Source organism: Pongo pygmaeus, chromosome 1 (genome assembly GCF_028885625.2).
Source record: "Pongo pygmaeus isolate AG05252 chromosome 1, NHGRI_mPonPyg2-v2.0_pri, whole genome shotgun sequence".
Classification (NCBI taxonomy): Eukaryota; Metazoa; Chordata; class Mammalia; order Primates; family Hominidae; genus Pongo; species Pongo pygmaeus.
Genome location: NC_072373.2, coordinates 151,557,158 through 151,845,515, shown reverse-complemented (window position 1 = coordinate 151,845,515; position 288,358 = coordinate 151,557,158). Strand labels below are relative to the sequence as shown.

Here is a 288,358-nt window from a genome sequence, read left to right as displayed (position 1 = left end):
TCACCTTCTGCCATGATTGTAAGTTTCCTGAGGCCTCCCTAGCCAGCAAAACTGTGACTCAATTAAGCATCCTTTCTTTATAAATTACCCAGTCTCAGGTAGCATATTTATAGCAGTGAAAGAATGGACTAATACACAGTCCTCCCAGGTTTCCAAGTGTTCTGGGCAGCCACTGTTTTCTCACAAGCTTCCAACCAGCTGGCACTTATGCTCATCCTGCCTGCTGCCAGAGCCTTGGTGTTCATTTTCCCTATTAAGGATATGCTTATGCTTGTCCCATAAAAGGAGAGACATGGGTGGGGTCCCATAGCATAAGCATAGCTCTAGGGTACATCTAGTTCTGTGCCAGTCCACGAGTGTCACAGGAAGCTGCAAGAAAGGAGAACTTGAGACTCCACTGACCCTGAGGCCTATGCCTTCCAACCTGCTCCAACATGATATTTGCTGGTATTTTCCTGAGATGATTGCCTGACATCTGTCTCAATTAAAAAGGTAATCCTAACAACAGATCCGTGAGGGAGATATTGCCCTCTCTCTTCCAGGAAAGGGGGCTCAGAGTACTTTGCTGACTTGTTCCAGTTTGTAACTGGCAGGCCAGAAATCAAATGCTAGCTATCCAACTCAAGCCTGGAATTCTCTGCCCCAAAGCCTGGCTCCTTCCCTCATTTAATAGTTTTGAGCCTTTTTTCCTCATGTGTAAGACATATGTGAAATAATCAGAGGACCACAAAAAAAGGGATATGAGAAGTGTTGCTGTGCATTATGTATCAGATTCTTTTAATGTCCTTCAGGAGATGTAAGTAAATAATGGAATTTCTTTAAACTATTTTCTAAGCTCTTGGGCATATGCTATTTGAATACAACTTTGCTCAGGCACTGATCTGTAGGTTCTGGGCCCAATAGGGTTGCAGATGGCTATCATTTGTCAGAATTCTAACCAGAGCCTTGAAGTTAATGCTACCATGCCATCATTCTCCTCTTGTGCCAAGACCCTCAATTCAAGCCAATACAGTTGTCTCTGAAGTGCTAATGTTCATCAGAATACCACTATGTGCTTTCTGCTCCCGATGCATATTTATTTGCTTCCATCTCTGGCAACTTTTTCCATTGTGTCTTTTAGAAATACCTTTTCTTTCATAAAATCTCGGCTCTGTCTTGAACATCTTTACAGTATCCTATCTCTATTTCTTGTTTTAACAGAAACCTACTTTTCTCACAGGAACACTGCCTCTCATTTAGGGTCTCCCAGGCTGAGTATAATAATGCTCTCACTCTGCAGGAAACACAAGAGGTGATTATGACTTGCTAAAAGCTCAGGTGGTCACTAGCATTTTTTAGTAATGAAGTATTTTAAAATTAAGATATACATTCTTAGACATTAATTTAATGCTATTACACAATGAAGAGACCACAGTATGGTATAAACATAATTTTTATATGCACTGGGAAACTAAAAATTCCTTGTGATTTGCTTTATTGTGATAGTAGTTTTATTAGGGTGGTCTGGAACCAAACGTGAAATATCTTTGAGGAATGCCTGTATCCCTTTAAACCTCCCCTACATGTATCCCTCAACTCAATGTTCCCTTACCTGTATTTCAAAGTTCAGGGAACATATATTACTTTTATAAATTCTTACAAATTTTATAAAAATGTCTGATTCTGGAACAGATTGATAGAAGCTCTGAAAATTAAATGTTCTTAGCTTTAATAATCTTCTTGAGCATCAGCAAAGACGACGGAGAGGGAGGGGTTAGGAAAGGAGGAAACAGAAAGAGAAATGGTGGTGAAAAGCTGAGGATGGAGAGAGTTTTAAGAAGGAAGTAGCCATCATTGGCATATTCCACAGAGAACCTAAGCAGGATAAGGACTGCAAAACATCTTGGTAGATACAAGGCCATGGCTGACTTCACTGTACATGGGGAAATATTTGATTAGTTTGTGTCTCCTCTACCAGTCCTTCTAGAATAGCTCCTGAAACCTACAGGAATAGAGAAGATCATGCTTTTTGATGGCAAATATGATTAGCTGTCTTAAGATGAAAGAAGCTTCATCTGGCTTCTTGCTCTTGAAAATGTGCCATAAGACGCGGTGGCTCAAGCCTGTAATCCCAGCACTTTGGGAGGCCAAGGCGGGCAGATCACGAGGTCAGAAGATCGAGACCATCCTGGCTAACACGGTGAAACCCCATCTCTACTAAAAAAATACAAAAAATTAGCCGGGTGTGGTGGCGGGCGCCTGTAGTCCCAGCTACTCAGGGGGAGGCTGAGGCAGGAGAATGGCGTGAACCTGGGAGGCGGAACTTGCAGTGAGCCAAGGTCGCGCCACTGCACTCCAGCCTGGGGCACAGAGCGAGACTCCGTTTAAAAAAAAAAAAAAAGAAGAAAGAAGAGAATGTGCCCTAAGAAAGTTTGGGAAACAATTCTACTACAATGAAGACCATTGTCTCATTTAATAGAGAGTCCTGAGAGCTGCTACCTGTATAAATGACCCCACTGGTTAATGTGTGACACCAGGTTTTTGTGGATTTTGCCCCACAACAATTTTACTTGAAACATGTTGACTCCCTCCCCCACATATTGTGTTTTTCATCTCTAGAAGTCTCATTTGGATCTTTAAAAAATGCTCTCATTTTTATCTACCTCATGTTCACGTTTTCCTCTCCCTCTTGAATATATGAATCATAGCTTTAATAGCTAGTAGTTTAATAGTTATTTTTATGTTTTTTTCTTCTAATTTCATCATTTTATAATTTCTAAATTAGTTTCTATTGTTTGATTCTTCTCTTGGTTGCTGGTCATACATTACTGGGAGTTTTTGATTGGGTGCCAGACTTTTATTTTATGTTGTTGCATGCTAGATTTTTGTCATATTCCTTTAAATGTTTTTGGGCTTTGCTCTAGTGTGCAGTTAAGTTACATGAAATCAGTTTGATCCTTCTGAGGCTTGCTTTTAAGTTTTATTGGGAAAATTGAGTGCAATATTTAGTCTAGGGCTAACTTGGCGATACCCTTCTGAGGACTCTACACAAAGCCCTGGGTATTGGGACATCTTTCCATTCTGACTGGTGGGAAAACAAAATATTCCTAGCCTTGTGTGAGGTCAGGAAATTGTTTGGTCTACTGATTTTTTGCTTGGCCTAGGGCATTTTTCTCTTAGCCGTGACAAGATAGTCATAGTGCAATGGTCAAGATTGGAGGGGACCCCTCTATGTGCTCTTCGTGCAGCTCCCTCCTCTTTAGTATTCTTTCCCACACATTCTAGCTTCCTTGGCTTCCCTATACTCCTAACTCTGTCTCTTCAACCCAGCAATACCGTCAGTCTCTGTTAGGGTCACACCATCTCTGCTGAAGCATGGGAATTCATCTAGGCAGTAAGTAGAATTCACCCCATTTGTTTCCATTTTTGCAGGGGTAAAGTCTCATGCTGTCTGTTGTTCAATGTCTGAAAACCACTTTTTTTTTCATATGTTTTGTTTGGTCTTCTAGTTGTTTAAGGTGGGGCTGTAAACCAGTCTTTCTTAATCCATTTTGGCTGGAAGTGAAGGTTCCCCACATGTTGATTTTTGATTGAGGGCTAAAAGTAATATGTTTCTCCACAAGTATTAGAATTGTTTCTTAAACATATAAATTCTATGCCATGAAAATAACTTGTTTTCTGCCTCTTTCCAGATCTAAACCTCCCACAGTGGAATATTTTGCTCTTTATTATAAGTGATTTTTTTTAATGAGGTAGTTTTCAGGAAGATGTGCAGGAAAGTAGATTAAAAGAGTAAGAATTCAGTTATGATAACCCTTGGCTTCTTGAAAGAAATATCTCTAACTAGTTTTCACTGCAGAGTAGTTTTTTCCTGCAAGATCTACATTGGTCATAAAATGAGTTGATGAACAAATGCAGGCCTTTCATATGTCGCTTAGTTTATCCTGATATTGCCCTCCCATGTTATTGTAATCTATTAAACACAGACAACTCATCCAGCCAAATGTGGAATCATTTTCATTTTATGTGTTCACTGACTATAAAAGTACTGAAACGCACTGTATATTACAAACCAGCAGCTTCCTAATCACCATTGTACCACTGTCACTGTTATTTGTACAAGTGATTCTGCTTCTGGTTAACTTTAGGATAAGAAGCAACAGAATGAGAGATTTTAAAGCAGTAATCTCTGTCCAGCTGCAAACACTGCAGATGTGTGTTTTGAAACTGGAATAAAACATCTCTAAAGGTTGAAATCTAAAGAATTATCCATGTAAAACTTAAAAAATTGCACCATTTTAGAAACATATTTAATGGAATTCAAACCTTCTGCTCTGGCTATTTTTATACAGAAATTTCAGAGTAAAGAATTTACTAATAATATAGTTTTGAAGAAATCTAAGGCAAGAGAGATTGGAATTTCACTGAGGAATCATGACAAAGAAATCTTATATTGTCCAGACACAAAACCATCCTTCATTTATTTGTCAAATGCGTATTGAGGGTCCACTATGTATGAGGCACAGTGGTAAGACTAGGAAACGAAAACCAACCAACCAACCAACCAACCAACCAACCAACCAACCAACTTTACTTTCTCAAAGAGAAGTGAGTGTTTTTAATTTTATTGTATTTTGAGGTATTTATTTAATGCTAAACAGTATACCTTATTTTTTCCTTGATTTATAGAACTATGTGGGTGCTACAGTTTGAATGTCACCTCCAAAAATCATGCTGAAATTTAGTTGGCAATGTAATAGTATTGAGAGGTGGAGTCTTTCAGAGGTGATGAGATTATGAGGATTCTGCTCTCATGAATGGTTTAATGCCATTGTTGGGGGAATGGGTTATTTATTTTGGGAGTGGTCTTGATAAAAGGCTGAAGTTTGGCCCCATTTCTTTCTCTCTGTCTCCTGTGTTCTCTTGCCATGAGATGACTTCCTTCATGAGATCATGCAGCATAAGGCCTTTGCCAGGTGGCCTTGCTATTGGCACCATGGTTTTGCACTTCCCAGCCTCTAGAACCATGAGCCAAATAAACTTCTATTCTTTATAAATTACCCAGTCTATTGTATTCTGTTATAGAAAAAGAAAATGGACTAAGACTGGGACAGAGGGTAATTTATCATATGATAAATATTGATCTTCAAGGTTCTGTTTTCATCTACCACTACCATACTAAACTAGACTCTTTTTTGACTCCCTAAAAAGACACATTTTTTTTTCCATTAGCCATGCTTGTTAAAAATTTAGGGCTACTTTTAGGGTTCAAATAAAAGATGGATTATATAACAACTTTTTTTTTTTAAGATACTAGGTTTCCTTGCCTATTGTTTGGCATGGTTCTGCTGGGAAATACAGTTTCTCTACTGGCCTTAGCTTTCTTGTATCCTGATATCATCTCTGATCACCCAGTTTTGACCTACAATCCATTTTTCCAACTTTTTGTCTGCTTTTCCAGTTTGAGCCCTAGCTCAGTTAAATTCTTTTGGCTCTTGGATCTCCTGCATCACTTCCCAGTCAATGATTTCCTCACTCCTGGCACAGAATTTTCCTTGGATGACTGTTCTGTTAGTGTGAATCATTCCCCCACCCCAGCCACCACCAGTCTTTGGCACAACCATGAGGAAATGTAGCTGTATGCCTGGAGGGATCTACAGCCAGACCAGGTAAATGCTTATAGCGTCTTTCTTCCAAAAGGAGTTTGGTACTTACTTTTGTATTGTTCATGCTCTTATTTTGCAATACTACTTATAAAAAGCTTTGGGTTATGTGTCTATTAGATTTATCCAAGGCCTCACAACTAGGCTCTGAAGAGTGCAGAATGGAATGTCAACTCATTATCCACAATATCGTAGTTTATTTTGGTCAGTTTAGCTCTACCACTTTCAAGCCATCAGATGCCATTCAAAAGTCAATCTTACTTTGAATTCATTCTTTTAACATTACATCTGTTTAAGTATTTGATTAGTTAGAACAGTGAAAATATTCACCAGTGTAGATATCTTACTCATTTTTTAAGACCTCCTAACTTATAAAATCAATCTGGAGAATTAAATCATCAAGGGCCTCATAAGGATAAATTTGCAATGACTAGTGATTGTTAACACTAGACACCTGGGACTGGTGCTTGAATTTCGTTTTCTAAGTAAAGAATGTGGGACAGAGAATTACAGACATAGGCACATATCACTCGCCATGAATAACAAAGATTTGATCCCTGACCTTCTAGAGTGAAATGACCCTGTTGTAATCATAGGTTTTATCTTAAAAATGTATTTGAGCCTTATGTAACACTCTGAAATATATACATGTTAGTGTCAAATATGTCTTAAATTATTTATAATTTAGTACAATTATCACTCCAGGAAAATGCTGCACATTTATCCTTTGATTTTTTTTTTTTTTTTTGTAGCCCTGGCACATCATCAAGTGTCCCCATGAAAATTAGAATCCCAGTTTAAGAAGCTTTGGCAAGCACTTGAGAACACTGATTATGAAATTAGCCTGACCTAAAAGGGCATTCTACATAATCTCTTTACATTTTACTTTCTTTTTGTATAAAATGGAGATTCTGGTGAATGGAAATGAGATCATATATATCAAGCACATTAAGAACCTGTTACAATATACCACTCAATTCGTGAATGGAGATTATATGAACTTCTTGAAGTTAGGAAACACGTTTAGCTTCTTCCTCCTTGTGTTTTTGGCACAATGCCCAGTACCCAGGGGATACACAATAGTTATTAAATAAATAAAGCAAGAACTCATGATTTAGTTATGCCTGGAATACACTAGTTCTTCATAGATGTTTCCTAGTTGCCTGATTGGATGAAAAACTTCACTTGGTGCTCATCCTCAGAAAGTGAGCACTGAACAGAATGTGAACTGTTTAAATCCAAGATTAATTGTACATCAACCTGGTGGTACTTGTACTCTGCTGTCTACTGTGAGAAATGCCTAAGTAGGTAATGCAGAAAATCACATAAAACATGTACAGGTGAGTGAATGAAGACTCTTATAACCACCACTCAGGTCAAGAAATAGAACTTTGACAGCACCTCAGAAGTCCCTCTGTGTGTCACATCACAATCACAGCTTCCTTTCCTCTCCCAAAGTAACCACTGACTTTTATAGTAGTCATTTCATTATGTTTCTTTATGGTTCTTTCTTCTAAGGTGCATTGCTATATAAAATAGTTTAGTCTTGCCAAATAAAAAAAATTGATGTGTTTTTTAGTCCCTGTCATTCCTATCTTTCCCTCACAAATGATTTTTTGAAGAACTGGAGCTGTTTTGTTTGACCTCTACAGTTGCCCACCATCTGGAATTTACTGACTGCACACTAATGGTACAGTTCAGCTTGTTCCTTTTTTCCCTATATTTCCTGCAAATTGGCAGCTGGATACAGAGAAATGATCAAACTGAGATCCTAATACTCTGGCAAGACTACAGGTGGTCCTGGTTTATTTTTATTTTTATCAGGAGCTGCATCATGTCTACTTTTGATTTTATTTGATGTTAGCAGCTGTTGATACCTTAATTTATGAATTCAGATGGAGATATTCTATCATTTCATTTTCATCTCATAACTGGAATAATTTTATAAATAAATCCTTCCCCTCCTCAACCATTTGGTTGCTCAGTATTTCAATTTATATAAGAAAGGCTCTCTTATCAAGGCTTCCTCCCTCTTCCCCCCTTTAGTCGTTATCCAAGAAAATAAACTGGTTCACTATCATCTTATATTTAAAAAATACTATTATGGACTTATGGATTTAGACATAGTTTATAAGTTTGAATCCACTGCAATTCCTTTTTTTGTTGAACCTCAAACTATGCCATCTTTGACCAGTAGTATCCTCTTCAAGTTGGCCCTTGATTCATGTTGATAGCTAACTGTCTGATATGTCAAGATAGTCCACGTGCTTCTTGCACATTTCTTGCCCCAGACTTGAAATGAGCAATTTCTTCAAGAAACTCTGGCTTATTTTAATGGGAACTAATTGCACTAATGGAGATTTTGCTACTGTGTTGATCATTTTCTAGGATTCTTCAGTGTACATTTAGGACATACATATACAAGGGGTGTGTGTGCTTGTGTGTGCATTTTTGTTTATATATATACAGATATATATTTTTAATAGAAATAAAATTCCTCATAGGGATGTTTCAAGTTTAGTGCTTGTTTTCTGTACACAAGCATTTTGCATATGGCAGAGTAGAGAAGCTGGTTAATAATACGCTAGCTGACTCTGGAAGCACTTGATTAAATAATGAATCCCCAGGCTTTCAAATGCTTGATATAACAATGTACAATTACCTCTAATATGTGCATAATTCTATTAACAGGTATCATTTCTACACATTTGAAACTTCCAAATGTTTAAGTAGAAAATGTAGAAAGGGTACAAAGATATTTATAGTAGGCTATGCTTCAGTTTTGCAATTCAAATGAACGTATCTTCTTATAATAGTATTATATATGATACAGCACTCAATAAGTAGTAATTATATAATCTCTCTGGGTGCTTGTTCATCATTTTATCCCCAGCGCCCAGTATAGTGGGCTTAGCAGACACATAGTAGGTGCCAAACTAACATTTGTGAGATGAATAAGTATTAATGCTGTAATATACCAATGAATGAATTGGTTGAATTATTGTACTTCCTTGGCCCCATCTTTAAAACATAATTTGCATGCACTACCACTAATTTTACACACTTTGTTGAGTCTGTCTGACCCATAATAGCAAGTCAATTAAGAGCTTTAAAAACTTATGGAGGGCCTTAGCCTAAAAAACAATGTTAAGAGGTTTTTAATATTTTCATCAGTGTCTGTAAATTTCTCAAATGCAGTCCATCTGTGACTTGTACCTTGTATTTTTTCATTGAATCATAAAGGTTAATTTGGTAAAAGAGGTGATATAAATGTGTTATAAGACTAAAAATAATTAAAAACTAAAAAACAACATTGATGAATAAAATTTGTTAGTCATTATGAAGTTAGAACTGAAATTGCTAACATAAAATTTTCATTAAATAACTGTTAATTAACTCCTGAAAGGGTAGTTATTCTGCAAAATCATGTAAAAGTAGATGATTAGTCACCAGGAAGTTTTTCAGAAATTATTTTATTCTGCTGCTTTCTCAGATAGGATAGAATTTGTTTTTAGCTTTGTGACTAAATTATTAATTTTTTTTTTTTTGAAGCAGAGTCACTCTGTTGCCCAGGCTGGAGTGCAGTAGCGTAATCTCAGCTCACTGCAACCTCCACCTCCAGGGTTCAAGTGGTTTTCCTGCCTCAGCCTCCCGAGCAGCTGGGATTACAGATGCCTGCTACCACGCCCAGATAATTTTTGTATTTTTAGTAGAGACGGGGTTTCACCATGCTGGCCAGGCTGGTCTCGAGCTCCTGACCTCAAGTGATCTGCCCTCTTGGCCTCCTGAAGTTGGGGGATTACAGGCGTAAGCCAGCATGCCTGGCCCTAAATTATTAAATTTTAATGTGAGTTAATCATCTTCTTTATCTCCTTTGGGTAGGAGGATATTTCTTTGTTTTTACCTGAAATTGCAGATATTCTAGTACCTTTATATTGGGAAGCCACAAAATGGCACAAAATGACACACTTTCAGATTTTATAAAACAGAAAAAGATTAATAAAAGGGTAAAAATGGTAGACTTTACTGTGTGTAATGATTGAAGGGAGAAAGGTAACAACTTTTTTTATTTATCTTTCCATTCGCCATGCATAAAGATTGAAGGGAAAATGGTAACAGCTTTTTCCTTTATCTTTCCATTTAAATACTGTCCAGAATGAGCTTGCATGACAATGGGCTGGATGTCTGTTGTTTTGCCATTTAATCAGCAGTACATGTACTTTTCTGCAGAGCTTAGGAACCCAAAATTTAATTACCTCCCACTGGAGTCCTATGTTTTCTTGGGAATTGCTTACGTTTATGTATCTCAAATTACCTTTGCATTTGGTAAGGTCATGTCAACAACTGAAATACCAAAGTGTTTTCTGGAGTCTCAGGTAAATCCACTGTAGACTACACCTGGCCAGCAATGCGTTTTATCTGAGCTGTACAGTGTTGGGAAAAATTGAATTATTTGCCGATGTTAAAAATTATGTGTGTGTTTTTTAACCTCAAGTGTGTATTTCTGCATCTCTTAAAATAGCAGGCTATTTGACAGTAATGGACCCACATTTTTGGGTCACAATTATTGACAGGAGGTGAATCCTGGAATTACTCCAGACTCTGCCTCTTCATGTGATCTTCACACTGAGACTGAGCATGGGTCACCATTTACTAAGACAGAAGTGAAACATTTCTTGTATCCTGGTCTATAGCAACAGTCACACAATAAAAGATAAACCAAGAAGGCTACATGGGCAAGAAAAATGGGAGAGAGCAAGATGGAATATTTTGTATGTGTGCATGTAAGAGAAAAATATTCCATGCCTTTAATATTGAAAGCACATCTGTTTTGAAAGACTACAACTCAAGAAAGTCATTAGGAAGCAAACCATCCTAGGACTATGACTGATATGAGATAATTGATAAAAAAGAAAAACCTGATGCTCGGATAAAGAAACTAAAATTTCAGTAGGGCTTGCTTTGGAATGTAGGTGCAGATGCTGTGAAATGTAATTATGGGTTAACTGAAAAAATTGACCAAGCATCAAAATATTTGCAGATGGTGAATTTATAAGATTAACTACTGAGTGCAGCAGAAACGGTCTTAACAGAGGTAATCACTTGCAGAGAGAAGCCTCTTTAGGAATACCGTTTCTTGGTATGTTGAAGGTATGCATAGGAGCATTTATGGATTCCTTTTTAATTGTAGCTGAAGAGAACACAGATATAAATAATACCACACAATATTCTATATTATCTTGGTATTGAGAAAAATTTAGATGTGACTGAAGAACTTTCGGACATAGTGCCCAGGACAAGTATATCATCAAAAAATGATGTATTTTTATATGTTGAGAATACTCTTCCAAAGTTTAATATAGAATGATCAAAATTTGTTAAGTGATGGGACTCCTCTAATGGATGACATTAGTTTATATTTATTTCAGTATTATAACATTTAAATTAAGGTGGCAACATTTTGCAAGAATGTGAGACTTAAGCACACTCATTTTATAGCATTCATTGGGAATTGCTTTGCTTTGAAAGTTCAATATGGCATATGCCATGGAATCAATGTACTTTTAAGGCATGTACCATGGTTAGTTCAGTCACAGTGACTTGGGTGACTATGGGTGGTCTGCTGGAAGTTAGATGCTTTAGTTGTGAAATGGCACTGAAAATATTTGTTTTGTATTTTTGAAAGAAATTACTGTTCATGTTATCTGATGAAAAATCCTATTATGGCTTACAAACAGAGAGTAGATTAAAGACTTGACATTTTTGGTTGTCATTATAACTTTTAATAGCCTATATGTTATAATGAATTTGACTAAAATTATCTTAGACTTTTGTTATCCCAGGCTTTAGAGCTCATTGACACTTGTTTCATTTCAACATGGTAATTGAACAAGAAGCTGTTTGGAATTGGCAGAAGTCAGATGAATGACCAATCTTACATGCCCATTCTTCCTCTCTTGAGCTGTTATTTATATTCAAATTCAATACACATTGTTTCTCTCTGTAGATACCTATGTACTTACTAGATTCTAGTTAGTAAACTGCACATGCTCAATAACTTTGAGGACATTTAGTGAAAATGAAGGAAAAGATAACAAGGTTCCAAGATGGCCAAATAGGAAGAGCTCCAGTCTGCAGCTCCCAGCATGAGCAACGCAGAAGATGGGTGATTTCTGCACTTCCAGCTGAGGTACCGGGTTCATCTCACTGGGACTTGTCAGACAGTGGGTGCAACCCACGGAGCAGGGTGGGGCATTGCCTCACCCGGGAAGCCCAAGGGGTCAGGGAATTCCTTTCCCTAGCAAAGGTAAGCCGTGACAGACAGTACCTGAAAAATCTGGACACTCTCACCCTAATACTGCACTTTAAAAATGGCCTAAGCAAACGGCACACCAGGAGATTATATCCCATGCCTGGCTGGGAGGGTCCCATGCCCACGGAGCCTCACTCACTGCTAGCACAGCAGTCTGAGATCAAACTGCAAGGTGGCAGCGAGGCGGGGGGAGTGGCGTCCGCCATTTCTGAGGCTTGAGTAGGTAAACAAAGCGGCTTGGAAGCTCTAACTTGGTGGAGCCCACCACAGCTAAAGGAAGCCTGCCTGCTCCTGTAGACTCCACCTCTGGGAGCAGGGCATAGCTGAACAAAAGGCAGCAGAAAGTTCTGCAGACTTAAATGTCCCTGTCTGACAGCTTTGAAGAGAGTAGTGGTTCTCCCAGCATGGAGTTTGAGATCTGAGAATGGACAGACTGCCTTCTCAAGTGGGTCCCTGACCCCCGAGTAGCCTAACTGGGAGACACCTCCCAGTAGGGGCTGACTGATACCTTATACAGCCGGGTGCCCCTCTGAGATGAAGCTTCCAGAGGAAGGATCAGGCAGCAAAATTTGCCATTCTGCAATATTTGCTGTTCTGCAGCCTCCGCCGGTGATACCCAGGCAAACAGGGTCTGGAGTGGACCTCCAGCAAACTCCAACAGACCTGCAGCTGAGGGTCCTGACTGTTAGAAGGAAAACTAACAAACAGAAAGGACATCCACACCAAAACCCCATCTGTACGTCACCATCATCAAAGACCAAAGGTAAATAAAACCACAAAGATGGGGAGAAACCAGAGCAGAAAAGCTGAAAATTCTAAGAATCAGAGCACCTCTTCTTCTCCAAAGGAACGCAGCTCCTTGCCAGCAACAGCACAAAGCTGGACGGAGAATGACTTTGATGAGTTGAGAGAAGAAGGCTTCAGACGATCAGTAATAACAAACTTCTCCAAGCTAAAGGAGGATGTTCGAACCCATTGCAAAGAAGCTAAAAACCTTGAAAAAAGATTAGATGAATGGCTAACTAGAATAAACAGTGTAGAGAAGTCCTTAAATGACCTGATGGAGCTGAAAACCATGGCACGAGAACTACGTGACACATGCACAAGCTTCAGTAGATGATTTGATCAAGTGGAAGAAAGGGTATCAATGATTGAAGATCAAATGAATGAAATGAAGTGAGAAGAGAAGTTTAGAGAAAAAAGAGTAAACAGAAATGAACAAAGCCTCCAAGAAACATCGGACTATGTGAAAAGACCAAATCTACATCTGATTGGTGTATCTGAAAGTGATGAGGAGAATGGAACCAAGTTGGAAAACACTCTTCAGGATATTATCCAGGAGAACTTCCCCAACCTAGCGAGGCAGGCCAACATTCAAATTCAGGAAATACAGAGAACATCACAAAGGTACTCCTTGAGAAGAGCAACACCAAGGCACATAATTGTCAGATTCACCAAAGTTGAAATGAAGGAAAAAATGTTAAGGGCAGCCAGAGAGAAAGGTCGGGTTACCCACAAAGGGAAGCCCATCAGACTAACAGCGGATCTCTCGGCAGAAAGTCTATAAGCTAGAAGAGAGTGGGGGCCAATATTCAACATTCTTAAAGAAAGAATTTCCAACCCAGAATTTCATATCCAGCCAAACTAAGCTTCATAAGTGAAGGAGAAATCATATCCTTTACAGACAAACAAATGCTGAGAGATTTTGTTACCACCAGCCCTGCCTTCCAAGAGCTCCTGAAGGAAGCACTAAACATGGAAAGGAACAACTTGTACCAGCCACTGCAAAAACATGCCAAATTGTAATGACCATCAATGCTAGGAAGAAACTGCATCAACTAACGAGCAAAATAACCAGCTAACATCATAATGACAGGATCAAATTCACACATAACAATATTAGCCTTAAATGTAAATGGGCTAAATGCTCCAATTAAAAGACACAGACTGGCAAGTTGGATAAAGAGTTCAAGACCCATCAGTGTGCTGTATTCAGGTGACCCATCTCATGTGCAGAAACACACATAGGCTCAAAATAAAGGGATAGAGGAAGATCTACCAAGCAAATGGAAAGCAGAAAAAAGCAGGGGTTGCAATCCTAGTCTCTGATAAAAACAGACTTTAAACCAACAAAGATCAAAAGAGACAAAGAAGGCCATTACATAATGGTAAAGGGATCAATTCAACAAGAAGAGCTAACTATCCTAAATATATATGCACCCAATACAGGAGCACCCAGATTCATAAAGCAAGTCCTTAGAGACCTACAAAGAGACTCAGACTCCCACACAATAATAAGGGGAGACTTTAACACCCCACTGTCAACATTAGAGAGATCAACGAGACAGAAAGTTTGTTAACAAGGATATCCAGGACTTGAACTCAGCTCTGCACCAAGTGGACCTAATAGACGTCTACAGAACTCTCCACCCCAAATCAACAGAATATACATTCTTCTCAGCACCACACTTATTCCAAAATTGACCACATAGTTGGAAGCAAAACACTCCTCAGCAAATGTAAAAGAACAGAAATTATAACAAACTGTCCCTCAGACCGCAGTGCAATCAAACTAGAACTCAGGATTAAGAAACTCACTCAAAACCACTCAACTACATGGAAACTGAACAACCTGCTCCTGAATGACTACTGGGTACATAACGAAATGAAGGCAGAAATAAAGATGTTCTTTGAAACAAATGAGAACAAAGACACATACCAGAATCTTTGGGACACACAGCAGTGTGTAGAGGGAAATTTATAGCATTAAATGCCCACAAGAGAAAGCAGGAAAGATCTGAAATTGACACCCTAACATCACAATTAAAAGAATTAGAGAAGCAAGAGCAAGCACATTCAAAAGCTAGCAGAAGGCAAGAAATAACTAAGATCAGAGCAGAACTGAAGGAAATACAGACACAAAAAACCCTTCGAAAAATCAGTGAATCCAGGAGCTGGTTTTTTGAAAAGATTAACAAAATTGATAGACTGCTAGCAAGACTAATAAAGAAGAAAAGAGAGAAGAATCAAATAGATGCAATAAAAAATGATAAAGGGGATAATCACCACCAATCCCACAGAAATACAAACTACCATCAGAGAATACTATAAACACCTCTATGCAAATAAACTAGAAAATCTATAAGAAATGGATAAATTCCTGGACAAATACACCCTCCCAAGACTAAACCAGGAAGATGTTGAATCCCTGAATAGACCAATAACAGGTTCTGAAATTGAGGCAATAATTAATAGCCTACCAACCAAAAAAAAGTCCAGGACTAGGCGGATTCACAGCCGAATTCTACCAGAGGTACAAAGAGGAGCTGGTACCATTCCTTCTGAAACTATTCCAAACAATAGAAAAAGAGAGAATCCTCCTAACTCATTTGATGAGGCCAACGTCATCCTGATACCAAAGCCTAGCAGAGACATAACAAGAAAAGAGAATCTTAGACCAATATCCCTGATGAACATTGATGCAAAAATCCTCAGTAAAATACTGGCAAGCCAAATCCAGCAGCACATCAAAAAGTTTATCCACCATGATCAAGTGGGCTTCATCCCTGGGATGCAAGGCTGGTTCAATATATGCAAATCAATAAACGTAATCCATCATATAAACTGAACCAAAGACAAAAACCACATGATTATCTCAATAGACACAGAAAAGGCCTTTGACAAAATTCAACATCCCTTCATGCTAAAAACTCTCAATAAACTAGGTATTGATGGGACGTATCTCAAAATAATAAGAGCTATTTATGACAAACCCACAGCCAGTATCATACTGAATGGGCAAAAACTGGAAGCATTCCCTTTGAAAACTGGCACAAGACAGGGATGCCCTCTCTCCCCACTCCTATTCAACATAGTGTTGGAAGTTCTGGCCAGGACAATCAGGCAAGAGAAAGAAATAAAGGGTATTCAATTAGGAAAAGAGGAAGTCATATTGTCTCTGTTTACAGATGACATGATTGATTATTTAGAAACCCCATCGTCTCGGCCCAAAATCTCCTTAAGCTGATAAGCAACTTCAGCAAAGTCTCACGATACAAAATCAATGTGCAAAGATCACAAGTATTCTTATACACCAATAAGAGACAGACAGAGAGCCAAATCATGAGTGAACTCCCATTCACTATTGCTACAAAGAGAACAAAATACCTAGGAATCCAACTTACAAGGGAAGTGAAGGACCTCTTCAAGGAGAACTACAAACCACTGCTCAATGAAATAAAAGAGGACACAAACAAATGGAAGAACATTCCATGCTCATGAATAGGAAGAATCAATATTGTGAAAATGGCCACACTGCCCAAGGTAATTTATAGATTTAATGCCATCCCCATCAAGCTACCAATGACTTTCTTCACAGAATTGGAAAAAACTACTTTAAAGTTCATATGGAACTAAAAAAGAGCCCACATTGCCAAGACAATCCTAATCCAAAAGAACAAAGCTGGAGGCACCATGCTACCTGACTTCAAACTCTACTACAAGGCTACAGTAACCAAAACAGCATAGTACTGGTACCAAAACAGAGATATAGACCAATGGAACAGAATACAGCCCTTAGAAATAATACCACGCATCTACAACCATCTGATCTTTGACAAACCTGACAAAAACAAGAAATGGGGAAAGGATTCCCTATTTAATAAATGGTGCTGGGAAAACTGGCTAGCCATATGTAGAAAGCTGAAACTGGATCCCTTCCTTACACCTTATACAAAAATTAATTCAAGATGGATTAAAGACTTAAATGTTAGACCTAAAACCATAAAAACCCTAGAAGAAAACCTAGGCAATTCCATTCAGGACATACGCGTGGGCAAGCACTTCATAACTAAAACACCAAAAGCAATGGCAACAAATGGGATCTAATTAAACTAAAGAACTTGTGCACAGCGAAAGAAACTACCATCAGAGTGAACAGGCATCCTACAGAATGGGAGAAAGTTTTTACAATCTATCCATCTGACAAAGGGCTAATATCTAGAATCTACAAAGAACTTAAACAAATTTACAAGAAAAAATCAAACAACCCCATCAAAAAGTAGACAAAGGATATGAACAGACACTTCTCAAAAGAAGACATTTATGCAGCCAACAGACACATGAAAAAATGCTCATCATCATTGGCCATCAGAGAAATGCAAATCAAAACCACAATGAGATACCATCTCACACCAGTTAGAATGGCAATCATTAAAAATTCAGGAAACAACAGATGCTGGAGAGGATGTGGAGAAATAGGAACGCTTTTACACTGTTGGTGGGAGTGTAAATTAGCTCAACCATTGTGGAAGACAGTGTGGCGATTCCTCAAGGATCTAGAACTAGAATTACCATTTGACCCAGCCATCTCATTACTGGGTATATACCCAAAGGATTATAAATCATGCTGCTATAAAGACACATGCACACGTATGTTTATTGCAGCGCTATTCACAACACCAAAGACTTGGAACCAACCTAAATGTCCATCAATAATAGACTGGATTAAGAAAATGTGGCACATACACACCGTGGAATACTATGCAGCCATAAAAAAGGATGAGTTCATGTCCTTTGCAGGGACATGGATGAAGCTGGAAACCATCATTCCCAGCAAGCTATCACAAGGACAGAAAACCAAACACCGTATGTTCTCACTCATAGGTGGGAACTGAACAATGAGATCACTTGGACACGGAGGGGGGGAACATCACACACCGGAGCCTGTCAGTGGGTGGGGGGTTGGCAGAGGGATAGCTTTAGGAGAAATACCTAATGTAAATGATGAGTTGATGGGTGCAGCAAACCCACATGGCACATGTGTACATATGTAACAAACCTGCACGTTGTGCGCATGTACCCTAGAACTTAAAATATAATTAAAAAAAAGGAAAATATAAAATATTTCTCTTTAGACCTGAGGTTATTTTTAGGCTGGCCCATAGAAACAGGTCCAGATAAATTGTCTAAAAAAGCAAAGTAGGTACTTATGAATAGTATTCAATGCCTAGGATTAACATCTAAAAAGATTCAGTAGTACTGCTAACCAGCCAATAAAATACAAACTCCATTTGTCTTAGTTATGTAGAACTGTGTTTCCAGCTTAGAAAAAGTCAAACCAATGACTTTTATAACAATCTATCCTCATTTTTTATTCAGCTTCTAGAACATGGAAGCTTTAAAAGTGAATTGGCTAAATAGGCAAGAACTTCTGAAAGTTAATGTGTTAATGATTAAAAACAGTAAGTACAGGTTAGTAATTACCTGGGTAATTAATTGAAGCCTTATTCTATTTTCACAAGACTTACTTGCTTAATTCAAGCAAAACAAATTTTGGTCTAAATTACCTAGATAATTATGACATCTTTTTACTTGAGAAGTGTAGAACTTGCCTCAGGCTACAAAACTAACTATATTATTACTAAACTGATAACCAGGTAGGATTCTGACATTATTGTATGCTTAAGAGTGATTTAACAATAGCTATTCCCAGTAGGGAAATTTTAAAAATCAGATCCAGTTACATGTATTATGATTTTTCTACCTTATGGACTATTTTGGAGGGGTAAGCTATTAAGACTAAGACTATGAATGAGAGTTGGGGAGAGAGCAGGAAGGGAGGAACATGCACACCACATTAACACAGAGGCAATCTTCTGCCTCGGACTGTTCTTTACTACGGTTCTTAAAGAAAATATACATTCTGCTGCAGCTAACTAGCCTCCGTCTTCTACACCAAATAATATTCCATGCCATGGAAGTGCTATATAATAACTCTCCCAGGTGACACCTTATACCGTTTAAAAGCCTTTAAAATCTCTAATCCGAAGGTGTCACAGTAAAGAAATGTAAACACTTAGGAAAACAAAAATGTGATTACCTGAGGAAGTCATCTATGTCCATGGAATGGGCCCGTTTGTCACTAAAACCTGTGCTAGTTAGGATTTGCTGTATTTTATCTGCTATACTGAAATCTTCTGGCAATATCTATCAATATAAGATTCAGAATAAATGAACGACATATTATTTAAAAACCCTGTGAATACTTCTCTGTAAACATTTATATGTAGTCACAATGGTGGGATTTGATCTGCTTATTCTTTGTGAAATTGTGTCTTTGAGAACTGATTTGATAAGGTTGACTATAAAAGCATCACTTCATTACCCACAAAGATAGGGCTTTCCATGGACTGTGTTGGAAAACAAGCCTTAGGTCCCACGCTGAACTGAGGCTTGCTGCTTTCTGCCCCCAAATTTATCCCTAGGGCCTGCTTGCTTGATGGCTCTGCAGTGGGCTCTTGCCCACTCTGCAGCATGTTATTTCATCTCAGGGGCTTGAGAATCAGGGAAAGCCATTGGGAGACAAGAGCCAAACCTATATTGCTCTTTAAAATCAATTGGTTTTAATACAGATTTAATATATAGAAATAATAATATACAAAGAATAATGGTAAAACAAACATCCATGTACTTACCACCCAGCTTAAGAAATATATATGATGTATGATGCATGTATTAGTCAGAGTTTTCCATAACAGAATAGGAGATTTTAGATATACGTATATATATATATATATAAAATATACATGTATTTTTTACTATATATATACATATACATAAAATATATACTATAAAATCATACTAATGATTTCCTTGTTCTATTTCTTCGTATCTCTGGGTATAAATATTATGTAGACATGGTCATTAAGTAATGCTTGACAACTAATAAAAGATCAAATTCATAGAATAATATTAGACATCATTATTTTTGATAAAGATAAGAGTAAGAGTAAGGTATTTTAGATTCCTCTCATGAATCAGGATTTGCAAGATATTTATTTTCTTTTTCAGCATATTAGTTAAGTTGTTTTTAACTCTCTTGGGACCAATTTCGCTCAACTTTCATAAATATTCTGATAATAATTGTGTCAGCACCAGGAATGTCTACCAAAATATCTTTCTTTTCTAACAAAGATTAAAACAGATTGATTTGTTTTTCATAATTTTTTAAAATGATTCACTTCTCTTGCCAACTTAACTTATGCAGCTGCTTTTGATACGGAAGATTCTGTTATTGGTGCATCGATTCTTGACTGTTTTCTTTAGTGCCATAGAGAGGAGAGAAGAGTGTAGATAATATAAAAACTTCATATATTTTTGACTTTGAAATTTTTAAGTGTTCTTTCTTCCCCTCCTGATTGAATCTTCCAGAATCTTGGCTCTTTTAATTGTGAACTGTGTGACTAATCTTGGACAAGTTACCTAAACTCTCAAAACTTCAGTTTTCTCATTTGGAAAATGAATATAATCAACAATAGTACCTAATTCATAGTAAAATAATGCTGTCAGAGTTATATGTGGCAGTCACACAAAATACTAAGTGTATTTCCAGGCAAATAGTAAGCACTTAATGAATGAACATGATTTTTGTTGCTGTTTAAACTGAAATAATAGCTGAGATGGCATGGAGTTGAAGGCATCGGAATTGAGGAGAGGAAGGTATTTAAAGGACAGTGTAATAAATGGGCTGTCCACACAATGCTGAAGTCACAGAGGATGATAGCATTAGGTGGGTGGAAAGACTGTGTTGTTTGCCAAAGTCTTTGAATAATCAGAGAGGTGGCTGGAGGCTGGTCAGGAAGAGTGATGAGGAATAAGAGATGCGTGATCTAAGCCCGATATATATGGGAGAATGGGCATCAGCCCCTGAGTGGGCTGTGGTGGAGGCTGTGTACTTGGGGTGCACCCAGGAGTCAGTTAAGGGAAGGAGTTGGGAGAGATGGAGGATGTAATAGAGATATTTTTACGTGGAGAGGAGGTTCTCTAAGACACAGTAAATAGGCTTTAGAGGGAAGGGAGCAGTATAATTGGTTTAGGGGAAAGAAGCCCAAAACAAAATGGGAATGAGACTGTGGGAGGAGAGCTGACAAGAGGGAATTAAATATTGGATGATGGTAAAGAATAATATCGATATAAACCACAGGGCTTCCAGAAAGAATTAAAAATGTTTTTGGTTCCGGTCAAGATGGAGAAATCAACCTGAATAGACTGTGAAGTAAGGGGGGAGGCGAAGGCTATCTTGAACTGCAGTCTGAGGTGGCAAGCTGCAAGAAGAGGCAGTGAGAGGAGGGAGGGAAGTTTTGAAGCTCTGCTCTTGCCTCTTCCACATTTCCTTGGACAATCAGTACCCACTTCTTCATCAGAGAGAGATTGTTGGCAGCAGCTTACCGGTAATAACGGAATAGCACAAAAGCTCTGCTGGGGTGAGATAGCTGAAAGTGGCTGGAGTGAAGCCAAGATGTTGTTGGATGTTCACACTTCCATTTCTTCCCCTTCCAATGGCCCAATGATGATGGAGTTGCAGTGTGGGAAGGCTGCCTTCTGCCAGTGGTGCTTCTTCCTAAGTACTTAAGGGTGAAACTACTCAGAAATCTGCCTGGTTGAATGGCAGCAAAGGAGAGTATCAGTAGTGGTTTTGTGTGCCTAGGGCTCTCCACTCTCCTTGCTTTTCTCTCTCCTCCTTTAACTCACTAGGACTGACTGACTAGAGCCTGGCCTTCAAGCCATTCTCATTACACAATTCTGGACAGAATAATAGTTAATACCCTCTTGTTCACAAGCCCAGAAAACCAAACCAAACAAAACAAAACATCGACAGACACGAGACCCCCAAGGAAAAATAGTGCTATATGCCATTAAACTTTTTGGCATAAAGTTGCTTATAATATTCTCCCATTATTGTTTTAATGTATGTAAGATTTGCTGTGATAAGCACTCGTTCATTCCCAATGGTGGCAGAATGTATTCGCCTCTTTTTCTATTTCTTTTTCTCTCAGTATCTCCTACTTCTAAATTAGAATAACTCGGACTTTATCAATTCTGTTAATCATTTCAAAGACCCAACATATGACTTTGTTAATTTTTTCCTCTTATGTCTTCTATTTTGTTCACTTCTACCCTTATCTTTATTATTTTCATACTTTGCCATATTCTGGGTTTACTTTACTCTTATTACCCTATCTTCTTTCTATAGAATCTTAAGTCATTGATGTTAGACTTTTTCTTCTTTTTTAAGATAGCTCTTCTGCCCTGAAAAACCTTAGCTGGTCACCACCTCACAATCAGTGAAAGTTCAAACTTCATCATAGTTAAAATCTCAGGCTTCCTGCCCTGCTGTTGCTCTTCAGCTGGGAAACAAGTACTTCAGAGAGAACTCTTTTAGCTCTTCTATCCTGCCTCTAGCCACCAGCATGTCACTTCTATGCACTTGGTGAATGTCCTTGGAATAAAATGTGTGGCTGGATTCAGACTTGTTCTGTAGCTAGCCTTCTTGTGATTCTAATTTATCATGCATGCTGTATGTGCAATTAAGTTTGTTAAAAGTTCAGCTGGTCTATCAGTTATCTACTGCTGTGTAACAAACTCTCCCCAAACAGTGGCTTAACATACATATTTGTCATGCTTCTGGTAGGTGAGGCAGTTCTGCTCCATATTATATTGATTGAGATCACTTATGTGGCTTAATTCACCTGGTAGGTGGGCTGGGCTGGAAATTCCCAAATAGCCTGTCCCTCTCCTATTTCTGGGGCCTTCATATTTCTCTCTCTATGGCCTTTATATTCACATGATGTTTCACCTTCCAGGTCTCCTCAATATGGCCTCTGGATCTTATTTAACAGTAGCTGGGCTTCAATACAGAAGGTTTTAAAAAGATAAGCCCCATTGTGCAAGCACTCTTCAAGATTCTGCTGGCATAACACTTCTAACTTGGCCTTGACCAAAGCAAGTCACATTCTAGCCTAGGAGGGTTGGTTCACTGTGAACCAGCATTGTGATTTTTTCCTTATTTCTTGAGGTCTATGGCATATTCCTCCTTTTCCTGCCTCTCGGCAAGGGATGAAACAACTTTAGGTATTTTTTCTCCTAGAGAGGGATATTTATTTTCTTATTTAGTCATTTTAAGTTTCTTTGTATCTTCAGCCGTGGGATGAGGTTAAAAAGCCAGAAAGGAAAGCTATGATTTTATAGATTATTTTTTGTTCTTATGGTTAGGGTAAGATCAAACATATTTAGCAACTTTCTGCATCCAAACCCTAAAGTGGAACAAATGCCCACTACTTATATCTCATACTTTCTCACCTGTACTTAATACTTCATGCCCTCATAACTTTCCCCCTTCAGGTCAGTAGATAATCTCATCTACTGATGGCACAGAGGAAACAGAAGCCAATAGGATGTGCTGATTTGTTTCAGTACAGAAATAATATCTGGAATAGTAGTTGGATTTGGAGCCCTACCTTTTTAAGTTTATGAAAATCCATTGTCATCTTCCAAGACACATCTGTCTTCTGTACAGGTTGAATGGGGATGTGATAGAAATGACTAAATTGCTACCTGTGCATCATTCAAGTCCCTTGTGATGTAATTAATCTCTGCAATCCCTCCAGAAATGTAATACTAAAAATTTATATAGAAGTTGCTAGTTTTATTTATTTTTATTAAAAAATATATTTTTTGAGACTGGTTTTTGCTATGTTGCCCAGGTTGGACTTGAACTCCTGGGCTCAAGAGATCCTTCCATCTCAGACTCCTGAGTAACTGGGGCTATAGGCACACACCACTGTGCCTGGCTATAAGTTGCTAGTGTTTATGTACTGGAGTAACCTACGTCATTTTGATGGGCAGTGCTTTTGAGGCTGAATCTCAATTTTTTTGTGGTCATTCTCTGATCATTCACCACTTGTGTGTTGAATGTTTTCTGTGTGAACAGTGTAACAACTTCTGCTTTGAACTGAAACCGAGATAGAAGAGAAAGCCCTGAGCAGATTCTTCCTACATTCTTGACGGTGGTGACCTAACAACACTTACTTACACTTACTTCACATTGATCCTGACGACTGCAGGGAACCCAAGAAATTTCTGCTAACCAGATCCTTAACCATCTAATGAAATTTAATCAGAGTTATGGCAAATGGTAAACAAATGCACACGAAATGAAATGCACTAAAATTCCAGGCTAGAACTGTTTGTGAGCCAAGATGGATCTGTGGTGTAGCTTAGAACCAGAAAAACCTCCTCAAATTTGAATATCAGCACAGGCAAAAATAATGAACAACCAGGTTGAAGAATTTCTTTCCCTTCTGACCAATCCGGGCCATTTCAGAATGGCTTCCTGAAATATCCATACTTGCCTCTTTCTTCTCCACTCTTCAGATGAGAAGGACAAAATCTTTGTTCGAAGATAAAATCCTAAATCACTTTAATCTATCATACTTTTCACTTTATCATGTTTTACTTTTGACCTTCAAGACTACAACCTCTTTTCTTGTCTCTATTTTGAGTTAGTCTACAATGCGATCTAGGAAATTATCTTGTATCCTGGAAATACATCCTCATATTTCAAATGATGCCCACTGAACTCAGCTTCTCCATGACCCTCTTCTCCACATTTCCCTCTGACTTTTTCCCCTTTTTAGGGGAAATTTGACAATTTTACCCTAGTCACACTGAAGTTGTGCCTGGGTCTGCTTTTAATGGAAAAGTATTGTCTCTTCAGTCAATCCAACTTGTCTGTAGCTGAGCAGATGGCACCTTCTATCCACTCATACCTTTTAGCTGCATTGTTTCTCAATTTCTTGAATGCCAAAAGGATAAAAACTAAATCAATTTTTTCCTTACCTTAACTTCCTTAAAGTCACATGGTTGCTACAAGTCTCAAGAAGAGAAAGAAACTTCTAGCATACTGAGTTGTGGGGACACAAAAACTTCTATTACTCATGTAAGAGCTACTTGTTTTAAACATAAATTTTGTGTCAGCGGTTTCAGCTATTAATATTTATGGTTTCAGGTTCATGACATTATTTTTAAATAAATGAGACAAAACCAGATAAGCACTCTAACAACTAATGAGTATTTATTCCAAGTCGTAAAGCCTGTTACCGACTTGATATAAGATAATTTAGAGACCTTCAAAAATGAGCTTGGATTTTAGTGCTTGAAAATGTCAAGTACAAGACTAATAAATTTATTACAGTTATCTCATTCTTCAGGTGATAGTGGCTTTGGTACTTATAATATGGCTCATACAATTTATCCCTGTCTTAAGGTTAATTGACTTCTAAACTTTTAAGAGGGGCACCTTCAGAGAAGCACCTAACTGGAGTTGATAAATGTAGATTTAAACCAAGTGAATCAACCTAATCCCCCGAATACAGAATTTTAATGACAGGTCAATCAAACGGCACATCCATACTTACCTCATAAGACATTCTAGACATGAATCATTCAGTGGCATGTGGTAATGGGCAAAAAAACATTCTCTGATAAAGAGATTGTGAATTGAGGAGATGTTTTCTTATAGGAGTGGTGGTAAATGTGATAACTTATAAACATGAGTCTTAAAATGTTTTAAAATGTGCTATGGAGCACAAAGCTGAAATAATTAGTTTACAGCGACACAAAGACATGTCCCTTTGCCACCCAATATAAATACGTATAGTTAAAAACAGAATCAGTTAGGGCGTAGTCAGAATTCATCAGGGAAGCCAAACCACTATGAATATTATGGGAATAAGAAAGTTATTTTATGAATTAGAACTTACACACATTTAGTCCTTCTGAAACATTGGAGTGGGTAGAGAAGTCAGAGCCTGAAGGAGAATCTGAAAGATCTCATATATCCACCTGTCAAAGTGGGATCTCAAAGTGGGAGCTTGTGGAGAGGCCCATTGTTTGTCCCTGTAGATCTACAGCCAAGACTGTGGTGTTAGGCTTGGGACTGCTATTGGGGCCAATAGTTTGGAGGACAAACTGGATGAGGAGCAGATAAGGGTGAATTATAAGCTGGGCACCTCTGCATCCGTCCCTCACTGTGTTGAGAATAATGAACTTCTAGAAGTAATGGTTCCTACTTCATTTCTACCTTGCAATTCTTACACAAGTTCCCTTTGCCATACCATACTGGAAGATAAATCTGGGAAATGAAATTCGCAGTTTAACCAAATTGATAAGAGCACAATCCAGTTTAGTCCACCTCTTATTAAATTTCTATTTCTACAAACCCCTTTTCATCATGGTTAACATTCAAACAAATTCAATAGCAAAATCATTCTTCCAGTTAACATAATGCAGTCATTCCTCATACAACTAAATGCATGCTAACCTTTTCCCTAGCAGAGTGTATACAATGTCCAACTTTATCCATCTTTGGATGATGTTCACTCCTCTTATATCTGAGTCATACTTCTACCTTGATATCCTCTGTATTCAATACTAAAATTAATCTCTGTTAACACGTCTTATGTTCAGTATTAGGGAAGTAAAAAAGGGGAAAAGTAGAAAGAAAAATAGTTGATAAACTTTAGTTCATCTTAGTTCTTTATTTGTTGAAGTGACTCAAATCTTTATAATGGAAAGGTCTGGGTATTAGTAGCCCTGCCTGCATTGAGTTATAGTTTTCTACTGACTTTAATCATAGGATGTGGAACTACTAAGATGTACCCCAAAGGAATTTCTCCATTTTACTCCTTCCTGCTCCCATTGTGCAGTAGCAAACCCAGGATAAGTCACTCCAACTATCTCCATTCTGTCTGTTTACTGGCATGAGGAACCCAGAGTTGTCAGGTGGCAGTTTCAGCTCCCACATTAATGGTATCATTGATGTGTCACTTGGTAGAAGTGCTTCTCTTTTGGGAACTCAGATCTCTAAACCAGCAAAGATGCAGAAATGGAAAACATTTTTGCAAGTGGATCATAGAGATAATTGTGAGAAAAGTTATTTCCATTTCTATCCCTTGATTTTTGGATTTGTGAACCATGGCTATAGGAGAAACAGAACCATACAGTGGTTACTGATTCAGAGAAAATACTGCATCCTGAATGATGTCATTCTAGAGACACGAAGTGCTGTCATCTAGCTTCCACAATAACTAAGTCTTCAATAGACCATCCCACAGCTCTATCAGGCTAGCAGCTTCAGAAAGGGTAGGAATGTTGAATTCTATGAGCATGAGCCTAAATAGGCATACTTCATTTACTGTGAAATGAGTTCCCTGATCAGAAACAATGCAGTGTGGAATATGATGATGTTAAATAAGGTATTCTGTAAGTCCATGGATTGGCAAAATCATTGAGGGCTGGAAAGGCAAATTCATATTCAGAGAAACTATTGCAGTGAGAACAAAGTTCTGACCTTTCCTTGGTAGAATTGGTCCAAAGGTAATCAACCTGCCACCAGGTGGCTGGCTGGTTCCCCTGAGGAGTGGTAATGTACTGGGAACTCAGTGCTTGTCTCTGCTATTGGCAAGTTTGGCATTTTCTGCAGTTGTTATAGCTAAATAGGCTTTGGTGAGTTCAAGTCCATATTGTTGAGCTCATGTGAAATCTTCATTCATTTGTTCATATGCCGATCGGGGAAAGAAATTGCCTGAGACCACATAATGGGTCATCCCGCTCATCTAAATACTAAGATTCTCCTCTGCTGAGGCTGCTCTTTGGTGAACATTCACAGGGTACACAAATATTTGCACATTCTGTGCCTGTTTGGAGACATCTTTTTTTCAAACCCTCCGTATCTCCCATTAACCAGTTTTCCAACTGTGTTTCTTCTAAGGTAGGGTGTAAAAGTGTATTGATAGCCCTGCCAACTGAAAGAAAACTTCTAATGGTCTTCACTAACAAGTATAGGGATAAAAATATTTCTCGATCAGTAGCTGAATACAAGAGAATATGCTGATTTTCTTCAGTAACGACACACTATCTGGAACAGCAGTTGGGTTTGGAATCACTGCTAACTTAATTTTGTGAAAATCCACTGCCATTTTCCCAGATCCATATCTCTTCTGTACAGGCAAAATTAGGTGAGCTGAATAGGGAGGTAATGGTAATCACCACCTGTGCATCCTTCAGATCCTTTATGATGTAATTAATCTTTGCAGTTTCTCCAGTAATACAGTATTCTCTTTCAAGCTTTCTTAGTTTTTTTTTTAACTTAATTGTCGATTATATAGCACTGCACTCAACAACTGAAGATCCATATTCTTTTCAAGTACTCATAAAATGTATATAAAGATAGACCATATGATGGAACATAAATAAATCATAAAAATATTTGAAAAGATTGAATTTTACACAATTTGTTCCCTGATCAAAATGGAATTAAATTACAAATTATCAAAATATTACATCTAGAAAAGCCCCAGATATCAAAAAGTTAAACAACTTACATTTAAACAACTCATGGGTCAAAGAAGAAATCACACAGAAAATTATAAAATATTTTATATCAATGATAATAAAATCACAACCAATGAACATTTTTGGGTTTCAGCTAAAGTAGTACTTAGGAGATTTTAGTCATTAAGTTCCTGTGTAAAAAAAGAAGTTCTTCCTTCATGATACTGATTCTATTTCCATTGAATATATACCCAGAATTGGGATTGCTGGATCATAGGGGGTTCTATTTTTAATTTTTTGAGGAAATTCTATACTATTTTCAGTAATGGTTGTACCAATTTACATTGCCACAAAACAGTGTACTGGGGGTTCCCCTTTTCTCTACACTCTAAGCAACACTTGTTAGCGATTATATTTTTGATTATAGCCCTCCCAGCAGGCATGAGGTAATATCTAATTGTGGTTTTAATTTGCATTTCCCTGATGATCAGTGATGTTCAGCACCTTTTCATATATAATACCTGTTGGCCATTTGCATTTTTTCTTTGGAAAAATGTCTATTCAGGTCCTTTCCCCATTTGTAAAATCAGGCTATTTGTTTTTGCTGAGTTGTGTATGTTTCTTATATATTTTGGATAACAACACTTTATTAGATATATAGTTTGTAAATGTGTTCTCCCATTCTGTAGGCTGCCTTTTCATTCTGTTGTTTCTTTTGCTGAGCAGAAGCTTTTTAGTTTGATGTAGTCTTGCTTGTTTGCTTTTGCTTTTGTTTCCTGTGTTTTTGGTGTCATAGCCAAAAGAGTTATGCCAAGATTGATGAATGGATAAAGAAAATGTGATATATATATAATGTTTATATATATTTATATATACATTATCTATATTACATTATAAATGTGATATATGTGGTATATATAATTATATATAATGTAATAATATTTATAAATATTTATAATGTGATATATATAATGTAACATATAATATATAAATATATAATGTATATAAAAAGTAATATTTATATATTTATAATTTAATATATAGTATATAATGTAATATGTATTAAATATATAATATATAATGTAATATAATGTTACATTATATATCACATATATTATGTGATATATAATTATAAATGTGATATATATACACATATTTATATAACATAATATTATTCAGCTCTAAAAAATAAGGAAATCTTGCCATTTGTGAGAACATGGAAACCTGGATAAACCTGGAGGACATTATGTTAAGTGAAATAAGCCAGACACAGAAAAACAAATGCTATATGATTTCACTCATATGTGGAATCTGAAAAAGTCAAACTCATAGAAGCAGAGAGTAGAATAGTGATTGCCAGGGTCTGAGGGGTCTGGGGAAATGAGGAGATGTTGGTCATGGAGTACAAACTTTCAGTTATAAGATGAATAAGTTTCGGGGATCTAATGTACAGCATGGTGAATATAGTTAATAATCTGTATTATTTACTTAAATTTGATGAGAAAGCAGATTTTAAGTCCTCTTCACCACTATGCGTGGTGATGGATGTGTTAATTTGACTGTGGTAATCCTTACATGATGTATATGTATATCAAATAATCATGGTGTACATTCTTGAATAAATACAATTTTCATTTGTCAATTACATATTTTAACATAAATAAAAGACACTTATGAGAAAAGGTCTTAAATCGATCTAATTTTCTCCACTGGAAACTAGAAGAATAGCCAATTACACTCAAAGCAAGTAGAAAGAAGGAAATAATAAATATAAAGGCAGAAATCAGTAAAATTGATAACAAATAACCGATAAAGAAAGTCAATAAAGCCAAAGTTTTTTCTTTGAAAAGATTATTAAAATTGAAAACTTATAGTAAGGCTAGTCAGGAAAACCCACCACAAATGATCAGTACTGTAAATCAAAAATAAAATTCTAAGCCCCCAGCTGACTGATGGACCTCCGTCTGGGCAAAGGGTATTCCAAAGTAAACCTGAAAATCTAGTTTAGGCCATGATGGGAAACAGGGTTGGTGGGGGCAGGGGTTGAGGGTGCTGGTCAGACATACCCTCCTCCCCTTGGCACAACTGACCAGCATTAATATTAAAACAGAGACCTTACAACTGACAAAGCAGACTCTTTGTATCAATAAGATACCAAAATGACAGCAGGCTCTGAAAGCAGTTCAAGTATTTTACCACCAAATATATTTCTTTGACACATTTTGAAATGGCCTGCAAAACTGTCTCTTGTGGGGAAAATCTATATCCTGTAGAGAATCCCTTTCCCTTTCCAGTTCTTTTTCCTGATACAGGAAAGAATTAACTGAGAGTCTGGTATCTTTTTACATCGGATAAGAAACATTTACAATCTATTCTCTCTGAAGCCTGCTACCCGGAAGCTTCATGTACATGATAAGAATCTTGTTCTCTACAACCCGGTATCTTAACCTAGACACTCCCTTCTATTGATTCTAGGTCTTTAGGTGGTGACTTAATTCTTTCAACCTACTGCCAATCAGAAAATCTTTGACTCCGCATATGACCTGAAATTCCTCCCGACACTACACACTTAGTTTTCTTGCCTTTCCAGACTGAACCAATGTAACGTTTACATGTATTGATTGAAGTCATATGTCTCCCCAAAATGTATAAAACCATGCTATAGCCCGACCACCTTGGGCACATGTTCTCAGGACACCCTGGGGCTGTGTCATGGGTTATTGGTCCTCATATTGTTACCAGCAGCGAATCCATAGAGGTCTGCAGCATCATCAAATCTTGCCTCCTCAGGAGAAAGAATTCTACCGAGGGGCATAAGACAGAAGGAGAGACCGAGGCTAGTTTTAGAACAGGAGTGAAAGTTTATTAAAAAGCTTTAGAGCAGGAACCTAACAGCGGATCTCTCGGCAGAAACTCTACAAGCCAGAAGAGAGTGGGGGCCAATATTCAACATTCTTAAAGAAAAGAATTTTCAACCCAGAATTTCATATCCAGCCAAACTGAGCTTCATAAGTGAAGGAGAAATAAAATACTTTACAGACAAGCAAATGCTGAGAGATTTTGTCACCATCAGGCCTGACCTAAAAGAGCTCCTGAAGGAAGCACTAAACATGGAAAGGAACAACCGATACCAGCCACTGCAAAATCATGCCAAATTGTAAAGACCATCGAGGCTAGGAAGAAACTGCATCAACTAATGAGCAAAATAATCTGCTAACATCATAATGACAGGATCAAATTCACACATAACAATATTAACTTTAAATGTAAATGGACTAAATGCTCCAATTAAAAGACACAGACTGGCAAATTGGATAAAGAGTTCAAGACCCATCAGTGTGCTGTATTCAGGAAACCCATCTCACGTGCAGGGACACACATAGGCTCAAAATAAAAGGATGGAGGAAGATCTACCAAGCAAATGGAAAACAAAAAAAGGCAGGGGTTGCAATCCTAGTCTCTGATAAAACAGACTTTAAACCAACAAAGATCAAAAGAGACAAAGAAGGCCATTACATAATGGTAAAGGGATCAATTCAACAAGAAGAGCTAACTATCCTAAATATATATGCACCCAATACAGGAGCACCCAGATTCATAAAGCAAGTCCTGAGTGGCCTACAAAGAGACTTAGACTCCCACACAATAATAATGGGAGACTTTAACACCCCACTGTCAACATTAGACAGATCAACAAGACAGAAAATTAACAAGGATACCCAGGAATTGAACTCAGCTCTGCACCAAGCGGACCTAATAGACATCTACAGAACTCTCCACCCCAAATCAACAGAATATACGTTTTTTTTCAGCACCACACCACACCTACTCCAAAATTGACCACATACTTGGAAGTAAAGCTCTCCTCAACAAATGTAAAAGATCAGACATTATAACAAACTGTCTCTCAGACCGCAGTGCAATCAAACTAGAACTCAGGATTAAGAAACTCACTCAAAACTGCTCAACTACATGGAAACTGAAAAACCTGCTTCTGAATGACTACTGGGTACATAACGAAATGAAGGCAGAAATAAAGATGTTCTTTGAAACCAACGAGAACAAAGACACAACATACCAGAATCTCTGGGACACATTCAGAGCAGTGTGTAGAGGGAAATTTATAGCACTAAATGACCACAAGAGAAAGCAGGAAAGATCCAAAATTGACACCCTAACATCACAATTAAAAGAACTAGAAAAGCAAGAGCAAACACATTCAAAAGCTAGCAGAAGGCAAGAAATAACTAAAATCAGAGCAGAACTGAAGGAAATAGAGACACAAAAAACCCTTCAAAAAATTAATGAATCCAGGAGCTGGTTATTTGAAAGGATCAACAAAATTGGTAGACCATTAGCAAGACTAATAAAGAAAAAAAGAGGGAAGAATCAAGTAGACGCAATAAAAGATGATAAAGGGGATATCACCACCGATCCCACAGAGCAGGAACCAAAAGAAGGAAAGTACACTTGGAAGAGGGCTGAGTGGGTAACTTGAAAGACAAGTGTGCAGTTTGACCTTTGGACTTGGGGTTTTATATGTTGGCATACTTCAGGGGTCTTGCATTCCTTCTCCCCTAATTCTTCCCTTGGGGTGGGCTGTCTGCATGCACAGTGGCTTGCTAGTGCTTGGGAGATGAGCATGCGCAGTATGTTTCCTGGAATTGTATGCGTGCTCATGTGAGGCGTTCTTCCCTTATCAGCCAAATGTTCTAGGAGGTCACATACCAATTAAACTCAGCCATTTTGCCTCTTAACGCACATGCTTGAGTCTACATGCCCAACTCCTGAGATCTTACAGGGAAGCTGCTGATGATCAGTTTCAGGTTTTTCCTATCTATTGGGAGACTGCCTTTCCCTCCTGTGGGCTGTGACTAATTATTACTTTAGAGAGACAGTTAAGAACCACTTGACCATCACCTGATGGCCACCCAACACTCCTGGTGTGTATGTGTGTGTGGGACCCCTCTCCTTCCCTGCTCATGCCTGCGTAGCTAACTACTGTAACAATATTTGGCTCAGAATGAGTCTCTTCAAATATTTTATAGAATTTGCCTGTTTTCATTGACAGTACCAGGCATGAAAGAAATGAAATCACTACAGAGTTCACAGAAATTGTGAACAACTTTATATCAATAAATTAGAAACTTAGATTAAATGAACAATTCTCTTGAAGGTAAAAAAATAACAGAAAGTCAAAAAAAAAAAAAAACCTGACAGATTTGAAGAAAATACCTGTAAATCATATATCTGATAAGGTACTTGTGTACAGAATATAAAAACAACTCTTACACTTTAATAACAAAAAGAAAAATAACTCAAAAAATGGACAAAGGATTAGAATAGATATTTCTTTAGAGATGATATATGTGAATGGCTAATAAGCACATAAAAAGATACTCTACATCATTAGTCATTAGGGAAATGCAAATTTAAACTACAATGAGGTGCCACTTCACACTCACATTAGAGGCTATAATAAAAAAGAGAAAATAACAAGTGTTGGCAAGAATATGAAGAAACTAGAACCCCGATACATTGCTGGTGGGAGTGTTCTCTACTAACTTTAACTTAGGCATACTTGTAACATTGCTAGGACTCTATTGCACAAAGTCCAGTCACCTTAAAAAACAATTTGGCTTCGCCTCTAAATATTAAACTTAGAGTTACTATCTAATCCACAAATTTTAGTCCTAGGTATATTAGTATTGAATCATGCTGACAATAGCTCTTTGAGGCACCTATTGAAAGGGTTTGTTGAAAGCCTCTCTGGAATCACCTGAGTTCAATGAGAACTGGTTTCAGTCCAGGAGTCTCATCGTAAGTTTTGATTATATAAAGACTGAAGCATTTGGAAATTTGTAAAGTATGGCAAAATATTAATCAAAAAGATGAAGACATCTTTGGAAAAATACTTGTTTTTTTTTTTTTGTGTGTACTCCAAAGAGAAATAGGATAATGTAATCTAGATATTCACTGGCACCAGATTCTAATATAGAAGTCAAAATTATGCAACAGCCAGCTGGCTAAATGATGTTGATATGAGTATTATGGAAACCAGTCAGTGTCCTTTGGGGGGAAAAAAACTCTTTGAAAAGAGAAGTGAATTTCAAGATTTCTTTGTGAGATTGCCAGTGTTGTCTTTGACATTGCTGATGTCTGGTTGTCATAATTTTCTCCATTGTTTGAGATAGAATTTCATAACACCAATAAATATTTTTCATGTTAAAAAATAAAAAATTAAAAATTAAAGTCCGTTATAATTATTTTGTTTTTTTGAAGAAAATACTAATTTGATGCAAAATAATCAGACTTAGAGTGATATATGTATGTGTGTGTATATATATATAATTCTTTCAACCAATTGACAACCAATCTTATTTATATATGTTATTCTTATATATATATTTAACCAGAGTTCCACTTTAAACCCTAAATTCTTTTGAAATAGAGTAGAAAGGCAAATTGCTTTGAATTAATACAAATAATTTTTAATAATAAATTAGTAAAATTTATTATAAATTATAAAATCTTACAAATTGTAAAAATTAATAATTTTTTGGGGGCAATCCTTTTTTATTGATGATTATTTGGTAATAGGACTGAACATTTGAGTTTTTTTTACTAAATTGGATGGAGTTACTGTGAATTAAGAATCTTTTTAATAGCTTATAATGTTTAACAAATTCTCTAGTTTTAGTTTATAGATGCTTACGAGTGAAGTGCTTTACCTTTGAGGTAGATTTTAAGTGAAATGCTGCAGAATGTCCTAGATTTTACATTAATTGTCTTTGGAGGATGTTCCTATTTATTAGTTTAATAAATCTATATGTTTTACAATAAGATGCTACTTCACTATTATTTCTTTAAATTGTTGACTGATAGAAATTAGTTAATAATGAATACCACACATACAAAAAAAGGCCAGCCATGTCAGCATGTAGACCATCTTGATAGAGTTGTTAAAACAAGATACAAGAAGAAAAAGCCTATGCCAAAATTAATAGCAGACAAAAATCTTTTCTGTGAAATTCTTTCAAATAAAAATCTAGGAGTAGTTCTCTTAAAAAAGAGCATAAATAGAAAATATAAGGCAGGGAAAGGTTAACATGCATTACCAAAAGTGAAATATGTTAGAATTAAGAATGTGATTTTAGATTTAAAGTTTACTAAAATATAACGAACAAAATGAGTATATAATATTAGATAGGCATTTAATTTTCTTAGCAAATGAATCCCAAAGTCATTTAAATTGTATTAAACTAAACTTGCTCACACAAATCTTATATAAAGAAACTTATGTATTTATTCCAAAGGTGGATAGACTAGTCCTCATCAGGCCAACTCTACTCTCCTTTCTCTTTTTTCACTTATCCTCTCTCCTTCTCTTTCTTCTTTTCCTCCTTTCTCTTCCCCATATCTCTCTTTTCCTGCCTCTCTTTCTTCTGTCTTCTTATCTTTTCTTCCTCTATTTCTCTCTTGTTTTATCCCTCTCTCCCTTTTTTTCACCTTTCTGTGTCTCTCTGTTTCACTTGTTATCTCTTCCTCTATCTCTTCCAGTGTCCTTTCTTCCTCCTTTTTTTCCCTTTACTCTTCCTTTCATTCTCCTTTTGACATTTTCTTTTTTAATCTTTCTCTCATCATCTTCCCGTGTCTCTCTCCCCCACTCTCTCTTCCTCCCTATCTTTCTCTTCTTTTTCCTCCAATTCTCTTTGGTCTTTAAGTTAGGGTGCTTGACAACATTACTAGGACCCGACTATATGAGGAAACAGGTGACTCTGATCTACCCATTTGTAGAGGTTTACCTGGAAAACCTGCAAAGTGGGCTCAGCAAGGATTTACTTTCCTGAGGGATAAAGATGCATTCTTGGAAAAAACCTTTTCCAAAGAAAAGAGAATTGAGGCACTGATTCAGTTCATTGTACATAACTCATATTTACAGAGGGCTGTGTGGTTCTTAGTAAGCTTAGAACATGAAAATTCAGAATAGATAGTAATGGAGGGACATGAACTATGTCAGAACAGTGGGAGAAAACATCAAAAAGTGAGTTTTCATTTCCACTGTTTTTCCTGTTTTTTTTTTTCACCAATAAAGAAGGAAGCCTCAATCCTCAGCATCCATTGTGAGGTGTTATGGCTCCTAATTCATCAAAATTTTCAAGACTTTTGCTTATGTTCTTCCCTTACCTGGCAGCCCCCTCTGCCCATCTGATCTTCTCACCTTTCGTTGATCAGCTATAAATTCGTCTCTTGATGTCACAGTAACCTCACCAGATAAACACATTTCTTTTGGCTTTGTGATTCTAGAATGATTGGCATATACTTTTTTTTTTCTTTTTGCAGTGCTAGTTGTAATTAGTCCCACAAAGATGTGTCTTATTTATTTTTTCTAGAGTTGATAACACATAAAGAAAAGAACTCAATATTTATACATTCACATGTATTTATGGAGCACTTACTGTGTGGTAAAAGCTGAACTAGGTGCTGAATCTTCATTTATATGAGGAATTAAAGAGACTTTTTTTTCCCTCAAAACTGTTGACTTCAATGGTGCCAACTTTCCCTCAAAATATCCCAATGAAAGCTCAGTGAAATAGCCTATCTACTTACTAATTGCTCTTTTCTTATAGCCTCCTTTTTAGTTTGTATGCTTTGGGGACAGAGGATAAACTCAACTATACATTCATAATCACACCTCCCCCAGCTCTGAATCAGTGTCCCTGGATCCAATTTGGTCCAAACGCAGGATGAGATTTTTTTCCCTCCAGAAGGCACCTTGATTTCCTAATATAAATAGACTTCTGCTGGGACCACTTAATCTTCCCAAACAACTGAATTCTAAATACATCTGAATCCTAAAGACAATATAACTTGAGTTCTTAAGTTGAGACTCTGGAAACACACCTCCATAAATGAGAATGCTAAAACAATTTTCTTGAGATCTCTTTGAGAATAGAACTATGTCTTATATCCTAAATGCTAAGTGCAGTTTCTGGTACTCCGTAAACACTTGTTGATTAAATAAATCAATTTAGGATCCTTTCTTCATAGAGATGCTTCTTTTCTCATTATAAAATCTATTTTGCTTCAAACTTTTTAAACCGTTGCGTAGTTGTGAAGTACATCCATAGACAGTCCACTAGGGGAGCAGCACTGTGTATGTTGAAGCTTTGCGTGTTTGTGTTCCTGGCACATGCTTTAAGACATCTGTCAGCCCCTTGTGTGTAAATCTTCATGCTTATAGAGATAACATTCTACTGTCTCTTTTATGAAGGATTGGGGAGGGAACAAATATTTATTTTTTGGTATTTAGTAGACGTTATGTATTTTAGTCCTTATGACAACACTGTAAGGAGGCAAACTCCTCTTAGCTTAAATGGATAAGAAAACTGAAGCTCTGCCATTTAGGAAAAGTTGTCTCAGGTCTCACCAAAGCTCATGAGCAACTAAACTAAGATTTGGAGTCAGATCTTCCTCAATCCAGAGCACATGCTCCATCAATAACACCAGGCACCATCCACATAGCCATGAGGGATGGTGAAGGGCCCTTAAATGTACTTCCAGGAATGTATTTCTCCTTCTTGGAGTCCAGCACAGACCAGGAAGCTCTGGACTCAAGGAGCATTCGCTTCAAGGAATCAATTAATTCCAAGCTTAAAATAATTCTGAATTCAGAAAATATTTGGTAAATATTGATTAGTAAATGTCTACAGTTCTAGATGATAAAAAATATATGACATAAAGGAGTGAAGAGGATGTTAAAAGAAAGAAAAATAATTGAAATCAAATCATTGAAAAATGACTCATTTGGCATGGTGCCAACATAATTCCTAACTTAGTCTACTTTGAGACAGCATTGTCTTAAAAGTTATTATGTTACTATGTGGATCATCATCCTATTTTAAGATTTATTGAGACCCTGAAGATGGAGGTGTTGAGTAGCTAATGGCTGTGTTGTATTTTGTACATTATTTTGCTGTCTGGCTATTGAAACTATGAAGTTGATATTGAAGGATGTGCAGCTTTTTAGTTTAAAAACATTATATTTAACACATATTCAGGAAAGAAAGTTTCAGTTATGTTAAAGTTAGGTAACTAGCTTGGAGATTTCAGCAATTTATTTTTGTCATGGAATGAAAGGAAGAAATGAAGCATAGAATATTAGATTATTAAATCAAATTTTCCTTTTCCTTTTTCTTTCTTCATTTCTTTTTTTTTTTTTTAACAGAGGTACAAACTGAGGCACAAAGTGGCTGAGTGACTTAGTTGGTTACATAGTTCACTAGTACAGATCTGGGACTAGTTCTAACTCTCTTGACTCTTGATTCAGTGTACTTAGTAATTAGTAGATATATGTAGATTTCAATTAAAGAATAAAATGTAAGGTAGATTGTTCTTGCTTCATATAATTAAATATTTAAAATAAACTTGTTACAATTAATTTCAAAAGTTTTTATACACTGAAAAGGAAGTATCTTTCATTCTTATTATTTGACTCCACAGATATTCACTAGCTTTGCTTCCTTTCCAATTTGGCCTGGACCCAATGATCAATTACTTCAACTATTCTCAACCAACATCCTCAATTCCCTTAAGACACTCACTGTCCATATCACCTTGTTTCCAGGCCCCCAGCTGTAGATCAACGATCTGTTTTCTTGATTTCTGCTTCTGGGTTTCTGAGAAGTGCTCAAGAAAGTTGCATAACCATGCTGATGGTGTCATTACTAGTGCAAATGTTCCAAACTCACTCAGGCCACCGATGATGCTTAGCAATTCTTTTATTCATCCGTAGCAGGGTCCCTTTTCCAGTCTTAAAAGGCTTTTGTAAGCCACTCTTTTTTTCTTAATCCCTAGCCTCATCCTTGACCTTTAGCTGAGCAGATGGTGTTTCCTTCTTGACCCAGAACATCAAGGCCATCAGAAGAGCATTTCTTCAGTATTATCCTTGTTCATTTCTGAAATTAAATATACTTTCCTCATCTTTCTTTCCTTTCTTAGAGGAAGGAGAGTGGTCAAGAGCAGGGGCTCTGTAGTCAGACTGAGCATCTCAACTCTTCAACCTGTTAGTGTGTGACTTCAGGCAGGTTATTTACTTGTTCTGTGCCTAAGTTTTTTTCTCTGTGAGATGGGGGCAATAACAGTATCTGCCACCCAGGCTTGAGATGAGGAGTAATGAGGTAATGTTCCTAAGAGCATAAGAAATTGCTCTGCTCTTCCCATAGTAAACCCTATTGCTTCCCTCATTGGTTTTGAGCAACAATTATTTCCTATCCTTCTTTAATGCCATCTTCCCTTCAGTTTGAGAGCACTTCTAAGTGTCCCATATCCTAAAATGGTCAGTGCGTGCACTCTACCTATCTCTTTAGTTTTTATCTAACTCTAACTCTTATTGTGAACTTAATCTTGTCTCACCCTTGTTCTTCCAATTATTACATAAATCCACTGACTCCAAGATGCTATGACTCTATGAGTAAAGATGTAAGGAAGAATTGATTCCTCCTCATAACTAAAAAGAGTTTGTGTGACAACTATTTCTGTGAATCCTTGTGGGGCAAATTAGAAATGAAGTCATAGCAAACCTGACAAAAACAAGCAATGGGGAAAGGATTTCCTATTTAATAAATGGTGTTGGAAAAACTGGCTAGCCATATGCAGAAAACTGAAACTGGATCCCTTCCTTACACCTTACACAAAAGTGAACTCAAGGTGGATTAAAGACTTAAATGTAAAACCGAAAACCATAAAAACCCTAGAAGAAAACCTAGGCAATACCATTCAGGACACAGACATGGGCAAAGACTTCATGACTAAAATCCTGAAAGCAGTGGCAACAAAAACCAAAATAGACAAGTGGGATATAATTAAACTAAAGAGCTTCTGGACAGCAAAAGAAACTATCATCAGAGTGAACAGGCAACCTACAGAATGGGAGAAAATTTTTGCAATCTATCCATCTGACAAAGGGCTAATATCCAGAATCTACAAGGAACTTAAACAACTTTATAAGAAAAAACAAACAACCCCATCAAAAAGTGGGCGAAGCATATGAACAGACACTTCTCAAAAGAAGACATTTATGCAGCCTATGAACATGAAAAGAAGCACATCATCACTGGTTAATAGAGAAATACAAATCAAAACCACAGTGAGATACCATCTCATGCCAGTTAGAATGGCAATCATTAAAAAGTCAGGAAACAACAGGTGCTAGAGAGGATGTGGAGAAGTATGGATGCTTTTACACTGTTGGTAGGAGTGTAAATTAGTTCAACCATTGGAGAAGGCAGTGTGGCGATTCCTCAAAGATCTAGAACCAGAAATACCATTTGACCCAGCAATCCCATTACTGGGTATATACCCAAAGGATTATAAATCATTCAACTTTAATAAAGACACATGCACACGCATGTTTATTGCAGCACTATTCTCAATAGCAAAGACTTGGAACCAACTCAAATGTCCATCAATGATAGACTAGATAAAGAAAATGTGGCACATATACACCATGGAATGCTATGCAGCCATAAAAAGGATGAGTTCATGTCCTTTGCAGGGAAATGGATGAAGCTGGAAACCATCATTCTCAGCAAGCTAACACAGGAAGAGAAAACCAAACACTGCATGTTCTCACTCATAAGTGGGAGTTGAACAATGAGAACACATGGACACAGGGAGGGGAACATCACACACTGGGGCCTGTCAGGGGGTGAGGGGCTGGGAGAGGGATCGCATTAGGAGAAATTCCTAATGTAGATGATGGGTTGATGGGTGCAACTAACCACCATGGCACGTGTATACCTATGTAACAAACCTGCACGTTCTGCACATGTATCCCAGAACTTAAAGTGTATATATGTGTATACTTTATATATATACACATTTCTATATATACACTTTATATATACATTTTTTTCTCTCTCTCTCTCTATATATATGAAGTCATAGAAGTTCCTCTGTTCCTCTGTAGACAAGCTGAAAATTTCTGTACAGACCTTCCAGTACAAGCTATTCATAATATACTTGAAGAAATGGAGTCCTGGAAACGTTAAATGACTTGGTAATTAAAAATAGAGTCAGGCTTAGAACCCAGGACTTGAATTCAAAGGATGGAAGGTAGTGTAGTGAAGGTTGATCACTGAGTTTATCAAGTTGACTGACAATGAAAATACACAAATATACTTCTGTGAGAGCTTAGGCATAAGGATCATTTTCAGGAAATTTTATAGCTTTTGCTTATACGTCATTCTATTTGTTTGTGATGTAGTTGTATCCCCTGAGCCCACATAGAAACTGAACTGTGCTTTTCAGATTATCCAAAGTGATGGAGCCTTGCTGTAATTTCCTGGTAGAGTCCAGGCTGCATCAAATTGCCCAGTAGGTTGATATGTCTTGAAGGATTTTGGTAACCAAGGTCTCTAGGATTGGACCGAAGACCAATCTACCTTTGTTACCAGAGGCTGGGGGTGAAGTGGGGTGGAGAGATTGGAGAGATGTTGGTCAAAGGACACAAGGTTTCAGTTGGACAAGAGGAATAAGTTCAGGAGATTTATTATACATCATGGTGACTGTACTCAATAACAATGCATCGTATACTTGAAAATGGCTATGAGTAGATTTTAAGTGTTCTTGTCTCAAAAATAATAAGTATATGAGGTAATGCATATGTTAAATCGCTTGATTTAGGCATTCCACAATGTATGCATATATCAGAACATCATGTTGTACATGATAAATATACATAACTTTTACTTGTCATCTGAAAAATAAAGACTAATTGCAGAAGTAATGCTGTGTTCTTCTCACTGCATTCTACCACTTGGCATATCGTGGCCATTTGTCCTATAACTAATCATTTTGATTACTCAATTTAAGTGGTGTCTGTCAATCTTCTTTACTGTAAACTTACTCTTTTTCTCTTTGCAGTTAATAAGTTTTCCGTGGGAAGGTATTTTGAAACTATGTAAATATCCCTTTTCTAATCCATCGTTTAATTGTTTGTTTATATCACTATGGCTTAATGGTTTTCAATTTTTATTTAATGGATTATAATAATCTATTACTATTATTATTTATGTTGATGCTCAAATTGTCACCTATTTGGTCAGTCTTTCTTTAAATTGTTTTTTGTATTTTCAGACCTGTCCCTATCATTCTTCGATTACTTTCTTGCTTATTTTGCTTATAATATTCCTGCCCAATCCTATAATCAGCCATTTCTTATTTGAGCCTTTATCCCTTTTAGTGGAGGACAGTATCCAGAAGCCAAGATCTGGTTACTAGGAGTACTCACTGCTATTGGGGTATTGCTGCTCCCAGTCCTTTGGGGTGGACAGAGGTAGGTGATGTACACACATACTTATATCCACATGTTCACATTTACACATGCATATACACATTTATATTCATTTTTGATATATATCTAGATAATGAAAATTATGAGTTTACACAGATATTTCTGTGTACACTTACTTATTTGATCAGTTTTCTTGAATATCATTAATCTCCCATCTCAACCATTACTCCTTCCCTTGCATGGATGTTTTCCTAGCTCACTCGGGCTCCAACACCGCGTGTTAGGCACTTTCTCTCTGTGGAAGTCCTGCTTTATCTTTCCATGGGCCCCAGTAACCGATGTAATGCTATGCGTCCAATCTCCCCATGGATGCCCTCTCCACCCTGCTCAAGCTCTGACTTCCCACACTGGGACACCCTGCATAGACACCCTCCTTATCCTCCTTGGCCCCAACATCTATGCCAGTCTGCCTTTTTTTATTGATGCCCTGCTTGCCTTGCTTGAGCTTTGAAATCTCATTCTAGGTCTCCCTCCAGTCTAGATGCCTTCCTCATCCCATCTCCCCATCACGTGGTCTTCCTCCCTACCCTACTCCGGTTCTGATACTCACAGCAACCTCCTCCTCTAGGTGGATCCCCTCCTCACCCTGGGTGAACTCTGATAGTCTGCTCAAGGTCACCATGGCTGCCTCCTACTTTCAGCAAATACTGTATGCCTATGCTCCCACAAATGGCTTTAGAACTGAATTGTTTGGGAAGGGAAAGAAACTGAAAGGGAAGTTGACAATTGGAATTTGTCACTGGAATTCATCCCTAATTCCAGTTTTTTCCTCCAGTTCTGACCATTCCTAGCCCATCTTGCCAGCTCATTGAGTCATTTGTCTTGCCGGGTCATCTTGGTTTCTTACTAACTCTTGTTTGCAGTTTGCTTGACCTTGATGTGTGTCCATTAAGACATGCAAAGGCTTAGCCTCCTAGGGCTGCGTCACCACCTCAGCTCCAGGCTGCTAGATGACAGTTCAGGTTCAGGCTGACTCAAGCTGCTTCTGCAGCAACCACAACCATTCTCAGGAGAAAGAGCTAGAGCAAGTGATACCAAAGAAAGGGTCATCTCTGAGGGGTGGTTGTTGAAACTATAGGTGTGGTAGAAGTTGTCCAAGAGAAAAGTGAAGAAAAGGAAGAGGAAATTAAAGAGTATCTTGTGAGGAATGTTTATGTGTTTATATTTAAGATAAATAAGGAGAAAAGGAAAAAAGGAGTTAGAACAGAGATATTATGGACTAACCTACAACCTGGAAAAATTGAAGTAGTTGATGTAGGTGACTAAGTTCTTTTTGAGGAGAATTTGACTCAATGCTGTGTCCTCAAACAATTAAAATGGGAAAAATAGCATTATTATTATAAAGCCTGAGTAAACTAAGAAATATGACATTATAGAATGCCTTATTACAGTAAAAATGACTCAGTAGGCTGAGTCAAAGTAAGTGATTCATCTATGCAGCCTGTCAGATCATCTGACAATTATTTTGCCTGACTTTGGAGTTCAGGGTCAGTTAAAAGAGGCTTGCCTCTTCTGTTTTAGTCAACTTTTGGGATGGATAGTTTGTTCAGATAATAGCACCCATGAACTTATTATAAAAAACCTTGTAGGAGAAACCCTTCAAAAAGCATAGAGCTGTTACTTGGATAGCTTGGGTGAAGTTACTTACCTAGGTGATCTTGTTCAGATGGGCAGATTCTCTGGAAATATAAGTAGTATGTATGTCTGTCTTATTCACCGCTATATCCTCAGCACCTAATACAGTTCCTGGCACATTGTACATGCTCAGTCAGTAGCTGTAAAGTGAATGAATAAAGTAGGATTTGTCTATACTTTTTTGAGAAGTCATAATCTGATGGTGGAGAGGACTCGCCTCAGAAATTTTTTTTGGATAACAGTGGGAAGATGGTCATGCCCTAAAAATTTTTCAAGATAGTCATCAAGGGCCAGGCACAGTGACTCACGCCTGTAATCCCAGGACTTGGGAGGCTGAGACAAGCAGATAGCGAGGTCAGGAGTTTGAGACCAGTCTGGCCAACATGGTGAAACCCAGTCTCTACTGAAGATACAAAAAATTAGCCAGGCTTGGTGGCGGGCACCTGTAATCCCAGCTACTTGGGAGGCTGAGGCAGGAGAATCACTTGAATCTGGGAGGCAGATGTTGTAGTGAGCTGAGATTGCACCACTGCACTCCAGCCTGGGCAACAGGGCGAGACTTTGTCAAAAAACAAAACAAAACAAAAACCAAACCAAAACAAAAAAACAACAAAAAACAATGGTCATCAAGGAACATCATTATTTGGTATATTAAAGTTGTTCTCTGCAACAAGGCTTTATTTACTGTGAATTTCCTTCATAGAAATTGATGCTATTCTTTGGTGCTAATAATGTAAAACTTTCCCAGAAGGTCAAACACTAAATCACCTAAGAAATGAGTGTCTAGATTGTAGATGACAATGTAACATTTGGAGGTTTTTTAGATGCAAGTAGCTATCTGGGTTGAAATAACTGAGGAATAATGTGTAATAAGCTTATTGGGCCTGAAACACCCAGAAACGCAGTTGTGCTAATTGGGTCTTTTCCTCATATAGCAAAATTTCCTGTAATTGTGACAAAACCATGACCATTTATGAGAAAGTTATTGCAGTGATTAAGTAATATGTTTTTGAGATGGCTTAATAAAAATTATTATAAAGTGGTCTCCTCCATCACAATTATTTTCCATTTTTATGTTTACCAGACCACTGCAATTTATTTATGTATTTATTTTTTAAGAGATGGAATCTTACTATTATGCCCAGACTGGACTTGAACTCCTGGCCTCAAGTGATCCTCCTGCCTCAACTTCTCAAGTAGCTGGAACTACAGGCATGTGCCACCGTGTCTGGTAAAAGATAGTAAAATTTAATTAGCATATACTCTGTGCCTAGCATATTTAATTTTTAAAGATTTATTTAGCTGTTGAGTAAAACATAGATAATGATTGATAGCATATGCTTCACTTAGAGAAATCAGGTATGAAAACACCCTAATGGTTAAGAGCTGTGACTCAAGAGTAGACAGATATGAGTTTAAATTTTGGCTTCTTTTTTTTTTTTTTCTAGCTGGGGTTTTGGGTGAGTTATCAAATGTTTCTTTGCCTAAATTTACCCAGCAATAAATGGGATTTACTAATATTATTTACCTCATGCAGATGTTTGGAGCATTCAATGAGATAATGTATTTAAAGCATTTAGCTTAATATCTGGCAAATACTAAGCATTAAATCAATACTAATATTCTTTGTTATGGAAGGATTTGCCACAGATTTCCTTCAAATGCTCTGCTCCACTTAAATGTATCAATTCACGTGGAACTTCCTAGGAGCTCAGATATTAGCTAAGATAAACAACATATATGAAAGGTTAGTATTTTTCATTAAATTTAACCCAGGGACATGTGGTTCTCAATGGGAGTAGGATGGGGAAGAGGGCACTGCTTCCCAGTGTGATGGATTTTGGAAACATATGAGCTGTCTTTGGTCCACATTTACTAGTTAAAGATCTCTGGGTGAGTGACATTTACCTTTTATAATATAAAGAACATTGCTAGTTAGTATTATCTGTATATAAAATGTATAGAATATTAACTGATTTCAAAAATGGCAGCAATGCTCATTTTCACATAAGCATTTAGAATGAAACATTGATGAGATTTGTGATATATGTTCTTATGCAGTTACTATTTTTATTCATCATAATGATTTGGAATGATGCCTAATAAAATAAATGGATGACCAGAAGATTAATAATGTGTTGGTTTCTCAAGAAGAGGAGGAAAACATGTTTTTAAGATTCTTACCAATAAGGTAAAGTATTCCTTCAGGTTGTTCATTCATTCATTCTATTTATTTATTCAGCAAACATTTAATGAATGTCTGTTATGTCCATTCTGCTTTATTTATTTATTCATTTTGTGTTTGTTTTAATTTTATTCCTCTTTATTTTTGATTTTTCCTGTTACCTCTTCAAGGGAGAACATTCTGCTTTATCTAATCTGCGTCTAATACAATGATTGATAGATTGTTAAGCACAATAATAGGTGCTTAGCAAAAGAACATTCAATCATGGACTGATGAATGAGTGGTAGTTGAATAATAAATACATGATCCCTGCTGTGTAGAAATTTATACCCCCGTGGGTTAGAGAGATGGTTTGGGGGACAGAAAAAAACTGTCTTTTTTTATTATTATATTTTAAGTTCTAGGGTACATGTGCACAATGTGCAGGTTTGTTACATATGTATACATGTGCTATGTTGGTGTGCTGCACCCAGTAACTCGACATTTACATTAGGTATATTTCCTAATGCTATCCCATCCCCCTTCCCCAACTCCATGACAGGCCCTGGTGTGTGATGTTCCCCTTCCTGTGTCTATGTGTTCTCATTGTTCAACTCCCACCTATGAGTGAGAACATGTGGTGTCTGGTTTTTTGTCCCTGCGATGGTTTGCTGAGAATGATGGTTTCCAGCTTCATCCATGTCCCTACAAAGGACATGAACTCATCCTTTTTTATGGCTGCATAGTATTCCATGGTGTATATGTGCCATATTTTCCTAATCCAGTCTATCATTGATGGACATTTGGGTTGGTTCCAAGTCTTTGCTATTGTGAATAGTGCCACAATAAACACACGTGTGCATGTGTCTTTATAGTAGCATGATTTATAATCCTTTGGGTATATACCCAGTAATGGGATTGCTGGGTCAAATGGTATTTCTAGTTCTAGATCTTTGGGGAATCACCACACTGTCTTCCACAATGGGTGATCTAGTTTACAGTCCCACCAACAGTGTAAAAGTGTTCCTATTTCTCCACATCCTCTCCAAGACCTGTTGTTTCCTGATTTTTTAATGATTGCCATTCTAACTGGTATGAGATGGTATCTCACTGTGGTTTTGAATTGCATTTCTCTGATGGCCAGTGATGATAGCATTTTTTTCATGTGTCTGTTGGCTACATAAATGTCTTCTTTTGAGAAGTGTCTGTTCATATACTTTGCCCACTTTTTGATGGGGTTGTTTTTTTCTTGTAAATGTGTTTGGGTTCTTTGTAGATTCTGTATATTAGCCCTTTGTCAGATGAGTAGATTGCAAACATTTTCCCCCATTCTGTAGGTTGCCTGTTCACTCTGATGGTAGTTTCTTTTGCTGTGCAGAAGCTCTTTGGCTTAATTAGATCCCATTTGTCAATTTTGGCTTTTGTTGCCATTGCTTTCAGCATTTTAGACATGAAGTCATTGCCCATGCATATGTCCTGAATGGTATTGCCTAGGTGTTCTTCTAGGATTTTTATGGCTTTAGGTCTAACATTTAAGTCTTTAATCCATCTTAAATTAATTTTTAATGAATCCAGGAGCTGGTTTTTTGAAAAGATCAACAAAATTGATAGACCGCTAGCAAGACTAATAAAGAAGAAAAGAGAGAAGAATCAAATAGATGCAATAAAAAATGATAAAGGGGCTATCACCACTAATCCCACAGAAATACAAACTACCATCAGAGAATACTATAAACACCTCTATGCAAATAAACTAGAAAATCTAGAAGAGATGGATAAATTCCTGGACACATACACCCTCCCAAGACTAAACCAGGAAGAAATTGAATCCCTGAACAGACCAATAACAGGTTCTGAAATTGAGGCAATAATTAATAGCCTACCAACCAAAAAAAGCCCAGGACCAGGCAGATTCACAGCCGAATTCTACCAGAGGTACAAAGAGGAGCTGGTGCCATTCCTTCTGAAACTATTCCAAACAATAGAAAAAGAGGGAATCCTCCCTAACTCATTCTATGAGGCCAGCATCATCCTGATACCAAAGCCTGGCAGAGACACAACAAAAAAAGAGAGATTTAGACCATTGTCCCTGAGGAACATCGATGCAAAAATCCTCAATAAAATACTGGCAAACCGAATCCAGCAGCACATCAAAAAGCTTATCCACCATGATCAAGTGGGCTTCATCCCTGGGATGCAAGGCTGGTTCAACATATGTAAATCAATAAACGTAATCCAGCATATAAACAGAGCCAAAGACAAAAACCACATGATTATCTCAATAGATGCAGAAAAGACCTTAGACAAAATTCAACAGCACTTCATGCCAAAAACTCTCTATAAATTAGGTATTGATGGGATGTTTCTCAAAATAATAAGAGCTATTTGTGACAAACCCACAGCCAATATCATACTGAATGGGCAAAAACTGGAAGCATTCCCTTTGAAAACTGGCACAAGACAGGGATGCCCTCTCTCACCACTCCTATTCAACATAGTGTTGGAAGTTCTGGCCAGGGCAATCAGGCAAGAGAAAGAAATAAAGGGTATTCAATTAGGAAAAGAGGAAGTCAAATTGTCCCTGTTTGCAGATGACATGATTGTATATTTAGAAAACCCCATCGTCTCAGCCCAAAATCTCCTTAAGTTGATAAGCAAAGTCTCAGGATACAAAAACTGTCTTTGAGAATGTATTTTATGCTTTCTGCCTTAGCTTCAAATTTTAGTATGTAATATATGAAGTAGCAAATGTGCTGATTCGAGTCTGATATACAGAGATCTGTCTAATAGGGATGGGAGAGGGCCCTGGAGTCCAGCAAGAATTCCAGGTAATTCTTATGTATGTGCTCCATGTTCTGATCTTTGAGAAATAATGATTTAGTCCTCTTATTAGATCCAGAGAAAAGGGTCAAAATTATTGTCAAATTACCTTTACACTTACTTTTTATTGCTGATACCACCACCACCAAGAACAACATAGCAAAGCAAAGAAAAACAAAATGAAACAAAACACACTTAGATTGCTCCAGGGAAGGGAAGCACTAGGAGAAGCAATTTGAGTAGCTGTGTGGGCATCTTTCTGAGTTCAGGAGAGTATGGCTTCTAATCTTCTCAGCTGGATTTCCCTGGTGGATGAGTGTGGGCAAGCAGCATTCTGAGCCATTTCTTTATCCTTTGCTGCAGTATTTTCTATATCTTTTGTGGGGAGAAGTTACTGCTTATACTAATTTTTACAGAACTGATGACTGTTTGGAAAGGGCACTGAAGGCTGGCTTATCTTACCCACTCCTGAGTTTCTGTTAACTATAGCTGCGGCTAACATTAGGGCTATTTGACCTTGGTGACTGTAAATGTCATAAAGCTATTCATACAAGATGTGATATTCTCATAAACAGCTTCTGCAAAAAGAAAAATACATACTTACACAAAGCAGCAGGCTCAGCCAGTTGGAGAACTGATAGCAGAAAAAGACTGACTACTTTCCTGTCACTTGGTGTCACTATACAGTCTAAGCATAACAATGTCTTTCAATTTCCAAAGTGTGAAAATTTGACTACCTCACACATTGGAAAGAAGATGCAACGAAAAAATTCAAGAAGCACTTGTCTTTTTGAGTATATTGAAGGAGAAACTGAGTCTTGCTCTTTTAAATTTTAATGTGTAGCTTTAGGCAGAGGGATTGGTAGTAGCTGAGCAGAAACCGGTCTTGGGGAATCCTGGCCTACTGTGGAGTCAGCCACAAGTGTTAGAACATTCATCCAGCCGTAGCTGATTGTTTGGAGGATGGGTTTCCCACATCCCCAGTGTTATGGGGACAAAAACAAGAGGGCTTTAAAGGTTAGGGTGGGCCACTGGGCACCACTTTTTGGCCAGCTCAGAAACAGGGCAGTGGATAACTCTCTCCCATGGAAGATGCAAAGCTACTCAGGATGGTGGTGGCAGTTGAATCTTTCCACCAGCACTGAGCCAAGGAAGACTGCTTCTAAAGTTTGTTATAATGTCTGGGCCAGAGGCACATGGCTAAGACGATTAGATCCTTCACTTCAGTTGCTTCCATAAATGTTGGATGGAGGCTAGTGAGAAAAGATACTCCCTTAGTATTAATACTATATTTCATTGTGGAACCTTCATGCTCTGTCAGGCATCTGCCCAGGGCCCTGCCTGTTAGTTTTTCAGTTCAAATTCAGTCATATCCTAGGGGGCAAGCCAGTCCTGGAGTGCTGGGCTAGGACTGATTTTAAAAACTAGCACTTTATGGATCCAAAACCATTGGCCTCCCTGTCTCTTTCAGCATCAGGTTCCTAAGGGATGAGGCAAATTTTCTATTTTAAAAAAATTGTCTACTTTTATTCTTATGAAAGTAACATTCACATAACATGCATTAGTTACCATTTAACCATTTTAAAGGGTTCAATTCAGTGGCATTTAGTACATTCACAATGTTTACAACAGTTATCACTATCTAGTTCCAGAATATTTTCCTCACCCTCAAAAGAGACCCCATACCCAATAAGCAGTCACTCCATTTCCCGCCTTCCTACCCTTTCTGGATAGCAGTAAGCTGATTCCTCTGTCTATGAATTTCTCTATTCTGGATATTTCATATAAGTGGAATGATACAATATATGTTCTTTTGCATCTGGCTTCTTTTACTTAGTATAGAGTTTTCAAGATTCATTCATGTTATAGCATGTATCAATACATCAACAGTTGATGGACATTTGGGTTAGTCACATCTTTTGGTCACTGTGAATAGTGCTGCTGTGAACATTTGGGTGCAAGTTTTGTCTGAATACCTGTTTTCAGTTCTTTTGGGTATATACCTAGAAGTGGAATGGTTGGCTTATATAGTAACTTTATGTTTAATTTTTTTGAGGAACCACAAACTATTTTCCACAGTGGTTGCACCATTTTACATTCCCAGCAGCAATATAAGGGTTCCAATTTTTCCGCATCTTTGTCAAAACTTGTCATTTTCCATTTTTAAAAAATGATAGTATCATCCTAGTGGGTCTAAAGTGGCATTTCATGGAAATTTTGTTTTGCATTTGCTTAGTAACTAATGGTGTTGAGCACCTTAAATGTACTTTTTGGCTATTAATGTCTTTTTTTGAGAAATATCTATTCAAGTCCTTAGCCCAATTTTTAATTGGATTTTTAAAACTTTTTGTCATTGAGTTCTTTATATATTCTAGATATTAGACCTTTATTAGCTATATAATTTTGAATATTTTCTCTCATTCTGTGATGAAAAAAGTTTCACATTTTGACAAAGTCTAATTTATTTTTTTCTTTTGTTGTGCATGCTTTTAGTGCTATATCTAAGAAACCATTACGAAATTCAAGGTACTAAAGATTTACTCCTAAGTTTTCTTTTAAGAGCTTTATCATTTTTGTAAGTTTCTTACGGCTGTATTCTTTTTTTTGTGTGGCCATTGAAATCTGTTCTGTCAGCTAGTGATTTGAGACATTTCCTTAAACACTGAAATGTAGCAGCTTCATTCTTCATTAAGCATTTCACCGGATGTTGTGCATTGTTTATTAGATTCTAGAGTTCCAAAGTGATTCCAAAAATGACATTCTTTGCTTTTGTGGAGGAATGGAATATTGGAGTTCCTTCTCTGCCACTTTTGGTGATGACACCCATTCCTACTTTTCTTTGTTAAACAGGAATTTTTTTTAAAACATCCTATATTATGCTGAATAGTGACATTCAAAGATATAAGATTCTAATCCCTGGACCCTGTAAATTTTGCCATGTAAGGAAAAAGGGTCTTTCTAGATGTGATTAATGATCTTGACAAGAAAACAATATCCTGAATTGTCCAGAAGGACTTTAAATGCCATCACATGCATCCATGTAAGAGGACAACAAAGGAAGATTTAAAAGACACACAGAGGAGAAGGCGATGTATCCACAGAGAAGGATATTGAAGTGATGTGGCCACACTCAAGGAATGCCAGAGCCACCAGAAGCTGGAGGAGGCAAAATCCAAATTCTTTCTCAGAGATTCCTGAGGCAGTGCTGCTCAGCCATAACCTTGATTTTGGCTCAGTAAAGCTGATTTCACACTTCTGGCCTCTAGAATTTTGACAGAATACATTTCTGTTGTTTTTAAGATACCAAGTTTGTGGTAAGTTGTTATAGCAGTCCTTGGAAACTAATACTCCTTCCACCATATTACTGGGCTATTTTATTTCATCTATGGCTGCCTGTCAAAGGAAGCTACCTTCAGTGATTTCAAGGTGACTTTTTGACCTATATGTAATTTACTTCACACACACACACACACACACACACACACACACAGTATCAATGTATATATACATATATATATAGTTGTAACTGGTATGTCCCTTGTAAAATAAGAGAAAAGGAAACAAGAAAACCCCAGGAATTTAATCTTTGGCTTGGCATGTGTTCACGAGGGCATTCCATTACATACCCTATTTATTTTCCACAAACTAGAAGGAAGATGTAAAATATTTATTTGGCATTCAGCATCAGTGAAAAGGAGCCCAGCACAAATATGAAAACCTCTGTATTTCATAAAGGCAATATATAGAAGAATAATTATAATTCAATGTGATATTATAATATTATATTAGCAAAAACTCATGGAATCTCAGAGAAGGGAGTTGATTATTAGGGATACTAGACATTACTTCTCGACGCTGTCCCATTAGGTCAAGTCTAAAAGGATGACAGGATTTGCTAGGCAGGGAATGCATAAATATGAAATGTCATGTGCAGGGACACTGAAGTGTGAAATGGTGTGATTTATCTGAGAGATATAAGGGGAAGTTTCATTTGTCTAGAAGTTAGGAGGTAAAGAAAAATGGGTGAAAATGCTGGAAAAGTAGGTGGGCCCCAAACTGTAAAGGGTCTTGAATACTCTGATAAAGAATAGAAAGAGAGCCCTCATCAGCAACTGAACAGGGCCAGACCCTGGTATTGGTGGGCCTTACAGCTTTCAGGGCTGTAAGAAAATAAATTTCTATGTTCAAGTCACCCAGTTTATGGTATTTTCTTATAACAGCCTGAGCTGACCAATACAATGCTATTGGCTGGTATGTAATACTTAAATATGAAATATTAGTGGCTTTTGACATATTTAGAAGATGAGGGTTGAGTATGAATTTTCTGTTTTTTGATGAACATAACTGGATGTTGGGATCCAATTCCTGGAAATCAAAGTAATTACCATTATTGACTCATTTAGTTCCAGAGAGTGATGGATGAACATTTGCCATCAGGACTCAATTATTCTTATTATTCACAATCACACATAATTTTGTACTTGGGTTGGGGACCCAAGGCCAAAAATTTCTCCTTGAAGGTCAACAAGTCATGTGTGCATTTGTAAATTAAAAAAACAACCACCTGCCATTTTAACAGGATGATTATATACTCTCGAAAAGTTTTGGAGATCATTTCTACAACAGTGGCCAGAAAAGCAGAAATATATTCAGTAACTTCACAGTTACTGAAGTTTGGGTTTTCTCTATTATACTTATATATAAATGATTGTGGGAAATACCTATGAAAATTATATCAGAATAATTCTCATGGGAGCATAGTTTCTTAATGGAATAAAATATGTATCATTAATAATAAAGTGATTTTGTATGTTGCTCCTTTTACTACCCAATCTTTAGACCAATTTTATTCCTAAAATTTTTTCCCTTTGATATGTCTGCAAAAATTTAGCAGTGGAGTGCCTGGTCATTGCTTAGTTACATCTGAAATCATTGACAACATATTATTTTTTATAAACTAACCTTCATTATGGAAATTAGAAACATTTCCATAAGTAAAACTGGATTGAACTTAATGAATTTATGTGTCAAAAATAAAAGACTGAAAATATCTTAGTGACTTGTGAAATGTGGTCATTCAAAAAGTGCCGGCTGCCTTTATTCAGTTTTGGAAGTACCTATACACATGATTATATTCACATGCCTAGATTCTCACTATAATTTTCTAGTACTATTGTAACAAATTACTACAAACTTAGAGGCTTAAACAATACAAATTTGTTATCTTATAGTTCTGGAGGTCCAAAATCTGAAATGGTCTTACAGAGCTAAAATCAAGGTGTGAGCAGAGTTGTGATCCTCCTGAAGACACTAGGGGAGAATCCATTTTATTGCAATTCCAGCTTCTAGAGGCCATCACATTCCTTGGGTCATGGCTTCATTCCTCCATCTTCAAAGACAGCTGGTGGAGTCTTTCTTCTGACGCGTTTCTCTTGTTCTGGCTCTTCTGCTTTGTTCTTCTCAATTTGAGGGCCTTTGTGATCACATTGGGCCCACCCAGATAGCCCAGGATAGTCTTCCCATCTCAAGGTTCTTAGCAACAATTCCAGACTTCAGGGAGTTCATAATCTAGTGGGAGACATCAATGCATAAAGATGTTTGCCACCATGCATGAGGACTGCTAAGAGGGGCTGTGCAGAACATAAAGAGAGGGCAGAAGGAGTACAATTGACTGACTCTTCCTGGAACTACCCAAGGAAGGCTTTACAGAAGGGCTAAGTGACCTGGGTCTTTGTGAGGAAGGCAAAGACCCAGGTCATGCAAAGCATTGGGTCAATGACATTTCAGGCAGATGAAAAATCATAGTCAAGGGCAGGCAAGTTTGGAAGAGCATGTTGCATGTATTATTTGAATAGGAGCAAAACAATGTCCCAGGAATGAAAATAGCATTTATTATTTATTCAAAGTCAACAAATTAAGAAAGAAGTCATATTTGCACTATCAGTTTCATGTAAATTAATAAATAGAAAACATCCAAATAGTACAAATATATCAAATAGATACAATAGAACCACGGTGGTGTAGAATGATCACTTTATTCTGCCAGTAACTGGCTATGCAAACTTGGGAACATTAATGTCTTAATAAAATAAAAGAGCTAGAATAGATACACTTTAAAGTTCTTTTTAGCCTAACATTCTATGAAGCAAAACAAACAAGCAAGTGATTCCACAGTTTCTCTTTTTGACTGAGAAATCTGTGAAAGTTAATCAAATCATTTAGACTGGCTCATGTGTGTGGAAGCAAACAGGTACTCTGTTCATCATTTCCATATGGTCTATTGGTAGCCATCCTGAGGCATTTTGCCTGGAAACTTCCCCTTGAATTATTGCAGACAGTGGAGAATTGAGACAGTGTGTTTCAATGAAACATTTGTTAGAGTGGTTTTCACGTGTGTGAAAAATCCGATTTTTTCACGTTCTCCATCATCTGCTCTACTTTCATCTGCCTTAAATATCAGTATGCTCTCTCATGGATAAAGGCTCTGTCAAGTATACTTTATCCCACTTGTATTTGCTTTCTGAGTTTTCTTCCCAGGAGTGTGTGAGATTGGTAGAACAAGTGGTTCTTTGAAATTTGGCAGAACTTCACATGTGCCACATTTTCTGAAATCTTAGCTCTTAGCTGCTCCCCTTCCCTTACCACCTGTGGGCTTGTTGACATTTTTTTTTTTTTTTGCTTTTTGAGTATCATACTTTAAATTGAACAATAATTTTTCACTGAGATTATTGGACAAAGGCTGATGGTCTCACCACTGCCTATAATAGAAGATTATATCCCAAACAGTCATAATGATAGCTTGGGGGACACTTTTAGAGGAGTTTGGTCTATGAAGAGGATCTGTTTCATTTTTCTTTCACTAAAACACCTCATGTATAAATTAGTGAAAGAAAATCGAGAAATTTATTCGGTGTTAATAAACAATAGACTTCAACGGTTACCATCGCAGATCTCATTAGTAATAGAACACGTCTTTATTTCTGCAAATGAAGAGGAAGGCTCATTTTTACATTTTCCAAAGTTATGTGGCTCCTATAAATTGACTACTGTTGCAAACTGAGGTAGGCTAATTTAATTACACTTTTTTTCTTGAATAATTCATAATAGCTGCTGAAAATTTTCAGGTGGGTAAGAGTTAACTATTTCCCTAGAGCCTTACTATCATGTCGTAATGAAACATGTCTTAGACCAAACTGGACCACTCAAATAGGTATTTGTGCTAGCGGGCACAAAATACTTCATAGATACTGTACTGATGAAATTCAGGTTTCTGATATTTTTGGTGCTCTGACAATGCAAGAATGGTTCTCTGAAGGAAGGCCTAATGACATTTTCTAGGCAAGACTGTTCTCTCACAGTTGATATCAGGCAACCAGAGATCCTTCAACAACTGGAGCCAGGACCATTTACAGGTCAAGCCACTAACCCTATCTTGAAGGATTGGGGCTAAAAGTCTCACTAGATCCTTGCACTTTGCTCATGCAAGAGTAGTAATGCCTCCCAAATACCTTAGCTAATCCACGTGTCTTGAATACTTTAAATTCATCACATGGGAATGCATTTCTATTATAACATTCATGTTGCTAACGAGGCATTGATTTCACCAATAAAACCCCATTTTTTGATAAGACTTATGCTAATTAATGAAGTATCTACTGATGATCAGTGATACTGGTAACAGAAGCACTTGCAATAGCGACCTCTGGAGTGTAACCTTAACGGCATGTAACTAGCTGACTTCTTCTGGAACACAAATTCCTGATTGTACCTGGCTTGCAACTCAACCTAATAAATGTGACACCACACTGTCTATGCTGAAGTCCTTTAAAGAAAATTACAGACAACTACTCAACATTACCTTGTGTATTAGTTTCCCATTGCCATTGTAACACATTAGTCCAAACTTAGTGTCTTATTCCATTTATGTTGCTATAAAGGAATACCTGAGATTGAGAAATTCATAAAGAAAAGAGCTTTATTTGGCATATAGTTTTGCCGGCTGTATAAGAAGTATGGCACCAGCATGTGGTGGGGGCCTTAGGAAGCTCCCACTCATGGTGGAAGGGGAAGGAGGACAGGCATCACATGGTGAGAGAAGAAGCAAGAGAGGGGAAGGAGGTGCCAGGCTCTTTTCAACAATCAGCTCTCGTGAAAAACAGACTCACTTTTGCATTAATCTATTCACGAAAGATCTGTCTCCATGACCCAAACACCTCCTACTAGTTTCCACCTTCAAGATTGGGGATCACATTTCAACATGAGATTTGGAGGGGACAAATACCCAAACTATATCACTTACTGTGTTGAACAATACAAATTTATTATCTTACAGTTTTGGATGTCAGAAGTCCAAACTGGTCTTACCACTAAAAATCAAGGTATTGGCAGAGTTGCATTCTTTCTGGAAGCTGTAGGGGAGATTCTGTTTCCTTGCCCTTTCCAGCTTCTAGAGGCTGCCCTCATTCCTTGGCCCATGGTCTTATTCTTCCACCTTCAAGCAGCAATGGCAGGTGGAGTATTTCTCATGCTGCATCACTCTGGTTTCGTGCTTTCATCATTACATCCCCTTCTTTGACTCTCTGCGCCCCCTCTTTCCTCACAAGGACACTGTGTTTTAAGGTTACACAACTTAAGCCTCCTTTTACAGGTTCCAGGGATTAGAATATGGACATCCTTAGGGGACATTATTCTGCCTATCCCACCCTGTTAACACTCTAAGTAATTTTCTTAAAGATAATTTTGGCTGGGTGCGGTAGCTGATCCCTGTAATCCCAGCATTTTGGGAGGCCAAGGCGGGTAGATAGCCTGAGGTCAGGAGTTTGAGACCAGCCTGGCCAACACGGTGAAACCCCATCTCTATCAAAAACACAAAAATTAGCCGGGTGTGGTGGTGAGTGTCTGCAATCCCAGCTACTTGGGAGGCTGAGGCAGGAGAATAGCTTGAACCTGGGAGGCAGACACTGCAGTGAGCTGAGATTGCAGGGCCACTGCACTCCAACCTGGGTGACAGAACCAAACTCCACCTCAAAAAAAAAAAAGATAATTTTAATTTCACTTAATGGAATTCTATAGTAAGAAGAAAAAAAAAATGGGCTTTCGATCTTACAGATCATGGTGTCAACTCTGGCTCCTTATGAGCTGCAGGCCATGGGAAAGACAAATAAAGTAATAAATATATACCTTGCAGAGTTGCCATAAGGATTAGGTTAAATAATGGATAAAAAGGACTTAGTCTAGTATCCAGCACATAGGAGATACTAAGTAAAAGGTAACTAAAGTTAGCTGTCATGATGATTCATTGAAGTTTGAAGCTATACAGATCTTCAGAAATCATTGTGTGTAGCAATTTTCTACCTTTCAGCAGCAGAACTACCTTCTTATAGTCCCAAATAAAATCTTATTTAGAACTTTATGAAGAACCTCAATTTATAAGAAAAATAACAGCAATAGATAGGTCCCTTTGGTGGCATAAGTTTTTCCTGCTCCTCCTCCTCCTTCTTCCTTGCCTTTCTCTTCCTTTTTTCTTCTTCCTCCTTTCCTCCTCCTTCTCCTCCTCCTCCTCCTCCTTTTTCTTCCTCTTTCTTGCCCTCCTTTTCCTCTCCTCTTCCTCCTCCTCCCTTCCTGCTTTTTCTTTGTTCTTGCCCTCTTCCTCCCCTTCTTTCTCCTTTCCCTCTTCCTCTTCCTCTCCCTCCCCTCCCCTTTCTCCTCTTCCTTCTTTTTTTGTCTCCTTCTTCTCTACCTCCTCTCCCTTTCTTGCCCTTCTCCTCTTTCTTTTCTCTCATCCTCCTCCTTTTCCTTTTTTCTTACTGTTTTCCTTCTCCCTGTCTTCTTCTTTTCCTCCTTCCCCTTCCCTTTTTCTTCTTCTTGTTCTTGTTTATCCTCTAATTCTTATTTTTGCAGACAATATTTTTGCTGTTTCCACAGCTAATGATCTCTATAGTTTAAAGACAACCACTTGAAAGCCATGGGTCTAGTGTGACCTCTTAGTTTACATTGGAAGAAAAAGAGGTACAGAGAAGTTAGTGACTTCCAAGGTCACACAGCTACTCAATGGAAGAACAGGTACCTGAATTCAGCACTCCTGATTTCCAGTCCAACTCTTTTCCCTATATTACATTGGAGGTGGGGTAGAGCAGAGTGACCAGAAAGCTGCTAGAGGAATGAGGAATTTTAGAAGATTTAGATAAGGCAAATATCCTTAATGATAGCTAAAGTAAACGGAGTCTCCCCTCCATAAACTCTGGTCTTGTACATCACAAAAACAGTACTCTGAAGTACAGAATTTGGCACTTCATCAGCACCACATAAAAGGAATGTTGTTTGTGAAATATACTAGATTAGAAACAGCTTCTCTTCAGCTCAACAGTATTAGAAATTTTGTCTGAAGCCTGGACTTCTCCACAAAGATTTAGGGTTTTGAATATAGGTTCCAGAGAGCTGTGCTCTGCTGAAAATCTCAGAACACATTGATAGGAAAAGGCAAGTGCTTGCAAAGCAGGGCATGGCTGTCTTCTGCTGCCCCAGCAGGCTCAGTGGGACCAGAAATCTTCATTTTCAACTTCCCATTCAACACTGGAGTCAGAGTTCTTTCTCTACAAGGTGCTCTGAGGTATTACAGCGTATGTTACAGCATAAACTGCTTGCTGAGTTATTGTATAAAAACAATTTTAGTTTAGCACAGCCCTGAAACACAATACTTTTTCCCTTTCAGACTTAAAAAAATATCAACAGTCCAAAGAAACAGTCTGGCCCTTGTCTGAAATTAGTGAAGAATACGGTACTAGCTTTAAAACCAATGTCACTTATTCTAGGATAAACTATACTTTATTTAATTATTTAATTATTTCTTGAATGAGCTTAAAAGTAAACTCTGAATTGTATGTTTTTCATGGTCCTACTCATGTGATATCTTGGGATGGTACTCTAAGTATACAAGTACAAGTGTGTCTATTATCTAGACAATAGATTTAGTCCACAGTAAAGACTCACAGTAAAACTGCTTAGCTCAGGTTATCCAAAGGCTCCAATATTTAGTATGAATGTTGAAAACGTCAGCCAAAAACTTCGGCAAGAAAACAAGTGAGGGGTTAATTATCTTGTCAAAAGAACTGATTTGTTTAGTAAAAAATGAAGTTACAAAATGTCGTGTATACAAAACCTACCCCCTTTATTGAGTCAGCTTTTTATTCTGACTGTATTGCTTGTACACATACAACTGATGAATTATGTGGCAGAGGTGCTTGGTGAGAAATTTGAGACTAGATTAAAAAAATTACTTATTGGGCCGGGCATGGTAGCTCATGCCTATAATCCCAGCACTATGAGAGGCTGAGGCAGGTGGATGACCTGAGGTCAGGAGTTCAAAACCAGCTTGACCAACATGGTGAAACCCCATTTCTACTAAAAATACAAAATTAGCCAGGTGTGATGGTGCATGCCTGTAATCCCAGCTACTTGGAAGGCTGAGGCAGGAGAATGGTTTGAACCTGGGAGGCGGAGGTTGCAGTGAGGCGAGATCGTGTCATTGCACTCCAGCCTGGACAACAAGAGCAAAACTCTGTCTTAAAAAAAATTATCTATTTATCAATATTGATTTTTCTTAAAGGGCAGTTTGGTATAGTAATACAATAGCATAAACATGGGATTTAGTTTAGCTAGACTTGACTTAGAGTTCTAGCTTTAGCACTTAGCCTTAGGAACCTAACAACTTCAGGAGAGTTTTCTTATCTACATGATAATACAACATGCCTTGCCTAGTTTTTGAGAGATTAAGTAATATACTGATGTAAAAGTATTTGGTAAAATATTATAGAAAGTTAGTATTATTTCTCTGATATTTTTCAGATAGATACTTGTTCTGATAAGACAATATACTCCTTTGTTAACCGTATTATCTACTTCCAGCGGCTTCTGGCTTCCGTATTTTTTGGTAGAAAATTACTGGCTACTATGACCTGTTACTTCCATCTTAGAATGTTGAAGGAATGTTTCTCCTATGCCTTATTTGTGAGGTCTGCTTCATGTTTCATGTAGAACCTAGTTCCTGCTTCTTGTTTGGAAGGTCTTGATTAATATTCCATGGGAAACATTTTACTCATTTAATTATTCTAATACTACAGAGTTTCTTTACTTCTTTTAACTTGGCACAAAAATTTTCACTCACCTGCACCTTGGTTTTGACTTTTGAATCTTATCTGTCTCCTCGAACTTACTCTCTTTTGGCTTTTTTTTTCCTGATTGATTTCCTTCATTCTAAGGACAATTCAAGAGGGTATGGAACAGGAGAGAGAAATCATCCAAGTAGAGCTATGAAACACTTTATTATAGAAATAAAAACATCAGTGGGGGTTGTTTATAGTAATTCATCTAAGAAAATAATTGGTAAGAAGGTATTCATAAAATAGTCAGCTACATAAGTATGTTGACATTATACTGCATAGTAATAAAAAGGAGAAAATGGTACCCAGTGGGTTAGAACCTAAAATTAAGAATCTATGTTAGAAAAGACACAGATTTGCTAAAGATGAAAGATGAGTTATCCTATATCTAAAGTACCTATGTGAAAATCTTCTGTAAGGTTGACGCTGTTGAAAATTATAATTCAGATAAAAATGAGAGAACCTTAGAACTACCATTTTGAGATCATATTAAGAGGCTATGTGAACAGACAGAAAAAAAGTGATTAACGTGCTAATTCAAAATATAAGATTGACATGAGGTTGGATTTTAACAGTCATGAGTACTTCAACTGTCAAGACATATGCTGCAAGTCTTCTTAGGCTAAATCAAGAGCCTCTACCAAAGAGTGTTTAACTTGTGTTGCTGACGGGTTTCATTTCCCAGTAGGTATTAGAATTGACCTGGTTAATGAAATGGCAATAATAAGAAATGCATGACAAAGTGAGTGTGTCATCTTAGCAGATCTTGGTGAACCAGAATTCTTGGCTCAGAATATAAATTTTAGCCATAGAAGAAGTGAATGTTTGAAGACACATTAAATAAGATAATGCACATAAAACACTTAGTATAAGGTTTTATTTCTTAGAGCTCAATTTATAGCAGTGTATAGGAGAATGTCAGTTTTCCTTGGTCTTGGACTTTTAACAAAGTATTGGGCATTTAACAAAATAAGACACTTTCCTAATTTGTTAAATATAGAATATTTTTATTAAATTTAAATTTCTTTTATAGTTAATAAAGATAGACTTTTTTATGGGTTTATTTGTTTCTTCTTTCTTTACTTCAATTACCTTGAACTTTACTCCTCTTTCTAATGTCATGTCTATATTTTCTAACTGCTTTTTCAAGGACTGTTTATAAATAAGGCTCTAAAATATGTATAAATGTATTTACAAATATTTTTCAAAGATTTCCATTTACTTGAAAATTTTGTTTATGTGATATTTTCTGACGTATAGAAGTTTTGATTTTTTAAGTATGCAGTTTTTTTCTTTATGATTTCTGCCTTTGGTGCCATGCTTAGAAAGGCTTGCCTCCCTCTCTTTTTTTGATGAATATTTTTCTATAGAAGTGTAATGTTTCTGGGTAGTAGAGAAGGCAGATTATATGGTTTGGCTGTGTCCTCACCCAAATTCTATCTTGAATTTTAGCTCCCATAATCCCCACATGTCATGGGAGGGACCCAGTGGGAGGTAATTGAATTATGTGGCGGGTCTTTCTTGTGCTGTTCTCCTGATAGTGAATAAGTCTCACAAGATCAGATAGTTTTAGGAAGGGGAGTTCCTCTACATAAGCTCTCTTGCCTACTGACATGTAAGGTGTGAATTTGCTCCTCATTTACCTTCTGCCATCATTGTGAGGCCTCCCCAGCCATGTGGAACTGTGAGTCAATCAAGCCTCTTTCCTTTATAAATTACCCAGTCTTGGGTATGTCTTCATTAGCAGTGTGAAAACCGACTGATACAGCAGAGTTTCTCAACTGTCTTTGTTTTTTGATATTTTTGTCAAGGCAAGTGCACTTTGGACTAGAAATATAAAGTATACAGAGAAGATCAAATTTCAAGAAGCATGAAGAAACTGGTTAAGTGACTTCTAGTTGTTTTGCCTTGTTGTATTAAGTCCTAGAATTCTAAGGCAACCAGCAAAGGAAATAGAAAAATAAAACCTTGATTTTAGTTTTCTTTTAACAGTCATGAAAGAACTACGGCATGAAGAATGGGAATGAACAAACGTGGTTTTGATTTTCAAAAGGGGTCACAGGAGATTTTGCAGGTGATAGACCAATAAGCCAACCAAATTTGAGCTTGGTTTCAATCTCAGGACAATTTCTGAACGTATTATTTAAAGGACAGTTGGTGTAATCTCTAGGAAACACTGTGTATTCACTGAAAACAGCTCACATTAGGCTTTTCTTAATGTTGTCTTTCATTGAACTCTAGAATAGAGAAATGCTGCATATGATGTGTTTCTCACTACATCCTTACAGAAATGCTGGAGAGATGTGAGCTGGATCTTTGTAATTAGAAGAATGTGTAACTATTTGACAGAGTATACAAAAAGTATCTATAAATGGATTATTTTGAGCCTTATGAGAAATAGTGGAAAATTCTTCCACTAGTTTTAAGCTCTTCAAATTTATCAATGACCTCTGAATAGATGTTTGATACTTATTGAATTTGTATTAGGTAAGTAGTAGGAATATAACTGTGAAACAATATAAAACTATAGGCAAGATCTACTACTAAAGATGAAGTTTGTTGCAAATAAGTATGTTTTATTTTTCTCCAAATAAATCACGCAACTAATAAATTGAAAAAATATGACTTAGAAGTTCATCTAAAAGTTATTTAGAAAATGTCAGTAACTTTAATGTGAATCAACATATGGTCACCATGAAAACTAGCTCTGCTGGTTGTTGCAATAGTAAGATTATCATGTCCAGAATTAGGGAAATAGTAGTCATTCTTTACTTAATTTCAGTTAAATTGCCCATGAAACATTGTGGTGCCAAGTATTAACACTCGAAAAGATAAATTGGTGCACAAGAAGAGAGAAATGACCAGAATGGGGGAGCCACGCCATAAGATGATGGCTGAAGACACATGAAAAGAGAAGATTTAGAGGACATGTGAGAGTTGTTTTCAAACATTTGAAGAGCTATTTTATGGTGAATGTAAAATTAGGTCCAAAAGAATGATGTTATAATATAAGAGGTTTCAGCTCAACATGATACAGGATTTTACAGAGCTCCTCAAAACTGGAGAAGCAAGTATTTAAGAATAGGGCAATTACTCAGCTGCGAATGCTACTGACAGATGAATAGTGTGCCTAGCTTACCTTTTCAAAGCTGAGATTGCAACTTAATAAACTTTACAGTTTTGCCACTACACAAGTGCATTGAAAAGCATTCCTTAAGCCTGCTGCCTTCATCTAATAAAAACGCAAGCTGCATGTATAGCAAATGTGACTGGTCACATTGGGTAGGAAACTCTTAGTAAACTATTCAAAACCTGTCCTTGGAACCAGCCCAGTCTGCCCAGGTGTCTGGGTGACAAGATAAACTTTAGCATTTTGTTGCTGATTCTGTAAACACAGTCATTTGAAAAGATGACCAGTAGAAGCCAAGCCTTGCAAATATGGTAAGTATAACAAGTATGACAAGTTTGGAAAAATAACTCAATGTAATAAATTTTTATTCTGAAATACTTGGATTAACTGCAGCCTGAAACAATCTTAGTTTCTGTTTGTAAATTTTGTTACCACGGCTTTAGCATTTAATCTGTTTAATCCTTTCATTAAACTTAGTTTTTGAACCAAAAAACCACTGGCTTTGGTGCCCTCCGTTTTAAAAACTGCATCCATAATGACTGAGGAAGGTCATGGCTTCTTCATATTGGCCTCCTAAGAGCACTCAATGAAGAAGGCTGGATGGAACATGGCACATCTCTCTTGGTTATTCGCCATATGCAGGTAGCATTGTGTGTGTGGGGGAAGTGGGGACAGAAGATGACAATATCACTGTGTATGGGAAGGAAAAACAAGAGCAAACTGGACATTTTCTTCTGTTTTTGTGCTGGATGGAATGCATAGGAGTCATTACAAGTCGAGGGCTAAGGATAACTTGTGATTATTGAATGAAATAATGTCGATAATATAAAATGTAATTGCTTGGCACACAGTAAACATTCAGAAAATAATGATTATAATTGGAATTATGATTGTCACTATCTATTCTGGTGGTATGGGATCACAGCCCCGTCGGATGACTTAGGTGCTTGGGGGAAAAAATCTGTATTCAGATAAGACAAAATGGCTAGACTAGAGCTCCAGCTTGACTAATTTTCTAAAAAGTTGGGGGCAGTTGTCCTGTTGGGATTCATTAATTCCCATTAGTCCTCCACCCTATTTCTTACAGTCTCTACCCTTTAGCAGCTCATGGTCTAGGGGAGTAGACAGGCTAACTGTATACACTTATGATATATGGGTGACCCCCCTAAGCTCAATTACTTAACAACCCTTTCTCTGCTATTTGCATTTTTCATGCTGTGACATTCACCTTGACAATGTAAATAGAGAAAGAGGTGTTAGGGGTTAGTTATGTTTCACTAAAAGATATATTGAAGTCTTAACCCCTGGTAGCTGTGAATGTGACCTTATTTGGAAATAGGGTCTTCACAGATATAATCAGGTGAAGATGAGGTCATACTGGATTAGGGCGGGTCCTAATCCAATCTTATTGGTATCCTTATAGGAAGAAAAAAATTTGGACACAGATAGTCACAGAAATGACATGTGTGTGCCTTTTTAGTGTAAAGACTCATGTCTTCCTTCAAATCTCAAAAGTGTTAAAACAAGGTTTTTCTAATTAATGCCTTTCTGCCATTCACCATATTGTCCTCTGAAACTTCCATTGGATGTATGTTGAAGCCACTCAATCTAAGTTTCATCTATCTTAAATGGATCTTTTATATTCTTAAACTTATTTTTTCTTTTTATAAATGATAAATTTCAAAGTAGGCAGATATGCAGACTTTTCTTAATGATAAAAACAAAGAAATATAATAAAATTTACTGTGGACTTGTTATGAGTTTGGCACCATACAAATGCTTCATTTAACCATGGAATCTGATGGGTAGATAATGTACAAACTGTGTTTTAAAAATAATGGCACTGAGGATTTAAGAGGTTAAATAATTTGTCCAGCATCTTAGGGACCATAAATGGTGAAACCAGAATTTGAGCCGAGGCCAGACTCCACAGTTCTTGATGGCACCCACTCGGCTGTATTGCCTCTTTGTGGATCACAAAGATTATGTGAGTTGTGCACTAAAAGTTTTTCTTTTTTTAAAGTTAGCGTTACAAAAGCTTTTAAATTAAATTAAATAATTCACCCTTGAGAAGTTTTCCTTAGGAATAAGTCGTGGTTCTCAAGTCATTTTAATTCTCTATTAACTTTCTAATAAAGTTATATTCAAAGATTCTTCTCCTAAGTACACACATGCACACCCATGTGCATGCAAACACCCATACAGTTGTCCCTCAGTATCTGTCAGGGATTGGTTCCAGGACATCCTGTGGATATAAAAATCCAAGATTGCTCAAGTTCCTGATATAAAATGGTATAGTATTTGCGTATAACCTACACATATCCTCTTGTATACTTTAAATCATCTCTAGATTACTTATAATACCTAACACAATGTAAATGCTATGTAAATAGTCATTATACTTTATTGTTTAGAGAATAATTACAGGAAAAAATCTGTATATGTTCAATGCAGACACAACATTCTCTTTTTTTGGGTATTTTAAATTCACCATTGGTTGAATCTGCAGATGTGGAATCCGCTGATATGGAGGGCTGACCCGATATCCAAAACGAATTTTAAAACATTTTTACGGCCTCATTATCTTTCTCAAATATATAGTCACCCATTGTAAAAAAAAAAAGCCAGTTACATTAAAAAGTGCTTTTATGTGAAAATACATAATCAAAAAATATTGCTGTGCCTTTCCATTGTCTTAATGATTGCTGTTGTCAGCATAATCTAATGATTAGAAACTGGTCTTTATGAAAGTCAGGAGAAACATTTTATTTGAAAAATAGTTGTTTTTCTATGTGCAAATAGATATGGTCTTCATGTGTGTGTTTGTTAAAATTTAAGAAGGGTTAGGAAAATTTTTTTGGAGTGTCCCTTTGGAGAGTGAAGACCTGCCCATCTCACTTTATGGTTTTCAACTGAAATCTAACTGCAAGTAAAACCACTTTATTTCTCGCATTTTTAGTTTCTGGTTTTCTATAGTGAACATCTCTGTGGTTGTTTTTTTAATCAGAAACTTGCCTAATTTATCAGGGATATCTATTATCTATTTTTTTATGTGACTTCCCTTGCACACTTTTTTTTTTTTTTTTTTTTTAGACAAAGTCTCACTCCATCTCCAGGCTGAAGTGCAGTGGTGCGATCTTGGCTCACTGCAACCTCCGCCTCCTGGGTTCAAGGGATTCTCCTGCCTCAGCCTCCTGAGTAGCTATGCCTACAGGTGCGTGCCACCACGCCCAGCTAATTTTTTTTTTTGTATTTTTAGTATAGATGGGGTTTCACCATGTTGGCCAGGATGGTCTCAATCTCCTGATCTCGTGATCAGCCCACCTTGGCCTGCCAAAGTGCTGGATTACAGGCATAAGCCACCACGCCTGGCCTGCACACTGCTTTTGATAGTATATTTTATCCATTTTTTTCCTTTAATCTATACTTTCATCTTAGATCCCATCTAAGGAATAGTAGTTTTGGCCATTTTCAGGTAAGGGAAAAATCTAAACTTTTTACGTAAACTTATTTTGTAGTCTCATAGTTCTACAGCTTTATGGCCAATTCATAGAGTAGTATGTTTGAAAGGCACAACAGCTGACTATTCACTCTATCCTTCTGAGCAGTGATTCCCAAGTGTGGAAAAATAATATCAAATTCTGTGGTGAGATACATGTATAGGTGGAAAAAATATATTCAGTATTATCAAATAAGTTTGTAACTGAAAATGAAAAGGAAACCTGTTATTTTAATAACACAAATAACAAAGAAGTAAAATTCAGCAGCATCTTGGTTGGTATGGATACAGAGAAGCTACAGTCATTCTCCACTGGGATACTCTTTCCCAAGAGGGACAATGTCACAACCTCTGGAGATGGGGGCAAAAATGGTTAGTCAGCTCTGCTCTAGGGGAAGTTCAAGGTATTCCTTCTCTGCCTTCACTTCAAAGCCACCCCAACCCCTCAAGAAGGAGAAGCTCTGGCCTAATCAAGGAGAAAATGCAGTCGTCAGGGTCGCAAAATGGATTTTTATTTATTTATTTATTATTATTATACTTTAGGTTTTATGGTACATGTGCGCAATGTGCAGGTTAGTTACATATGTATACATGTGCCATGCTGGTGCGCAGCACCCACCAACTCTTCATCTAGCATTATACAAGGAAGTACAATACAGTGGAGCAAACATTCTTTCTTTTTCATGATTTACTCTGTTGCCCTTCTTCTTTTCCATATTCCTGGTGCTTAGGGAGCCTGCATATTCCTCCTGCTTGGGATGATCAGAGTGAAGCCTTAGGAAAAAGAATATTCTCTCTTTTTCATTCCTTTGCTGACATCAGAATAGAAAGATCCTGACACTCAAGAACCATCAGTAGATGGCTAAAGGTACAGGGTTTGTGGATAAGGCTGCTAAAGGCCTGTGTTTAGTCTAGACTTTATTATGCTAAATGCAGAGAGGTCCTTGAAGCTTACAAAACACAGCTTAGCTCACTAGAGAAAAGGAGCTGATAGAAATTTGGAGTTGAAACCTTAGCTAAAATAGACATACATTTACCTAGAATATACTTGAGCAGTTTGTAAAGTAGAAGAAATGCAAGATTTATTCAGTCCTGAAGTTGAGTTACAATTCAGCCAGAGTACAATTGGGACATTAAACAATTACCTAAACTCTCTGAGCCTTAGTTTCTTCATTTACACAATGAACATAAAAATGAACATCTTCAGGATTGTTGACAGAATTCAATGAGAAAATGAGTGTGATAGCTCTTAGCACATGTGCTCCATAATGGGTACCCAACAAATTGTTGCATTATTACTATATTTCATGTTAGCTCCTAGTGAAGTTCTCTCTTGGAGTCAAGAGAAAATGGGACTTTCAGACAATAAATGGAATAAAAGATTTTATAAATCAGTATAGAGGTAATATATAGTGAATACCTACATAGAAACAAATAAATAGGAGACTTCAATTCAAAAGGTGTACCTTAGGGAACATTTCTTTTAGAGTAACTCTTCTGGGTCACATTCCATGGTTGATGGAGGAAATATTAGGAAAACAACATTAGAGTAAAATTAGGAAATTTTGCTAACATGTCTGGTTTGATATAAATCATCTCATGATCTTAGGAATAAGCATAAAATGACATCAAGGGACATTTCTGTTACTCTCAAAGAAGTAGAGAAGCTGTATATATAAATATGATAATATAAATAGACACTATAAACAAAAAGATGTTTGGTAATGCTGCTATATTAAGGTCCTGAAGAATGTTAGAAGACATCATTGTAATAGTTGGCACACTTTTCAATGGAGTGGCTCTTTAGATGTTGTAGGAGAAATTACTAGATGCCTACCAAAAGCTGTTCCACCTCTAGTAGCAAGACATAGAATTGCACAGCTACCTTGTGTTTTCCAGCCTCCTTTCCAGTCTGTGGTTGGGTATGGTCCTATGACCATGTGGTCTCCAATGGGATATGAGAAGAGGTAAGGTGTGATACTTCCAGACTTGGCCTGTAAAACCTTTCATGTGGCTCCTCTGTGGGCTTTTTCCATGGGATTCCATGGGATGGTGACATCCAGAATGACTATGAAAGATTTATGTTGAAAATGCCAGTGCATCTGGCAGCCTAGGTCCCAGATTAACTGGGTGGAGAGGACTTATCACCCTGATCCCTGCCAACCTGCCCATTCTGGATTTGAATGAGAAAACAAACAAGAAGCAAAAACAAACTCCCATTGTGTTTGAATCATTATTCAAATGGATTTATTTGAATCCAATCATTCTGGATTTATTTGTTTGTACTTTGCACTTTGACCTACTTTAGACTTTTGGTCAAGATGGTGTTTTAAGTTCATTCTTTGAAGTTTGACATTTGCTTCAAATATATAACAAAGATAGAGGAAATACGGTTAATGTGTTAAAAGACACCTTGAAACAAAACAGGCAGTAATAAGAAGGAAGGATATATAAATATGAAAAGGAAACAATTAGAAATCTTGAAAATAAAACATGTAATTATTGAATTAAAGACTCAATAGAAAGGATAATGTCTACATTGGCTTAGTTAATAAACAAATGGATTGGGATACAAAAGTAAGGAATTCAACTAGAATGATGAATTGAAGAGAAACAATGAGTTAAAAAATATAAAACAGTTTAAGATAAATGAAAGTTAGATTGAGTGGCTTCAGCATGCACCCAATGGGAGTTTCAGAAGATAATAGAGTGAATTCTGGAAAAGCATTAATTAGAAAAACAATGAATAAGAATTTTTGAGATTTGAAGAAAGATACTAATCTTTACACTGAAATGGCACTCTGAGTACCAAACTGGATAATAGGAACAAATTCACACTTGGAGACATTATGATGAAACTGCAGAACATCAAGTACACAGAGAAAACTGTCAGAACTATCAAAGAGAAAGGACACTTAGAAAAGAGCAACAAGTAAATCACTGGAAGATTTCTCCTCAGGAACAATAGATTTCTAGATGACAATAGAGTAATTGCTCTAAAGAACTGAGAAAAAATAACCACCAACCTGGATTTTTGTACTGACTTAGCTATCCTTGAGGATGAAGGCAATATAGGAATGTGTATTACCCACACACAGTCATGAAAAAAACCATTTACACCTTAACAAGTAGAAAAGTGAACCCAGAGAAAGAATATAGGATACCAGAATCAATAGTGATAACAAAATTTTCTTAAAAATAGAGAATAAATGCAATTAATTAATGACTGTGAAAATAATTTTATCTGTTAAAAGCAATGTGAAAAAAGCTCTATAAAACAATTATATGATGAGAGAGGGATATAATGGGTAGTCATATCATGTAAAGTTCTTGTTTAAATGACAAACAGATACCTAACTGGTCTAATTTTTCAAAGAAAATTTATAATGAAGTATTAATAACTTAGCTGCTGAAACTCAGTAGTTCAGTACATATTTCTTTCCCTCTTTTCCCTTCCCTTCCCTTCCCTCTTTCCTTCCTTCCTTCTCCCCTCCCCTCCCCTCCCCTCCTCTCCTTTCCTCTCCTTTATTTCCCCACATCCACTGGCTAAAATAACAGTGTTCAATGTGGCAAGGAGTACTCTTAAAAGCATCTTTTATACATGTATTTTTAAGCATTTCATTACATGCAATACAGTGGCAACTAAGTTTATTTCCTGATGATGAACCTGCCTTTGCAAAATTATGACAGTAGAAGAAATCTGCCATAGTTGACTCCATCTTGCTTCTAACCTCCAAGCTGCCTTTGGTCATTCCTGGGCATAGGCCAAGCTTACTTTGGGAGAAATTTAGTTTATAGTTTAACCTTAAAACAAGGATGATAATAGCCCTGTCCAAAACTAAACTACCTTTGTAAAACTAATGAAAGTTCACAAAGTTAGGATTATGAGAGGGGCCTGAATTATGCTAAGATGTAGGTGTAGTTTCTATAATTACTTACTACTTAGGAGTTACGTGGCCAGAGGTCACAAGATTTGTGACTTTTCCAATTGCTCCTATAGATAACATCACTATTGCAGAACCAAAGATTGGTCTTTTGAAATGTTTTTCAGGCTCACTCCACCCAGTCTTGTGACTCATGACTCAACTGGTCCTGTGGACCCTCAATCAAGAGATGGACTCAGCTCATGAGGACCATTTTCCATATCCCTATGACTGCATCCACAACCAACCAGCAACACCCATCATCTAGTCACCTGCCCACCATACTATTCTTGAAAATCTCTAATCTTCAAGCCTTCAGGGAGACTGATTTGAGTAATAACTCTACCTTCTGCGTGTCTGGCCTCGTGTTAATTAAACTCTTTCTTTACTGCAATGCCATGGTCTCAGTGAACTGGCTTTGTCTGTGCAGCCACCAGAAATAACCCACTGGGCAATTACAATAACCTATATTTCAACTGGTGGGTGAGCTAGGTAGTGGTGGTGGTGTCTCTGTTACATGCTATTATTCAGTCACCCAGGCTGATAAATGCTTTATCCTCAGCATAGGGCTTCCATTGTCCCTTAGGACATTGACATACAGCTGGCTAGGGGTGGAAGTAGAGGGAATGGAGGTTTTAATGGGCCAGGCTTGGGAGTGGCATTCCTCACTTCTGCACATATTCCATTGGCTTGACTATAGCTCAGTCATGCAGCCATATCTATCCAACTTCAGGGGAGGCTGGGGAGTAAAGTTCAGCTTTGTTCCCAGGAGAGAAGGAGAATGGGTTTTATGAGCAGTTAGCCAGTCTCTGTCACAAGTACGTATTTTCATAATTAAAAGTAACACCCAAAGAGTAAAGTTGCTATCTATAATTTCCAAATTTGCAGAAGAACAAAAGGGACCATAGAAATCTTCAGCCATCCAAAAGAAGGCAAAAAAAGCATATCAAGGAAAGAGGATGGCAAACAGAAAATGTAAAAGAAGATGGTAGAAATCACTTCAAGTTGGTAACCACAATATATGTAAATATATTAAACACATCCATTAAAAGGCTATGTGATTGGATTAAAACAATGTAGTTCTATGTGATGCTTATGAGACACACGTATAAAGCAAACTCAGACATAAAGATGGAAAATTAGAGGCATAGAAAATGATATATTGGTCCAACATTAACAAAAAGAAAGCTTGGGTAGCAAGTATTGGTATTATATAAAAAAAGAAGCAATTATTTATAAGAATAAAGAAGAATCTGTTAAATTTACTTTTACTGTCCTATTGAAAGAATCATAATACTCTAAAACTACAGCCATGCATTGTGTAATGATGAGGTTACTTCCTGAGAAATGTAACGTTAGGCAATTTTGTCATCGTGTGAACATCATAGAATGTACTTATGCAAATTCAGATGGTATATATAGCCTACTACACATGTAGGCTATGTGGTATAGCCTATTTCTCCTAGGCTACAAACCTGCATAGCATGCAACTGTACTGAATACTGTAGAAAACTGTATGTAACAGTGATATTTGTGCATCTAAACATAGAAAAGGTACAGTAAAAATACAGTACAAAAAAATAAAAACTAGTATACTTGTAGAGAGCAGTTACCATAAATGAAGCTTGCAGGGCCAGCAGTGGTCTGGGTAAGTCAGTGAGTGAGTGGTGATTGAATGTGAAGGCCTAGGACATATTCCCATACTTTGGTCAATAAACATTATTACCTATAAAAGGTATAATCTAAACAGAAGCCAAGAACACATTAAATGCAGATCCCTTGTCTAAACTTCTTCTCACATGTCTAATTTATTCTCTGACTTTGGTTAGAATAAAGTGACCCCAATTTAAAAAAATTTAAATATCACCCAGAATAAATATTTGCTTTGGTCATAATCACAAACTTAATTGATATAATTCATGTTTGTGTTTAGAAAAAGCCAATGGAAAAGTTTTGGAAAAAAAGCCACTTTCCTAGTTCTCCTCCAGGGGTCTGTTGCTCATCTGGGGGCAACATAAAACTATGTTTAAATATGCATATCATTGATTTTACTAAGTAGTTCACTTACAAGCTCTGATTGAGCACTTATGATATGCCAAGCACTGTTAAGAACTGGGCTACAAAGACTATGAGGCCTGACTCATTCGTTTCAGGCACGAGCATACCAATACAGGAAACAGAAAAGTTCAAGTTGCAGTAGGTGTATGTAGGAAATGCCATGAGAAGAAGCCTGTGGTACTATGTGACTGGGTACAGAGAGGCAAGTGTTTCTACAGGCAGAAGCCAAACCAGCTGCTGAGTAAATTTACCAGATTTGCTTGATTCTTGTCATTAATTTTCAAATGAATAACTAATAAAGGAAGCTAAGTGGTCCATGCACAAATGTCTAGGGAGTTGTTCATACAAATTTCTTTGATTAGCTGGATTAAATCAGGTCAGTTTAAACATCCTCTGAAGAAACACCTCTGCTGGTAAGGCTTTTCAGAAGGCTTTGGCTACAAATGGTAAACAGGCATCCTGGGAATAAACTGACTAGTACATGTGAGCATCTCTTCAGTTACTTAGCTTAGTCATTGTTTCTAATGTTTTGTGGTCTCAAAGAACCACGTGAATCAACAAACCGCATATAACCAAGAACAGAAGGTTCTGGCTGAAGGATATATATATATTTTTTCTTTCACAATATTAAAACAAAAGATTGAAGGACAGAACCTTAAAGATCAGAGATAGATAGATAGTTAGATAGAACTTCTAGAGGCTAAAAGTTCCTTCCTCCTTCAACATTTACCTACTTTCAGAAGTGCTTTCCTAACATGAAATGTGCTCATTTTGCTAGAGGGCTGTTCTGGTTATTTATCACTATGTAATAAACCACACCAAAACTTAGTGGCTTAAAATAACATTGTTCATTCTGCCTACAAATCTTCAATTTGAACAAGGCTTGGTGTAGGATGACTGCTGTCTTTTTTCACATGATTTCAGCTGGGGCACTTTGACTGTGGCTGGTGGATCCACTTCTGAGATGGCTTGTTCAATGGCTAACAAGTTGGTGCTGATGGCTGGCTGGTAGCTGAGCTGGAAAACAAGGCTGGAGGCCTTGAGCTTCTCCATCAGAGTGCTTGGACCTCTCCACTACAATGCTTGGGTTTTCTTAAAACATGGTAGCTGGGTTCCAAGAGCAAGTATTCCAAGATCCAGAAAAAGAAACCATGCCAGTCTATTAAGGCCTAGGCTTAGAAACTGTCACAGCATTACTTCCATAATCTATCAGCCAAAGCAGACACAGAGCCCACCTGCATTCAAAGCCGACACAGAGCCCACCTGCATTCAACAGACCTCACCTCTACGGGAGGAATATGAAAGACTTTGTGGACATTTTTAATCTGCCACAAAGGCCAAAGCTCAAGCCTATTTCTGTCATTAGTAAGCACAATGAGAGTATTGGGGCCAAATATAGAGGAAGGGGAGTATCACTATTTCTTATTATTCATAAGAAATAGAGGAGCTAGACAGATAAATCCAGAGACAGTAGCCTACAGCTTCCATAAATGCTTTTGCTGCAGTTTGATTAGTTCTACCCTCCCCAAAGAGTGCTAATGCTTTCGTAGTTGTAGGGTATATTAGTCTGTTTTCACACTACTAAAAAGAACTACCTGGCCAGGCTCAGTGGCTCACACCTGTAATCCCAGCACTTTGGGAGGCCGAGGCAGGCAGATTACCTGAGGTCAGGAGTTTGAAACCAGCCTGGCCAACATAGTGAAACCTCGTCTCTACTAAAAATACAAAAATTAGCTGGGCATGGTTGTGTTTGCCTATAATCCCAGCTACTTGGGAGGCTGAGGGAGGAGAATCGCTTGGACCAGGGAGGCAGAGGTTGCAGTGAGCTGAGATCCCGCCACTGCACTTCAGCCTGGGCAACAGAGCGAGACTCCATCTCAAAAAATAACAAAAACAAAAAACAAACAATCAAAAAACAACAACAAAGAAACCCTACCTGAGCCTGGGTAGTTTAGGAAGAAAAGAGGTTTAATTGACTCACAGTTCCACAGGCTGTACAGGAAGCATGGCTGGGGAGGCCTCAGGAAATTTACTATCATGGTGGAAAGTGAAGAAGCAAGCACATCTTACCATGGCAGAAAAGGAGAGAGAGAGAAAGCGAAGAGGGAAGTGCCACACACGTTTAAACCATCAAATCTCATAAGAACTCACTCACTATTATGAGACCAGCCAGGGGGAAATCCTCCTCCACAATCCAATCACCTCCCACCAGGTCACTCCCCTAACCCTGGGAATTACAATTTGACAATTTGACATGAGATTTGGGTGGGGACACAGCCAAACCATATCACAAGGATATAGAGTCAGATGTAAAGGATGGTAAATTTTCCTGTCAGGCCAATTTTAGCGGACTCATTATTCTAGAAGTTGTCTCCTTTTTTTTTTTTTTCTTTCTGTGCTTTTTTTCTTGGGATAACTCTAGAACCCAATTTTGTTTCCTCCAATTGGCTACTCTAATTTTGTCCCCTTAGATTTATTGCTGTGTGCCCATTTCTTAAACTGACTATTGTATTTTCTAAATTCATTTAGTCCAAATAATGAACTGTATCCTTTCTCCCTTTCTTTTATCTTATCTCCTCATACCCACTTCTCTGTAATTTAAATAGATTACAGATGTGATAAAAATTTTTGGCTACCTAATTTGATTCTCAGAGAACATATTGAGAAAACACATGGTTGATTTCAAATGCTTTATTATAGGGCAAAACCAAATGGAAATACCTTATCACCTTGAGTCCAAAGCAGTTCTTGTTAAAATCATTTATTTTATCAGGCAATGTGATACTACTGTGATAATTAGATACATTAAACATAATTTTAGCTGTTTATTTGTATCTTAGAATATTTTGTCAGTTTTAAATTTATGAAGATGTTAAGGAGCATCAAAGTTAATTGATGGTTAATTGCATGTGGATAGAGGCCTTAAATTAGTCTTAACATAAAATCAGACTAATTGATCATCAATTATTCTAGATATTAAGAAAACCTTTAAAACACTGAATAATTATCTTGAGGTTTTTCATTGAGAACGTGTACATTTTCTTGAGGTTTTTCATTGAGAACGTGTACATTTTTGGATACTTATTTTGGTCTTAATTTACCAAAAAGATTTTATGATTCATTTCCAAAGAAGAAAAAATAATTTTCCTTCTGTCTCTATTTTCCTCATTTTTCCCCTTAAATAACAAGTTACACAAAAGAAAAAAGATAACAAGATAACAAGGTTGTTTCACATCATTATTTGCTGAAGACCAGGTCTGAGAAGTACATGTTCCTATCTTCTTGTTACTTATGTACAAGATGAAAATCCTTAGATTAGAATCTCCTAATAGATTTAAGATCCCTATTAGTGAAAAACACACATTATTTTTCTCTGGATAGCTTATACGCTGGCAGCACATGCAGATACAGTTGACTGGCTGAACAGGAGAACAACATTCTGTGGCTAAATCTATTCCACACACCAAAAATTGGATCTGGGCCTGAATGCTAATTAGGGATTTAGCACTGAGCACTTGTTGTACAGGAACTTACTGTGATAGGCAAAGTTCACCATTCTCTCTAGCTAAATAAACCTATGTTAGAATATAGAAAAAATGTATTTCTTAAACCATATATCTTTCCAAATATCATGAATGGAATAAGAATTTAAAAAAAAATCTAGAAGTTGTGACTTGAGTGAGAGGATCATTCATTTATTCACCCACTTTGCAAACTTACATATCTATTTGAGTTAGTTTTGGGGTCTCTGATGGAGACCAATAAATAGTACCTTCTTTCTTGACCAGGTTCTGCACAAATATGTTCAACAAATCAACAAATATTTATTAACTGCCTATTATACGGCAGGCACTATTTTAGAAGCTGGGATATAATCATTGAGCAAAACTGACATAAATTCCTGGTTATGTGGTATTTAAATTCTGTTAAGAATAGGTATAATACAAAGAATGACCTTTATCAATAACAAAGGTTAGTTGGAAGAAGTAGGTCAGTGTGAGATTCAGATTGTCTTTAAATTAAATCTCCAGATTTGTCACACTTTCCCATCTATTTCCCAGTAATACTGGGCTAAGACAGGCCTCCTCATGTTGGGGCAGATCTGTGCCAACAACTAGCTCCTGAGAGGAAGAAAATGGAGAGAATGCCCAATTATTACCAAATCCATCAGTTGGATAAGCTCTTCCATATCCCCTGGGGAGAAGTGAGTAAAGGGGAGAAAAGTAGAAAAAGTTTCATGGAGTGTTAGAGGTATAGGGTAACCATATTCCCTTCTACATAGACTTGTTGGGGATTTTGTCCTTCATTGCTCTCGATGGACCATGGGAACTCCAAGGCCAGGTAAAAAGCAAGGGTCAGCAAGCTTCCACTCTGTGGAATCACAGATAATAGCAACATTCAACACAACATACCTTGTTTCAGGTGAGATCAAATCTACAGTGTTTGCTAAGAGGCTATGACGGGTATCATGATAAGGTATTATGCTGGGCATCAAAGGGGAACACAAACATCACAAAGACACACTGTAGCCCTTTAGGAGCTTTTATCTAATAGGGAACACAGACAGATGTTTACCAATGACAAAGTTATATAGAGTGTGGAAAAAGTGTCTCTGGGAAGTATTTCGGCAATAGGAATTGTGAGAGTTTTCTATAAGAATGTATTCGACCTAGGCCTTGAAATTCCAGATCAAATGCTCCCTTTCCCATAGAGCCTTCTTTTATACCCACAGCAGGAATCAATCTCCTCTTCTTCACAATTCCCATGGCAATTTAACTATCATTTCTTCCACCCAAGTACTAACCAGGCCCTACCCTGCTTAGCTTCCAAGATCAGGCACATTCAGGGTGGTATGGCCATAGAACTTAACTAACATTTCTTATTGTGTTTATGATTCTTACACCTTATCTACTAGGTCATTGTAATGAATCTGTTATTTCTCTTTTATGCCACAAGCCATTAAAGACAGGAAACATGTCTCACCTGCAGTAGGTATTTGAGAAATGTTTCTCTAGTTAATAAGCAGTAAACCTATAGTGGAGAAAATTTGTTGAGGTGGCTACTAATATTTCGCTTCCATACGTTTTTTTCCCTTACAAAAATTGAAGTGGTGGCATCTCCATGCCTCACCCTGTGTATGATTACAACCACATAAGGAGAGGTGGCCCCGACCACTTAACTGCTTTGTCCATGCATTCAATCATCCCTTTAAGTACCCTAGTTGCTTACTTTCTGAGTATTTGCCATTTGTGGCTTTTCTCATAGAACAGAAATTTCTGCCAGAATAATTATATAGACCTTGATCCAGAGGGCAACAAATAAGAGCCGTATGTTTTTGCAATTGCCTTCTATGAACAATTTGGGAGTATGGAGCTCCATTATGTTTTTTCTATTCTTTTTAATTTATTGTAGCTCTTTCTGAGATTTTATGGGCTATGCATGGTTTGAATAGCACACATATAATGAGAAACAGATTATAATAGTGCAACTAAATTTTTTAGAGAAAAATTGTCTGTGGCTGTTCTTTCCAAGTTTTAAAGTCTACCACCATTAAGACAACTATGAAAGATTTGCTGAGATATTTACTTAGTGGCCTGAAATAACAGATGAGCAATGTGTGAATGGCACTTTAGAATCCTAAAGGATTCTATTTTCAAGAACTTAAGTTGGCAAGACTAATTACCAGTGCCAGCAAATGCAGAGTGCTGAAAACATCATTTCCACACTACCTTTCGGATTTGTAAGTGTGGCTCTGGTCTGAGCTGGCAAGGCTTCTCTGAGTTTCACTTTACATGAAGTTGAATGTTTCAGTTGTGTGGTTTAGCTCCTGCTGAACTGCATTTAAAGCAATGGATGAAACTCCTTAGGTCTGAGGCTATGTGAACCAAATCTGATGAAACGGCATATTGATGGGATTTCACTTATTTCTTCTCAAGTTCCCCAGCCCTGTGGTATCTTTAATTCCTGCTTGCTAGGTGTAGTCTTCTATTCTTGTTTTTGCTAAACACTCTAGAATTCTTGTTAAAGAGATTTGAAATTTATTATATATGCACGGCCTCTTAAAAAGATGTAACTAACCTGCACATTGTGCACATGTACCCTAAAACTTAAAGTATAATAATAATAATAATAAAAGAATAAACAGACAAAACTTAAAAGAACAAAAAAAAATGCCTTAGTAAGGTACTTTAAGTCCTGATGGCATGGAACTTAAATACCATTTTCCAAAGCAAAGTGAACATTTTCTGAGATAACTTAGAAACCTGGATAATTCTGTGGGACATTTAGGAAAAGTCATGAGAGTGGATATTATCAATTAGATAGTAAAATTTAGTAGGTCTGTGGTTTGGCTGTGTGAAACTGCTCCAAATAATAAACACAAAGAAAGGCACTTCAGGATTCTCAGAGTTCTAAGTGATCCCCTCTTGCATTCATATTACTTAATGGGAATCATGTGCTTGCAATTTGGTGTGCTCGAGAGCAGTGCTTCTCCGTCAGGGGTGATATTGTTCTCCCTACCCCCATCCCTGGAGACCTTTGCAATGTCCAGGGACAGCGTTAGTTGCCACAACTGGTGGGGTAAGGGGTGGGGAAGGTGACTGGCTGCAAGTGGCATCTACTGGGTAGAGGCCTAGGATGCTGCTAAACATCCTACAGGGCACAGAGCAGTACCCTTCACAAACAAGAGTTACCTGGCCCAAAATGTCAATCCTGCCCTGTTTAGAAACCCTGGTCTAGAGGTAACTAAGAGGTAATTCTGATAGTTGTTCTTTATGAGTTTTTACATTTATAGGAGGAAGGGAGAGAGGGAGGGAGAGAGAGAGAGAGAGAGAAATTTTGCTATAGCAGTCATTTGAATGGGATTTACATTTATAGTTACAATTTTCAATCTAAATATACATTCGTGGGTTTTATTTTTGCCTTAAATGCCACTGTGATTAAAGAAATCTGTGAAAGGTGAGAATTCTCCCAAAGATGACAATTACCAAGTTGAGAATTGATTTTTCAGGTCTTGGCTCTTGGGCTACATATGACTTGTTGCTTAGAGAGATGCTCTTCTGGCAATATTCAGGAATATTCAATACAAAACTTGGGGCACTCACAGTGGGTCGGACACTGCAGGGGCTCTGCTGGGTTTTAAATACTTGTGTTTTAATGATACTTGTGTTTTAATGATAGAGGTACTGTACATCTCCACCTATATATGGCACTGTGGCCTGAATAAGCAGGTGCTAAAGGAGATGAGTCATCTGTAGAGCTCCATCCTGTAAAGCTATATTAGCTTAAAGGTTACAACATCATGTCTTTGAAATTTTCCCTTTCCTCTTTATTCCCACTGCTGCCCCAAGTCTTGTCTCTTATTAACTTTTGTCCACCACTAGAGTTCTACATCATTTCTTTTTTGGTCCTCCACTTCTATTTTTGCAACCCAACAGCAATTAGCATTTTTGAAGGTTAATGATTAATTTTGAACCCATCTGTCCTCTGCTCAAAATCTTTCAATTTTCACTGCCTACCCAATAAAGCCTGAATTTTTTATCATTTTATAATCTCTCTATGCTGTCCCTAATTTTTCTTTCAAACATGTATTTTTATTGTTCTTCACACCTCCTATTCCCCAGCCAGACAGAACCACCTGCCATTCTCTTACAGGTCCTGCACTCTCCTGCCTTAGATGTTTTCACTTACTGGGTTCCCTTTGCAAGAAACAGCTCCACACTTCCCATTACTGCTTGTGTATATCTTACTCCTTTCTTCAAAGATCAGGACAAATGCACTGAGTTCAAATCTCTTCAGCTGGAAGTTCTCTGCCTTCTCTGAACTCTCCCTGCTTTGAACTTCTCTTCTTCTCTTAAGATACCAAGTATTTTTGTTCTTTATTTATAAACCCTGTGTTATTCCTTCAGGGGAAAAAAAGAAACCTGTGTGAAAAGGAGAATGGCAGTGTGATGTAGAGCAGTGATTCTCAAACTTTCTTATGTGTGCAAATCACATGGAATCTTATTAAAACCAGGTTCTGAACATGGACGCAAGGAGGGGAACATTACACAGTAGGGCCTATCGGGGGTTTAGGGGGAAGAGGAGGGATAGCATTAGGACAAATACCTAATGCACGAGGGGCTTAAAACTTAGATGACAGGTTTATAGGTGCAGCAAACCACCATGGCACATGTATACCTATGTAACAAACCTTCATGTTCTGCACATGTATCCCAGAACTTAAAGTCAAATAAAATAAACAAACAAACAAACAAAAAACAAAACCCCAGGTTCTGATTTAGTAAGTCTGGGCTGGGACTGAGAGTCTGCATTTCTAACAAATTTCTAGGTTGCTGCTGCTGTTGTTGCTCCATGGACCACACTATGAGTAGCAACGGTGTATAGGATTTGGAATACAACTCCACTTGTAAATTGCTATCCTGCTAGCTCCTAAAGCCACTATCCTGTTATCCTGAAGCCACTAGCCAGTTAGGAGAAGAAATTCTAGATCTTGTTTTCAAACTCCCCCTCAGTTATTACGAATGGCTTGATAATGACGCCCTGTGACTAGTGTCTGGGTTGGGGGAATCGTGGTACAAGCGGCACTTAAGTGAGTGTCAGACTTCAGCCTTCTTACCTAACCTTTATCTTGGGTGTTCAAGTTTCCCAGGATCTTCTGCACTGGTACCTGATTTTCCCTTAGTCACCTGCTAGAACTAAGGCCCAACTTCTAATTTCTGTTGGCTAGTGTGGCCAATCCCATGCCTCCAGGACTAGCTCTTTTCCTGCTCTTCTTTGCATCACCTGAAATATATTTCCTGGCTTGGATGATGAGGCCTTAGTTGCCTGCCCCTATTTCTCTGCCCTTCCTCAGGTAGACTTCTGTATTGTTAGGTCCCAGTAGGATTGAGAGTATTGATTCATTATTTTGATGTGTGTTTGAGGGTTTACTATAAGCCAGCACTACACTGTCTTCAGCCCCAACTAGTTTAATACATTTCCTTGTCCAAATCCCTATTTCCTGCCGAGAACTTCCTGACCTGGTTCATACTGCTTACAGCATTATTTACATTACGAACTTTTAATGATTGTGAGGTTTAAAAGGATTAATGATTGTGAAAGCCCCCTTTTAAGCTAAATGCTAAAATGATGTGATTATTTTGTATTATAATGTATATGAGTATACACAAAAATGTATATTAAATAAGTAATATATTTCTTGATTTCATGTAAGCCTAAAAGGATATTTCTTGTATGCAATAAAGACTCATAGGAGGAAAATATTCAGTAATAAATCTCTGATCTAGGAGTATCAATACAACTAAGTTTGGCTTCATGCACAGGTGACTTGATGGACATCTACATGTATTTTCACCCAAGCATATCTTCCTAGATAAGTTGTTACAGTACCTGAAATAGTCACCATTAGGGATTCTCTTGGAGAAAATAGCTGTGCTAGTTTCTACCTAAAAAGAAATGTTCTTACAAACAGGTAGTTTTTATGAGTTGTTAATTCCTTTGAGGGGATCTGATTATCAGATTAGTAGCTATCAATTTTGGTAAAAGAAAGCAGGACCCAAAAGGGAAGAAAGACTAAAAAGCAAGGAGATCTTGAGGCAAGAAAGAGAGGAAAATCTTAGAGAATAGGCCTCAGCATTCTAGTTGGCAGGGCAGGACAGATCACCTTTGAAGGTGTGCCTGGCACAATAGGTGTAGCAAGCCTGTGCTTGTAGAGGGAGGAACCAAAAATTGGAACATCCTTTGGAAGTGTTGTCTGAGTCAGCTCGGGGTGCCATAACAAAATACCATAAACTGGGCTTAAATAACAGAAATTAGTTTTCTCACAGTTCTGGAGGGTGGATGTCCAAGACCAGGATCCCAGCAAGTTTGGATTCGAGTGAGGGCTCTCTTCTTGACTTGTAGACAGCTGTCTGAAAGACACTATCTTCCTCATTCGCTTCACATATTTGTGTTTCCTGTGTTGAGAAGGAGCTGTGACTTAACTGAGCATAATTAAAAACTTATTTTACAGCAGATGGTTTTATCAATGCAACACATAACTACATCACTTTTTTTTTTTGCATTCTTCTTTGGCTTGCTCTTGCTGGTATTCCCTATTCTATGGGCATCTAAATAACTTGCTATGTGGTCTTATAATGTTATATGCACACAAAAAGAACTGACCCCTCAGTCTTTCAGCTTAAGATGCACACTCTCCCACTAAATAAGTTTTCATTTAATAAATTGTTTATTTCTTCTTTGTGATCTGCAATAAATTGATGACAATATTTTTAGCTTCATTTTTGATTGTGGTAAAATACACAAAAAATTTTACCATTTTAACCAATTGAAGTGTACAATTCAGTGACAGTATATTCACAATATTGTGCGCCAATCATCACTATGTAGTTCCATAACATTCTAATCACCCCAAAAGGAAATCCTGTACCCACTAAGCAGTCACTCCCCATTCCCCACTCCTCCCAGTTCCTGGAAACCACTAATTTATCATCTTTATGTATTTGCCTCTTCTGGATATTTCATATAAATGAATCATACGGTATGTGGCCTTTTGTGTCTGATTTCACTTAGCTTTCACTTAGTGTAATGTTTTCGAGGGTCATCCACGTTGTAGCATATATCAGTACTTTATTCCATTTTATGACTGAATAATAATAGTCTATTATATGGATATACCATATTTTGTTTATCCGTTTATCAGTTAATAGGCATTTGGGTTGTTTTAGTTTTCTGGCCACTGTAAATTGTGCTGCTATGAACATTCATGTACACATTTTTTGTTTGGACATGTGGTTTCAATTTTTTTGAGTATATACCCAGGATTGCATTTGTTGACTCATATAGTAATTCCATGTTTAACTTATTGGGGAATCACCAAATTGTTTTCCATAGCAGCTGCCCCTTTTACGTTCTCACCAGCAACATATGAGGGCTCCAGTTTTTCTCCTCTTCCCAGCATTCATTATTTTCCATTTATTTGAATATAGCCACCCTAGTGGGTATGAAATAGTATCTTGTGTGGTTTTAATTTGCATTTCCCCAATGTCTAATGGCATTTAGCATCTTTTCATGTGCTTGTTGGCTATTTTTTATATTTTTGGAGAACTGTCTATCCAAGTACTTTACCAATTTTAAAAACTGGGTCGTGTCTATTTTTTGTTGATTTGTAAGAGTTCTTTATATATTCTGGATACCAAACTCTCATTACACATATAATGTGCACATATTTTTTCCATTCTGTGATTGTATTTTCACTCTCTTGATAATGTTATTTAATGAACAAAAGTTTTAAATTTTGACGAAATCCAATTTACCTATTTTTCTTTCCTTGCTTGTGCTTTTGATGTCACAGCTGAGAAACCATTTGTCAAATCCAAGGTAATTAAGATTTATTCCTATGTTTTCTTTTAAGATATTTATGTTTAAATAAAGTTTTAGTGCTTAAATTGAGGTCTTTAATCAGTTTGGGGTTAATTTTTGTGTATGGGGTCCAACTTCATTCTTTTGCATCTAGTTGTCCCAGCACTAGTTTTTGAAGATTATTCTCTTCTCATTAGATGATCTTGACAACCATGTCAACTATAAATTGACATAAATGTGAGGGTTTATTTTTGAATTCTCAATTATACTTCATGGATCTATATGTCTATTCTTAGGCCAGCATGCTAGCTGTTTGACTACTGTAGCTTTGTAGCAAGTTTTGAAATCAGGAGATGATACTGTCCTTTGTTTTTTACTTTCTTTCATTGAGTAAATTAGTCTTGGTTCAGGTGCTACTTTCCTTTCTTTCTTATATTGTATGTGGTGGGACCACAAAATTGCCAATAGCTGTGGAGAAGGGTCTTTGGGTGCATACATGAAAAGGAAGGAGAGCATTTGTGATATTGCTTGCAGTTCCCTATGCTTCAAATCTTTAAGTGAAAGCCAAATGCAATGGGAATTTTATAGTTCTACATAGGCATTACACTACATGTTTTTGCTCCTGTGTATTTATGCAACCATGCTGCTATTTCTGTAAGATAGATTCCTTGAAATGTAATGGCTATGTATCCTTAAAAATGTGGTAGGACTTGCAATATACTATTATCAGTTCTTATTTGGGCTTAGGAAATATGAAAGACTAACAGCAATGCCAGCAATGATGTTGTAAAGGATTTTATAAAGAGAACACTAAGTCACAGAGTGATAGAATGAACATCACCATCAGCAATCATTTCCATGTGGTGTTATTTTACACACAAATGAGAATTGAAGCCATGCCTTTGCTCATGTTGTTTCCTCTCTTCCTGTATAGTCTCCTGGTAAATAATGATTTACAGGAAGCAAGCCTTGTTTTTCAGGTAAGTCTTCTCACGGTCTCTAGACTACCTTCTCTAATTCCTTTTCCCCCCCCTAGCCTCACTCTAGAATAAAAGATTCTCACTTTGGTGATGCTTTCTTCCTTTGCCCTATCGTTTTCAGAGATGTCTATCATAACACCTGCTTCTTTTATTTGTTCCAGTTGTTTGCTTGCTTGTTGTTAAGTAAGAACATATTTCTTACTCATCTTTATGTCCCCAGTTGTTGAATGACAGAACAAGTGAAGGAAATAGGACTGCATCAGATTGTCCAGTGAGAGAATGGAGATTGAATGAAATGGGAATGAAAATTTAAATAAGATTACTATAATTAGTGGTAATTAACAAGATTACTATAAATTATAGTATCTCTAATTTCTAGAATTAGCATTCAAATAGTATATTATTCAAATGCATCTGTAAAGAAAGGAAGGCTTGGCTCTTTCAGAGATGAATATGGTTTAGAAATTTTGTTGTTTTCACAGAATGGAAGGGTTACTGAAGGAAATAGCAGAAGCATTAGTGGAGAGATAAGATAAAATATCATTTCTTAAGCTAAAACTTAAGGAATACTCTAAGGTTCAAGTTCAAAAACCATCAAGGTTTCTGGGAATTCACTAGTGGAGTGACAGGAGTGAGACAAATGTAATTTTGAAGTAAACGTCAGTAAAAATAAAATAAGAGAAAATAGTTTAAAATACACTTCTATTATATTTCTATTTATACAAAAGTCTTCTTTATTACTTTATTATATATACTTACAACTATGCAAAATAGGCTCTACAAATATATCTTCCTACTTTCTCTTTTATCAATTCACATACTTAAATGTGGCATAAATTAGATGACATATTTTTACTAGTAAACTGATAATATATTATTATTGAGTTATATTTTTTAAGAATTTTTTTTTATTCAAGCCACCTATTCCCTGGTTGCCTTGTCATAGCTGCTAACATTCCTGATGCTATATGTTAATATCTGGTTGAAAATTATCACAGAACTTCCTTGAACTTCGATGTGAAAGTCACAATTGGTGTAAGTGAGTGCTGAGGTGGTCCAATGAGTTTCTCATCAAATTGACCACATCCATGGATGGGAAGAGGTACAGGCTGGGGAGACAAACAAAATTATTGATCACTTGCCATCATGAGTCTTACTGTAACACAGGGAAATTATAAAAAGTCAATAGAGGAGAAAAAAACTTTAACACTAAATCTCAACCCTAATGTAGAAAATAATTATATTGGGCGTATACAAGGTTAAGTGTTCTTTAAATAAAGGAAGTTGAAGACAGTTACACTTATATTTGCCAACTTCCTTTAGGGCCACTATTGCATTAATTTCATTTGCTGAGGATGGTAGTATTAAGACTAATAGATAACAAGTCCTCTGACTTGCTGAACCAGCTCATGGCTCTAGATCTGCTATTGTGTGAATTTATGATGCAATCTTGTTAGTTTGGTCATATCCCTGAGACCAAAATGACCCTTCTGCTCTGTCTTGTGTAACTGTCTGAAGTGCTAGATGTTTGTGTAAACATATCAAATGGTGATGGCTGAGCCAATTTAACATGCTGTTTGCTCCCTCAAGCATTGGAGAAGTTTGGCTCAACATTTCAAACTGATTTCCCTGAAGTATTTTGTATCCCTTGACAATGATGCAGTTTAGTGTTTTCATTAAATAGAAATTTATCTTGACAGGTGGATACAATTTTATTCCCATTGACCTATTTATAATCTTTTGAGTGTCTTAAAAGTGCTTCTTTCAGAAATTTGGAATTTACTGCAAAGTTAAAGAGCTCCTAGCCTCCCAAATTACTTAAGACTGTTCAAAGTACTCAAGACACTGCAAACTCATGGAGGAAGGCTTGGATCTGGGGGTGCATTTAGGGGTGATGTTACTTCTATTGCAAGCATGGATTGAGCAGGATTTCCAGGGGATGAGTAGGAGTGGTTGCCTAAAGGAATACATGTGAAACATATATCCATTTTAGTGTTCAATAAATACTGTTGGTTGAATGAATTATGTTTTTGTATTCTTCTTAATGAGATTCTACATATAACTTTTTATCAATTTAGAGGGATGGCATAGGGAAAGACAAGACATGTTACTGCAATAACAAAAAGGCTTATTGTTTTGCATTTGAGTAACAATATTGAACCATCCACAATGACATTTTTCACTCTACTTAATATTTACATTATTACCTAGTATGTGTAGATATGTTTGGGACCAAGATTATTCTATCTATACATAATTTTTGAATCATATTGTAATCTTACTGATTTATAGTTAATATTGGATGAATAAATGATAGATTATCTGAATTGTCAAGAGGTAGGTACTAGCGATGTAACATGAGAGAGTTTATGTTGCTTTTTAATTTGTACTGTGAGGAAGTTAGCAGTTAATATGTGAACATGATCTACTGTTAGGTTGAACATCTCTGGTTACATTGGATGCGTCAACGGGGCACCAAACACACGGCAGGTGGTTTACTGGATGACTAGCATAGGATAACTTATTAATATTAGTATATTAAAGTCCACATTACTGACAACTGAAAGTGATTTGGAGAAGATGATAGTTTTTACCACATGTGCTTTCCAAAATATGCTTGGGACATCCTTTCATTTTAGCAGAAATTCTAGGATCTCGATTGAACGTAGTGGAAGATTTTGAAGTAAGTAAGCTAAAGATCAACTATGAAATGAAGACAAAGTCATGGTAGAGATGTCTTAGAAGCTATACTTTTCACTTTTTATTTTTTAGGAAAATAAAAATTTATTTCATTTAGGAAAGATTTCCTACCAGGAGAATAAAATATCAAATATCATTTCTTCTTAGATGACGAAAATGTTCTAGAATTAAATAGTTTTGAAGGTTGCAAAACTTTGTGACTATACTAAAAACCATGGAATAGTACACTTGAAAGTGGTGCATTTTATGGTATATGAAGTATTGCTCAATAAAAAAGAATTAACAAATATGTGAGAATAGTGTTATATATTGCATTATTAAGGGTTAAAGTAATGCATTAGCCCTATAAGATTCAAATTTCATGCTATTTCTAAGTGCTTGAGAATGAAATCCAGGGAACATTGGCTTCTTATTAGAGGTGTCTTAGCAATCTTAAGGAAGGAAGAGCATGCAAAGATTAAAGTCATGTGACAGTCATTGTACTATGAATGTAGGTATTTTGTTTATGGTATTTTAAAACTAACATTCAAACTGAACAATTGCCTTTAAGCAATACAGTCCAATAGTTGAGGTACCAGTAGTTGAGAGACCACAAACCTCTAGAAACTAGAAATAGTAATATTTTGATTACAAAGTTTCCATCTACTAACCACAGTGGCAACATTCTTTGTAAAAAGCTGTGATAATCAGAGTTAAAGGTATCTTTGATGACATTAGTTAAGCAGAATTACTCAAGAAGAAAGGGAAAAGACTCTTATAATTCATAAGAATAATTAAATGTTTAAGAAAACAATGAGAAATGACGATTACTTGAAAAAAATTTTAGTGAGAGAATAAAAAATCATTGTGTACACTTCAGAATGCCAATGGCATACTTTGCAAGAGTGCTGTTTGGGGTGGAAATGTAGAGGTCTGGTCTAGGAGTCTAGTCGTGGCAACACATCTAAGTGTTGGTATGCTTTTGGGAAATTAATTTGAATTCCCTGAGTTTGCTTATCTTTACTTGGATACTTACTTGGATAGCCTTACTTGGTTACAGGACAGAGAGACCAGATGATCATTACAATTTCCTTCCTGTTCTAAAATCCTATTCTTTTAATTAATCGAGACAATGATTGATAGATGTATAAATTTAAAGTTGCCTCTAGATTACTTAGCTAGAAAAATAAACCTGGAAGTTGAATTAGATTTAAACAGCGATAAGCACTTTTTAGAAACAATAAGCCAATTTAATAATTGAGATTTTTTTATAAATCAAAATTGGAATTAAAAATATGTACTTTAATGCCCTACATTTTAACTCTCCAGGTAACATTATAAGCAATTCAATAGAGTCAACTAAAAAATAGTGTATCTGTGAATGCTTAATGTTAAAAGAGGCTATCCCCTTTATCATTTAGCAAATACTTGTTGAGCACCTGTGAAACCAGGCACAATTCCAGGCCCGTCCTTGCCCTTATGGCGCTTACATTCTTGTGGTGAGAACAGACCATAAATGACAAACATAATAAATACATAAATTATGTTATATGTTAGAAGGTGATAATTATGGAAAAATAGTTAAAAGGGTATTTTTATTTCTGGGGGTAAAGTGCAATCTTAAATAGGTGGTTAGGTGCAGATAATATTTACTTATAGCCTCAGAATATAGGTTTAATATACTCATTTATTCAGTAATTTAACAAATGTTCATTAAGCACTTACTATATTGTAGTGTTTGTGTCAGGAGCTAGGAGAGAGGGAGTATGGTGCATGATTGCATGGAGCTTCTATTTTAATAAGGGAGACAGATATTAAATAAATCCACAATACATGTGCAAGGACACATTGTTTTAAGTGTAATGAAAGGAAAGAGCTGGAGGGAGCCTATTTTATGTGAAGGATTAGAGAGAGCCAGTCTCTCTGGGACAGGAACCTTGAGTGAAGATATATATTTGTGAAGAGTATTAAGGAGAGTAGTAGGTTTTACATTTTATTTCCAAATTCAGCAAGCTCTGTGCCTTCCTTTCTCAAAAAGCAGTCATGCTGAGAAACAGACGGCTTGTCTATTGGCAGCCTGCTTTTGTTTTGGCCTACAATGAGGTTTCTTTAAAAAAGAAAAAAAAAAAAAACTTAAAAAAATCCTTCTTTCCACTGTTGTCCATTAGAAGAATTTGAAAAATCCAAGTTTTTGCTCTCTTAGGATTTTATAAAGAATCTACATGCTGAGCAGATGTGGAAAGTTCTGGAACATTTAAAATCCTTTGGCTTAATGGTGTATTGTGACTTTTTTTCTGCACACCTTTCTCAGGTAGTAGCTGCATTATCTACCATGGAGTACTCACCTTTCTGGCCAGTAAAATTCAGGCCTCAAATATCCTTCTCATCTCATCTTTTGTAGAATTTGTTTGTTCATTGAGAACAAAGGAGACTTATTTAAAGCCTCATAGGAGGGTGTTCTAACATTCTCTTTAAAATGTCTAACAGTCCTTGTCAGTATACTTGAAGTTTGTGATAGATACGGAAAAGTGTGGCTGACTGTGCTTGATCCTGTTTTTGCTGCTTATATAATTCATAAGGGCCATTTTATTGCAGTTTGGCATGGTTTGGTATTATTATCAGTCAGTACTTATGTAATACTTTATAATGGAAAAGTGCTTTCTGGCCATTTATTACAGAAGCCTCTGTTATCAGTGACAAATAGTTCTAGGAGGCTGTTCATCACATGGCTTTGTCTGCTTTATAGTTTCAGCTAAAACACTAGAGAGTGTGCCAACACTAAGAGGAGGATTCAGTACAATAACTTTTCCAGTACAATAATTCTTTCTTTGGATATGAGGTCATGGGATTTTCAAAACTCTTGGTAAAAAAATTTGGCTCTTTTGGATGCATTTTTGTACTGACAGAGAAATGATGTGGAGATAATACTAGAGGATTTGTTCAAGTCTAGAAAAGAAAAATAATAAAATGCTTTTAAAAGTCAAGCATCTAGTTAAAACATGGATGATTCTAGAATTATTTAGGGATTGTTTCCCAAGGTGGTCCTCTATGACTCATCACAATAGCATAATATTTAAGTTTTGGAGCAGACAAGGCTGGGTTCAGATTCTTATTTCCACCACTTACCAGATGACTAAGTGAGGGAGAAACCATCAAAAACATTACTGACATTGAATTTCTCACTTTGACCTTGGGCAATCAAACCACTTTAAATCCCTGAGCCTGAATTTTCTCAATTGTCAAAGAAGGGTGTCGTTATCTTTCTTGAAGATTAATCCTTGTGAGAATTCAATCAGATAAAGCCTAGAACAGAACAGTCCACATTTGTTCAATGATTCCTCTTTTTAATTCTCCTGTTTCTGTTCTTTTACTATCTGCCTCATAAAGAAATAGCAATAACAATGAGGTTAAATGGGAGATGATCTGAAAATAATTTCCATACTGGCTAAATATGGTGGTGCACTTATATTTCCTTCATTTAAATGTTGCTAAGAAGAAAATTTTATTGGAGACCAGTACATAAAACAACATATAATTAAATGAAAATAACATTATCTCTTAGGAAACCGTTTGGAAAACTTGGATTAAAAAAAATTCAAAGTGGCATGGCAAGGTCTGTCAGTAATTAATTGAATTTAAGCAAAAGGTTTACCATAATCAATAGCTGGTTGATAGGCAATTACATGAAAAGTAATTGTGTCTGATTTGAGTGGCATTGCCTGTGATGTGAATTTTGATAACGCATGGCCCATTGGATTATTTAATTATCAAAACTTCTGGGGGAACTATGAAGGCAAATTTCTCTTTCTTCAAATTGCTGTGGAATTTCGGGGGACTCCAAACTGCTTAATAGAATTCTAATGCATGTAAATATATTGCTTTAGGTTTGTAATAGAATTTAAGGTTTGTTTGGTTGCAGTATTTGTCACTCCATTGTGTCATGGATTTGTCTGATCCGCCTAGCTGGGTTTGTATCTTCTTTCTCTATCTTTTTGTAAGCATCCTTTCAAAGTTTGTGTTTAACCAAAGGGAATGAACCTCCATATAAGAAAAAGACCCTTTTTTGGTATTGTATTTGAAAAGCTGTACTCTCTTGCTAGAATTAGTGAATAACTCATTACAAAAATAAATATACCAACAAAGGGACATTATACCAGGGCAGGATAAAAAGACCGAATAAGGGTTTCAAATTTATTAATAGGACGGCCAGAAATGAATCCTGGGGCCGGGCGCGGTGGCTCACGCCTGTAATCCCAGCACTTTGGGAGGCCGAGGCGGGCGGATCACGAAGTCAGGAGATTGAGACCATCCTGGCTAACACGGTGAAACCTCATCTCTACTAAAAATACAAAAAATTAGGGCGTGGCGGCGGTCGCCTGTAGTCCCAGCTACTCGGGAGGCTGAGGCAGGAGAATGGCGTCAACCCGGGAGGCGGAGCTTGCAGTGAGCCGAGATCCCGCCACTGCATTCCAGCCTGGGTGACAGAGCGAGACTCCGTCTCAAAAAAAAAAAAAAAAAAAAAGAAATGAATTCTGGGCAGCTATATGGACTAATGAGACTGGGTCTAGGTAAAGTTGTCAAGAAACAGAATTTAGAAGTGGAAAGACATACTTAGAGAGATTCTGAGATAGGCTACTGAGGATTTAGACTTAGTTCACCTCTCACAATTTACCATAATCACTTGTGTAATAAATGGTTGCAAATTGTTTGTGACACATAGGGTGTAAGTAATATCATATTTCTCTCTGTTAAAGTCTGGCTTCCAGTCCCTGTTCCATGGTTGGCAAGAGGAACAATTTCAGATATTTTTTGAGATTCCTTCCTTCTCCTTTGGGTTGAGCCAAGGCCCTGCGGCTTATGCAATATAGAATGGATAAAGGAGAGGTCAGGAGTTTGTTATGGTCACTACTGCAGGCTTGTGTCCAGCCTCTACCTGGTCCTTTCAAAGGCAGAGACTTGGCTGGGTTATCCAATCCAATCCATTCATTCCAAGCTCAGTCTTTGGAGCTAAGGTGCTCCGTGCTTAGCTCTTAGGCATTCTTGTACCCATCTCCATCTAAGTGTCCTGTCACATCCAGGTGTTGGGTATGGACTGACTCTAAGCATCTCTCTTTTTTCCTTCCTTATTCCTTCTGTCCTCACTACTTCCCCCAACACACACACACACACACACACACACACACACACACACACACTCTCACACTTTGGGTTTGGACTATTGCCCTTCTCTGGGAAGCATCAGCTCTTATCACCCTCTGGAACACAGAGATCTTTCCTATAAAAGAAAGATCAACATTAGTTTTACCAGCAAATCCAAAAGAAGAAATATAAATATATGTAAAATCTATATCAATTAATTTCTCATTAACTTATCTTGTTAGGCTTGTTTAATCATATATCCTTCCTGTTACTATTAAGTTTTCTGAGACAGGAATTATATCTTCATACACACAATTGTTTCTCTAATACTGAGCCCATAGTAGATACTCAAAAAATATTTGCTTAAAAAAGAATAAATAATCAGATAAGTTGAGTGGGGTCATAAAGTCATAAAACAAAAAAATCTTTTCAGGAAGGTGTTGGGAGAATTAAAGTTTTACTGACTTCAAGAAGTATGAAACCTAAAATAATGAAGAAGGATCTAGAGACCTAGGCAGAGTCAGAAAAGAATTCTGCTCCTTGAAGGATCCAGGAAGCTGAAATCAAATGTGACTTAGGTACAGGACAGAAGAGTGACTTACTAAGGAAGACAATGACCTCAAATTCTGAGGTTTAAGGAGGGTCTGTTATTCAGCAGGATAGAAGAGTGGGGAAAGGTTGAAAGACACGAATTTTCATTTCAAACACTTGACAAGCTAAGTGAGTCATTTTTCACTTCTGTCTGTTAGTTAGCTTATCTCTATAAAAGTTTTGCCTTCTGTAATCATTCACTGTAGTAAAATGGAGTACACTTCTATAGCAGATATAGGACTAGGGTAGAAATCAATTACCGAATCCTTTTATGGTTAATGATGACTGAACAGTGACTATGGTTGCAGAAAACTACCCAGAGAACTTCTATTTGTTCTAAAGGAACATCTTTTGTCATTTGCTAAATTTTCATTTTCTATTTGAGATTCTTGAAGAACTAGCAAAAGAGTATGGATTAAAAATCTCACTTATTCACATATTCGGAAAATATTTTGTGATATTATATTCAAGGCAGCAAAAGAGTTTAAGATGTCATTGCTGTAATCTATAGGTTGTGCTGGTGGTGATGGTGTGTGTCATAACAAGGAGCTAATCCAAGTGTAGGAAAAAACAATAAAATAATGTTTTATGATAAAGGCCATATTGTGGGATATACAATAAAGCTTTCAGAAGAGAGATTATATCTAATAGAATGATCACGAAAAACTTCTCAAAAGAGAAGATGATGATTTGTATCTTGAATGATTTTAACAGGGGAGAAGGCAGAAAGATATTTCAGGTAGAAAGTATGAAATAGCCTTGTCTCTAGGTAACAGCTTTGTCTTCTTCCTGGTAATCAGTTGAGTAAGCATATTGATGGTAGTGTGTGGTTGCCCTGCTGTGATTATTATCTTGTATTTATATACTGTGAATCTCAAAGCTTGATTGGCATAAGTTCCCTGCTATTACGATGTCTTAGAAGTGATTTGTGGTCTTTTGGAAGGGCAAGATTTCCCAAAAAAGTAGTGGTGAGATTCTTAGATTTGGAAAGTACTGGGTGTACATTATTTTTCTCTGGTTCCAGGTGATTCCTTTTAGTTAACTGAATGATCTGGGAAGATGTCTGTCATTCTATCCCATACCTTAGACTCTACTATTTGAACCTCATCTGGCAGAAGGTCATGTTTTAGGTTTAATTACCCTGTGTAAGACAGAGAAAATAAGATCTCACATTACATATGTCTATTTTTTTCCCCAAATGAGCTGAGGGGGCAGGTTAAAGTTGCTTTTTAAAAATACATTCTGCTAGGAAGTAGGAAGTTGTACTGATTTGAATTACATAAATATTTAAAACAACCTTATGTACTCCAAAAATAAAAATAAAAATATAATTACAAATGGGGAAATATTTATAACAAATATGGTAAGGTAGTATTATTAATTATATATATATAGTATATTTAGAAATCGATGATAGAATGTCCAAGATTGTGAATGTTTAAAGGGCATAAACAGAAAAAAGCTTCTCAAGAGAAGAAATGCAAACAAACATGTTTCAATAAACATATGAAATCATCTTTGGTAAAGCTGATGATCAAATGAAAATGAAAATCAAGACAAGAATAATGTTTCACTTTCATCTATTAATTTAATAAAATTTAAAAAGGTAATATTTTGATATCAACGGGAGATAGAGTAAAAGAACTTGCCTACACTTTTAAAGGACAAATTGATAACATATGTGATGTTTCTTGATCAATTTCTAATTTATGGTCCATCCCTGGCTTCATATTTTCCTATTCCTAGAAATGTGTTTTAAGGAAATTATATTTAAAAAATAAAAAATAAAAATAAAAGTCTTATGCATGTCCAGTGTTGTGATGTCATTTGGCATTGGATTCAGAAAAGTCTGTAGTATAGTTTAAAGCTGGATAATGTGATGCCTCCAGTTTTGTTCTTTTTGCTTAGGATTGCCTTGGCTATTTGGGCTGTTCTTTTGGTTCTATGTGAATTTTAAAATAGTTTTTTCTAGTTCTGTGAAGAATGTCATTGTTAGTTTGGTAGAAATAGCATTGAATCTGTAAAGTGCTTTGGGCAGTATGGCCATTGTAATGATATTGATTCTTCCTATCCATGAGCATGAAATATTTATCCATGTGTTTGTGTCATCTCTGATTTCTTTGTACAGTGTTTTGTAATTCTCAAAAGGTCTTTCACCTCCCTGGTTAGGTGTATTCCTAGGTATTTTATTGTTTTGTGGCAATTGTGAATGGGATTGTGTTCCTGATTTAACTCCCTGCTTTGTTGGTGGTGGTGCATAGGAACGCTAGAGTTTTTTTTTTTTTTTTGAGACATAGTATCTCTCTGTCACCCAGATGGGAGTGCAGTGGTGCGATGTTGGCTCATTGCAGCCTCCACCTCCTAGGTTCAATGGATTCTCCTGCCTCAGCCTCCCGAGTAGCTGGGACTACAGGTGTGCACCACCATGCCCAGCTAATTTTTGCATTTTAGTAGAGATAGGGTTTCACCATGTTGACCAGGCTGGTCTTGAACTCCTGACCTCAGGTGATCCACCCTCCTTGGCCTCCCAAACTGCTGGGATTACAGGCATGAGCCACCATGCTCAGCTGAGATTTTTATATGTTGATTTTGTACTCTGAAACTTTTCTGAAGTTGTTTATCAGCTGAAGGAGATTTTGGGCTGAGGCTATGGGGTTTTCCAGATACAGAATTATGTTGTCTGCAAACAGGGATAGTTTGACTTCCTCTCTTCCTATTTGGATGCCCTTTATTTCTTTCTCTTGCATGATTGCTCCAGCCAGGAGTTCCACTATGTTTAATAGGAGTGGTGAAAGAGGGTATCCTTGTCTTGTGCTGGTTTTCAAAGGGAATGCTTCCAACTTTGGCACAGTCAGTATGATGTTGGCTCTGGGTTTTAATAGCTGGCTCTTATTTTTTTGAGGTGTGTTCCTTCAATACCTAGTTTATTGAGCCTTTTTAACATGAAGGATGTTGAATTGTATTGAAAGACTTCTCTGTGTCTATTGAGATAATCATGCATTTTTTGTCTTTCTTTCTGTTTGTGTGTTGAACCAAACTTGCATCCCAGAGATAAAGCCTACTTGATTGTGGTGGATTCGCTTTTTGATGTGCTGCTGGATTCATTTTGCAAGTATTTTGTTGAAATTCTTTGCATCAATGTTCATCAAAAATATTGGCCTGAAGTTTTCCTTTTTTGTTAAGTCTCTCCCAGGTTTTGGTATAAGGATGATGTCTCAAAGAATGAGTTGAGATGTCTCTCCCCCTCGATTTTTTGGAATAGTTTAAGTAGGAATTATACCATCCCTTTTTTGTACATCTGGTAGAATTCAGATGTGAATCTGTCTGGTCCTGGGCTTTTTTTTTGGTTGGCAGGGGATTTATTACTCATTTAGTTTCAGAGCTTGTTATTGGTCTGTTCAGGATTCAATTCGGGAGTAAAATGGTAACATCTACTTCATCATTTCTGAGTTTTTTGGATCTTCTCTATTTTCTTCTTTATTAATGTAGCTTGCAGCCTATCTTATTAATTTTTTCAAAAAAACAACTTCTATATTTATTGATCTTTTGAATGGTTTTTCATGTCTCAGTCTCCTTCAGTTTAGCTCTGATTTTTGTTATTTCTTTCTTGTCTTCTGCTAGCTTTGGGGTTGGTTTCTCTTGCTACTGCAATTCTTTTAGTTGTGATTTGAGATCTTTCTAACTTTTTGATGTGGACATTTAGTGCTATAAATTTCCCTCTTAACACTACCTTAGCTGTATCCCAGAGATTCTGGTATGTTATATCTTTGATCTCAGTTTCAAAGAGTTTCTTGATTTCTGCCTTAATGTCATTATTTGCCCAAACATAATTTAGGAGCAGGTTGTTTAATTTCTGTGTAATTGAATGGTTTTGAGTTCTACTATTATCATCTGGGAATACAAGATTCTTTGTAGGTCTCTAAGAACTTGCTTTATGAATCTGGGTGCTCCTGTGTTGGGTGGATATATATTTAGGATAGTTAGGTCTTCTGGTTGAATTGAACTCTTTACCATTATGTAATGCCCTTCTTTGTCATTTTTGATCTTTGTTGGTTTAAAATCTGTTTTTTCCTGAAATTAGGAATACAACCCTTGATTTTTTTCTAATTTCCATTTGCTTGGTAGATTTTCCTCCATCCCTTTATTTTGAGCCTATGGGTGTCTTTGTGTGTGAGATGGGTCTCTTGAACACAACAAACCATTGAATCTTTCTTTTTATCTAGCTTGCCACTCTGTGCCTTTTAAATGGGGGCATCTAGCACATTTACATTCAAGGTTAGTATTAATATGTGTGTATTTGATCCTTTCATTGTGGTGTTAGCTTGTTATTAGCTTGTTTGTGTGGTTGCTTTATAGTGTCATTGGTCTGTGTATTTAAGTGTGTTTTTGTAGTGGCTGGTAACAGTCTTTCCCTTTGATATTTAGTGCTCCTTTCAAGATCTCTTGCAAGATGGATATGGTGGTAAAAAACTCCCTCAGCATTTGCTTATCTCAAAAGGAATTTATTTCTTCTTTGCTGAGGCAGCTTACTTTGGCTGGATATGAAATTCTTGGTTGAAGATACTTTTCCTTAAAAATGTTGAATTTAGACCCCCAATCTCTTCTGGCTTGTCGGGTTTCTACTGAGAGATCCACAGAAACCATTTGAAGATGATCTGCTCTTTCTCTCTAGCTGCCTTTAATATTCTTTCTTTCATTTTGACCCTGGAAAATCTGATAATTATGTGTCTTGGGGATGATCTTCTTGTGTAGAATCTTGCAGGGGCTCTCTGTATTTCCTGAATTTGACTGTTGGCTTCTCTAGTAAAATTGGGCAAGTTTTCACAGATGATATCCTGAAATATGTTTTCCAAGTTGTTTGCTTTCTCCCTGTCTTTTTGAGGAATGCCAATGAATCATAGGTCTTGCCTCCTTACATACTCCCATATTTCTTAGAGGTTTTGCTCATTTCTTTTCATTCTTTTTTCTTTAATTTTGCCTGTTTTATTATTATTTTTTAAAATTGTACTTTAAGTTCTGGGATACATGTGCAGAACGTGCAGGTTTGTTACATAGGTATACGCGTGCCATGTGGTTTGCTGCATCCATCAACTTGTCATCTACGTTAGGTATTTCTCCTAATGCTATCCCTCCCTTAGCCCCCCAGCCCCCAACAGACCCCAGTGTGTGATGTTCTCCTCCCTATGTCCACGTGTTCTCATTGTTCATCTCCCATGTAGGAGTGAGAACATGCCATGTTTGGTTTTCTGCTCTTTTGTTAGTTTGTTGAGAATGATGGTTTCCAGCTTCACCCATGTCCCTGCAAAGGTCATGAACTCATCCTTTTTTATGGCTGAATAGTATTCCATGGTGTATATGTACCACATTTTCTCTATCCAGTTTATGATTGATGGGCATTTGGGTTGGTTCTAAGTCTTTGCTACTGTGAACAGTGTTGCAATAAACATACATATGGATGTGTCTCTATAGCAGAATGATTTATAATCCTTTGGGTATGCTGCACATTGATTTCATATTCTGAGACTTTGCTGAAGTTGCTTATCAACTTAAGGAGATTTTGGGCTGAGATGATGGGGTTTTCTAAATAATCAATCATGTCATCTGCAAACAGAGACAATTTGACTTCCTCTCTTCCTATTTGAATACCCTTTATTTCTTTCTTTTGCCTGGTTGCCCTGGCCAGAACTTCCAATACTATGTTGAATAGGAATGGTGAGAGAGGGCGTCCTTGTCTTGTGCCAGTTTTCAAAGGAAATGTTTCCAGCTTTTGCCCATTCAGTATGATATTGGCTGTGGGTCTGTCATAAATAGCTCTTATTATTTTGAGATATGTTCCATCAATAACTAGTTTATTGAGGGTTTTTAGCATGAAGGGGTGTTGAATTTTATCAAAGGTCTTTTCTGCGTCTATTGAGATAATCATGTGGTTTTTGTCATTGGTTCTGTTTATGTGATGAATTACATTTATTGATTTGCATATGTTAAACCAGCCTTGGATCCCAGGAATGAAGCTGACTTGATCATGTTGGATAAGCTTTTTGATGTGCTGCTGGATTTGGTTTGCCAGTATTTTTTTGAGGATTTTTCATCAATATTCATCAGGGATATTGGCCTGAAATTTTCTTTTTCTGTTGTGTTTCTGCCAGGTTTTGGTATCAGGATGATGTTGGCCTCATAAAATGAGTTAGGGAAGAGTTCCTCTTTTTCTATTGTTTGGAATAGTTTCAGAAGGAATGGTACCAGCTCCTCTTTGTACCTCTGGTAGAATTTGGCTGTGAATCCATCTGGTCCTGGGATTTTTTTGTTGTAGGCTATTAATTACTGTCTCAATTTCAGAACTTGGTTTTGGTCTTTTCAGGGATCTGACTTCTTCCTGGTTTAGTCTTGGGAGGGTTTATGTGTCCAGGAATTTATCCATTTTTTCTAGATTTTCTAGTTTATTTGCATAGAGGTGTTTATAGTATTCTCTGATGGTAGTTTGTATTTCTGTGAGATCAGTGATGATCTCCCCTTTATCATTTTTTATTGCGTCTATTTGATTTTTCTCTTTTCTTCTTTATTATTCTGGCTATCAGTCTATCTATCTTTTTAATCTTTTCAAAAAACCAGCTCCTGGATTTATTGATTTTTTTTGAAGGCTTTTTCATATCTCTATCTCCTTCAGTTCTGCTCTGATCTTAGTTATTTCTTGTCTTCTGCTAGCTTTTGAATTTGTTTGCTTTTTCTTCTCTAGTTCTTTTAATTGTGATGTTAGGGTGTCAATTTTAGATCTTTCCCACTTTCTCCTGTGGGCATTTAGTGCCATAAATTTCCCTCTAAACACTGCTTTAAATGTGTCCCAGAGATTCTGGTATGTTGTGTCTTTGTTCTCATTGATTTCAAAGAACTTACTTATTTCTGCTTTCATTTTGTTATTTACCCAGGAGTCATTCAGGAGCAGATTGTTCATTTTCCATGTAGTTGTGCAGTTCTGAGTGAGTTTCTTCATCCTGAGTTCTAATTTGATTGCACTGTGGTCTGAGAGACTGTTTGTTATGATTTCTGTTCTTTTGCATTTGCTGAGGAGTGTTTTACTTCCAATGATGTGATCAATTTTACGATAAGTGCGATGTGGTTCTGAGACGAATGTATATTTTGTTGATTTGGGGTGGAGAGTTCTGTAGATGTCTATTAGGTCCACTTGGTCTGGAGCAGAGTTCAAGTCCTGAATATCCTTGTTAATTTTCTGTCTCATTGATCTGTCTAATATTGACAATGGGCTGTTAAAGTCTCCCACTATTATTGTGTGGGAGTGTAAGTCTCTTTATAGGTCTCTAAGGCCTTGCTTTATGAATCTGGGTGCTCCTGTATTGGGTGCATATATATTTAGGATAGTTAGATCATCTTGTTGTGTTGATCCCTTTACCATTATGTCATGCCCTTCTTTGTCTTTTTTGATCTTTGTTGGTTTAAAGTCTGTTTTGTCAGAGACTAGGATTGCAACCCCTGCTTTTTTTTACTTTCCATTTGCTTGGTAAATCTTCCTCCACCCCTTTATTTTGAGCCTATGTGTGTCTTTGCACATGAGATGGGTCTCTTGAATACAGCACACTGATGGGTGTTGACTGTTTATGCAATTTGCCAGTCTGTGTCTTTTAACTGGGGCATTTAGCCCATTTACTTTTAAGGTTAATATTGTTATGTGTGAATTTGATCCTGTCATTATGATGCTAGTTGGTTATTTTGGCCATTAGTTGATGCAGTTTCTTCATAGTATCGATGGTCTTTACAATTTGATATGTTTTTGCAGTGGCTGGTACCTGCTTTCCCTTTCCATATTTAGTGCTTCCTTCAGGAGCTCTTGTAAGGCAGGCCTGGAGGTGACAAAATCTCTCAGCATTTGCTTGTCTGTAAAGGATTTTATTTCTCTTTCACTTTTGAAGCTTAGTTTGGCTGGATACGAAATTGTGGGTTGAAAATTCTTTTCTTTAAGAATGTTAAATATTGACCCCCACTCTTGTCTGACTTGGAGGGTTTCTGCAGAGAAATATGCTGTTAGTCTGATGGGGTTCCCTGTGTGGGTAACCTGATCTTTCTCTCTGGCTGCACTTAACATTTTTTCCTTCATTTCAACCTTGGTGAATCTGACGATTATGTGTCTTGGGGTTGATCTTCTCAAGGAGTGTCTTTGTGGTGTTCTCTGTATTTCCTGAATTTGAATGTTGGCCTGTCTTGCTAGGTTGCAGAAGTTCTCCTGGATAATATTCAGAAGAGTGTTTTCCAACTTGGTTCCATTCTCATCAAATGTAGGTTTGGTCTTTTCATATAGTCTCATAGTTCTTGGAGGCTTTGCTCATTTCTTTTCATTCTTTTTTCTCTAATCTTTTCTTCATGCTTTATTTCATTAAGTTGATCTTCAATCCCTGATAGGCTTTATTCCACTTGATGGATTTGACTATTGACACTTGTGTATGCTTTATGAAGTTCTTGTGCTGTGTTTTTCAGCTCCATCAGGTCATTTATGTTCTTCTCTAAACTGGTTACTCTTGTTAGCAATTCCTCTAACTTTTTTTCAAGGTTGTTAGCTTCCTTGTATTGGGTTAGAACATGCTCCTTTAGCTTGGAGGAGTTTGTATTACCCACCTTCTGAAGCCTACTTCTGTTAATTCATCAAACTCATTCTCCATCCAGTTTTGTTACCTTGCTAGTGAGGAGTTGTGATCCTTTGGAGGGGCAGAGGCATTCTGGTTTTTGAAATGTTCAGCCTTTTTGCGCTGGTTTTTCCTCATGTTTGTGGATTTATCTACCTTTGGTATTTGATGCTGGTGACCTTCTGATGGGGTTTTTGTGTGGACATCCTTTTTGTTGATGTTGATGCTATAGTTTTCCTTCTAACAGTCAGGCCCCTCTGCTGCAGGTCTGCTGGAGTTTGCTGGAGGTCCACCCTAGACCCTGTTTGCCTGGGTATCACCAGTGGAGGCTGTGGAGCAGCAAAGATTGCTGCCTTTTCCTTCCTCTGGAAACTTCGTCTCAGAGGGGTGTCTGCCAGATGCCAGCCAGAGCTCTCCTATATGTGGTGTCTGTTGACCACTGCTGAGTGGTGTCTCCCAGTCAGGAAGCGTGGGGGTCAGGGACCCATGTGTGGAGGCAGTCTGTCTACCTTAGCAGAGCTCAAGGGCTGTGCTGGGAGATCCCCTTCTCTCTTCAGAGCCAGCAGGCAGGAACGTTTAAGTCTGCTGAAGCTGCGCCCACAGCAGCCCCTTCTTTCACATGCTCTGTCCCATGGAGACTGGGGCTGCTGCCTTTCTTTCAGAGATGCCCTGCCCAGAGAGGAGGAATCTAGAAAGGCAGTCTGGCTATAGTGGCTTTGCTGAGCTGTGGTGGTCTCCGCCCAGTTCAGACTTCCGGGCAGCTTTGTTCACATTGTGAGAGGAAAACCGCCTACTCAAGCCTCGGTAATGGAGGACCCCCCTCCCCCCACCAAGCTTGAGCATCCCAGGTAGACTTCAGACTGCTGTGCTGGCAGTGAGAATTTCAAGCCAGTGGATCTTAGCTTGCTGGGCTCCATGGGAGTGGGATCTGCTGAGCTAGACTACTTGGCTCCCTGGCTTCAGCCCGCTTTCCAGGGGAGTGAACGGTTCTGTCTTGCTGGCATTCCAGGCACCACTGGGGTATGAAAAAAAAAACTCTTGCAGCTAGCTCAGTGTCTGCCCAAACTTCCGTCCAGTTTTGTGCTTGAAACCCAGGGCCCTGGTGGTGTAGGCATCCGAGGGAATCTTCTGCGGGTTACGAAACATCTGTGGGTTACAAAGACTGTGGGAAAAGCATAGTATCTTGGCTTGAATGCACTGCTCCTCACTGTACAGTCCCTTATGGCTTCCCTTGGCTAGTGGAAGGACTTCCCTTACCCCTTGCACTTCCCGGGCAAGGTGGTGCCCTGCGCTGCTTCAGCTCACCCTCTGTGGGCTGCACCCACTGTCTAACAAGTCCCAATGAGATGAGCTGGGTACCCCAGTTGGAAATGCAGAAATCACTCACCTTCTGTGTTGATCTCGCTGAGAGCTGCAGACCAGAGCTGTTCCTTTTCAGCCATCTTTGCCTGTCTTATTTAAAGAGCTACTCTTCAAGTTCCAAGATTCTTTCCTCAGCTTGTTTTCTTACTGCTGTTAATCCTTGCAATGGATTGCATTGTGAAATTCTTCTTGTGTGTTTTTCATCTCTGTCAGATTATACTGGCTATTTTGTCTGTTAGCTCCTGTATCATTTTCTTACGATTCTTAGTTTGCAGATTGAGTTTTGGACTTCTCCTGAATATCAGTGATTTTTGTTCCTATTCATATTCTAATTTCTGTTTCTGTCATTTCAGCCAACTCAGCCTGGTTAAGAACACCTGTTGGAGAACTAGTGCAGGTGTTTGGAGGACATAGGACACTCTGGCCATGTGAGTTATCAGAACTCTTGCATTGATTTTTTCTCAGCTCTGCATGTGTGTGTCCCTTTAACTGATGGGCTGCCTCTAATTGAAGTGGTCAGGCAGGTGCTGGGTCAATGTACTTGAGTCCCAGCTCAGGTGATCCTGTCTAGTGAGAAGTGAGGACTGGGACCTATGTGGAGAACAGTCCGGCCACTTTTCCATGAGGTAGTTGGTCTGTCCTGGGAGTATGGACCAGTCCCTGGTCCCTTGGATTCTCCAGACCCTTGAAACATCTAGGATGAGAGCTACAAGATGGCAATTATGGCAACCTGCCCCTCCTACTGGGAGTTTTGTTGCAGAGCTGCTACTGGCTCGATATTCCCAGTGTGGGGTGATTGTAGACCCTGGCTGGGAGGACCTGCCCACTGAAGAGATACAGGACTGGGGACCCATGTAGCAAATAGTCTGGGCACTTTTCCATAGGGCTGCTCCAGTATGCTGGAGGTTCGTTCGAGTCCCTAGTCACCTTGGATATTTAGTACCTGAAGGTATCAGTGAAGGCTGCAAAATGTCTCTTGCTTTTTTAAACTACACTTATTCACGTGACTTCATCTGCCTATCGAAAATCATATTATTACCACAAGACTATTGGGAAAATCAGAGGCACCTGATGGGTGTTCAATATGGTAATTATTATTGTGTTGATACTCACAAATTTGAATATCACCTAGCCATTAATTGTAATATTTAAGAAGAGGCCAGGCACAGTGGCTTGCACCTGTAAGCCTAGCACTTTGGGAGGCTGAGGCAGGTGGATTGCTTGAGCTCATGAATTCAAGCCCAGCCTGGGCAACATGGTGAAGCCCTGTCTCTACAAAAAATACAAAAATTAGCTGGGCATGGTGGTGTATGCCTGTCGTCTTAGCTACTTGGGAGGCTGAAGCGGGAGGATGGCTTGAGCCCAGGAGTTGGGGGTTGCTGTGAGCCGAGATTGCACCACTGCACTCCAGTCTGGGCGATAGAGCCAGACCTTGTTTCAAAAAGAAAAAAAAAAAAAAAAGAAGTGCACCTTGTCTTATAGATATATAAATAGACTTGTGATATTACATTCACTAAATAAAACAGCATAATAAAAGTGTGTAAACTAGATGTCCTTAACTATTTAAAATATATGAAGGGAAAAAACTGAAAGGAAATATGTCAAAATGTTAATTCTACTTATTTTTGATAGGGTACTATGGATGAATGCTCTTTCTGATTTTAAAATTTTATATTTAAAAATCTTTTGTTTAATTATAAAAGGAAAAATACATTATGTCATATAACCATAAAAACTTGAAAGTGATTTGTAATGAAAACTAATTTAGATTTAGATTTTTTTATGGTAAAATGTTGATTTCATTAAGAATATTTCATTGCTGCAAAAAAATGAGATTGTTATAGAAGAATAACATTTCTAGATTGCCCCTCTTTGAATTGAGGAAAACATGCCCTTTTATAGTATTTTATTATCAAATATACTTTGATTTGTAAATGCAATATATGTTATATAAACAAAAATTAAGATATACTGGCCTTTTGTGGAAGTGCTCTGTTCTCTGTAGAAGCATATGTTCTTGTGAATAAAATTTGCCTTTTCTACTCCTGCATGACCATTCACATCTATGTCTAGTGTATAACTGCTTTGTTTTCTTTTTATCTTTTGTTTTTGAAAGTGTATTTATATTCTTTTAAAATTTGCAATATTATACAATCATTGTAGAAAGTTTGAAAATTATTAGAAAATATAAAAATATGTGAAAGAAAATAATTATTAGTGATTCTAATGTCTGTACATAAGAGCTGGTAACACTATAAAACATTTTTTTCTACATTTTTTTCAACAAAGTTGAGTAAACTGCAAATGATCTAGTACATTTGGTGAGAATTTTATATCATTAAGTTTTGTTTCAAAGTGTGACTTTTTGTTTAATGATTTGAATATTCCATGATTTGTTTAAATTTGTGTTTTTTAAATTAGTAGTTTGAACACTCTGTTGGTCAATTGAATTTTTCTATAAATTATTGTTCCCTAACTTTTCTCATTTTTTTATGGAATGTTAATGCTTATTGATTTGCTGAACTCAGTACATTAAATATGTTTCTGTAAATTTTAAAACAAATTGTTACTTATATTTTGTCTATTAAAACATTTTAAGAACTGTGCATTTTAATATACATAAAAAGCATTAAAAATCTAAACATCTAAACACTGAATATGTTGCAGTCTCTTTTACTTTCAGGAAATAATGAGTCAGAGAAGCACTAAGACAAATACTGGTCACTTTCACATACATTCTGTCGAACAGCTCTATGGAGAGACAGCTGTAATCTAAGGATTTAAGAGTGTGCCTTCTGGTGTATGACTATTTGAGTTTGTACCCAGATCTTTCAATTACTAGCTGCATGTTCTCAGGCAACTTTCTTAATCTTCATGTCTAGACTTCATTATTTTTTTAAGACTTTAATTTTTTTAGAGCAGTTTTAGGTTCACAGCAAAATTAAAATGTCTTTCATTTTTGTTTCTATATTTGAAGTACTGGATTTTAGTATTTTTAGGTCATCAAATCTCTTGATATTTTACTTTTGATTTTCTCCATTGCCTTTATTACTAGAGCACCTTTTCCTAACTTGATTTCAGTTAAATTTCTTTAATACTCATGTCTTCACTGTTTCTACATACTTTGACAATACATCTAGAATTTATTTTAACATACAATATGAAAGTTAGACATAATTCTCTTTCTCAATATTTAATACATTGCCCAGGGCTTTGTTATAAACAAATAATTCATTCCTTCCACATTTGTTGTAACACTTGTTTTGTCATATACTGTATATGAATATCAAGAATTTGACACTAATCATTTTTCATTATTATTACATTTACTTGAGCTTATTTTTCTGGAGTACACAATTCTAGCCAGTTGATTCACAGTACAATTGTCCCTTGATATCTACAGGGTATTGGTTTAAGGACATCTTCTAGATATATACCCATTTTACAGATGGTAAATGTATATACCATGTATAAATGTATGGTATACATTTATACAGTGTGTATATATATGTATATACACACATATTTATATACACACATATATACACATTTTTATATAGTATATACACACACACACACACATATACATGCATACTTAAGAAGATTTAATAACTCAGAATGCATAGTGTGTGACATGCCTGACAGATGGCTCAGTACCAGTAAATTTTCAAAGTTGTAGAAACTGGTATTATTAAACCAATTTTTCCCAAACTAGCTTGAAATCAAAAGAAAAGATTCTTGATTCCTGGTGTGGAAGGGAGTGGAGCCACGTTGCTGGCTATCTGCTGGATCTGAGGTTAAATCCTTTATCAATATTGGAATCTGGTGATATTGGATATTTAAACTTGAAGCAGTTGTGACCTCTAATTTCTGAACTATTTCGGTGATACTTAGTGAGAAGCTGAACCATATTGCAGATTCCTAAAATGATTGTTACTTAATTACATAATGCATGTTTTAAATAATTGATTAGAATTTTTTTGTTGTATGCTGTCTTTGTGATTTATCCAGTGTAAATGATGGGAAGTCAGTTTGTTATCTTCAGTGCTCTTACATTCCTTTTCTGTGCCTGTTAACTTTTCATTCCTGTGCCTCTAACACAGACACTGTGTGTTCTCAAATATAGCCCCAGCCTCTGCCATGTAGGGCATTATCCTTTCCAGAAATTAATTATATTTCTTAAAGCACCGCTAGACTGAAGGCATGAGAACTTAACATGACAAAGAATTGCTAATGATGAAATTTAAGATTTGTGGGGAAGATAACTAGTGGGTCCTTTTTGCCTTCCTTTTGTTCCATGGGAGTTGGATGCTGTTTGCTCTTATTTTCTCTTATTTAACATGTGCCTGCCTGAATGTTGGAAACACTTTCTGTAACCAACCAAAGTCCCCTATCCCGGGCACTGTGTTTTATATTTTTTTCTGCGGATGGGTTGTTCTATGTTTCAGCAGCAATTCCTGGACTGCTAAGCTCAATTTTTTTATAAAGTATCTTGTTTACCAAGTCAGTTGCCTTCTGGGGCAAGCCATTTTAGGACATAATAACTCTTAATACCTTTTGCACATTTGTCCCATAATATGGTTGTATCCACACATACAAATACATTTGACTGAATTCAGCAAAACCAGTTAGGTTTTGTTATTATACATAACGAATAACTGGTTTCACGGCATTTTCAAATTTTTGGCTGTTGGATTTAGTCTCATCCAGATGTGACCTATAAGAATTATTAGCTTATATAAAAATTTTAAGGAAGGAATAAAAAGTTTTAAAAATCTTTACCACAGAATACATGAAATTTGCCTTGGCACCTGTATTAGGGTTCCCTAGAGGGACAGAACTAATAGGAGATATCTATCTGCTTATCTATCTATCTATCTATGGAGTTTATTAAGTATTAACTTATTTATATAACTCCATATATATGGAGTTTATTAAGTATTAACTTATATATATAAAACTCCATATATATATATATGTGTGGACTTTATTAAGTATTAACTTACATGATCACAAGTTCTCCCAGTAGGTTGTCTGCAAGCTTGAGGAGCAAGGAGACCAGTCTGAGTCTCAAAACTAAAGAACTTGGAGTCCGATATTTGAAAGCAGGAAACATCCAGCACGGGAGAAAGTTGCAGTTTGGGGGGCTAAGCCAGTCTTGCTTTTTCGCGTTTTTCTGCCTGCTTTATATTCACTGGCAGCTGATTAGGTTGTGCCCACCAGATTAAGGGGGGGTCTGCCTTCCTTCTTCAGCCCACTGACTCAAAAGTTAATCTCCTTTGGCAACATCTTCACAGACACCCAAGATCAATACTTTGCATCCTTCAATCCAATCAAGTTGATGCTTGGTATTAACCATCACAGCACTTTAATCTACCTAACATAGCTAATACATTTTAGAATTTAATTTTTAATTCAGTTTCTAATATAATCAGTTGTGTTACACATTTATAGCAGGAAAGATCAGTAGACGTTGGTCTTTTTTTCCTGTCTTTGAACTCATTTGGATACACTGTCATGAGGAGTTATTAAAGAAAAATAATAATTCTGCACTGAGCAAACATTAACTTGAGCTATGTGAAATGACTTATATTAGGCCATTTTAAAACTAAAACAATGGGAGTTAATATTACTAATAATTATTATCATAAACTTATTGATTTTCCCCCAAATTCAATGTTTTCATCACAATTTGAACATTAAAGCTCTGTACTCATTAACTCCTGGAAGTTCATGTGGTCAATATGGGCTTTTCTTGTCGTCTAGTTGGATGATGTCACATTTTTGGACTTCATTGTCTTAGTCTGTTGTTGCTGTAACAGAATACCCGAGATTGGGTAGTTTATGAAGAAAATAAGTTTATTTATCTTGTGGTTCTGCAGGTGGGGAGTTCGAGGGGCATGGTGCTGACATCTGCTCGGCTTCTGGTGGGGGCTTTTTGCTGTGTCAAAATATGGCAGAAGGTCAAAGGGGAAGGGGCATGTGCAAAAATGGACCAAACACAAAAAGAAACTCCCTTTATAACAAACCACTCTCACGGGAACTAATCCATTCCTGTGATAACTAATCCAGTCTCATGAGAGCCAGAATTCACTACCTCGAGAAGACATTAATCTATTAATGAGGGTTGCAACCCCTGGATCTAAATGCCTTCCACTAGGCTCCACCTCCCAACACTGCACATTGAATAGCAAGCCTCAATATGAGTTTTGGTGGGAAAAAATCACACCCAAATCATAGCACTCATAGTGAACTTATCAGTAAAAACATATTTGTGTCTTCTTTTTAGGATGACTATTTTACTTTTCAGGAGTGTATTGACCTGTTTTACAAATTCAAGTCAAAATAAAATGCATCAGTAGTAATTTTGTCTCCTTTATTTTGCTAAAGACCAACAGAACTCACATTCCCTGTGTCCACTGGGACAGGTCTTGAGAATGCCTTTGTGCTCCGTCCAGTTCACAAGGATTTATTGAACTCCTATTATGTGCCAGAGAGTGAGCCAAGTCTTGGGAATACAAAGATGACTATGTGAGAATAGGTGAGTAGGTGAGAATAGGGCCACATGTTGCAGCATTAAAGGTTAAAGAAGTTTTAAGTAATTCTGTGGAACTCTCCACAACTAATAACACATTCTAACGATAATTAATTCAACAAATATTTACAAAGCCCTGCCACATGCCAGGCACTGTGTTAGGCACTGTGTATCCAACAAGACGTAACAGTGAATAAAACATGTGCTTTTCCTGGCCATCTGAAACACAGCACTTTCATGACACATATTGGCATCAAAAAATGAATCATTTGTAATTGTCTTCACTTTGTTTTTTCGTTAGTACATAATAATTGTATATATGGGGTACGTGTGATATTTTGATAAATGTATACAATGTGTAATGATCTAATCAGGATAATTGGGATACTCATCATGTCAAACATTTATCATTCTTTGTGTTAGGAGCATTCCATTCCAAATCTTCTTTTCCAGCTATTTTGAAATACATAGCAAATTATTGTTAACCATAGTCACCTTACTGCGCTATTGACCACTGGAACTTGTTCTTTCTATATAACTGTATTTTTGTACTTGTTAGCTAAGCTGTCTCCATCCTCCACTTCCCCTGTATCTTTCCCAGCCTCTGGTAACCATCAATCAACCTCTCCCTTATGAGAGCCACTATTTTAGCTCCCACATATGAGTAAGAGCATACAATATTTACCTTTCTGTGCCTGTGTTATTTCATTTCACATAATATCTTCCAGTTCCACCTACATTGCTGCAAATTACAGGATTTTATTCTTTTTTTATAGATAAATAATATTCCAATGTGTATATATACACACCATATTTTCTTTATCCATTCATCCATTGATGGACATTTAGGCCAGTTTCATATGTTGGCTATTGTGAATAGTGCTGCAATAAACATGGGAATGCAGATACCTCTTTTCGACATACTGATTTCCTTTCTTTTAGAGATATTCCCAGAAGTGGGATTGCTGGGTTATATAGTATTTCTATTTTGAGTTTTTTGAGGACTCTTTATACTGTTTTCCATAATGGCTATATTAATTTTCATTCCCACCAACAGTATATGAGAGTTCCATTTTCTCTACATTTTTAAAAAACAGAATCTGTTATATTTTTTGTCTTTTTGATAATAGCCATTTTAACTGGGGTGAGATGACATCTCATTGTGGTTTTGATTGCATTTCCCTGATGTTAACATTTTTCATATATGTGTAGGCCATTTGTATGTCTTATTTTGAGGAACATTTATTTAGATCACTTGCTCATTTAAAAACTGGATTATTATTATTTTTACTGTTGTATTGCTTGAGTTCCTTATATATTCTGATTATTAATCCCTTGTCAGATTAATAGTTTGAAAATATTTTCTCCCATTCTGTAGGTTGTTTTTTCACTCTATTGATTGTTTCCTTTGCTGTGCAGAAGCTTTTTGGTTTTATATAATCCCATTTGTCTATTTTTGCCTTTTGAGATCTTACAATAATTTTTTTGTTGCCCAGACCGTTGTCTTGAAGTGTTTCCCCAATGTTTTCTTCCACCTGTTTTGTAGTTGCAGTTCTAATATTTAAGTCTTTAATCCACTTGAAATTAAGTCTTGTATATAATGAGAAGTAGGGGTCTAGTTTCATTCATCTGCATATGGATATCCAGTTTTCCCAGCCCCATTTATTGAAGAGACTGTCTTTTTCCCAACGTATGCCCTTGGCACCTTCATTTAAAATGAGTTGGCTATTACTGTGTGGATGTATTTCTGGATTCTTTATTCTGTTCCATTGGTCTGTATGTCTGTTTTTATGCCAGAACCATGCTGTTTTGGTTACTATAGCTTTATAGTATATTTAGAAGTAGTGTAATGCCTCTGGCTTTGTTCACAAAGATTGGTAGAATTTCTATATGCCAACAGTGAACATGCTGAAAGAAAAATTAAAAAAGCAATCTCATTTACAGTAGCTACATAAATACATAGAAATATATTTAACCAAGGAGGTGAAAGATCTCTACAATACAAACTATACAGCCAGGTGCGGTGGCTCATGCCTGTAATCCCAGCACTTTGGGAGGCTGAAGCGGGTGGATCACGAGGTCAGGAGATCGAGACCATCCTGGCCAACATGGTGAAACCCAATCTTTACTAAAAATACAAAAATTAGTCAGGTGTGGTAGTGTGTGCCTGTAGCTCCAGCTACTCAAGAGGCTGAGGCAGGAGAATTGCTTGAACCCAGGAGGCAGAGGTTGCAGTGAGCCAAGATTGAGCCACTGCACTCCAGCCTGGTGACAGAGTGAGACTCCATCTCAAAAAACAAACAAACACACACACAAACAAAAAAAAATATAAAATGCTAATGTAAAAAATTGAAGAGGACACCAAAAAAAAGAGAAGATACCCCTTGTTCATGGATTGGAAGAATTAATATTGTTAAACTATCCATACTACTCAAAGTGATTTACAGATTCAGTGCAATTCCTATTAAAATACCAATGACATTCACAGAAATAAAAAAAAATAGTTCTAAAATGTGTATAGAACCACAAAATAGCTCAAATAGTGAAAGCAATCATGAGCAAAAAGAACAAAGTCTTCACTTTGTTTTGCTCACTGCTGCTGGGGTGAGCTCTGTGAAACAGGAATCTGATTATGTCAATTTCTTTGCTTAAAAACTTTGAGTGGTATTCTCATTGCCTGATAAGAAAAAGCCAAATTCCTTGGTATGGATTTGCACTCTGACCTCAGATTAATTTTCCAGTTTCTATTCCTTCTCATAAGTCCTTGGCTGTCCACATTTGTCCTTTTGTCAAACTTCTACTCACTCATATGTAACCTCTTCAATGACCTCCCGAGCATAGTTCACTATGTGTAACGCTGTAATCTGCTTATATACGATATCACTTTACTACAGTTATTTTTGTGTCAGTATACTGGGCTAAATGACAAAGTCATTGAAAGGTTCTAAATTGGAAGTAGCTTTTGTTTAAATTATCTCCAACACTGAAACTCCATCTTTCTTCCTAGAGGGTTGTTTTTGTTTACTGTTGCACCTTCCCAAGGACTTCTATGTTCAAGATCTTCTCACGAACTTAGAATTACCTTGTGGAGCATTCAGGGCCAGCAGAATTGTGTCCAGTTCACAGTCAAAGAGTCTGAAGCACAGATGCATGAAGTGCTTGTTTCAAAATAATTAAAGTACTGGGATTATGAAAATTCTCACTGTTGCCTATTTGTATCCATTCTACTACTTGTCCACATGAAAGATTACATATAATTACTTTCCCATCTATAAAATTCTAGCCATATAAGAAGTTGAACCCAAGTCATGGCCTGTGTGCTAGACTGACTATCTATAAACTCAATAAAATAGAATTTCTTTATATAGTCCTTTCTAAGTTAACAAGAAGATGGGTAGTTGTGATGATGGCTTGTTCTCTGGGCCCCACCATGTAGTATTACTGAGTTTCTTTGGCTCTAGTCTGTTGATTCTGAGGGCTCTTGGATATGGGTGGTGGTTTCTACCATTGCTGCTGCCTTACTTTTCTTCTCTTGACCACAGGGCTGCTGTCTGTCAGTGTCTTCACTTCTCCTACTGCTCTGGTAGCAGGGTCAGTGGTCCAGTTCTCAAACTGACAAATACTCTTCCCCAGGGTATAAGACTTTGGGCCTATAAAATGTAACCTGAGGACATGATGGACCTCACCCCTGTGGAACCCAAAGTTATCACCCTTTAACAGTGATCAATTTAGGATGACTTCCTCCTACTTTAGGGTAAGTTCCCTATATTTTATTGGGAACTTCTTATACTGGGGCTATTGTTTGCTTTTTTCAGTGCATTAATCTTGAACATTATACCCACATCCCTGTTCATTATTTTTCCAAGATTCTTTAAGGGTCTGATACGTGTAGAATTTTTATTTGATTTTGTTTAAACCAACACTTATTGAACACCTATTATACCTCAGGCGCTATGCTAGACTATATATAGAATGTTCCATTTAATAGTCTCAAAACACAGGGATATTCCCATTAGCCCCCTGCTACAGATGAGAAAACCTAGCATCTGAGAGTTAAATAACTTGCCCAAGGTATCAAAGCCACTAAGTGGCAGATCTGGGACTGAAACTCAGGTCTGTCTGATCCCAGAGCCTAAGTTCTTTCTCATGCTTCATGCTACATCCCAGTATGTGTGCCACCACGCTCTATAAGGCTTCAGAGGATTCAGCAAATGTTACCCTGAAGTTAGCATTTAGGAGTTTACTGGGAGACTATTCCTGCTACTACCACAAGTGCCAGTAAATCTATAAGATTTGTAAGAAATTGTGAATGTCAATAAAAGGTAGCCTTCTGTACATATTTAATTTTTGCTCTCCTTCTTAACTACAAACATAGGGGAAAGAAAGACTACTTTTTACAACTTAACTTTCTAAGTGACTTAGACATTTTTGAGGGCTTCTTATTTTCTCTACTTTCATGAGACCTCTAAGGGCTATCATGCTAAAAATGATGATTATTCTTTCCAGATGTTGGCGTTTTGATTGCAAGGAGAATAGGAGCCGTTAAGTGGTGGTGGTGGAGCTGGCATTGCTTAGTGGAAAATACTCAGACACCACCACTAAAACCTGCCAAGTCTCTTGCAATATTTTATTTGTATTGATACATGTTTGGCTCAATCAACTCTGCCTGAGGTTGTGGGAATGATTAGAATGACCAAGCAAAAAAACTCTGGGGATATTTCCCCCTTCTTACTATGATTCCTGAGTATCAAGCAGACTAATGATAGGACCAATTCTGCATTTAGGTAAGAGAGTGAACAAATATATACCCTCAGTGGCTATGTTAAGTATTTTAAGAAATTGTATAACTCAGAAAGTAAATGAGAAATAAGATTAGAAGAAAATTCAGAATATTTAAATGAATAGTTGCCTATAAAACTACCATTTTGTGATTTAAGAAAATCAATGATTCACCATTAAATCATATTAATTTTTAGAATTTTGTCTTTTGCTTTAACTAACAGCAGCTAGTGTGCACTGCTCTCATGGAGAGAAGTAGAGGGGGTGAGTAAATACAGCACTTTCAACTGAAACATCCAGCTACACGTATTGGGATTCATCAAGAAAACAGCTTGACCCATGGAGAATAGAGAAAAGCAAGGCAGGATGACTGCCCATTTGGGAGTGACTCAGAGCCCGGGGAGCCTCCTCTGCCTAGGGAAGCAGTGAGTGAGTGTGCGACTCTGGGGACTCACACTTCTCCCATGTATCTTTGAAAACCTTAGGTTAGGAGATCTCCTCGTGAACCCACCCCACCAGGGCCTGTGGTCTGACACACAGAGCTATGTGGTGTCTTGGCAGAGCAGCTGCTTTGGCACACGCAGAGCCCCAGGAGTTTTGGAAACTCAGGCTTCCCAGCAAAAGTAGTTGCAACTCTAGCAAAGAGGGAGGTTAGAGCCCCATATATACCCCTAGGAAGAGGGCTGAATCCAGGAGGCTGAGCAGTGACGGTCTGCAGGTCCCACTTCCATGATACCTCATAGGATAAGACCCCCTGGCTTGGGAATCCAGCCATCCATAGGTAGCAGTGTTACATCTCCCTGACATGAAGCTCCCAGAGGGAGGGGTAGGCTGCCATCTTTGTTGTTTCATAGCCTTAGCTATTTTTGCCTTCAGTGCAGCTGCCCTACAAAAATGCAGCCAGACTCTTTTTGTATGGGGGTTCCTGGGCCTGCTTCTCCTCATTAGGTGGGACCTCCTGACCAGGGTCACCAGCCATCCTTGCCAGTGTTTTCCAGCTGGCAGCGGTTCTAAGCCTCCTTGGGATGGAGATCCTGGGGGAGTGGTGGGCTACCATCTTTGCTGTTTTATAGACTTAGCTGTTGTCTTTGGGCCCTAGGGAGTCTGAGGTGACTAGGGACTGGAGTGGTACCCCAGCACAGTGCAGCAGCTCTATAGAGAAGTAGCCAGACTACTTTTTCAAGCAGGTCCCAGATCCCATTTCTCTTCACTGGTGCAACCTTCTGATCAAGGTCAACAACCACCCCTGCTGGTGTTTTCCAGCCAGCAGCAGTTTCAAACCTGTCTTGGATGGAGCTTCCAGAGGGAAGGCTGTGCTGCAATCTTTGCTGTTCAGCAGCCTTAGCCATTGTTGCTTTCAGGCTTTATAGATTCTGAGGCAAACAGTGACTTGAGCAAACCCTCCAGCAAAGCCAGCTGCCGTACAAAAAAGTGGCCAGACTGCTCTTTATGCAGGTCCCCAATCCCATTTCTTCTCACTGGTTGGGATCTCCAGACTGGGGTCTCCAGCCACTTCCTATTGGTGAGTTTGGGTTGTCAACAGGTCTGTACCTCCTGGGATGGAGCTCCCAGAAGAAGAAGAAGGCTGCCAGGTTTGCTGTTTCACAGCCTTCACTGTTGATACCATCAGGTGCTGAAAAATCTGAGGTGTCTAGGGACTGGAGCAGATCCACAGCATACTGCAGCAGCAGTGGAAAAGTGGCTAGACTATTTTTTACATTTATGGGGTCCCTGATCCCACATCTCCTCACTGGGTGGCTCCTCCCAGCCTGGGCCTTCAGCCACCCCACACCAGGGCTATCAAGCCAGTATAAGCTCTGCAACTCCCAGGGACAAACCTCCAAGTAGGAGGGGTGGGTTGTCATCTTTGCTGTCTTTCAGCCCTTACCCTTGCTGTCTCCAGGCTATGGAGAATCCACGGGGACCAGGGGCTTGTCCAGATCTGCAGCATGGAGAACAACCTCATGGAAAAGTGGCAAGACTAGTCTCTACACAGTTCCCAGTCTTCACATGTCCTCACTGGACAGGGACAGGGTGGCCTGAACTGGGACTCCAGAACAACTACCCTGCCCTCGCCTGACCATTTCAATTAGAGGCAGCCCAGACGTTAAAAGAACATCCACATGCAGTGATAAGAAAGAACCAATGCAAGGACTCTGGTAACCCAAATGCCCAGAATGTCTTATGTCCTCCAAATGACTGCACCAGTTCTCTTACAAGGGTTCTTAACCAGGCTGAGTTGGCTAAAATGACAGAAATAAAAATCACAATACGGATAGGAATGAATATCATTGAGATTCAGGAGAATGGCAAAACTCAATCCAAGGAAACTAAGAATCACAATAAAATGTTACAGGAGTTGACAGACAAAATAGCCAGTATAAAAAATAATCTAACTGATCTGATAGAGCTGAACAACACACTACAAGATTTTCACAATGCAATTGTCAGTATTAATAACAGAATAGAACAAGCTGAGGAAAGATTCTTGAAACTTGAAGAATGGCTCTCTAAAAGAAGGCAGACAAAAAAAAAAAAAAGAATGAAAAGGAACAAAAAAACCTCTGAGAATATAGGATTATGTAAAGAGGCCAAATCTATAAATCACTGGCATCCCTGAAAGGGATTGGGAGAAAGCAAACAGCTTCAAAAACAAATTTCAGGATTTCATCCATGAAAACTTCCCCAACCTCGCTAGAGAGGTCAACAGACAAATTTAGGAAGTAAAGAGCACCCCTGCAAGATTCTACACAAGAAGATCATCCCCAAGACACATAATCATCAGGTTTTCCAAGGTCAAAATAAAAGAAAGAATGTTATAGGCAGCCAGAGAGAAAGGGCAGGTCACGACTGAAGGGTTTCTGTGGAACTCTCAGAAGAAACCCTGCAAGCCAGAAGAAATTTGGGGCCTGTATTCAACATTCTTAAAAAGTATATATATCTTCAATCAAGAATTTCATATCCAGCCAAACTAAGCTTCCTCAGTGAAGGAGAAATAAAATCCTTTTAGCATCAGCAAATGCTGAGGCAGTGACCAACCTTACAAGTGATCTTGAAAGGAGCACTAAACATGAAAAGGAAAGTGACTGTTACCAGCCACTACAAAAACACACTTAAGTACATGGACCAGTGACACTGTAAAGCAATCACACAAACAAGCTGGCTGGCATAATACCCAGCTAATAGCATAATGACAGGATCAAATCCATACATATAAATACTAACCTTGAATGTAAACAGGCAAAATGCCCCATTTAAAAGGCACAGAATGGCAAGCTGGATAAAAATTCAAGACCCAATGGTATGCTGTCTTCAAGAGACTCACCTCACAAGCAATGCCAGCCATAGGCACAAAATAAAAGGATGGAGGAAAATCTACCAAGCAAATGGATATCAGAAAAAAACAAAGGTTACAATCCTGATTTCAGACAAAGCAGATTTTAAATAAAAAACATCAAAAAGGACAAAGAAGGGAAATTACATGATGGTAAAAGATTCAGTTCGATAAGAATACCTAACTATTCTAAATATATATGCTTCCAACACAGGAGCACCCAGATTTATAAAGAAAGTTCTTAGAGACCTGTGAAGAGACTTAGATTCCCATATGATCATAGTGGAAGGCTTCAATACTCCATTGACGATATTAGATCACTGAGGCAGAAAATTAAGAAAGATATTCAGGATCTGAACTCAACGTTGGATCAAATGGATCTAATCGACCTCTACAGAACTCTCCACCACAAAACAAAAGCATACTCATTCTTCTCATTGCCACAGGGTACATACACACATTAAAATTGACCACACAACTGAACATTAAACAATCCTCAGCAAATACAAAATAACTGAAATATACCAAACACACTCTCAGACCACAGCACCATAAAAATAGAAATCAGACTTTAAAAAATGGCCCCAAACCATTCAATTACATGGAAATTAAACAGTCTGCTCCTTAATGACTTTTGGGAAAATAATGGAATTAAGGCAGAAATCAAGAAGATCTTTGAAACTAATGAGAACAAAGAAACAACATACCAGAATCTGTGGGGCACAGCTAAGGCAATGTTAAGAGGGAAGTTTATAGCACTAAATGCCCACACCAAAAAGTTAAAAACATCTCAAATTAACAATGCAACATCAGAACTAAAAGAACTAGAGAAACAAGAGGAAATCTACCCCAAAGCTAGCAAAAGACAAGAAAACCAAAATCAGAGCTGAACTGAAGGAGATCAAGACATAAGAAAACATTAAAAGACCAATATACTCAGGAGTTGTTTTTCTGAAAAAAGTGATAGGATAGGTTGCTAGCTGGACTAATAAAGAAGAAAAGAGAGGAGATACAAATAAGCACAATTAGAAACTACAAAGGGGATGTTACCACTTATCCCACAGAAATACAAATAAACCACCAGAAAATACTATGAACACCTCTATGCACACAAACTAGAAAACCTAGAAGAGATGAATAAATTCCTGGACATGCACATCCTCCCAAGACTGAACTGGGAAGAAATTGGTTCCCTGAACAGACCAATAATGAGCTCTGAAATTAAATCAGTAATAAATCACCCACCAACTAAAAAAGCACAGGACCAAATGAATTCACAGCCAAATTCTACCAGATGTACAAAGAAGAGCTGGTAGCATCCTTACTGAAACTATTCCAAAAAACTGAGGAGGAGGGACTCCTCCCCAACTCATTCTATGAGGCAAGCAACATATTGATACCAAAACCTGGCAGAGCTCACAAAAAAAGAAAACATCAGACTAATATTCTTCATGAACATTGATGCCAAATTTCTAAACTAAATAGTGAGAAACCGAATTCAGCAGCACATAAAAAAGCTAATCCACCGTGATCAAATAGGCTTTCTCCCTGGGATACAAGTTTGGTTCTACATATGCAAATCAATAAATGTGATTCATCATACAAACAGAAATAAAGATAAAAATCACCTGATTATCTCAATAGATGCAGAAAAGTCTTTTGATAAAACTCAACATTGCTTCATGTTAAAAATGCTCAATAAACTAAGTATTGAAGGAACGTATCTCAAAATAATAAGAGCCATCTGTGAAAAATCCAGAACCAATATCATACTGAATGCGCAAAAGTTGGAAGCTTATCCCTTGAAAACCAGCAGATGGCAAGGATGCCCTCTCTCAACACTCTTATTCAGCATAGTAGTGGAAGTCCTGGCCAGAGCAATCAGGCAAGAGAAAGAAATAAAGGGCATCCAAATAGGAAGAGAGGGAGTCAAACTATCCCTGTTTGCAGATAGCATGATTCTATATCTAGAAAACCCCCATAGCACGTCCCAAAAGCTCCTTTTGCTGATAAAAAAAAACTTCAGCAAAGTTTCAGAGTACAAAATCAACATACGAAAATCTCTAGCATTCTTATGTACCAACAACAGTCAAGCTGAGAGTCAAACCAGGAACACAATCCCATTCACAATTGCCACAAAAGAATAAAATACCTAGCAATACAGCTAACCAGGGAGGTGAAAGATCTTTACAGTGAGAATTTCAAAACACTGTTCAAAGAAATCAGAGGTGACACAAGCAAATGGAAAACTATTCCATGCTCCTGGATAGGAAGAATCAATATCATTACAATGGGCATACTGCCAAAGCAATTTACAGATTCAATGTTATTCCTACCAAACTACCAACGACATTCTTCACAAAACTAGAAATCAGGATCCTAGAAACTAGGATCAGAACAAATAACTATTGGGTACCAGGCTTAGTACCTGGGTAAAAAAATGTCTGTATAACAAACCTCTGTGACACAAATTTACATATATAACAAACTTGCAATTGCACCCTTTGACCTAAAATTAAAGTTTAAAAAAATTAAAAAAGCACTTCGGGTCCTGTTAATTTCTGTACAAACCAGAGATACCTTCCCTGTCCTAATAATAGGCTTCTTTTTATTTCGGCAGTAACTACACAGCTTGCTTCTCCATCTTTCCTGGAGTTTCTAGTGGGAACCAACTTTTAAATCATCAATGTTTTTCCTGCTGAATTTCTTCGCCAGTCTAGAAGCTGACATGTATCAGTGCAATTTTAACTGTTACTATATGCTTAGTTTTAAGTGAAAGACATTTTGTTTTCTCCATTTTCTGCAGGGACACATTTGTTACCCAACTGTGGTCTGATTTCTAAAGTTGCCTTAGTCTTTTTATCCATGATAGAAGAAGGCAAGTATCACATTGTGGTATGTGTGTGTTCAGCTGATGCCCAGACAGGAAACTTCTACTGAGATTCCTATATGTTGTCCCTTGGTTTCTGTTACATAGAAGACAAAATGGGAGAGAGAAAGGAGCTATATATTATCAGCCTAAACGTTAAGCTGTCAAGGTGATGCTTTTTTCACTCAAATCAACTTCAGTTTTTCTACTATTGGGAAATAAGTTTGGGTAACAAGATACAAACTGAAAAAATTTTTCTTTGTGTATAGTTTTGTCAGAATAGTTGTTAGCAAATCCCAGACATCCTTTTGGAGTCTCTAGGGATTCTGGATTCAAGAAGAAAGAACGGTTTGAAAAACAATCTTATAAATTCAATTTTATTAGTAAAAGTCTTCCAGAAGAGGCAGCACAACAAATGTGAAGACTATGTAGTCAGAGAAGTTCTGCCATTTACAAACTGTGTCAGTGTGGCCAGGTGATTTCACTCCAGGAGCCTCAGTTTTCTCATTTGTAAAATGACGAAACAAATACATACCTTTCAGAATTGTTAGGAGAAATCAATGTCTGCAGATTTAGGCAAGAGAAGGCCTCTCAAAAATAGAAAAATATTTAACACATTTAAATATTATTTATTTAATAATATTTAATATAAATAATATTTAATATTAAATAATATTATTTAATAATATTAATATTAATATCTAATATTAATATCTAAACATTAAATATTATTTAGATGATAATTAAATATTATTTAGATTATATTTAATATTAAATATGTTTAGATAATATTTAATATTAAATATTATTTAGATAATAATATATTTATTAAATATATTATTTATTATTTATATTTATAATAAATAAATATATTTATTATTAAATAATAATATTTAATATTAAATTTTTTAGATAATAATATTTAATATTAAATATTTTTAGATAGTAATATTTAATATTAAATATTATTTAGATAATATAAAAGTTGTTATTACATAGGTTGAATTTGCATTGTGAAGTATATTATAGTAGGCAAAAGATGAATGCTGGCTGGGCATGGTGGCTCATGCCTGTAATCCCAGAATTTAGGGAGGCTGAGGTGGGAAGATTGCTTGAACCCAGGAATTCAAGATCAGCCAGGGCAACATAGCAAGACCCCCTCTCTACAAAAAAATAAAAAAATTAGCTGGGCATGGTGGCTCATGCTTGTACTCCCAGCTACTCAGAAGACTGTGGTGGGAGGATTGCTTGAGCCTGGAAGATTGAGGCTGCAGTGAGCTATTACCACACCACTGAGTTTAAGCCTGGGTGACAGAGAAGACCCTGTCTCAAAATAAAATAAAGTAAAATAATAAAAAGATTGATGCTATGCAGTCTAAAATGTGGACATAAATCTTCTTCCCTATGGTCATGGTTGTGAATAATAATACTAATAATACTAATAGCTGTCATTTATTGTGTTAGTCTGTACTCGGTATTGTACAAACACTATGTCATTTCAAAACTATCCTAAGAGGTAGCTTATGTGATTCCAAACAATGAGCTTATATAAAATTAAAATTAAAAAATTGATTTTGCTATTGTATAGTCACAGCTAGTGGATTTTTATAAAAATACGTTAGACTAATTCAATACTCTTCAGAAGTTTTATATAAATGGTTCTAATCAAGTGGAAAAAGTTCCAGAAAAAATAAAATTGTACCACTGCACTCCAGCTTGGGTGATAAAATAAAATAAAATACTCATGGATCTTGTTCAAAATGCAGATTCCTCAGATTCAACAATGAGAGCTCAGACTGGGAACAGGGCCCAGGAATCTGTGTGGTACAAACCTGTATGATGTTTATGCACACAAAGATTTGAGAACCCTTGTTCTGAATGCTGCTTCCATTTGACAAAGTGCTGTGATAATTTTTGAAAACAGAAGCAAACAATGGTGTCTCTTTTATATTCAGCTTATAATGAAATCTGTTTGTTGACTTCTTAGGACTTTGAATTATTTCTTTATTAACACTTTGAGTTTTTGTATGTATTATCATTCAAGAAAAATACAATCAGGATTTTAAACGTGTAAATACAAATTTTGTATAACTATTTATGACATCAGTGAAATTTTCAGGTAGTCTGAGTAATAGATTGTTTTGCCACTTAGAATAGCATTTACCACTTAGTATTTTAAAAAATTATTGTTGGCGTATTTATTGTCAGTTTTGTTCACTTGTTATCTAATACAAAATTATAAAGCCTTCAGAGAGTTTGGACCACATCTCTTTGGAAAATAGTTTGCAACATATTTAATAGATACTTGATGCCAAACTGACTTTATACGACGATTGTATTTGTGACTTTTAAAAATATTTTATTGTGTAATTGATTTATAAATAACAATTTTTTGTTACAACCTAAAAAAATACAATTGTAAATAGAATCTCAATGTTTTGTTTATTCAGTTTTTAAACAGGTGTACGTTTGAGAGGGTAAATCCTAGGACTTACCTATCAAGTTTCCTAGGATTGTGAACAATGTGAGCTGAATGATGTTAGCAACGCCAAGCTCTGTGAGGAAGCCAGAAGTAGTTTTCATCTGCTCATTACCAGGCAGTTTCTTGAAATAGGTAGATAATACCTACTTAGTAGGTACTTATTATAGCAGGCAGCTAATAATACCTGTTGAATGAAATTTCTTGAATAAATTAATTAGGTTTTAACATGGAAAAATACCCCTGTGAATTGCTTTAAAATAATTTTACCATTGATAATTTTAAAGTTTCAAAAACTTTTTAAGTACTTGAAGCTTAAAATAGCTTTTGAGGCTATTCTGAATCTTGCCAAATAATACTTGATTTTGTCATTGTTTTAATGTAAAAAAAATTTTAAAAGTGAGAAAATGCACTCCTAAGAAAACTGCATTTTTGAATCTTATGTGTAAGTGTATGAAATACTGTATTTATAAAGCTAGCTACATCATGAGCAGCCAAAAAAAAAAAAAAAAAAAAAAAAGAGAAGTAGTAAAATAAGCGACATTCTAGTAAGTTTAAGTATTGGATATAATCCAGTTTTTATGTTTTCTAGGCTATACACAGAGTAAAACAAAAAGGATAATGAAAAATAGGTTATATATTACAGTGCTGATAAAGTTCTAAATCCTGCAAAGTGCTTCGTATACATTATATTTCTTGTTCTTCACAATAACTCTGTGAGGTAAGCATTGCTATCTTTCCCATTTTACAATTGGGAAAACTGAGACATGCAGGTCAAAAGAGTTGCCCAAGGTCACATTGCCAGCAAGTGGCAGAATTGAGATTAGAGAACGGGTGTCTCTGGCTCCACATCCTCCAATCCTATTTACCTGTTTTACTGAGAGTTCAGCCTGAGCTTGGTGGGCAGAGCACCTGCAGGACTTGATTTCTACAGTATGCAGAGATGGGTCATTGATCGGTATATTGAACCCAACTAGCAAAATATCTTGTTCACTCTAAAGTATCCAACATTTTTTGGCAGAAGGAATATCTACATACCTTCTCAAGAGAATCAAATACAAGAACCTCTAGGTTTTAAAAAAATGGATGTCTGCAAAAAACAAAACTCCATTTGATACTAAATTCTTTTTAAAAATGAGCTATTGCAGGAGTCAAGCTGAATACTGAGGAGTCTCATAAACTATTTAATATGAAGTTTGGTTTCAATTTAATGTTGTTGCTCAGTCTAGGAGTTTTCAAAAATTACAACCGTTTGGTTATTGTCCTCTTGTGTGACTAGACCAAAATATGGAGCAGACAATAGTTTGGAATCTGTACTAGCACCTGAAAAACATTCACACAGCATTTTTCTCCTATGTCCATTAATGCAAAATTCCAGTTTCATTTTCTTCATTTTAAATGGATCTCTGTGTAAAAGCAGGGAAATTTAAATGCAAAAATAATTTGTATGCAACAACATTAGGTTGAAATTTTCATTATATGAAAGCAAATATTAAAATCAAAAGGACTCTACAATAATAGTTCTACAGTGATTTTTCCTCCCTCACTGCATTTTTAATGTTCTTTTCATATTACATTACTCTCTGTACTATAACATATATCAAATTAAAAAAACACATCAATAATGGGATAGTGAGAGAAATAAATTTTGCTTGTTGGCAATGTGAGAAAGATTCATTTGGTTTTGAAAAACCCAAGCAAATAATTTTATTGTCTGCTCATTTATATTTCAAGAACTATTTTCTCTAAACATACTCAACTAGCTAAACCCATTGTCTTGTGTTTCTGCATCTTTGTTTTAAAAATAATGTGAATGGATCGAATAATCTTATATTTCCTGTAGTAGTACTAAAGAAAGTCAAAATCAAGTAGAATAATCAAAAGAATGCACAGTATTCTAATAACTAGGCCGTGAAAAACAGCACCTATATTTATTCGGCAATCTTATTCTCAGACAGAACTAAATGGATTTACAAATTTTCCAAAATAAGCACAAACCGAAAGAGAAAAATCGTCCTCAGGCTTAGCAAGAGCATGAGACTTCAAGCTTAACAGGTAATTGTTTTGGAAATTTATGTTTCTAAAAGTGGGGGGAGCAAAATGCAAGCATCATCTCAACCATAGCTAATTTAAAACAGTTGGTGAATGAGCTGATTTTGGAAAAAGAAATGATTTGCAACACTTGAGATGACCGGTGCAGAACTCAGAAAGAAGTCCAAGGAAGTAAATATTTCTTTGCCTTGTGGGCAATTTATTTTAGCCAGACAACTGCATGAAGGATGGTAGTATCCAGGTTACTCTCTTTGAGACAAGTAGATAACTACTCTTTTAAGGCAATAGTGTTTTCTGAAAAGCAAAACAAAACAAAACAAAAAAAATGAAAAACAAACAAAAAAACCTGTTTCTCAAATATGTTGTCTCTCTAAGCACTAAATTTTTTTGCCTCCAAGGAAGGGCCTACAGAATTAGGTATGATTACTTTAAAAATTAATTTAACATATTTCACTGAAATGTGGTAATACTGCTGGCAAGAAGAAGAGGAAGGAAAAGGCTGATGGGAGAACTAAGTGTTAAAACTTTTCTGGAAGTCAATTTGTTAACACTACCAAAATCCTTAATGTATGTACAGATTTTGTCTCAGTGATTTCACTTTTAGGGAATTAACAAAAGGAATAATCAGAGATGCAGACCAAAAATGCCAACTAATAAGACAATAGTTTTTTAAAAAGATAAATTTATACAGGAGAATACTTTGGAGCCAGATTCTGAAAAACATTTCTTGACATAAAAAATAATTGCAATATTTTACTATGCTGCTGTGGGGAAAAAGAGCAGACCAAAAATAGTGTATAGAATGGATATCATTTAAATAAAAACAAAATAAATATATCCCCTGTTTTTTTCTCTTTTTGCAATGTGGTGAGGGTGGTGATTGATGGTCTGCCAACCACAATAGGGAAAAAATAATAAACATTGCAAATGACTGAGATTGCCTTTAACTGTGATGTGTGATAAACCCTCTGCTAGAGTTGGGAGCCAGAGCTGGAACAGCAGAATTTTCTGAGTTGACTGGGACATTGATTCATATTTGGAGTGGTCCAAACCTTGATAATGTTTGTGAAGTACGTTTTGTATTTGACTATGGATTAGATTTATTTAGAATACTTTTACATATAAAAATGCTCAAGTGATTAATCACCATTTTATTTTATTTCATTTTATTTTTTATATTGTCAGATTTTGCACTCTATAAATGTCATCAATAAACCACCTTAGGTTGTATTTAAGCCTGTCAAGTTGTCGGCCACTTTGGCATGGCTGGCCTGCCTGCCTTCCTTCCTTCCCTCCCTCCTTCCTCCCCTCCTCCCTTCCTTCCCTCCTTCCTTCCTTCCTTTCCTCCCTCCCTCCCTCCTTCCTTCCTTCCTTTCTCCCCTCCTCCCTTCCTTCCCTCCTTCCTTCCTTTCCTCCCTCCCTCCTTCCTTCCTTCTTTCCTTCCCTCCTTCCTCCCATCCTTCCTTCTTTCTTTCCCTCCTTCCTCCCTTCCTTCCTTCCTCCCTTCCTTCCTTCCCTCCTTCTTTCCTTCCCTCCTTCTTTCCTCCCCTCCTTCCTTCCTTCTCTCCTTCCTTCCTTCCCTCCTTCCTTCTTTCCTTCCTTCCTACCTTCCTTTCCTGCTTCCCTCCTTCCTTCCCTCCTTCCCTCCCTCCCCCTCTGCCTCCCTTCCCTCCCTCCCTCTCCCTCCTCCCTCCCCCTCCCCCTCCCTCCCTCCCTCCCTCCCTGCCTTCCTTCCTTCCTTCCTTCTTTCCTTCCTCCCTTCCTTCCTTCTTTCCTTCCTTTCCTCTGTCACCCAGGCTGGAGTGCACTGGCATTATCTCTGCTCACTGCAACCTCCATCTCCTGGGCTCAAACGATTCTCTTGCCTCAGCCTTCTGAGTAGCTGAGATTTGAGGCACACACTACCATGCCTGGCTAACTGTGTGTGTGTGTGTGTTTAGTAGAGACAGGGTTTTGTTGTGTTGGCCAGGCTGGTCTCGAACTCCTGACATCAGGTGATCTGCCTGCCTTAGCCTCTCAAAGTGCTGGGATTACAGGCGTGAGCCACCACACCCAGCCCCTGCTGCTTTTTTAATGGCACATTTTAAAAACTACGCATACCATAAGCTGTCTGGTACCGAAATAGACCTGTGGGATGCCAATTTTGGTTTCAAAATTAGCTCGTATGTGGAATCATGGTGGCATATAGGGTTTCCCATGCCAAAAGATAAACAAAGACGTAAGCTCCCCTGATGAATTTTGGCATTCAACACTGTAGTGGGAACTTGTAGACATAGATAGAATCACTTTTCTGTTCCAGTGCCTACTCTGGGTGCTCCACTTGAAAAGCAGTGGCAGGATCAGCAGTGGCGGCTGCCAAACATGAAATGGCCATGGAATGAACAATAAAGCATATTTTGTTTTACAAACCTTCACATAGAACTTGTTAGGTAGCTTGTAGCAATCACTGAATTGCTTTGAGATCTTTGCTTCTATCTTTTCATGATGTATTGAAAGTTCTTGTACTTCAGCGCATTGATATTAACGTGGTTGTTTACAAAAAAGTATTTTACTTTAAAGCAGTCTCAAATTTATGAAGAAATTGCAAGAAGAATACAAGTAACTTTTTTTCTGAATTATTTGAGAGCAGATAGCCTTCATGATGCCCCATCATTCCTGGACACTTTAGTGTGTATTTTTAACTAATGGGGACTATATCATAATGAACCACAATAAAATAATAAAATTCTTAAATTAACATAGACACATTACTACCATCTAATCCTCAAACATGATTCAAGTTTCATGAATTATCCAGAAAACGCCCTTTGTAGCCAAAAAGGTCCACATCAAAACCACACATTACCATTCAGTCGTCCTGTGTGACTTTTCAATCTCCTTCAACCTTTCCTTACTCTTTCCTTGACTTTCATGACTATGATGATTATAGGGCAGTTATTTTGCGGAATGTCCTCACTGCATGTTTTTCTTATGTATTCTGTTGATTAGATTCTGTTTGTGTGTCTTTGGCAGGACTACCACAGAAGTGGTGCTGGGTTCTTCTCACGGGAAGATTTCTATTTGTCCCATTACTGCTGAGGATCACTTTGATTATTTGATTGGGGAGGTGTCTGCCCCCTTCTCTTTGTAATCAATTGCTCTTTATAGTTAATAAATGTTTTATGCAGAAGTACTTGAGGTGAGCTAGATATCTCTTTCTTTATCAAACTTCTTATTTAATTTATTTATAAGAGTGTAAACTCATGAGTTTCTATTTTATTCAAAGGATTGGGATCAAAATCTATAATTATTTATTTTGAAGCTCAAATTGTCCCTTCCATTTGATGGAAGAAATCTCCTTCAAGCTGGCTTCTGTGTCCTTTGAGATATTATTTGAGCACTTCCTTATTTTCTGGCACAACAAGAAGTTCCAGGCTCATCTTGTCCTTTCCTTCCTTAGCTCTGGAATCACCCATTTCTGCAAGGATTCCTGAGTCTTTTTATTAGAGAATAGTATTTAGAAACCTAAATCTTGGTGCTAGGTAACTTCATTGTCACTGTAATGTTGCTGCTCCAAGGCCCTTTGCGTTAACAGAGCTGGAGAATATATAGATACATATTAGTATATTTGTATTTTTTTCTATGTCTGTTTATATGTTGAAACTATGAGTTCACAGAGATATCTCCAATTCCAATCCACAGGAATAATTTTAGCTCTTTCTCTTTCCATATTTGTGATTTCCCTTTGTGTATCTCCACATTTTCATTCCTCGACAACTGAGAAATTAGTTCCCAGCAGCCTCAATATATTTACTTATTGCTCAACTCCCCAGAGTATAACAGATTTCCTGCTGCCAACACCCTTTCCATCGAGGGTGGTCTACGCACCTTGCTTACCCTTTGGCATATGGACATCCTCCTCACCCTGCTTTGGATTTGACATCCCATTCTTGATTGCACCCATATATGGAGACTGTCCTCATTCCATCACCTCTGAAACCCCTTGCCTGGGCATCCTTCTTCAGGGATACCTTCCTCACTTTGCTCAAGCTTTGGCAACACACCTTGGGCTGTCTCCCAGCAGGGACATTCTCTTCAACTATCTTGACCTCTCATTGGGCTGCCATGCTCAATCCTTATTCTACTTGTGCTCCAACATTTCCTCCAGGATTCCCCTTCCTCTACAGCCCCTATGCTAATGCTTACCTTGCTCAACCCCACCTAAAAGCTTTTGGGTTAGAAAGGAGAGACAAAGGAAGAAAAGAAGTAGAAGAAAAAAAAAGGTTTATTTTTAAAATTCAGGTCTAACAAATGGCCAGCAAGCATTCTGTCTCTGGACTACTCTGCCTTTCTTATTAGATGAGGGGGAAATTATTAGAACTCTTATTAGAGTGTGGGTAGTTTGACTGAACAAGCTGTTAGAATAATGGCCAAGGAGCAAGGGTTCAGTGGGCAATTTCATAGCATGTTAAGAAGAATAATAGCCAGTACTTATTGGGTACTCGTTTGCCAGGCACTTGTTACAATATTTAGCAATTATCTTGATAGGTGGGCATTATTCTGACCATTTTATAAAACAGGAAACAGGTTTGTAGAGATTCACCCACTTGCTAATGATCAATAGGAAATGTCTAAGCCAGGGCTCCGATCCAAGTCTGACTGACTTTTATAATTGTTGTTTCTTTTACCGCACATGATTATTAATGGTAATTTGGGAAATAGAAGTGATATAAATAATTCAAAAATTACACTTTAATATGGATTTGTGTACAGGTGTTTCTGAAGTTCTTAATTATTTCAACAATTCCTGGAACAAAGTTGTTCCAGGAAAAGCAGATTCAGGAGTTGCTGGCCAACTTCCTAGTTCTTACCTTAGCTCTCTGTTATGAAAAAAAAAAAAGATTCTGAGAAGGAGCATTCAGACAGTTATATGTCAACTGCAAGGAAAGAATGATCCATAAAGACAACAGGCAGAAATGGGGCCAAGGAAATGAAGCTTATTTACACTGGTCCTTTAGAGCAATCTCTCTGTATGTGGATGATATTAATCCCTAACCTGGAAGTGGTAGAAAGAGCAGGCTAATACACATTTGTATCATTACCTCATTTTGATTCCAAGGGCCTCCTTTTTAACTTCTGTTGAGCAGGTGACAAGTGAGATAATGACAATTTTAACCAATGTGTATATCTGCAGTTAAGTGATGGCTCCAGGGGCACTGAGAGCCTGCCATTTTGTCAGTGTTCCCTCTACATCTGCATGGAAGTGGAGTGTAAAATTATTCTGGTGACCTGTATATCACATAATATTGCAGACCACCTGCCAGTTGTCTCACCATAAGCATCACAACGGAGACAGCATCCTTCTGTTTCCAGGATCTTGCCCTAGTCTGGCGTTGGCACCTGTTGTTTATTTAGATCATTCAAATTGTGTGATTTAACCTTCTATAACAAATGGAATATAGCTTGGCTTTATGGTTTCCCTCATATAAACAATGGTAAACAAACCCATGATTTATTCAAAAAGAATTTATGGTTTGTCTTTCTCTCAATTGTAAAGAACGAAGCATTTGTAAATGAAAACATGATCCTCACCCAGACTTATAAAATGAATTCTACCAGACAGCCTAGACGACAAATTTATGACACTTTGTGGGGTCTTACAGAATGTTTGAAACTGAGTGGCCTGGGAGAGGAGGACAGAATGGATTCAGCTGTAGGAGGAGGGAATAAAATCTAGAGGTATGTTCTCAAGGTCCCTTTCGATTTGTGTGGTTCACTTAAATTGTCTTCTTTATTTCTGATAATGTAATGTCACTTGGCATTTATGTTAACTTTTTATGAGGTACTCATTGCTTTTCAACTCCAACTTGTACGTTTTCACTCTATGCTTGTGTTGGTGAGCAATAAATAGCACTGCGTATATGCAGATGGTGGTATTGGGCCTTTCTATATGAAGTGATGTGGAGAATTGAACAATTGATTGGTTTTATTAAGTTAGAGAGAGGATGTTAAAGTAATCATCTAGTAAAACAATCTAGGGCTATTTTGGAGAACTATTTTTAGTTTTCTATAAATTGTAACAATATAATATAGTTATTGCTTTTGTCAGAGAGCTGGACTCTGCTATTAAGATGATTTAAATTTTATGCCTGAACTTCATATTGGTAATAAATTGTTGGACCTTTTAGTGTTAAATGTAAAAAGGCAAGTTACTCAGCTGCTTGAAGAAAATAGTATGACTGCATGTTGAAAACAGGTACTAACTAAAGGAATTCTAATATATTCCAGAGAAAGGGGGCTACACCACCCCTTATTTTTTTAAAAAAAGAAGATTGTGGTCACATTTTTGCTATGTAGTCTAGCAAATTAATTTGTATTCTAAACAATGGGAGAGAATGTTGAAGAGTTAAATTAAAACAATGAAGGAGTAGAATTTTAGAATATTATAGGAATAATGACAATACAGGAAAGAAATAATTATTACATTATATGCAATTATATCCTTAAATGAATTATAGAGTTTCTATTATTATTGATATTAATAATACATTGGTTTAAATCTAAAACATATTACCATATTGTACTACCTACTATAGTGCTGGGCACAAACGGAAGTTTAACGTTTCCTGAGTTTTGATACATGTATTAGTCATTCAGTAACTCGTTAGACAGCCTAATGAGGGCTGAAACTTGAGAATATGTGCTAGAAGCTTGTTCACTGTCAATAAGAATTCACTTTTAAATGTTATGAGCATGTTTGCAATCTCAAAGTATTTTTAAGCATAAAGATAGAGGACCTACATTACAAGCATGAATTAAAAGTTAATATGGGTCTGAAGAAACAAAAATATTTTATAAACATTAAGACAATTCTTTACAGAAAAGGCAAGTCTTCTAAGTACACAAACAGGTTGCCAAACAGAAGTTTAAACTTCAAATACAAATATGATAGTATAACCAGAGAAACCATCTAACCTAATGTATGGGTATTATAATTTTAGGAAGAAAAGACTGCAGAAAAGGGAAAAATGTTAGTTACTGGGCCAGGGAGCTCAGTACCCAGGACTTGAACTTCAGAGCCACCAGCAAGACACGAGTTGTTGCCTGGCTGTTTGTCCTAGCATCTAATTCTTCAGGGTTCTCCAGTGGACAGACAGATTTGCTTATGTTGTGAGTTAATGACTAAGAATTCATGTTGTCTGGAAAGGAAAACAATAGGAACAATGACAATTAAATAACACCAGGCATTTCATCAGTGTTCCACCAGCTCCTTGCAGGAACGCTCCAGTCTGTTGGCCAGGGGAAGATTTTATTGTCTCCTCTGTGTATTTTTCTTCGGTTCCTAACCAACCAAACCGCTGTGTGTGTTTTGCCTTTGCATAAAAAACAGAGAATGCAGGATAGCCTTCTATCCTAAGTGTTTTAAATAAAATGGGCAATAAAATAATTATTGAAACGGGTAGAAGAAAAGAAGGATTTAGGGGAAAAGAAGCCCACCTACTTTGCTTTTTGAGATGTGGAAACTTTTAGAACTGCCTCTGCTTTGCCTCTGAAGAGAAACTAAAGAAAGAAAGGAATCTTTTGGAACGCGAGATAACTAAATTAATTTGTTATGGTCTTTACAATAAGCTTTGCTGGTTTTGACCTGTGAGAGGACAGAAAACAGAAATTCTAAGCAGTAGAGGGTTGGGGACACTTTATAATCATTTCTTAGTGATACAAGAGCTAATTGTAAAGAGGATGAACAGAGCTTATTAAGGCCGAAATAAGTATTTAGTAACTAAACAGCGACATGAACATTTTACTCTCTTTATGCAACAAGGGACTATATGTACTCCCACAAGATAAGGGAAGATAACTCACTTGTGTTTATTATGTGCCATCTACTATGGTGGGCATTTAACTTAAAATATTTATTTAATTCTAAAATACCCATTAAATTATCACAGAGTGTTACTTATTGAATATTACAAGGTTGATTTGAGAATTAAATGAGATAAAATAGAAAGTATCTGGAACACTAAATTTTCACAGTGACCCTGCAAGTCTCAACAAAGGTAAAGTGACCCAGCCAATGTCACACAGCTGGGAAGTAGCAGAGATTGTGTTCTAATCCAGAAGTGACTGCACAGCTCTCACTTCTGTCGCCACAGTGCATGACTATAAAACAGGATATGTTATAGATAATTGTCTGCTACACATGTGATAGGAGAGATCTTGGGCCAGAAATGCCAGGCAAAAGCGTATTATTCTTAAACAAAATCTATTTCAACAATAATTTATAGTTACTGGGAAGAGTATTTTTATGCCTCTTCTACTCTTAAAGCACAATGTTTTGCAATTTCCTCTTTGCAAGCTCTGTGCTGCTGGCAAGCTGTTTTCCCACTGACAAGGTATTTCTAAATCCATCTATAGATATTAAGTTTGAAGAAATTTGATATCCCAAACTTTGTGTAGAGAAATGAATGTAAAACTTATTTGGGAATTTTATGATCTGGTGATGATAATTTAGTTTCTCTAAGGCTTCGCATGCAGAATCCTTTAAATCATCTCTTGATCTGATAGAATGGTATACTACACAGACAGAAATGTGAGTGGAATTTAATATTTATAGAGATGTCAGGGCTGTGGTTTTTAGTCTTAATATTTATTCATTATACATTTTGATGCAAACATTAGGGTAGGTGCACAAATATCAGTTGAAATTGTAAACAGCTTAAGAATGAAAATACTTAGGCAAAGGGATAGAAGGTTAAGAAGTTGAATCCTAACAATGTTGGAATAGAAAGAATTTTTTATCAGAGGAGCAGAATATTACAGGGATGAACTATTAGTGTAGAAATAATTATAATGAATTAAATCTTCAAATTAAATGTAAATATTTTATTTTTGGCATTTATATTGCTATTACAAAGAGGTACAGCCTCTTCAAATTATCAAAGATAGTCTGCACAATTCTCCCAGTTATTCAGAAGAAAAGATGAAAAGGATCGCACTATGATATCAAATGTTAAATTTTAAGGACTAATTTTAAAAATGTGTGTGTGTGTGTCTATGTGTGTCTGTGTGTGTGACAGGGGCAGGTGAAGGAATGAAGTAGAAAGAAAGAATGCACAAAAATTCAAATGAACTCCCTTGATTACATCTTGTTTTAGAGAACTAACCACCAAACAATTGCTTTTGTCAAAAGCAATTGACAAGTGTCCGACTAGTGTCTTTTTGGTTTTAACATTGTCAGTAATAATATAATGCTGCATAGTTAGTTTTTTATTTAATTCTTATTTACCTTTGCCTATGCTAAACAGAGTTTGCCAAAGTTACCACATATTGTAGGGTCTTAAATGCTTTGCATTACATTCTTCCATTAAATATACATTTTTTCCGCTAATAACATGTAAAAGGATCTGCAAGAAAATCTCCCTAGTTTTCTATCTTTATGTTATTAGGGCAAACATGGAACTTCCTTATATTTGTAACTGGAAACAAAACAAAAAAACTCCCTTTTATATTTTAATTACTTTGAGGGTATAAGAGTGGGGAATAAGAGGAAGCTTTAAGTGAATTCAAGGGAAAAACAAGAAATTGCCTATTTCTAGGAAAAAAGACTTTAAAAGATTATTGAAATAATTCAGAAAGTTTTTGAAATGCTTCTGTGGACACCAATAGTTCTTACAAAACAAAATTTTGGTTATTTGTATATATCTAAATCAGAAAGATGTGAATTAAATTTCACTTAAAATACACATGATTTAAAAAAATTAAATGTAAAAAGTGGTTGGCAAAACTTATTTGGTGTTTGGTAAAACACAAAATGTGTTTTGGGTTTGGTGGAGCCACAGATATTTGAAAAATATCTTGGAATGATCATCAAGCCCAAAGTGTTCCTAAGCTAGCCCATCCTCTAGACACTTTTATTATGATGATGTCTGATGATTGATCTTTTTTTTTTTTTTAACTAAAGAAAAATATCCACTTAGGGGAAATTCAAGGAAGATCAAATTTTCTTTTTCCAGTGATTTGTTAGAATTTGAAAAGCCAATAATTTAACAGGCATGTTGTTTGCTTGTTTTTAACAATCTGCAGAAGCACTATTATTATAATTGCTATAATATTCAAAAATTGGCCTCTACTTTCACAGCTCATGTTTCCCTTTAAAGTCTGAAGAAAGCCGAAGAGTTCATCTCATCTATCTCTTGAACTTTCTCCTTCTCTCCTTTCGCCTTTTTGCTTTGCTTCTTTTGTATTTCATTGTTTTTCTTGAGTCTATCTCAATGATAGTTTCTTTGTTTGCATGGTTGGAATTGCAATGTGGGCAAATGTCAACCCTAGTCCTCTTTCATTCTGGCAAACATGTTCCTTCTCTCATAATTCTTAGCTTCTCTACAGGTGTCCAGTGCTCTATGGCTGCCCCTACTCTTTGCAGTCTCAGCCACACAGACCTATGAAAAGCTGCTATTCTGGAGTCCCCAGACCATCCTCTTTTCAAAGTTTACATTGTGGATAGCCATGACCACGTTGTGGAGATGGGTGTTGAAAATGTCTTGTATCATTTAATTATAGTTGCTTACATGACTTTGTTGAAGAGTAAAACTGACATTAGACTGTAGTTGGAGAGTTTCTAGTAAATTTTTCTTATGGCAACAGGATTTCATTCAAGCTTATTAAAACAGAAAGATGTAGGGATAGATCATGGTACCCAAGGATCAGGTAGTAAGATCTAGAACTAGGTGCTACAATACTAACAGGCTCTTTCTGTGTCTCTCATCATCTACTCTGGTTGAGTCTGTATAATTTTTTTTTTTTTTTTTTTTTTAGACAGAGTCTTGCTCTGTCGCCAAGGCAGGAGTGCAGTGGCATGATCTCAGCTCACTGCAACCTCCCCACCTCTCAGGTTCAAGCGATTCTTCTACTTCAGCCTCCTGAGTAGCTGGGACTATAGGCATATACCACCGCACCTGGCTAATTTTTGTATTTTTAGTAGAGACAGGGTTTCACCATTTTGGCCAGGCTGGTCTCAAACTTCTGACCTGAGGTGATCCATCTGTCTTGGGCTCCCAAGGTGCTGGGAGCCACTGCACCCCACCAAGTCTGTATAATTTTTCCTTTTGCAAGTTTCTTCTTGCAAAAAATGGCTTCTTCCACTTTTTTGGTCTACATAGAAGAAAATGGCTGCATATAGTTTCTGACTTTACTTGTAACAAGTCCAGCCACCAGAAGACAGACTCAATTTTTCTTTTGTTTCAAATTCTAAATTTTAGAGTCAGAATTCTTACTGGCCCAGCTTGGTTAAAGTACTCACTTTCAGACCAGTCAACTGTGGCCAGGGAATGTGGCCAGTTACACTCTAGAATCATGACTGCTACTGGCAGCCATTCTTTTAACCACTTGAAGGGGGTTGGTGTGTGGATGGTGCTCAGATAAAGAGGGGCTGGAGGGATAACCCAATAGATGCACACTATGAAAGTTGCTCACGTTTGTCTTAAATTTCTTGTTGAAAAAAATAAAGCTATTCTTTATTTATATTTTATTTACTTGAAATTTCAGAATAGATTTCTAATGTAGATTTTCATTAGGCATTGCAACAGAATGGTAAGAGATGTATAAAGAGGTAGGACATATTCACCACAGCTTTTCATATTATACTTGTAGACAATTACATAGTCTACTAAAAATTATTTGTTAAAATTTCATGCTGGTTTTAATTTTCCTTGTTGGAAAAAAGTTTCAGGAATATTCCAATACTCTCATTAAAGGTAGGGCATTTATTATTAATTCAGTTCCTTGAATAAAAAGTTATTGAATACCTAGACAGTGTATTAGATAAAGAAACAGAGATACTGAAGATAGTCTTTCCCTGAAGGACCCCATAGTTAATTTTGGAATACTAATGATAAAAATATTATCCTACATAGTGTTAAGTGCAATAATAGAAGGAATTACTAGGAACAATGGTGGCACAAAAGTTGGAAAAATGAAATTGTTTTCTGCAGGTCAGGGAAATCACAGAGAATGAAAAACACTTTTGCCAGGAAAATAGAGAAAAAAAAGAGTACTCTAGGCAAGAGAAATTTGATCATAGGCATGGATTTATGAGACAACGAAGTCTGTGAAGAGGCCTCAGACAAGAGCCTGAGTCTAAGAAGGTAGAAGTATTTCAATAACTGTTCTCTCTCTCTCGCATGTTAACTTAGCTCAATTAATATTACTGCCTCTATATCCTTGCAGGCTGATTTTATTTGGAACCTTCAATGCTGCTCAGCAATCGCACCCTATTTTTCTTTTACTTTACTTTTTTTTTTTTTTTTAGATGGAGTCTCGCTGTGTCTCCCAGGCTGGAGTGCAGTGGTGCAATCTCAGTTCAATGCAGCCTCTGCCTCCCAGTTTCAAGCATTTCTCCTACCTCAGTCTCCTGAGTAGCTGGGACTACAGGCGCCAGCACCAACGCACCTGGCTAATTTTTGTACTTTTAATAGACATGGGGTTTCGCCATGTTGGCCAGGCTGGTCTCGAACTCCTGATCTCAGGTGACCCGCCCACCTCGGCCTCCCAAAGTGCTGGGATTACAGGTGTGAGCTACTGTGCCCGGCTGATTTTTCTAGTCTACTCTCTTTGCCATTTTCCTAGATGGTTTCATTTCTTTTCTCAATTCGAACTTTCAGTATTTCTTCTTCCATCTTGATCCTCAGCTAATGACCTTGTTTTCTACCTTACTAAGAAAAAAACAGATGCATTCTACAGAAACTTCCTCAAGCTCCCATGTGTTCAACTGTACACAGAACTGTGTTGCCTATGTTACTATTGAGAATTGTTCATTCTCCTATCTAAGGTTGATTCCTCCTCTTGTACATGAGTTTGCATCTTTTTCCACCTAATCAAAACCTCATGCAGGCAATTTCCTCTACTCTCTTTACTGGATCATTCTGACTAGCACAGAGATGGGCTGCTTTTTCCCTTCTGCTTAAACAAATCCAAACAAAACAAACAAACAAAAATGCTTTTCCCTTGATCTCACTTCTTTGATTCTCGACTCATGTCCCCATTCTCCTCTGGAGTAAGACTAATTGAAATAGTTGCTTATACTTTTGGTTTTTGATGCCTGTTGTCCTTTGGTTTTTGAACCCTCTCCAACCATGCTTTTTCTCCTATCAGTCCACTCAGATTGCTCTTGCCAAGCTTACCAGTGACCACTGTGTTGCTAAATCCAATAGTCGTTTCTTAGTCCTCACTTTGTTTTTGACTTATTAGTACAATTTGATATGGTTGATTACTCTCTCATTCTTGAAACATTTATATGATTTGGCTTTCTAGCCCATCATACTCACCAGGTTTTCCATTTCCCTGGTCACTTTTAGACTATTTTGGCTAGTTCCTTCTCATCCTCTCAATATCATAACCTTGCATTTCAGTCCTTAGAACCCCTTTCTAACTAGATTTACTACCATGGTGATCTCATCTGGATGTTATGGATTTAAACATCAGGTATATACCTTTACTTAAGGTGTGTCTTCTGTAGCAGCATATAGTCTTATTTTTCTAAAGCCTGGTTTTATAATCTTTTATTTAAAATATTTGGTACATTTGCTACAAATATTGATATATACGAGTTAAATATATTAATGTTTAATTTGTTTAGTATTAATTCTCCTTGTCTTATGTTCCTTTTTCCTCTCTCTTTTGATCTCTTTATGATTAAGTAAGCGTTAAAAATTATTTTATTATTTTCCTAATTACCTTGTTAGTTATCTACTATTTTACTATGGTGTTAGTGGGTACTCTACATCATGCATCCTTGATTTAAAGTCTAATATTATTCCTTATATTATTTTCTTGGTGTTAGAATACTTTAATTCCATTTACTTACCTCCTTCATTTTGTGTTAATATTGTCATGCATTTTAATTCAATGTTTTTTTAATACCCATAAGAAATTATTATTGGAGTAAATATGTGGGTAAATAATATGTCCAATAGTTGTTTAGATTTACACACATAATTACCCTTTCCATTGCTCTAAATTTCTTAAGAAATTAGAGGGCTTCCAGCTAGGATAATTTTCCTTCTGCTCAAAGAATTTTCTTTCAGTTTTTTTTTAGCTTGGGTAATACATTCTTTAGTGTACTGGTAATGAATTTCTTTAGTATGCTTATAATGAATTCTCTTAGTTTTTGCTTTTCTGAAAAATATCTTTATTTTACATTTATTTTCAAGGAATATTTTTGATGAATATAGAATTCTAGTTTGGCAGTTATTTTCTATTTACACTTTGTATATATGATACCATTGTTTGTTGAGAAGTCAGCGATAATCTCTGGAAGCTTTTACGATGTTCTCTTTGTCTTTGATTTCCAGAAATTGTATGGGGCCTAAGTGGCTTTTCATCATCTTATCTTGCTTATGGTTTGTACAGGTCTGAATTCTATGGTCTGATCTTTTTCATCAGTTTTGGAAAAAATTATCAGCCATTGTTTCTCAATTACTACTTCTTACCAATTTTTTCTCCCTTTTCTCCTTCTGCAGCTCATTACATGTATGTTAGATTTTTGCACTATGATCTTTGCATCAGTATGGATATTTTTTTTCTAATTAATCTTCCAGCCCACAAATTCTCTCTGCAGCTGTATCTCATGTTCTATTAAAGTCACCTTAATTTTACTTATTGTATTTAAAAATTTCTAGAGTGTCTATTCTTTTTCTTACTCTTTTCACTTCTCTTATGAGATTTTTAATTTTTTTCATTTAATTTCTGGCATATTAATGACAATTAATTCAAGATATATTTTCTAACTTCAACATTTGGATCTCCCATAGGTCTGTTCTGTGTTGGTTTTTATCCTTTAGTTTGTGGTCAGTTTCTTTCTTTTCTCCCTTAGTAGACATTAATTTCAGGACACGTATGGTAACTTTCTAGGTTTTATATAACAAAATACCACAGTCTTGGTGGCTTAAACAACAGAAATTTGTTTTCTCACAGTTCTGGAAGCTAGACATTCAAGATCAAGTAGGTTTGATTTCTCCTGAGGCCTCTCTCCTTGCCTGGCAGATGGCTGCCTTCTTACTGTGTCCTTCCATGGCGTTTCCTCTGTGTGTGCATCCCTGATGTTTCTCTGTGTGTCTTAATCTCCTTTTCTTATAAGGACACCAGTCATATTGGATTAGAGTCCACCCTAATGGCCTTGTTTTAACCTAATTACCATTTTAAAGGTCTTGTCTTCAAATACAGTCACATTCTGAGGTACTGGGAGCCAGGGCTTCAACATATAATTATGTGGGAACACAGTCATAACATCATTGTATATGAAGAATTACGGGAATAATTTGAAGCTCTGGATAATGTTGTCTGTCTTCAGAGAGAATTTACTTTCATGTCTGGAAAGCAGTTAGATTAGGGACTATCTATTTAATTCAGTCAAGGATTTAGATGATTAGCAGCTGGTCTTCAGTTTTGGTAAGGACTGATCAGTTCCACTTTACCTTTATTTCTAAGGTATATGCTTTCATAGACCCACCCGAAAGCTTTAACTGCTTTCCAGGATCCTTCCCTTTAGGAGTCCCTGAATTCCAATTTTTGTCCATTCAGACTCTCAACTACAGATTATAAATCAGCAAATGCCTCAGGAGGAGCAGTATCAAATGTCATGCTAACCTTTCTGTGTTTCCCTTCTTTTGAGCTTCCATTACTGGTGCTCTTTGATACCTTCAAGTAGATTTTAAAAACACAAAATGGCCACATTTTCTATTTGTTCTCAGCAGGAGAATTAGTCTGAAACAAGCAAGCCCACCAATGTCATAAGGAGAAATCCCAGTTCAAGTCCCTAAAGTCAGTTCTTAGAATACCCATCACCAAAGGATCAATCAAATGACCAAGTTTCTAATTTATATTTTGCAAAGTCCTGCCTTTCTTTTAAGTATTTGTACAATTTATAATAATTTATGTTGGATAGGATGATTTTAATAATTTTAATAATTTGGGGAGTTTTTGACAATTCATGTAAGGTTTTGATGAGTCTTTTTATAATGGTATTTAAAGGAATATTGAGTTTGCCTCAACTCCATGCTACTGTAGCTAAAATGCTAAAATGAGTCAGGACAGACACAGAGGACCCTCTACTTGAAGAAAGATGGAGAAAAGAGACAGTCATAGCATGACCTCAGCTGAGTTCTTGAGAGTGGGAAACTAAGGAGAAAGGAGGGAATAGAAGCAGGGGAGTTCTAAAGGTCTAAGGAACTTGGAGTCCTAGTTTCTCATCCTTTATTGGAGGACTTTAAATTGTTGACAATTTTATAAAAATGTGAAGGAAAATGGTTTGGGTTAATAGATAAATTTGGTAAATTTTACACACTGGCATTTAGCAAATTGATCCTTAGGCAAAGTAGGTTTTTGCGATTTTTGATATTTATTAGGTTACAGAATGCTGTAATAGAGATTCCAAGATATCAGGGCTTAAACACGATGAATATTGATATCTCTTTCACTTAATACTCTGAGCCTAATGTTGGTATAGCAGCTCCTTTGTATTGAGGACCCAGAGCCTACAACCTTTAAGTGTTGGCTTTGTCAAAATGGCCAAAGAAGGTCAAACTGTAATCATTGCTTCCACATCACAGTGAGTAGGAAGAACAAAACAGGGGTGAAGGAGGGCACACAACTATTATAAATGCATGAGTCAAAATTTGCACGTACTCTTACTTATATGCTCCTGGACAAGACTTAGTCTCATGGACACAGCTAGATTTAAGAGAAGCTGAGACATTTAGTTTCCATGCTGGGTGGCCGTAAGCCCAACTAAACTGTACACATTTTATAAGTTTAAAGGATTGGGAGATTGATATGGGAGAAGACATGGAGTCTCTGCCACTCCTGACCGAGAGCAAACTTAATACAACTTGATTTATATTATTGTTTATTCATTATTTTGGCAAGTTTTTACCGGCAACCTGCACTGAGGGATACATTCATGTAGTCAATGTGTGAAGATGAGCTGTAAAAAAAATAAATGTGTAAAACAGAGTGTCTATGTTAGAGTTCCTGGGAAATACACTCCATGATGGAGCTGAACCTGTAGGCAGTTTGCTGGGGAGTGCACCCTGGTCAGCCCCGGTGGGGAAGTGAAGGGAAGAGTGCAGGGCAGTGAAAGCAGTTTAACTGTTACCACAAAGTCCTCATGGGAGCTCTGGGTCTGGGATAGGAAAGTTGTTGTTGTCTCACTTTGGAGCAAGGGGTCTTTTGTACCCTATCCTCTTCACTGACTAATTAGGGAATTTGAGCTGCCCTGGGGAAAAGAGGTTCTTTCTGGATGAGGGCAGTTTCCCTGAGGGATTTGGCTGAGACTTGGTGCCTCAGTCCTGAAACAAGAAGCAGGAAAACATACACCTCAGAGTGGTGCACAGTATTAAGGCCCAATGGTGGAAACGTGTTGGGATACTGTGAGGAATGAGAAGACAATTCTTATATGAGTGTGTGTCTCTGTCAGAAAAAGGTTTCATAGGAGAGGTGATATTTGAACTACCTTGCAAGATGGCAGTATATTCATCAGGTAGAATAGAGGAATAGTATTCCACCCAGACGGAGATTCACAAGCAAACCCTGGCACTTTCAAAAAAAAAAACGTATGTCATTCAGAGTGACTAGGAGTGTAGAGTCCAAGATGAGGGGAAGGAGAACAGGATAGTGAGGTGATAATAAGGAATGAAGCTGAAAAAGCAGCAGGGTCTAGATTATGGAGGGCCAAATAGGCCCAGCAGTTTGCATTTTATTCTAATAGCAAGGCAAGCCTTCAAATAAAGGAGGGTCTGGATTATATCTGGCTTTTACAAAGATCACTCAGGCTCCTGGATGGATTGGAAGGCAGGAAGGATAAATGAAAATAGCTCAGTTAGGAGACAATTGCAGTACCCTCTGTTCTTTCCTTCTTCAGATTTTGAGCATCTTAAAAGCAGATACTGTGATTTTATCTACATAGATACAGATCTCTTTCCTGATGCCTGTGAAATAGCTTCATTATTTTATATTCTGAAAGGTAGTAAAACTGCATTTAAAATTTTTGTAATGCAGATGTTTTGCCTATTTGGACTGATTCTCCTATACACCACAGTTTATATTTTTAATTTGCAAATTTCTACTGAGGATGAGGTCAGAGAAGAAAGCATAAAGAAGAAATCTCACTTTTGCTATTTTATTTTACAGGAAGGATGGGGCCTGCTCTTTGCAGACTCTTTTCAACATTCCATTCCTGCTGCATGACATTCTTTGCTTTCCTTCCACTGCCTCCCCCTTGAGTCCAACCAGCTCCTCATTGCTATAAATTCACTTCTGAACGTCCCTTGAGTACTTATTTTTTCCTCTAGTATGAAGATCAGGACAATGAGAGAATCCAAGTGACTAAAATCTACAGGGAAGCAAGACAAAGCTTTGGAGAAAGGACTATAGCATAGAAAACTGGCATGCTTTGTTATGATGCTAAGACAGTTGATCAATTCAATTTGCCTACTTAGTCATTGCATTAGTAAATAGAGGTAGTCCATCCAGCAGTTGACCAAAAATTTCTAGTTTGTATTTTTAATAGAAATTATATATAACTCTACACATATATTCGTGTGTGTGTGTATGTGTATATATATGTGTGTGTGTGTGTGTGTGTGTGTGTGTGTATATGTAGACAGTTCCTGCATCCCCTTTTCTATGTTCACATTACATTGATTGTCTATTATTTCTGTCTGTTTCCTGCCAATACTAAGCCCTTTGTGGACGGGGTTCTTGTCAATTTTGTTCTCCCAATATTTCCTCAGTGACAGCTCGGGTTGAGTATAATCTATTCAGTGCACTTAGTAAATATGTGCATAATAGAAATATGAATTCTCCAGGAAGTTAGTGATAACAGGAAATACTTGCTTGTTTGAATGCTGCCTATCCACAGGGTGCTAAGTGCTTTAGGTAGATTATTTAATTTAAGCTTCACAATAAATCTATGGCAAAGAGCTCCTTACTTGCCTTGCTTTAATTTATAACCAAGGAAAATAAGGCACTGAGAGATTTAATAACTTGCTTAAAGTCGCACTGTATAATAAATAGGAGAATCAGAATTCAAACCTAGAGATTGTCTCTCAGGAGCCCTTTCTCTGAGCTCCCACGCTATTTAACCCTATTTCATGAGCTATAGTTCTTTGTATTTCTGGTGTTTAGAAACTGTTCAGCCTATTCTTCCAGGTTGTTGAACTTGCTTATACAAAGGGAGAATACCTTCCTATGTACTTTGCATTGTTTTGTTAAGGATAAACTGAAGAATACCTTCTTGTGTACTTTGCATTGTTTTGTTAAGGATAAACTAATTTTTCTCAACTTTACATGGCTGAGCTTTCTTTACACTCAACTCTTTCTTTCTATGCTACCTGTATTAGTCTGTTCTCACACTGCTATAAAGACATACTTGAGACTGGGTAATTTATAAATAAAAAAGGTTTAATTGGCTCATGGTTCTGCAGGCTATACAGGCTTCTGCTTCTGTGGAGGCTCAGGAAACTTACAATCATGGTGGAAGGCAAAGGGGAAGCAGGCACATCTTCACATGGCCAGCAGGAGAGGTGGGGTGCTACACACTTTTAAACAAGCAGATCTCAGGAGAAATTTATTACAAGACAGCACTAGCAGAATGGTGGTAAAGCATTAGAAACCACCCCCTTGATCCAGTCACCTCCCACTAGGCCTCTCCTCCAACACTGGAGATCACAATTCCATATGAGATTTGAGCAGGGACACAAATTGAAACCATATCGCTATCCGTTTTTGAGATGAACTTAAAATTAATTTTTTTCTTTGTTTCAATGATTTGTACTGGTCTTTTCTTCACCATCATCAATTTACTATTGTTCTAAAGTTTCATTCTTTAGTTTTTTGTAAACTCTTCTCTAATCAGTTGAAGGTAAAAGAAAACCACAAATTCCCATACTAAATACACAACCCAGTAATGTACATGCAATAGTCCGTGTTTATAAGCGTGTTCCCTCTAGGCTATGATGCCTTGAGGCAATGATTGTGTCATGCAGCACTGTTTCTCCAGTGCAAGTGTCTAGTACATAGTAGGTGTGAATCACTATGTGGTAACTGAACAAAGGAATGAGTGTTGCTTTCGGAGGTGTAATTTCTTTGGGTCAATACCGAGATCTTAGATTTTTCACTCAGGAACTTACTTGATATCTTATATGATAATGAATTGTAAGGAACTGCTAAGATAGAATATGAATGTTTTTATTATGTGAGTACTCATATATTGATCTCCTCACATAGAACCTAACATCATTCAAAACAATTGTTCATTCACCTGGTGCTTAGAATAGATGACATTAAACACTTGTTTGGACATGTTATTGGGTCATATATTATATTGGTTCAGCTTCATGATAAATTAGTTAATTGAGTTGTTTTGTAACTGATAGAGACACAGACCCTAAACCACATGTGTCACCACATTATCTTCTTCAAAAGGCTTGTCACTATTATAAACAATCTTTTTTTTAAGACTGAGGAGTTAATTTTATCTGACAGAAGTTCATGGTTATTTTATTGGTTTTATTTAACTATTGATCAGCCCACATGTTCTATAGGTCAGTAATTTTATTGCACTAGTTAATCTGCCTTAGTTGGTTCCTATAGCTCGAGCGAGGGTTTGACTTTGAGATAAGAATCCTGGAGCAGCTTATTTTTGTATTTCGCAAAACAACATATAACTCAAGGCATGAGTTTCTTTTTAATGCAGAGACGATGGCCGGATAGTTACTCTGGCTTTTGTTTTGTTTTGTTTTTGTGTTTGTTTTGGAGACAGGGTCTTTCTCTGTTGCTCAGGCTAGGGTGCAGTGGCGTGATCATTGCTCACTGCAGCCTTGAACTTTTGGCCTCAAGCAATGCTCCTGCCTTGGCTGCCAAGTAGCTGGGACTACAGGTGCATGCCACTGTTCCCAGCTAATTTTCTTATTTTTTTTTATAGAGATGGGGTCTTGCAGTGTTGCTCAGGCTGGACTCTGGCATTTGACAAAATATTACAGCTGTGTGTAGGGGTTGATCAGAAAAAAGAAGCTCTTGGCATTGCACATGTTGCTCTGGCTGGAAATAGCTAGGCTCAGTTTGGGTCCTATAGACCTCTACAACCCCTGATTGTATTGTCTTTCTCTCTGAGCTATTTAAATAGCTACAAGATAAGCTTCTTTTTCATTAGGGTTAGAAGGTTGACAGTCATGACATAATCCATTGCTTTCCTCACACTGCATTTTCCTTTAAAAAAACAGTATAAATTTAAATTAATAAAATACACCTTGTTTTGATTTACTCGAAAGGCTTGTGGAAATCTCTGACCATAATCTCTATTTAAGTGATCTCATTCATGCTCATGGATTTAAGTATCATCTATTACTGATGATGCATATACTTAACTCTCCATTTAGAACTTTTCCCTGTTCTTCAAGGCCATATATCCAACTACCTACTTGATGGTACACCTGAATGTTTGCTGGAGTGAATGGGTAATTGGGGTGAAGATCTGTTTAATTTTGAATATGGGAGATTTGAGATTTCTATTTAATATCAAGTTGGATTGTAGAGGTAGAAAAGTAAAAAGAATCTTGGATGGAGCCCCAAAATTTTGGGAGTCAGTGGAGAAGTGAACAAAGATTGTAGATACATCCAGGCAGACAAAGAAAATCAGGAATTGAGATGTCATTAAGCCAAGTGAAGATTGTGCTTTAAGAAGTTAGAGATAGTCACCTATCATACTACTAGGCACTAGAGTAATCATTTGATTACTTTGATGGCATGAAACTAGCTGGTAACATGGAGATATATATGTGTGTGTGTGTGTGTGTGTATATGCTGTTGACAAATGTCTTTATTGGCATGATAGGATAGAAACCAGATTGGAGTATTTATTTATTTATTTATTTATTTATTTATTTATGTATGTATGTATGTATGTATGTATGTATTGAGATGGAGTCTTGCCCTGTCACCCAGGCTGGACTGCAGTGGCATGATCTTGGCTCACTGCAACCTCCGCTACCCAGACTCAAGCGATTCTCCAGCCTTAGCCTCCCAAGTAGCTGGGATTACAGGCATGCACTACCAACTCCTGGCTAGCTCTTGAGCTTTTTTGTCAAGACAGGGTTTTGCCACGTTGCCCCGAGCTCAAAACGATGCACCTGTCTTGGCTTCCCGAAGTGCTGGGATTACAGGTGTGAGCCACCATGCCTGGACTGGAGTGGATTATATAATGGATTGTCAAATCAATAAAGAAAGTAGCAAATAATTTATACCATACAACTTCACTTTGTTAGGACAAGCAACAACAAAATCCCCATATATGTGCATATATATCTCCATGTACATGGAAGAGGATGTAGATGAATACAAACTGTTATTAACACTGGTTTCCTTACACAAAACACCTTTACACTATTTTCACTTCTCATTGGTACATTGAATAAATATTATTAATGTCACTAGAAATTAATGAAAATGTTTAAAAAAGGGAATGGAAGGCGTAGAGATGGAGGCAGAGTATTGAGGGCTATTTTGCTAAGCTTTGTTTTGAAGTGGAATAGGAAAATGAGACAATAGCTAGAGGGGGACTTGGGGTCCAGGAAGGAAGATCTGAGGGTATTTCTCAATGTGCCAGGATGATTGCATAGAGGAGGAGAGACTGATGATGCAGAACATGGGGAATAACTGCAGAAATGAAACTTCCCAGTTGAAAAGTTATCACAGGGAACTAAGGACAATTCAGGACATTACATTGTGGAATCATCTTCTCTATGACTCAGTGTCTCAGTAATTGAGAGTCAAGGGTGTCAGCATGAAAGGGGGCTGCTATGCATGTGTCCTCCATTGGGCTCTTACTCAACACTTTGTCTAGAGATGTGACTGTGGTTGTGTCTTTTAGTCTTCATCATATTTGAATGCTACCGTGGTTTTCTCAATCCTGTATTTCAATTTCATACTTTTGTTTTCTTTTATCTACTTATTTTTATATGGTAGATCTATTTGTATGGCTAAATAGTTTTACAAGCCTGCATGGAAGATTTATATTCTTTTGTTTGCTTTTATTGGAATTTTTTTGTTAAGATACCCTGTTACTAGAAATATTTATAAATCTTTGAGGCCGAGATATTTCTTACTAACAATGGGCCTCTTTCTTTCTCTCTCTCCCCTCCCCATACACAGAAGGGTAGAACAGTTCTTTTTCTGACTCCTTACTCTGGATGGAATCACTAAGAGATTTCTTGAGCAACAGAACAAAATGGAGATGACATTTTGCTACTTGAACAACTTTCAGGTTATGACTTACCCTGACCCCAGTTTACACAATCGACAGGCAGGCTTTGGCTCTTCCAAAAATAGATTAATAATTTGACCATTTTATTGAAAACCATTGCTATTTTAAATTGGTAAAATCAGTGTCTTTCAGAAACTCATTCTTTAAAGTCTGAGCAAGTCACATACTACATCACAAAGTGATAGATCAGCTACTGTTTTTATCATGCCTATTCTAGTTTAGGAACTAGTCAGTGGCCAGAACTGTATCCACCTCTTTCTTATCCTGAAGGTGATAAGATCTTTATACATGCTCAGGGAAATACAAATGTATGCCACAAAATGGAATAATGTAAAGAACTGGGGGATAGTTAATCTGGAGAAAAGAAGATCCAGAGGAATATGCTTACTATCATAAAACCTTTTGAAGAGCTATTATTTATAACAGGAATGAACTTATCATTCGTGAGCATTTAATGGAGGTTGTAGTGAAAATCAGATTATAGCAAAGTGTAAAGACATATTTTCTGACATTTGGGAGCTCTTTCTAGGGATTTCTAGACCACTTCATAGGAAGCTTTTACGAATGGAATGGAAAAACAGGCTAGGATGAGTATCATTCAAGAGGACTAAAAAATAGACTTTGCAGTTGAAATAGGTACGTTAAACACCATTTATTGAATTTTTGTTTTCCAATTACAGAGAATTTTGAAAATTTTGCAAACATGGAAATCTTGAAGGAAATACAAATCACCAAAAATCTTACTCAGAAGAGATAAGCACTGGTAATATTTTAATATACAGGGTACTCACATATGGTTGTTCAAGCTGTTGCTTGCTCAAAGGTAACCAGCTGTGGGAGTAAGTAGAGACCTGAGTGTGTGTGTATTTGTAAACCTGAGGTCGCACTATACATGCTGTTTTGTAATCTTCTTTTCTCTGTTATCATATTATGAACACTTTCTCATGTGGTCACATAATTTTTAAGATTAGCTTAGTATACCTTAAGATAGATGTACCACAATTTCTTTGAATAGGCTTTTGTGTACACCTACAATGTTAATTTCACTCTAAAATGTGGCATGAACACCATTGTGCATATTTTGATCTCTTATGATAAAATCTCTGATGTGGACATAAGTGTTCATATTCGTAAGGCTTTGTGGTCTATATTAGGTGACCCCAATTTTTTAAAAAATCCTGAGATTCTATAACATTTTTGACCCAGGAGAGCTACCTTGTCAAAAGTCACATGGCTAACTATGGGCAGAGTTATGTCTAATTGTATTATTGAGTAGCATATGGATTAATACAATTCTCCATGATAATACAAAATTCAGAAGCAAAGGAAATGTATTTTTTCTCCAATCATTATTACTACCTTTGAGATAAGACTAGTGGAATTATTAAATAATTTATGCATTTTCAATGAGTTTTCCCCTCTTATTCTTATTTACTTCACTCACTACACATAAGTCTTTCTGGACAAATTGTAGGCTCATTGAGGATAGAAATCAATTTATATACATACTTATTTTTTATCTAATGCTCTAAGTTATTATCTTTTTTAGTTTTTAATTGATTTTCTTGATCTTGACGTAGACAATTAAATCATTTACAAACAGTTTTTTCTTTCCAATATTTATATTTTATTTTTTTCTCTTTTATTGCACTGACAAGTAATCTAGATTAGTGCTAAATCATAGCGGTCATAGTGAGAATCTTTATTTTGTTAGTAATTTTAGTCCAGATGTCTTTAGTGCAGTCTTTGCAAAATTGTAGCTGTGGACACTAGTTTCCAGAGCTGAGAACAAAGGGCTTAGTAATCAAAGAAGCTTGGGAAATAGCACCTTATATTCCCTTTCAAGAGAGTCACAGAACAAACATAGTAGCATGTTAAAGCCTCTGAGAAAATCGCCAGTGATAAATAAATCTGTTTAATTTGTTTTGCTATTAAACGTATTTACTCTGGGGAAGACTTATTTTTTTCTAAACATACCTGTGGCCATCTCCTCCCTTAATACCTGCTTGAGAAACTCTGCTCTCTTATTTCACCCCTGAGTATGGCATTTGCTGTTGGCTTCTGAGAAATATTTATTTTTTTGATCATGTAAGGAAAGTTGACTATTTTTTTAACTCAGGAATTGATATTGCATTTTATCAAGTATCTTTTCCACTTTTATTGAAATAATCACATATTTTTTCTTCTTTAATTCTTAAAAACAATGTCTTGTCAAAAGTAAATCATTCCTGCACATAATAGAGAGGTTAAGAAGATAAGCTTTGTGGTCTCTTTACAGTCAGTCTTCCAATACTAGGCCTATCACTTATCATGTGAAAGTTGGCAAGTTAACTTTGCCTGTCTCTGTCTCCTTGTTTAGAAAATGAAGTGAGGGAGTAGTCACCTAACAAAGTGCTATGTACAGTGCTTGGCAAATAGCAGGCAACTAGTAAATGCTGACTTGTTTATTGCTGAGTATTAATAATGATAGCTGTTAAAAGCATGGTAACTTTTAGGATTGTACAAATTTGACAACTTTTTAATGCTTTTATTTTTTAGAATTAGTCTTCTAAGGTTATCCCTGCCTCTTCTTGTGGCACTTTTGATAATTATTGTTTCTCTAGACTACCATTATTTTATCTAGATTTTCAATTTCACCTGTATCTATAATATTTACCTTCTAATTTTGCATATCATGTTTTCTTTCTATATTTTGTTATTAATTAGGGTTGCTAGATATTTGTCTATTTCATTGGGCACTACAAAAGATTTCAATATCATTTTGCAATTTCTAGGTATGTTACATTTTTAGTTTATTAACTTCTGCTTCTATCTCTATAAATTCCTTCTTTTGACTCCTTTTTGGCTTATTTAATTGTTCATTTATAAGCTCCTTTAGAAGAATAAGTTAACTTGGGTTTGATATTTCTTATTTTTTTGATAAATACAGTTGAGCTTATATTATTTTTATTGTATACCCTTTGGCTGAATCTTAAAGTTTGAGTTGTATAGCAATATAATTGTCCTTCACTTAAAAATTCAGTAATTTCAGAATAGATTTCCATATAACCTTACTTAACTAGAGGAGGGTTTTTAAAGTTGCAAGTGGGTAGATGGATAGTGGGAGTGTGGAGGGTGCTTGTTAATGATATCTGGTTTTATCTGGTTTTATTGTAGTGGTCAGTGAACATTGCCTGTATTATTTCTAGTTTTTGGAATTTATGATGATTCCTTTTGGTTTACTATGTCATCAAATTTTAAGACAATTCCATGATGTTTGAAAAGAACAGATATTTGTTAGGTACAAAATTCTGCATAGTAATAAATCAAGCTGATACAGTTATTTGAATCTGCTGTTTCCTTATTTAGGTTTTCTCTACTCGATCTGACAAATATTCCTGGAGTCATGGTTATTTTTCTCAAAACTCTACTATTTTCTGGTAGCTGAGACATGGTCTACTCGTTTTATTCTCATTTTTAATATTATGGTATATTCAAGGCCTAGGTCATGCAGAAGTTAGGAGATCACGGAAAGATGTTGAATTTCATTTGAAGAACATTGGGTGGTCAATGACACATATTAAGCAAGTGAGCGAAATTAATAAGACATATTTTAAAAAATTGTTCTAGATGTGGTGTGGAACATTGGATGTGGACAAAAGTGGATGCAGAGAGACTAGTAAGGAGGCTATTGTAGTACTCCAGGTGAGAATTATGGTGCAACTTGGGCTATGTTTTGGGACAAAGAAGAGGAGAAGAATGGATTGTTCATGATTCAGATTGGAAGTAGGACCAACTACATTTACAAATGGCTTAGATAAAGGGGATTTGGGAGTGAGAAGAATTAAGGAAACTGAAAAATTTTCAAATTCTTACATCCATGAAAAAGAGGTAAGAATTATAATGGCATATTAAAGACAGTGTTAACACTGTCTTCTTTATTATCTTCATCCATTCCACAAACATTTGTGTGACTGGATGTGTGCCAGGAACTGAGGATGTAAAGATGACTGAGATCCTTGTCAACTCTCAATAGAGTCCCAGGATTATCCTTTACTTAGTGAGTATAAATTCATGGGCATAGTCTTCATTAGGAGGTGTGGTTATGGTCCCTTACCAGCAAAGAGTTTGCATGACAGTGGAACCATGTTAGATATCTTTGGTGCGGGTGAATTGTTCAGCAACAGCAGAAACTCAGCTGCTGCTCAACTGATTGTTGAAGTTTGACAGCATACCCCAGTCAAGGTTGATGCTAAGGTCTGACTGCTTGCTCAAAGAACATTCTGCTTATGTAGAGACACCAGGTTCTCTTGACACCTATTTGTAAATAATAAATGTTAGAAAATAACTCAAAATATTGAATCGATAAAAATAAAAATTCTAAATTGAGGTAGAACAGCACAACTGTTAGTGAAATTATATATATATTGTTAATACATTTAATATGTTACCATATATTGAAATATATGTTTCTAATTGTCAGTCAAGTTGAATATACATACACACACATATGCACAGACATATACACATTGTATATATTATATAAAATACTTATAGGTATATATACATTCCTAGATGATTTTCTAGTTTTTTAGCCTAGTAGTAAATCATTCATGGAGGTTTTGGGAAGCAGTACAATATAAATTCCAAGCATGAATCTTAGGAATTTGGCTAAAGCTGACTCATGGAAAAATTCTGTGATGAAATTAAAAGGTTTGGAAAAACATTAGAGCAATGCAAGTAAGAGTACACAAATTAACAGATTTATTTAATAAAGAAATTTTACGATGTTGATTGATGTAGAAGAAAGGACATATTATACTGTAAAATCATTGGAACAGCCTAATGCTTAAGGAAGTTTTTCTGAAGAACACAGGAATGGAGATAAATCACTCAATTGTACACCTCTTGAAGTCCAAATTGAAATATTAAGACATAAGAATCATTGCATTTTGAACAATGTATTAGTACAGAATATTCTATAACAACATGCTCTGTAAGGTTTATGTATATAACCTGATAAATATAGGATTTTGAAGTAATCAGATGAACAAAGAGAAAAATGCATAAGCAAGTGTTGTAATACTAACATTTCACTGCTTTAAAATGCCTGGAAAATTAAGCAGATATGAATATTTAAAATGATTTTTAATAGCTTTCAAATATCTTTTCCCACTGTCCCACATAGAAATAGTAGCAATTACTATTTATATTGTGTTAAGCATTAATGGTTTGGTTTATCATTTGATCAATATAGTAGACAAATGGGCTTAGTTCATTGAGGATAAAGACAAGTCTTATCCTGCGTTTAGTGTTACCTTATCACTGGGTTCAGTGAATAGGAAATGATGAGTGCATTTTTGATGGATTAATAAACATTTCAGTCTCCAATTGTAAGTACCTGCTTTTGAACACCAAATCAGCGTTTTGAAGCAACATGAATTATCTCTGTTGTAGATGAACATGTTTTTATGTATTAGTCCATTTTGTGTTGATATAAAGGAATACTGGAGGCTAGGTAATTTATGAAGGGAAAAAGATTTATTTGGATCATGATTCTGATGACTGGAAAGCTCAAAATTGTGTTCATGCATCTGGTGAGGATCTCAGGCTGCTTCCACTCACGGCAGAAGGTGAAGGGGAGCTGGGATGTGCAGAGATCACTTGGTGAGAAAGGAACCAAGATAGAGAGGGCGAGGTACCAGGCTCTTTTTAACAACTAGTTGGGGCTGGGTGTGCTGGCTCATGCCTGTAATCCCAGCACTTTGGGAGGCCCAGGTGAGTGGATCACTTGAGGTCAGGAGTTCAAGACCAGCTTGGCCAACATGGTGAAACCCCATCTCTAAAAAATAACAAAACAAAACAAGCAAACAAACAAAAAAGCAACTAGTTGTTTCAGGAACTAATAAAGAATTCACTCACCCTCAAGGGAGGGCATTAATAGATTCATGAGGAATCTGCCTCCATGACCCAAACATCTCCCACTAGAGTCTATCTCTGACATTGAGGATCAAATTTCAACATGAAGTTTGGAGGGTACAAACATCCAAACCATAGCAAACACCAAATCCAATTTTAGGTATTTAAAATTGCTTCTGTTTTATATAAACACCTCTGAATTTGTTGTCTGAGTTAACTCTTGTACATTGAACAAGTGAGTCAGTGAGTTTCAAGATCTGTACTTGTGCTATATAGTCTGCCATATCCAACAGTAACAGCAGTTAAGAGCATGGACTTAAGAGTTAGAGTAATGTTAGTTTAAATCCCAACTCTGGCACTTAATAGCTGCAAGATCTTTGGAAGGTTACTTGTCTCTAGGCCTGAGTTTCTTTATTTGTAAAATGGGGATAATAAGAGTATCTATTTAATAAGGTTGGTGAGAAAATAAAATGGGTTAATGCATGTGAAACAACACTTCTTGAAAGACATTTTTACACTGTCATTTCCCCTTCTTAACCTTCATTCATTCTTTTTTTTTAAAAAATTATGATTAACACAATAATTTCATTTACTCTTAAACCAGTTCTAATCTGGCTTCTATCCCCATTGAAGCTACTCTTGTTAATTTCACTAATAACCTTCATATTGTATTTATGTAGATTTCTCTTTGTTTCTATTGTGCTAAATGTCTTAATGGCCTTCCTCTCTTATCGTCACCTCTCCCAGGGTTATCTCACTTTTTCCTATGTCTTTGATTACTGTCTGCATGTCAGTAATCTTGAAGTGTATGTCTCCATATCAAGTCTCTCACTTGACTTTCAGATTCAAATATCTAGCTGCTTACCTGGTATTTCCATTTGAGTGTCTCCTCATAGGCTTCTCGAATTTATAAATTCCAAAACAGAACCCTTGATATACTTGTACCCAGGTCTGGCCGTATCTTCCCTATCCTAATAAATGGTATCACTTCCTTCCCAGTTATGAAATCTACAAATGTGGGAATTACACTTCTTTTTCCTTTTTCTTTACCTCTCATACAGTTCTGTCATTAGTACCTCCAAAACTCCTTTGATATCTAGCCATTCTTCATTATTGACATGGCTGTCACTTTAGACTATTATCTCTCCTGTGATTTCTATAGTCTCCAACATCAGTAGATATATTCTGAGGCCTGCATCTCATCCAAATGCTGGATTTTAATGACACTTTCCCCTTCTTATTACTTACATTAAATGAAACCTATAGACCTTAGAATGAAAACTAATAATGTAACCTACATTCCTTTAATTTAGGTGCAAATGTTATGCTTACAATCTAAATATGTTATTGGAATGTAATAACATATTTTTAAAGAATTTGTGGATTAGTTGTACTTATGCAGGCCAGACACCAAATGCCTGGCTTCTCTCCATAGGAAAAAGCATGACACCCAGTTAGGCCCATAAAACAAGGTTTCTTTGGCAGTGTCTCCAGGGCAGTTAGAGCCAACAAGACATTCATTTTGACCATGCTGCTTCTGTTGCACCTGCAAAGACTCTGGAGCAGTTGTTATTCCTCCCCTGACCACATGACCAGACTATTTGGAAAACGCTAGGCTCACAGAATGGTGGCCATCTTCCTTCTTTGTCAAATATATGGGCTATCCCAGGCCCTGCTCCCGCCTCTCTCCTTTCCTTCTCACTAGTTCTAGGGAGAAGTGAGGAAGAACTAAGGCTGGCTCTTTGTTGACCCCTCTCTTGGGAGTCTGCACTATCTGTGTAAAGTCTCCTATAACTACAGAAATAAATTTTCTCTTTTTCCATCTTTAGAATTAGAAAATGATCTATAATCAAGTGAACATATCTTCTAATTAGTCTCTCTGATTTCGATTTTGCTCCTGCCAATCCAGTTTTTCACACAGCAGCCAGAAAATTGAGTTTTAATAAACTTTAAAATTTGAAATATGCATAGTGAAGAACACACAAATCCTAACTTGATAAGTTATCACAAAGTAATCACTATTCAATTCAAGAAATAGAGTATAACTATTAGAGAGATGTTATGATGAAAACTACCTCCAGCTTGGGAGAAAGCTAAATTTCAGAAGGTGCATAGTATAATGGAAAGAAAATAAAAAACTAGGGTGTGAACCTAGACTTGAGACCCAATTCTATGACTTGCTTTCCAACCTTTCTCATAATACAGCACAAGCAAAAAATTGTAGTGTTCAGACTGGGGTAAACGGACCAGCTTGCTTGAGGCCAGAAGCAACTAGCCCACTATTCTGGCTGCTGTAGACCTCTTCCAGCTGAAGAATAGGGATGGATTTTGCCACAATATTTTGCCACAGCTTCATGGCATGCCAGCATGCCATGGCACAGCATTCGGGAAGCTCTGACATAACCTATGGTTTTGTGTTAATGCACACATTTCTTAACTGAAGTTATCTTTAAGTTCCTTCTCTGTAAAATAACAAAACACACTTCACTGGTAGTTGTGAAATTCATAGATGATTCTTTTTTAAAAAATGTCAGAGTATATGTAATATTAATTATTTTAATAATTTGTCATGGAAGATAATTTGACATTGACAACTCACATGTGATGTTAAGGAATTGCTTAAGAAGCTAGATAGATGTGTTTGGGGTGGTAATCTGCAAATACCATTACCTTATTATATTTTTATTTGGCTTATACCTTGGTATCTTTCTATGTCAGTTGTGCTAGCATGAGACTTCCTATAAGGTCCTTGTTTGAACTTCACAGTTCAAACTATGCTATGGTCTTAATATATGTACCCTAAAATTCATATGCTGACACTTAATCATCGATATGATGATAGAAAGAAGTGGGGCTTTTATGATGTGATTAAGTTATAAGAACTGAGCCCTCATGAATAGGATTAATGATTTTATAAAAGACATGTGACGGAGTTGCCTTTTTTCTCCTTTGTTCCTTCCACCATATGAGGGCACAGTGTTTGTTTCTCCATGGAGAATGTAACAACAAAGGGCCATCTTGGAAGCAGAAAGACTGGATCCTCACCAGACACTGAACCTGCCAGTGCCTTGATCTTGGATTTTGCAGCCTCCAGAGCTGTGAGAAATAACCATAAGAAAGTTACTGAGCCTCAGTTTCTTTTGTGAAATGGGGAAAATGATAGTACCTCTTTTATAAGATTATTGTGAGGCTTAGATGAGTTATTGCATGCAGCAAACATTGTGTCTTGCACATTTGGGCACAAGATGGTAGCAATAATCATTACTCATCATAGCACTCTTCCTGTCAGTCCTTAAAGTTCATGCTGGCTTTTTTGTATTTTTCATTTTAAAATTTTGTAAATTTCATTTTAAAATTGATTGTTTCCTACACAGTGTGCAGTGTACAATTAAGGGAGCAGAATTTACTGACAGTATTCTGCTCTGATTTCATTGAAAATCTATAGCTCTTGGTATAGATTTTCCCAAATCTATCCCAAATAGATCTGGTATCCAAAATGCTGACTGGTAGACAATCTCACTCTGATTCAGAGGTTTTAACAACATCTTTAGTGGATTACATACTTCCTGTACAATACTTTTTGTCAGTAATTTAAAAAAATTAGACTGAGAGAGTTATGTTCAGATATCCTTGGGTCTTTTATGATTCTTTTGAGTTACCTGATGGCAGAAAAGTTCTAAGCACTATCTCACTATTAGTTTGGAATTATACTGGTTACTGATGATCACATCTTAATGGGTGGAATATATGGGCATGATTCTGTACAAGAGCTTCTGGGGACCCATTTCAGGTGTAGAAAGTTGAGTTAATATACTTCATTTCATATCTTATCTTTGTAATAGGTCAAAGTCCATATTTTTATTTTATTTCATTTTATACTTTTAATTTCTTCCAATCATCCGGATTACTTTTCTCATTTTTCTCCTTACCGCATTATAGGAATCATGTAATGCATTTGCTAATTGTCCTTAAATACAGATAAGTTTGTATAAAATATACTTCTGTGTTTTTAACTTATGTAATGATAGTGGGCTATAAATCTTGTTCTATATCTTACTTTTTTAAAACTCAACTACGCTGTTAAGATTTATCCACATTTGTCTACATACATCTATTACTCTATCTATATGATATAACCACTGCCACATCATATTATCAAATCTCCTAATGATGGGCAGCAAAGTTGCCATCAGTTCCCTATAACACAAACAGCTTCATAGTTTATATTCTCATACATGTTCCTATATAGGCCAGTTTAAGTATTTTTCTGGCAAATATACTGGGAATAATATTGTTGCATCAAAGGGAAAATCATATACATACTTAATTTCCTGGTAAATAAAGCATGCTTTCCAGAATGGCTGCACATTTTTACATAGCCACCAATAGCATTCAATCTACCTCATATTTAAATGCTACTTAGGGTTCTTTTTCTATAATTTGCCTAGCATATTCTTTGCCTATTTTTTCTTTTGATTTTTTTTCTGTTTACTTTTGTTGATTAGCAGGTATTCTTTAAATATATTTTAAATATTAGTCCCTTATTAATTTTAGACATTGCAAACATCGTCTCTTAGTCTTTCCATTATCTATTAAATTTGATATTCTTTGTTGAGAGAACTTTGTGTATGCTCCTTTGTTGAACCGAAACCCTTAATTTGGATGCCATCAAAACTATTTTTAACATATGTCTTGGGTTTTGTTGGTTTCCTAAGAAGACCATTTCTAGTACACAAGGTTATTTTCCTACATTTAAAAAATTTAACTTTGGACATTACAAGGACAAAATTATTAGTTGTAAAGAACTGAATCTATATTATAGAATGAATTATGCATTAGTTCTGTATCAGTTTGCTGAAGTTGCCATAACAAAATACCACAGACTGGTGGCAGGACCAGGCTGCTTTTTCTTCATTCCCCACCTTTCCTCTGTAGGTTAGCTCATCTAGTTCCATATAGCCCAAACGTTAACGATTTCTAAATTTATGTCTCTCGTCCCTGTTTCCTTTAAACTCTAAAGACATGTGCCCATTTGTGTCTCCCTACCTTTTAACAATTTAAACCATTTTTTGAGGTACTTTCTATTATCTATCTATCATCTATCTATCTATCTATCTATCTATCTATCTATCTGTCTGTCTGTCTGTCTGTCTATCTATCTATCTATCTATCTATCTACCCATCCATCCGATATGGTTTGCCTGTGTCCTCACCCAAATCTCATATTGCATTGTAGTTCCCATAATTCCCACTTGTTGTGGGAGGGACCTGGTGGGAGACAATTGAATCATGGGGGCGGTTTCCCCTGTACTGTTCTCATGGTAGTGAATAAGTCTCACGAGATCCGATGGTTTTATAAGGGGAAACCCCTTTAGCTTGATTTTCATTATCTCTTGTCTGCCGGCATGTAAGATGTGCCTTTCACCTTCCACCATGATTGTGAGGCCTCCCCAGCCACGTGGAACTGTGAGTCTATTAAACTTCTCTTTTAAAATAAATTACCCAGTCTTGGGTACTTGGGTATGTCTTTATCAGCGTGTGAAAATGGACTAATTATCTATCTATCTATCTATCTATCTATCTATCTATCTATCTATCTATCTATCTACTGGTTAATTTTATGTATCAACTTGAGTGGGCCATGGCGTATCTAGATTAAACATTGTTTCTGAGTGTGTCTGTGAAGTTGTTTCTGGGTGAGATTAGCATTTGAATTTGATGCAATAAAGTGATTGCCCTCCCCAGTGTGATCAGTGTTATTCAATCCATTGAGGGCCTGAATACAACAAAAGGTAGAAGAAGGAGGAATTGGCCCCCATTTTCCCTGCCTCACTGTTCGAGCTAGGACATCTCTTCTTGTCTTCTCTTGCCCTTATATTTGGATTTATATCATTGGCTGTCCTGGTTTTCATGCCTATGGACTAGCATTAAATTAACACCACCACCAGCAGCAGTGGTTCTTCTGTGCAGCCTGTCACCACTGGAACGTTCCTGTGTATAAGCTCCCCCCAATAAACCCTATGTCTTGTTCACTGTCCCCAGGTCTTTTCTTCAGCCTCTCAGACATGGTGCCATCCCTGTTGGAGTCAATAGGGGTCCAGCACACATTTCTCTACTCTTTTGATGACTTTTTCATATGATCTAGGAAATAGAATAAATTAGAAGAAAATTTCACAAACTCCCACCACCACATCTTCCTACTAACTGCATCTGTTCTTTTTGCTCCTTTTACCAGAGATGAACTGTCCATCCTCCTGTCAAAGGTGAATCTACCTTCCTTGCATTAGGTATCCCTCCCATCTGCCTACTCAAGGAATTGCACCAGTGATTTGCTACTGTTCTACTCTACTGTCATTTTTCCCAGCCTTTGTGGCATTATCTTGACATAAGAACATGCTGCTGTTTTTTCCACTAAAAATAAGAAGAAAAGTGTCACTTCTATTGAGGACTCATTCCTCTTCTGCTGCTGTACCTTATTTTAATTGCATCAATGAGGGGCACTGAGGTGACCCTGGGGGAGGGGCCTGGGTGGAGGTTGTGTGTGTATGGGAACTGGGGAGCTTGAGTAGGCAGCTATAATATTTATCTGCTGGCATGAAAGTATTTCCATATTTTAAGAACTAGAGCTCTGGTGCTGGTGCATGCCAGGAAATATCAGTGCTAGAGGTAGTACTTTATTATCCCCCAATTTGTAGTCAAGGAAATCAAGGCACAGAGAGATTAAGAAATTTGCTTAAAGTCACAATGAATTTGTGGCACATCTGGAGTTAAACTGGGAATGTTGGTGCCAGGGCCTGTGCTCTTACCTAGTGTGTAATACAACTTCATAAACAGGTACTTTGCTTATTGGCCCCAGTGGGCAGTATAGGGATTTGAGTGGAAGGGAGATCAATGGATTGTTTCTGCCTGTTTGTTTTTTCCATCCCAGGTGACATTATAAGTAACTAAGTTGTTCAGGTGACTTCCATAAACCAGGAAGAAGAGAATTGCAATAGGAGCTATCTTGGTATATATATTTTTTAGTTTGTAAAATTATGAAATGTTATTTCTGTATTATGTATTTTTTATGGAAACAGGGTGACTTAGAAATGAGACAAAGTTATAAAAGTGTTTAATGAAATTGTGATGTAAGAAATGTCATGAATATATAAAACATATAAAAATATAATAGGCATATTATAAAATAACTTATGTATAAAATATGCAAAATTATAAAGTGAGAAAATGTTATGAGTACGTAAGTGACACATCATAAAATGTGTAACAGTAAGCAATAATTGTACTCTAAATTTTGCTAGATTATTTAATTACTTTAACTTTGATACCACACTGGTTTTATGAGGTATGAGAGTTTGGCTACTGTGTGTGAGGTCAAGATCCAGGTGAGGGTCATTAATGTCCCAACTCATGGATTCCTATTATGAGAGAACAAGAATTCAGTCTGTGTCTAGCACAACGTCTATGGGTGTTCTATAAATATTTGGTCTAAGTACAAAGGATTGAAGATTTGGGATGAGCACAGAGAAAGATGAGTTAACATTTCTGGAGATAAAAAATGCACAAATTCTTCACTGAGGTAACTTCTGTACTTATATAAGTATTTTCTTATCTGATCACTACAGTTTTGTTAGAGCGAAATGGCAGTAATAATACATCCCAGTTTCCTCTGATATCTTTGCTGTGAAGTCAGCCAGCAGAATTTGATTAAGAATGTGGGCTCCAGATCATTACTGCTTGAATTTTCTCTCAACCTACCACTTACTAACTTTGAGAACTTGGACAATTTACTTCTTCGCAATTCAGTTTCCTCATCTGCAATATTGGGGTAATAGTATCTGCCTCATAGTTCTGTCATGAGGATAAAATGTGTTTGTGAGTTAATGTGTGTGAAGTACTTAACAGTGTGTGGGCCTTTAGTAGTAAGTGCTAAAAAATGTTGATTACTTCTGAAAGTCCAAGCATGCTGATGACAAAGTAAAGTTTACTTTACTGATGAAAACAGGGAATCTTAAGAGTTGTCAAAGTATACAATATTCCTTGAGAACCATTATTAAATATCTAATGAATGATTAGGAGAAATAAAGACTTTGCTTTCATTTAGTGGGATCTAGTCATTGTCATTTTGTTTATTACAAGGCATGAGATCAAGACAGAGTGTAAAGCAGAGGTGGCTTGCTGTTCTGATGATCAAGGCTGTGCTTCACGACCAAGTTAGTGTGGAGAATAAGACAATGTCTCTGCCTAATGAGGCAGTTCAAATGAGCTACTTCAACAGAATCATCATATTTAATTAATTTTAGTTTATTTTAATTCATTAAGTGTAATGAATTCTTTTCACTATTGCTTGAGAGAGAACGACGTAAAACAATTGTTTTGAATGTCAAGTGTATGTTGCAGCAGAGCAGTATTGGAACTCTTCTCACCATAAATTCAAATGCACCCATCAGCCACAGCTCTCTCAGCCACAGACAGTTATTGGCTATCTCTCAATCCCCTACTTGTCCCCTCCAATGATGCATTTATTAATTTGCACCACTTGCATCACTTGCCCTGTACAGCAATCATTTGAGGTAGGTATTGCTTCCCATGTTCAATTGCTTAGAATGCATCAAATAATTTATTCTCTATAATAATACTAAGTAGGTATTTTTAAAATCCTTGTTAACATGAGAAATTTGAGGCTTACAGAAGTTAAATAGTGGGATTAGTTATCGGATCCAGATCTTTTATGACTCCAGCATTCTTAATCACCATTATATATTACATGTTATATCATGCTATACATATTAACATTATGGTATGTCTCCCCGTATCCTAGGAATGGTTTTTCCATTCAAATAACTTACATTACCACTCCTTCGTTTGCCTATAACAACAATATGACAATTTTTCCCTTTTTTACAATGTCTACTAAGAAGCTTAGATCCAAATATGAGGCTTAATTGTAGTAATGTTGATGAATTGCATGTTTAATCTTTCTTAGTCTTGGTATCTTACTCTCTTATTTGTATTTTGCCCAGGCTTGATTTTTAATTCTATCCTTGAATTTTCATTTTATCATTTGTTTTAATGTCTCCTTCAAGTCACACAGTCAGATCCTTTGTGGAAGATGATGAATGGGTGAATAAGCATTTAAAGCACATGTTCACAGCTTCATCAATTGTACAACAGGGTGGATTAAACATATGATAATTATTAATTATAAGTGACCTATGCTTCTAGTTGTTTCCACAAGTCGTTGAGTCCCCAAAAATCAAGTGATAAAATATATATTTTTTCAGAGTCAATATTGTGAATTATTATCTGGAATAAACATCTTTAAGAGTGTGCTAAGTCTAACATGTCATTCAATAACTGTTTGCTGGCTAGTTAAACATTCTGAATTAAGAACTATAAATTCAGGCATATCTCATTTTATTGTGTTTTATGTTACTGCACTTTGCCAATATCACATATTTAAAAAATTGAATGTCTGTGACAACCCTGTGTCAAAAAAGCCTATTGCCATCATTTTTGTCAATAGCACTGCTCAATTCATGACTCTGTATCACATTTTGGTAATTCTCACAATATTTCAAACTTTCTCATTATTATCATATCTTATGCTGATCTCTGATCAATGATCTTTGATGTTATTATTGTAAATGTTCTGTGGCACCACAAACAGTGCCCTAAAATTAGTTGTGTCTAATTTTAGACCACTAAAATTAGACCAATTAATAACCCTATGATGGCTTCTAACTGTTTAGGTGAAGAGTTATTAGTCTCTCACTTTAAATCAAAAGCTAGAGCTGATTAAGTTTGGTGAAGAAGATATGTTGAAAGCTGAGCTAGTCTAGAAGTTAGGCCTCTTGTGCCAAACTGTTAGCCAACTTGTAAATGCAAAGGAAAAGTTTTTGAAGAAAATAAAAGTGCTACTTCAGTGAACACACAAATGATAAGAAAGCAAAAGAGCCTTATTGCTGACATGGAGAAAGTTTTAGTGGTCTGGATAGATCAAACCAGCCACAACATTCCCATAAGCCACAGCTTAACCCAGAGCAAGGCCCTAACTCTCCTCAATTCTATGAAGGTTGAGAGAGGTGAGGAAGCTGCAGAAGAAAAGTTGGAAGTTAGCAGAGGTTGGTTCATGAGGTTTATGGAAAGAAGCTGTCTCCATAACACAGAAGTGCAAGGTGAATCAGTAAGTGCTGATGGAGAAGCTGCAGCAAGTTACCCAGAAGATCTAGCTAAGATCATTGATAGAAGTGGCTACACTAAACAATAGATTTTCAATGTAGACAAACAGCCTTCTATTGGAAGAAGATGCCATCTGGGACTTTCATAGCTGGACAGGAGAAGTCAATGCCTGGTTTCAAAGCTTCAAAATACAGGTTGACTATATTGTTAGGGGCTAGTGCAGCTGGTGACTTTAAGTTGAAGCCCAGTGCTGATTTACCATTCTGAAAATCCTAGGTCCCTTAAGAATTATGCAAAATCTACTTTTTCTGTGCTCTGTAAACAACAAAGCCTGGATGACAGCATATTTGTTTACAGTGTGGTGTACTGAGTATTTTAAGTCCATGGTTGAGATCTACTGCCAAGAAAAAAAGATTCCTTTCAGAATATTGCTGCCCATTGACAATGCACCCAGTAAGTCAAGAGCTCCAATGGAGATATATACAAGGAGATGAATACTGTTTTCATGCTTGCTATCACAACATACATTCTGCAGCCAATGGATCAAGAGACAATTTCTACTTTTAAGTCTTATTATTTAAAAAATACATTTTGTAAGGCTATAGCAGACATCAACAGTGATTCCTCTGATGTATTTGGGCAAAGCCAAATGAAATCCTTTTGGAAAAGATTCACCATTCTTTGTATTTTATTTATTCATTTTTCTTTCCAACTTTCATTTTATATGGGGTAAGTATGCAGGTTTGTTGCATGTGCAAATTGTGTGTTGTGGAGGTTTGTTGTACAGATAATTTTGTTACCCAGATAATCAGCATAATACCTAATACTCGATAGGTAGTTTTTCAATCCTCACCCTCCCCCCACCTTTCACCCTCAAGTAGGCCCTGGTGTCTATTGTTCCCTTCTTTGTTTTCATGTGTACTCAATGTTTAGTTTCTACTTATAAGTTTGAACATGTGGTATTGGTTTTCTGTCCCTGCATTAATTCACTTACAATAATAGCCTCCAGATCCATCCATGTTGCTGCAAAGGACATGATCTTATTATTCTTTTATGTCTGTATAATATTCCATGGTGTACATGCACCACATTTTCTTTATCCAATCCATTGTTCATGGGCACCTAGATTGATTCCAAGCCTTTGCTATTGTGATAACGCTGCTATGAACATACACATCTGTGTCTTTATGGTAGAATGATTTATATTCCTTTGACATACACCCAGTAACAGGATTGCTGGGTCGAATGGTAGTTCTGTTTTATTTTCTTTGAGAATCTCCAGACTGCTTTCCACACTGGCTGAACTTATTTATATTCCAACCAGCAGTGTATAATCATTCCCTTTTCTCTGCAACCTTATCAACCTCTGTTATTTTTGACTTTTTAGTAGTAGCCATTCTGAGTGGTGTGAGATGGTATCTTATTGTGGTTTTGATTTACATTTCTCTTAATGATAAATGATATTGAGCATTTTTTCATATGCTTGTTGGCTATGTGTATGTTTTCTTTTGAGAACTATCTGTTCATGTCCTTTACCAATTTTTAAATGGGGTTGTTTTATGCTTGTTGATTTGCTTAAGTTCCTTATAGATTCTGGATATTAGACCTTTGTCAGATGCATAGTTTTCAAACATTTTCTCCCATTCTGTAGGTTGTCTGTTTATTCTGCTGATAGTTTCTTTCAGTATGCAAAAGTTGTTTGTTTAATTGGGTCCCACACTTCAATTTTTGTTTTTGTGGCAATTGCTTTTGGAGTCTTTGTCGTAAAGTCTTTGCTAGGACCAATATCCAGAATGGTATTTCTTAGTTTTCTTCTAGGGTTTTTATAGTTTTATGTTTACATTTAAATATTTAATAGATGTTGAGTTGATTTTTTTGTATATGGTGAAATGAACAGGTCCAGCGTCAATCTTCTGCATATGGCTGGCTAGTTATTGCAGCATGGTTTATTGAATAGAGGGTCCTTTCCCCATTGCTTGTTATTACCAGCTTTGTCAAAGATCAGATGATTGTAGGTGTATGGCTTTATTTCTGGGTTCTCTAACCTGTTCCATTAGTCTATGTGTCTGTTTTTGTACCAGTACCATACTGTAGCTTTGTGGTATAATTTGAAGTTGTGTAATGTGATGTCTCCAGCTTTGTTCTTTTTGGTTAGGATTGATTGGCTATTCAGGCACTTTTTTGGCTCCATAGGAGTTTTAGAATAATTTTTTCCTAATTCTGTGAAGAATGTCATTGGTAGTTTGATAGAAATAGCATTGAATCTGTAAATTGCTTTGGGTAGTATGGCTATTGTAACAATATTGATTCTCCCTGTCTATTAACATAGAATGTTTTTCCATTTGTTTATGTCATCTCTGATTTCTTTGAGCAGTGTTTTGTAATTCTCATTGTAGACATCTTTCACCTCCTTGGTTGTATTTTTAGGTATTTTGTTCTTTTTATAGCTATTGTGAATAAGCTTGTGCTCTTGATTTGGCTCTCAACTTGGATGTTTTTGGTGTAAAGAAATACTACTTGTTTTTGTACATTAATTTTGTATCCTGAACCTTGCTGTAGTTGTTTATCAGGCCTAGGAGCCTTTGGGTAGAGACTACGGGGATTTTTAGGTATAGAATCATATTGCCTGCAAAGAGAGATATTTCAGCTTACTCTCTTGCTTTTTGGATGATGCCTTTTATTTCTTTCTCTTGCCTGATTGCTCTGGCTAGGACTTCCAGTACTAGGTTAAATAGGAGTGGTAAGAGTGGGCATCCTTATCTTGCTCCAGTTCTCAAGCAGAATGCTTCAAGCTTTTCCCCATTCAGTATGATGTTGACTGCGGATTTGTCATAGATGGCTTTTATTATTTTAAGGTATGTTCCTTTGATGCCAGTTTATAGAGGGGTTGTAACATGATGGGATGTTGAATTTTATCAAAAACCTTTTCTGCATCTATTGAGACGATTGTGTGGTTTTTGTCTTTAGTTCTGTCTATATGCTGAATCATGTTTATTGATTTGCATGTGTTGAACCAGACTTGCATTCCAGGGGTAAAGCCTGCCTGATTGTGCTGGATTGGCTTTTGGATGTGCTGCTGGATTTGGTTGGTCATTATTTTGTTGAGGATTTTTGCATCTATGTTCATCAAGGATACTGGCCTGAAGCTTTCTTTTTTGATTGTGTCTCTCCCAGGTTTTGGTATTAAGATGATGTTGGCCTCATAGAATGAATTAGGGAGCAGTCCCTTCTCCTTGATTTTCAGAATAGTTTCAGTAGGAGTGATACCAGCTCTTCTTTATATGTGTGGTAGAATTTGGTTGTAAATCCATCTGGTCTAGGGCTTTTACTGGTTGGTAGATTTGTTATTACTGATACAATTTCAGAGCTTATTATTGGTCTGTTGAGGATTTCAATTCTTTTTTTTTTTTTTTTTTTGTGGATAGAGGTCTTCATAACAGTCTTTAAATGTTTTTTTTCCCCCCATTTCTGTGGGGTCAGTGGTAATGTATCTATTGCCATTTCTGATTGTGTTTATTTGGATTGTCTCTCTTTTTTCTTTATTAATTTAGCTAGTGGCCTATTAATCTTATTTATTCTTCCAAAAAAACTCTTATTTGTTGACATTTTGTATGTTTTTACTTATCTCCATTTCATTCAGTTCAGCTCTCATTTTGTTTTTTTCTTTTCTTCTGGGAGCTTTGGGGTGGATTTGTTCTTGTTTTTCTTGTTCCTCTAGGTATGATGTTAGGTTGTTAATTTGAGATCTTTTTAACTTTTTGATATGGGCAGTTAGTGCTATTAACTTCCCTCTTAGCACTGCTTTAGCTATGTCCCAGAGATTCTGGTATGTTTTATTTTTGTGTTTGTTAGAATTTATTTATGGATTTCTGCCTTAATTTCATTGTTTATCCAAAAGTCATTCAGATAAGATTGTTTAATTTTCATTTAATTGTATGGTTTTGAGAGATCTTCTTGGCATTGATTTCTATTTTTATTGCACTGTGGTCTGAGTGTGGTCTGGCTGGTATATATATTTTTAATTTGTTAAGAATTGCTTTATTGCTGATTTTTTGGTCAATTTTAGAATATGTGCCATGTGCAGATAAGAATAATGTATATTCTGTTTTTGTCAGGTGAACTAGTCTATAGATGTCTGTTAGGGTCATTTGGTCAAGTGTTGAGTTTAGGTCCCAAAATTATTTGTTGGTGTTCTGCCTTGATGATCTGTCCAATACATCAATGGGGTGTTGAAGTCTCCTGCTATTATTGTGTGGTTATCTGAGTTTCTCCATAAATCTCTAAGAATGTGTTTGATGAACCTGGGTGCTCCAGTGTTGGATGCATATATATTTAGGATAGTTACATCTTCTTGTTGAATTAAACTCTTTATCATTATATAATGCTCTTCTTTTTTTTTTTCTGATAGTTGTTGGTTTAAAGTCTGTTTTGTCTAAAATAAGAATAGCAACCCTTGCTTTTTCTTGTTTTCCATTTGATTGATACATCTTTCTCCATCCCTTTACTTTGATCTTATGGTTGTTCTTGCATGTGAGATTGGTCTTTCAAAGACAGCATACTGTTGGGTTTTGTTTCTTTATTCAACTTGCCACTCTGTGCCTTTTAAGTGGGGGTGTTTAGCCCATTTATATTCAAGGTTAATGTTGATATTTGTTGATTTGATCCTGTCATCATGTTGTTGGTTGTTATGTAGACTTGATTGTGTAGTTACTTTATAGCATCAGTGGTTTATGTACTGAAATGTTTCATGGTGGCTAGCAATGGTCTTTTGTTTCCATAGTTAACACTCTCTTAAGGAACTCCTGAAAGTCAGGTCTGGTAATAATGAATCCCCTTAGCATTTGCTTATCTGAAAAGGATTTCATCTCTTCTTTGCTTGTGAATCTTATGGAGTTAGCTGGATATGAAATTCTTGGTTGGAATATCTTTTCTTTAAGAGTGCTAAATATAGGCCCCCAATCTCTTCTGGCTTGTAGGGTTTCTATTGAAAGGTCTGCTGTTAACCTGATGTGGTTCCCTTTGTAGTGACCTGCCCTTTTTCTCTAGCTGCCTTAAATAAATTTTTCTTTCTCTTTGGTCTTGGAGAATCTGATTACTGTGTGTATTGGGGATAGTCATCTTGAGTAGTATCTCACAGGGCTTCTCTGAGTTTCCTTAATTTGAATGTCAACCTGTCTAGCAAGGTTGGGGAAATTTTCATGGACAGTATCCTCAAATGTATTTTCCAAGTTGCTTGCTCTCTCTCCCTCTCTTTCAGGGATGCCATGAGTCTTAGGTTTGGTCTCATTACACAATCCCATATTTTCCAGGAGGTTTTGTTCATTTTCTTAAATTTTCTTTATTTCTGTCTGACTGAGTTAATTTGAAGAAGTGGTCTTTGAGTTTTGAGTTTCTTTCCTCAGCTTGGGTCTATTCTGCTGTTAATACTTCCAATTGTGTTATGAAATTCTTGTAGTAAGCTTTTAACCTCTATCACCTCAGTTTGATTCTTTTTTCAAATGGCTATGTCATCTTTATGTCTTGAGTCATTTTACTGAATTCCTTGGAATGGGTTTCAACTTTCTCCTGAATCTCAATGATCTTTGTTGCCATCCAGATTCTGAATTCTATGCCTTTGATTTCAGTCATTTCATTCTGGTTAAGAATCATTGCTGGGCAGCTAGTGTAGTCATTTGGAGATAAGGGGACATTCTGGCTTTTAGTGTTGTCAGAGTTCTTGCATTGGTTATTTCTGAGCTGTATGGGCTGATATTCCTTTAAGTGTGCTGTAATTTTAATATAGTCAGTTGGCTTTGTTTCTGTATATTTTCAGAGGACCGAGGTTTTGTGTGGGGTCTTTATTTATAGCTGAATTCTTGTCTCTGGTTTCACAAGGGGGCATATTTGCTAAGTATTTTTGGGGTCGAAGTTGGGCTTAAGAAGAGGAGCCACATGGTTGAGTAAGAGCTTAATCAAGCCATTAGCATTAAATTAAAGCCATTAGCATTGGCTTTAAACACAATGGCCAGTAGATAAGCTATTACTCAGCCATGTGGCTCCTCTGTATTTCCTCGTGTTTGCTGTCATGCTTCCTCTCAGTGCTCTGAGAGTGTGGGCTTCTCTCTCATTTGAGTATTGGTCACAGATCTCATCTTGTCACTCTTGGGCTGTGCACCACCACCCTGGGCTGAGCTCAGGCTTTTGTTCCCTCACCATCTTTGAGGCAACAGGGAAGGGACCTTGGCAGTGGCAATGACAAGGGGCCTTTCACTCGTCTTTTGTGGCTCTACACCAAAGAAACACAGAACCACTGCCAATTGGAATGATCTGCTGGGGGTGGGGTGGCTGTGTTGCTGGCCCAAACTGAGGGGCCCTGCCTGATGAAGAGCAGGGGACACAGGGGAGCTCACAGGGAAGACAGCCTGGCCTCTTCTTTGCAGACAGTTTCAGCATGCTGGAGGTTCGAGTAAAGCACTCAGGCTCTTTGTTTCTTCCACAGCCTGGTGGTGGCAAAGACTGGGACTGCTGCAGTGGCAATGGCTGAGGGGCTGTCAGTTGCCTCTGGGAACCACACTCCAGAAAAACACAGAGCTGCTGCCAATGGGAATGGGGGTTTAGCTGGGGATGGAGTGGCTGTGCTGCAGGCTGAGCTGGGGGCCCTGCCTGGTGAAGAGCAGTGGGTGAGAGCTCACAAGGAAGACAGAATGGGCTCCTCTCCATATGTGGCATGCCAGAATGTCAAAAAAACGATCAGGATCTTCATTCCTTCTCTAGCTTGAAGGCACCAAAAGGGTATTGATGTGGCAATGGCAGATAGCTGGTGGGTTGTCTTTGGGATTTCCTCCCCAGAGAAATGCAGAGCTGCCACTGACAAAAGTGATCAGGAGGGACAAGGCGGCTGTCCTGCGGGCCCAGATTGAGAGGTCCTGCCCAATGAAGAGTAGCAGGGACAGGGACCCACATGGAAAAGTCTGGCCATTTTTCTGTAAGGCAGCTGGGGTGTGCTGGAAGCCCACAATAGTTCTTGGGCTCTTTGCTCCCTCCTCAGCTTGAAGGCAGAAGGTGTGGGGGGCCACAGCAGTGGCAAAAGCTGCAGGCCTGCCAATTACCTCTGGGAGCTCCATTCCAGAGAAATGAAGAACTGAGACTGGCCAGAGTCCTCAGGCAAGACTCAGGTGGCTATTCTGGGGTCCCAGGCCAGTGGACTTTGCCTGATGAGGTGTAGGAGAGGTGAAGCCTGCAGTCCATCTGTCCCTTGATGCCATGGATGGGGTCTCTATTCTGGGGGCATGTGAGGGATCCTGACCTCCTTTGTTGATAGAGTTACGCCAGCTGATGCCGGGATGTTTAGGAGTCTAAAGCCCTTGGATTTGTGTGTGGATCTGAGCAGTAGCTCTGCCCGGACTCCATACAGCTCTCCAGGTCCGTCTGGAGGTCCCTAGGGCAGGGAGTCAAGGAGGATCTCCTGTGCCTGGGATTGCAAGGGTCCTTGGCAGAAGTTTGGGTCCCTGGAGACTCTTGCTCACTCATCACTTCCCTGCGGTGGAGAGTTTCCCTTGGCTCCACACCAATCCTGGGTGGGTAGCTGTTCTGTCTCACTCCTCTCTGCTCTCTGTGGGTCATATTGCTTCCTTGATGAATCCCAATGTGCCCTTCTAGATGATCCATTTGAAGAGCTAGTATTTACTTGCCACTCTATCTCCACTCTGTGAGAGCAGTGCACACTAGCTGTTTCTAGTCAGCCCTCTTGGCACCTCCCATAATCCAGAATTCACCATCCTTGATCCATTAAGGAGATTTGTAATTCACAGAAGGAGGTCAAAATACTAACATTAAGAAGAATTTGGAAGAGGTTGATTCCAACCCTCATGGATGACTTGGAGGGGTTCAAAACTTTGGTGAAGGAACGAACTGCTAATGTGGTGAAAATAGCAAGAGAACTAGAAATAGAAGTAGAGCCTGAAGATGTGACCAAATTGCTGCAGTCTCATGATAGAACCTGAAGAAATGAGGAGTTGCTGCTTATGGAAGAACAAAGAAAGAGGTTTCTTGAAATGAAATCTACTCCTGGTGAAGATGCTGTGAGCATTCTTGAAATGACAACAAAGAATTTAGAAGATGCCGTAAACTTAGTTGATAAAGCAGTAGCAAGGTTTGAGAGGACTGGTTCTAATTTTGAAGCTTCTACTCTGGGTAAAATGCTATCAAATGGCATTCCATGCAATAGAGAAATCTTTTGTGAAGAGTCAGTTCACGTGGAAAACTTCATTGTTGTCCTATTTCAAGAACTTGACATATGTACTCCTACCTTCAGCAACCACCACCCTGATGAGTTGGCAGCCATCAACATCAAGGCAAGACTCTCTACCAGCAAAAAGATTATAAGACACTGAAGGCCTGGTGGTGCAGTCATAGGTCACTGTAGCCTGGAACTCTTGGGCTCAAGTGTTCCTTCTGCCTAAGCCTCCCAAGTAGCTGGGACTGCAGACATATACTACCACACCTGGATAGTTTGTTTGTTTGTTTCCTTTAGAGATGGGGTCTTGCTATGTTACTCAGGCTGGTCTTGAACTCCTGGCTTCAGTCTCTCAAGTAGCTGGGATTACAAATGGGAGCCACCACACCCAGTTTAAACATTACCTTTATATGCATTGGGAAACCAAAAAATGTGTGTCTTCCTTTATTGGGATATTCACTTTATTGCTGTGGTCTGGAGCCGAACCCACTATATCCCTGAGTTATGCCTTATATATATATATAACATGTGAAGAAGTCCTTCTCAGATATTACAGCATATATACAAAACATAAAGCTGGGTTTAAAAAATGGAAATAGAAAGGGTCATATGTCAGTCTAGTCATTCAGAAGAGATTCAATTGAAAAAATAATTAATTTGTTATATAAGCCATGACACACTAATACATTCACGGAGATTTCATTCTAGAGGAGACAGAGAGTAAATAATAATTACAATCAATCAATCACATAGTATGTTAGAAGGTAATAAGTACTATGGAAAAAGAGGAAAGGGAGTACAGGCAAGGGTGAGTGAAGGTCCCTCATCTGTGCAAAGGTGCTGGAGAAGAATGTGGGGGACACTTTACATTGTAACTACAATGGTGAGAGTAGACCTCATTGAGAAGGTGAGACTAGAGCAAAGACATGAAGTTGGTAGAGGAGTTAGCTAAGTAGATACCTGTGGGAAAACTTTCCAGGCTCAGAGAACCACAGTACAAATGCACTAAAGCAGGAGTCGGCCTGGTGTGTTTAAGGAAAAAATAACAGATGACTAGAGTGAGAGGAAGACAAGAAGGAAAATTACATAAGTGACTGCAGGCTGATTATGTAGGCCATTGTAAAGTCTGGAAGTGGAAGTCATCTTACAGATTTACTAGAAGTTATTTCCCAGATGATAATGAACATCTGGTCAATTCAATTCAATTAACTTTCAACTGAAGAAAATTATTAGCAGGGCAAACTAGAGGATAATTGTAGACATAGAGACTTCTCCTATATTAGTTTCAGAACACTAAATGGTTTGGAAGAACGAAATCAACCAATAGATTGATTATATGTGTGAGACAAAAACTTCTGAGTATAAATACTTAAAGAATCCATTTAAAGCTAACTAAAATTCATCTGATATCACCTTCAGCTATTTTATAAATTTTTGATTATTTTAAAGTCAAACTTTCATAATTTTGTTGAAATAGTTTCTTCTTAAATTTCTTTATTCTTTTAGCATATAGCTTTGAATCACAGAACCCATGCTTGGTACTGTCTTTATCTGGATTTAATGTCATATGAAACTGGCAGATTCTGCATGTGAGTCAGGGGTATCATAAAGGAATGACCAAATTTCAGTTGAATGGATCAGCTACAGGCCTGCATGGCAGAATAGCCTGGAATGACTGCTTTGAGCAGATGTCCTGGCAAGTTGTAGGCACAGCAACACAATGACTGCCAGCATAGTCCTGGCTCAGCAGTTCATTTTATATCCAAGCACCTTCAGCCTTTCAGCAGCAGCAAGGTTTACCCATATGTTTTCCATTCCACACCCTAGATGTGGTTAAATTCTAAAATCACCTGCAGATGTGGTGATTCTGAGCTCAACTTCTCTTTCTTCTCCCCATGTTATATTTGGATTATGTTTACCATGCCAATTCTATCATAAGTTTCTTGCCCACTTAAATTTTGGCCATATAACATGATGGAAAACTCACTCTAGAAACAGTCTAGAATCATTGCATTCAGAACTTTGTTCAAGCTGAACAAATAAATATTTGTCAAATAAATGACAAAGCTAATGTTATGGGAGTGTCCATAGCACTGGGAGTGTCTGCCCTTGCCTTCCCCAGCTACTCTTCATTTTAAGTTTTTGTAGATTCCTGAGTCTGTTCTGATATTACATGGCAGTACATCAGCATTCTAGACCATGAGCCAAAGGGAAGTGGAGCAGGCTTGGTTTATAGGGTACCTGGAATGAGTCCTAGACACCTGCATGTTTGGTGAGGTGAATCTTCTACTAATCCCACTACATCCATCCACTCTGTACAAATGGGCTTCTCTCTTGGTTTCTTACTCTCTGCTCCAGTTCCTTGTGTGACTGAAATGCTATTTCATTTAGCTGGTGCCCTGATGACTTGAACGGTGTATGGGAGGGCCAATTTCACTTAGCAGCCCAAGGGATAGGATTAAGCTACTGTATAAGTCAGGGGTTTCCAGAGAAACATAACCAATAGGACACACACACACACATACACACACACACACACACACACACACACAATATCTATATTGGCAGGGGAGGGGAGAGATATATTTATTTGAAGGAATTGGCTTATGCTATTGTGGGGCTGGAAATTCCAAAATTTGCGGTGCAAGCTGGGAGGCTGGGGTCCCAGGGAAAAACTGATGTTGCAGTTCAAGTTCAAAGGCCATCTACTGGCACAATTTCCTCTTCCTAGGGAGAGGTCAGTTTTCTGTTCTTTTCAGGCCTTCAACTACTTGGATGAGGGCCACCCACATTGTTGAGGGCAATCTGCTTACTCAAAGTCTGCTGATTTAAGCATAAGTCTCATCCAAAATATCCTTCACAGAAACATTCAGAATAATGTTTGAGCAACTATCTGGGCACTGTGGCAAATCATGTTGACATATAAAATTAACTATCACAGTGGTAGAGTCAGAGAGGACCTATGCATTCTGGGCCTGAGTTAGCCAATGGATCAGTAATTGGTAAACAGGAATATATGTATATATATGCCATAATTATTTTCTTCTTGTTACTCTAAAAGCTTTGTGTAGTTTTTCCCAGTTCAGCTGTGCATAGGGCATTCTGTCTGTCTGGTAATTAAAGCATTCAGATGAAATGCTACATATCTCAGGGACAGTGACTAATAACAATGATTTAAGTTACAGGATCTCAAGCAAAGGCTGAAAGTCAGGATATAAAGTCAGAGATGTTTTATTACTACCAACCATTCTCTCCCACCTTCTCTTATGGGATTCTCAATCCAGAACAAAAATGGTTAGGCTAAGTCCAGGCTCCTTATAATTTTATGTATACAACCATCCCACTGCTGTTTTGTATTGCTTAGAATTCATCAATGCACTAAAAATGGTTGGGCAAAGCATTCTATCAGATTTGCCTGGTTGTTCAAAATGTCTACTGCATATCCACTAAAACAGATGCATGCATTCATGAAAAACATTTAATTGATGTCCCTGTCATTAAGTAATTGATAGCAGAAAGAGTGAGATTAGAACAAATATCCATGATGCAACATAAAGAGGGATAACTTAAAAAATAGAAAATTATTTCTTTAGTAGTTGAGAGAAATAGACAGCATTCCAGCTTGGAACAAAATAGGAAGAGGGACATTTGGGGAAGGTTGATAGAGGAGACGGTGGTTGAATGGGCTTTAAAATAGGGGCAGGATTTGGATAAAGAGAGTGGAGGGAAGGGCATTTAGGAAAGGGGAAATAATGGGAGTACAGGTACTGAGGTAAAAAATGAAGCATGGAGTGTATTTGGAAGAGACTGGGTCAAAGTGTAGGTCAAGTGGGGAAAAAGTAGAAAACAGCACTAGACTGGGGAGGTCTTGCTAATTTGACTACAGAGACTGGATTTTTACTTGATGATTACTTGGAAGCTACTGAAAGATTTTAAGCTTAGATTTATATTTTGGGAAGACTAATCCTACAATAGTGTGTAGTATTCTTTAAAGTTGGAAGAAAGAGAAGTAAAGCCTTGTCTTAAGATTCTTTCCAGTGGAACTGAAAAGAAGTAAATAGATGCAAGAAATTCTGTAGAGCTAGAATCAACTGGACTTGGGAACAAAGGATGAAATAATTTATATGGTAGAAAGAATATACAATGCTTAATTTTATGTGTCAACTTCAGCAATATTTTTGGATGAGATTAACATTTAAATTGGTGAACTTGGCCAGGTGTGGTGGCTCATGCCTATAATCCCAGCACTTTGGGAGGCCAAAGTGGGAGGATTACCTGAGGTCAGGAGTTTGAGACCAGTGTGGCCAATATGGTGAAACCCCGTCTCCACAGAAAAATACAAAAATTAGCTGGGCATGGTGGTGCACACCTGTAGGCCCAGCTACTTGGGAGGCTGAGACGGAAGGATTGCTTGAAACCAGGCGACAGAAGCTGCAGTTAGCTGAGATGGCGCCACTGTACTTCGGCCTGGGCAACAGAGTGATACCCTGTCTCAATAAATAAATAAATAAATAAATAAATAAATAAATAAATAAGTGAACTTTGGGTAAAGCAGGTTGCCCTCCATCATGTGGGTGGGCGTTATCCAATCAGCTGGGGGCCTGAATGGAACAAAAGGGCCAGCATCCCACAGCAAGGGGAATTCTCCAGAAGACTGACTTTCCATTGGAACTGGAACACAACCTGGATGTCTATCTGCTGGCCATTGGACCGGAATTGCACCATTGGCTCTTCTTCAGCCTGCTGGGTCACACTTGCAGATTTTGGACTTGCTACATTCCAAAACTGCAGGAGCCAATTACTTATAACAAACTCCTCTCTCTCTCTCTCTATGTGTGTGTGTGTGTGTGTGTGTGTGTGTGTGTGTATATAAAATATAAGTATCTATCTCTCTATATATGTATAGATATATGTATATGTATATGTATATATCTATACATATATAAATAGATCTGTATAGTGGTATATGTACTCTATCTATCTATCTATCTATCTATCTATCATCTATCTATCTATCTATCATGTATCTACCTATCTAGAGAGGGAGGGAGGGAGAGAATCTGTGTGTGTGTGTGTATGTGTGTGTGTGTATGTATGTATACCACTCACACACATCCTATTGGTTCTATTTCTCTGGAGAACCCTAACAGACAATCTTGAAGATCATTTTAAGGCCTATGTATGTCTTCTCTTTTTCTTTCCTCTCTTTGCTGCTCTCCAGTGTGTGGATGACATCTGAAACCCAGGGGAAGGGGGGCCAAGTGACTTGTCTAATTTAATCAGCTAATTGATGACTGAGTTGCTATGTTGAGATATTGATGGGGTGGGGAAAAATGGAGGCGTCAGTGATGACTAATGCATCGATCTGCTCGATGCCTGGGAATTGCTGATGGAAATGTCAGGAGAATTAACCTATTTTGAGGCAAAGTTTTACCCCTGTCAATTGCATTTTAACCATCAACTGTGGCAGAGATATGCAGAAGGTATTAGATATACAAGTGAGGTGTTCTGAAAAGGGAGACATTTCTGTCTGATGCTTATCCTGTTGAGAATAAAAATTTGTTTATATGAAAGATCAAACTTCCACATGTGTTTTAAAGACACAATGTTCTGACAACACTTTTGTTCCCCCTGGTTAGTGATAATTGGCTCTGACTGGCATTTTCAGAAGATGAGATCCTTCTACTGTCAGAGAAGTGACTCAGAGAGCTAATATTTTTTTTTGAACATTTAAAACATTTGTGACAATACAGTGCTTTTAATTTTTAATTTAATATTTTTAAAAATTCTATAATAGAAGAAAAAATATCATTCATGTTAGAGTTAGTTATCAATGGCTTTTAGAAAATAAGATTTGATGCTTCAGCTATGTCTAGACATGAAATATGTGGAGAATGACACAATTCGGGCTGAAAATGACTTTTTTTTCTGTCCCACTGGATAATTTGAGAGTATGTTTCTGTTTTAATTTATTCAGTCTATACTTTTTATTTTCCATTTCATATTATCTAGAGAGATACAGTTTCTGAGACAAGGGAAAGCAGAAACACATATAGTTATTCAACATATATCAACACCAACAAAATAATTTTGCTAAGTTTTATGGAAGATGCAAATATAAAAAGGACACAGCCTCTTTGTCAATTTGGCAGGCAGGACACTGTTAGTGCCATAAGGGAAGGAAAAATGCCACGGGAGCTTATTCATTCACTAACCAAATATTTATTGATTGTATGTTGCACTGCAAGCACTATGATAGGAGAGATGTGATGTCTAAGACCCAGTCACTGCTGTGAAAGATGAGAGAAATGCAAAAAGCAGAAAAAAAGTGCTGTTAAAGTATGAAAATACACAGCTGTTTATTTTGTGGTCTCTCTCTTGACTAGTCATGATGATTTTTATTTGCTATTAACTTATTAAATAAAGTTAAAATGTTAAATTGTTAGCATGAATTTTATTGTTTATCTTTATATTGTGCAATGCCAATTTAAATGCAAACATCAGGACATTTCACTTGTGTGCAGAATCTCCAAAATTACACAATTTGTATTTCATTGCTTGTCCTGGGAGGGTGCCTCTAGCTGGTTGGAAGAGACAAACTCAAGCAAGATCAGGAAGATTGGAAGGAAGACAAGAGGATCTCCAAGATATCTGTTGGCTGAGGGGGCACTTGGGTTATAGGAATACTTGTGGGGCTAGTACAGACTCTTATAGGCACCCAAGGGCCCTGCTTTGTGATTTGGGGTACATTTGTGCTTGCTTGGGCCCAATGGCTACTGAGTTCCTCCTCCCACCAGCCAAGGAATCTTTGTGTTGCCCGCTCCCAGACAGAGAGCTTGGGTGGAAATTGAGTCAGGTGCCTTCCATTTTCTTGGGCCACCACCACACTGTAGATGGGTGCCCTCTAAATATCTTTAAACCTCTGTGCCAGGATGTGCTTAGTGCCTGGATGAGGGTGAGTGAGAAGGTTGTCCCTCCCTCCCTAGACACTTCTCACTTGGAGTGAGAATGACAGCCACCAGGTCCCATCCTGAGCTGCCACAAGGTGTCTGTGCTGGATCACAAGCATATCCAAATTTGAGACCAGGCCCCTTCCCTGGTGACGGGTGGCAGCAATCACTGGGCAGGACATGTGAAAGAGGATGGGGGAAGACACAGGGGTTGGGACATGGGTAAGGGTGCTGAGAACCCATTACACAGAGGCCCCTCCCAGAGACAGGTCTATGCTTGGGCAGGTAGTTCCAAGACCCTGGCACATGCTCCATTGTTCTACTGGATTTCATTTACAAAACACAAATTCAAAGACACAATAATTAAGAATTCCAAACCCCTGCACTTTGGGATCCTGAGGCAGGTGGATTACTTGAGCCCAGGAGTTAGAGAGCAGCATAGGCAACAGGATAAAACCCAATCTCTCCAAAAAAAAAAAAAAAAAAAAATTTGCTGGGCACCTGCCTGTAGTCCCAGCTACAAGAGGGGCTGAGGTCAGAGGATCACTTGAGCAAGAGAGTTCAAAGCTGCAGTGAGCCATGTTTACACCTCTGCACTCTGGCCTGAGTGATAGATTGAGATCCTATGTCAAATAAAATAAAATGAGATAAGATAAAATAAAATAAATTTAAAAATTTCAGGATGGCAGCTGCAGAGCATTGACCCTAGGTGTGAAGTCTAAGTTCCATGCCTTGTGGGATTGCACTGGTTACAAGCCCAAGGGGTCAGCTCTACTCTCAAGATCAGCTTTTTTGATGTTATTGTTTCCATTGTTTCCACAGCTGTGATGGCTGCATCTCTCAAAGAAAACTGTTTTCTCTTTGTGCTAAGTTAGAAGTACAGCTAGCCTATCAATATTTTCCCCTTCAGGCTCTCTTTACTTGAATTACAGTTCAAGAGCCTAATTTTTAATGGTTTTTAAAGAGGTAATTTTCTTTACTTTTCTAAGGAAGATCTCATCATCTTTTACAGTGGTCCCAGATTTGCTTTGGATGTAGATGATGGTATTTTGAGACCTCACTAAAATGAAATTCATGTGAAAATTGCAGGCAAGTATTGATTGCATGCAGTCAAAGACTCAAGATGACTCTCGATAATCAGCCACAAAAGAAGATGCCATGATAGTTGCAGATATACAGACAACCCTCTGTTTCCAGATACAGTGTGCAGGGGAGTTTTGGCTGCTTATCATTTTCAGTGAGGCAATGTGGGCCAGAGGTTAAGGTCATGGGGCTTGGGAACTCAGCAGGTCTAGGACTGAATTCCTCCTCTACTGTTATATGATTTAACTCCTTAATCTTTCTGTGCCTCATTTGCTTCATGTGCAAAATGGGGATTATGGTTTTGCCTTTTCTCACGGAGTTTTTATGAGAGTTAAGTACACGTGACATAGTATTCAATAGACATAAACTTTATGCCTTTTAATATGCAAGCATGAACAAAAAAGTGAAGGAGGGAAAGTCTGCTTCCACAGTACTGTCTCATTTTTAGCACCCTGCCCTAGGGGTCCCAGTGCCCTCAGGCATTTCTGTGATGCTGCAGCTGATTTATTCCCTTCCTTGCAACAAACTTTAGCTTGTTACTTTCACCCTTGCTGAATACTATTTGTATTATGTCCCACTTGCTCAGGACCATTAAGAAAAGTTAGCTGAGTAGATTAAACTTGTTTCTTAGTTGGCTGGACCATGATTTCTATTTCAAACATTGAAGTGAGATAAGTCAGAAGATTAAGTTCTAAAAGAGCAAACATGGACACAGGCAGGGCAACATCACACATTGGGGCCTGTCAGGGGCTGGGGGCCTAGGGGAGGGATAGCATTAGGAGAAATACCTAATGTAGGTAACAGGTTGATGGGTGAAGCAAACCACTATGGTATGTGTATACCTATGTAACAAAATTGTACCTTCTGCACATGTACCCCAGAACTTAAAGTATAATAATAATAAAAAAAAAAGAGCAAATGGTTGTCTGGAAAATGATGAAGATAAAATAAAAGTAAAGTAAAAAGCAGGAAATGTTATCAAGAACTATCAGGTCACTCCAGATTTTAAGTTTCTTTGAGGACACAAACTGGGGCTACAATATTTCCGTATCATCAATTAGCACAATGTCTCACTCACTTTAAGAGCCCAGCAAATTTGCAGAATTTACAGTGAACAGTGCTCGGCATCCAGGATTCTGGAGGGAGTGGTCAGGAACAGGGTCCAGGCTGAATGAGAGATGTGGAAATAGGAAGTTTAAGAGGGTCTGTACTGTCTGCTGATTCCATGAATGAAGCAGAAAGAGCTGAGCACTTCATGGTTTGGGCTGTATCTCACTTTCACCATAGCTGTGTAATCTTGGGCAAATAAGTTACACTCTCTTAGCTGCAGTTTCCTCATCTCTCTTCTGTATAATGAGAATATAACCACCTGATGGCATTAATGTGTGCATTACAAGAGCCTCTCACAGTGCCAGGAACAGGGTGAGAAGCCAATAATTATGATCTTTCCAGTCAGCTTCCTCCTAACCTTTCCTTTCTTTCTACCTCCTAAAATTTCTATTTTGTCCTTGTCATGAAGAGTTAACCAAAAAGTGCCACTGTTGGTCAGGGATATTGTGAAAGAATGTGCTATTGCAAAACCTTCTGCACTGAATGAAAAACAATAGAATCATCTGTCCTTCTGGCGGTGGAGTGAGCAGCAACAACCTTGTGCATAAAGGACAACACTTTATTATATTTTGTTAAACCCAGAGGCAGTATGAAGACCCAGTAAGAGTATGGGTTTTGTGGTCAGATGGATGCAGTTTTATCATATGTGCTAGCCATTCCAACCAGCTAAGTTACTTCTTTGTACTAGGATTTCCAAATCTGTGATATACCTGCTTCATTGTTCACTTATTCATTCATGCATTCTTTCCTGAGCACCTACCATAGTATGTGAAGGTGCTGGAAACAGTGACGATTACAGGCTTGCAGTTAGTGTGGGGTACAGAAAGCACACAAACTTGTGGGGTGCTGAAGGCTGAGGAAGAGTCAGGCAGTGTGTGATTGTTAAAGACAGGAGACTGAGTGCATGAAGGCCGAGAGGTGAGATTCAGGAGCAGAGAATGTCAGTGTTGCTGAGGCATTTACCTCTGAGAGTTCTAGGAGTGATAAAAGAGAGTTAAGTGCTGAGGATGAAGCAGCTGGATAGATTAGGAAGGGCCCCGAATGCCACTTTAAAGAATTCAGTTTATTCTAACCATGACAATAGAGCTTCCTGAATAGTACTTTCTGATGAGACCAGACTCCACTGGGACCCACTGAACATTCTCTTCCTTCCAGAAGATTCACAGTCACATTAGTATCTATTAATTTTCTATAATATTCTATTTAAGGTTTGTTTAAAAGCTTCCCTAAACCTAATTAATATTTAAAATATGTATTACCCTCTTATGAACTGAGGCACCAAAGAACTTACTTGGGGTGAAATGATGAGTAATGGGAAGACATTTCAGGTTGTAAGTTGGGAACCAACATAATAATGCTTGCATTTTATAAAGATATAATAGCATCTACCTCTGTGGAGCTCCAAGTACTCTTCAGAGTACTTAGCTAATTTAATTCTCATAACAAGTCTATGAGGTAGGAAGTATTATTTTTACATTATGAAAATGAGCAAACCAATGCATGTAGAACTTAATTTCCTAAGGTTACAGAACTGGATATAAGTGGAAGGGCTTAAATATGAGTGAGCTTGGTCAGCCTGCTTTAGAGACTCTACTCAACAGAGGATTGCATGAGAACAATGGATTGGAGTCAAATAAGATGGGAGACAACTAGGAGAAGATTGTTCTATTTCAGGTGAGAGATGATGTCCACTTGGGCTTCATACATTTGTTTAGAGAATTAAATACTATAACATGCTTAAGGCACCTATTTTAGTTTCTACTATATGGTGGGCAGTCAAAAATGATAGTTTTCCTATGCATATAGGGAAAATTGATATATGAAAGATGCATATTCCCGATTAGTGGAGAAGGCAGGGTGTATAAGGCTGCCATAACAAAGTACCAAAAATTGGGTGGATTAAACAACAGGAATTCATTGTCTCACAGTCTGGAGGCTGGAAGTGTGAAATTAAGGTGGTATAAGTTTGATTCTTTCTGAGGGCCATGAGGGAAGGATCTGTTACTCCTTACTTTGACTTGTAGGTGGCTACCTTCAGGTTTGCACTGTGTTCTCCTGTATGGGTATCTGTCTGTAAATTTCCTTTTCTTAGAAAGACATTAGTCCTATTATTTTAGAGCCCACTGTAGAGACCTCATTTTAACTTGATTATCTCTTTAAATACCGCATGTCCAAATAAAGTTATATTCTGAGATACTGAGCATTAGCACTTCAACATATAAATTTTTGGGGATAAAAATCAATTCATAATAGAAAAATTCTTTAATAATGGGACCACAAAAATTGGTTATCATATGGAGAAAAAAATCTAGATTCTTACTTCACATGATATTAAAAATCATTATCTTAAGGACTCAAGATTTAAACGTGAATGACAGAAATAGTAAGATATTTAGAAAATATATACTAGAATATACTTATAATCTAGTATCTGGAGGGACTTTTAAAATGCAACACAAAAATGCTGAAATGTAACATGAAAGATGGGGTTTAAAATATTTAAATGTGATTACTTTAAAATTGAGGACTGTAAAAAAAGAGAGCATTAAGAAAATGAAAAAGCAAGCTGTAATTTGGATAAATATGTTTGAAATACATAATTTATAATGGATTAGTATCCAGAACATGTAAGGAATCAATAAGAAGACAATCCAATAAAAATTGGACAAAAGAAAACAGACATTTCATAGAAGAAGAAACAGGAATGGACAGAGAAATGTAATTTATGCCTACTGTGTGATATTTTATAATCATCTGGTTGGTAAAAATTAAAAAGCTAGACAATTTCAAGCATTGTCATGAATGTGAATGAAGGGGAGCTTATATACACAGCTTGAGGGAATGTGAACCATACAACAGCTTAACATTATCTTGTAAAGTTGAACTCTGTGACTCACTAATTTCACTCCAAGTATATATGCTAAAGAAACTCTTCCTTGTAGTACAGTTTGAAGTCAGGTAGTGTGATGCCTCCAGCTTTGTTCTTTTGGCTTAGGATTGACTTGGCAATGCGGGCTGTTTTTTGGTTCTATGTGAACTTTAAAGTAGTTTTTTCCAATTCTGTGAAGAAAGTCATTGGTAGCTTCATGGGGATGGCATTGAATCTATAAATTACCTTGGGCAGTATGGCTATTTTCATGATATTGACTCTTCCTACCCATGAGCATGTATGTTCTTCCATTTGTTTGTATCCTCTTTTATTTCATTGAGCAGTGGTTCATAGTTCTCCTTGAAGAGGTCCTTCACATCCCTTGTAAGTTGGATTCCTAGGTATTTTATTCTCTTTGAAGCAATTGTGAATGGGAGTTCACTCATGATTTGCCTCTCTGTTTGTCTGTTATTGGTATATAAGAATGCTTGTGATTGTTGCACATTGATTTTGTATCCTGAGACTTTTGCTGAAGTTGCTTATCAGCTTAAGGAGATTTTGGGCTGAGACGATGGGGTTTTCTAGACATACAATCATGTCATCTGCAAACAGAGACAATTTGACTTCCTCTTTTCCTAATTGAATACCCTTTATTTCCTTCTCCTGCCTGATTGCCCTGTCCAGAACTTCCAACACTATGTTGAATAGGAGTGGTGAGAGAGGGCATCCCTGTCTTGTGCCAGTTTTCAAAGGGAATGCTTCCAGTTTTTGTCCATTCAGTATGATATTGGCTGTGGGTTTGTCATAGATAGGAAGTCTACAGTAACCAAAACAGCATGGTACTGGTACCAAAACAGAGATATAGACCAATGGGACAGAACAGAGCCCTCAGAAATAATGCCACATATTTACAACTATCTGATCTTTGACAAACCTGACAAAAACAAGCAATGGGGAAAGGATTCCCTATTTAATAAATGGTGCTGGGAAAACTGGCTAGCCATATGTAGAAAGCTGAAACTGGATCCCTTCCTTACACCTTATACAAAAATTAACTCAAGATGGATTAAAGACTTAAATGTTAGACCTAAAACCATAAAAACCCTGGAAGAAAACCTAGGCAATAGCATTCAGGACATAAGCATGGGCAAAGACTTCATGTCTAAAACACCAAAAGCAATGGCAACAAAAGCCAAAATTGACAGATGGGATCTAATTAAACTAAAGAGCTTCTGCACAGCAAAAGAAACTACCATCAGAGTGAACAGGCAACCTACAGAATGGGAGAACATTTTTGCTATCTACTTATCTGACAAAGGGCTAATATCCAGAATCTACAATGAACTCAAACAAATTTACAAGAAAAAAACAAACAACTCCATCAAAAAGTGGGCGAAGGGTATGAACAGACACTTCTCAAAAGAAGACATTTATGCAGCCAAAAAACACATGAAAAAATGCTCACCATCACTGGCCATCAGAGAAATGCAAATCAAAACCACAATGAGATACCATCTCACACCAGTTAGAATGGCAATCATTAAAAAGTCAGGAAACAACAGGTGCTGGAGAGGATGTGGAGAAATAGGAACACTTTTACACTGTTGGTGGGACTGTAAACTAGTTCAACCATTGTGGAAGTCAGTGTGGTGATTCCTCAGTGATCTAGAACTAGAAATACCATTTGACCCAGCCATCCCATTATTGGGTATATACCCAAAAGATTATAAATCATGCTGCTATAAAGACACATGCACACGTATGTTTATTGCGGCATTATTCACAATAGCAAAGACTTGGAACCAACCCAAATGTCTAACAATGATAGACTGGATTAAGAATATGTGGCACATATACACCATGGAATACTATGCAGCCATAAAAAAGGATGAGTTCATGTCCTTTGTAGGGACATGGATGAAGCTGGAAACCATCATTCTCAGCAAGCTATTGCAAGGAGAAAAAACCAAACACCGCATGTTCTCACTCATAGGTGGGAATTGAACAATGAGAACACATGGACACAGGAAGGGGAACATCACACACCGGGGACGGTTGTGGGGTGGGGGGAGGGGGGAGGGATAGCATTAGGAGATATACCTAATGCTAAATGATGAGGTAATGGGTGCAGCACACCAACATGGCACGTGTATGCATATGTAACAAACTTGCACGTTGTGCACATGTACCCTAAAACTTAAAGTATAATAATAATAAAATTAAAAAAAAAAAGGAACTCTTCCACAAGGTGATGAGTGCAAGACCATTCATAGTATAATATTTCATAAGAACAAAACCTGGGAAAATAACTTCATAGCTATTAACAGAATACTATCTTAAAATTTGAATGTCCTAACATTGGGATATTATAGAACTTTGTAAATGAGTAAGCCACTGCTGCATATATCAATATACATGCATTAAAAATTCTTGCATAAAAAAGCAAGTTGCAGAAAATTTACAAACCAAAATCATTAATATATTGGCTCATCTGCATATTTATATAACAAAACAATATAAAAATGCAAGAGAACTACGACACAATTCAGGATAGTGGTTATCTGGGGGAAAGACATAGAGAAATGAAATGGAGGGAGAGGCATATAAGCAGATGTAATGCTGGTAATGTTCTAATATAGTCCTTGCTATGGATTGAATTGCGTCCATTCCAAAAAAGATTTGTTGAACTCCTAACACCTTGAATCCCAGAATGTGACCTTATTTGGAAATACGGTAGCTCCAATAAAATTACTTAAGATCAGGTCATATTGGAGTAGGGTAGACCCCTAATCTAACACGACTAAGGTTTTTATAAGAAGACAGCTACATGAAGACAAAAACACAGGGAGAAGGGTATGTGAAAATAAAGGCAGAAATTACAGTCATATTCCTCTGCAAGCCTAAGAATGTAAAAGATCGCCAGAAAATCATCAGAAGCTAGGGAAAGGCATGGAATAGATTTTCTCTCACAGTTCTCAGAAGGAGCCAATCCTGTCAACACCTTGATTTTGGACTTCTAGCCTCCAGACTCTAAAACAATACATTTTTGTTGTTAAGCTACCTAGTTTATAGTACCTTGTTACAGCAGTCTTAGAAAAATGAATACAGTTCTTAAATAAAGTGGCAGGTTCATAATGTTTATTTTATAATTTATAACTAATAAATGTGTACATATATTACTTTTTATATTTCAAGTAGTTACATAATAAAAAAGAAAAGACAAAGTTATTATTTTTATCACTGTGAAACAGTGGCATGCATTCACGATTAATCTTGTTTTTTTTTTTTTTTTCCAGACAAGGTCTCACTATGTTGCCCAGGGTGGAGTGCAGTGACACAATCACAGCTCACTGCAGCCTTGGCCTTCCAGGCTCAAGTAATCCTCCCATCTCAGCCTCCCAAGTAGCTGGGACTATAAGAATACACCTCTAAACCTGGATAATTTTTGTATATTTTTTTTGTAGAGATGAGGTTTCACCATGTTGCCCAGGCTGGTCTGTAACTCCTACGCTGAAGCCATATGCCTACCTTGGCCTCCCAAAATACTGAGATTATAGGCATCAGCCACTGTGCCCAGCCTCCACTATTAATCTTGATGGCAAATTCCAATAAAGCTTTTCTAGGCAATTTTATTAAAACTATGAAATCAACTTCCAGAACTCCTCTTGATTTTTATGGAACTTTTATCTCAACCTCAGTCACATGGAGTCCCTGTTTCTCTGATTGTAATTATAGTGTGCCCATCTTCTGAGAGAAGTGTCTTGCCTGTAATCCTGAATGAAGGTGATTGGCAAGCACACACCTGTCATGGCATGTTATCTTCTTGTAGACAGGCTGACATCAGCTCTGCCTCTATTTAACACAAAAAGGACATCTAAAATCACATCAAGATTTCCAGCATGCATGCTACAAAAGTAAGTGCTTTCTCCTAGCCTAGATGCCACACCAGAGCAGAGGCTAAGATGCCTTATTCATACAGCTGTGTTTCTGCCTCCTAGAAACGGAGTGTGGTGCAAAGTAGATGCTCAATGAATTTGCTGAAGAATGTATGAATGAGTGGTTCTATTAGTGTACACTTCTTTGAAACAATACAAGCTGCACTACTTTTCAGAAGGGTTTATCAGGCATCTCCCACTCTCCACAACATTTTGGTCTGTTAGTTCCTTTCATCTGTGGATTCCCCAGGTTTTCTTTTTTATATAAGCACTCAAGGGTTGTCTTTGGGTACTTTGAATAGGGATCAGATTTGGGGCCCATAAGACCAGACACACGTTTGTCTGTGTATGTGAGTTTTTTTTTTCTTTTGAAGGTAGTTAGTTATTCTTCTTTTAGACTAGTAACATGCAGAGAAGAGATGGAGGTTCTGTAGACTCTTTTATTAATGCTCAGGTGAAATGTGTCTTGATTAAGGAATGGCTTCTAAAAAAGGAACACCAAGAATACATACAAAGTAGATATTGTTTTGAAATCGGATTTATCTAGTACTTTGAAAAAGACATTAATATTGTTTTGAATATATTACATAATGAATGTTATAATTTGACATTGTATTTATGTGAATTTTTTTCTTTTTTTAAATACCCAGTAGCTAGAACAGCTGATGTTAGTGAGATGCTCCAGTGAGAGCCTGAAAGTTTTCAAAATCCTGAACTCTAATACTGGAAATACTGACTATAGCATTTATTAATTTAAGCAACATTTGATGAGTGGCCAGGCATTGTCCTAGGTGAGAATGAAGAGATGAACAAAACTTCTGCAGTAATTCATTTCAGTGGGAGACATAAGTAAACCAACAATTGCAATGTCATGTCATTAAGTGCTATTAATCATTGAAGGAAAGAACAGGAGGTGGGGCCAAGATGGCCCACTAGAAACAGTGGCGATTGGAGGCTTCCATTGAAAAGAACCATAATAAGCATGTGAATCTTTCACCAGCAACCAAGGTATCCAGGTTCTCTCATCAGAACTGACTAGGTGGCTGGCATGATCCATGGAGAGTGAGGTGTGGTGCAGCAGCCCACCTGAGAGCCACATGGGGCAGGGGAGATCACACTCCCCAGCCAAGGGAGGTGGTTAGTGAGTGTGCTACCCAGCTGGGGAAACTGCTTTTTCCATGGAACTGTGCAACCCATGGACTGGAAGATCCCACTTGCGAGCCAATGCCACCAGGGTCTAGGGCCCCAATCCTGGAGCCATGCAGATTCTCAGCAGCCTCTCAGCTGGAATCTGCTTAGGCCTGCCAAGCTCCTGGGGGAAGGCGCAACCAGCACCAGAGCTGCAGCTGCCTGCTGTTTAAGCCATTTGAGCTCCTTGGGAGAGGGGCAGCAGCCAGCACTGGGACTCACAACTGCCTAACATGCTAAGCTTCCTGGGTGGGGGAAGGGCAGCATCCATCTCTATAGCTCCAGACCACACTTTTCCCCAGCTGGAGACAGTGAGGCTGGATGGCTTGGTCCCAAAAAGTGTCTCCACAGCCTTACACACCAGCTGTGACAGACTGTAGCCAGAGCATCTCTTCAGGGCTGACCCTGACTCATCCTTCCTTAGTGGGTGGGGCTTCCTGCAGGAACTCCAAAAATTCCAACCAGAGGCTCAGGGATAGAACCCCAATCTCCCTTGGCCTGAGCCCCTAGGGGAAGGGGTGGCTGCAGTCTGTGGACCAGCAGAATTATCCTTTCCTCCTGGTACTTCTGAGGAATCCAGGCAGCCCAGATGAGTGGGTTTCCCCCTAGTTAAGTACACCCCCTCTACCAAGGGACAGTCAAAATGCTTTGTTAAATGGGTCCTGTTCCCTGTGTCACCCAACAAGGTGAGACCCTCCAACAGGGGTTGTCAGACACCCTATACAGGAGCAATCCTGCTGGCATCAGGTTGGTGCCTCTCGAGGTCAGAGATCCCAGAGGAAGGAGCAGGCACCCATCTTTGCTGTTCTCCAGCCTCCTTGAGTGACATCTCCAAGCACAGGAGTGAACCAGATGAATAGGGCTTGAAGTGAACCCCCAGCAAACCACAGCAGCCCTATAGAAGAGGGACCTGACAATTGAAAGAAAAACAGACAAACAGAAAGCAACAACAGCATCAACAAAAACAAAAAGTCTTCACAAAAACCCCATCCCAGGGTCAGCAGCCTCAAAGATTGAAACTAGACAAACTCATGAAGATGAGAAAAAATCAATGAAAAAATGCTGAAAACCCAAAAGTCCAGAGTGCCTCTTCTCCAAATGTTCACAGTGTCTCTCCAGCAAGGGCACAAAACTGGACAGAGGATGAGATGGACGAATTGACAGAAGTAGGCTTCAGAAGATGGGTAATAAAAAAAAAAAACTATGCTGAGCTAATGGAGCTTGCTCTAACCCAATGCAAAGAAGCTAAGAACCTTGATAAAAGGTTAGAGGAACTGCTGACTAGAATAACCAGTTTAGAGCGGAACATAAATAACCTGATGGAGCTGAAAAACACAGCACAAGAACTTTGTGAAGCATACACAAGTATCAATAGCCAAATCGAACAAGCGGAAGAAAGGATACCAAAGTCTGAAGACCACCTTGCTGAAATAAGGCATCCAGACAATATTAGAGAAAAAAGAATGAAAAGGAAAGAACAAATCCTCTAAAAAATATGGGACATTGTATAAAGACCGAACCTACGATTGACTGGCATACCTGAAGGAGATGGGAAGAATGGAAACAAGCTGGAAAACACATCAGGATATTATCCAGGAGAACTCCCCCAACCTAGCAAGACAGGCCAACGTGCAAATTCAGGAGATACAGGGAAAATCACTAAGATACTCCATGAGCACATCAATCCCAAGACACATAATCATCAGATTCTCCAACATTGAAATGAAGGAAAAAATGGAAAGGGCAACTGGAGAGAAAGGCCAGGTCACTTACAAAGGGAAGCCCATCAGACTAACAGCAGACCTCTCAGCAGAAACTCTACAAGCCAGAAGAGATTGGGGGCCAATATTCAACATTCTTAAAGAAAAGAATTTTCAACCCAGAATTTCACATTCAGCCATACTAAGCTTCGTAAGTGAAGGAGAAATAAAATCTTTTTCTGAAAAGCAAATGCTGATGGATTTCGTTACTGCCAGGCCTGCATTGCAAGAGCTCCTGAAGGAAGCATTAAATGTGGAAAGGAAAATCAGGTATCAGCCACTGCAAAACACACCAAAATATAAAGCCTAATGGCACTATGAAGAAACTGCATCACCTAGTGTGGAAAATAACCAGCTAGCATCATGACGACAGGGTCAAATTCACAATAATAATACTAACCTTAAATGCAAATGGGCTAAATGCCCCAATTAGAAGACACAGACTGGCAAATTGGATAAAGAGTCAAGACCCATTGGTGTGCTGTATTCAGGAGACACATCTCATGTGAAAAAGCACACTCATGTGCAAAGACACACACAAAATGAAGGGATGGAGGAAAATTTGTCAAGCAAATGGAAAGCCAAAAAAAGCAGAGGTTGCAATTCTAGTCTCTGTCAAAACAGACTTTAAGCCAACAAAGATCAAAAAAGAAAGAAGGGCATTATATAAAAGTAAAGGGAACAATGCAACAAGAAGAGCTAACTATTCTAAATACATATGCACTCAATACAAGAACACCCAGATTCACAAAACAAGTTCTTAGAGACCTACAAAGACATACATAGACTCTGATGTAATAATAGTGGGAGACTTTAACATCCCACGTTGAACTCAGCTCTGAACCAAGTGGACCTAATAGACATCTACAGAACTCTCCACCCCAAATCCACAGAATATACATTCTTCTCAGTGCCATATGGCACTTATTCTAAATTCAACCACAAAATTGATAGTAAAACACTCCTCAGCAAATGCAAAAGAACTGAAATAATAACAGTCTCTCAGAATATAGTGCAATCAAATTAGAACTCAGGATTAAGAAACTCGCTCAAAACCACACAATTACATGGAAATGGAACAACCTGCTCCTGAATAACTCCTGGGTAAATAATGAAATTAAGGCAGAAATCAAGTTCTTTGAAACTAATTAAAATAAAGAGAAAACCTACCAGAATTTCTGGGACACAGCTAAAGCAGTGTTAAGAGGGAAATTTATAGCACTAAATGCCCACATCAGAAAGCTAGAAAGATCTCAAATCAATACCCTAACATCACAATTTAAAAAAGCTAGAGAGGCAAGAGCAAACTAATTCAAAAGCTAGCAGAAGACAAGAAACAACTAAGATCAGAGCAGAATTGAAGGAGATAGAGATAAAAAAGCTCCAAAAAATCAATGAATCCTGGAGCTGTTTTTTTCTTTTTGAAAAAATTAACAAAATACATAGACCATTAGCTAGACTAATAAAGAAGAAAAAAGAGAATAATCAAATAGACACTATAAAAATGATAAAGGGAATATCACCACTGACCCCACAGAAATACAAACTACTGTCAGAGAATACTATAAATACCTCTATGCAAATAAAATAGAAAATCTAGAAGAAATGGATAAGTTCCTGGATACATACACCCTCCCAAGACTAAACCATGAAGAAGTTAAATCCCTCAATAGACCAATAATGAGTTCTGAAATTGAGCCTATATAATAAATAAAATAAAGGGTATTGAAATAGGAAGAGAGCCCACCAAGCAAAAAAAGCCCATGACCAGATGGATTCATAGGTGAGTTCTACCAGAGGTAGAAAGAAGAGCTGGTACCATTCCTTTTGAAACTATTTCAAATAATTGAAAAGGAGAGGCTCCTCCCTAACTCATTTTATGAAGCCAGCATCATCTTGATACCAAAACTGGGCAGAAATGCAACAAAAAAAGAAAACTTCAGGCCAATATCCCTGATAAACATCAATACAAAAATCCCCAATGAAATACTGGCAAACTGAATCCAGCCGCACATCAAAAAACTAATCCACCATGTTCAAGTTGGCCTCATCCCTGGGATGCAATAAATGTAATCCATCAATAAACGTAATCCATCACATAAACAGAACCAAAGACAAAAACCACATGATTATCCCAATAGATGCAAAAAAGGCCTTTGATAAAATTCAACATCCCTTGATGTTAAAAACTCTCAATTAATTAGGTATTGATGGAACATATCTCCAAATAATAAGAGCCATTTATGGCAAACCCACAGCCAATATCATATTGAACAGGTAAAAGCTAGAAGCATTCCCTTTGAAAACCAGCACAAGACAAGGATGCCCTCTCTCATCACTCCTATTCCACATAGTATTGGAAGTTCTTGCCAGAGCAATTTGGCAAGAGAAAGAAATAAAGGGTATTCATATAGGAAGAGGGAAGTCACATTGTCCCTGTTTGCTGAAGACATGATTTTATATTTAGAAAATGCCATTGTCTTAGCCCAAAAGCTTCTTAAGCAGACAAGAAACTTCAGTAAGGTCTTAGGATACAAAATCAATATGCAAAATCACAAGCATTTTTTTTACACCAACAATAGCAAAGCTGAGAGCCAAATCATGAATGAACTCCCATTCATGATTACTACAAAAAGAATAAAATACCTACGAATAGAGCTAACAAGGGATGTGAAGGACCTCTTCAAGGAGAACTACAAACCACTGCTCAAAGAAATAAGAGAGGGCACAAACAAATGGAAAAACATTCCATGCTCCTGGACAGGAAGAATCAATATCATGAAAATGGTCATACTGCCCAAAATAATTTATAGATTCAGTACTATTCCCATCAAACTACCATTGACATTCTTCACAGAATTAGAAAAAACTACTTCAAATTTCATATGAAATCAAAGAAGATCCCATATAGCCAAGACAATCCTAAGCAAAAAGAACAAAGCTGGAGGCATCATGCTACCTGACTTCAAACTATGCTACAAGCCTACAGTAACCAAAACAGCATGGTATTGGTATCAAAACAGACATATAGATCACTGGCACAGAACAGAGGCCTCAGAAATAACACCACACATCTACAACCATCTGATCTTCAACAAACCTGACAAAAACAAGCAATGAGGAAAGGATGTCCTATTTAATAAATGGTGTTGGGAAAACTGGCTAGCCATATGCAAAAAACTGAAACTGGACCCCATTCCTTATACCTTATACAAAAATTAACTCAAGATGGATTGAAGACTTAAATGTAAAACCTAAAATAATAAAAACTCTAGAAAAAAATGTAGGCAATACCATTCAGGACATAGGCATGGGCATAGACCTTATGACAAAAACACAAAAAGCAATGACAACAAAAGCCAAAATTGACAAATGGGATCTAATTAAACTAAAGAGCTTCTGTACAGCAAAAGAAACTATTATCGGAGTGAACAGGCAACCTAGAGAATGGGAGAAAATTTTTGCAACCTACCTATCTGACAAAGGTCTAATATTCAGAATTTACAAGGAACTTAACACATTTACGAGAAAAAAACAAACATCCCCATCAAAAAGTGGGCAAAGGATATGAACAGATGCTTCTAAAAAGAAGACATTTACACAGTCAACAAACATATGAAAAAAGCTCAATATCACTGATCATTAGAGAAATGCAAATAAAAACCACAATGAGATACCATCTCATGTCAGTTAGAATGGTGATTATTAAAATGTCAAGAAACAAGGTGGATGGCAAGACGGTTGAATAGGAACAGCTGTGATCTTCAGCTCCCAGTGAGATCAATGCAGAAGGGTGATTTCTGCATTTCCAACTGAGGTATCCGGCTCTTCTCATTGGGACTAGTTAGACAGTGGGTGCAGCCCATGGAGGGTGAGCAAAAGCAGGGTGGGGTGTTGCCTTACTGGAGAAGCACAAGGGGTCGGGGAACTCCCTCCCCTAGCCAAGGGAAGCTGTGAGGGACTGTGCCATGAGGAACAGTGCACTCCAGCCCAGATACTATGCTTTTCACATGATCTTTGCAACCCGCAGACCAGGAGATTCCCTCTGGTGCCTACGTCACCAGGGCCCTGGATTTCAAGCACAAAACTGAGCAGCTATTTGGGTAGACATCTAGCTAGCTGCAGGAGTTTCTTTTCATACCTCTGTGGCACCTGGAAAGCCAGGGAGACAGAACTGTTTACTCCCCCGGAAAGGGGGCTGAAGACAGGAAGCCAAGTGGTCTAGCTCAGCGGATCCCACCCCCATGGAGCTCAGCAAGCTGAGATCCACTGGCTTGAATTTCTTGCTGCCAGCACAGCAGTCTGAAGTCTACCTGGGAGACTTGAGCTTGGTTGGGGGAGGGGTGTCCACGGTTTTCCCCTCACAGTGTGAACAAAGCCGCCAGGAAGTTTGAACTGGGTGCGGAACCCACCGCAGCTCAGCAAAGCCACTGTAGCCAGACTGCCTCTCTAGATTCCACCTCTCTGGGCAGGGCATCTCTGAAAGAAAGGCAGCAGCCCCAGTCAGGGGCTTATATAGATCAAACTCCCATCTCCCTGGGACAGAGCACCTGGGGGAAGGGGTATCTGTGGGGCTGCTTCAGCAGACTTAAATGTTCCTGCCTGCTGGCTCTGAAGGGAGAAGTGGATCTCCCAGCACAGCGCTTGAGCTCTGCTAAGGAACAGACTGCATCCTCAAGTGGGTCCCTGACTCCCGTGCCTCCTGACTGGGAGGCAGCTCCCAGCAGGGGTTGACAGACACCTCGTACAGGAGAGTTCCGGCTGGCATCTGGCAGGTGCCCCTCTGGGATGAAGCTTCCAGAGGAAGGAACAGACAGCAATCTTTGCTGTTCTGCAGACTCTGCTGGTGATACAGGCAAACATGGTGTGGCGTGGACCTCCAGCAAACCCCAGCAGACCTGCAGGAGAGGAGCCTGACTGTTAGATGGAAAACTAACAAACAGAAAGGAATAGAATAAACATCAACAAAAAGGATGTCCACACAGAAACTCCATCCAAAGCTAACCAACATCAAAGGCCAAAGGTAGATAAATCCATGAAGATAAGGAAAAACCAGTGCAAAAAGGCTTAAAATTCCAAAAAACAGAATGCCTCTTCTCCTCCAAAGGAACACAACCCCGTGCCAGCAAGGGAACAAAACTGGACAAAGAATGAGTTTGATGAATTGACAGAAGTAGGCTTCAGAAGATGGGTAATAACAAACACCACTGAGCTAAAGCTAACCCAATACAAGGAAGCTAAGGACATTGAAAAAATGTTAGAGGAATTGCTAACTAGAATAACCAGTTTAGGGAAGAACATAAATGACCTTATGGAGCTGAAAAACACAGCATGAGAACTTCGTGAAGAATACACAAGTATCAATAGCTGAATCGATCAAGTGGAAAAACGCATATCAGAGATTGAAGATCAACTTAATGAAATAAAGCATGAAGACAAGATTAGAAAAAAAAAAAAGAATGAAAAGAAATGAAGAAAGCCTCCAAGAAATATGGGACTCTATGAAAAGACCAAACCTACGTTTGATTGGTGTACCTGAAAGTGACGGGGAGAATGGAACCAAGTTAGAAAACACTCTTCTGGATATTATCCAGGAGAACTTCCCCAATCTAGCAAGACAGGCCAACATTCAAATTCAGGAAATACAGAGAACACCACAAAGATACTCCTTGAGAAGAGCAACTCCAGACACATAATCGTCAGATTCACCAAGGTTGAAAAGAAGGAAAAATGTTAAGGGCAGCCAGAGAGAAAGGTCAGGTTACTCACAAAGGGAAGCCCATCAGACTAACAGTGGATCTCTCTGAAGAAACCCTCCAAGCCAGAAGAGAGTGGGGGACAATATTCAACATTCTTAAAGAAAAGAATTTTCAACCCACAATTTCATATCCAGCAAAACTAGGCTTCATAGGCGAAGGAGAAATAAAATCCTTTACAGACAGGAAATGCTGAGAGATTTTGTCACAACCAGGCCTGCCTTACAAGAGCTCCTGAAGGAAGCACTAAACGTGGAAAGGAACCACCAGTACCAGCCACCGCAAAAACATACTAAATTGTGAAGACCAACAACACTATGAAGAAACTGCATTAACTAATGGGCAAAGTAACCAGCTAGCATCATAATGACAGGAACAAATTCACACATAACAATATTAACCTTAAATGTAAATGCACTAAATGCCCCCATTAAAAGACACAGACTGGCAAATTGGATAGTCAATACCCATTGGTGTGCTGTATTCAGCAGACACATCTTACATGCAAAGACACGCAAAGGCTGAAAATAAAGGGATGGAGGAATATTTATCAAGCAAATGGAAAGCAAAAAAAAAAGCAGGGATTGCAATCCTAGTCTCTAATAAAACAGACTTTAAACCAACAAAGATCAAAAAAGACAAAGAAGGGCATTACATAATGGTAAAGGAATCAATGCAACAAGAGGAACTAACTATCCTAAATATACATGCATCCAATAAAGGAGCACCCAGATTCATAAAGGGAGTTCTTAGAAACCTACAAAGAGACTTAGACTCCCACACAATAATAGTAGGAGACTTTAACACCCCACTGTCAATATTAGATAGATCAATGAGACAGAAAATTAACAAGGATATTTAGGACTTGAAATCAGCATTGGACCAAGTGGACCTAATAGACATCTACAGAACTCTCCACCCCAAATCAACAGAATATACATTCTTCTCAGCACCACATCACACTTATTCTAAAATTGACCACATAATTGGAAGTAAAACACTCCTCAGCAAATGCAAAAGAAAGGGAATCATAACAGTCTCGCAGACCACAGTGCAATAAAATTAGAACTCAGGATTAAGAAACTCATTCAAAACCACACAACTACATGGAAACTGAACAACCTGCTCCTGAACGACTACTGGTAAATAATGAAATGAAGGCAGAAACAAGTAAGTTCTTTGAAACCAATGAGAACAAAGACACAATGTACCAGAATCTGTGGGACACAGCCAAAGCAGTGTTTAGAGGAAAATTTATAGAATGAATGCCCACAGGAGAAAGAAGAAAAGATCTAAAATTGACACCCTAACATCACAACTAAAATAACTAGAGAAGCAAGAGCAAATGAATTCAAAAGTTAGAAAAGACAAGAAATCACTAAGATCAGAGCAGAACTGAAGGAGATAGAGACATGAAAGACCTTCAAAAAAATCAAAGAATCCAGGAGCTAGCCAGATTAATAAGAAAAGAGAGAAGAATCAAATAGGCACAATACAAAATGATAAAGGGGATATCACCACTGACCCCACAGAAATACATACTACCATCAGAGAATACTATAAATACCTCTATGCAAATAAAATAGAAAATCTAGAAGAAATAGATAAATTCCTGGAAACATATGCCCTCCCAAGACTAAACCATGAAGAAGTCAAATCCCTGAATAGACCAATAATGAGTTCTGAAATTGAGGCAGTAATTAATAGCCTACCAAGCAAAAAAAGCCCAGAGCAGACAGATTCACAGCTGAAGTCTACCAGAGGTACAAAAAGAGCTGGTACCATTCCTTCTGAAACTACCCCAAACAGTAGAAAAAGAGGGACTCCTCCCTAACTCATTTTATGAGGCCAGCATCATCCTGATACCAAAACCTGGCAGAGACACAAAAACAACAAAAAAGAAAATTTCAGGCTAATATCCATGATAGATAACAACGTGAAAATCCTCAATAAAATGGTAAACCGAATCCAGCAGCACATCAAAAAGCTTATCCACCATGATCAAGTTAGCTTCATCCTTGGGATGCAAGACTGGTTCAACATACGCAAATCAATAAACATAATCCATCACATAAACAGAACAATGACAAAAACCACATGATTATCTCAATAGATGCAGAAGAGGCCTTCGATAAAATTCAACACCCTTCTTGCTAAAAGCTCTCAATAAACTAGATATTGACGGAATGTATTTATGACAAATCCACAGCCAATTTCATATGGACTGGGAAAAAGCTGGAAGCATTCCCTTTGAAAGCCAACACAAGACAAGGATGCCCTCTCTCCCCACTCCTATTCAACATAGTATTGGAAGTTCTGGCCAGGGCAATCAGGTAAGAGAAAGAAATAAAGCTATTCAAATAGGAAGAGAGGAAGTCCAATTGTCTCTATTTGTAGATGACACGAATGTATATGTAGAAAACCTCATCGTCTCAGCCCAAATCTCCTTAAACTGATAAGCAACTTCAGCAAAATCTCTGGATACATCAGTGTGCAAAACTCACAAGCATTCCTTTACACCAATAATAGACATACAGAGAGCCAAATCATGAGTGAACTCCCATTCACAATTGCTACAAAGAGAATAAAATACCTAGGAATACAGCTTACAAGGGGTGACAAGGACTTCTTCAAAGAGAACTACAAACCACTGCTCAAGGAAATAAGAGAGTAGATAAACAAAAGGAAAACATCCCATGCTCATGAATGGAAGAATCAATATCATGAAAATGGTCATGTTGCCAAAGTAATATATAGATTCAATGCTATCCCCAGCAGGTTACCATTGACTTTATTCACAGAATTAGAAAAAACTACTTTAAATTTCATATGGAAGCAAAAAAGAGCCCATATAGCCAAGACAATCCTAAGGAAAAAGAGCAAAACTGGAGGGATTGCACTGCCTGACTTCTAACTATACTACAAGGCTATAGTAACCAAAACAGCATGGTACTGGTACCAAAAACATATACAGACCAGTGGAACAGAACAGAGGCCTCAGAAATAACTCCACACATCTACAACCATCTGATCTTTGACGAACCTGACAAAAACAAGCAATGGGGAAAGGATTCCCTATTTAATAAATGATGTTGGGAAAACTGGCTAGCCATATGCAGAAAACTGAAACTGGATCCCTTCCTTATACCTTATACAAAAATTAACTCAAGATGGATTAAAGACTTAAACGTAAAAGCTAAAACCATAAAACCCTAGTAGAAAACATAGGGAATACCATTCAGGACATAGGCATGGGCAAAGACTTCATGACCTAAACACCAAAAGTAATGACAACAAAAGCCAAAATTGACAAATAGGACCGAATTAAACCAAAGAGCTTTTGTACAGCAAAAGAAACTATCATCAGAGTGAACAGGCAACCTACAGAATGGGAGAAAATTTTTGCAATCTATCTATCTGACAAAGGGCTAATATCCAGAATCTACAAAGAACTTAAACAAATTTAAAAGAAAAAAACAAACAACCCCATCAAAAAGTGGATGAAGGATATGAGCAGACACTTCTCAGAAGACATTTGTGTGGCCAACAAACATGAAAAAAAGCCCAATGAGATACCATCTCATGCCAGTTAGAATGGCGATCATCAAAACATCAGGAAACAACAGATGCTGGAGAGGATGTGGAGAAATAGGAATGTTTTTACACTGTTGGTAGGAGTGCAAATTAGTTCAACCATTGTGGAAAACAGTGTGGTGATTTCTCAAGAATCTAGACTCAGAAATACCATTTGACCCAGCAATCCCATTACTGGGTATATACCTAAAAGATAACTCATTCTACTCTAAAGACACACGCACAAGTATGTTTATTGCAGCACTGTTCACAATAGCAAAGACGTGGAACCAACCCAAATGCCCATTAATGACAGACTGGATAAAGAAAATGTGGTACATACACACCATGGAATACTATGCAGCCATAACAAGGGATGAGTTCATGTCCTTTGCAGGGACATGGACGAAGCTGAAAACCATCATTCTCAGCAAACTAACACAAGAACAGAAAACCAAACACTGCATGTTCTCACTCATAAGTGGGAGTTGAATAATGAGAACACATGGACACAGGGAGGGGAACATCACATACCAGGGCCTGTCAGGGCATGGAGGGCTTGGGAAAGGACAGCATTAGGAGAAATACCTAATGTAGATGATAGGTTGACCACCATGGCACATGTATACCTATGCACATGTATCTCAGAACTTAAAGTATAATAATTTAAAAAAAGTTAAAATAAAAATTAATGACTTTTGAAGAAAAAAAAGTCAAGAAACAATAGATGCTGGCAGGCTGTGGAGAAATAGGAATGCTTTTACACTGTTGGTAGGAACGTAAATTAGTTCAACCATTATGGAAGACAGTATGGTGATTCCTCAAGGATCTAGAACCAGAAATATCATTTGATCCAGCAATCCCATTACTGGATATATACCCAAAGGAATACAAATCATTCTACTATGAACACATGCACACATATGTTTACTGCAGCACTATTTACAATAGCAAAGTCATAGAACCAACCCAAATGCCCATCAATGATAGACTGGATAAAGAAAATGTGGTACATATACACCACGGAATACTATACAGCCATAAAAAGGAATGAGATCATGTCCTTTGCAGGGACATGGATGAACCTGGATGCTATCATCCTCAGCTAACTAGCACAGGAACAGAAAACCAAACACCGCATGTTTTCACTTATAAATGGGAGTTCAGCAATGAGAACACATGGACACAGGGAGGGGAACAACATGCACCAGGGCCTGTTAGGGGGTGCGGGGCAGGGGGAGGGAACTTAGAGGACGGGTCAATAGGTGCAAAAATTTCATGTTTTTTAAAAAAGAAAAAAATTATATATGCACTCACATATTTTAAAAAATAAAGGAAAGAATAGTACTCTGTGTCATTCATATTTTCAGTATAGCTTATCACACAATTGTTCTTTGGATACTGGCCATTCATTTATAATATTTCTCTAGTAACCAGGTTATCTAACCAAAATGTTTAATTCCCTCACCATAATTGAATAATAGTTTAGTTTACAAGTTATGATCATATCATTTAAAAAAAATCTCAATATCTACCACAGGGGAAAACTGCAATCATTCCTTTCTACAGTTAATGGCTAATATATTTTATCCCGCTTTTTCATTTTTTGATCCCTTCCAATTTCCAGGAATTTAGAGGTCCCTTCTGGTTTTAGAATGGAGAAACAGGGTTCGTTTCCATGTGGTACTGATTTTTCACATAGGTAGTGGCAACATTTTACTACAATAAAAAGAGCAAAAGTCAGTAATAGATTCACATAAGTGTTTAGCTAGAAAAACGAGACACAGCTAATGGGTATGTGTCGAAGCGATATTAGATAAAAGCAATTACAGAATAAAATGGCTCAAATCGTAATTCCTAATGAAAAAATAGATTACTTCATCACAAATTTATCTCCACAAAATTTATTAGACGCACATCTCTTGGGGTATACATATCACTAGAAATTCTCTCTCCAGTGGACTTCTAAAATCACTGGAATGTTACTAATCCGTTATCTGCAGGTGTACTTTAAGAAGTCATCTCATCCCTTTTCCTTTTCACATTCCTTAGAAAGCTGGAAACAGTCCCAGTCCTCTGTGTGACAGTGAACCCTAAAGGCTGTGAGCGTTTTCATTTACAACACTGGGCTTGAATACCTGTTTTTAACTCCCTGGAGATATTTGTCACAAAATTCTCCCTCAAGCACACAACCTCTTTCTACCTGGATTCTTTATGCGTTTCGAGCTGGACTTGGAATGAATTGTCTGCAAGCTACCATCTGACAGCCTAACACGCCATCTTAGGCTTTCCTCGGCTCTCCAGACTGCTGTCTTGCATCCCCAGAGATGGCTTGGGGATAAAAATGAATTTAAAACAAAACTTTCTTTAGCTGGTCCAGCGGCTGAGGGCAGCTCTGATGCATCCGAGCACGGTGCCCTCTTCTCTCCCAGTTCTGCTCTGTGCCCATGGAAAAGGGGGCGGAGGCGAGAGAGAAGAGGAAGAGGCGGAGGTCACTCGCGCGCCCCATCCCTCCCAGGCTGCGAGTGCAGCTAGGTGCAGAGGGATCCCAGGAGCCGAGCGCGCGCCGCAGGTTCCGCGCTAAGGGAACCAGTGTGCGGAGGGGACGAGTGGCTGGACCACAGCCGGCGCCCGATCAGGATCTCCGCGCTGGGATCGGTGGAACTTGAGGCAGCGGCGGCGCGGGGCGCCATGGCACACAGAGCGGCTCCGTCTTCTGCTCCTCAGAGAGCCCGGCTGGCGGCCTGGGATGACAAGGTACCACCCCTCCAGAGGCTGATCCCAATGCATCGGCTTCGCTTATCTAGACCCAGATTTAACCAACTCACCCCTGGGACACCCGGCCACAGCTTCTGCTGGCTGCGCCTGACACTGAGTTTGGACCAGATTCCCCAAGCTAGGGAGACGCGTAGAGAAAGAAGGATACTTGAGCTAACCCATCCCCATTCTGAGCTGCTCTGGGTGGGGGGTTGGGTAGAAAGGGTCTCAGAAGAGGGAAATCGGCACAGATTCCGCTTCTCGCCGTTGCGGTGTTCCCTGCGGGCGGCACTTCGAGTTCCTCACCCCCGGGGACCTCCTCACTCTCCCTGCCTGGGATGAGGGAGAAAACAGCCCTTTAGCGTTTGAGCAATTGCAGAAAGTTTCAGCGAGTTTGTTAGTTTGGAGAGAATGTTGTGAAGCCAGGCCGAAGGGCGGCGGGGGTAGTAACGGGCGAAAGTCGAACTGTGAGTAAGACCTGGAGGAGGCGACCGTCCTGGGGGCAGCCTAGGCAGTCCCCCTCTGGCTGGGCGCAGGAAAGGCTGGCTCCGGAATTCCCAGCCTCCGGGAAAGCCAGCTGCTCGGGAAACGCCAATCCAATTAGCTCGGAGAAGAGTGGCCGTGGCCTTGTGTATCCAGTGTCTGTGACTCAGGCTTCAACCCCCCTAGGGAAAGAGTGACAAGTAAATACTTCGCCTTGAATGTTGCTACTCTGAAGCTGTAACTGGACAGGATCTTGGCCGAGGTGCACAGTGAGCGTGGCCCGCCCCCTTCCTCATCGCGAATCAGAATTTCTACACAGGGACAGCTAGACCAGAAAACCTTCCCAGAGACTCACCACTCTGCTTTTCATGGGTTCAACGTGTGTGTGGTTTGCTGTTATTTGATTTATGCTTAGAAACATATTCAGAAAATCCGCATTTAACATCAATGAACTTGCTGGTCCCCTTCCAAAGTTTGGAGATAGTTATGTCTGCCTGACAAGCAGGTCATTCAACTGAGGAATAATCTTCAGTTTGGGGACAAAGCCCACCAGAGGAAAGAGCAGACACTTTAAAAGTCTCTCTTTCTTTTTTAATAGACTTACGATTTTAAAAACCTTATTGGGTTTAAATCTAATCTTGGTAGCGATTTTGTAAAACTTGAAAATTTTAAGGTGTCAGTGATGTGTAAGGGGGACATTGAGGAGGAGGAGGAGTTGCTCATTTGCAGAGGGGCCACAGAAGTTAACCAAGGGGTCAATTTTGACAGCTTCTTCACCTTGAAAATGAAGTGTGGAACCGCAGGCAGATATGAGCTGCTTTCAGTATGATGCAACCTTGCTTATGATAGGCCAAATAAAACCCATCCCACCACAGGGTGCTGGGGCACCTCAGTCATAAACGTCAGATGAGCAGTAATGCGGTGTTCATAATTCCTCTCCCTTTATCCTACAGATGTCTGGACTGCAATCTTGCACAGTTTTGAGAGGGAGATGACTTGAGTGGTTGGCTTTTATCTCCACAACAATGTCCATGAACAATTCCAAACAGCTAGTGTCTCCTGCGGCTGCGCTTCTTTCAAACACAACCTGCCAGACGGAAAACCGGCTTTCTGTATTTTTTTCAGTAATCTTCATGACAGTGGGAATCTTGTCAAACAGCCTTGCCATCGCCATTCTCATGAAGGCATATCAGAGATTTAGACAGAAGTCCAAGGCATCGTTTCTGCTTTTGGCCAGTGGCCTGGTAATCACTGACTTCTTTGGCCATCTCATCAATGGAGCCATAGCAGTATTTGTATACGCTTCTGATAAAGACTGGATCCGCTTTGACCAATCAAATGTCCTTTGCAGTATTTTTGGTATCTGCATGGTGTTTTCTGGTCTGTGCCCACTTCTTCTAGGCAGTGTGATGGCCATTGAGCGGTGTATTGGAGTCACAAAACCAATATTTCATTCTACGAAAATTACATCCAAACATGTGAAAATGATGTTAAGTGGTGTGTGCTTGTTTGCTGTTTTTATAGCTTTGCTGCCCATCCTTGGACATCGAGACTATAAAATTCAGGCGTCGAGGACCTGGTGTTTCTACAACACAGAAGACATCAAAGACTGGGAAGATAGATTTTATCTTCTACTTTTTTCTTTTCTGGGGCTCTTAGCCCTTGGTGTTTCATTGTTGTGCAATGCAATCACAGGAATTACACTTTTAAGAGTTAAATTTAAAAGTCAGCAGCACAGACAAGGCAGATCTCATCATTTGGAAATGGTGATCCAGCTCCTGGCGATAATGTGTGTCTCCTGTATTTGTTGGAGCCCATTTCTGGTAAGAGCCTGAAGTTTTGACTTCTGCTTTCTTGGGTTAATCCATGTTCAATTCAAGGTTATCTGGAAGTTCAGTCTTTTAAATGCTGAGAATGATCCCTACTCAAAATTTATTTCAGCACTCAGCTCTGGCTTAGAATTACATGACATATGACACATATGGTTACTTTCCCACAAGCCCTGAAGTGAAAGAAATGTGTTGCTAAACAATTCTAACCATAGTGTTAGCTGCTTGCAAAGCAGTGTAGTTCTAACAGAAGTTACATATTTTTAACATACTGACTATGATTATTTCTAAAATGTGAACAAAATGACCAACTATAAAACAACATTTGAACAGATTGCAGTAAGTCTTGATAGAAAGTCACATGAACTTTTAACTTGTAAACAGGGCATATTAGCTACTGGGTTCTCCAAAGCATGTAATGACCAGAACTGCAAAGGGTAGTGCTGAATTGAGATAGCTGGATAGTTCAGGTGTACTGCATGGATAGCTCAAGTGAAGAAATCAGTAGTTCACTAACTCAGGAACAATGCCATTAGTCCAGGAAGAGGTATGTTTGGCAGGAAGGCCAGAGATCTCTCCCTTTTTGATTCATTCATTTAACATTTTAATTTAACTGCATCTATATATGATAGCTTGATAGTTTAATTTGGAAATGAAGGCTAAAGTGAAGCTATTGGAAACAAACATAAATCATATCACTTTCCAGATAGAAGACAAAAATCATATTTATGATAGATAAGTAGGACCTTAACTCCTTCTAAGGTTTTGCTTTATAATGTAAGAAGTGACAACATGCCATGAAAGAAAACAAAAACAGAAGCAAAAAAAACACTTCTGTAGGGAGCAAGTGACAGCAAAGATTTTCTTTTTTCCCTCATCTGTAACAATGGGGAAGTGGGAGGGCATCCAGAGATAGCAATCCAGGTGGGATGGAAGTAAGGCAAAGGTAGAGGTAAGACAAAGGTAGTGGTTGTACCTTACCTGGTAGAATGAAGGTGATTGTTACTAATGCAGTTTTCCTAGGCTCCAAACAGCCTCATTGCCCAAGAATTGTTGCTAGTGCAGGTTTTTTTGTTTGTTTGAGATGGAGTCTCACTCTGTCACCCAGGCTGGAGTGCAGCGGTGCGATCTCGGCTTACTGCAACCTCCACCTCCCGGGTTCAAGCAATTCTCCTGCCTCAGCCTCCTGAGTAGCTGGGATTACAGGCATGTGCCACCAAATCCAGCTAATTTTTGTATTTTTAGTAGAGACGGGTTTTCACCATGTTGGCCAGGCTAGTCTCAAACTCCTGACCTCGTAATCCTCCCGCCTCAGCCTCCCAAAGTGCTGGGATTACAGGCATGAGCCGCCACGCCTGGCCCACTAGTGCAGTTTTAATTAACGATCCAGATGATTTTGATACACATAAAAGTTTGTGATAGCTGGTACTGCAGACAGATTCTATGATAGAGTTGAGTTTATTTTACAAAGGGAGTTCTACTTTTCTAATATTTTAAAAATTTCTATTCATATTATTGCCTCACAACCTGAATTTGGCTTCTTGAATTTTTAAGTCATTTAAACATTTTTTGTGTTGTTCCTGAGTTGGCCAGGTCATAAGAGCTCACCCAAGGGGAGAGTGGGTCTATCAATGGCAAGTCAACCTTTGGAGACCTGATAATTGTCAATTGAGGAGGCCTTCGGTGAACACAGTAAGAGTCTGATCTGTGATTAAAGTATAGTTGTATGAATTGAATAACAGAAACCATTTCTAACAACACTGGAACCACTTCATTGTTTATTTTTGAGGAGGTTAATGTATGTCACTCGACTAAAGAAATTTCCTGAGTGTAATGGTTTTTATTTTTCTGTAGTTAGGCTTTGAAGTAAAGTAGCTTTTAAAACTAAAGAGTGAGTCTGAGTGAGTTGAAATGAATTTGGGGGTGGTGAAAGAAATACAAAGAAAGTGAGAAAAGAAGTGGCTAAAAATGTTTAAATAAACTTTTACAATGAAGGTTGTGTCTCTGGAGGATACCTCAAAACAGTGAAATAGTGAAGTGTTAATAAATGAGAGACATAATCCGGACAACTGAGGTAATCACTTGTATTTTGTTTTTTGTTTATTCTGAGGCATCTTAAAAATTCTGTTTAGTTACTGGGTTTCTACTTTGAGGAATAGGAGTCATAGACTTACTCCTGCAAGACTATGGAAGGAAGCAAAATTTCAGACTCTTGGCATGGATATTTTGAATGTACGTATTTCCCTAATTTCCATTCCTGGATTTTTGGTTTGGTTTGGTTTGGAATAAATATTACAGTTTAATTCCTATTTTAAACATGTTTCCTATTGGAAACAAAGTTTCATTTTTACAGAACATTTTCCGAGGTCCACTGTCTCTTTAACTATGAATTATTGATATATCTGTGTCACCAATGTACCAATACTTTTAGCATGAAAATTATTTCTGTGTTAGATGGGTAGTAGATACACCACAGGTATTACTTTATGGGCTGATATTTTGAGTTGTTTTAAGCATTCTTTGCATTCCTGGCTTCTTTTATGGAGAGTTGAGTCTTCATGAAAATTTCTGACTGAAAGATTTTGTCAGAACTTTGGTGGCCTTGGGGATTAAGTTAGGGTCCTCAGACAGGTATAAACAACCTTATAAAAATACAGGCTTAAGAATCTCAAAATAACATCCAGTACTAATACTTCAGTTGAAAATTTTCTCTTCTTCTCTCTCACATATCTAGGAGGATTTTAATAGATATTAATTACTGAGCCATCATTTTCCTGCCCACCTTGTATTTTAAAAGCTTATGATTTTTAAAAATATCCCGGAAACCAAGCTTTTAGATTCCCATAGTTGCACTGTAATAGTGACAGCTTCCAGGTCAATGCCCTATTTCATACCATGTGCCTTTTCTCTCTGATTAAGTGTGAATTGTTAGATTTGTGTTTGAATGAACATCTGCACACACTCTTTGGCCAGTGTTCACAGTCATTTTCAAGTCTCAAACTGGAACGAAGGTAGAGGTACATGCAACTAAAAGGAGGAAAGGAGTAAGGTGGAGATGATGGTGTTTGTGCTTGACAGGAACTACTGCATCAAAACTTGTCAATAGTGGGATAATTTCTAAAATCATTGAAATGTATAAATTGAAATTTATATTTAAGTTTATGTCAAAGCTGATACTTTATTAATTTGTTGAGTTTTAATCAATACAAAGGTAAAATGATCAAAACGTTTGAATTCTCTCTCATGTTAATAGACTCTATTTTACTTTTTTGAGTAGTTTCGGGTCTATAGAAAAATGAGTAGAAAGTAGAGAGAATTTACAAATACTCCCTCCACCTCCCCCACCCCATCAGCTTTATTATTAACATCTTGCTTTGTTGTGGTATATTTGTTAGAATCGATGAGCTAACACTGCTATATTATTGTTAACTAAAGTTTGTAGTTTACATTAGGGCTATCTCTTTGTGTTGTACATTCTATGGGTTTTGAAAACATAGAATGACATGTGTCCACCATTACAGGATCATGCAGAATAAATGTTTTAAATTAAAACATTTAATGTGTTTTATTTTTCCAAAAGGGGAAAATGTGCTTTCCTCCTCCTAGTAATTGAAATGTAGAAATGTAGTACAAACATAACATTTGTTTAAAATATAATTTGTTAATTACTTAAATTTTTACAATATCTGGGTTTTGTAGTTTTAAACAGTTAATTAATTCACATTCATTTAATTGTAATGCTAACTAAAAAATACAGGAAACTACAACCGATGCTTATTATCTTACAGTTCCATTTAGCAACAAGTTAATTCTAAACATCTTTGAAAGTGAAACAGCAATTATAAAATTGTCTCGTGTTCTTCCTAGATGAATCACTTTTCCTTAATAAATAAATATTGAACACATTCTCCTGATGTCTCTATTGTGAAGAGGAAAAAAGAGATTCACCAGCACTTTTGGGAAACATTTTCTCAATATTCTTTTGTTTCTACTTTTATATGGGTAATGATTCTTTTTAATGCTCCACTTCTAGAATATGCAAGCCTAAAAGGAATTAATTATTAGTGCTATGCGTAGTTCACCTATTTGGCAGAGCAATAAATACTTGTTGACTGGTTGACTGTAACTTAAGTAGTATGAATGTGAAAAGATTGGAAATGATTGACCAGTATATGGATTCTGAGTTTTGTAGGTTAACAGCCAAGCAAACTCTGAAACCAAATGGTAATTTTAATCTGTTCCCTAATCACCAACGGTAGACTTAGGATGTTATTAAACTTCAGCTGTCTTTTACTGGAAGGCCATATGTTTGTTTTACCTTCTCTTCAGGGATACAGAACAATTTTGAATGGGAAAGACAAATATAAAGTACCTGAAGAGCAAAGTGATTTCTTATGTAGGTGAGTTTACCCAAGAAATGTGTTCTCTTGCAAATGTAGAGTTGGAGCTTGATTTTCCTAAGGTTACTCTTATGCTAATATTTCTAGTCAACATAGTTAAACATTGTTTGGTCACTAAGGGGTTGTTAGATATAGATCAAAGAACTGGGTGGCTAATTGAACTTTGACTGAAATTACTAAAGGTATTGGCTTCATAATGACCAGGTCTTAAAGGGCTAATGACAAATGATGGAGTAACATGACATCATAGCACATTTTGACTATTAGTGAAGATTATTTTCTTAGAAAGGCTGACCCCCATCATCATATTTACGAATGGTGTAATGGAAATCTATGTATGTGTCTTGAGCACTTGCCTCAATACCCAAAGGATAGTGAGTGGATGTATGTTTATATATTCTAAGTGAAGAGATAATGTGGAAAATTGCACATGTACAATATAAATGTGTACATATATATATGTAGTGTGTATATATATTGTTTATGTATTTAGGAACATACATAAAAGTGTAGATGTGTACATACATACCTGTGTGTGTATGTGTATATACACATACACACATAAATGTTAAATTATTTCCCAAATTTAAAAAATTAACCAATCGCCATTGGATCAAATAAGAGAGATTCTAGTGGGTGGCGTAGCTATCAGATACTGTGTTCACTGCTTGGGTGATATTAGAAGCCTAAACTTCAGTATCATGCAATATACCCATGCAACAAACCTGTACATGTATCCCCTGACTCTAAAAACAAACAAACAAACAAACAAACAAACAAAATGGACCGTTCTATAGTCTTATATTAGATCTTGGAATATAGGTCTTTCAGGTTTACTCTTGGATTTCTGCTGATTTCAGAGGCAATATTTTCATAAATCGTTTTAGCTAGTTTTCTTTGTGAAGCGGGAGTGTCCCTCTGTTTGGAACGTGGAGGCAGCAGTGAGGTTGTTCGGATACAGGACTGATGACAACTGGGTTCTACTCCTGCGAAGTTTGTAACTTAGACCTAAACAACTCAAAATTGATATCTAGTAGAAAAGACATATTTTAGAGATACGTTAATGTAGTTTAATTGTGGGAATTCAGGCGGCTTTCTCACATTGGGGAAGGCATGAAGTAAGTGCCATGGGGTGAATGACCAACCATAGCTAGCAGAGGAGCTGCCCTGGGAGATCAGGGAGCACGTTCCTGTCCCCAAGCCTTGGTGTTCTCCTGCCTGGAACACTCTCCTCTTGACATCCACCTGACTCTCTCCCTCTTTCTTCTCTGTTCTCTCAAATATCCGCTCCTCTATCTGGGCTATCTTAAAAAGTTCCTGTTCTCTTTTCCTCTCTTCCTTTCCTCTGCTTTATCTCCCTCATAGGACCTAGCAGGGTGTGATAACATAATACATATTTCTCTATCTGGTTGTTGCTGGGCTTTTGCCCCTAGCACGTAAGCTCCTGAGGGAGGGGCCTTGCTGATTGTTCTGTGTTCAGCTCCTAGACCAGTGCCTGGCATATAGTTGGGGTCAGTAAGAGCCTGCCAAATGAATCTTATGTAAAGGAGGGCCCAGTTGTTGACTACCTCATTTCCACTTTGGATTAGCTCTGCTGAGGAGGTCAGGACCTGGTTGATAGCCCCTGGGAATACTTGTAGTACTTTGAATTGTGATTTGAGCTTTAGAGGTCTGAGAGGGAGAAATTCTGTGTTCAGGAGTTCCCTAAGAATGTAAATTGGAAGTAATATCCTGGAGAATCTTGGACTTTCTGAAGTTTGAATCCAGAATGAGAATTTAGGAATTTTGTCAGCATCTAGAGGAATTTCATGGACATACTGGCTTGGTATTTTATTTTATGATATCACAATGATTTGTTTATATGTTTTCTCTGTTATTCCAAATGGTGCTTGGTGGCTTCACTCTACATTATTAGTTTATGTTTTAATTTCAAATATAATGAGCCATTAATCGATGTTTACTGAATGAATAAAATAATGAATCAAGTATTGAATGGGAAGTATCAAAGGCAAAGGAAAATATTAGGTAATAGAAATTTAGATTAATTTCTCCTGAGTCTTTAACATTGATGTTTTCTCTACAGCCACACATTTTTTTCATAATGTATTTTTTTATTGGTATTTTATATCTGAGAGAATCATGTCGGGGGACAAGAGGAGAACTTACTTTGAGTAAAGACCTCCAGATATTGCATGTTCCTTGTCATAAAATGAAAGCTCTATGGTAAATGTGGAAATTTGTCTGAAATAGGCTTGCTTACATCATGTCTTTACCAGCTGATTAAGTGAATGTATATGCTTTAACTTGTACTGTTATCAGACTAAAAGATTAGGTAGGTTTTATATTCACAGAGGATTAATTCTCAAAAAAATCCGACAGACCTTTTTAGTGGACACTGTGGTACTCCTCCCAGATCTTCCTTTTCTCAAGGGAATTTCCTTTAGCTGAAAGTATCTGCTTTGTCCAAGATTGTGTCCCTGTCTCTTGGGGTCAGTCTATGTGCAGTGACTGGTGGATGTGGGGTTACAGGGAACTTGTTCCTTTGCCTTGTTGAGATATTTCCGAAGGTCCATTCATGCTTCAGGGCTTGCTGAGGCGTCTGTTGAGGAGTTTCCTTGCAACTGCATTGCAGCTCCTCTCCTACTCAATCCTGCTTCCTTCTCCACTTCACACTCTCTCTGGAAAGCTTCCTGCATGCAGATCTCTGCCCCAAAGTCTATTGCCTCCAGAGTCTACCTTAGGACAACCTTCCAGAAGTCTATTTGTTCATGTACTATCTGCATTTAAAGTGCATTGCACATTGGTTTACAGTGTTATTTGATAAATATATGAGCTATGTGTAGGCTATGTATATGGAATTGAGCTCATTTAAGTACAAAACTATCTCCCTTCATAAAAGTGTATGGTGTAAAATTGGCAAATGTCAATCCATTTTTAAAAGACATTGCTAGGATGAGAATTTACTCAAGAATTTGTTGCTTTGGATGAACACAGTGATCTGGAATACTTTGTTATTTTAAATTTATTTACTCTTAGAAAAACATGACCTTTTTTTTTTTTTTTAAGAAGAAAGACTTATAAAAATGCCCAAAGATATCGTAGACATCGAGACGACACTTACAAAACATTACTTGAATGACTTAAGTGTAAACGACTCAGAAACATGTGTATTAAATTTATACCCTCAAGGATATAAAAATCTTCTGGCTTAAAGGGTTTTGGGCTTTTCATTAAGCTCCAAAACATTTGAAGAACAATTCAAGATGTTGATGTGTCCCAAAGCTCTTTGGGTTGCCAGTTTTAGCTTTATTTGCTTAAGACTTATCTTTATAGGAAGTATATAAAATGTATTCCATTTATATTTGTTTTGGAAGGCATATATAGCCACCCCAATTTAACCTGATATATCAGTGTCATTTATCTGTACTCAGAGAGGACTTCATCCAATAGGATAAATTTGTCTTGTGATACTTGTAAATATACCTTTCAGAGCTTGTATAAACCTGTCTCCTGTCTGTCCTCTTTTCTGGGTGTAACACAGCTAATGCCATAGAAGAGTGAATACAATTGTGTACATAGGCAGAGAGGTTTTTTTCTCACTCCTCCTCAGCTATTGTATCCCAAATGAAATTCAGACTGTGGAATGCTGAAATGGAGTGTGGCTGTGGTGTGATGGTGAAGGAGACAGGGACAATTGGATTATGTAAAATGAATTATTTTAGCCTTTTGTCCCAAGTCAAGGCTTCCTTTGAGAATAGTGTAGTTATTCAGAGTATAGGTGGGGAACATGAATCTCAGCCTCACCACTCCTTAGCTATGACCTTAGAGTTACTCTAAGACAATTGTGCATATCCGTGATTATAATAATCGGAAACTCAGATGTACTGTCCGATTAAATAATTTGACTTCCCTAAAATCTCATCACAGAGTGATTGGCACATAGTAAATGTACAACAAAATCCAAAAATACTCAAAAAGTTTATTGGTATTAATGCTGCCCACCATCCCAATGAAAAATAATCATCTATGTTTAGTTCAGATATTTTCCATTTTCTCTTCCATTAAGAAGGATTGGTTGCAGTAGAAAGGAAGAGAGAAGAAGCTCATAGCTTCAGAAAACTTGAATGTTTCCACTCCAAGTTTCAAATTATAGGTCCTTATTTCACTATCTCATCAAAAGTAAAGATGTTGCCTGCTAACCTCCTAAATATTCTGATAAGTTGTAAGGTATTAATTATTGGATCAGAGTTGTGAGTAGTATCGGGGAGTAAAGGATAAAGATCTTTCCTCAAGGAACTTATAATTTAGTTGAAGCAAAAGATGTAAGATATTAGCCTTTGAAGAAGCAATATAGTGTAGTGGTTTAAGAATCTGGGTTCAAGTCCTGTTTCTTTCACTTCCTGGCCATGTGTCTGTAGCCACTCTGTGCCTCTGTTTCCTTATAATTAAGTAGTAATAAAGCAAAGTAAAGTAAGTAAAATAAAGTGAAATAAGTAGTAAGAGTACCCACTTCATACGGTGGTTGTGAGAATTAAATAACGTTTGTAAAGCACTTAAAATAGTGTTTGACATATAACAAGTACCATATGCTTCAGTTATTATACTATTCTCATTGTTTTTGCTGTTACTATTAAATAATAATGTTGCCCGCTAATCATTTTGTCAATGAGATGATCAAAGACACTTTAAAATTATTAAATGAATAATGGGAATTACAAGAGGGATTTGTCACTTCTAATTTGGTGATCCATAAGTAGTTATTTCTTTATTGATTTGACTAATATTTATTGGGCATCTAACATATGTCAGGCACTGTTCTAGATACTAGAATAATAATCACTGTAATTTAACTGTTCATAATGTCTATGGCCTTAAACAATAGTACTTATAAGATAAAAAGAGAAGAGATATGCAGGAAACTGAAATATAACAGTTCTGTCTTGTTACAACAGAATAGCAGGTATTTTATTATGAATGTTTGTGGATGAGATTATTTGTGACAACTTATGAAAAGGAAAAAATTTCTCTGGGCTATCATTTACAAAGAAAAATTACTGGAAATAAATGTAATCAAAAGTCAATTGATGTAAGCTGTAAGAACCAATGAGAAAATAATGCATATAATTCCCAGAGATACGGAAGTGGGAAAATGAGAAGAGAAACTCTTTAGTATTTGGGCCAGGGTTTAACAGGATTAGAATACAGCAGGTTATAATAAGTTAATATTAAAATAAAAATTTTCAAGTAATAAAATATGAGTAGAAAAATTAAGTCAGATAATAAAAATTTAATAATTCAAATTAGTATTTTATACTATCTTTTGATAAGGAAAGTGACTCAGGATGTAGAAGAGAAATAAATTTTGGGTGAAATGAAGCATTACAAAAGCTCCTAACACTTTCTAAGAATTCAAGGAAGTTTTAGAAATAAAGAAAAACAATTAAATCATTAAATTGCTGTGAATATGAGTAATAGGAAGAAAACAAAAAAGTTCATTTATGTTTTCATTTACTAATGAATAATTTATTCATTGATTTATTCTTTCAGCAGACTTTGCTGAGGAAACTGGTGGGTGTGGGTGTCTCTCCGGGTGGAGGGTAAAGGTTAGAGACAGAGACATGACCTGGGAAAATATTCCTGAGACAAATTCTAAGACTCACGCTTTCTATCTCCTTCATTTTGTCTGTGACCTTGCATTCTCTTCTCCAAACTCCACATGCTTCCTCTGCCTACTTTTTCCACTTTTACTATGGGGTAAATATAGCTATTTGTATTTTTCTGGCTTTGCTTTGGAGCAGGTCAGGGAGGCAATGGCTTAGTAATACTGAAGGAACCTCTGATCACAAAGGTGAATTAGTAAGTACTAAATACACAACAAGAACATTGCTGTAGCAGCAGTGGCAGCAATATTGGTTGTTATTGTTATTACATATTCCTTTATTTTGCTTCTTGCATTTATGACCGTGGCTGTGGACCAGAAAATAGAAGGAAAAATAAAAGTCACATGAGTGAAGGAGAAACAGAATGCAAGGGTGAAAACAAGGCAATTAGGGCAGCAGAAAGCTGGTGGTATGAGGGTGAAGAGAGGCACTCTCATGTTTTGGGAACTCTGTTGGAAAGATGAGACCTCCTTTTATTTTCACAGACGTCTTCTCCTTTATTGAGGAATATTAAATTTCATGTATTATATTCCCCAAGCTATTTGAAAAAAATATAATATTTTCTTTAGCTATAAAATTTCATTGTAAAAACTTATAACAAACTACACATTAAGTTTTTTAAAAAAATCTTCCAAATCCCACTATCCAGAGATAACTACTGTTAGTATTCTGAGTGCATCTATCCTTTTACCTAGCTAATGAGGAAAATACATTATTTTAATTCTTTGATTAATAGAGTAGTTAAACATTTTTTATTACAGTCGTTGGGCATTATCCCTTTTGTGAATGTACAGGTATTTGTATTTTTCTAAATGATTTTCAAGAACTCTTTGGATAGCAAAGAACAGATAATGCTGATATATAAAAATACTTATAAAATAAATTGTTATAAAAGCAGTTGTTTTTCCAGGTTTATTGTTTGCCTTTTAATTCAGTATTTAAGTTTACAAAAGTAGTGAATTAATAATTTCTTTTGTGGTTACTGCTTTGGTTCATGTTTAAAAAATGCTTTTCTCAGGCTGAGATGATATCAGTATTTATCTCTTTTTTTCTTCTAGCAGTTTTCCCCATTCATCATTTGTATTTATGTTTTTAATACATTTATGACTTATTTTGGTTTGGTTTACAAGTTAATGATCTGAATTTTCTATTGAATGGTTAGCCAGTTGTCCTCAAATTATTTATTGAATGTTCTTCCTGCAACTTGTTTTAAATTCCTATCTTTATTATATATAACATTCTAACATGTGCTTGGATATTTTTGGATCCTTTATCTTATCCTATTGATCTTTATGTACAATTAGTATTAGCTTTATGTACAATTGTCATCTTTATATTTTATTTAGACTTGGGTACAATTTATCAATTTTAATATAGAGTGTTTCTTATCTTGATCACAATCTATCTTATTATCAAAGTCATGTTTTGAATAAAAATTTTGTAACTTTCCTCATAATAGTGAGGCAAATTAGTTGCATTAGTTTTATAGCACTTTTATTCTAACTTTTTTTTTTTTTTTTGAGATGGAGTTTTGCTCTTGTTGTCCAGGCTGGAGGGCAGTGACATGACCTTGGCTCACTGCAACCTCCGCTTCCCAGGTTCAAGTGATTCTCCTGCCTCAGCCTCCTGAGTAGCTGGGGTTATAGGCACCCACCACCACACCTGGCTGATTTTTGTATTTTTAGTAGAGATGAGGTTTCACCACATTGGCCAGGCTGGTCTCAAACCCCTGACCTCAGGTGATCCACCCACCTCGGCCCCCCAAAGTGCTGGGATTACAGGTGTGAGCCACTGCACCTGGCCTATTCTAACTTTTTAAAATTTTTGTTTCTACTGTAAATATAATCATTACTTTCTTTTATATATACAAGTATATAAGAAAGCACTGATCTTGATACATTTGTTATTTATTATGGGAAAATTTACATAATATAACATTTACCATTTTAACCATTTTAAAGTGTACAATTCCTGACACTCGGTACATTCACAATGTTGTGGAGCTGTCACCACTATCTTGTACAGAACATTTTTTTTATCCCCAAAAGAAAACCCTATATCCATCAGTAGTCACTCCCCACACCCCAAAGTCCGTGGCAACCACTAATTTCTCTCTTTCTGGATTTGTTTATTATGGTTATTTTGCATAAACGGAATCTTACAATATGTCACCTTTTGTATCTGGCTTCTTTCGGTTAGCATAAGGTTTTCAAGGTTCATCTACATCTACACTGAGCAAGGTCAGTACATCTTTCCTTTTTGTAGCTGAATAAATTCATTTATATCAATATGCCACATTTTGTTTATCTTTTCAGAAGTCAATGGACATTTGGGCTATTTCCATCTTTTGGCTATTGTGAATAATAATGATACTATGCACATTTGTGTACAAGTTTTTGAACACCTGTTAACAATTCTTTTGGGTATATAAACTAGGAGTGGAATTGTTGGTAATATAGTAATTCTGTTTAACTTCCTGAGAAACCACAAAACCTTTTCACAGCAGCTGCACCATTTTCCATTCCTAACATTAGCGTGTGAGTGTCCCAATTATTCCATATTTTTTGCCAACACTTTTTATTTTCATTTATATTTTATTATAATGGCTTTAGTGGATGTCATGGTAACTCATTGTAGTTTGAGTTACATTTTCTTAATGTTGAGCATCTTTTAATGTGCTTGTTGGCTATTTGTATATATTTTTGGAAAAAATCTTTTATTTTTATTTTTGTGTGTAAAAAAGTTATACTGGTCTGTAATTTCCCTGTTTTATTTTATTCTTTTACTTTTAATATTAGAATTATTCTAGTTTTAAAAACCAGTAGGGAAATTCTTATTTTTCCAGATCTAGAATAATTTAAGTAATTTGGCTGTTAGTTGCTTTATGATGATTTGACATTATTTCAGCATTTTTTTGACAATTTTAGTTTTATTCCTAGTGATTGGTTTGTTTGATTTTTATACCTTTTTCTATTTTTAATAAGTAAATTCTCAGTAAAAATTTGCACTAAATGTATACTCTCAAGAATACTGAGTATATTCTAATAAAATATAATAACCTAATAAATATAATAGTATATTTGAATAAGATATAATATCTTAATATTCTAAGAATATAAAGTTCTTTTTGGCTAATTCCAGCATTTCTGTACCCTGGAGTCAGTCTCTGTTGGTTCTATTTTCTTTTGAGAGCAAGTCCCAGTTTCCTGTTTCTTTGTTTATTGAACATTATTGAATTGTATCTTGGGCATTGTGAATGTTATGTTAGGGAGACTCTGCTTTCTATCATATTCCTCTGAAGAGTGTTAATATTTCTGTTTTAACAGGAAATTAACTGGACCAGACTCAAACTGCAAACAGCAGCTCAAATACCAGTTAAATTATTTTATCCTTAACTAGGTTACATGGAATCTACCCTAAACATGCATGGTTCAAAGGTCAGCCCAAGATCTGGTCAGAATTTATATATAATATTTGGAGCTTCCCCTCTCTGGCTCTTTTGTTTCCAGAACTCTGTTCTCTGGTTCTTCAGGCTGGAAAGACTGTGGGTTTAGTATCAGAGTTTAGCTACTCTGCACGGCACAGACTGGGGTGTGTTTTCAGACTGGAAACTGTGGAATAGGAAACTCATCCTTTTTCCCAGAGAATAATTGATTATTCTCTAGAATTTGCCTACTTTTGGTTATTCTCCAGTGTCTTCAGGTAGCGTGTTTGTTTTTGTTTTTGGCACAGAGTTTATAGCTGTTGAATGAAGCTTGGTTCCATAGGAGCTTATTTGGCCATACTGGAATGAAATACCACATTTAGATTTTAGATTTGAATTGTTATTTTTTAGAAAAATTCATGCCTCTCCATTTTCTAAAATTATTTTTGACATTTTTGGAAGTTCCATAGGGATATAGTCTATGTCTGCTTTGCTAATCATTGTATTTGCAGAGCCTAATGCAGGACATGTCACACAGTGAGTATTCAAGAAAATTTGTAAAATGTTGGATAAAATAAGTTTCATAACCATACTATAAATAATTGAAAAATTATGTAGAATTTGATTGACATTTTGTTTTATTGGCTTTGTTACTGCTGTGATTTCTTTTTGATCATATTGTCTCTATTCTAATGTTTGGTATTTTGATTGATTTCTAGATTGCTGAAGTATGAAATTAGACTCTTAATGTGAAGAATAAGAATGAGGCTTGCCTTCAAACTAGAATGTTTGAAAATGTACTTATCTTGGTCAATAGTTTTGCTGGTTATTGAGTTGTTATATCAAAATTATTTTCCCTTAAAGACCTTGCTGACTATATTCTATTTTGTTTTCTTCATTTACTTCTATAAAGAAAGAATTTGAAACCAAGTTAATTCTTTTCCTTCCTGTGTGGTTACTTACAGGATTATCTTTGGAATTTGTTTCAGTGTGGGAATACTTTTATTACATTTTGTGTATACTCAGGATACTTTTTTAATCTGATTTTTTTTAACCTCACAGAAATGTTCTATTTTCTTTTTTTCTGTTTGTGCTTCTGGCTACTTTGTTTTTTCCTTATGGAATACTTACTACAAATATATCAGAGCTTCTTGATTTATTATTCATAATACTTATCTTTTCATGCATCATATGTATATTTTTATTCTTTTGTAGAAAAATTGCCTAAACAGATTTGGTATTCTGTTTTTATTGCATTCTTTATATTTTGAAATTTAGTAATACTATTTTTCCTCTGGCATGTGGCTAGAAACTTCATGGTTTTGGTGAACAGCTTCTTTTCATGAGTATTACTGTAGTCCAAAGTTACCTGAGGCACTGCTCTCTTTTGAATCATCATGCCCTTCATTAGGAGTGTGTAGCTGTCGTGACCCCCTTTACTGCTCCAAGTACAGCCTAGGAATGAATGTCACTGTCCCCATAGTAAGTGCCAGCTCCCTGCTGTGCACCTCAGAGAAATGCATGTGGTTCAAACTCTCCCGTGACCTCTATCTCTGATCCACTCTCAACAGTCTGGCCTGCCTTTTCCAGCATTGGTGGGTATATGTGCTGTTTCTAACTGAGTTGTTCCAATGGGAATTTGGGCAGGAAGAATGCAAAATGTAAAGGTAAAATCACCTTCTTAACCCAGAGGGGTCATTGTTACTTTAAAATGTGTATTTCTCATAATATTCTGTATAAATTATAAAGGCAAGCCTTAAAGTGGAAAATTAATCTAGTATATAATTTTTGTCATTTCAGTCTACTGATAGGAATGTTACAGTCAATTCTTTTAACTGAGGTGATTTTCAAAATTGAGTTAGTGAGATGTTTGGGTATTTTGGTATAGTCTAAGGAACTTTTAGTGCCATTCTTATTAGTGGAATATAGACCATCATATTCGAACAGACAAAATAGAGATTTTCTTTCATTCTGTCTCATGCTTGCAGTGCCTCTTGGTTGGACTCCAGAATTCTGACATTAAAAAAATTTTAATGTGGACAGTAACTTTACTACTTACATTCTCCCGCTTGTATTCTGGTAGCTGTTTCAGTTCTGCTAAATCAGAAAGGAATCAGTGGATGGAAGAGTATAGCTAAATTTCCACTGTAGAAGGTAGGCCCGTTCTGCCTAGAGCCAGGAATATGATGCTGACAATGGTGGTCATCAACGCCTGTAATTGGCCTATCCCTCTTCCAGACCAGTCTAGTTGTGGTTTGGAATTGCTCAACACCTGTGCATTAAGAAGAAACTTCTGAGACTATTTCTCCAACCTAGCATATCCTTTGTGTCTGCTTATATTAGAAATGCATCTTTTGGGGAAATGCTGGACTAGAATTGCATATAAAGAACAGTATGAATGCTGCCTTGTTTCTTATTTCCTATTATAAAAGTTTATTTCCAAATTTCAACAAAAAGTAGCAACTGATATCTCTATCATTATGCTTGTATTCATTATGGTGAAAAGATAGTTTCTGATATATCTTAATTTTTAAATGTTTCTATAATGGTGGCTTTTTTTGTTACTGAAATCTAGCTTTCCTGGATAGTGGAGAAGACGGCAATCTATCTAGCAGTAATTTCCATTGCATGCTATTGACTTTCTGCTAGTTGCCCAATTTAGATTGTCTATATAAACTAAATGGTCATAATATAAAAGCTAGCCTGCTTATTCATATAGTTTTACATTTTTGTGGATTTCCACATCATTGATTTAGCAAGCCATTTTATGTTGGGTGGTAAAGGTGACTGAATGACCTGTTTTACCTATATCAACACTCTCATCTTAAACACCTCCCTCAGGTATGAATTGACATTAGAATGTAACCACAGCATTGGTGCCACCTTTCTCTTGGACTTCTTGGGTTGTTTTACATGGTTGCTAAAAATTCAAACTTAAATCAGTTCAACTCATCCAAAGATTACCTGCTAAATGGTGTAAAGAGATAAGCAGCAACCAATTAAAAATCATGCATCACAGTGATGCCTCTGAAAGATGTCCTGTGCATTCAGGTACTAACCTAGTAAGTCCTGAGGTATTTCTCTGCTATCCCTGTCCTCTAGAAGGCCACAACTCTCTTAAAATACTGAGCATGGAGGATGAATGCATTAGTGCATTTTTGCATGACTAGAAAGGAATTATTGAGACTGGGTAATTTATGAAGAAAAGAGGTTTAATTGGCTCATGGTTCTGCAGGTTGTAGAGAAAGCATGGCGCTGGCATCTTCTCAGCTTCTGTTGAGGTCCCAGTGACCTTTGACTCATGGCAGGAGGTGAAGTGGGAACAGGCACATCATATGTCGAGAGAGAGAGAGTAAGAAAGAGGAAGGGAGGTGCACACTCTCTTAAACAAGCAGATCTCATGAGAACTCAGAGTGAGATCTCATTCATTACCACAAAGAAGGCACGAAGCCATTCATGAGAGACCCACTCCCAGGATGAATTCACCTCCCACCAGGCCCCACATCCAACACTGGAGATTACATTTCAACATGAGATTTGGAGGGGACAAACACACAAACTATATCATTCCATTCCTGGCCCCCTCAAATCTCATATCCTACTCATACTGCAAAATACAACCATCGCCTCACAATAGTGCTCAAAAGTCTCAAGGCATTCTAGTGTCAACTCAAAAGTCCCAAAGTCTTGAATTTCATCTGAGACTCAAGTCAGATTCCTTCCACCTATGAGCCTGTGAGAGCAAAGAAAAGTTATTTACTTTCATGATACAATGGTGGTACAAGCATTAGGTAAACATTCTCATTCCCAAAGGGGGAAATAGGCTAAAAGAAAGAGACAAAAGGCCCCACACAAGTCCAAAACCCAGGACGCCAGTCATTGAATTTTAAAGCTTAAATAGTCCTTGACTCCATGTCCCATACTCAGGGCACACTGGTGTTAGAGGTAGGCTCCCAAGGGCTGAGGAAAATCCATCCCTTTGGCTTTGCAGGGTGCAGCCACCATGGCTGCTCCCATGGGTTGGAGTTGAGTGCCTGTGGCTTTTTCAGGCTTACAGTGCAAGCTGCAAGTGGCTGTGCCATTCCAGGGTCTGGAGGATGGTGGCCCCCTTCCCACAGCTCTACTAGGCAATGCCCCTCTGGGGACTCTGTATGGGGGCTCCAACCCAAAACTTTTCCTCTGCACTACCCTAGTAGAGGCTTTCTGTGGGGGCCCTGCCCCTGCAGCAGTCTTCTTCCTGGGCACCCGGCTTTCCCAATATATCCCCTGAAATCCAGGGGGAGGTCACCAAACCTCCTTCACTTCTGCATTCTGTGCACCTATGGGTTTAACAGCATGTGGAAAACGCCAAGCCTTATGGCTCGTACCCTCAGGAGTGGTGGCAGGAGATTTACCTGAGGACCTTTGAGCCATGGCTGGAGCTGAAACAGCCTGAACATGGGGAGTAGCATTGTGAGGCTGCACAGGGCAGTGAGGCCCTGGTCCTGGCTCCTGAAACCATTCTGTCCTCCTAGGCCTCCAGGCCTGTGAGGAGAGGGAGCTGCCTCGAAGACTTCTGAAATAGCTTTGAGGCTTTTCCCTCATTGTCTTGTATATTGGCATGTGGCTCCCTCTTGGTCATGCAAATCTCTCTAGGAAGTGGTTGCTCCCAGCCCACATAAATTCCTCTCCTGAAAAATGCTTTTTTTCTCTATCATGTGGCTAGGCTGTGATTTTTTCAAATGTTTATCCTCTGCTTCCCTTTCAAATATAAGTTCCAACTTCAAGTCATTCCTTTGTCCCTGTATCTGATCATAGGCTGTTAGAAGCAGCCATGCCACATCTTGAACACTTTGCCGCTTGCTTCTTCTGCCAGATATCCCAGGTCATTACTCTTAAATTCAAACTTCCACAGATCTCTAGGACATGAATACAATACAGCCAAGTTATTTGCTAGGGGGTAAAATGGGTGACCTTCACTCCAATTCCTAATAACTTCCTAATTTCCATCTGACACCTCTTCAGCCTGGTCTTCACTGCCCACATTTCCATCAGGTTGTAATTTTGGTCACAACCATTTAATCAGTCTCTAACAAGTTTCTAACTTTCCCTCATCTTCCTGTGTTCTTTTGAGCCCGCCAAACTCTTCCAACCTCTGCCTGTTTCACAGTTCCAAAGCTGCTTCCACATCTTCAGGGATCTTTATGTCAACACTCCACTCATGGTATGAATTTTAAATGTTAGTTCATTTTTTATATTGCTATAAATAAATACCTGAGACTGGGTAATTTTTAAAGAAAAGAGGTTGAATTGGCTCATGGTTCTGCAGGCTGTACAGGAAGTGTGATGCCAGCTGTGCTCAGTGTCTGGGGAGGCCTCAGAAAGCTTTTGCTTATGGTGGAAGGTGAAGCCAGAGCAGGCATGTCACAGGTGAGAGAGGGAGCAGGAAAGGTGAGGGGAGATGCTACACTTTTTGAAAGAATCAGATCTTGCATGAACTCAGAGCAAGAAATTACTCATTACTATCTTGCATGAACTCAGAGGGATAAATCACTCATTATTATAAGGAGGGCACCAAGCCATTCATGAAGGATCTACTCCTATGACCTAAACACCTTTCTCCAGTCCCTACCCCCAACATTGGGTGATATGGTTCAGATGTTTGTTCCTTCCAAATCTCATGTTAAAATGTGATTCTCAGCATTAGAGGTGGGGCCTGGTGAGCGGTGATAGAATCGTGGAGGCAGATTCCTTACAAATGGTTTAGCACCAACTCCTTGGTAAGTGAGTTCTCTCTCATGATATCTGGTTGTGATATCTGGCATGATATCTGGTTGTTTCAGAGTGTGGGACCTCCCCCTCCTCTCTCCTGCTTTTGCCATGTGAAATGCCTGCTCCCCCTTTCCCTTCCTTTATAACTGTATGCTTCCTAATGTCCTCACCAGAAATGGATGCTGGCACCATGTTTCCTGTTCAGCCTGTAGAACCTTGAGCTGAAATAAACCACTTTTCTTTATAAATTTCCCAGTCTCAGCTATTTTTTATAGCAATGTGAGAAAGGACTAACACAGAAAATTTATACCAGGAGTGGAGTGTTGCTATAAAGATCCCTGAAGATGTGGAAGTGGCTTTGGAACTATAAAATGGGCAGAGGTTGGAAGAGTTTGGAGGGCTCAGAAGAACACAGGAAGATGAGGGAAAGTTGGAAACTTCTTAGAGACTGATTACATGGTTGTGACCAAAATGCTGATGGAAATATGGACAAAGAAGGACAAGCTGATGAGGTTTCAGATGGAAATGGGGAAGTTAATGGGAGCTGGTGTGAAAGTCATCCATGTTATGACCTAGCAAATAACTTGGCTGCATTGTGTTCATGACCCAGGGATCTGCGGAAATTTGAATTTAAGAGTGATGGCCTAGGGTATCTTGCAGAAGAAATCTCTAAGCAGCAAAGCATTTAAGAAATGGCATGGCTACTTCTAACAACTTATGATCAGATAGAGAAGCAAAGGAATGACTTAAAGTTGGAACTTATATTTAAATGGGAAGCAGAGTGTAAAAGTTTGGAAAATTTGCAGTTTAATCCTCTAGTAGAGAAAGAATCCAAGCAGTCTGTGGAGCAATTGCTTGCTAGAGATATTAGCATGACTAAAAAGTAGCCATGTGCTATATCCAAGACAATGGAAAAAAGGCCTGAAAGCCATTTCAGAAGTCTTTGAGGCAGCCCCTCTCATCACAGGCCCAGAGACCTAGGAGGACCTCTACAGCCTTGCAATGCTGTTTTCCACATCCAGGGTGCCCTGGCTCCTCCTGTGGCTCAAAGGGCCTCAGGCAGATCTTGGGCTGCCACTGCCAAGTGTGTAAGCCTATGGCCTTAGCATCTTCCATATGGTGTTAAGCCTGTAGACACACAGAATGCAAAAGTGAAGGAGGTTTGGTGGCTTCTGCCTAGATTTTAGAGGATGTAAGGGGACGGCTGGATCCCCAGGCAGAAGCCTGCTGCAGGGGTGGAATCCCCACAGAGAGTCTCTTCTTGGGTATTGCAGAGGGAAAATTTTGGATTGGAGCTTCCACACAGAGTCCCCAGAGAGGCACTGCCTAGCAGAATTGTGGGGAGGGGGCTACCATCCTCTAGACCCCAGAATGGTACAGCCACTGTTTGCTTGCACCCTGTGGCTGAAAATGCCACAGGCTCTCAATGCCAACCTGTGTGAGCAGCCACGGTGGCTGCATCTTGGAAAGCCACAGGGGTGGATCTTCCCCCTGGGGAGTTCACTCCTTGCATCAGTGTACTCTGGATGCAGGATGTGGAGTTAAGGGAGATTCATTCAGGAGCTTTAAGATTTAATGACTGGCTGCTGGGTTTAGGACTTGTGTGGGGCCTGTTGCCTCTTTATTTTGGCATATTTCTCCCTTTTGGAATGGGAATGTAAACCCAATGTCTGTACACCCTTGTATCTTGGAACTAAATAACTTGTTTTTTATTTCATAATTTTATAGGTGAAAGAAACTCATCTCCAGATGAGACTTTGGACTTGGGACTTTCGAGTTAATGCTTTGGAGGACTATTGCGAAGGCATGACTGTATTTTGAAATGTGAGAAGGACATGAGATTTGGGGCCCAGGGGTGGAATGATATAGTTTGGATATTTATCCCCTCCAAATTTCATGTTGAAATGTGATTCCTAAAGTTGGAGGTGGGGCCTGGTGAAAGGTGATTGAATTATGGGGGCAAATCCTTTGTGAATGATTTAGCGCCAATGCCTTGGTGATAAGTGAGTTCTCACTCAGTTAGTTCATATGAAATCTGGTTGTTTAAAGAGTCTGGGACCTCCCCCTTCTCCTTCTTGCTCCCCTCCTCACCAGGTGATGCACCTGCACCCCCTTAACCTGCTGCCATGATTGTTAGCTTTCTTAGGCCTTTACCAGACACAGATGCCAGCGCCATGCTTCCTGTACAGCCTGCAAAACTGTGAGCCAACTAAACTGCTTTTCTTTATAAATTACGCAGTCTCAGGTATTTTTTTTTTGTAGCAGTGTAAAAATGGACTAACACAATGGGGATCACATTGCGACGTAAGATTTGGAGAGGACAAACATCTAAACTATATTGATAAAGTTTTCTCTTTTGGAATTAATCTCATTTTTCTGTCAATTGAAGCATACTGGAATGTGTGGGAAACAGTCAGGAGGCTTCTTTGTGGTGGGTAGAGGGAGAAAACTGGTTTTAGGTTTCCTTACTCAATGACTGGCCTATACCACCCAACCTGAAGAGGGGAGGGGGATTAACATGCTATCATGACTTTAAGAACAGGTAAATACCATTTATTAACTAATTATTTTATAACTAAAATCAGAAGACTCAAATATGAATACTGGTTAAGTAACTAACATTTTCCTTCCAAATTTTCTTAAATTCCAACATTTTGTAAATGAAATGCCAAAATTACATGGCTTCACATGAAGTGTAGTCAAATGTACATGTGGCTGGTGGCTAAAAATCATCCCTCTAAAAAGAATATGTTACTATAGCACATTACACTGATTTAAATCTGAGTTTTTTTATTAGAGAAATTACAATTCTGGACATTCTTTGTCTTTATTTACACATGTAATATTCTCCAAGAAATCTGCTGTGATTATTCTACCTTGTATTTATCTCTCTGTAGATAAAATATAGCATCTAATTCTATATGATTATAGATTTTGTGCTGTTTGTTTTATGACTAATCTAATCTCTCAAGTGGCTAGAAAGCTCCTCACTGACAGAGTGAATGTCATATGTTTCTACTCTGTTTCCTATGCTGCCTCACACACTACTTGGAAAAGTTCAAGAAAAATGCAGCTCATCCTTTAGGATCCTTTAGAATCCTTTCACCACAAATAAAATTGGTGAATGAAACAACATCCTTATAGCTGTGGTTATTAATTGCATTTGAATGTCACATAAGGATTTTTAAAATGTTATTTCTTGTAAAAGGAGTCAAGTTTTTTGAAATGTAACTATAAAACTGTAATTGTGATAATCGTTTTAAATTTAAAGTTCTTGCTTAAGAATTTTTCTGTAGTGTAAGAACCAATTAATTTTTTAAAAAAATCCACATGCATAACTCCTAGTATATGCCAGACAAGACTCTAAGTGCTTTACAGATGTTAACTCACTGAATCCTCATGACATTTTGTAGAACGTAGATTTCCTTAGATGTGGAAAATATTTATGACTATGTATGTTCAGAGGGTTTGCCTAAGGGATGCAATCATATAACACAACATTATGAGCAGCTGCACAACATTATTGGCCATATGTTACATTTGAAATTTTAGTTAAAATTAAAATGTCTTCAGATTTAAGTCAACATTCATGGAGAAGAGCTCTGACATGAAGAAAACACAAAGACATGAAGTTGGTTGTGATATGTAGAGAAAAGTAAACATTAAAAGGAGGATTATTTTTGTACTCTGTTGTTATGCTGACACAGGACTGATTGAGAGCAATCTTCAAACAAATTTGCTAAACAAGGCTGCCCTTAATAATGTTTTAAAAGTAATTTTTGCTTCTCTTCTCCCTTCCAGAGTATTGACAATCTCCTCAGTCTCATACCTTTTTCTAGCTCCAACCTAAATAGGTCTTAATTTATCTGAGTAAATTTTAGAATTCAAAGTTTAAAAAATGGACAGATATGTTAGTTGACAATGAGTATTAAAAATAACCTAGATTTGTACATAATTTTTTTTCCTTTGAGAAGTCGTTTTTCTCTCCTATTCTGTCATTGAAAGGTTAAAACCACATCCAGGGGAGAGAGAGGTCACTGCTGAGTGTTGCGAGGAACCAGTCATCAGGCTTTGATTAAAATCAGAGGGTGCAAGAAGGAGCCAGTTCCAGAATGTTGATGGCAACAAAACAAACTTTTGTCTTGAAAATGTGTTCATCTCTCACTGAGCAGCCTGTTTATCCTAAGTGTCTTGCAAAATCTGATGTGTTTGCTATGAGAACACTACTGTTTGCAATCCTACCTGGGCATATTTGCAGCTGCAGGATACCATAGTTCTTGATTTTTAAAGAGCCAAAGATAAATGTCCTTAGTAAAAATTCACTATATGAAGGCACTTCAAATATTACCATAAATACCATACGAAGGCACTTAAAATATACCATAAAATGTACCATAATGAGTTTAGAAATACTCATTCAATTATTCAATAAAATTTTTTATCAGTGCCTTCCATGTGTAAGATACTGTTCTAGATGCTAGGGCTATGGTGCTGGCTGTGTTGCTGGACACGGTAATATCCCTTCTCTTATGGGTTACAGTCTTCTGAAGGTGGTGGTCGAAGTGGGGTAAGGACGGTTTGGAAAGGGGTAGATAATAAGTAAAAAATAAATTTACAGGATGATTTCAAAGACTGATAAGTGCTGTGATTGTGGGTGGGAATGGGGCTATTTTAGATTAGATATTCAAGGACATCCTCACCATGAGCTTAGTCCTGAGTGACAAAAAGGAGCCAGCCATGGGAAATTATTGGGGCAGGGTGGTTGAGCAGAGGGAAAATCCAGCACAAAAACCCAATAGCAGGGATGAGCTTCTTGTGATGAGGAATAAAGCAAAGGTTATTCACTAGAGCAAGGGGAGCACAGATGAAGGTGGTAGAATTTGAGGACACAGAAGAAGGTAGGAGTCAGATTGTCTAGGACTTTGGAAGCCATGATGAGTTTCAATTAAAATTGTTTTGGAAGCCATTGGAAGGGTTTTTAACAAGGGAAAGGTGTGATCTAATGCATGATTTAAAAAGATCATTTTGGCTGCTTTGTAGAGAATGGATTATAATGGAACAGAATATAGCAGAAAGTTTTATTTTGGAAAATTTTTTTGTTAGAAATTTCATTTAATGCATAAGTAACAAGTGATTACTTTTCTGAAATTTATATTAGGAAGTAAGGCAAATAATAAATTACTATTATTCCAAGATTAGTTTGTAAATAACAAAGAAAATGCTTTCAACCTAGATGATGGATTGATAGGTGCAGCAAACCACCATGGCACATGTACACCTATGTAACAAACCTGCACATTCTGCACATGTATCCCAGAACTTAAAGTAGAATAAATTAAAAAAAAGAAAATACGTTCAAAATAATTTTCCTTATGGCTTAAAACACAATTATATTTTGTGAAAAAATTATAAAGGAAACATTTAGTTGTATCTTATCTATTCTACCTGGTTAATAATCTCAATATAACTTCTCTGTTGGTTTAGCAAAGAACATTTTGATAGACATTCATTTGGCTGAGAATATAAAGTTATGTATCTACATTTTTCTTTTTTTGAGGTGGAATTATTTGTCTCTTTTTATTACTCTTTTATTGTTTCTTTTTGGCTTTGGTTTTGCACAGCTTTATACACACAAAAAATTAGGCAACTCCATGTTTTAGTTACAAATTGTTCTATTTCTTGACCCTAGAGGATCAGTTTTGAAGTGCCCTAGTAATTAATAAAAAAGAGAAAGGTTCCACCACTACGGCATTTGTCATCACAGTATAAAAGACACACACACACACACACACACACACACACACACGCACACACACACGCATTTATAGCACAGCAAGTATTGCATGTTAGATAGACCATGAACTAGGAATTTAGACACCTCTTATTTGGGGTTCAGTTAGGGTTTAATTCTGGAATTAAAAAAAATCATTTTTTTCATGATTGATTTTAATATCACAGCTCCCATCATTTCAAATGTGTAAAACATGAGCAGGGATTATCATTTTATTTTGCAGAGCTTTTCCATAAGGCCTTAAAATATCTAAAAAATTGAGTATCCTGCAGAAGCAAATCTTTCTGGGGAGTCAAAGAGACAGCCCCACTGTAGCTAACCTCAGTGAATTCTGACTTGTCTGAGTCAAGGTGCTTAACTACTCTTCAGCTTCTGTTACTGGGAAGAAAGGATCAGTATTCATTCCCAGTTGAATAGAATTCCTTGACTTGGGAAGCTGTTTAGGTTTCCTAATTTGGCCCGGAAATCGCCTATCAAATATTTATAAGGCACTTACTATATGCAAAGATACCTTGATTTTTGTCTCTATCCATAAGGATCTTCATCAGTGGCTACTCCACAATATGTGACTATACTGAAACCGTCTCTGAAAGTGAAAAGCTTTTCTCCCAAGTCTATACTTGAACCTCTCCTCCTAATTTTAAATAAGATCATATAGCCTATTATAGCGTGCAGAAATTTCTCATTACCTGAGTTTGAACATAGTAGCCACGTGTCCTTTGGCAAATTATTAAGGATATTTGTGAGCTTCAGTAAAATATTGATATTAGATAATAGATAATAACGTCTGTAAAATATAGATAATATTTTTGACTCTGTCACTGATTTAATCAGGTAACCTTAGTTTTCACATAATATCTGGTAAGCATCCAATGAAAGGTGCTATGTGATTGTTATTGTTACTGTTATGGCCATGATTCCATTTGGTACTCTAGTAAAACTCAGTAGTAATGTATGAAAATGTTCAATGAGTGCCTACCATGGGCCTGTGCACATGTGCTACAGGGGATACAAACATGACTAAAATGGGATACTAACCTCAAAGGAATTTGTAGTTTATTTGGGGAGGCCTGAACAGAACCAGTTTTGTTACAAAAGAATCCTGTGAACAAGTGCCCATGGCCTTCCAAGGAACAGCTTTGCTAAGAAACTTCATTTATGTTTAATCTATGCCAAGCAACTTAAAGAGTTTTGGACCAAAGGGCTCCTGAGTTCATATATATTGTGGTGTCTGGTGGTCTCTGGGCTTAGTGGAAGTAGGTTCTTACCTACCAATTATGAGAGTGGATTCTCTTCTAAAATAGCAACTCTTCTCTTTTGACTTAATTGTTGATTTATAAATTCCTTTTTTCTTTTTTCCATGGGTTAAATTATCTCATCTTTTCTTCACACTGATTTCTTTTCCATAAACTTGTAGTAAATGTCATTTCAGGTTTATACCACTTCCTTTCTTTTCATGCTGTGCTTCCCAAAATGAATGTGTTTAATAAGGTCAATTCTCCTCTAAGATGCCAACCAGACAACATTACCTTTTGGGATTTTGGGTTTGTGCCATTCTGAGATAGGGGGTTTTGGATCTTGTGTCTTTCACTGGTTAAACAACCAGAGAAATCTGAAAGCCAGTTCAGCCCATCTTCTTTATGAAACAATTTACCCGAATACAAATATATACTTGTTGATTGTATATATTTATCTCCTCATATTTCTTTAAAAGGTCGTGTTCTTTTAAGTGAGGCCATTTTTGTGGTATTATTTGCAAAACCTCTTAAGAATACAATATCTTCCGTATAACCACAGAGAACGGGTTTGGCTTTCTGGCATTGGAAATAATACCACAAAACTTGGTAGCTTAATGGAAAAAACAAGATAATTTATATACTGGAAAGAGAATAGTGGAATTGGAGCTGCAGTTTTACAGCAGTGTAATACAGAAATTTCCGGAGCTTTTGCTGACAGTCTCCTAAGAGCAGAAGGACAGACTTTGGTGGTCATTTTCAGATCTACTCTTGGGATGACTTAGACCTTTCTTAGTTAAGTGAGTGAGTCATTAGTATAATTTGGTGATGATTTGCCGTCGGTTTGGGATCAATCATCATTAAAGTATACAGAGTATGTCTTCATTGCTTATCTTGAGTGTGTTATAAACTAAAAATAATTTGATCTAGTAAGCTGTTTTTTATGTTAAAATTCACCTACCACTGTGGTGGACTTTGCCAAGTACCTGTTAGGTAGGCAGGTATATATGCTTTAATTGCTGTTTTTTGTTACTTGGGGTGTGAGAATCAAGTTCCATGAGGGACTTTTAACCTCGTCATTTCATAATTTGAAGGCAAGTAATGGCAAGGCTCCCAGCATTCACATGCTTGCAACAACTCTGAGTTCATGCAGGGGGAGGAAATCTGAGCTACACTTTTTAATCCTTTCTGCTCAGGTAGGATAGTACGGTCACATGCAGGCTGCCTAGGTTGGCTCCTCTCTCTTAATTTCCCATCCCCCAGCTCTATAGACACTCCACTCCCTTCTGTATCAGCTGTGGCTTTTTGCTCACTGCAACCTTTTAGGTAAGCCCTCTTGCCTTGTTGCTTTAATTATACTCCAAAGGAATTACATTCCCTTTCCCCCAACTATGGGAAAAACAATTATTGAGAGAAATTCTCCTTGGCAAAAGTGGGTAGCTAAAATTTACCCTTCCCAGTGATTTCAAAAAAAGAAATATAATAATCACTTGACAATTATAAGGTATGATGCTCTTGTTCATCTGGTATATATGTATATGGCTGAACTACTTGATTATTGCCTGTGTCATTCTGATTGATCGATAACAATGTTCTAAATATTTTGACTATGACCATTGATAGGGCATGTACTTACTAACAAAGTTATATGTGTTCATTATATAAAATTTGAAAAATACAGAAATAATTGTTTTATTTTATTCTATAGTTGGTATTGTTAGTATAGGGAAGTGATTTTGATTTTTCTAAGTTGGTCATATTTTCAGCAACAGGTTGAACTCATTGTTTCAATCGTATATTGAGTCTAATCATTTTTTTAGGTAACAAAAGTTAATCTCTTTTCTCCTGATTCTTATACTTCATTGTTTGTTTCTTATAGCATTGTCAATACTATGTTAAACAGTAGTAGTAATAGTGGGCACTCTTTTCTTTTTCCGGATTTTAAAATGCATCTACACTTTCTCCAGTAAGTGTAATGGCTGTTGTAGGTTTTTGATCTACTATATATAAATTTCACTGTTTCCTAACTTTAAATCACTCATAAGTACTGTATTAGTTTTCTATTGCTGCATAACAGAGTCCTATAACTTGGCAGCATGAAACAGCGCTCATCTTATTTCACAGTTCTGTAGGTCAGAAGTCTTGGGTGCATTCAACTGAGTTCTCTGCTCAGGGTCTCAACAAGTGTCTGAGATGAAGGTAGGAGCAGTGTTGGGCTGTTACCTACAGGCTTGGGGGAAGAATCATTTTCAGAGTTCATTCAGGCAGAATCCATTTCCTTGTGACTGTAGATCTGAGGTCCTTGTTTCCTGACTGGCCCTCAGGTCGGGGCTGTCCTCTGCTCCTAGAGGCAGCTTGCATTCCTTCTCCTGTGGCCCCTCTGTACACAAACCAGAAAATGTGCAATGAATCCTTCTCACACTGGGAATCTCTCTGGCTTCTCTTGCTACCAGCTAGAGAAAGTTCTCTGCCTTTAAAGGGACTCATGTGATTAAATTAGGCCCACTTAGATAATCTCACTATCTTAAGGTCGGCCATGCCATATAATATAACATAATCATGGGAATCATATCTCATTATATTCACAGGTTCCAGGGACTAGGTTGGGCATATTAAAGGGGTCATTTTTGAAATTCTGCCTAACACAAGTACATACCCAACTTTTGTTATGTACTGTTACATTTTTGTTCATATTCGTCTACTCCTTTCTTAAAGCATATACACATGTATTAGAGAGGCTCTATCAAGCTTGTCCAACCAGACTTATTTTGTTACTGTTGTTCTATTTTATTTTGTTTTAGGCTTTTAGCAGCCTGCCATGGTTTTCAGTTTCTGTCTCTAGTGATAAGCAGAAAAGAGGGATGAGGAAGGGGCTTTACTGGCCAAACAAGAAACAGAAACTAAGAACCCATGACTGTATTCTCTCCCTTGGACACCCCTGCAAAATCTATTTTTTCTAAAAAAACAGTTTGACTTTGTGAACCCAATTTATCTTAACTATCTGTTTGGCCTTACTCAGGATAATTAACTTCCTTTTGTCTCCTTTTCCTTATCATTGAAATGGGAATATTAGTGGTACCTATCTCAGAAAGTACATAGGAATTATGCAATAAGTTTTAGCTATGTAATTATTGTTATGTTAACCAAAGTAAAACACTATTACTTTGTAATCTTCTTTATTTTCTTAACTACATTATAATTATTTTCCCTTATATGCAAACATTCCTAGGTGACATCATTTTAATGGCTGCAAAGTATTTCATTGTGTAGGTGTACTGTAATCTCTTTTTATAAATCCCTGCTTGTTGGAGATTGCTTATATATTTTTTCATTTTATAAACTACACTGAGCTGAACAACTTGTAGGTTGTTGTACACTATTTTTATTTGATTCCTTAGAATAAATTCATAGACATGGAATTGATTCAAGGAGAACTGGCTTACTGATGTATTTTTCCAAACTGCCCAAATTGTCCTATAGAAAGATTGAATTAATTTGCACATTTCCTTCCTCTTAGTCCCAGAAATCTCATTTACTTTTAAAGACACTTTTTATATTATAGAATAATATCTTTAGAGAATGAGTCACAGGTAGTCAGTATGTTGGGACAGTGGAAGAAAAAGGAGAAATAATTCAAGTCGAAATTCATGAGTAAGTGGTCATGAAAAGAAGTCTGAGCTGAAGAATAAGTTTTGTGGGAAAGGAGAATGTGAAAAACATGTATAAATACCTTTAGACTAACCAGGAAATAGGGAGTCTGGCACAGGTAGGGTGGATAGGATCTACACGTAGCTCTCAGATATGACAAAGTTTTTGGTAAGGATTATTAACACTGCAACAGAATTTTATTTTAGCTAGTTTTTAAATAATATTTTAAACTAGCACAATATTTTAAACTAGCTTGTATAATAAAGAGATGCCACATTATTATGGTGAACCATATTCTGTGGTTTAAATGATAACTTGTAAATGAGGGATATTTTAAAAGTTTGTTAGTTGGGGTCTGTCTGCATTTCACTGTTTAAAGAAGAGACTCAAAGGGTTTTTCATGTACTCTGGTGATTCCTTAGTTTAAATGATGAATGATACACTCGTAACTCTTGGGAACTATATGCCTAGCACGTCTGAAAGTAGCATCTAATCCAGCAATTATCTCAGTACTAAATTTCTGAAGATAAAAAAGTGAAATTTCAGTAACTCCTTTGGAACACAAAGGTCTAGTGCAACTTACATAATACAACAATGTGTGGTTTGCTTAATCTTAATGGTGCCTTTTGGGCAGCTGGTGTAGTCGCTACTATTGAGTATATTCATTAGCTCATTAGAAAAGAATGACATCACATGATGAGGGCACTTGTTCAAGGGTGTGAACCTGTCCCTGTATGCATCCTTCCTCTTTAAACCCCCATCCCTTCCACACCATACTGAACAACTGCACACACATAGGGCTTGATAATGCACTGGAGCAAGAGTAATCCATTTGGTATCAACAAAATGAGGAAAAGGATAAATACATGTTATCTAGAGGATTACTGGACTTTTATTAGTTCTTGAAGTGACTTCAGAACCAAATACCTAGATTCAATTTATAATAGATGCCTTATAAATGCTTATGGAATGAATATTTGCATAGGCCAACTGTTTAGTTATGTAAGTCAGCAAAAAATTTAAAAAGACATTAAAAGTTCTATTTCAATGACCAATAAAAGAGAGGCAAGACATTTGATTATATCCTGCATGCTTTCTTTCTCACTGGCAATACAACCTGATCAGAATTTATCTACCTTAGCTAGTGAACAATGTCCTAACTAAAGGAGCTTGGGAATCACAGTGTAATTGTAGATGTTACAGATCTTATGCAGTCCCAGCTCTGATACTAAATGGCTATTATCTTGGGCAAATCACCTATCCCTCTTGCTTTGGTTATTTTTTCTCCTGTGAAAAGAACAAATTAGACTACACAATTTTTAGATTCTTTCCAGTTCTAACCTTCTGTATCTTTCTATAATAAAATATTTTTCTTATACCAATCAGAGGGAAATGTGGAATAACTTCATCTAAAGCTCTACACTTTGGACAAATGCAAGATTTTTTTTTTTTTTACTGTTAATGTATTTGACCTAAGATAACCACCTTGGCTTAATCAAAAGTTCACGTAAATCCTCCAACTGCTTCTTAGTGGTATGAAAATAGTACCCCATCCCCAATTCCAACATGCCAGATGAGTATCAGGATGCCTAAACTGAAGCAGCCCAAGACTATTGTAATACTTCCAGCCTTACTTAACCTCTGTCATACTGCCATGCTCAAAAATGTAACAAGGAACCAGCAGGGCAATTCTGACACTAACTACATGGAGTTAGTTCAAATTTCACAGATACACAGCAGAGTCCCCCACAAGACTGCCCTAACTTCAGACACCATCTGCAAGCCTGGGAGGTTCCCAGCCACCTGCACTTCTGAAAAACTGGCTACAAATTCAGATCTCCCACTATCCTCTTGAATTTGATGATTTACTAGAATGACTTGTAGAACTCACAAAAGTACTATATTTACAATTTTATTATAGAGGATACAAATTAGGACCAGTCAAAAGAACAGACTCCTATGGCGAGGTCTAGGTGGGTCCCAAACACTGAGCTTCCATGTCCTTAGGATGTTTTACCTCCTACTATATTAATGGGTATCATCAACCAGGGAAGATCATCTGAATTGTGGGTATCCAGGGTTTTTAATTAGGTTTCAGTATGTAGGCATAATTGATTGAATAATTGATCATGTGATTGAACTCAGTCTCTAGAAGGTCAGGCTGATATCACATGGTTCAAAGCCCTGACCCTCTAATCACATGGTTGGTCTTTCAAGTATGGCCAGTTCCCATCCTGAAATTATTTAGGGTTCCACAATGAGTCACCTCATTAACAGAAATTGAGACATGGTCCAAGGTGTCCACCAGAACTAAGAAAGACACTCCTATCATTAAGGAAATTGCAAGGGCTTAGAGGCTCCCTTCCAGGAACCAGGGACAATGACCAGTCAAACTCTTTATTACACAGTAAGACTTAAAAGTAGCATCAGAATATTTTGTTTGTTTTAAAATCTTAGAAACTGTTCCAATTGGAAGTAGTCTTCTGGAATTAGCATATTCTTATATTACTAATTCTTCACATAATGATCGTACCAAGGAAACACAGTTGATTTTGGTTGATTGCTGAGACTGGTTTGTACTAGACGTACAGTATGCCTTTAAAAACAAAAACAAACAAGTGAAAAAAAGGTCCTGCCCAACATTGCAAGAATTATACACAATTTATGTTATTCACTGGGACTAAAAAATTATTGCTAGATCTTTATTTTAAAGTGGTCTCCTATTCAGCAACAGAAAATTGAAGATAATTAATGCTTTCTTTATGAGAGGCTGTGGAGTACGGGATTGTTGTGGCATCAAGTTCAACACACTGAGAGCTGAGATTTGATGCATTTCTAGAGATAGTGTTAAATGAGATCACTGGATCCTGCTAAGCATGTTCTAGTGCTCTTGCCTTTTGCTGTATGTTTGGTGTCATTCGTCAGCAGGGAATGGTTGAAATGTGAGGTGTAAATTGACAGAGTAGAGAGAACCTATACAGTTTTAACACCGTAGCCACAGACATCCAGGCATCCTAACATTTTGTCCTAGATCTTCCTGAACCTGGAGGGCAGGACGAGAACACCAGTGATTTTATTGGAATGAAGCCAAGACAAATAACCTTTTTTTATGCTCTTTATAATATAGCTCTCAAGAATGAACAAATAAAAAGAATGGGGTAACCATATATATCATTGGTTAGCAAGTGACAAGTGAGACAGTGAGCAATTCTCAGTCAGTGGTATGACAAGGAAATACTCAAGACAGACACTGACCTGTGTTGTGAATGAGGTGCCTTGGTGAAGCAAAGGTGTGGGCCCAATAGTGAGTCAAGGAGCCATTTCAAAGATGGGCTACAGTCACTCATTAAAAGGGATAGAACACAACTGTACTGATTGTAGAATTAACTGTGACTTGTCCATAAAATAGAGGGAGGATGCAATCTGTTTTATAGAAGGCATACCTTGCAGGGCTTTGTAGCTTTGTTAAGGATAGATGATAGCAGGCTGAAATTTTCTCTCTAGTGGACCACTTTGACACATTCTTAAGGTTTTATTTGTATACATTACCACAAGACATAGACTTCAGTTACAATGGCAGCAAATATAATACATACTACTAACTATGAATTTTTAGGTAAGATGAAATGCTTCTTAAAAGATTGTTAGTCAGAAATCTGGAGATTGGTACTTTTTCTCAGAAAGAAAATCAGCTCAACCTAATGGCTGTATACTGCATTGTAACATTTATTTTTATTTAAAAGTTGGATTTTTATGATTTAAAAAAGTAATGTGAGTCTTCATTTAAAAGTTTAAATGGCATAAAGACAGCAAGTTTTCATATAGTAGTAAAATTGTATGAATTTTAGACAATGATTGATGGCCTCTCTTGACTGTATCTTAAACAAAAGGACTTACTGCAATTTTTTCATTATCAGTGTTATGCAAATATACCAGTAAACGACTGCCTTCAGAGATCTTAGGGAAGTAATGATTAATGAAGTATAAAAATGTAATTGTAATTATATCACCCAAATTATGCCAAAGAGATACATTAGTGACATACACTAAAAAGAGAGAGGGAAAAAAAGACTCCCTCTCTCCCCAAATCTTACAACACATTAAATCTGTCTTCTATTGCATGCTGAATATAACAGTATCAGGAACTTGATGAAAGTTGGTTATTCATTGATGATGATGATGAGGCTGCTAAAGCAGTTGGTATAGTTTTGTGCATTACAGAGAAGGTTGTATGCCAGTTAACAAATAGACAGCCACTATGTGCCCAGCACAGAGAGAAATGAGTCATGGTTTGTGACCTCCATGGATCCTAACATTTCTTCTTATTAATTAATTCCTTCACTTGGTATTTACTGAATGCCAGTATGTACCAAGTATTGAGCATGGCACTGGGAATAAGGGTGTCCAGAAGACAAAATCTTTTTCTTGATGGAGTTGATGGTTTAATGGAGTCATGGCATATGCTTCTGAAACAGTTGAAGGATGAGTAATACACAGAAAATTGTCAGGAGAAAATTATGTGGGGTATAACCATTGCACTAGATTGTTTTGTAGAGGAGACAGATTGGCACTGATCAAATTTGCGGCTAATATTTGAGACCATGAGATAGGAAATGTATTCAAAGGGCTGAAAATTACATGGGAGAGAGTAAATATGATCAGAGATTTAAGCCATAGGCTATTACCTGGAGAATGCTTGGGTATGCATTGACTTATAACTAAGAAAGATGAATTTCAATTTTCTGCTTAGGTATGCTGAAGAAAAATTAAAAGTGTAACTCCAGAGAAGTTCAGAAAGTTAGCAAAAAAAAAAAAAAAAAAAAAAAAAGCAAAAAAAAAAAGCACAACACTCAAATTGTCTTATCTTTGTGAGCAAACAACAAGACTGACTCAAGTGCCACCACTAAACTGAACTAATTTTAATGGAATTGACTGGATCATCAGGAAGGGCTGATTTTTTGTCCTGACCAGAAGTATATATGGATTTTATCTTTAACTAGACTCATATTATGCTTTAGGGTTAAATAGACATTTTTTGTTAATTCTGGCTCAACGCTTTTCTGTGTGTTCCATGTGCCTTACTTTGTTGGTCTTCTAGTATCTTTGCATTAGGTCTGTAGGTTTAGATTGGCTTTTTCAAAGATGAATTTTCTCTAAAATGTATGGATATCTTTTATTGTTGAAAGGACACTCTTCTCATTAAAAATTCCCATCAAATAAAATAGACAGATGCACAGGGAACCAACACACACATTTCAGTAGAGAGATAGGTCCCAAAACAGTGAACCAACAAATGCATTTTAATACATAGTTAGATGTCCAGGCACAGTAAGCAACACATACAAATTTCAATAAATAAGTAGATGCCAAGGCATACATTTCAACAAGTAGATGGATGCTGAGACCGTGAACTAATACACACAGTTTCAATAAGCAGATAGAGGCTGAGGCACAGCGAACCAACACACACATTTCAATAATGAATAGATGTCCAGGCACAAAAGGCCTATACACATTTCAATAAGTAGATAGATGAGAAAAAATTCTCATTAAATAATTAATTATTGTACCACAACTTTAAGAATGCTTTGGAAAATCTTTCCAAACTACTGTAACAATAAACTAAATGGGCCAGTCGGAAATTTCTTGCTGGAAAAAACATAATGTGTTATAGGAGAGATGGTTTACTGAAACACCTAACTGGTATGGTCTGCTTTTGCTATTAAAACAACGTTGCCAGCGGTCAAATAAAGTAGCCTTTTATTCCTGAATCATTGTACCTCCAATATTACAACTAATTACTGGACTAGTTTTTTCTTTAATTCATAGATGGGATGCTAATAATTACTTCAGTCATGATATTTTAGATAAACATTTTTTATTAGGATGAAAATGTCTTATGCATCTATTATTACCAATATTTGGAGCATAACTAATATTTTCTTAGTGTAACTATGTGTTTGATGTAGGTAATCATATCTGGAATGAGTCAGAGTTTCAAAGTAAAATGCCTCAAATTCCTTTTGTGCCAAAGCAAGGCATATATACAAACATAAGATTTTATAGATGTGTTTTCTTCTTCTAAGACTTGTAATTTGCCTACTGATATTTTAGTTTCCACCACTGCCAAGGAATAGAAATAATAAAATAAGGATAACTCTTGGGTGAATACAAAAGTTTGGATTAAAAAAGTAAAAACAAAGTCCAAAAGGACATCTGAATATTAGTCTAAAGCAGGGGTCCCCAACCCCCAGGCTGAGGCCTTTTAGGAACTGGGTTGCACGGTGGGATGTGAGTGGCAGGTGAGCAAACATTACCACCTGAGCTCTGCCTCCTGTCAGATCAGTGGTGGCATTAGATTCTCATAGGAGCACAAACCCTACTGTGAACACATGGGAGGGATTTAGATTGCAAGCTCCTTATGAGAATCTAATGCCTGATGATCTGAGGTGGAACAGCTTCATCCCCAAACCATCTCCACCGCCAAGGAAAAATTGTCTTCTATGAAACTGGTCTCTGGTGCCAAAAAGGTTGGGGACTGCTGGTCTAAAGAATAAGAGAAAAAGAACTACTGAAATGAAAATCATGCCATTCATCATGGGACAGATAAGAAGAAGGAAGATAAAAGGTACTGAGCATTGTTTTATTTCATCAATCACTATTAGTGAATCTATTAGTGATACTTTTTTACAATTACCTTTTCATTCTGGGACAGATAGCTGTCCTCTGCACATTCATTGTTTTGACAGCCATCCTTCTAAAGGACACCTTGGTTACGTGGAGTTTAACTCATTTGATTTTCCTATTGGTTATATCTGTTGTTATGGGCACAGGAGATTTGGAACAAAACGTTTATTAGCACAAGTTCCTACTTTTTTAAAAAGATGCTAGTAAAAATATAATTTTAGAAATATTGGATGAGAGCATGCTAGAATCAGCTTGAAAGACAACTAGACATAGGCAGATGGCACTAGAATCATAGAGAATTAAAAATGAGCTCTCCTAGTGCCACGGAGGCTAACACACAAATCCTTAGTCATCATCTCCAACTATTCAAATCTTGACTCCACCACGTTTTTGTTTGGCTTGACCTAGAGCAAGTTAACCTCTCTGTACCTCAGCTTCATCTTAAAGTAGAGATAATACTGCTTCTCTCAGAGGTGTAGCGGGATTAAATGAGATAATAGATGTAAAATATTAAAACAGTGCCTGAAACATAGTAAGTACTCAATAAATGTTAGCTATTTTTTTAATCATCTTATTCGTAAATATAACATAGCACCACTGGGAATGGTGTAGTGGAAGATAGACTTGAAATCTAGATAGACTTGGGCTGAAATTTTGCCTTTGCCACTTACCAGCAGTGTGAACTTGGGTAAGTTAATGTGTCTGTGACTTGGCTTTCTTTTTGGCAATATCAGAAAGATAGCAACCACCTCTGGGGGTTTTAGGAGGATGAAATGGATTAAAATATATAAAGTGATAACATGACTTTTTCCTCCCCTTTCCTCCTTCCTTGAGGACACATTGGGCTAAAGAAATTCCATGATCCCTGCTGTGCCTAAGCCACCCCAGTGGACCTGGTCTTCTTGCACCACCCCTGTGGCTGGAGGTTTGAGATACTGACAGGTATATTTGATGGCCAGCAGTAGGTGGGTCAAAGCTTCTTTAAGTTGAATCAAACTAATTGATTAGTCAGTGAGTTTGATTTAACAAGATTGAACTAACAACCTATTATGCAGAGGATGCAGGGATGGCAGAGTTTCTTTAAACAAGAGCAAGTCCTCTAAGACAGAGACATCTCTGTTGTAGCACCTTGAATCCCACCACCTCCATCCCAGTTCCCAAACCCTTCTGGGATCTGGCCCAGGTAGGAGTCTCTACATCCCTGCTTCCTTCTCTTCACCTGCACCAGTGATCTTCAATTGTGGCCCTTCCTTAAGAACAGCAAAGGCTTATGGGGAGATGTAAGGTTTATCACCATAACAATTAAAAAAGTTAAAACTCACTTTAACTTTACTAGGATTTCTTATCTTGACTAAATAGAAACTTTTGGGCAGACTAGAAGTTAAAGGTCATAGACAGTCTGAGGAATTCCTTGAAACAAAAGTTCATATAAGTTTTCTTTCCTTTTATTTATTTATTTATTTTTTTTACCTTAAATCCAACTTGACTCTTTGGACCTGAGGTTGCCTGGCCTTCTTTCTGTTAACCTTCCTAACTCCTGTGCTTGTAATTGCCTGTTTCTTCTTGTCTTCCCCAACTCAGCTGTAGGAGTCTCTTCCTAATGATGTTGTACAAAGTAGAGGAGTAGGATTTGAGAAAGTTAAAGACATAGTTCCTACCCTCAAGACACAAGGGACTATTATACACATACTGACATTATCTCATTTCAATATGTTCTACATATTATACTGATATTATGTTTATCAATATTAAAGGAGTGGTGTCACACCTAATGGCTGTATAGAATGAGACATTACTCAGCTACAGAGAGATCAAGAAAGGTTTTCTGCAGAAGATGGGACAAGGATAGGAAGTTTTAGATAGGTAATTTTTAGTGATGGAAGGGCAGGGAACATGGCATGTTTTTGGCATTTGTGAAATATTTTGTAACTAGAGTAAACAAAATGCAATAAGAAAAACAAATAACTAGAGACTGGAAAACCACTTAGGAGCCTATAATATGATGTTTGCTTTTAAAGCGATAAGACACTCAACAAGAAAGGACAGAAAAACAAGGTGTGGATGGAGAAGCAACATGAAAGTGGATCAAACAACTTATACATGGGTGCTGGCTCAGACTTGACATCTGAGGCTCCAGAACTGGAAGTTTATGCCATCAAGTAAATTCATTTATGTGTATATATATATACATGTATATATGTGTATATATATATACATGTATATATGTGTATATATATACATGTATATATGTGTATATATATGTATATATGTGTATATATATGTGTGTGTATATATGTGTGTATATATGTGTATATATATGTGTATATATGTGTATATATATGTGTATATATGTGTGTATACATGTGTGTATATATGTGTGTATATATGTGTATATATGTGTGTATATATGTGTATGTATATACGTGTGTATATATATGTGTATATATGTGTATGTATATATGTGTACGTATATATACACACATATATATACACACACATATATGTATATATACATATATACACACACATATATATACACGCACATATATACATATACACATATATACACCTTTTTGTTTTTTGAGACAGAGTCTCACTCTGTTACCTATATACCTTTTTGTTTTTTGAGACAGAGTCTCACTCTGTTACCCAGGCTGGAGTGCAGTGGTGTGTGATCTCTGTTCACTGCAACCTCTGCCTCTCGAGTTCAAGCGATTCTCATGCCTCAGCCTCCTGAGTAGCCGGGACTACAGGCATGTGCCACCATGCCTGGCTAGTAAATTCATTAATATCGAGTCACAGATATGTCACTGTAACTCCACATATATATGTATATTTATATATCTGTATTTTCTAAGTATTTGAATAATTTGAAAAATAAGCAAGGAAAAGTGAAGGCTGTCTTACTCTACATATTCACTGAGTAAAAATATTAAGCAAGAGGTTATTTCTTGTAATGTACTATGAACTAGGATCAGTTCACAAGGGAATATGCAAGGGAGAAAGTAGCTAATGTAGTCCTGGAGGCACAGATAGGAGTAGTTTGTCCAAAAGGAAATGATGCTCCATTGAGCTTTGTAGTTATTGGACCATATATAGAGTTAGTTTATTTCTGTCCAGTGTATTTTCTTAAAGAAAGATTGAGAAACTAGAGTATAAGAGGTAGGGGTTTGCAAACCATTTTGTATGAAAAGCAGTTGAAGAACTATAAGACTAGTATTATTTTAAGATATGTGAAAGGCTGACATTTAGTAAATGGATTCATTATCCCATGATGCTCTAGAAAACTAAATTAAAATATGTTGAGTAAATTTTAGCTTCTGGTAACAGAAAACATTCTACAACTCATACAGCTCAAATGGAAAAGATTTTTTCTTGAGTAGTGCTGAGACTTTCTTCTCACATACTTAATGACATCCCTAAGTAATTTCCGCTTTGTATGGAAGTCTGGACTAGATAACATTTTCCTGTACCCTGTAAGATTTGTGATTCTGTCTTCTCATGAGAGGTGATGTAGACAGTCCCCTGTGTGCATAATAAATGGAGCCCATTGTTTCCTTCTGTTCTCAGAATCCCTTCAGTTACATTTCTGTTTTAGTCACATTAACTTGGGTCTTGGCGGTAGTGCCATCTACCACAATGCCTAGATACAGTAGACACTCAAAACTACTTGCTGCTGGATTGATTTACGTTTATGAATATGCAGAGGAACGGAAGCATAATTATGAAATTTACCATTGCTTTGAATAGTAAACAGCCACAGAGCCCTGACTCTGGCCAACAGATGTACAGACAGATGGGGAGAGATGATGCGATAACATCCAGAATAAAACCTTAGCAAACATGGGCTCTATTATCTATGAGTAAAGTAGCCTGGCAGATTCATTAACTTTGGTGACGTTAACAGTTGATAGAATTGTTTTAGGTGACCCAAAATGAATGGAGATTCATTGTATTACCAACCCATTTTATTCTTTGCAACCTGGCAATGAACATATACTATCCTTCCTCCATGCTTCTTTGACCTCATTCTTTCTCTTATCTTAGTGTCCAGTGTTTTACAGTTATCAGGTGAATTAATTTTTTCATAGAATATTCAAATACTTTGTCCTGTCTACTTCTCAGAATTCTAATCATCAACAAAGATATACAACTGTAATGTGCCAATGTTCACAGGAAGAGATTTTAGAAAATAACCCATATTCATTTAGCTCCATGTACTGGGTAGCCCTTGGAAACTGTATGAAAGACTGTGTGTATGATGAGACTCTGTGCATAAGTGTCTAGAATATAAGTGCAGGTGGGCTAGACAGAGAATAATATTCTCAACGCTTGTCAGGAGACTGTTGCCAGAGACCAGAGAAAATGGCTTCGGATTGCTTTTGTCGAACCAGCTTGCAGACATCCTTGTTCTGACCCCAGCTCTCACATGTCTCTTGCCAGCCTTATCAGGGCTTCAGTTTTCCAGGAGATTCTGTGGTAACTTCAGTGCTGCCCTACTCACATCCATAGAGATGTACACAAATAATCCACATTAGTTTTGATTCTTTAGTAAAATAGTATATTTCCAAAAATTTCTTAGGGAAAAAAACATAATTTATAAAAGCAATGCATGATCTATCTAAAAAATTAGTGAATTTGAGACAAACAAAATGAGGAAATCAAAAGTCTCTGTAGTTCTGCTGTCTAGAGTTAACCAATGAAAACAATGACATACACTCCAGGCTTTTTTCTATGCACAAAATTACATACTTGGGTTTTTTTCAAAAATGGAATCACACGATCAATACAGTTTGGCAATTTGCTTTTTAAAAGGTTAACACTGAATCACAAACATTAAAGTCCGCATGTATCTCAATTATGTGAAAGTACTATAATTTATCTTCTGTTGGATACTTAGGTGGTTCTGAATTATCAATATTATGAATGTATTTGTTATTACTAATATACTAATGATAAATGATATTTCTTTTACAGAAATACTCTCCCCACATTTATTGGTGGCTGAATGATTAGTACTTCTCCCAAGTCAGACTGTGGAATAACCTCTTTCCAAGGCTGGGGTTAGGGGTTAAAGGTGGGGAGAGAGTAATGATGAGTGCTTGGGCAGTGCCCTAGTGTTCTGGGGAGAAGCCTGGGCACTGGGCTCCCTCAGAAGAGGACTCCATGTCTTCCCACATCTGGTGACCACACTGCTGTTTGTAGAGGAGAGAGGAGAATCAGAGACATGTGCGTCATGTAACTCAAAACAAAAGGAGTTACACAAACAAAAGCTCAGAAGGGCATGGTGCATCTGGGAAAGATGAGGCCTTCACAGTGGTTGTATCATAGGGAATTTGCAGGGAGATGAGATTATAGAAGTAGACTTCAGATGCATCATCAAGGAGCTAGCTGAGGAGTTTGTACTTTATTGTGTAGACAATGAAAGTTTTGATAAAGAACATTTATTCTTCAACCATTGGTATCATCAGGTCAAATTAAGATATACATTTCTTTCTAGTAATGGGTCTTGATTTTCTTTGTATTTGTGTTTTGGTCTTTGTTACATCATCTTTTAATGGTGACACAATGGCCCAAGCTTCACTTTTCAGTTTTACCTTTTGTTTACTTATTTCTTATTTGTTTGTACATCCAAGATGTTTTCAAAGCCACCTTATTTGTTCCACAACTGTTTGTTTGGAAGTCAAAGCTGGGATCAGTGATTTGCTTAGTTCTAACATGTAGCTGGGACAATTTATAGAACTGATTCCATGAAATGATCTCTTCAAAATCATGGGTGGTCAGGAAATGGACACATGAAATCACAAAATACATTGTTACAGTTAAGTCACAACTGTAGTGTAGAGAGAAACTCCTTTCCTCAAAGTCCTTAGAAAATTCCATTGCATACTTTTTGGAATATTTTAGCCAAGTTAAGGCTAGGGCTAAGAGATGTAGAAAGGGAAATAGAAAATTGAAGAGAGTGGTATCCTTGTAGTTAACAAGCAGAAAATCTCAAAGTAAAATTTGTCATATACCATTTGCAAATTAATATCAGATGCTCTAAATTCATTTTGTAAAACTATCTGTTAGCTTATCTATAATTTATTTATTTAAAAATACTTCATTGAAATAAAACAAATGTGTGTTGGCTTTGCATTTACTATTCTCAGAAGTATGAGAAGGTCAGTTACTGATAGCAATGTTTGTTCTCCCTTAGGTGATTCTGTTTATGCATATTTGACTTACTATAGAAGTTATCATTTTTGTAGTTCTAATGTCAATTTGAATTAAAATGATTCAGTTGTCTCCATCAGTGTTTCTGCTATCATTCATTTCTTTTTGTCAGTATTTTGCACAATAGCATCACTCTGTGGAAAGTGAAATGAATGTCATCTAGCATAGCTAATTTTTAAAAAATTATAGGATTGAAAAAAGGGCTGCATCAACTAATTTCCCTGTTTTCTTTCTTTCTAGGTGACAATGGCCAACATTGGAATAAATGGAAATCATTCTCTGGAAACCTGTGAAACAACACTTTTTGCTCTCCGAATGGCAACATGGAATCAAATCTTAGATCCTTGGGTATATATTCTTCTACGGAAGGCTGTCCTTAAGAATCTCTACAAGCTTGCCAGTCGATGCTGTGGAGTGCATGTCATCAGCTTACATATTTGGGAGCTTAGCTCCATCAAAAATTCCTTAAAGGTTGCTGCTATTTCTGAGTCACCAGTTGCAGAGAAATCAGCAAGCACCTAGTTTAATAGGACGGTAAGTCTGTGTGGGGCTAGAACAAAATTAAGACATGTTTGGCAATATTTCAGTTAGTTAAATACCTGTAGCCTAACTGGAATATTCAGGCTTCATCATGTAGTTTTAAGATACTATTTTCAGATTCAGGTTTTGAAATTTGTCAAATAAACAAATAAAAATTTGTACATTTTTCACTTGTTTTTGCCAATGGGAGGTAGACACAATGAAATAATGCCATGGGAGTCACACTGAAAGCAATTTTGAGCTTATCTGTCTTATTTATGCTTTGAGTGAATCATCTGTTGAGGTCTAATGCCTTTACTCAGCCTATTTGCCAGAGAACATCTTAATGCGGCCTGCATAGTGAAATGGTTATTTTGAGATCACCGCTCTGTAGCTAATCCTTATAAACTAGGCTCAATAAAATAAAGCACTCTTATTTTTCGATCTGGCCTATTTTGCCCCTCATTGTGTAGCCTCAATTAATACATGCATGGTCATGACACCCGGAATTCATGACGGTTTGTTATAACAACCTCTGTATATTCCAGGACTGGCAGACAGGTTGCCTGATCTTGCAATCCTATCTAGAATGCGCCCATTCTTGTCATATTTGACAAATAGGACTACCTACATTTATTATTATGAAGATCGATTGTTGTTGGAAGTGTTTTTTCATGTCATAGATTAGCAATTTTCAAATAATCATTTTTTTCTCTGAAAATTTTATGCATGATTGCACAATAAATAATTTTTAGAGAAACAAAGGCTCTATCTCAGCACATTGATGGGCAACTAGAATTACAGCAGTTTCAAAACTCTACCATGGATAATGCAAACAAACAGAAGCTACATGCCAGTGATAGGTGCAAAGAATATTGGCAAAAGGTGCTTTACCTTGAGCCATTATTTGTGTCAGAGAACAAAAGAAACATAATCAATATATAAAATTCAAAGACTATCTGCAGCTAGTGTGTTTCTTTTTTACACACGTACACACACAGACATCAGAAAATTCTGTTGAGAGCAGGTTCATTAAATTTGTAAGATGGCGTATTCTAAAGCCTGTGCTACCAGTACTAAGAGGGGAAGACTGGCAATTTGCCAAGCACTTGGGGATTATTATAACAATTAACTAGGAGATCAAGAGATAATAATCTCTCCCCAAATTTTCCAATAATTGAGACTTTTTCTTTGCTTGTTTGTGTAATTCAACCAAAAGAATTTCAGTACTCATTCAAATTGTCCTAGGTCTAACAGAAATTAGGGTAGGTAGTCCTGCTTTGTAATAGGGAAATGCATTTCTGTATAAGAGTTCTTTGCTTTCATTAACTTGGATTCATTTAAAAATTAATCTTCCCTGTTAGGCTGATTTCAGATTCTCTAGGAAATCTGTGTAATTCAATGAGACTTAAATTATTACGCTCATAAATATCTGCTTTTGATTGGTAATTTACATTGGAAGTCATGTTAACTTTTAGTGATTTTTTTGTAAATTCCCATAAATAAATTAAAAGGAATTAAGCAAATAGCCTCACTGAAGATTTAAAGGCAATAATTTTTCAATAAGTTTAAAGAAGAGAAACACAAACATATTGGCACATGATATTCTTATTTTAAGGCCAGTAAATAATTAATAACACAAATTTAGGTTATTCTCATTTATAGAGCACATAGTAGATGCTTGATAAATACTTGCCAGGTTGAACTACAGACAAGAACCTCTTGGTGCAAAATGAACAGAGAATTGCAAAGTTTTGTGCAGTTTTTAATTTAAACGGACAGTTATAGGTTTTTGTAGTATATATGAGTGTATGTATGTATATACACATATGAATATGTGTGATATATATTTCTATAGTACATATGCTTTAAAAAAAGCTGCTGCAATTAGTGACTGTTACTACATTACATAAATGTTCTCATTTGTTTCAAGAAATCTTAAAGCCCATAAGACCTTTCAGATGGTTTATTTGCTTTCAGAGGAGAATTTATTTCATACAGTTACTTAAGAGTGTTGATGTCTTGTGAACAGAGATATAAGGAACCATTCTCCATCTTCCTCATCATGCTAGGTACAATGCTTCTGTGAATATTTCCATGTATTTTGACTGGGGAGAGGCATGGAGAAGAAACTCTCATTCAGGGGCTCCAGCATCCTTCTCCTTGAGGCTTCTAAATAAATGGCAGAATTCTTGCTGTATTGCCATGATGTCACCCTGGCCATGTGTACTGACTTGAGGAGATCTTGCAACATGGCCATGTGCAAGGATTTAAGGAGTGAGAGAGAAGTGTACATATCTTAGGAGGGTTACCTATGTTATCTGAGTATAGGTTTGGGTAACCAAATTGGTCTTAAAAATGATGTTAACCCAAGAAGTAGACATCAAAAATTAAAAAAAAAAGGAATGTGTTTTCATTGTTTTAAGTTTTTCTTCTGAGTAAAACAAAATTATAGAAAACAAATGCAACAATGTGTACATCTGACTTCAGAGTTTTATTTCTGTTATTATATGTGTTGCATGTAGCTTGGCGATTTACTGTATAATGAATAATAGACTGGAACATCTACCAATAACTTTCATATAAATCTTCAAAGTAGAAGTGTATTTTTTCAGGTTTCTGGAAATATATAGTAAAATAAATAGTACAAATAGTTTCAATAAATTTACCAATTTGAGTGTTTTCAGCTCTATTTCAAAACTCATAACTAATCTTCAGAATTACTGAATTTCCTTTTGAACTGGGTAAGGCATTGTCCAAGCAACTTCACATACTATTTAAACATGATTTCTCAGTAATTATATATTCTGGGCAAATAACCTAAACATGTCAGGATTTTTACAGGTCTTAGTGAATTTTTCTAAAAAGATGAGACAAAAGCAAAAATATCACACATAGGTTTTTATGACTATGAATACAAAGATAGATAATGCTGATTCACAATTAGCTATGGGTACATCCAAAACATCAGACCTTTTACTGATGGGTTTAACTAGGTGAAAGAAATGGGTCCTTAATTTTTTTTTTTCCCTAGAGGCAGAAAGTTGCTTCTAATTATCTATATAGCTAAAATGAAAAATACCTGAAAGTTAATACACACATATGTAGATATATTTGTGTTATGTGATAAATGTTTCTTGTTTGCACACTTTTGGACTTGAGAAATCTGCTTTTGTTTTGTGCCTACTCTGAGTTTAGAACCCAAATAAGAGCACTTGTTAAATATAGAGTGTACTTTTTGTTAAAACGATTGCTACTTCACCTGTATACAATCATTGCTCCAAATTAAATAACTGTTTTGGGTCAGAATATAAATGCTGGGAATATACATTTTATTACTTCTTAGTCTAGGTGTCAAAGATTTTACCACCTGGTAAATAATGTTGGACTTCAACTTGTTACTGGCACATTTTAATAATAGATGAAACATGTTTTTCTTTGTTATGTGAATAAATGTATGTTGTGCTCTTCATACTTGTTGGATTGTATAGAGATTAAATATTGATATGTATATTTTGTTGTTTGCTTTGGTATGCAACTCATGTAATTTTAGTGCTTTGACTAGCTTAAAACTTCAAACAAGTAATTTTATAATAAAGTTGGACTAATGTTTTTCAAGAGTGATTATTTTTAGGAGGCCCATATAAAACTTGAAACGCTTGAACCTAAACTCCTGTTTTATCTGCTACTGGATGGGAAGAATTTCAACTTATTTTCCATTATTACCTTTTGCTCTCCCACCCTGCCCCCACTCTTTTGTGATATCTTCACTCTTTTCCCTGTGCCTCAACTTACCTAGGCAAGTCATAATTTAGATAGAAATCTGATTTCCCAAACCTCCAGGTTTAGATATATCATTCAGAAAAGCCTCAATACGTCTGTAGTAAGAAACAACCTCCAAATTACAGCGCCATAAACTTCACAAAGGTTTGTATCTCCCACATGGTTCCTGTACACTCTGAAGGGGAGCTCTGCTGCTGTAATCACTCAGAACTCAGGTGACAAAACAAGCCACCATTATATGTGGCTGTTTCTCACACTACAGAGCATGGTGAATCACACATAGGCTGTTAGAATTTCCATCTGGAGGCAACACACATTTGCATACACTTCTCCAGCTAACATAAATAATGTGGCTTTACTAACTTCCCAGGGGGCAGCTAAGTGCAATACTATGATATGTTAGGAAAACGGAAACTAATTTGTAGACAGCACTAATGATTTCCACATTAGGTAAAAAAACATTTTCATTCTTGTCTTCCTAATAGCATTTAAACAGAAACCATTTTTAAAAGTTGTTTTTAACATTTAGGAACATCATGGCATAAAAACATTTAGGACTCACTCTTTGTAAGTACTGACAAGCATGGTCTTGTAATCTGTAAAGATAAGGTAGAATAAATGAACTAAAAGAAATTTTAGATGACTAAAAGGACTATATAATAGAAAGAGGGAAATCTTGGTTCTTAAATATTCAGGCAATTGAAACATTTCTGTACGATACCAAGCATTGTTGCAGTATTGTCTGAAATGGTTGCTTTTCTAATAAATGAAAATGACTAAAATGTATTTTGCCTTTGCACTTTTAATTTCCCTATAATAGCATATATTTACCTTGATATAAAGGTAATTCACTGAGTTCTATCAAATTATTGGAAAACCTGAAGTATAATCGCACTGGAACAAGATAAAACTGTACACTTCTTTTCTTTTCTTTTTCTCCAAGTGGGAACAGTGCCTTCAATTTGAACTCAAACATGACAGTACATGAAGTAAGTCAGAAACTTGGCAAAATTAAATCTTAGAAATCTTGAGATGTAGTTTCATATAAACCAAATGTTGTATTCTAAGCTTCAACTGAAAGTTATTGCACAGGATTTTTGGCAGAGCTGTCTTTCTGCCCTGCATAAATATAAACTGAAAGCAATATGATGAAGATATGATATGTGATTATGAGAAAGTCATTTGAAGGTTTTTATGCTATTAGTCTCATATTTGCTAAGGTATATTTTCAGTAAACAATCTAGATAGTTTGAGAAAATCATGAACATTTCACTTTATATTTATCTTATAATAAAGAAGAGGCAGAATACTGAAATCTGAAGGAACTATATCTTAAATTTGAAGTGCACTTTAAATTTTAACAAGGATCTAAACTCAATCTTAGTGTTTCACATTTAACTTGAATTATTTTCAATGCCTGATTTGTAAAACCCCAAATTAACAAAATGCATTGTGTTGTTGTAGTGTTAAGCTCTACATTAAATGAGGTAATCTTGTACTAGTATATAGTTACATAATTTTAGTTTTAGAAAGTGAGGCCACGCTAGACATACTGTTGTACTGAAAATTTTTATTTCAATAGTCCATGTCAGTACATAAAAGTATTCTTTTCAACAGCTAGATAGTTGTATTAGTCCCTTTTCATGCTGCTGATAAAGACATACCTGAGACTGAGAAGAAAAAAAGGTTTAATGAACTTACAGTTCTACATGGCTGTGGAGGCCTCACAATCATGGAGGAAGGCAAGGAGGAGCAAGTCACATCTTACATGGATGGCAACAGGCAAAGAAAGTGCTTGTGCAGGGAAACTCCAATTTTTAAAACCATCAGATCTGGGGAAACCCATTCACTCATGAGTGGCATGGAAAGACCTGCCCCCATAATTCAATCACCCTCCCACTGGGTTCCTCCCAGAACACATGGGAACTGTGGGAGTTACAATTCAAGATGAGATTTGGGTGGGGACACAGCCAAATCATATCAATAGTATTACATAATATGAATGTATCATAATTTAAATAACAATTTTCATTTGTTTCCAGTTATTACTTTTTCTTTTCTTTTTCCTTTTTTTTTTTGAGATGGAGTCTCGCTCTGTCACCCAGGCTGGAGTGCAATGGCGTGATCTCGGCTCACTGCAACCTCTATCTCCTGGGTTCAAGCAATTCTCCTGCCTCAGTAGCTAAGATTACAGGTGTCCGCCACCATGCCCAGCTAATTTTTTTGTATTTTTAGTAGAGATGAGGTTTCATCATGTTGGCCAGGCTGGTCTTGAACCCCTGACCTCTAGTGATCTGCCTACATCAGCCTCCCAAATTGCTGGGATTATAGGCATGAACCACTGTGCCCAGCTCCCTCTTTCAAATAATGCTATTTCAATATGTATGTTCTTGTATTTCTATCTATCTTTGCAGTTTGCAGAATCACCAGATTAGACATGCTCATTTTCAATGTAGATATATACTGCTAAAATACGTATTGTGTACTCCCATTCTCTTCTAAGAAACAATGCTTGCTTCTTGGTGTTACCCACTGTGTATTTTAGTAATCTTTCTATTTTTACCAGTTTAATAGACTAAAATTAAATCATATTTAAACCACACTTTATGTTACTTGTATATTCCATTGCTAATAAAGTTGAGGCATCTTTTCATACATTGGTAAGTCATTTATACCACTTCTGTAAATTTCCTGTTCTTGACTTTTTTCCATTTTTAATGTTTTTTTTGACTTGCAGTAAGACTGTATATATTAAAGATATTGACCCTTTTATTTTTCATATATAATATTGTTTGGCTGTGTCCCCACGCAAATCTCATCTTGAATTCCCACATGTTGTGGGAGGGACCCAGTGGGAGGTAATTAAATCATGGGGGCAGGTCTTTCCCATGCTTTTCTCATGATGGTGAATAAGTCTCAGGAGTTCTGATGGATTTAGAAATGGGAACTTCCCTGCACAAGCTCTCCTTGCCTGCTGTCATCCACATAAGATGTGACTTGCTCCTCCTTGCCTTCCACCATGATTGTGAGGCCTCCCCAGCCATGTGGAATTGTAAGTCCAATAAATCTCTCTCTTTTGTAAACTGCCCAGTCTTGGGTATGTCTTTATCAGCAGTGTGAAAATGAACTAATACAATATATGTTACAATTTTTTTTCCAGGCTGCCATTTTATTCTGCAGTGAGGGTGTTTTGTTGGTTTGTTTTTTACCATGTAAGAGTTTTACAAAATTTTACAAAGTTTTAAGTGAGACTTATTTTTTGTAGATTCTTTGATTTGTTTCCTGTTCAGAAAACAGTTCTCCCCTCAAAAATTATAAATATATCCCCATTGTCATTTTCTACAATTGGAGTTTTGTTTTATCTTTAGATTTTCCAGATTTTATGGAATTTATTTTTTTATGTCTCATGTGAGTTAGAAATTTTGTTTTCCCATAAACGTATAGCCAATAGACACCCCAATAGTTTTTAAGCTACATTCTTGAAATCTTACGTTAGGTAGTGTATTAGTCCATTCTCACATTGCTGTAAAGAACTACTGGAGACTGGGTAATGTATAAAGAGGTTTAATTGGCTCACAGTTTCACAGGCTATGTAGAAAGCATGACTGGGGAGTCCTCAGGAAACTTACAGTCATGGTGAAGGGGAAGCAGGCATGTCCTACATGGCTGGAGCAGGAGGAATAAAAAGAAGGGGGAGTTGCTACACACTTTTAAATAACCAGATGTCATGAGAACTCACTATCATGAGAACAGCAAGCAGAAAATCTACCTCGAAGATCCAATCACCTCTCATCAAGCTCCTCCAACACTGGGGATTAAATTCAACATGAGATTTGGGCAGGAACTCAAATCCAAATCATATGAGGTAGGTTTCTGTGACAGTCACTACGGGACTGAACAAAGGAGGATGAACGCCACTTGTGACAGTTACTACTAGACTGAACGAAAGAGGATGAATGCAGTAACAAAAACTTAAGACAAAAGAATCTGTTTTAAAGAAGGGGTCAGGGGGCTCCTTGCTTCTAGTGAGCAAAGGCCTTAAGCTTCCACGCCCCTCTGTGTTTATTGGGTAGAAAGAGCAGGGAGGATGAGGTAACGGTTGGTCAGCTGCTTGGTTGATCACTCGTTCACATTATTGCTAAGAGGCTTCAGATGTGCCTAATCACAAGAAACACTTGCATCTGAGGCGTGACTGCCCTTAGCACTCCCTCTGGGTGGCAGACGCAGTTTGTCAGTTTGCCAACATTCTGCATTTATGAGAACAGTTTGCTGTTTACTCATATAGCCTCCAGTGGTATACTGAGCTGATCACAACCCTCATTCTTTCGGCCTCCAACAGGTTTCCATTAGTCTTTTTGAAATATTGAATTTATCTCATCTGGCCTCTGTTATTTACTCAGATTGGGAAACACTAGTAAGACCATAAAATAATAAAAAAATACTACCCTTAGTATTCAACATTGACCTTAAGACCTATCACAGGTTTTTCTAGTAAAGAACATAATTTTATGCAATACCATTTTCCCTTTTCGCCAGATGTCTGCTATGACCAACAGCATTGAGTTTCCAGATGGCTAAGTGGGGGTAGTTAGGAGCTGTATTGTGTTGTTAGGGGTGCCATAACAAAGTAATGCAGACTAGGTGGATTAGAACAGAAATTTATTTCCTTACAGTTCTGGAGGCTAGAAGTCTAAGACCAAAGTGTGGGCAGGTTTGGTTTCTTTGGAGGCCTGTCTCTTTGTCTTGTAGATGATTATCTTCTCCCTGTAACTTTATATGGTCTTTCCTCTGTGTGTGTGTCTATGTCTCAATCTCCTTTTCTTACAATGACACCAGTCACTTGATTAGGGTTTAGTCTAGTGGCTTTATTTAATAAGTATCTCTGTAAAGATCCTACTTCCAAAAACAGTCACATTTGGAGGATTTGGGATTAGAACTTCAACATATAAACTTTGGCTGGATGCAATTCAGTCTGTAACAAAAATATACTTAGTGATGTTGAGATAAAGCTATGCTAACTGGTCCACACAGGTATTGAGCCCGTTAACTTGGGTTTATTGGACCTACAGCTAATATAGTCGCTCTGAAATATTAGCATGCAACCATTTTAGGTGGAGGATTTACTAAATCAGATGGTGGGGCCCCACATCAGTGACTTAATTCAGTTGGTCTAGGGTGGGGCCAGATAATTTACATTTCTAACCAGGTCCCAGGCAATGCTAATCTTAGGGACAGACTTTTGAGAACCACTGGCCAAATCAACTAGGCTAAGCAGCTATATGGCATGATATGAAATATATAATAACCATGAAGATTTTTTTGAGACAGGTTCCACTCTGTTGCCCAGGCTGGAGTGCAGTGGCACAATCATGGCTCACTGCAGCTTCAACTTCCAGGCTCAAGACATCTCCTACCTCAGTCTCCTGAGCAGCTGGGTACAGGTGCACACCACCATGCCTAGGTAATTTTTAAAAAAATATTATTTATTTTTTGTAGAAACAGGATCTTACTGTATTACCCAAGATGGTTTCCTGGGCTTGAGCAATCCTCCCACCTTGGCCTCCCAAAACGCTGGGATTACAGGCATGAGCCACCTTGCCCAGCCTCATGAAGATTTTTGATAACGCAAAGTTGCTCCACTCTTTTAGTACTGGCAATTTCATCAGTTTCCTAAATTGTATTTTTTGCCTCAACGCCAAATCATTTAGACCTGAAAAATGTAAAAACTGTGCAGAAAGGGGCAAGAACATGAGATTATATCAATTGACAGTAAAAAATGTACATAAAAAAACAAAACACACAAGTAAGTCAAGGGTTAGCTGGTCTAAAATCTCTTATTGGTTTCAAAAGGATTATTGTCATCATGTAGACAGGCAAAATTCCCATAGTCATCTCTGGGAATATTGCTTATATTTTATTATTCTAACTAAAGCTTTTCTTCTTTTTAAAAATTCCGGGTCATTTGGATTAATTTTACATTTTCATTCTTACACTTTCAATGTTTATAATCTTCTTTGATCCTTGTATTTTCCACTCTTTAGTCCAGTTAGTCTTAAGATAATTTCCTACTCTAGTAAAATAAGTCTTTAATAAGTTGTTGGCTCTCCATGGGGATACTGGGTATTTATTTTCCAAATAAAATATAAAGCTAATCCTTTTCTTCTGGAACAAGTAAATTATTATAATGGATTTTATACAAAATAGTTAGAATGACAGTTGAGAATAAATGAATCAAAACCAAATAAAAATACTTGAACACAAAATGCTGTTCTAAAGACATTAAAAATAGAGTCTTTTATGCAATTCCAAATACATGGTATTTCAAAGGTAAGGAAAAACAGAAAAGCTAACTGCAGAAGCAAAAGTCCAGGCTATGCTTTTTCAAGACATTATTTCCATCCAGGAAAGTTTCTCTCCTTCCTAAGAAGAATATGTCATTGGCTACTATGAAGTTTACAAAGAATATTAAACATACACACAGATTAAAATGTTTTAGTCACTTTAAATGTTATCGTTCTGAAATCTCCATGCAAAGTATCCTAACTTATAAATTGGAACTATTCAAGGTGTAGAAAATGGCAATAGTATACAGTTTTTTTGAGGATTGTGACATTTGTCATCACTTTATGATTTGGGTTTTATAAGATTAGTGATTTCCTCACAGAGCTACTCAAAAGAAAATATAAAACAGGAGCTAAAAAGTGTGAGAATTAAAGAAGCTAAAATTAGAAGTATTACATAGTTATTTGCTTTTCAAATTGTGGGTAAGCAGATATTAAAATTGTGCTTTAGTGATGCTTTCAGAGATGTCTTAGGAAATAATGGCATTTTCCATGAGGGAAAATTCTCCAGAAAATCTAGCTATGGCTCCTGAGGCTCTTACCCTTTTTCTGACTTGTGGCACACTTCTTCCAGCCCTTATTAATCACACTAATCAGAAACTTGTGATACTCAGAAAAGGTTTTACAAGAACCCCATGTGCCAATGCCCAGAAGTATGACAGAGCTTAGAATTATGTGGTGGTGTGCTTTTGGGCTGTAATATAGTCCAACTGTAGAATCAACTGGCTTTTGCCTTCTATGTTCCCTAGTCACGTTGTTAGCTCATCATCTGTGCCTGTGAAGGTAGATAGCTAGTCCTCTACTGATTTAAGCTGATTTATGGCTTACGTCCTACAAAATTGTAAACATATTTTGAATCAGCTGACCCTTAGCAGAATAATCTACCATGGATTGTAATTCAATTCAGAATTAAGACAGCAATTCATTCTGACCTAATGGGGCAACATCAACCACTTAGCCCATGGACTGGCAGTGCTGTCACTCACTTGTACATGTGTTTAGGAACTTTCCAGATTCCTGGAGGAGGATAAGTATGGGGAAAGACAGGGGGAAGGATTTTAATGTCTGTAGTCTCAGAAGAAAAACTTGCAGATTTCAAGAATAGAAGATAATCTGTCATCATATTACAACATTGCCTTTGGAAATAATTTAACTCTCATAAGTATTACCAGTAATTCTTTACAAGATTATAACCACCCCCTGGAATTCAACTTTCAATTGTAATTCTGAGTAAATTTTGCAAGTAGGTAAGAGTGTCATTATCAAACTTTAAAATATTAACACCATCTGAAAAAAACGCCTGTGGTTAGACCTCCGCTTGACTAATGGCATATTTTTATTTATAGACACAAGCCCTTTGCTCTAATAATGAAGAGATGGTAGGTGGTTATTGAGTCCCAACATGTGAGCTTCTAACTTTGCTTCATTGCATTGGCCACTGCAGGCAAAGTATCATCATGCCTTAATTGATGTATAGCTGTCTGGGTGTTTTTTTTTTCCCCTACCTTTTCATTCCCCTAAGGGCTACCACTGAGTTTTGAATTTTCTCCTAAAACATAATTACGACTGTTGTACTTACCTGTTTTGAATTATTTTTATTCTTCATTGTTTACAGAACAAGATCCAAACTACTTAGCATGATAATCAAAGATCTTCATTATCTTGTCTTTAGTGGATCCTTTCTGGAGAATCTAATCAGCCTATAAATCATCCTCCCCTCTCTGAGATTTCTGAGTCTTTTTCTGTCATGATCAGAGGTGTTTACCAGTAACTACGTTTATATTCTGTGACTGCCTGGATTTGACCATGTTTACACCTCTTCATTAGCCATAAAAATAAGATTCTCTTGCCTGGAAGTTTTAGATTTGTAACCTTCACAATTATTTAATTTGATCCTTACTGTGGTATTATTATATCACTGTATTATTGTGTCATCTTAAATAGACAAAAACATTACGGCTTGAATAAACTATTTGCTAAATTCCCAGAGAGAGGATTAAAACATCAGCCTCTTAAGATTCAGGCTACACTGCTGCCATGAAAAAAAAAACTTAAAATATGGTGTTATAATTAAAGAGCCTAATTTATAGGTTGGACACTGGTACCATTATTAAGAATCCATTTGTCTAATGTTATGTAAAAGTAACTGGGAAGTCCTAGCCAGAGCAATCAGGCAAGAGTAAGAAACAAAAGGCATCCACATAGGAGAAGAAGAAGTCAAACTATCTTTCTTCATAGATAATGATTTTATACCTACAAAACCCTAAAGACTCTACCAAAAGGCTCTTAGAACTGATAAATGACTTCAGTAAAGTTTTAGGATACAAAATCAGTGTAAAAAAACCTAGCATTTCTGCACACCAATAATGTTTAAGCTGAAAGCCAAATTAAGAACATAATCCCATTTACAATAGCCACACACACAAAATAAATCGCCTAGGAACACATTTGGCTGAGGAGGTGAAATATCTCTACCAGGAGAAAACATGCTAAAAGAAATCAAAGATGACACAAAGAAATGAAAAAAACATTCTATGCTCATGGATTGGGCAAATCAATATCATTAAAATGGCCCTAACTGCCCAAAGCAATATATAGATTCAACACTACCCCTATAAAACTACCAAAGTCTTTCTTCATAGAAATAGAAAATAACTATTCTAAAATACACATGGAACCAGAAAAGAGCCCAAATAGCCAAGCAATCCTAAGCAAAAAGAAGAAAGCCATAGGCATCACAGTACCTGACTTCAAATTATATTGTAAGGCTACAGAAATAAAAACAGGATTGTATTGGTTAAAAAAAAAAAAGAGACACATAGACAAATGGAAAAAATAGAAACTCAAGAAAAAAATAAAGCTGCATACCTATAGCCATCTGATGTTTAACAAAATCAACAAAAATAAGCAATGGGAAAAAGACACCCTATTCAATAAATGGTGTTGGGTTAGCCGGCTAGCCAAAAAGCAGATTGAACCTGCATCCTTATCTTTCACCATATGCAAAAATTAACTCAACATGGATTGAAGATTTAAATATAAGACCTCAAACTACAAGAATCCTAAAAAAAACCTAGGAAACACCATTCTGGACATCGGCCTTGGGAAAGAATTTATGACTAAGTCCTCTAACACAATTACAACACAAAAATTGACAAGTAGAAGCTAATTAAATTAAAGAGCTCTGCAAAGCAAAAGAAACTATCAGCAGAGTAAACAGGCAACCTACAGAATGAGAGAAAATATTTGCAAACTATGCATCCAGCAAAGGTCTCATATCCAGAATCTATAAGGAACTTAAATCAACAAACAAGAACCAAATAAACCCATTAAAAAATGAGCAAAGAACACGAACAGACATTTCTCAAAAGAAAACATACAAGCAGCCAACAAACATGAAAAAATGCTCTATATCACTAATCATCAGAGAAATGCAAATCAAAACCACAATGAGATACCATTCATTGCACACCAGTCAGAATAGGTGTTATTAGAAAGTCAAAAAACAACAAACGCTGGCAAGGGTGAAGAGAAAAGGAAATGCTTATGTTACCTGATGGAAGGTCTTGTCTGCGAGTTGTCCAGGTTCTTGGTGCATCCAACAAAGAGTTGAACAAAATGCAAAAAGAAGGCAACAAAAGAATGAAGCAATGAAAGAGGAAGCATCAAAAGTGAGATTTATCTAAATGAAAGTACACTCCAAAGAGTGGGAGCAGGCTTGAGCAAGTAGCTCAAGAGCTCTAATTACGATGTTCTTTAGCGGTTTTACTAAGCTAAAAGAATTTGGTAACACACCTAAGTGCCCTTTAGAGGCCTCCAATTGGTTACACCCTATGAAGGATTGGCTGGTGACCAATCAGAGGCTAAGTAGAGACTTGGCCTGTGGTCAATCAGAGGCTGAAGTGGAAACTTCTGTCTTGTTATACAGGAGCAGGCTGTCTGCTGCCTAATCTTTCCTAGAACTAGATGCACCTGCGGTTCTTTTGCTTATCCCTTAACCCTCGGTTATCACAATTCTCTATTCTCCTACCTCACTTATATATACACTGTTGGTGGGAATGTAAATTTGTTCAGCCCCTGTGGAAAGCAGTTTGGAGATTTTTCAAAGAACTTAAAACAGAACTATCATTCAATCCAGTGATCCCAATACTGGGTATACATCCAAAAGAAAACAAATCATTCTACCAAAAGACACATTTGCTCATATGTTCATTGCAGCACTATTCGCAATAGCAAATACATGGAATCAACCTAGGTACCCATCAACAATGGATTGGGTCAAGAAAATGTGCTACATATACACCACAGAATACTACACAACCATAAAAAATAACAAAATCATGTCATTTGCAGCAACACGGATGCAGCTAGAGGCCATTATCTTAAGTAAATTAGCACAGAAACAAAACCAAATGCAAAATGTTATTGCTAGTAAGTCAGAGCTAAACATTGGGTACAAATGGATGTAAAGATAGGAGTAATAGAAACTAGAGACTATTAGAAGGTGGAGGGAGGGATGGGGGGCAAGGACTGAAAAGGTAACTGTTGGGTACTATGCACAGTACCTGGGTGATGGGATCATTTGTAGCCTATACTTCAGCATCACACAATATATCTAGGTAAATAAAGTGCACATGTACTCCCTGAATCTAAAATAAAAGTTGAAAAAAATAAATGTGTATTTTATGTTTAGTATACTACCCCAAATACTACTCATCAAATTTTTTGTCTTTCCAGAAATATGCCTAGCCACTTTATCTCTGCATTTTAAACATATTAACTAAAAAAGTCAAGGTAAACGTATACGTAAAAATATTTATTTCCAGTTCATAATTATCTTTAAGAAATTTTTGAACAATAAAGTCACTTGACATTATTGATGCAAGTGTACTTCTATACCAATTGCAAGAGGCAGCTGGGAAAGGGAGAGATGGATACGTGTATGTAAAAGGAAGAGAGGTGGGAAATATATTTTTAAAAGTATACTCTATCCTAGTATTGTACTAGGTGTAATTTCTTAATCCTCAAAAAAAAATGAGACAAGTATTATTATCAGTATTTTACAATGAATCTGAGGAAAAGTGTCTTGTACATTTCTAAAAGGATTTATACTTTTTAATTTTTCCCAGAGCAGATAAGAGGCTTTTAGTGTGCCTCAGTCACTTGGAAATAGCAAAATAGTGGGAAAACACTAACTTACATGGTTTGGCTATGTCCCAACCCATATCTCATCTTGAATTATACTCCCATAATTCCCACGTGCTGTAGGAGGGACCTGATGGGAAATAATCAAATCATGGGGGCAGTTTCCCCCACAGTGTTTTCCTGGTAGAATAAGTCTCATGAGATCTGATGGTTTTATCAGGGTTTTCTGCTTTTGCATCTTCCTCATTCTCTCTTTGCCTGCTGCCATCCATGTAAGATGGGACTTGCTCCTCCTTGCCTTCCACCATGATTGTGAGGCTTCCCTAGCCACGTGGAACTGTAAGTCCAGTTAAATCTCTTCCTTTTGTAAATTGCCCAGTCTCGGGTATGTCTATATCAGCAGCATGAAAATGGACTAATATACCAACTCTATTTGCTTTAATTCAAAAAAGAAAAAAGGAATTTACTAGAAGAGTGAAGGATACCCCAGATCCTGGGGAGGTGACAGTTGATGAACAGCTCCCAGGACAGCATCAGGCTGATAAAAGTGAGTGAAGCTCCAGCATGAGCGAGGGGCAGAGGCTCCCATTGTGACGCACCTTTCCACTAGGGATCCAAGCAACCCAGGCCAAGGGAGAGCACCTTGTTTCTCCAAAGCCCTGGGGGAAATGTTGGGAGAAGTTTGGAGATGCAGAGAGGGAAAGACACTTGGAAAAGCTGTAGGCATTTTCTCAGATCCAGGACTTAAAGCAGGATGCCAGTTTTCACCTGGGCTCATGCAAAGTAAGCCATTTTTTGGCAACCCAGCAGTGTGGCCAAGCAAGCATTCCAGTCAGGTCAGAGATTGGTGCGCTTACTCTGGAGTGGGACAGGACCCCACAGCCAGAATTGAGTCACAAATGTGGAAAGCATCCCAGCAGTAGGCACTGGGATTGGGCTCTCTTCCATCACAGGTCTGAAGTGGGAGGAGAGTTTCTGAAGCCATTTTTTTCTCCTAGATGGTGAGATCTGCAGCCAGGGTCAGCTTTGCATCCTGGAACCAGTCTGCGTGTGTCATTGCTAGGTGCCCCAGCCTACTTTCCTGAGATCATGGGGCAGCAGCAATCTCTCTGTTTCACACCCAGGTGTATCTCCAGGTGCTTGGCGCACCCTCTCACCAGGATTAGCATCCTGAGCTGCCCCTCTCTTCCTGTGCAGAAATCCTGGTGCAGTAGCACATCCTCTGTTCTGCACATAGCAGGCCTCTGGTGCACCTGCCCTCCTGGAACAGGAAGTTGAGCTGCCATCCCCTACCCATGTAAAAAACTTGGTGTAGTGGCACTCCCTCCACTCTATACCCAGATATAACTTCAGGCATTTGGCACACCTGTTCCTGTAGATTAGGATCTTGGGCTACCTCTCCCTTCCCATGCAAATACCTTGTGGCAGTGGTTTCTCTGCTTCTTCCATGGACATATCACCCAGGATGAGGTGCACCTGCACCCCTAGAGTAGGTGTCTGAGCCACGCTTCCCATCCCCTGCATAGACCTTGTTGCAGCACCAGTTTCCTCCTTGCCAGAGCAGATTTCCAGGCATTTGGCACATGCACTAGCTTGGATTAGGAGCCCGGGCTACCCCTCTTTTTAGATGCAGAAATCTTGGTGCAGCAGCGTTTTCTCCTCTCAATGCCCAGACCTATCTCCAGGCATTTGGAGCACCCATTCTTTTAGATTAGAAGTTTAGGCTGCCCCCTCATCCCCATGCAGGGAACTTGGAGCAGAGGATGTTTCTCAACTCCATGCCTAGGCACACGTCTGGATGGTAGGTGGCTGTGTACTGGATCCCTTGGAGCTGGTATTCGTGCCTGCCATTAGGGGACTTACAGGTGGGCCAACCTGGTCCAGACTTGCCCAGCTTGGTCCCATTCTCCAGAGCTGAGCCGGGAGCCCAAGGCAACAGAGCTTTTTCTCAGTAAACAAGGACCAGGTATATACCCATCGGTATTGGCTACACAGCCAGGTCTTACCCAGAAAAGACACCAACTGGCCTGCAGGTTGAAGGGTGCAGCACAATAGGAAACCTGCTAACACAAGTGCACAACACTGGGGAATGAGATAGGCTCCCTGGGACCACTGCCACCTCAGTCTGCTAGGAGGCATTGAGCCTGCTCACATGCCCAGTACATCACTACTACAATCAACATTTGGGAAAGCCACCATGCAAGGCTATCTGCAACCAAGGAACTTTATGCAGACTGTTTGCCACGGAGAACACTCAGAAACAGAGATCTAACCCCCAGTGCAGTCTTCACCTAATGAATGGGGATTACAGTCTGCCGAAGTCCATCTTGGGCCAATGGAAATGTGGGCCAACACCAGCTGCTGAAGGTAGCACCGCCAAAGCTCAAGAACCGACGTGGAGAGGGGTTCATCTCTTGCCCTCTGCCTGTCTCCTGAGTGCACTGCTGATGACTTGGCAGTGGTTCTTCCCACTGGGGCCCGCAGAGTCAAGGTTGAAAGAGACTGCTGGGGTTTCTAAGGCGGCTTTACCCCAACTAAAGCCAAACACACTCAGGGGAGGAAGCTTTTCATGCTTCTCCTTTGCCTCCGTCCCACCCCCTCTTTCTGCTGGCTCTTACTCTTAAGTGCCACCTACTGGATTGAAGCCTGAATTACACCATCAAACAAAAATATATTGCTGCAACAAGCAAAGCCCGAGAAAGCCACTGCACGAACCTATCTGCAGCCAAGGAACCTGCACAGAGCCTTGGCACCCTGAAAGCACCCAAAAATGAAGCCAATCCATACACAAAATACTCTACAGTCATATTCCCCAGGGAAAAAAAGAATAGAAAATCAAAAGGCTTCATCCAGATGATAGAAAATTCAATAAAAAAGTGTCAGCTTTCTCAGATGAGAAAGAACCAGCACAAGAACTCCAGCAATACAAAAAGCCAGAATGTTTTGTCACCTCCAAAGAATCCCACTAGCTCCCAAGTAATGGATTCTAACAAGAATGAAATGTCTGAAATGACAAATATAGAATTTAGAATACGGGTGGCAAAGAAACTCAATGAGATCCAAGAGAAGTTGAAATCCACACAAAACCAGAAAAACAATCCAAGATTCGAAATAGAACATAACTATTTTCACAAAGAACTTCTGGAATTAAAAAATTCACTGGAGGAATTTCTAAATACAGTTGTAAACCTTAAGAATAGACTAGAGCAAACAGAAGAAAGAATTTCAGATTTCAAAGACTGTATCTTTGAATCAAACCAGTCAGACAAAAACAAAGTAAAAAGAATTTTAAAAAATGAACAAAGTTCTCAAGAAATATGGGATTATGTAAAATGACCAAATGTATGACTTATTGGCATTCTTGAGAGAGAAGAAGACAAAGCAAGCAACTTGGAAAACTTATTTGAGGATATAATCCTGGAAAAATTTTTCAATGTTGCTGGAGAGGTCAACATGCAGACATAAGAAATCCAGAGAACTCCTACAAGATAATATGCAAGATGACTATTGCCAAGTCATATAGTCATCACATTATCCAAGATCAATGTGATAGAAAAAATATTAAAGACAGCTAAAGAAGAGGGTCATGTTATCTGTAAAGGGAAACCCATAAGATTAACAGCAGACTTCTCAGCAGAAACCTTGAAAGCCAGAGAAGACTGGGGGGCCCACTTTTAGCACTCTCAAAGGAAATAAATGCCAGCCAAGAATTTCATATATCTGGTAAAACTAAGTTTCATAAACAAAGGAGAAATAAAGTATTTCCCAGACAAATAATGGTTAAGGGAATTTTCACCCCCCAGACCAACCCTACAAGAGATGCTTAAGGCTTAAGGGAATTCTAATTATGGAAATAAAACAATGGTACTTGCCACCATAAAAGCACATGCAAATACAGCCCAAGAACCTTATAAGTAACTACATATTTGAGATTACAAAGGAACTAGCTGACAGCACTGTGACAGGAATAAAATCTCACATATCAATATTGATCTTAAATGTAAATGACCTTAATGTCCCTCTTAAAATACATGAGGTAAAAATTTGGGCTAAAAACTCATCCTTTTGCTGTCTTCAAGAGACCTACTTCACATGTAACAACACCCATAGACTCAAAGTAAAGGAATGGAGAAAGAGCTATCACACAAGTGGAAAACAAAAAAGAGCAGAGGTCACTATTCTTCTATCAGATAAAATAGACTTTAAACCAACAACAGTAAAAAAGGGATTAAGAAGGGAATTATATAATGATAAAAGGCTCAATTCAACAAGATTTAAGTATTCATTTTTTTCCCCAAGGAAAGCTGTTGAAGGAAGATTTAAGTATTCTAAATATATATGCACCCAATATTGGAGCACCCAGATTTATAAAACAATTACTTGTAGACCTAAGAAAAGATGTTGAAAGCCACACAATAATAGTGGGGGACATCAAAATTCCACTGATAGCAGTAGATAGATCACTGAGGCAGAAAACTAACAAAGAAATTCTGGACTTAAATTTGACACTTGACTAATTGGACCCAATAGTCATCTACAGAATACTCCACCCAACAACCACAGGATGTACATTCCTCTCATTTGCACATGGAACACACTTTAAGATTAACCACGTGCTTGGTCATAAAGCAAATCTCAATAAATTCAAAATAATTAGAATCATACAAAGCATCTTCTTGGACCAGAGTAGAATAAAAATAGAAATCAATACCAAGAGAAACTCTCAAAACCAAACAAGTACATGGAAACTAAGCAACTTACTCCTGAATGACTCTTGGAAAAACAACGAAATTAAGGCAGAAATAAAAGAAATTCTTTGAAACAAACAAAAATAGAGACACAACATACAAAAACCTCTGGGATATGGCAAAAGTGTTAACATGAAAGTTTATAGCCCTAAATGCCTATATCAAGCAGATAGAAAGGTATCAAATTAACAACCTAATCCCACAGATAAAAGAACTAGAAAAAGAAGAACAAATGAAACCCAAAGCTACCAGAAGAAAAGAAATAACATCAGAGAACAGTTAAATGTAAGTGAGACCCACAAAACCATACGAAGGATGAATGAAATAAAAAGTTTGTGTTTTGAAAGGATAAACAAAACAGATAGACTGCTAGGTAGATTAACAAAGAAAAAAGAGAGAATAAACACAATGAGAAATAAGAAAAATAACATCACAACCAATCCCACAGAAATATAAAAGATGCTCAGAGACTGTGTGAACATCTCTAGGCACACAGACTAGCATACCTAAAGGAAATGAATAAATTCCTGGAAACACAACCTCCCAAGATTGAACCAAGAAGAAATGGAAATCCTGAACAGAGAAATAACAAGTAATGAAATTGAATGATTAGAAAAAAACCTATCAATCAAAAAAGCCATTCAAATGGATTCACAGCTGAATTCTACCAGATGTGCAAAGAGCTGGTACCAATCCTATTGAAACTATTCCAAAATGTTGAGGAGGCGGGACTCCTCCCTAATTCATTCTATGAAACCAGTATCATCCTGATACCAAAATCTGGCAAAGACACGACAAAAAGGAAAACTACAGGCCAATACCACCAATGAACATAGATGCAGAAATCCTCAATAAAATACTAGCACACTGAATTTGGGAGCACATCCAAAAGTTAATTCATCATGATCAAGTGGGCCTTACTCTTGGGATGCAAGTTTGGTTATATATGCAAATCAATGTGTGATTCACCACACAGAATTAAAAACACAAATCATATGATCATGTCAATAGACACAGAAAAACCATTCAATAAGATCCAACACTCCTTCATGATAAAAAGCTCTCAACAGACTAGGCATTGAAGGAACATATCCCCAAATAGTAAGACCCATCTATGACAAATCCACAGTCAACATCATACTGAACAGACAAAAGCTGGAAACATTCTTCTTGAGAACTGGAATGTGACAAAGATGCCTAGTCTCAACACTCATATTCAATATAATACTGGAAAACCCAGCCAGAATAATCAGGCAAAAGAAAGAAAAGGCATCCAGATAGGAAAAGAGAAAATCAAATTATCTCTGTTTGCTGACAATATTATTCTATATCTAGAAATCCTTAGAGATTCACCCAAAAGACTTCTAGACTTGATAAATGACTTCAGCCAAGTTTCAGGATACAAAATCAATGTACAAAATACAGGAGCATTTCTATACACCCATAACATGCAAGCTGAGAGCCAAATCAATAATTCAATCCCATTTACAACAGCCACAAAAAAGTACCTAGGAATACATCTAACCAAGGAGGTGAAGGATCTCGACACAAAGAACTACAAAACAATGGTGAAAGAAATCATAGATGACATAAACAAATGGAAAAGCATTCCATGCTCACGGGTTAGAAGAATCAATATGGTTAAAAAGGCCATACTGTTCAAAGCAATGTACAAATTCAATGCTATTCCTATCAAATTACCAAAGTGATTTTTTTCCCAGAATGAGAAACAAATGGTAAAATTCACATGGAACCAAAAAGAGCCCAAATATCCAAGCAATCCTAATAAAAAGGACAAAGCTGGAGGCATCACATTACCTGATTTCAAACTATACTACAAGATCACAGTAACTAAAACAGCAGGGTACTGGTACAAAAATAGACGCAGACCAATGGAACAGAATGGAGCTCACTGAAATAAAGCCACACACTTACAACCAGCTGATCTTTGACAAAGCTGACAAAAAATAAATGATGAGGAAAGGACACCCTTTCAATAAATGGTGATGAGAAAACTAGCTAACATAATAAGCAGAAGAATGAAACTGGACCTTCTATGTATCACTAAATAAAAAATTAACTTGAGATGGATTACAAACTTAAATGTTAGACTGTTACATTCTAGATTTTATTCATCTGGAATGGAAATTATAGAAGAAAACTTAGGAAATACTCTGCTAAACACTGGCGTAGGCAAATAATTTATGATGAAAGCCCCAAAAGTAAATGCAACAAAAACAAACATTGTCAAGTGGGACTTAAGTAAACTGAAGAGCCTCTGCAAAGCAAAAAAAAAAAAAAAAAAAAAAAAAAAATTATCAACAGAGTAAACAGACAACCTACAGAATGGGAGAAAATATTCACAAACTATGCATTTGACAAAGGTCTAATATCCAGCATCTAGAAGGAGCTTAAATAAATCAACAAGAAAAAACCAAACAACCCCATTAAAAAGTGGGCAAAGGACATGAACAGACACTTTTCGAAAGAAAACATACAAGCAGCCAACAAACATGAAAAAGTGCTCTACATCACTAATCATCCAAGAGATAGAAATCAGAACCACAATGAGATACCATCCGGCACCAGTCAGAGGCTATTATTAAAAAGTTAAAAAAAAAAAAAAGAGATGCTGGTGAGGTTGTGGAAAACAGGGAATGTTTATACACTGTTGGTGGAAATGCAAATTGGTTCATCCCCTTTGGAAAGCAGTTTGGAGATTTCTCAAAGAACTAAAAATAGAGCTACCATTTGACCCAGCAATTCCATTATAGAGTATATATCCCAAGGAAAAGAAATCATTTTAGCAAAAAGACACATGCACTCATATGTCTACTACAGCACTATTCACAATAGCAAATACATAGAATCAACCGAAGTGCCCATAAATAGTGGATTGGATAAAGAAAATGTGGTACATATACACCACGGAATACTATACAGCCATAAATAACAATGAAGTCATGTCCTTTGCAGCAACATGGAAGTGGCAGAAGGCTGTGATCCTAAGCAAACTAATATAGAAACAGAAATGCAGATATCACAAATTCTCACTTATATGTGGGAGCTAAATTTTGGGTTCCCATGGACATAAAGATAGAAACAGTAGTCACTGGGGACTCCAAAAGTTGGGAGGGAGGAAGAGAGGCAAGGGATGAAAAAATCCTTATTGAGTACTGCCTTCACTATCTGGGTGATGGGATCAATAGAAGCCCAAACCTCAGCATCATGCAACATATCCTTGTAACAAACCTGCATGTGTACCTCCAAATCTAAAATAAAAACGGAAATTAAAAAAAAGACAAATGGAAAAAAATAATGAAAGGGTTTGCACATTCATTACATCATACTTTGCTATTAATGTTAATTTTGCAGAAAATTGTGTTAGCAAAAAATAAAACAACAAACAATAACAACTAAGAAACTAAAACAAACAAACCAAAAAACCAGGAGAATTGTTCTGATAAAGTTTTGGTAGTCAGGATGTGAGAGACTCTAAGGTAGTCAAGTCTCTCCAGTGAGATCTGAATTTACCTGGTGTCTTGGGAAAATTTAGTGACTGCAAATTACTGAACTGTGGCATATAAATGTGATGGCCAAAGTTTGAAAATCCAGTTTTAAACTATCTGTGTCACTATCTGCACCACTTTCATGGGTGTAGATGGAAAAGGTTATTTAGAGAAAAATCACACAGAATTTATTAGTTCAGCATTTGAGGTTTCAGTTACAGAAATCACTCAGTCCTAGTTATTTGGTAACATTCTTATGCACTGGGAATGGCTATAGTGCAATACTCATGTTCTCTCTTTGACTGCTATTTTGTGCCTTCGGGATTCCTATATTCATACACTAGATTTTTAAACTGTAATATACGAAAAAATAGCTCTTAATTGATGCTGTTTAAACAAAATTTTCCTTGGTCAAAAACTTTCGAGAAATTCATTCTAATTTTTTTTTTTAGGGTATGTCAAAAACTACACTAGGGTAAAAACCTGTGTTAACTTTGTTTAAAGACTTGACAATATATTAGCTACAGTAAAAAATGTTTTGCTTGACATATTAGGTTGACGTAAAAGTAATTGCATTTTTTGCCATTAAAATTAATGGCAAAACTGCAATCGCTTTTGCACCAACCTATACTTACTGCAATTTCTTAACAAAGAATGAAAGTCCTTGATAAGAAGCAAAACGTAGTCTCTTGCTGTTCTTAGTTATAATTTGTGTCGTTTTCTAAGTACTACTACCTTAGATACCAATTAAATCAGAATACTTCTAGAGCAGAAAGCCATAAAATACTAAAGGTTTTAGGAGTCATCAATGCTACTATGTATACTTGATCTTTGAGAGAATAACTCAAGATAGTTTATTGACTTCTGAAAAATCATATTCACCGAAAAGAAGAATTACCAAGAAGAATGAAATAAAGTCACTTAGGGGACTGGATGAAGTAATGCTTACATTGTTGCTTTATTTTCCAGTGTTTACTTGATTTTTCCTTAAGAGAATTATATTTCTTGCTCTCATATTCTGAAGAAGTGCTTGATGTGGTTTCATCCTTGAATGTCTGAGACAGTTAGTAACCAAATAAGAAGGTGTTACATGGAAGCTAGCTGAGAAGGAAAATGTTCCCAGTATCTAATATAGATTTAAGAAATTTCTTCCTGCCAGCAGAAAATTTTTATCTAATACAAAATATGAACAATGTATCCATCTCTAATTCTTCTGCTTGCTTTTCCTACAGCAAATTATGTAAATCCAAGCATTGGTTAATAGTGAAAACATGTAGTTAGCCCACAATATTAGGAAATCTGGTTCCCAGGATTAGTCACAACCAAGGGCAACCCAGCGGAAAGGCACAGTGTATTAAATGTGTCTTCTACCAATTAAGTAGAAAATAGAGCAAACAAAATGGAAAAAGTAATAGGAGTATATGTCTCTCAGGCTAACTAGTTCATTTCTTTTATATGTCTCTTTGATTCCTTTTACATTCTTTTAGGATATGCATTCCTGGAAATATCAAAGATTAAGCTTTACAGACTATCAGACATGTGTGAGAATAATCACAAAAAAATTTTTATTTTTCAAATATAATATAAAAAGGCTATGGTGCCTTTTTGTTGTCAATTACTTGGTGATATGGTTTGGCTGTGTCCCCACCCAAATCTCATCTTGAACTGTAGCTCCCATAATTCCCACATGTTGCAATAGGGACTCAGTGGGAGATAATTGAATCACAGGGGTGGTTTCTCCCTTACTGTTCTCATGGTAGTGAATAAGTCTCACGATATCTGATGGTTTTATCAGGGGTTCCCTTTTCTCTTGGCTCTCACTTTCTCTCTGGCCTGCCACCATGTAAGACGTGCCTTTTGCCTTCTGCCATGATTGTGAGGCCCCCCTGCCCCAGCCACATGGAACTGTGAGTCCATTAAACCTTTTTCTTTATAACTTACCAACTCTCAGGTATGTCTTTATTAGCAGTGTGAAAATGGACTAATACACTTGAAGAAGTAGAATGACTGATTTCAGCCTGTTGCACAATTTGAGGTTTTTGAATGATCAAAGTTTTCCAGAAATGACTGTTTCTCTTTCTGACTTCTGTTAACTCTTCCCTATGAGGCCAAAGCAAAAAGAGAAAGAGGGAAGGAGTACAATGGCAGCACCACATTCATTGGTCAACTCACAGGACTGAAAATTTTCAGTTTGAAGTGGGTCGTTTTTCCAGTGACTCTTGAAGGGAAGAAAAGTTTTTCCTACCCAGTAGAAAATATCAATTCACTGTTAGAGTAGGCTTCCTTGTGACTTACCTACAATGGAACTTCTCTTTGCAGCTGCGGTGGATCCACCAAGAGCTTCACAGCTTCATTGCTATTGCTTAATATGAGTCACACAGAATTTTTGAGGTAATAGGGAACCTATTGTCTTGCCACAGAAAATTTTAAAATGCAATCTTAACCCAAATTTCAAGCAAAAGTTTAAACTAGATTCATGTCTGATTAATGGAGTACAGGGCAATGATAGTACTAATTTTGTACTTTGGTGTTAATCTTGTGAATTTGCAAGCGAGAATTTGCAGGGACAAAATACCCTATGTTAAAACATAAGATAGGGCTGGGAATGGTGGGTCATGCCTTTAATCCCAGCACTTTGGGAGGCTGAGGCAAGCAGATCACTTGAGGTCAGGAGTTCGAGACCATCTTGGCCAACATGGCGAAACCCCATTTCTACTAAAAATACAAAAATTAGCCAGGCATGGTGGCATGCTTCTGTAGTCCCAGCTATTTGGGAGGTTGAGGTAGGAGAATCACTTGAACCCAGGAGGCAGAGGGTGCAGTGAGCCAAGATTGCACCACTGTACTCCACCCTGGGTGACAGAGTGAGACTCTGTCTAAAAAAAACCAAAACAAACAAACAAACAAACAAAAAAATCATAAGATAGGGCTCTATTAAATGAGAGGATCTGATTGTAGGATTCTGCTGGAAATGCAATTTGGCATCATGTTGTACCTACAACTTTAATATTACCAGGCACTTCTTAAAGGATAAAACAAAGTGTCTGAAGAGATATCAGGGTACCATCTATCTAGACAAAGATATTTACATCGATTGAAAAGGTTAATTACTATAAGATAAACTAATAGGTTTGTTTTTTTCTCTAGAAAGAAGTGATACTGACAAACTCATTTGCCAAAGAAATGAATTTTAGACCAATATCCTTGATGAACATTGATGCAAAAATCCTCAATAAAATACTGGCAAACCAAATCCAGCAGCACATCAAAAAGCTTATCCACCATGATCAAGTGGGCTTCATCCCTGGGATGCAAGGCTGGTTCAACATATGCAAATCAATAAATGTAATCCAGCATATAAACAGAACCAAAGACAAAAACCACATGATTATCTCAATAGATGCAGAAAAGGCCTTTGACAAAATTCAACAACGCTTCATGCTAAAAACTCTCAATAAATTAGGTATTGATGGGACGTATCTCAAAATAATGAGAGCTATCTATGACAAAAACCCACAGCCAATATCATTCTGAATGGGCAAAAACTGGAAGCATTCCCTTTGAAAACTGGCACAAGACAGGGATGCCCTCTCTCACCACTCCTATTCAACATAGTGTTGGAAGTTCTGGCCAGGGCAATCAGGCAGGAGAAAGAAATCAAGGGTATTCAATTAGGAAAAGAGGAAGTCAAATTGTCCCTGTTTGCAGATGACATGATTGTGTATCTAGAAAACCCCATTGTCTCAGCCCAAAATCTCCTTCAGCTGATAAGCAACTTCAGCAAAGTCTCACGATACAAAATCAATGTACAAAAATCACAAGCATTCTTATACACCAATAACAGACAAACAGAGAGCCAAATCATGAGTGAACTCCCATTCACAATTGCTTCAAAGAGAATAAAATACCTAGGAATCCAACTTACAAGGGATGTGAAGGACCTCTTCAAGGAGAACTACGAACCACTGCTCAGTGAAATAAAAGAGGATACCAACAAATGGAAGAACATTCCATGCTCATGGTAGGAAGAATCAATATCGTGAAAATAGCCATACTGCCCAAGGTAATTTATAGACTCAATGCCATCCCCATCAAGCTACCAATGACTTTCTTCACAGAATTGGAAAAAATTACTTTAAAGTTCATATGGAACCAAAAAAGAGCTCATATCGCCAAGTCAATCCTAAGTCAAAAGAACAAAGCCGGAGATATCACACTACCTGACTTCAAACTATACTACAAGGCTACAGTAACCAAAACAGCATGGTAGTGGTACCAAAACAGAGATATAGATCAATGGAACAGAACAGAGCCCTCAGGAATAATGCCACATATCTACATCCATCTGATCTTTGACAAACCTGACAAAAACAAGAAATGGGGAAAGGATTCCCTATTTAATAAATGGTGCTGGGAAAACTGGCTAGCCATATGTAGAAAGCTGAAACTGGATCCTTTCCTTACACCTTATACAAAAATTAATTCAAGATGGATTAAAGACTTACATGTTAGACCTAAAACCATAAAAACCCTAGAAGAAAACCTAGGCAATACCATTCCGGACATAGGCATGGGCAAGGACTTTATGTCTAAAACACCAAAAGCAATGGCAACAAAAGCCAAAATAGACAAATGGGATCTAATTAAACTAAAGAGCTTCTGCACAGCAAAAGAAACTACCACCAGAGTGAACAGGCAACATACAGAATGGGAGAACATTTTTGCAACCTACTCATCTGACAAAGGGCTAATATCCAGAATCTACAATGAACTCCAACAAATTTACAAGGAAAAAAAAAAACCCCATCAAAAAGTGGGCAAAGGGTATGAACAGACACTTCTCAAAAGAAGACATTTATGCAGCCAAAAAACACATGAAAAAATGCTCATCATCACCAGCCGTCAGAGAAATGCAAATCAAAACCACAGTGAGATACCATCTCACACCAGTTAGAATGGCAATCATTAAAAAGTCTGGAAACAACAGGTGCTGGAGAGGATGTGGAGAAACAGGAATACTTTTACACTGTTGGTGGGACTGTAAACTAGTTCAACCATTGTGGAAGTCAGTGTGGCGATTCCTCAGGGATCTAGAACTAGAAATACCATTTGACCCAGCCATCCCATTACTGGGTATATACCCAAAGGATTATAAATCATGCTGCTATAAAGATAAGTGCACACGTATGTTTATTGAGGCATTATTCACGATAGCAAAGACTTGGAACCAACCCAAATGTCCAACAATGATAGACTGGATTAAGAAAATGTGACACATATACACCATGGAATACTATGCAGCCATAAAAAATGATGAGTTCATGTCCTTTGTAGGGACATGGATGTAACTGGAAACCATCATTCTCAGCATACTATTGCAAGGACAAAAACCCAAACACTGCATGTTCTCACTCATAGGTGGGAATTGAACAATGAGAACACATGGACACAGGAAGGGGAACATCACACTCTGGGGACTGTTGTGGGGTGGGGGCAGGGGGGAGGGATAGCATTAGGAGATATACCTCATGCTAAATGACAAGTTAATGGGTGCAGCACAGCAACATGGCACATGTATACATATGTAACAAACCTGCACATTGTGCACATGTACCCTAAAACTTAAAGTATAATAATAATAAAATAAAAAAAATCACATACACCATTTAAAACAATGCAATTAACTTTTAAAAAGATATTCATAGTTTTAGGGAAAAAAAATCCTGACACTTGTCAAAGATGCTAGAAAAGCCAGTGAAGTAAAAGGAATTGATGGAATAGCAAATGAAATAAAACAAAGGATGATAAAAATTCTAGGTTTGAGAGATCTCTGGAATGAAGCTGAATTGCAGTGAGACTGACTGTAACTTGTGGCCTGACCTTGAGCTCTGCCCCAGTGACCTTGATATGCTCAACAGGATTTCTGCTCTCTTCTATTTAAAAGGAAAACAAAAATCCCTCTCTGTGTTTTCCCTTCTTTTCCTTCTTCTTCATTTTTCCTAAAATGCCTTTCTTAATTTAGGTTCAATTTTCAGACAATGCATATTGCTGGAAGAAAAAAATGAATTATGTCATTAAATATGTTATTTCTTCTACTCTACAGTTTATTTATTCTTCAAGTAATATTCCAAGAAGATCTGCTTTGTTCTTACAGCTTTTACCATTACTTTGTAAATCCATTGATTTAATAAATGCTTTTGGCAAATAGAGGATGTTTTTTTCTATACCCAGGAATTAGCTAAACAGAAGCCATTACAGAAGATCTTTTGCTGAAATTTTTAATTATTGGCCACGTCTCTTGAATAAATCAGTAGCGTATTCCAGGAATCAAAGTGGTTTATATTGTAGAGATATTGACTATACCTATGACTTTTTAAAGAAGTTTAGAAATACCAGAGTCTCAGAATGCCTGCCCTTTATAGAATAATCAAGTACATTAGTCACTAATAAAAAGAACCTCATCTTGGTTGATGTGTACCTCTTCAATATCAATTAATTGTCACAGCACATTATGGAACTCACTAGGTGAAGAATATGGTACTGGCTACTTTAGAAATCAATATGTAGATGTCAAAGTGGAAACGAAGACACTAATGAGTAGATTCAGAGAAAAATCCATTTGAAATGTGCTTTTAATTTATAAGTCTGAAGTGTTATGGACTGACAAAATAAGTGAGAGATAAAGTTTAATTTTTATGTAATAGATTAGGCCAGGGATTCTGCTGCACTGGGGATAAACTCAAGCAGTTTTGATGAGCAGAAATTCTGGAAATTATGTTAATCCAAGGGTTTCTGCCAAGTTTTATGATGTTTAAAATGCCAATGAAGGGCAGGAATGGAAAAGTGTAAATGAAAGCCCGGATAGTTCCCCATGTCTTAAGGCATATACTCTTATAAATTGGGGTAGAAAAGAGATCTGGCAAAGAATGACACACAGCTGATAGGATGATGTTCACCCTTATGAACACCCAGAAAGGCTTCTCAAGGGCCAGTTTGTTTCTGAAGTGAGAATTGTTATTGAAAAACTGTTGTGTCACTTATGAAATACAGTATTTAAGGTTTAGTGTGTACAATAATACAGGGTAACATGTATATATAATGATTATAGAAATGTGTTAAGTGTAATAAAAAATTGCTATGGTTATAATGTGTGTTCCCTCCAAAATTTATGTTGAAACTTAATCACCATTGTGTTAAGAGGAGAGGCCTTTTGAAAAATGATTAAGGCTTGAGAGCGGAGTCCTCATGAATGAATTAGTGCTCAATAAAAGAGCTGGAGGGAACTAGCTTAGGTCGTTTGTGCTCTTCTGTCCTTTCTGCCATGTGAGGAGACTTAGATGGAGCCATCTATGAGGAACGAGCCTTCACCAGACACTGAACCTACTAGTGCCTTGATCTTTGATTTCCCAGCCTCTAGAACTGTGAGAAAATAAATTTATCTTGTTTATAAACTAACCAATCTCAGGCATTTTGTTAATAGCACAACAAACTAGGATCTGTTATATTATGCAAAATATAATTTCCATCACTATTTACATAGTTTTTCTTTATCTTTTTCTCTTTTGCCAAACATACAATTCCGTTTCACATTAACTGTACAAATAATATGACTCCACTGAAATAATTTTAATAATTATTTTTGTGTAACTTTCATTTAAGGAGTGGCTTATTCTGTATTAGGACTTTGCTGATACTTTTAGATATTTAATTTGATACTTACAACAACACTGTGAGATAGAGATTGTTTTCCCATTTTACAAATGATGAATCTGACAGAGAAATTAATACTTATGTAATCAGGGTTTTAGCACACTTCAATTCAATCTGACTCCTATACAGTAGGTGGTGTTCATTGAGCTTGAATGTACATATACTATACACACACATAGTACAGTACAATTGTGTTTCTTTCTAAATTGCATAACTTCAGTGCAATTGATAAAATATTACAATCGTATTCAATCCATTTTTGTTTTTATATTCTGAATCACTGAAAGAAAATCCGTTGCAGAGAAGAATTAATGTTTGAGGGGCCTCAAACCAAAGTAACGAGGATGCCACTGGTTTCATCCACTGTTATATCCTTTAGAATCTACTCTTCGCAGAAGACTAGTTATTGGATCTAGATAAATACTAAAAATATAAATACCTAATGTTTAATAAGGCCTAATTATGAATCAGGGACTTTATATTTACAATGTTATGAGTTGAATTTTATCTCCTCAAAATTCATATGTTGTAATCCTAAGTCTGAGTACCTCAAAATGTGACCTTATTTAAAAATAGGGTCGTTGCAGCTGTAATTAGTAAGTTAAGGTGAGGTCTTAACTGGGTAGTAGAGTGAGCTCCTAACTCAGTAAGAGTGGTGTTCTTATAACAAGAATTCCACGTGGGAAGAAAGAGATGAATACTGAGGGAAACTGATGTGAACACAGGGTGACAACGGCCATCTACAAGCACAGGAGACAGGCCTGGAACAGACCTTTCCCTCGCAGTCTGCAGAAGGAGCCAACCCCGCCCACACCCTGATTTTGGACTTCTAGGCCTCCAGAACTGTGAGGCAATACATTTCTGTTGTTTAAGCCACCCAGTTTGTGGTGCTTCGTTAAGGTAGTTCCAGCAAGCTAATACATATATCGTTTCATTGAATCTTCACAGCAAATCTATGTGGCAGGCTTTCTTATTATCTCCACTTCACCAGTGAGGGGACAGATACCCAGAAACGTTAACTACCAGTTACTAATGACCTGACTGGGCTGTGATGCTGGATTCCTTCCTGCCTCCATCAGAAGCAGACTCATCTCCCTTATTACTACAGAGATTTTTTTTTTTTTTTTTGAGATGGAGTTTCACTTTGTCGCCCAGGCTGGAGTGCAGTGGCATGATCTTGGCTCACTGCAAGCTCCGCCTCCTGGGTTCATGCCATTCTCCTGCCTCAGCCTCCCGAGTAGCTGGGACTGCAGGCGCCCGCCACCACGCCCGGCTAATTGTTTTGTAGAGATGGGGTTTCACTGTGTTAGCCAGGATGGTCTCGATCTCCTGACCTCATGATCCGCCCGCCTCGGCCTCCCAAAGTGCTGGGATTACAAGAGTGAGCCACCACGCCCCGCCAATACTACAGAGATTTTTACAACACCCAGAAAAACATGTTTCTGGTGTGAATTAAAAAGATTGACTTTATACTTTGACTCTCAACAGCTTAAAAGAGTTAATGAAGTTTCCTGGGATACTGAGTAGAGAGTGAAAAGTCAGCTTTTCAGGTCCCAAGAGTGTACTACCTGCCTGTCACCATCACAGACACAGGCACACACACACACACAGGCACTCCCAAACTGGTGTTTATAATATGATGTAAAAATTATGTTAGGGAAGCTTTTTTCCCAGTTTTCCTCTAAAGAATCCCAAGCTCTCTGGGCTCCTTGGGACAGGCACTGAGTGAACACTGAGACTCCAGAGGCTGAGAATAGGTACCTGGGCCAAGAATTGCAGCTCCTCTTGAGATATGATGTTCTGCATTGGTATGACCTCCAAATCACACCAGTCCTTTTATTAATAACAACTGAAGGATGAATTGTTTATGCAGCCAGTAAAATGGGCCATTATTTTCTTAGATTGTTGCTAACACTTCAAGGTGATTTATTTCTCCTTGTTATTGCTCTGTTTGTACCTTTGGTATTGGAGACCTGATTTAACCAAAAGTTTCCATTTTAAGTGATCTAAAATAGCATAAGGTTAGTTCTAAACTAATCTCTTAAAGAATGATTAGATTTTTATTGTGGTAAATGATTGTTCAACAACTAAGGGTGAACAAAATGGAAAGTTACATACATTGCATCCTCTTGTCTCCTCTTGCATATCTGTTTTGAGGCATTGTAGGAGGAAAATGCTTTTGTAAATAGAGCAGGAAGTTTGGAATTAAGGTGAGTTTGAATCTGGCTTCATTATTTGTGTTATCATGTTGTTTACTTCCTTAAGAATTTGAGCCACAGTTTTTTCAACTAAAAAACAGAGATAACAGTCCATAATTTTTAATGGATTTTAAGGTTTAAGGAAAATAATGCATATAAAAATTTTATTGTAGCGTACTTACTACATAGTAGGCCCAATTTTTTTCCATTTTCTTTAGTTTGGGAAATTTGATTTTAAAATGCTGCTTTTAAGGTACATATTTTATACTCCCAGCAAGAGATGATGAGATGGCACCATGTATCCACAATAACAACAAAAATTTAAAAACAGATGATACCAAGTAGAGGCAATAATGTGGAGAAATGAGCACTCATATACGTTGCTATTGGGTGAGCAAAACTAAAAATAATTTTGGAGAAGCTGAAAGAGTATTTAATGAATTTGTGTAGGTATACTTCCAAATTACCTAGAAATTCTACCACAAGGCACATTACCAGAGGAATTCTTTCACACATGCATAGAGAAGCACACATAAGAACGTTTGGCATGGCAGTTTTTGAAATAAGAATTAGAAACAACTGAAATAATTAAAAGGCAGAATGCATGAATACAATGTCTATTCATGTGATGGGAGGCTATATAATGTTAAAAGGAATGAACTAGACCTGCACACATCAAAACTGATCAATTTCAACATCTCAAAACCACAATTTTTGAGAGAAAACAGATACTTGACCCTGGATGCCTACAGAAGGGTGGAGAGGTAGATGAGCAAAGTTTGGGTGATAAAATGAACCAAAAATGATGACCTAGGCCTGGACCAATATGCATAATTGTGCTGTGAACTGAGTCTGACAGATTTTATCAATCTCATTATGTTTTCCTATGGTTCATATAATAACAAATGAAACAGTAACAATAGTAGACATATTACATATTTTTATTCCTCAAATTATTTATATTGAGGGGTGATAGAAACAATTTGGTGCCATTAAAAAAATAGGCAAGATTTTGCTTTGCTGAGACTTTTCCCCCTTCTAGTTGGCTCACTTGGACAGGACAGGATCTAAAGACAGACTCCATGTGGGCTTGCTCTTTTGTGGCCCCCTTCTGGCCCTTGTAAACATTTATTAAACCTTTGCCCCTGACAACTCCTGGTCAGTGCCAGTGATCAGAACCTCTCCTTTAATTTTCTAGTCAGACTACCTTTTGTTTTAGATTTTCAAGGCATCAGATATCACTCTGTCATATTTTCCTAACTGCGAAGGAAACAGAAATTAGGTTTTCAGAGGAGACTCTTTGGAAACCAACTCACAAGTCTTGTGGTAAGAGGAAAGCACTCCTTTTTGGGGGAGTTGGGACACACAGTGTAACTCTCTCCAGTGAAATCTCTTCACAGTTTCTCTTCCTCTAATCTCCAGCAACCCAATCATTTTATACTCTGAAAGTGGATGAAGAACTTAAGAGTTGAGTATTTTTCCCTTTTGTTTTGTATCTTCTTTTTTTATCTGTGCTCCACTCTAAGCTCCTATTACATTTATTCTCTGCTTCTAGAGGCCAAGGAAACCAGTTTCTCATTTTAGAATCTCCACTGCTTATGCAGTGTCTGGCACATAGTAGGTGCTTAATAAATGCTTTTAAAGTTCACCTGGAATAGTATAACAGCCTCCTCTCTCTCTGCTTTCATTTTTCCACTCCCTGCTATTCGTCATTTTTCCACACAGCAACCAAAGTGAGTCTTTAAAAATGTCAATCTGAAATGTCATGCCCTGGCCTTAAACCTTCAGTGAGCACCTACCACAGAGTATGAATTAAATTCAATCTTTATCATGATGTACAAGGCCCTGTCTGACTTGGTCCCGATTATTCTTTCCTCTTGCTAACTCCTCACCAGCTACATGGGCCTCTTTGCTGTTCCGACTTGTCAAGCAAGATACTACCCTAGGAATTTTGTGTTTGCTATTCCTTTTGATAACCTCTATCCTCAGACATTTGTATGCCTTCCTCCTTCCCTTCTTTCACATCTCTGCTTAACATTTCCCTCAGCTAAGATGCCTTCCAAAACCACTTTACCTTAAATAGCATCTCTCTTCAACACTTCTATTTTCTTATGTGGCTTTATTTCTTCATAGCCCTACCTGACAATATATGTCATTTGTCACTGCCTATTAGATTGGGAGCTCCAAGAGGAAAGGGATTTCATTGGTTTTTGTGCATTGCATATCCCTAGTACCTAGGTCAGCCCCTGGCAGATAGCAAGTGTCACCCTTAGCGGTATGTTTTATATTCTTACTTTTCAATAACTTTCATATTGAGCTGAAAACACAGAGTAGAATTCATGTCTTAAAATTAGCAAAATGTATTTATTCGTTCCTGTAATGAAAATGTTTTTTCCCCTTTTGAATTCTAAATATGCCTATCAATTTTTCTTGGTGTGTGAAAAAATAAATTATGACCTTTAACCTTTAATATGTCTGATTAATTTATTCTATGAGAATAGTATAACACCATAAAAGCAATGCACACTTTAAAGATATTTCTTGAAAATAGTTATCCAACTCTAATAATTGTGAAATCCAGTGATAATCCTATTTCACTTTAGAGAAAAATCATCCATGTAAGAGCTGTAAAAAGCATTGAACAAATGTGGAGTGATCAAGTCTTAAGTTTTATAACATGGGGGATTCTTCGCAATTCTGGAGAGTCTGGGCATTATTATAAATAAGTCCCTACGCATATCGTGCATCATCTGTAGGCTGACTACGTAATATGCCTCTATATGTAAAAGTCTTGTCGCACATCTAAATGTCATATTTAGATGTGTCACATTTAGATGTGAGACAAAACTTTTATATGTAGAATATGGTTAATATGATTCATTTAAAATGATGGATTTTTTATTAATATTTGGTAATACTTTCTTTCCTGGCCAATGAATATTTTAAAAGTGGAGCTACTGTCGTATGGATGCAAGGGAAATGTTTTTAGCTTAAAAGAAAGACTGTGCACCCTCTCCCCCCAGCAAATATGGGTAAACAGTGATGTAATTGACAACTGTCATTTTACAGGTAAGGACAGGGAAATGCAGAGAGCTGCGTGCAGTGTTTGAGGGCACATAGCTGGTGTGTGGTGCTCTTTCCCTCAGGCCACTTGGTCTTTCCATCAGGTGAGTCCTGTCCCTAGGGCCTGCCCCTTCAGTATCATCAATTTCTTACTCTTATTTTCTTGGAACTCAGAGATGGGCCCTTTACGCACGTCTCTTTTCCCCCTCCCTTTATTTCTCTCTCTTCCCTTGTTTTGTGCTTCATCAGTTCTTTTGGGCCTTCAAAAAATTACTGACTTTGCAATATAGAACTGAACCATTAAAATTTTATTGTGTATATGTTTGCTGAAAGACCCTTTGGCCCGAGGGAATTCAAAGCAAAAGATCACAGGAGTGTTGAGGATGGACCTTATCATGAACCACCTGGGCCAACGATCTACACCATATCTGAATAAAACTGAGAAAGAAACTTACGTCATGAAATGTTTCAAGTGCTTAAACCTGATTTAGGCTCTAAGAGTCACCAGTCAGAAAACAATTAAATTAGACATATGGGACATTACATTTCAGAGATGTAACTGTGCGTTATTAACAATTACAAATATGTTGGAATACTTTAGGAAGCACAGAATAAACATACAGAAACTCAATATAAAGCATACACACATACTTGAGTTCATGTGAGAAAAACAAGACTTTCTAAAAAATTTGCATGCAATTTTTTCCTTTTAGCTTCGTATTTATATTTATATTTTTGTATAGGCAGGTTCTTGCTTTGTTGCCCAGGTCTTGAACTCCTGGCCTCAAGTGATTCTCCTGCCTCGGCCTCCTGAAGTGCTGGGATTACAGGTATGAGCCACCATGCCTGGCCCTTTTAGCTTTTTATTTTCACAGAATTTCGTGAGAAATGTTTCAAAAAACAGCACAAAAATTCCTTTATAATTGATTTACTTGCAGAAACTGACCCTTTGACCTCTGAATACTTTAGTGGACATTTCCTAAAAATAATA

General features: G+C 37.3%; 1 protein-coding gene across 4 annotated transcripts; it reads left to right on the top strand.

The window, feature by feature from the left end:
- Nucleotides 1–134,988: 134,988 nt before the first annotated feature.
- PTGFR (prostaglandin F receptor) lies at nucleotides 134,989–254,482 on the top strand. 4 transcript variants are annotated; one of them, XM_063653789.1, is made up of 5 exons: nucleotides 134,989–135,033; nucleotides 204,523–205,227; nucleotides 206,664–207,533; nucleotides 250,592–250,885; nucleotides 252,943–254,482. In XM_063653789.1, the coding sequence occupies exons 3-4, from the start codon at nucleotides 206,736–206,738 to the stop codon at nucleotides 250,871–250,873; spliced, it is 1,080 nt and encodes a 359-aa protein (XP_063509859.1). In that variant the 5' UTR covers nucleotides 134,989–135,033; nucleotides 204,523–205,227; nucleotides 206,664–206,735; the 3' UTR covers nucleotides 250,874–250,885; nucleotides 252,943–254,482. The 4 variants fall into 4 exon arrangements, 3 of the variants coding, with proteins under 3 accessions (XP_063509859.1, XP_063509854.1, XP_063509866.1); XR_010124189.1 differs by lacking the exon at nucleotides 134,989–135,033 and adding an exon at nucleotides 211,869–211,939 and having other exon boundaries at nucleotides 204,729–205,227; XM_063653784.1 differs by having other exon boundaries at nucleotides 250,592–254,482.
- Nucleotides 254,483–288,358: the final 33,876 nt, after the last annotated feature.

Bases quoted from the DNA above. Each gene is read 5' to 3' on its own strand.
- PTGFR (XM_063653789.1), top strand. From the start codon at position 206,736: ATGTCCATGAACAATTCCAAACAGCTAGTGTCTCCTGCGGCTGCGCTT. The intron at 207,534-250,591 runs GTAAGAGCCTGA...CTTTCTTTCTAG, and splicing joins TTTGTTGGAGCCCATTTCTG to GTGACAATGGCCAACATTGG.